This window comes from Pogona vitticeps, chromosome 2 (assembly GCF_051106095.1).
Source record: "Pogona vitticeps strain Pit_001003342236 chromosome 2, PviZW2.1, whole genome shotgun sequence".
Classification (NCBI taxonomy): domain Eukaryota; kingdom Metazoa; phylum Chordata; class Lepidosauria; order Squamata; family Agamidae; genus Pogona; species Pogona vitticeps.
Window position 1 is genome coordinate 263,537,446 of NC_135784.1, and position 268,427 is coordinate 263,805,872.

The 268,427-nt window shown below is 40.9% G+C and overlaps 1 protein-coding gene across 2 annotated transcripts; it reads left to right on the forward strand.

The window, feature by feature from the left end:
* Positions 1-89,143: 89,143 nt before the first annotated feature.
* On the forward strand, positions 89,144-219,105 carry ST8SIA4 (ST8 alpha-N-acetyl-neuraminide alpha-2,8-sialyltransferase 4). Of its 2 annotated transcripts, none has more exons than XM_020794409.3 (5): positions 89,144-89,708; positions 112,063-112,194; positions 127,648-127,905; positions 154,130-154,423; positions 211,609-219,105. In XM_020794409.3, the coding sequence occupies exons 1-5, from the start codon at positions 89,596-89,598 to the stop codon at positions 211,889-211,891; spliced, it is 1,080 nt and encodes a 359-aa protein (XP_020650068.1). In that variant the 5' UTR covers positions 89,144-89,595; the 3' UTR covers positions 211,892-219,105. The 2 variants fall into 2 exon arrangements, with proteins under 2 accessions (XP_020650068.1, XP_078242410.1); XM_078386284.1 differs by lacking the exon at positions 211,609-219,105 and adding an exon at positions 172,240-173,124.
* The last annotated feature ends 49,322 nt before the right edge of the window (positions 219,106-268,427 follow it).

A 268,427-nucleotide genomic window follows, 5' to 3' on the forward strand; every position in this document is an offset into this window, starting at 1 on the left:
TTTCGGTTGAAGAAGACCAATTGGATTTACAAATGGCTGGGTACCCCCAGGAGTTTGACCCATTGCCTATTCCAAGCCGGAGAGATTCCAGAGGGCGAGCGGAGGAGCAACATCCCCGACCTACAGAGGAAGCCGTTGGTGAGAATCCGTCTGGTGCGGGGGGGCGAAATCCACCCACACCGATGCCAGCGACTGAGGAACTGACCCAGCTGGTTGCAGATCTAGTGAGGACCCAAAAGGAGTTTGTTAACACTTTGAATCAGGCTGAGAAAGTGAAGAATAAGTGCAGGGAGCAAAAAGTGCAAGAGCTGCAGGAAAAGAGAAAGGCCAAACAGGCAATTAAAGACTCTATAGCCAGTGTGGATAGGGGAAGTCTACCTAGATACCAGGAGGGCGATTGTGTGTTGAGCTTCCTTAAGAATTTCGAGCAATCTTGCCAAGATTTGGAGATACCTAGAGAGTGGCTTCCCAAACTCCTTCGTACCCAAATTTCCGGTCAACTCGCCACAATCGTGGCCAAAGTGGCTGAGGAAGATTATGATTGGTCTGAATTAGTTTGGGTTATTAAACAGCGCTATGGTTATACAAAAGAGCTATTGAGGCAGAATTTTAGGAAAATCAAAAAACTGCCTAATGAGAGTTATGCAGCTTTAGCTGACAGGCTGGAATTTTTAGGAGACCAATGGCTGGACTCTTTGAAAATCAGATCTGTAGCAGATATGAGAAAGGCATTATTCATGGAGCAATTTATGAACTTGGTCCCTTTAGAGTTGAGGAGTTCTTTACTAGAGAGAGAATTTAAAGACCTCCAATCCCTTGCGCTGAGGACTGACGAACTGTTATCGTTTAGAAAGCCTGAACCAGCGCCTAGAGCCAGAGCAGAGGCGCCTAGAGCAGAGGCACCTAAGAGACAAAGCCAGCCTGACTTTAAAAAGCCTTACCATCAAGAATATAGGCAGACTTCAACTGATCAGCGCAGGAGTTTAGCTCCAAATCAAAGCAGACCCACTTTTGCTTGTTTTAAATGCGGTGGCCCTCATCTACAAAAGGACTGTGCACTATCTCAAGGACCCCCTAGTCAAGCTAGGAAGTCAGATGTTAGGACACCGGTACCAGCGCCACGCAAATCCAAGGGAGGCACACCCAAAGTATCTCTGGTAAGCCCTAACACCCCAGAGAGTCAACAAGTACCAACTCAAGGCCAGACTGTCATGGGCACAGTGCCTAGACAGAATCAACCCAGTGGGAGTACTACCGCTTCACTAGCCAGTGATAGACAGGCAGCGGTAAATTACTATGTGCCTCAAATATTAGACGTTCGTGGAGGAGAACAAGCAGGAGTTATAAGACAGTCTCCACAGGGGAAAAAGTATACCCTAATGGACCCGGGTTGCGTAATCCCTGAGTCTCAGAAAGAATGGGCTATGAGGACTTATTCTGAAGAGGTGATTTTGTATACTGATAAGGAACAGGTGGTTCTAAATGCTTACAGTGATTCTGGTGCTGAACTCTCTTCCATATCCCGAAAATTTTTGCCCCCAGAACTGATTTTGGACAATTTAAGGTTACCCATTAGGACCTATGGTTCAGGAGAGGCGGGAGAACAACATATTCCTCTCGCGTTTGTGGAATTATCGTTCAAAAATTGGCGTGGTACTAAACTTTGCCTCACTCATGAGGGGAAACCTGACTTCTTGCTGGGAAATGACCTCACCTATTTGAATTTTAAGCAGAGTCAGGAAGGTCCTGCTGTTAACGTGGTTACCCGTTCCCAAACCCAGAAAGCAGAGACTGGGAGTGTTTCTGATGAAGCTGTCCCTACTACAAACTTAGACCAGCAGCAACATCTAGTGGCAGAACAAGATAATGCAGCTAATACAGAAGTGGAAATAGAGGAATCAGTGCCTATGGGGTCAGCTGAGTTTAAAGTGAAGCAAATGACTGATCCCTCACTAGCTTCCTTGAGAGCACAAGCAGATGACTATGCTCAAAACCCAATAACACAGCAAGTTAACTTTGTGTGGGGCCAGAATGGACTTTTGTATAGAGAATATCATCCCAAATCACACTTGAACATGCAACCCACACAACAGCTAGTAGTACCACAGGAATACAGACTGAGGATTCTTGAATTAGCTCATGACAATCCATCTAGTGGTCACCAAGGTGTGCAAAAAACTTTAAAAAGAATTTCTCAGCATTTTTATTGGCCTGGTATTAACAAAAATGTGAAGGACTATGTCAGTTCATGTGACTATTGCCAAAAAACAGGTTATCAGACCGATAAGACGAAGTCGGAAATGCTCTTAATGGAAATACCTGATCAAGTTTTCCAATGTTTGCAAATGGATGTCATGGGACCTTTTGTTCCAACTAAGTCTAAGAAGAAATACATCATCTCTTTCATCTGCCAAGCTAGTCGTTGGATCGAGGCCTATGCGTTGAGTAATCTAAGAGCTTCCACCATCGCCCGCATCATCATAGACTTGTGCTCACGTATTGGAGTACCATCTCAGATAATTTGTGATCAGGCGGGGGCGTTTCGTAGCTCCTTAATGGACAAAATTTGTGAACTTAGTGGAATAGAAATAAAATTTAGCTCCGCCTATCATCCTGAAAGTCATGGGTTAATTGAGAGAGGTCAACAAACCTTACTGAGGATGATCAAGACCATGGTACAGGTGTATGGTAACATTTGGGACGATCTGTTACCATTTGTTTTATTTGCTTATCGAAGTTCTGCTCACACTTCTCTTGGTGGTTTCTCTCCAAGTGAAGTGGTATTTGGGAGGAATCTACAAGGACCTTTGGATTTCCTGAAATCTGATTGGGAAGGTGTGGTGAAAAGCAGCACAGTTCCAGTTGCTGATTTTGTCAGAAATCTGCAAGAAAAACTGTTAGCTGTGCAAGAATTGGCCAAAGACAATTTGCTAAATGCTCAATCAACCCAGAAACTCTACCATGACAGACATTCCAGACACAGGGAATTTGATGTGGGAGATTTGGTTCTTGTTTTAAACCCCCTCAGACCTTCTAAATTAGAGGTTGGCTGGGAAGGTCCAGGGGAAGTGGTACAGAAACTGGGGAATAACAATTATTTAGTAAAAATGTTGAATTCTGATAAAAAGCCTGTAAGTTACCATGTCAATAGGTTGAAATTGTATAAAGACAGAACTGCAATGGTTTTGCAATATAAGGTTGCTTGTCATCAGTCTGAATATGAGCCTGTTGATATACTAGCTGAATTAGAAGATGCTGGTGATTGGGCTGACAACCTTGTTTTGACAGGTACCTCACTTCAGAAGGGAAAGCTGTACCAAATCCTAGAAAAATATCAAGATGTTTTTTCAGATAAGCCAGGTTACACAAATTTGGTCAGTCATGAAATTATCACTACCGATAGTCAGCCAATTCGATCTAGTCCATACAGAGCAGTTGGTGATCATGCTCTACGGATTGAACAAGAGATACAAAAGATGTTATCTCTGGATGTGATTGAGGAGTCATCATCCCCATACTCATCTCCAGTGGTTCTGGTTTCGAAAAAAGATTCTACTGGCAAGATTCTTGATGAGATAAGGTTCTGTGTGGATTACAGAAAGTTAAACAGTGTGACTGTTTCAGATCCTTATCCATTGCCTAGAATGGATCATTTAATTGAAAAATTGGCCAAAGCAAATTTTATCAGCATAATTGACTTAAAGAATGCTTACTGGCAGCTGGATTTAGCCGAAAATTCACGAGATAAGACCGCTTTTATCACTCATGTGGGCACTTTTAGATTCAAAAGGCTACCATTTGGATTGAAAAACGCAGGAGCATCATTTCAGAGAATGATAGATAAAGTTTTAAAAGGTCTACCTTTTGCTAGTGCTTATCTGGATGATGTTGCTATTTTCAGTTCTGATTTTGACTCTCATATGTCTCATGTTGAAACTGTATTGTCTAGAATTCATCAAGCTGGTCTTACTGTCAAAGCTAGTAAATGTCAATGGATGAAAGGGAAGGTCACATATTTGGGTCATTTGGTTGGTCAAGGTGAAATTCATACTCTGCAAGCCAAAGTTCAAGCTATCAATGATTGGCCTATTCCAAAAACCAAGAAACAAGTGCGTTCATTTTTAGGTGTAGTTGGCTATTACAGGAAATTCATCCCTGATTTCAGTGAATTGGCTACACCTCTGACAGAGCTAACTAAGAAGAGACAGCCTGTCAAAGTTAATTGGACCCCCGAGTGCCAAGGGGCTTTTGAGGCCTTAAAGGCGAAGATTATTCATGCCCCTATACTGAAATCACCTGATTTTGATAAGCCTTTCATTTTGCAAACCGATGCTTCAGAATTTGGATTAGGAGCTATTTTGTTACAGCAAGGGGAGGATGGGAATCTATATCCTATCTCATACTTCTCTAGAAAGCTCTTGGAGAGAGAGAGACATTATGCAATCCTTGAAAAAGAGGCTCTTTCTATATATTGGTCTCTTAATCTTTTACGACCTTATCTATGGGGGCGTAAATTTACACTCCAAACTGATCATAGAGCCTTAGTCTGGTTACAAAAGATGAAGTCTCAGAACCAAAAATTGTTAAGATGGAGTTTAGCATTACAGGATTTTGATTTTGAAGTTCAACATATACCTGGAAAGCTAAATGTGGTGGCAGATGGACTTTCCAGGATGTACTGTGAAGACCCAGATGTTCCTGACCGCTAAAGAAGATGGAAGACGGTTGGAGTAGTTACTGTGGCTAATGAACTAACATGCTTGTTTCCTTTTTGTATATCTGAATGGTGTGCCAGATTGTATTGCTGTTATTATTTGTTATAATCCATATATAATCATTTACTTCTAGTTGTTTTATCAATTTACTTCAAATTAGCTCAGAATAACTGTTCTGAATTTAGAAGAAATTTAGCGGGGGTGTGTGATGAAGTGTATTTTTCTAATTAGAGATGGGTTATGTAGTCATGTCTTAACCATAGAGGAATCCATTTTGAGTCTGACACAGGCTAAGTTCTGGAAAATTACTAGTAGTTATTTTCAGCTTTTCTTATCGCGCAGCTGGAGAGGAAAACACGGCAGAGTCAAAATATCTCTAACCTGAATGATAAACAATTCTTTGGTGTTGGTGGGAAAGTAGGGCGTACCCTATGCTAATTCTCGCCTTCGTGATTGGTTGAGTATGTCAGGAGGGGGCAGGTTGGAGAAATTTACAAGAGGTTGGAAAAAGTAACTTGAGAGAGAGAAGAGAGTTTTGGGGATTCTGAAACATGGCGTCGCATTTCTTTGATCCAAGCGAAGGAACCTAATTCAACAATATGGACTGCGTAAGAATATCGTTTGCTTACCTTAGTTATAGTTTAGGTTTTGTTTTGTTTTACTAGTTAACTTTTATAGAAGGTGCTGAACCATTATGCTGTTGCTTAGAAATGAAACTGTAGAGAAATGTTTTCTTTGTTCACTTAAATAAACTTATGTTGTTTAATAATTGGCCTTTCTAGTCCTTTGAACAGAACAGTTTCCCTATAGATAATTAATTTGGCTTACGTTACCAAAATTGAGTCATTAAACAGTAAAGATACGGTATTAAGTGGTTTCTTTTTAATAAAATCGAAACAGACTTAAATGCAGGCTGCCAAGAGTTCATGTCCCGGGAACTGTGTTGACTCAAGCAGTTTAATTTCGAATGGGAGTGAATGGGGCCTGGATTTTCCTGTTTCGTGGTTTTTGATCTCATTTATGGGACCAATAACTCACAACAGCAAGCACTTTGAAATTTAATTTTTGGGACTACAGCTTTCACAGTACCCCAGCCACCATGGCTAGCTTGCACACAACAAGTCATAGTCAGGACTATGGCTTAAGAACTAAGTGCCCTTTCCTACCATGCAAATAGGCACAATTTAAGGCAGTGTTTTTCATACTGATATGTGAAATACTGTCATGCCCTGTAAAAGAACAGCTAGTGTGAATGAGCACTTAATATCTCTTTGTGTGGGCAGTTCTTCTCGGACTCTCTGAAGTCCAATGACTAATAGTAAACCAAAGCATGCCAAATGGCAGATACTGTACAATAAAACTTGCTAGTCTTAAAGGTGTCACAAGCCTTATTTGGGTTTTTTGTTTGTTTGTTTTTATAATATCTGCTGCAACAGACTAAATGTTTCTTTGAAAATGTCCAGAAATACCCATGCTCTCCAGTGGGCATTTCTTGTTACAGGTGCAAAACATGTAGTCTTTGACAAATATGGCTGCTATTTTTACACTGTTAAATAATTACAGTGGTGCCCCGTTAGACGCTTACCCGGTTAAATGACAAAATCGCTTGACGATGCCTTTTTTGTGATCACTATAGCGATCGCAAAATGATGTTTCCTATGGGTTTTTTTTCCCATTTAACGCCTATTAGGTCCCTGCTTCGCGAACCGATTGTTTGCAAGATGACGATTTAAGACAGCTGATTGGCAGTTTGCAAAATGGCTTCCCAACCCTAAATGAAGCCACAGCCACCATCTTTGCAAAGGGCAGGCAGTCTCCACTTCTACATGCGTGGCTCCAAGGCCAAAAGACATTAGCAGCGGTGATTAAGGTAGGAGGGTGTCGGTGAGGGTGGGGTGGGGTGGGGCTGACAGTGCAGGTTTACTCATGAGTAAGGGCTGTGGAAGGGATGGGTTTACTCATGAGTAAGGGCTGACAAAGACATGTGTCTACTCATGAGTAAGTGTCACAGGAGGCATAGGTCTACTCATGAGTACATGTCACCAAACACCCTGGGTTGGGCGTGCAGGTCAGAGGAGCTCTGTGGACCAGGCATGCAGGAGGAGGAAGAAGGAGAAGCGGCCAGGTGCCTGGTGCTTTGTAAGCCAGGGAAACCTCCGAGGGTGTCGATGAGGGTGGGGTGGGGCCTGAGGCCTCCAGAGGCCTGAGAAGGCAGCGATGGGGCGGGGGGCAGTATTCACTCCATAAGACACACACACTTTTCCCGCCACTTTTTTGGGGGGGAAACTGTGTCTTATGGAGCAAGAAATATGGTACATATTAAATATCCCAGAATTCACTCAAGAGAATGAGATTATGGAGGATTTTAGATTGAGTTTAACCAAACTGTACCTTAGCACAGTATGCATATAATTATGCAGTATAATTGTTCTGTTAGAGAATAATTTTATAACTTCACTCATTCACTTCCTGTGATTTCTCATATGATGAGGAAGTTGGATGAGATTTCTTTATCTCTTGGTAGTGACAGTCCAAAAATCTTGTTCACTCACAGGACTTGCATAAAACTATAAGGTTTAAAACTATTACAAAACTGTTTGGTTTAAAATACAAATACAGCCAATGTACATATTTCAGCGGAAATACAGAACAGAGGTATGTATCTAGAGTGCTTTACCACTTCATTTCTTACTCACATTAAGTAGGTACATCACAAAGAAATGTTCTTGGTTGACAGAGAGGTTTGTTTAACATATTTTTCCCAGCAACATGTGTACATAGTTCTTGTATTGAAGAATAATAATCTTAAATTGATTCAAGCTTTATAACTATCATTCGCTTCTTAGCAAGGCCAGTCTCTGGAAATATGCTGTAGTCTTCAGAGCCCGCATTTGCTAACAAATGCATGGCTCAGCATCAAACTGTAGGATGGGAACATTACTATACGAGCCTGAACGTAGAACATCTAACCATCCAGATGTTATTAGACCATCATTTCCATCATGCTTGAACATCTTTTCTGGCTGAGGCTAACTGGAATTTGGGTCCAACAGCATTTTAAGAACTGATGTTTTGCCTCTCCCTGTTGTACCATTCCTTGTGATGTCCAGTAGTTTCCTATAGTGAGATGCTAATTAGGAGTGTGTGAATACCATCTAATCTGATTTGTAGCAACATATTTGCTGTTAAAATTGGAATTGATTTGCTCCAAGCTGGTCTGGACTTGTCCTGAACTGACTTGTACTCAGATGGTGTTGTGTGGCACCCCCATCCAAGATCATAGTCCTGTATCTTCCACACTGATAGGGTCTCTGCCCCTCCCAAGGAAACATAAATACATACAGATATTTGTACACATCTGAGTACAAATCAGTTCAGGACAGACCAGCTTGTGGAACAAGTCGGTCCCAATTTGAATAACAAATATATTGCTACAAATCGGATTAGATAGTGTTCACACACTCCTAATTAGCCTCTTACAATGACTGCCCCTCCAAAGAGAATCTGTCATCTATTATACAGTCACACACAGACTCAATTCTAAGTGTAATGATGGCTCAGTGTAGTTGCCTGAAAGAAAGCAAGAAAAGTTTAAAACATGGTGTATCTAATAAGGAGTGCACCACTCTTCACTCACACCGCCTGAACATAAAACAGATCTGTGAGTTGATTGGGAAATAAACAGAGTTATCAGAGCCCTTCCAAGGATCTCATTCCAGAGAGATGCTACAGAAGGATACCATAGTTGAGGGGAGTGAAGCTACAACATAACCCAGTACCTTGGAATATCACATTCTGGCTGATAATTATCCAATACAGTGGGATTTTTTTTTAAAAAAAGGGCTTTTTTTAAAACAGCAGTCTTACTACTAACTTCTTAAACCATGCTGATACCCTGCCTTGCTACAAGAAGACATATATTCACCCCTTATATATTCTGCCAATAGTTTGTTTGTTTTTGCTACTTTTATAAGTGCAAAGGCACAGAATGTAGGTGGTGCCCCTTGCCTTTCCATGAAGCCTGTCCACATTCTTAGAATGAACAAACTGAAATATACCTATTTCTCATATGACAAACAGGGTCAAAGTTGCATCCAAATGTGCATCAACTACAACATCTAAGTTAGAATGGATGTGAGCAAATTCATTTGCAATGTGCTGTGAAAAAATCTTTGCAGCAGACTTTTCAACCTCTAAAATGATGAAGCAAACTTCAACATTTTAGAGGGGACATCCTAACCAACCCACGTGCAAAAGGAAACTTTTTGATTTACCCTGCATCTGCTCCATGAAGGTCCTGTACAGATATCCCTGCCAGACTCTGTTTGCATACTTTTTTTCTGAAGCTTTTCCACCACCACCCATGCAAATTTTAATCTGCAAAAGAACTCTAGAGCTAGGTTTTCTCTTCTTATAATCATGGCGTCCTTTTTGATAACACATCTCCTATATCATTACATTCTTTAAGATCCCTTGAAAGCATGTTTTTCTTTATACTATCCCAAACAGAGATGGGCACAAACCTCCAGGTCAACACCTTTGCGCCCCCTCAGAGGCAGCACCCAGAGGAGGTGGGGCAGGGAATCTGGGGAGCTTCTTCTGAGTGGATGCCTTCCAGAGAGGCGGGGTTGCAAAGCACCGAACATCTGATTGGCCACTAAATGAATTAGCATGAACTGCCAAACCAGGTTTTTGTGCCCATCTCTAATGCAACTACAACCGGGCACCACCAATATCAGACAAGGGTACATTTTATCCCCTTGTCTATTCACTCTGTCTGCAGAATATATCATACAGAAAGCTCAACTAGATTCAGAAGGAGGAGGATTAAAAATTGGTGGAATTTCTTTTTCAAGGTACATAAATTAAATAATTTAAGGTACGTAGATGACACCATCTTGTTGGCAGAAAGCAGCAAGAACTCGAAATGACATTTAGTGAAAGAAGAAAGTGCCAAAGCAGGGCTGCAGATTAAGAAGACTGCAGGAGAGCTACACATCTTTAACTGTGCTGGCCAGGATTTCTGGGAGTTATAATCCAAGAACATCTCGGGACTCAAGGTTGGGAACCTTTTAAAAAATTTTTAGGGCTTTCTTACTTTAGCCGTGTCAGCTGGACAATCCGCTTGGATTTATGACCTTTTATGACCCTTGCAAATGCATGCTTGCATCTTCACTGTGCCCCTTCTCCACCGCAGGTGATTTAATTTGCCTAACGACCTAGTGGTAGGAATGAAACTCAGTTGTTAAGTGAGGAGTTCCTGTAGAAACAGTTTATGAATGTTATTGCGACTCTGACAGGTTTCTCCTACCACCCCCCTGGAACTTGTTTAAACTTGACAAAAAAAGTGCAGAGGCATGAGTTAAAAATGAATTAGTTGATCAGGGCATAAACATTCATAGGCAACAACAAGCGTTCCTTCAAATACATGAAGTTATCTGAAGACATAGACAACCAAGCTCTTCTTTTTTATAAAAAGAAAAGAAAAGAAGACCTTTTCACATACATGCACCTGCCACATACTTAGGGAACTTGATGAATTTCATAGAACTGGCTTTTGCATATGAATGTCCATATCCCAATAAATCTTAGATATGTTTTATACATGAGTATAATGTATAATGTACTCACTGATGAGTGAGTGAGTGAGTGAGTGAGTGAGTGAGTGAGTGAATGAATGAATGAATGAATGAATGAATGAATGAATGAATGAATGAATGAATGAATGAATGAGTAGGCCAACATGCCATAGTACGTTTTGCTGGTAGATGCTTTTCTACTAGTGCTTGCTTCCTTTTGATAACTGGATAACCTCTTCCAGGATTTATAGGCTCATCAAGCCAACAAATTTCAAAACTAATACGTATTTTAAGAAACATGCTGTATCTTCTTTTACATTATCCTAATCTTAGAAAATATTGGGTTTAAGCTATTTTTGAGACCCTGATATTTTAGGGATAGACCCTTGCAATATACACCCTAATGCATATCCACTACAAGATCACTCCTCTATGTCCTACTGTTGAGATCTGTAAAACTATGTAGAGATATGGGAGATGGGTTTCTTAGCTGAGATGCTCTGGTTGTAAAATACCTTTCGCTCCTCTAAAGGCTTGACTAGCAATGCTGTTTGTTTCTTTCTGTTTCAGGTTAAAACCTATTTATCCAGCTTTTGTGGTTTTATTGACTACATCTCAGTTTGATTGCTCAGGTTATTGATGTTGATTTTATGCATCAATATGCATTGAAGATTATTTTTTGGCTTTTTGTTTTATTGATTGAATCCTACGCTAAGATCTGTGGATACAGAGTGGGTTAAAAATATTTTAGTATGTAGAATTTTTTTAAAAAATATATATAAATCATCTCCCTGAAGGAAGCATCATAACTTCAGATGATGCTCTCTGAAGATAGTATTTCAGAGAGCATAATCATATGAAAATTTCATTAAAGCACAAATGAAGCAGTGCTGTTTCACCTAAAGAAGTGAGATTCCTCCATGAAAGCTTGAAAATTTGTTTAATTTTTTTTTGTCCAATAAAAGTATCATCCAGTCTTACATCTGTGTAATCTTGGAGACAACATGGCCTTTTCCTTGTTAAAGCTACTCTTATTATACATTATAGATGGGGGTATTCATATATGAATATCCCCTCACAGGTGGCATTAGCAAGGGTCCAGCCCCATGGGGCTGGAGAGTCCACTCACCAATCCACCACGGACGCAGATGTCACAATTCTACCAATGACTCCACAGTGCAAGCTCTGCTTGCCACTCCTGGCAGAAGTGGGAGGACAAGCCTCGCTGCAACGTTGAAGAGTGTTTCCCTTCTCTTCTCTGCTATTTGTAAGGCCTCGTTGGACAGCCACTTTGCTTTCTTGCACTTCCTTTTCTTTGGGATGGTTTTTGTTGCTGCCTCCTGTACAATGTTACGAGCCTCCATCCATAGTTCTTCAGGCACTCTGTCCACCAAATCTAGTTCCTTAAATCTGTTCTTCCTCTGTGTATTCATAAGGGGTTTGGTCTAGATTATACCTGACTAGCCCAGTGTTTGTTCCCTACTTTCTTCAGTTTAAACTTGAATTTTGCTATAAGAAGCTGATGATCAGAGCCACAATCGGCTCCAGGTCTTGTTTTTACTGACTGTATCAAGCTTCTCCATCTTTGGCTGCAGATGACATAATCAATCTGATTTCGGTATTGCCCATCTGGTGATTTCCCTGTGTAGACTCGCCTCTTATGTTGTTGGAAAAGAAGAGTGTTTGTGATGACGAGCTTGTTCTCTTGACAAAACTCTATTAGCCTTTGCCCTCCTTTGTTTTGAACTCCAAGACCAAATTTCCCTGTTGTTGCTTTTTTCTCTTGACTCCCTACTTTAGCATTCCAGTTCCCTAGAATGAGAAGAATATCTTTCTTTGGTGTCAGTTCTAGAAGGTGTTGTATGTCTTCATAGAATGGGTCCACTTCAGCCTCTTCAGTATTGGTGGTTGGTGCATAAACTTGGATTACTGTAATGTTGAAAGGTCTGCCTTGGATTCGTATTGATATCATTCTATCATTTTTGAGATTGTATCCCAGTACAGCTTTTCCCACTCTTTTGTTGACTATGAGGGCTACTCCATTATGTCTGTGGGATTCTTGTCCACAATAGTAGATATGATAACGGTCTGAATTGAATTCACTCATTCCCATCCATTTTAGTTCACTGATGCCCAGGATGTCAATGTTTATTCTTGCCATCTCCTGTTTGACCACATCCAGCTTATCAAGGTTCATAGATCTTACATTCCAAGTTCCTGTGCAGTATTTTTCTTTGCAGCATCAGACTTTCCTTTCACTTCCAGGCGCATCCGCAGCTGGGCGTCCTTTCAGCTTTGGCCCAACCACTTCATTAGCTCTGGAGCTACTTGTACTTGTCATCCACGCTTCCTCAATAGCATGTTGGACGCCTTCCGACCTGAGGGGATCATCTTTCAGCATCATATCTTTTAGCCTTTTGTTTCTGTTCATGGACTTTTCTTGGCAAAGATACTGGTGTGGCTTGCCAATTCCTACTCCGGGTGGATTGAGTTTAGTCAGAACTCTCCACTATGACCTGTCTGTCTTGGGTGTCCCTGCACGGCATAGCCCATAGCTTCTCTGAATTACTCAAGCCCCTTCGGTACGACAAGGCAGCAATCCATGAAGGGGCTTAATATTCTACCTGTGTCTAAAGGGAACAACCATTCTGACTATGGGAGGCCTCCTATGATTAATTAATTATGCTTGCTACAGGCCATTTTCTTAAAAGGTTTACAAATATTTTATTTTCAGTTCATTCATGGTAGCATACTACTATTCTATGCAAAATTCTGTATGAAATATAAAAGTCCTTCAAATCCTTTCCAGGACTTCCTACAAATTCTTAGAACACAACAAACCATCCTGAAAACACACCCACTGAAGATGTGCAAAATGTGTTGTAAATACTAAACCACATCACTAGAAACAGTATCATGAAAGCAAAGAAACCCAATAATGCTAAGACTGACCAAATTGAATTGAAAGGCCAGAGAATTTGAAGAAGGTTTCCACTGAAATAACATCAGGCTTGAAGTGGTCCCAGCTCTCCAAGAAGTTCATTTGAGAGAGGGCTTTTTGATGACTCAGTGTGAAAAGAGCCTGCACATCTACAGATCTGCTGTTTCCCTCACCCCAAAAGTGTGTCATCGCACATTGCCACAGAGCAGAAAGAGAGGGGCAGGACAGCAGTGGGAAGAAGGCAAAAGGAAGTGGTGCTTCCCAGGCCTAGCAACACCAGGTGGACTACCATGACAGGACAGACCCACCCTCCTAATTAGAGAAAGGGGAGGTCAAGATGGCAGCCTCAACCCTCGTGAACCTTGCCAGGACTCTTCCTTTCTTCTTTTGGTGCTGGGCAGCTCTAAAAGTGCCACACAATGGGGAAGCTGCAGGAATAGAGCCCCTGCAAGAAGAGGAAGAGGCAGCCACACATTTCTCAAACCTCTAGCTGGAGATCATGTCTCCCAAAGCCAGCAGTTTCTTCTTCTTCTGGGGATGGCTACTGCCCCATCACCACTGCCCACATCCTGCTGCTACTGCCTTGTTGCATGTCTTGGTCCTTTCCAGAACTGCCCGGCACCGAGTGAAGAAGGCCGCAGTTATGGAGAATTCTGCCTTTGGCAAGGCATGTGAAGTGTTGCTGCCTCTTTTTCTACTCATTTGTTTTATAGGAGAAGGTGAGCCTCATCACTGCCTCTAATCAAAGGGGGGGAAGCAGAAGGAAAGGCTGCTCGGATACAGGATAGCAAGGAGTTCTCTGACTTATACAATTGACAAGACGTGAACCATCTTGATTCACTCTTTTTAGAGAAATACAATATGGCAAATTGTAGACAAGTGCAGTAAATTGTGCAACCAGAGCTCATCATCCTATATGTATTCTAGATTAAGTATAAGAGTGGACTATAGCTGGTTGCAAAATTTTACACCCTAGAGTTGGGAGTGGAGGAACAGGTCAAGATCCTCCATAATTACACTGCTTCTCTCTGTTAATGAGGCAGAAAGGAGAGCCAGCAATCAGAATCAAAAGCACCCATTTCATTTTATGATATTGCTGGATTTACTGAGGAAAAACAAATGGGGGAACTAAGTTTCACAGTACAAAGGGCAGTTGTTTGATGTTTAAAGCCTGCTCCCCCTTTTTAATCAATTTGGCAGTGAAAGGGTTTAATTTCCCTCATACTGAGCATTACTGAAATTTCAGGGTGAAACCTCTGCATCATAGAAGAGATGGGGGGCATGGGTTGTGATAAACATGGACCTATTTTTTTATTCAGATTGACCCAACATTTTTATAGATTCTATCTTCTTTAAGTAAAGGAAGAAGCAGGGTTGCTGACTAATTTAAACCAAGGGGATAACAACAGCTCAGTCCAGCAGATACACCTTGAAACACACACACACACACACACACAAAGAGAGAGAGAGAGAGAGAGAGAACTACTATTACCTGTCCAGAATAAGGACACTGTGTCCTTCGTTGTTTTCCTGCCAAATTGCAATGTTCTGCCTTCTTCTGTACTGAGCTTCAATGCAACCAGAAAAAGAGGCAGAAAAAGGGGGAGGTAGCAGAGCAGCCAATAAGAAATTCACTCTCTTTGTATTATTTCCCTCTTCTTTGCAGATGTTGGTATCCACTTGCCCTTCCCTTTTCTTCTTTTGTGTCCCTGCAGCCCCTAAAAGCTGCCTGAAAGAAGGAAGAAAAAAGGCAAACATAGGCTACAATGCATGCTAGATAGCTTATCAAACACTGATCTCAAACTCCCTACAAAAAACACTCCAGCAGCCACAGTCAGATGACAGACAGGAGAGGACAAGAAATGGTGGCTCCTGCCCCTAATCTGCTGACACAGGGTAGCTGCCCCATCCTGTGAGTTTAGCACGCTGGTTCTTCTGTCCCAGTTTTTGTCTTTAAAGTTGTGATGTATCACTGAAAAAGTTGTTTCCTGCTTATAAGAGATGGTGGCTAGAGGGTTCCAGGAAGTATAGCTGGAAAAAAACTATTCTGGTCCTTGCTTTAGATCGCATAAAATTTGGAGTAGGACTTCTGATTATAATAATAATATAGCAAGCCTCTGTTGAGACAGACGATCTTGCAAATAATTGTTTGTGCTTATCAAAAGCCCCTTCTGAGAGTCTAAAATTGTGCAAAGGGGAGCAGGTAGTCTTGTCTTCTTCCATCTGTGTTTTTATCACCATCATATGTGTAGGAGGGAGAGCAGGGACAACTTCCTGAAAGAGCCACCTCTGTCCATGGACATTTGGAAACTGAGTCATGACAACTGAACTTCTTTCTTCTTTGGTTGAAATGTTTAGCTATTCATTCAAGTAGCTTCTTCAGTCTGAGGAGAGTTGGTAGGAGATCCCTGGTAGATCCTCCACCTTGGTTTCACTTTCCCCTAGTCTGCATAGGCTCCTTAGAAATGGTCCCCAACCTTGGGCCTCCATATGTTTTTTGGACTACAACTCCCAGAAGCCTTCACCACCATCTCTGCTGGCCAGGATTTCTGGGAATTGAAGTCCAAGAACATTTGGAGGCCCAAGGTTGGGGACCACTGCCTTAGAGGGACAAAGGACAGAGGGGTGAGTGAAAATCCCACTTCTACAGTATTTCTCCACCATTGTTAACAGTGGTCTTTCTGGTGGGTGTGGTCCTGAACTTTCTGGGGAGGGATGAAAGGGCAACATGATAAATAGGAGACAGACAGTATGTAAGGCCTCCACCCCTGTTGAGTGAGGGATTTTCTATATGCACATGTATGGCCTCCCTGACACCTCTCACAAACCACCTATATTCTGGGTACAAAATAAGTGCATCTTGGTCATCCAGTGAGTGTCCTTTGTCCTTCATTTTGGATGGAGAAGATAGGTGGTTTGAGAGAGGGGTCAGGGAGGCCATACATGTGCATATAGAAAATCCCTCACTAAACAGAAGTGAGATTTTATTCACACAACCCCCTCCTTTGTCCATGTAATGAGCGTATTCAGACCAGGGAGAAGTGAAACCAAGGTGGCTATCAGGGGTTTCCTACCAACTCTCCTCAGACTGAAGAAGCTACTTGGATGAGTAGCAAAATGTTTTAACCTAATAAGAAAGAAGTCCAGTTGCCATGGCTCATTTTCCAGGTAACCTCACCTGGACAACTGAGAAACTTCACAGATATATCCATGGATATTTTTCACTGTGATTATAAACCCTGGGTAGAAGAATGCCCTCTCCTTCTAGATGGTGCCAAAAACAATGACAGAGAAGTATGGTTAGCACACTTTCACAGGAACTGAAAAGGGCTAAAGTTTCATTGCAATGTGGGATTACTGAAAAGTATGGGCATTAGATTTATAGCCCTGAAATTTTTTTTGAAAGATCAACTCAAAGTATAGTATACTTACTATACCTTGTATAAATACAATAAATAAAATAATAAATAAATAAATATTGCATATTGTATGATTAACATTTTAAGTATGTTAATCATACAAGACGCATATGCATACTAGTGAGTTCTGGAACCTTTTTTCCCACTTAGATGTCAACAAATTCAGTGCCTTAGAACCTATGTGTATGTACTATTTTGATTACACCACCAGTCAGTATAAAAATGCTGGAGAACAATGGTATGAACACATGCAAGATTTAACTTGAGCCGAGAGGTTCTGTGATAGCTGCATTGATGTTTTATGTTGTGGCCATAAAAAAATTTGCTGCATTTTTTTATAGTGTACTGGGCAGAAATATGCACCGAACACTATGATCCTGCTTGGCTGAAAGACATATAGAAGCAGGTTTCTGCACACAATCCCACATTAAACTGGGAATCCTATGTCCATGGTCTACACCCAGCCTCTGAAGCTATATATCTAGTACCCGTCAATGGCTTGAGAATCTAAAACACAGACAATAAGACATCTGGTTGTCATTTTTGGCAGCGATAGTGCTTATCACTGTTTTCAGAAGCATTGGTTTATGATAAAATTGAGAACATTTAGTAGCTATGGATGAATACATTTATCATTTTTTATTTCTCCTGCATATGATTCATCTCAAGTTATTTCCATTCCAGATATGAAGTTTGTGATTTCCTGTGAATTCAAACCAGAAATGACCTACAATCAAATTCCTATGAAGCTTTCGTTAAAAAATACAAAATAAATTTCCTACTAAATTTAATTGGAAGCATCTGTAATAAAAGAGGCTAAGGGCATACGTGATCTCCTGTTCCTAGATGTAGATTCGGATGATCGTATTAAAGAATTAGAGTTCCCAGGGCAGCAGTGTCACATTTTCTTAGAGTTCACACCAGAACTTGAGATTGGGGGATCTGTCCTTGTGATGTCACAAAGAGAAGGCAGGCAAAGGGTGAGAATGAAGCAAAACTGCATACGTTCAGAGACTTTTGTGCTGAACCAATGAGTCTTTATGACAATTGGAAGTAGCCGGAGAAGGGTGCCCAGGCTTTAAAGCCATCTCACACAAAAACAATCAAATCTCTTATCCAACACTCCTCCCTCAGAGAACTGACTCCCCAACTTGGAGACCAAGAGCAACATCACCCAGTGGTCTTTAGACTCAGGAAGTCTATAGGACATTATGAGGACAACCAGGGTATTTTGTAGGATCCAGAATCTGGAGAAGCAAACATTGCAGGGATCATTATATACTTTTTGAGCTCCTAAATAGTATGCAGAAAAGGAGAGAAGAAAAGTGAAAACAACCATCATAAAGAAACTGTGTTTTGCACACCTCAGAGACAAAAAATATATGAAACGCCCTGGAGGGGGAAGCAGGTTGCATAAAGTTGTTAGTTCTCCATCCTTAGACAGAAAATCTCTTCTTTCTCCCCTGGAGTTTTATCCTTCTCCTTTTGTGTGTTTATCATCTTCTCCCTCACTCTTGGTTACATTGCTGTCAGTCTCTGCCTATCCACTTCCCCCTGCTTTGCTCCCAGTAAGGGAAGAAGATGCACTCAGGGAGTAGAGACCCCATCCTTTCCTCCATCCCTTCTCTGTTTAGGGAAGACCTCTTTCTGCCACTTACCCATTGTTCTGCATTTTGTTTTGATGGCAAGACTGTGGCTACCAGAGGGAAGAATTGTACTTTCTGTGGTGCCGTTGGTATCCGAACAGCAAACTCTGAACTACATAGTATTGTCTAGGTAAAGGTAAAGGTTCCCCTTGACAATTTTTGTCCAGTCGTGTTCAACTCTAGGGGGCGGTGGTCATCCCCACTTCCAAGCCATAGAGCCAGCATTTTGTCCAAAGACAATCTTCTGTGGTCACATGGCCAGTGCAACTGAGACACAGAACACTGTTACCTTCCCACTGAGGTGGTCCCTATTTATCTACTTGCATTTGCATGCTTTCGAACCGCTAAGTTGGCGGGAGCTGGGACAAGCGACGGGCGCTCACTCCGTCGCGTGGATTCGATCTTACGACTGCTTGGTCTTCTGACCCTGCAGCACAGGCTTCTGCAGTTTAGCCCGCAGCGCCACCACGTCCCTGTCTAGGGTGGGTAAATTCTACCACCCAAACATGGTGCAAAAATGGAGAAAAATTCTGTCTGGCTATGCTAATCTTCATCACTTTCTATAGAAAGGTCCAGCCCTACTGTTAGGCAGTGAGACAGTCCCTTCAGGAAATTGATTCAGGCTGCCATTAAAGGGGCAGCAAATATGGATATTATAAAACAGCAAACATTGACAACCACAGACTTGTAGGTAGGAGACAGCATTTGTTTCTTTGCTTGAGGAAGCCAAGTGACTTGGTCAGACATCCCTGTTGGGACAAACTCATTTGTTTATTAGAAGAGGAACATAGTGTTACAGTAGGGATACTGGCTGGGCAGAGTGAGAAAGCCACCACTGACAGAAGATTTGGGGCTTCCTGAAAAGACAGAAGTTAGTAATTAATTTACTATTTGTTCTATTTCTAATGCCAGGAATGAGGAGAGGTACTTATGCCAATACCTCTTCTGGTTGGGGGATGCTTGGAGTCACCGTCTAAAATTTAATTTTCCAGGTTCTGGGAAACTTAATTCTGCATAGATGCACATGCCTTCTAGCAGAGGAAATAGGTTCCAGACAAATGAATCCCAAGGAACCTAGTACAAATTAAGCTCTAGCTGTACATGACACATACAAAGATAGACATGAATGCCCCATAAGGTTTGCTGATAATTTAATTAAAACCTGAGTGGGTGAAATCCCAAGCTAAGGTAATTCCTCTTAAATGCCTTAGCTTAATAGCATACATGCTCATTGCTCAGGAGATGGATATTATATCTGTTTTCAAAGCAAGCAGTACTTAAAAGCTCATTAGCAAAATGCAAGCTCATGCTGTAGCCTTTGGTGACAAGATCCTACTTTGTTTACTAATATCTTGAGAAGCAACCTGTTAAGAGTTATGCTGAACCAAAAAGTGTTATTTCAACTTAAAAGTAAAGTCTGCATTTTAACACCTTTCTAGAGATCTAAAGAACTGGTCCTCCCTTAGGGTCATTTTGCCTTAAGCAGCACTCCTATATTCATTTACCTTGGAATAAATCCCTCCGTCAAAGTTTATTTACTTACCAAAAGATGCCCTTATGATGTCTGTCTAGCACTCAGATGGGCAACTAACGAACCTTAAGCCATTGTGAGATGAGAAATCTTACCATCCCAAATTGTCTGCATGCCCTTGTGGTGTCACAGAGGTAGGGACTTGGTATTTCTTTATTTCGTTTGTTTGTTTGTTTGTTTGTTTGTTTGTTTGTTTGTTTGTTTGTTCGTTCGTTCGTTCGTTCGTTCGTTCGTTCGTTCGTTCGTTCGTTCGTTAATTAGTTAGTTAGTTAGTTAGTTCCTCATTAGTGCAATGCTCTACTCTGGGCAATTCACACCAGTAAATAAAACATATGCAAAGGAACTACAACTAAACAATAAAATTAAAACATTTAACAACAAACAAACAACAACAACAACAAAACAGATGGCATCATAGGTGATTCTCTATGGAAACAGCAGGATGAGAGGTATGTCACAAGGTGTACATCGCTAGATGGACAAATATAAATACAAGGTGAACAAGCAAAATATCCGGTGTTTGGAAACAATATGTTTCAGTATAAAGTCAGTAAATATTCCAGATGCTTGTCACTTTTTCAAGGGGTGGTGCAAAATCACTGTTAAGACGTACCCTGAATTTTCTTCAAAATCTCATCCAATATTAAGTTGTTAAAGCACTAATTCCAGAGAGATAGCCATGATCGGAGCCTATTTCAGCAAAAGACAACAAAAAGTCTCAGGACATTTCAAAGACTAAGAAATGTTCTATGGCATATATTATTGTGGACTGTAGCCCACTTCTTCAGGTGTACTTTGAAGGTGTTGGATGTGGTCCTCAAAAAGCTTATGCCAAATAAAGTGATTCAGTCTTTAAAGCATAGCAATACATTGACATTTTTGCTTGCTGTATCATGCTAATTGAGTTGCCTCTGGCTAAGGTGGAAATTGCTAGAGTCAAGCACCTTCACAATAGATGTCACTAGACAACAGGTACTCCTTCGAGGGAGCTTTGTAAACATTTGTCAGTATATAATTCAGGTTCTTTTGGTCACACTCATAATGCCATCTAGCTCTTTATTCCTTTTGCAAAAACACAGGCAACTTCTGTTAAATATACCTTTCTGACATGGCTGAAATCTTGTACATGGTTCAGCTGTTGAAAAATAATAAAAGAAGGCCAAACCAAAAAGAAAATCTGTCTTCTAGCTTATGGGCCTCATGTGAAACACTTCTGGGCCAACACTCTTCTTCCCAAACTTTGTTTCATAACAAGCCACATCTCAGATTGATTTGATTAGACCAGTATTTCCAAGCCTGGGAGTCATGACCCACAACAAAGTGTTTTGTGGCAGGTTGCAGGATGCCTTATATAGCCCTTGTTAAATCATTTCTTCCTAACCTTTCAGAGCAGGATATTGAAATGTGTGCGTGTGTGTGTGTGCATGTTTGTGTGTGCGCGCACATGTGTGCATGTGTGTGTACGTGTGTGTGTGTGTGTGTGTGTGCATGCATGTGTGCGTGTGTGTATGTATGAGAACCAAGACTTTTTGTAGAGAAAGCCTCTACTTTCTGAAAAAGGATGAGTTTACCTAATCAAAAATAGCTTTTTATGCAAACATGGTTGTGGTCAGGTTCACAGGTTACTTGGCTATTATAAAAGGGGGTCATGACTCAGAAAACATTGGGTACCACTGGTTTAGACTATTTAGTTACTTAAACTAAATTATCTGATTACTCAGTTTTATAAACCAACAACCTCACCCTTTGATTTCAAAGATTTCCAGGAGAGAGGGAGGGAGAGACACAGAGGTGTATATCTTCCTTTACCAGCTTTGCAAAATCCTCCTTCTTATTCCCCTCAGCTTCATCTTTCGTAGTTGATAAAGCCTTGCAAATAGCATAGTTTTTGTTGTGTGCCATCAATTCATCTCTGACTCATGGCAATTCTATTAATGAGCGATCTCCTAAATATCCTGTCCTCAACTGCTCTGCTCAGTTCCTTTAAACTCAAGTCTATGGCTTCCTTTAGGAACTTAGTCCATCTTGTATTTGGTCTTCCTGTTTCCTATTGCCTTCTACCTTTCCTATCATTCTTGTCTTTTCCAGAGAACCCTGCCTTCTCATGAGGTGCCCAAAGTAGGACAGCCTCAGTTTCCACATCTTTGCCTTCAGAGTTAATTCAAGATAGACTTGATTTGATCTTGGATCCACAGTAGCTTTACATATTATGGGGAAAACATGAAGCAAACACTGTCACTATCAAAAACCACAGAGACATCCAACAGACTCAAAAGGACACACTCATTCTGTCCAACTGCCAGCACAGATTGTCTGCCAAGACAACTAACACTGTCCTTTTCTCATAATGAGGCCAGAGGTCAGACTGAAATGGCTCCAAATAATTCACCTCACTCACAAACCTCTAGAGTGGAGACTGTTGACCTTCTGGACACTAGGCAGGAATTCAATATGGAAAGTTTCAAGGAAAGCTACTTTTAAAAACAAAACGTCTCATCAATGCCTCTTTAGGCCAAGGTGTACCACACAGATGGTAGATCTCAGCTCTTCGAGAATATAGTACCAGTACAATGCAGTTATCTCGTTCAAATAGACATTCTCTTTCTCAGTAGCTTTAGGCTAGCCTATCTATAGTCATCCCTATAAATGAAAAAGGAATATTTTGTATCTAGACTTTCTTAAACTGAAAAAAATATATACGTACAGCAGTGCTGCTCACATTTGCCAACAGCTATAATAGATGCCAGGGGGGAATAGGTCTGATCTGGCCACTGTGATACACACCCTAGCTACTTCCTGGCTGGATTACTATAATGCACTCTATGTGGGGGTTGCCTATGGAAAGTGTCAGGAAATTTCAACAGGTCCAAAATGTAGCAGCCAGATTGCTGACTGGGGCTGGTTACAGGGATCACAGAACCCCCCTGTTACAACAGCTCCACTGGCTGCCAATCAGTTACCAGGCACCATTTAAAGTGTTGGTTTTAACCTATACATTCCTAAATGGCCTGGGTCGAAGCTCTCAAAGACTGTATCCCATTATGAGCTGGCTCAGGTGTTAAGATCATCAGGAGAGGCCTTTCTCTCAGTCCTGCTACCTTCACAGGTGTATTTGATGGGGACACAGGAGAGAGCCTTCTCTGTTGCTGCTCCCAGACTTTGGAACTCCCTCCCACAAGAGGCCAGACTGGTCCCAACTTTGCTATCCTTCCACAAGCAGGCAAAGATGTTTCCCTCATTGACCAGCTACTGTTTTAATACTACTCATGTTTTCCATGTTTGTGTTTTCCATTTCTCAAAGTGACATTTTGAGAAAAAAAAACTTTTTGATCTTTGCCTTAATATTGCCATGTTAATGATGTAAGCTGCCTCCTTATTCATTATCTGTAGTTCTAATATTGTATTTTAATGATGTTAACCACCATTGTATACTCCTTGTTTTTAACTTTAATACCGTCTTTCATTGTTCTAAGCTGCCTTGGGTCCTTTCCAAAGAGAAAGGTGGGCTAAAAATATTTTAAATAAATAAATAAACAAACAAACAAACAGGTGTGATTCCCTTCTGACCTAACATCTGATGTTCCTGTATTGTCCTTACTTTTTGCTACCTACACATTGACCAAAACCCTGTTGTTTAGCATAGTAAATCACCCTAGAGCAGGCCCATTGAATCAGTAGAGATTTCTTGAATGAACTCCTCCATAAGGATGAATTCAAGTGGGCCTACTCTAACTGCGGCTTACTTTAGCATAGTAAATCTCTGTTAAAGTAGGCCCATTTGAATTAATTGAACTAACGGAAGAGTTGATCTAAAGAATCTCTTTATTATGAAACCCATCCCAGTTGAGGAAGATGTCTTGAATTTTTATCTGCATTTGAATTCAAAGGGACACTTGAAGTTAGCAATTTGTTTTGGAAGCTGCAGAAGTGAATATGCAGAGCAGAAAGAACCTGGATAATTACAAACCGATATAATCCTTTTGACAAAGGAAAAAACTCATTTGGATTTCCTCCTTCATATGTATTTGCCAGACTTCTTTCACTTACCCTTGTTAAATAGCAATGCTAACCTTTTTGACCAGGTAACTGTCTGGGCTTTGCACTTTTTATATGGTTATTATGCCACATTATCTGGTATGAAACTCAATTAACTTGCTGCTAAAAGGATAGTCTGACCCTCACCAAGAGTGCCACAGGGCACTTGCTTTGTTCGAAGCAGCTGGAAACCTAGATTCCTAATTTTATAAGGATAAATAATAAGCACAGTCCAGGAGAAGTGTTTTCCCATGCAATATGTATTCATGAAGAAGGCTCACAATGAAGGAAGGTGGTTGCCTTTTATACATTCTCTTGATGTCTGCTGAGTCATTAATGGATTGGTGTGGCATGATAAATGAGAGCTTTCAGAGCTAACTGAATAACAGTGCAAAACAGAGTTCTCAAGACCTCAGTCCCTTCTAGGTAGGTCTCAGTTCTTTGCATGTATAAACCTAAGAACCCAAAATGTAAAAATAATTTCAAAGTACATCAGTGTTATCACACTGGTGAAAGTTTTTTTATTATTATTTATTACATTTATAAAGCGCCCATCTAGAACATGTCTACTCTGAGAGGTTTACATATAACATAAAAATAAACTGAGGTAAAAGTTCCCAAGTGTGACAGCGAAAAGTTTGAGAAAGCAGTTAAATCTAATATATAAAGGCTACACAAAAAGGAAGATATAGTATGCTCTCTTAGCATCATATTTACAATAAGGAACAGCTGGTGTGGGCATTTTGTAGTTGTTACACAAACATTCTCCTATTATTTTCTTCTAATTTCTTGTTATATGTATTATCCAAATATTACCTATAATAGCCTTTCCCAAACTCATGATCTCCAGATGTGTCGTAAGTGGTTTTTGATAGTAAATGTTCAGAGTTATCTTTTAATAGAACTAGAAATTCCTGTAATGAATGCTTGAGGGAAAATGATTCCATGAACGAAAAGGGGGAAAGAAGAGCTGTGTTAAAAATGTGATTTTCATTTTGGAACTATTATCAAAGTCCCAGTCATGTTCTTCCATTTGTGGAATAGGTACCATCGGCAGAACTGCAAATGAAGTAACTCCTCACTGCCCTTGTAGACCCACTACGTGCCCTCAGAATCTGCTCCGAAAGGCTGGGAGACCTTCTGGAGCAGATATCGAGTTTGGCAGTGGACAACATTGGCAATTATAGGCCCATCGCCAATGTTTCTTTCCTTAGCAAGGTACTAGAAAGAGTGGTGGCTGACCAGCTTCAGGCTTTCTTGGATGAAACCAATGTCCTAGATCTATTTTAGTTGGATTTCAGGCCACGTCACAGCACAGAAATGGCATTGGTCATTCTGCTGGATGACCTACTTAGGAAAACGGACTGGGGCAAAATGTCCTTGCTCATCCTTGCTCATCCTCCCTGATACAGTATCTCAGCCACCTTTGATACCGTTGACCACGGTATCCTCCTGAGGAGGCTCTCCGAGTTGGGGATTGGTGGTCTTGCTCTTGCTTGGCTCTGGTCATTCTTGGAGAGCCATCCCCAGAGAGTTCAGCTTGGGGACAATGTATTGGCCCCGTGGTCTCTCAGTTGTGGGGTTCTGCAGGGTTCAATCATCTCCCCAATGCTGTTTAACATCTATATGAAGCCATTGGGAGGAATCATCCGGGGGTGTGGAGCTTTGTGTCACCAATATGCTGAGGACACCCAGTTCTACATCTCATTTTTTCCATCTGCAGTGGATGCCATTCCATCCTTTGGGCACTGCCTGGAGGCCGTTCTGCAATGCGTGCAGTCGAATGGACTAAGGTTGAACCTGGACAAGACGTAGGTCCTGCGAGTGTGTGGGCCTGATGTCAGTGGTTTGGGGAACTCCCTCTCTTTTTAAGGTGGGTTGACTCTCACCACAAAGAATTTGGTTCACAGTCTGGGGGTCCACCTTGGCCCAGCGCTTACCATGGAGATCTAGGTAGTGTCTGTGGTTCGGTCTGCCCACTTACATCTTTGGTGGATCACGCAGCTCCATCTCTATCTAGATGTGAGGCCGCTCACCATGCTGGTCCATACGCTCGTAGTCTCAAGAATAGACTACTGTAATGCTCTCTTCATGGGGCTTCCTTTGAGAGTGATGCAAAATCTTCAGATGGTCCAGCCAGGCCATTAAAAGATTTCACCATATTTCCCCCAAGCTGGCCACTTTACACTCGCGACCTATTCACTTCCACATTGATTTCAAGGTGTTAACCATTACATATAAAGCCCTTAACGGTTTAGGCCCTCGACAGCTGGCAGAGCACCTTCTTCTGCCCAGTTCTACGTGTATCACCTGTTCCAGTCAGGCCAGGCGGCTGAGAGGCCTAACGCCAAGCAAGGTCCAGCGGGAAGAAACTAAAAACCAGCCGTTCTTGGCAGTGGCCCCTCGACTATGGAACAACTTACCTGTAGAGATCCACCTGGCTCCCTCACTGATGACCTTCAAGACTAGCTCGAAGACATGGCTATACAGGCAGGCCTTCCGTACAGCCATTTACCTAGCCTATCTTCCTTTTCCTTTTCTCTCTCTTCTTTTTCTTCTTTTTTCCTTTCCCCATCTTGGACGTTGAGATTAATTTGGATTTTACCTCAGTTTATTTTTATATTATATGTAAACCGCCAAGAGTAAACATGTTCTAGATGGGTGGCATATAAATCCAATAAATAAATAAATAAATAAATAAATAAATAAATAATTTATTTATTTATTTATTTATTTATTTATTTATTTATTTATTTAATATCCCGCCTATCTGGTCGGTTAAGACCACTCTTGGCGGCAAATAAATAAATAAATAAATAAATAAATAAATAAATAAATAAATAAATAAATAAATAAATAAATAAATAAATAAATAAATAAATAAAATAACCTGAAAACATGGCTATATAGGCAGGCCTTCCCTTCAGCTATTACCTTACCTATTTCCCTTTTCTCTCTCTTTTTCTTCTCCTCCTCTTCCTTTCCCCATCTTGGACTCTGTGATTAACTTGGATTTTGTTAGCTTCTTGCTGTTTAACGTGCAGAGTTGTCTGATTGAAGAAAAACACACATGCTCTTCTTCTACAAAAAGACACGTGTATTAACAAAATATATACAAATATATAAAGTAGCAGACCTTGGGTGTGGCAGGCAAAAATATAGGCAATGTAGCATAGAGGATAGTAGCATATAGGAAAGAAGGAGATACATTCATGTTCACAATGTTCCCTTATATACAGTTGAACTGATGCTTCTGTCCAATCACTTCAAGGGTTGCATCATCTTCCTTTACATGGGTGTTGCATCATCCCCAGATGTTGCTTCTTCTTCTTCTTCTTAGTCACTGTGACTCAGCAGTTACACAGGTGTTCATTATGGCAGTTCATCGATACTACAGGCTGGACCTGTTCAGGCCTATAAAATTTACAATACTTTGACAGATTTTACCTTAGTTTATTTTTATGTTATATATTTTATTACGTTCTAGATGGTGGTATATAAATCTAATGAATAAATAAATATTTGGGTGTAGAAGGTTACTGGGGTGAAAAGTAGGGGAGAAATCCCTACCATATTAATGGAAATATCTACGAGCATTGTATTGCATCTCAGCCCTAATTCCAGAAAAGCTGTAATGTACAAACCAGAATTCACTCATTTTGACATGCCTTTAACTTGAAACAGCTAGAGTGAGTGGCACATGATCTTTAGTGATACATTGGATTCAGCCTTGCCAGTGTCATGAGGAGAAGCAGTAGAGGTACAAATAAACAGACACATCATGTTCTATTGGAATAATGCCACTCAGGACCAGACATTTCCAGTGATTTTGGACATTTTAGCTACACAAATGAAAAATGGCTCTAGGACCGTAAGCTATAAACATATGTAACTTGCTTAATAAGTTCAGTGCAAATGTATGAAATAGCTTAACTCTCAAAATAGATGTTAAGCCTTTGGTGGAAATGTATATTATGCTGGATAGAAGCAAATCTCAGTGGCATGAATGTGTCAGTGATCCATGTCCCTTAAGTGAAATGCAGAATAGGATCCCATAAAGCTGCTCCTTGTGTACTTCAGATTGCTTTAGAAATTCCACTGCGGTTGGATGAAATAATTTACAGGACAAAAGAAGGCTGCTTTATGAAGAACCCATTGGGTTGAACTGCCTCTTCCTCCTCCAGTGACTTCTAAAACTATATTGGGGTTTTGGAAAATTCACTTTCTAATTGCATATGACAAACTTCCTAATTTGCTTTTTTGATATAGTGCAATTCAGGGAGGGGGATTTAGAAGAACCATAGCCCTTTGTCTATCAAGATTAAAAGAGACAGTCTAATCCACACCACCAGAGGTGAGATCTGAAACCTACATCTCTAACTGAGTCTGTAGTCCCCATTTTAAAATGTACTTCAAACAAAGAAGCCTGGCATGCACGTCAGGCCATGATTTCTAGAAATTGTATGTCTTTTCCACACTAGGTCTGCACTGCCAAGCCTGATGAAGAGAGGTATGGGGCTGAATTACAGCTTATCTCTATCAACTCTTGCCTTTGGATCATGTACAAAGACCTCCCCCTTGTTTATAATTTACGTTATCAGAAGAAGAGACAGACGTCCGTGTCTAGTCGCGCTGGCCATGTGACCAAAGAAACTGTCTATGCTATGGACAAATGCTGGCTCTATGGCCTGGAAATGGGGATGAGCACCGACCCCTAGAGTCAGACATGACTGGACAATTTGTCAAGGGGAACCATTACCTTTACCTATCTCCTCCAGAAGGCTGAAAGACAGGGGGACAGCGCTGCTGTTATCACCATTGTCCTCTCCTCCTTCAGTTGAGGGGGGTTGTACCTTCACCTTCATCTTCCTCCTTAATGAGGGAGACAATATGTGCCTGACTGTCACAGAGCAATGGAGGCTATAATGGTTTGCTTTCTGTCTAAGATAGAAAGCTGAACTTGCACCAATCCTGGCTTTAGTGCATGCAAATTTTACCTTTGTTGAAAAACAAAAACCAGATGAAATGAGAGGTAAAACCTCAGAAGAGATTAAAAGAAAAGAGAAAGGGACCAAGGACAGGGAAACAAAAAGGAGGGAAGGAGTTTGAAAAGAAGCAAAAAGAATTATTTCCTGGTGTATTAAGTGCCATTCCCAAATTCTAATGAAGCCCAACCCTGCTTGGCTTCCAAAATCAGAAACCATGTTCTTGGCGACATGGTAATTACAGAACAAGCAGGTTTTTTTCCTTACAATTTCTTCCTTTTTCCTTTAAAAAAATAATAATTTGGCAGCAGTGCCACTTTAAAAATGATTATGCTGCCACATCCTGGTGCCAGGTCATGACATTGCTTTCTAATGTAAGCCGAATTACAGCATAATATGTGGTAATGGAATAACCCTTGTAATATTTGATTTATAGTGTCTCATTTTCTTATTCAGGGATACATTTTGTTTCATTGCCCATGGGGCAATGGCTGATGCTGACAGTCTTATGAGCAGCCCTACGCTTTGGCAGTGAGTACATCATTAAAAGGAAGGAGGAACCTGCTGGGCTATTTTTTCCTCTTCCTTTCTGGGAGACCTTCATTTAAAATGAGGAATTATGAAAGTTAAAGTTAAAGGATCGAAATAAAATTGAAGCATCTCGTTGTCTCCTTCTCCTTTGATCAGCAAGGTATGTTCAAAAACAAGTGTTGCACCATCTATAAAATAAATATATCTTGATGCACAGTCAAGGTGTTATTGAAAGCACTTACAATAACTCTATTCTATAGCTCACTCATGCAGCATATTCAGTGGCATCTGAACATAACATATCCATTATTTCCGTGGCAATAATGTTGCTTTCTTCCACTTACTAGCAGACATGCTTTTTTACCACTGTGTCCATCCTCTCTATTTAGTTTTAATGTATTACATTACATTGAAAGTCCAAAATGCTAAAATGACAAACTGGTACAAGGGATCACTGACAATCCCAGCTGCTTATGTTGCACCTCTGAACTGAAAGGAGATGTAGGAATCAATCTTGAGTTGACAATGGCCATAACATGCCAACTATCCACTGGCAATCAACTGTTCAGCCATATTTAAATTTGTTGATATCCCATTATGAATGTTCGTCAACGTTGCAACAGGCAACATGTTTTGATTGTAGGCATGTTACTCAGAGGTAAGCACCACTGATCTAGGATAGAGGGAGATATTAGAAGGGAGGCCAAAATACAAACTTTCTTGTTTAGCTTGGCCCCATTTTGAAGTGAGTTCAACTTTCTTTAAGTGATCCCTGGCTCTGAAATGTTAGATGGCAACTGGTCTGAACTCACATGCAGGACGATTCATGTATTTGCATAGGGGATAGAGAGAGAGAGGACCTTCTTTGGTGACATGGACTATCCTTCACCTGTGTTGACCTTCCTTTGACCTTACAGTAGACTGCTCTCCTTAGGGTTGCTAATGTTACTTCTTTCCCATTCACATTTCTCCTTTGCCACTCTTAGGAGGAAACATCTTGCCCTTGTTTTCTAGAGCAGTGGTTCTCAACTTTGGGTAACCCAGGTTTTCTTAGATTGCAGTTCTCAGAAGCTTTCACCACCAGCTGTGATGGCCAGGGTTTCTGGGAGTTGCAGTCCAAGAACATCTGGATTGCCCAAAGTTGGGGACAACTGCTCTAAAGGAAAGGGGCAGCCATGGCTCCTGATATCTCCAGCTTAATTAGCTAAAACTAGGACTTCTACCACATTGCCTAATAAACAGAAGCGTTCTTATTTTTTTAGGAGGAAAGGTGGGCATGCCATCTTCACAAAAGGGGAAAAATGCTTTGATCATAATTCCAGGTTTGAAAGAGCTGAATGCACAAGTTAATATTGTTCTCATACCGCTTTGTGCTATCTCTCCATCAACAAAAAAAGTCTGCATCTGGAATGATATATATGATTTCTTCTCTTTGGGAGGGAATCCTTCAATGCCTCTCACCCCATCCTTGAAATAATTTAAGGAAGGTGGTGTGATGTCAGGGAAATAGAACAATTAAGTTTTTTGTACTAACATATTGAACACTAATGCCCATAGGAAAGTTCTTAGAGAGTTCAGCCTTCCCTAAGTCCCCAAAAGTAAAAATAAAAAAGCCAGGAAGATATAAGAACACATCTCCCTGTCCTTTTCAGGTGTAAGCCCTACATGCAAGGCAGGATTTGGAGCCACCCTGTTCCCTCTGCCTTGCCATTCTTATCACATTCTACATGTGGTAGGTCACTGTATAGAGAAGACAATGTCCTGAACCTAGGTCATAACCAGCACTTTGAACTGTGGTTAGAAGCAGATGGATATGTGTCACTGTAAAGCTGTTGTGAATCCAGTCTTTTCCTGTCATCTTTCTTCATTGTCCAGTTTGCACATCTGTACATCATAGCATGGAATACCATCATACGTATTAATTTGGCCTTGATTTCGAGGAACCCATCATTACACTTCAGAATAATTTCTAGTTCCTTTATAGCTGCCTTTCTGGGGCTCAGTCTTCTGATTTCTTGGCTGTAGACTCCATTTGGATTAATGGATGAACAAAGGTATGAAAGCCTTTCAACTATTTTGGTTTCTTTAAAGTCAGCATTGAAGTTATTTTATTTGTCTATACAAATTTTTGTCTTATTAATGTTCAATTGAAATCCTGCTTTTGCACTTCCCTGTGGGCTAAACCGCAGAGGCCTGTGCTGCAGGGTCAGAAGACCAACAGTCGTAAGATCAAATCCATGCATCGGAGTGAGCTCCCGTCGCTTGTCCCAGCTCCCGCCAACCTAGCGGTTTGAAAGCATGCAAATGCAAGTAGATTAATAGGAACCACCTCGGTGGGAAGGTAATAGCGTTCTGTGTCTAAGTTGCACTGGCCATGTGACCACGGAAGATTGTCTTAAGACAAAACACTAGCTCTATGGCTTGTAAACGGGGATGAGCACCGCCCCCCTACAGTCAAACACGACTGGACAAAAAAAATTGTCAAGGGGAACCTTTACCTTTACCACCTTCCTCAGTAGTAATTTAAAGCCATTCCTGATTTTCTACAAGTAATGTGATTTCATTTGCTAATTTAAATTATTGGTGTTTCTTTTACCAGTTTTCTCTCTCCCTTCTTCTAAATCTAATCTGTTGTTCCATACAATAGGTTGCATGTATAGACTGAATAGACGGATATATGAAAAAAAAACCCTTACCTGGTGCTTTTGCAACTGAAAACCTTTATGTTTCTCTATATTCCACCTAAAAAGTAGTCTCAAACCCCAGGGACCAGAGGACAATGAAAATGAATGAATCCAGTACCCCCTGGAATGAAGGAAGTCACACTTCCCGAGGCAAAATGTCCTTTCTCAGCCTGTGACAGAAATAATGATGCTGAGCCCTCTTCTAGTCCACAAGAGTGAGGAAGGCTAAAGGCTAGGACACATCATTAGAAGGAATGCTGAGATCTCCTCATTGGTAGTTTTCTTAAAGCAAATGATCTCTTTGATCATAGGCCTCTGTTAACAGGGAGACCTAAGACAAAATGACTGACACTGGAGCCTTGGGTGGTGCCTGTTGGCAGAAACAGTATTTAAGCTCCAGTTTGATCACAGCTCAATGCTGAGAACAACAGTCTGACACTGTGGACTTCAGTCACTGCTTGCATCCCTGGAAATGCTGGATAATTCAGTGGTTTAGGTATCTGCCTGCGGAGCCAGAGGTTGGGAGTTTGATTCCCCATTGTGCCTCCTTGATAGAGGATGGGCTTAATAATCCAAAGGCTCCTTTCCAAGTCTGCAATTCTAAGATGATAATGATGATTCCTGTTGACCATTTTGCCATGTGCTACCATGGGTTGCCTCAAGTTTTGTCAGGTGATTGCCCTTGTCTAGAGTTTGTTCTTATTTTCTGTTGTATTGACTTTGGAACTTTTGAGCCTTTCCTTTTGGACCGTCTCTTTTCTTGGGAAGGACTTACCAGGGCACTTTGCTTGTACCGTTTCCTCCAGTCTGCCTTGGCTTGCTCTTTCTAGACTGGAACTGAATAGTCTAGGGAGACTGTAGCTCCACAGAGCTTCAACTGCTTGGGAGCAGGGCATATGAGTTCAATTTCTGTGTACAAACTATCAGCCAACGGAGGGAGGAAGTCAGATGTTGTGTTGCCAGGGTGAGGTAATCTCAAAGGGAGTGTGGCTTCTTGTTTGGGCATCCTTGCCATGATGAGTAAACCCCAAATCAATAGCCTGTGGAGTTTTGCAAATATCCTTTACATCCCTAACAGACAGACTTCAATTAAAACCACGGAGAGAGATCTTATATAATTATATCCCAGTACTACATTCAACAAATATTTTTCCCTTATGTTTTCAGTACAGTACATAGAATTATTTGTAAAACAGATTATTATATCTATTGTATTGTACTTCTCACAAGCCTTCTGTTATTTTTTTTGCATTGTTTTTCAAATCCTCCAGGTTGCAGGCATTGTTATTTCTAATTCCTAGCTTTCTTCCTGATTTACACTTTTCCAGCATTTTTTGACTGATAGAGGCTCTTCAGTTCATTATTTTGAGCATCTTATCTTTTAAATCAGAAACATCTAAATAAATTAGTCTTAATTGGGCAATTATTCCCTATTCCACCTTTCTGCCTAGATTCCTAATGTTTCCCCACTGTCCTTTAGGTTTAGGAGAACAGAATAGATTTTGGAACAGTCACATTCCAGCAATTAAATTTGTTTGAGCTCTTTGATTTCAATGAGCTTAACTTGATTACATCTGTGCTGAATTATAGTTATACGCTCCTTCACTCTTTCCTCTTCTAGTCATTTCCAGTAAAGTAAACAGCAATGGATTTGCAATCTCATGGATGGAAAATGATTGATTAAACACACAGTTTTCAGTACCAAAGACTTACATAATGATTTTTACTTGCACAGTACTGTTGTGATTAGTTGTGGGTAACTAAAATCCATGCAGGAAGGAGATTGTTATCTGTTTCCATATATTTATCCATTATTCTAGAAAGAAGGTAGAAAGTTGCACTTTAGACAGACAGACAAACAGACAGACATATACATTTGTTTTGAAAGTTACCTCTTAATCTTAATAAACCCTGATATGTCCAGGCTTTGTATACTTGGAAGGATGATCTATCTTTCCATGCAAATTTGGGATAGTCAGCCAATAAAACAGTTGCAGAACATGTGACCCATAAAATTTCATTGGATCACCATACTTGTTGCGTCTCTCCACTGGCCATGCTTGGAGGAGATTATGAGAGTTGAAGGCCAACAATATTTGGAGAACCATATGGAGGCTCCTTACCCATTTTAGTGATAGCTTGACATGCAACAAGAGAGGATGGGACCTCTTTGGACTAAAGTCTTCTCATAGAAAGCTGCCTGAGAGAGCCGAGTTAGACCATTCATCCATCTCCTCCTTATGTTGTAAGCCACCTAGAGTGGTTATAACTGACCAGATAGGCAGGATATAAATAAAATAAAATAAAATAATAAATGTAGTTGACAATGCCTGGCATTGTCTTACCAGAACTTCAGGAAGGAATTGTCCTGTAGCTGTACTTGAGAATGCTAGGGACCGAGCCTAAATTTTTCTGCATGGAAAGATTTACCCCTAAAGTAGGAGACCTTCACTTCTTTCCCCCCTGTGATGCTCTCTTTCGTGTCATTTTCAAGATATTGCAGCCATGAAGAGCCCACTCATTCTAGCATCTCAAGCAAAACAAACAAACAAACAAACAAAAAACCACAACCTACAAGCCTGCTGGGAATAACCCTGGAAGCTCTTTTTCCCCATCAGCACTAAACCAATTTCCAAGAGGAGTGAGGTTTGCATGGAGAAGAATTTTACTTTTGTGGCTCTTACACCAAAGAAGTACTATTAAATGTGGTTCTGGTTGGCCTGGGAAATGAGCCTCACTGTGTGTAATTCCCACCCAACCACAAACACATATTCACTTGGCACGCACAATCTAACATGGTTGTGTTTTAATCCCAGGAATTTAATAACTCATGAATACCATTGGCAAGCACATCTAAGGACTATAGGTTCTTTGCCCATTATCACAGTGCACTTCCCTGCTTCTAACAATTTGACACTTAAAAGGCATAGATAATTTCTTGTTTCCTTGACACAATGGTGCATTTTCTATTAAAAATAACCGAGTCGGTGTATAATATTTCACTGTAAATAAAGAAGCCCTTTTTTGGGGGGGGGGAAGTAAAACGATGACAGAAGAAGCACCTCAAGGAACCATTTTCTTAAAAAAAAAATCTGTTACAGAGAGACAATCTAATGGGCTTCTCTGGAAATTAAATTGAAAAAGATTCGCTTCAAGCTTTAGGCAGATACGCTTAGTTGAGAATGAATTGTTTATTGCCAGTTTAAAATACTTGCTAGAAATGAGGGTTTGAAATGGAGTTACTGACAAGTGTTACTTTCTGGTGTCACTATAGTGTATGGAATTGCTGGTGTCATCCCATTCTCTTCAATGGCTGATTTTTGCCATTGTTCATGGATGAAGAGTTCTGACATAATTTCCTGGCAGGAAGTAAAGCAGAAACTCTCCTTACATACCAAGAGATGATTTTTGCCGCATAGAAAATGGATTTTAAAGTTCAAGGAAATGACCTCTAGGGGCTATTAATGGCTTGAGAAGGACACAGTTCACCTCTGGTTAATTCAATATGCATCAAAGTGTGTCCACAGAACACTTGACTAAGCATGTGTGTACATCTAGGTGGTATGTGTAATTTTTAAGAACAAATTTTAAAGCGTGTGTATTCTTCACTAAAATAGTTAATAGATTATTCATTTTTGACTGACATAAAAATCATCAAATCTGAGAACAGAATGCATGGCAGCAATCATTAAATTCAGTGTGGCTTTATGTAGATTTGTATATATGTAGAGGTTGCCCCCTGCTCAAACCAACCAACCAACCAACACCAAGCAACAACAAAAAAGGAAATTTGATCATGGTCTTCTGTCAGGTATAAAATGTGTTTACCAATGGCATTTTAATTAGCTGACTGGCTATATCCTACCTGTTAGCCATTATAGGCTCCCAAAGAAGTTTTCAAGTGAAATCCATAGAAAGATCCATAATTACAGGTATGCATATATGTAGGCATTTGTGTATACAGAGATAAAATCCTGGCTGTTGGTGATACAGTTCAGATTTCCAGTTCTTTGTTCCAAATAGATGAGGCTGAATGATTCACAGATGGGACCCGAAGCTGGCTAATGAGAATGATGTCAGCTACGAATGTGCAAAAATACCATCTGCTTTGATTTGTTCTGAAATATTTGCCTTAAAAATAGCAGCCAATTCTCTTCAAGCTGGTTTGTAGCCCATTGGCTTTGGTTTGTCTCTGAATATTCAAAAATATGTATTCAAATACTGAAAAAACATGAAAATGGGGGAAAATAAAGGACTCTGACCTGAAATGGAAGGTGGAACTCAGTGCCATCAACTACTGCTTCATCTCTAGAGTGCAGGCAAAATTCACAAAAGTTTCCTTCCTTCTTTCCTTTCTTCCTCCATCTCATTCCCGGAATTGTGCAATTTATTCAGAGACAGTCAACAAAAATGTTTACTGAAGTGAGAATGAATGAGATGAGTAGATTTTCCCCAGTTTTAATTGTTTGAGATATTTCTTTTCAGTTTATTTTATGTGGGTAGCTTGGAAGAAGTATACTGCATGTCTGCATTTTCCTGAAGCATTTGCCTAGCAAACCTCTTTTTTTTCTATGGTGAATGGAGATTTGTTGACAGGGAAAGGAATATCCTTGGTTAGTGAGTTTGCTGCTCCAGTGAACAGAGTACCTGATAACTTTCTTTTATGTCATGTTTGAGACCCACTCTGCCTGAAACACTGGCAAGCACAGTGAAAAAAGGGGGGAAAAGGCAAACTTGTGCAAAAATGAAAGTCAGCAGCAGGCATTAAAAAAGTTAATTTCAAAATCGAGGGGAGCTGGGGGGGGGCAGAAGAATGAGCTCAGGTCTGATTCCTATATGAACTGTCTCCATGTATGAGCCTGCTCAGGTATTAAGTTAATCAGGAGAGGCCTTTGAAGGTGGTCCTACCACCTTCACAGCTGCATTTGGTGGGACATGGGAGAGGGCCTTCTCTGTCAACTTTGAAATTCCTTCACATAGGAGGCCAGACTGGCCGCATCTTTGCTGTTCTTCCACAAGCAGGTGAAGACCTTTCTCTTCAGACAAACTTTCCCTTAAAGACTGGCTACCCAAGCTGAGTTTTAAATAAATGGTTGTACCTTATTGCTTTGAATGTATTTTTGGTGTTGCTTTCTTTAATGTCTTTTAGTGTGGTTTTTTGTTTTATCCGTTTTGAGTATTTGTAGACTTACTATTTTTAGCTTTTAATATTTTCTTTAAATAATCTGCTTTGGGTGATTTTTAAGAAGAAAGGCAGGGGAAAAATATTTTAAATAAATAATGATAATGTGACCTGTCCAACTCAAATACCACAGAAGAGACTCAAGGGACACAGCACCTTCACACACACATACAATCAACTAGACGTTAAAGTGTAATGCAAAATGAGATCTGCAGCTGCTTCAAAGAGAAAAAGAAAGAATTCTCTAGTGTTCATTCACCCTGTTGAAAGCTTAAAACAATGAAAATATGTTTCTGATAGATTAACATCCTTCCCTCTTTCTGTTGAGAGACAAAATGGCTGTTAATCACAGAACAAGGAATTCATCTGGTTTCTCTGAGCCTTCCCAGAGGCTCTATAAGCAGGGCTTTTCATTGGGTGTTGCACTGTTACTCTCTTTCTGCTTCATAGGTCTGTTAAAGTAGTACCTCCATCTTCCAGGTGCTACACTGATGTCAAGTTGTTTCTTTGCTTAACTTTTCAGCTTTTTAAACTGAAATGCCAAAGCAATATTTGGCTTCAGAGAACCCTGATTTAATCTGAGCACCATTTTAGGTTTCCTCATTTCACTTCTGATTGGTTTGGAAACTGACAAATATCCCTACCTCAGATTCTGACTGATTTCTAAACTCTAGGTGCATCTCTACTGTCAATCCACAAAAGAATTCCAGAATTCAGACTTTTAATACTGACCTGTCCTTCACCTTCTAATTATCCAGCTTCTACATAGTTCATGAATGTTATCTTGTCTCAGGGCTGCACTGATGTAAGTGAGCTGTGGTTCCACTGATCATTATTTGCCAAACAAGCAATTTATTCTACACTGTTTCCCCAAAAATAATACCTAACCTAAAAATAAGCCCTAGTATGATTTTTCACGATGCTCGTTATACAAGACCTACCTCAAAAATAAGCCCCCGTTAAGTGAAACCATCTATCTCCTGAGAAATCTATATGTGGGACATGAAGCAACAGTTAGAATTGGATATGGAACAACTGATTGGTTCAAAATTGGGAAAGGAGTATGACAAGCCTATATATTGTCTCCCTGCTTATTTAACTTATATGCAGAATAGTCCAGCCTTTCGTCATGCGAAAGGCTGGACTGGATGAATCCCAAGCCGGAATTAAAATTGCCAGAAGAAATATCAACAACCTCCGATATGCAGATGATACCACTCTGATGGCAGAAAGTGAGGAGGAATTAAAGAACCTCTTAATGAGGGTGAAAGAGGAGAGCGCAAAAAATGGTCTGAAGCTCAACATCAAAAAAACTAAGATCGTGGCCACTGGTCCCATCACCTCCTGGGAAATAGAAGGGGAAGATAAATACGCAGTGACAAATTTTACTTTTTTGGGCTCCAGGATCACTGCAGATAGTGACAGCAGCCACGAAATTAAAAGATGCCTGCTTCTTGGAAGGAAAGTGATGACAAACCTAGACAGCATCTTAAAAAGCAGAGAGAACACCTTGCCAACAAAAGTACGCATAGTCAAAGCTATGGTTTTTCCAGTACGATGTATGGAAGTGATAGCTGACCACCAAAGAATTGATGCTTTTTAATTGTGGTGCTGGAGGAGATTCTTGAGAGTCCCCTGGACTACAAAGAGAACAAACCTATCAATTCTGAAGGAAATCAACCCTGAGTGCTCACTGGAAGGACAGATCCTGAAGCTGAGGCTCCAATACTTTGACCATATCATGAGAAGAGAAGACTCCCTGGAAAAAAAAACCCTGATGTTGGGAAACTGTGAAGGCAAGAGAAGAATGGGACATCAGATGACGAGATGGTTGGACAGTATCATCGAAGCTACCAACATGAATTTAACCCAACTTCGGGAGGCAGTGGAAGACAGGAGGGCCTGGCGTGCTCCTCGGGTGATGAAGAGTTGGACACAACTTAACGACTAAACAACAACAAAGTGAAACCATGCCCTCCACCATTGTGCAGCAACCCGAAGAAGATGACATGACTGTATTTGAGAAAATGTAGATGGTTGCACATGAAAAATTTAAAACATCTCCTGAAAATAAACCCCAATGCGTTTTTGGAGCATAAATTAATATATCAGACCCTGTCTTATTTTTGGGGAAACACGGTATAAGCAAACAAGGAAGTAAATGTTTGCTCAACTTTTCCTCACGTGTAAGGATGAGGAACAACAATACAGTATTATTTTTTGCACTCCATGAGAAGGTAAGGTGTTCCATGACATTCTGAACAATATAAGGAAATGAGAATTATTGTTGTGCAGATATGCTTAATCTGCAAATAATTTGCAGATATGCAAGTATCACTTTAATGGAAAAAAGTGCAAATAATAAAATAGCTGCATAGATCTTTAAAAAGCAGCAGAGGGGTGTACACATCTTTTTTTATTATCACCCAACTGTTCTCTGCTTGCTATCTTTGTATGTGTCTCTGCAAACCATGCTTTGCTTGTCAAAAGGAACAAACACTAGCTGTGAGCAAAGTCAATCTGCACAATTATACAGAGCCTTTGGCAAGATAAAGTAGCATCCTCTGCCTCTCCCATCCAGAAGTAGGGATTCTCATGGTGTTTGAAAATTCTTCATCATGATGTTTTGCTGAGTTAAAAGATGACCTGATTTAATGGGAGCATCCTTAGTGTAGATAATATTGAACTAGTGGGCCAGTAGTTTAAATTGGCAGCTGCCTCTGTCCCTGAGACAGCAATTAAAGCATCCTTCAGAATCCCTAGAAGCACACAGAAGTTTCTCAGGGGGGAAAAACAATATACAAAGGGGTTCCCCAGAGGTAAGTAGTTTAATCAGCACTGTCAGCCATAACCACTGCTGTCAGAGGACATGGAAACCCAAAATGTCAGCCTGTTGAATTATACCTCTTATACAGAGAGAAATGTGTATTGAAGGTGGGAAGTAATTTTGAACTTTTATTACAGCCTGACTCAAGCAACATTCAAACATACACTAATTGAACAATGATGATCTAGGTGAAAGCAGCTTTGTGCTTTACCCCATTTGCAAGGAGTTTGAAAGCTTCCCTTCCTGTGGTTATGGCATGTAATTCATGGGAGGAAAAATTGCCACAGAACCCATCAACATTATGCCTTGAATCACTTCTTACTTAAGATTATGAACTACAAAATTAACGTTATCTGTTATAGGAGCATTCTCTCTGCATGAAGCGCTAGAGAAAGAGGGAAAACAAATTTCTTCCAAGCCGTCTAAATTATTGTGTAGCTGAAATGATTGTGTTAGACCCCCTGCCTGATCTCATCAGAGAAAGAGCTTGATTGCCAGAGTGCATCAAACCTTTCCTATTCGGTGCCATCATATGAATCCTTCCAAAGTAATCCTCTAGTACAAAAATAAGCAAACAGCCTCTAAGATGGACAATGATAGCGTAACTTGATGCAATAAATCCCCATGCAAAGAGAATCTGAATCTCATGTATTAATTTGTTTCCCTGAACCATTAGAGAGGATTCTGAAGACCTCTCAGTTTACTTTCCACTGTCAATGGCCCCTGTCATGTGAAGATGCAACATTGGTTCCTAGCAGTTATGTGTGCTGCCTTTGAACAAATGTGTAGAACAGACCAAATCAGAGGCATTTGTGTAATTCCAGAGCAACTACAGAGCAGAGCAAGGAGACACTGTTTACCCACAAGGTGCAGCAACATAACAACAAATCCTTCACATCCCCTTGGCCTTACGGTTAAATACAAGTGATTGGAATTGAGGAAAGGGAAAATTTAAAGTATTAAGTGTTATAGTAGACTGAATGGCTGGCAGTAATGGAGAAGCAAGTGACAGCTGAATAGCCCAACAAAGCCCAGATCTCCCTTGAACACTCCAACCACTGAAATATTGAAGGGGGGGGGGGGAGAGGCTATATATGTCCCCTTGCAGCCACTCCACCAGTCATTTCACAGAGCTGTAGGGCAAAGACAAAGACTTTGCCCTACAGGCAAAGTGTTTATACAGCTTTTTTGCTTTCTGGAATATTCTTTTTCCTTGCCCTCTAATCTAGTTTAGGCCCTGGTCATGTGAGGGAAAAGTTCTCTAGTTATCCACTAGTTATATTGGTTGTTGTTGTTTTTTCTGGTCACACTACACACAGTCAAGATCGAAACATTTCCACTGCCAGGGTTTATTTTCCACTCCCTGAGAGGCTTGTGTTCTGTTGTACTGCTGCATTCCTTACCGGGCTTGCCTGTGTGCATGACCTGCCCTGTTTCTTTTCTGAGACGAAAACTGTAAAGTTACCATCATTACTGCGATTCACATATTGTTGTTGTTATTTTCTGTTCTGTCCAGTAGGTCCATACATTGCTAAAAGTACATTACAGCCAGGATTTTTTTTTTTTTTTAGAAAAAATGCATGTTAATGATACACTGAGCCATGGGTGTTCATCATTATTGGCTGTGTGGAAAGAAAAACATTTTACAGTTGCCCCTTCCTCACTGCCTGCATGCTTGTATGTGTCAGTGGAGCCAACTGCCTTTACTGCCAAAGGGTGTGCCTTTTTTTGTATTTGTGGCCCCGTAAACTGTGGGATATGGTGGTGCTGCGGGCTAAACCGCAGAAGCCTGTGCTGCAGGGTCAGAAGACCAAGCAGTCGTAAGATCGAATCCACGTGACAGAGTGAGCGCCTGTCGCCTGTCCCAGCTCCCGCCAACCTAGCGGTTCGAAAGCATGCAAATGCAAGTAGATAAATAGGGACCACCTCGGTGGGAAGGTAACAGCATTCCGTGTCTAAGTCGCACTGGCCATGTGACCATGGAAGATTGTCTTCAGACAAACGCTGGCTCTATGGCTTGAAAATGGGGATGAGCACCGCCCCCTAGAGTCGAACATGACTGGACAAAAATTGTCAAGGGGAACCTTTACCTTTACCGAAGACAATCTGGCCAGTGCAACTTAGACACGGAACACTGTTACCTTCCCACCGAGGTGGTCCCTATTTATCTACTTGTATTTGCATGCTTTCAAACCGCTAGGTTGGCGGGAGCTGGGACAAGCGACGGGCACTCACTCCATCGCGTGGATTCGATTTTACGACTGCTTGGTCTTCTGACCCTGCAGCACAGGCTTCTGCGGTTTAGCTCGCAGCGCCACCACGTCCCTTTTTCAGATATTAAATTACCGTTTAAAAAACTCATGGGGGGAATCATATCATGGTCTGTGCAAATATTGTGTCGATTTTGAGGGGCCCCCCATTTTGAGGGGGTTGTTTTGTTTTATTTGTTTTTTGGTGTTACATCTCTCAGAATATCCTGGACAGCAGGGCTTGTGTGTATTTTGAGAGCGCTAGTCTGCAAAATTAACTGTGGCCAGTCTATTCATTGTTTAGGATGTGAAGAGATCCTAGGTATATATAAGTCTGTGTAGGGCTGGTCCTGTCATGCAGGAAAGTGACATGACTTACCTGATGTAGCATCACAAGAAGAGAATAGATGACAGTTAAGCCTACTGTGAGGCAGGGTGAGGCAAATGCCTCACAGAGATGATGCTATGAAACAGCAGCAAAAGTACTGGATAGTAGAACTGTGCAGTTTGTAACCTGTGTCCTCTAAGCTGTCCTCAGTACAATGGAAGATATTGTCCCAAAATCATTGGGGATGTAACAACCAACATCCCATCCTTTTGACTCTTGCACATGGAATCTCTGCAACATCTCTGTCTGGTCCTGACAGAGGAAGGGAAGAATTGTTGATGTAAGATCCAACGTGAAGGATCAAATGGTTCAGCAAGAGGTTTTCAAAATATTGGCTCTTACAGCAACCTTAAGAAAGCAAATGGTCTTGGGCCAGCTCATGTGCAGTTGTTCACACATAAGATGTTTGTTTATAAGGACCTCTCAATGCAATGAAAAACCTTGAAAACAGGGCATCTTATACCTGAAAGAATGAATACAAATAAAACATACGTAGGTTAGGGACAGATTCTGCCACTGTGATCCCTCCCACTTTCTATGCATGAAGGTGGACAACCTTCATGAGCTGAAGGAAGAAATAAATTCCATCGCATAATGATCGCCCCTTTTTAAAAATGAAAGTACCTCAGAGCTCCTCCCACCTCTATTTCAAAACACCTGAGGAAAATAGAGTTCAAACAGAAATATGGTATAGGTAAAGGTAAAGGTTCCCCTCAACATTTAGTCCAGTTGTGTCCGACTCTAGGGGGCGGTGCTTATCCTTGTTTCCAAGCCATAGAGACGTTTGTCCGTAGACAGTTTCTGTGGTCATGTGGCCAGTGCGACTAGACACGGAACGGCGTTACCTTCCCCCCATGGTGGTATCTATTTATCTACTCACATTTTTACATGCTTTTGAACTTCTAGGTTGGCAGGAGCTGGGACAAGCGACGGGAGCTCACTCCGTCATGTGGAATTGATCTTACGACTACCGGTCTTCCGACCTTGCAGCACAGAGGCTTCTGCGGTTTAACTCACAGCACCACCACGTCATACAATACACAAAAAACTCCTGGCCATGCCATCTTTATGATGTTACTTGTCTCTCTGGAACAGAGCTGCACACACAATCAGATTCCTAAAGGGGCAGTTTAATTTCTCACATTTTCTACTCAATTCTAGATGGATTCCTTGGAACAAAAGGGAGTGGACAAACCAAGCAGTATGAGGGCCTGCTAGGGAAACCAATGTAGCCTCAAAAGTTAGTGGTGGCTATAAATAAAAATGATCATGATCAGATCTCCCCCATCCACCCGCTTCTCTTTTACCTATTTTCCACAAGTCTTTCTTTACTCTTCTGCCTGGCAAATATTGGAAAGAAATATTTCACAGTCCAACAGAGAGAGGAATATTGATAAACTGTCTGGCCCAGCAGTCTGAAGGACTGCATAGATCCATTTGAACCCTTCCCAGTCCTTAAAAGTGGCCTTTGAGGCCTTGGTGATAGGTCTGAGGACTTGCTCATAGGTTGAGGATGCTTGCGGACACAAGGGTCAGCATCTTCTGAACAGTGACTCTCTTACAGGAAATTTGCTCAGCTTCTCCCTCTGCATTTTAACCAAGTTTTAAAGATTGCTTTTATCTGGTTAATTTGAAATTTGCTAAGGCCTTGAAATTATTATTATTTTAATAGCTACTTTAAAGGATTTCATTATTAGTTTAATTGGCACTGTTAAATTGTGACGAATGCAATGCTCTGTTTGTTTCTTAAGTTTCGTGGTTACATTTGTGTGCAAAGTACCATGAAAGGCTTACTGATGTTATATAAAACAATGATAAAATAAACTACTACCATTTCAAAACCCAAGCAATTCTCTGCTACAAAGAAGCAAACGAATAATGAAATTGCTGCATTGACTTCTCAGTCTAAACCTACCTAACATTCAGACACAGAGTCTTTAGTCCATCTTACAAAGTGAGAGTCTAATTAAATGGGATCCAAAAATCAAATATGGGTTATACTGCACCATAAGCACTAATGGTCCACTTTTATGGTGCAGGTTGTCTGTGTAACAGAGCAGTGAATGGAACCATTCTTAAAGTATCTGCCAAAAACCTAACACATGTCATCTGTGGATTATGATTTGACCATATCTCATTCTTCGTTTCAGATACTAGCATCATGGTACAATTGATTGATATTTAAATAATAGTTTTGCCCAATTCCGGTTTTGGATCTTGCACATGGACTACATGGGACCATTTCTTTGTTTTCCAACTGACAATATCCTGAATATCTTGTGCAGGTACTACCGACAGAAAATGGAGATTTATCTTCTCTCAAGAGGGGTGATGTACTATTTTTCTCTGCCAACTGCCTTCATGCCCATTTTCTAAAATGGGGATTGCCATATTTCAGGAGGTGTCTATGTCCAGCTTCTTTCTTTCTTTCTTTCTTTCTTTCTTTCTTTCTTTCTTTCTTTCTTTCTTTCTTTCTTTCTTTCTTTCTTTCTTTCTTTCTTTCTTTCTTTCTTTCTTTCTTTCACTGCCTTGCCTTGCCTTGAGAAAATAGTCGGTGTTCTAAATGATTAGAATTATTGATAACTGAGCCATCTAATGGCTAAGACCTCTTGAGCAACTTCTTATCAGAATAAATCACTTCTTTCAGTCATCTTCTGAATTAGCATTTGATAGGTGAATAAATCAAGCCAAAATTGCTTTATGATGCTAGGTCAATGCACTTAAATAGAAAGAGAGGCTGAATGAGTTTTGTATAAGACTATTTTATTTTATTTTCTCCAAATAATTCTTCCTCCTTCACAGCTTACTTTCTTGTGCAAGAAGTGACAGATGATACAAATGAAACATTGCAAGATATTGTATGATTAAATAATAATAATAATAATAATAATAATAATAATAATAATAATAATAATAATAATAATAATAATAATAATAATAATAATAATAATAATAATAATAATAATAATAATAATAATAGTGGTAGGACATCTAAATATGTATCCTTCTTTGCTTTTCTTTTTTTGTGCTTTTGGTGTGTGACAGTGCAGTCTCAATAATACTTTCAATAATATGGTCTTTTATGTACTTCTCACTCAGCTGATAATTGATTTTGCAAAGAAGTGACCTCAAGCTTGGCTGAATATCAAAATGTGGAATGATTCTTTTGAGAGTTGCAGAAACCTTTTTTCTTCATTTCTGCATTCACATTCCTATTTGTGCCCCTCCCCTTCGTGGCTGTATACACTTGTAGAGGGCAGCCAGATAAAAAGAGGAGAGGACTCCTGCACCTTTAATACTGTAGTTTTTTTTAAAGAGGGCTTTTCAGCTTTTAAGGCAAACTACACTTGGAGAAATCTCCTCCTCCACAGAACTGTTAAAGGTACAGGAACCTCATGCTCATTCTTATCCGGTCACCTTGCAGTCATGCCCGTTCCTGTAAAATTCTCCCAAGTTCCATTGGTGTCTACAAGCAACTCTCACTTCTGACTCTGGGAACATCTTAAAAGGGGTTCTTAAAAAGGCTCATCAAAACAATTAGGTTGCGCTATCTAGCCTATTTCTTTCCTCCTGTTATCTGTGTTCTATTTCCTATCATCATGCTAATAGTTCATTCTATTTTCTGGCCACTGCATTCTATTATCCCTGCCACTGAGGGCCAAAACAGACGACATGACTGCTTAATAATTAGAACTGAAACTTTCTTAAGGTGCATTTTGCCTTTCGTGAAGTTTTGTGAAGAGTTCTAGAATTTTCTAATTAGCCTGGTCCTCCCCAGTGACTGGTGATTGGGAGAAGCTCAGCACTTTTTTTTTCATAAACATATGTGAAACTTTTAAAGCAACTTTCATTTGGAGAGAGAATGTTTTATCATTTGTGAATTGTGAAGCCAGCATCTTATTTCTGCAGTGAGTTATCACTGGACTGGTCTGTGGCCTTTGCAACTTTTTTCTTATGACTTCTTAACTTTGCATTGTTCTGTAAACCTTGTGGTTATAAATAGATCAGGCATTGTATATAGGTTATTTTTTATTATTTATTATTAGATTTTTATCCCACCCTTCTATACAAAAGTCTACTCAGGGCGGTTCACAATATATTACAAATGGATAAAACAACAATTAAAATCTACAGTAATACTATAATCAACATGGGAGGAACTTCAAAAACCAAGAAAGGTAAAATCAAGTATTGGCAGGAGGGAAGGCTTGCCTAAAGAGCCCATATTTCAGATGATGCAGAGGGCAGAAAAATCTTTTAATCAAAGGCTGTTTTAAGACAAACATGTTTACGCTTCTTTTGTTAATTTCCCTCATCGTCATTTAGTCGTTTAGTCATGTCGACTCCTCGTGACCCCATGGACCAGAGTACGCCAGACCCTCCTGTCTTCCACTGCCTCCCGGAGTTGTGTCAAATTCATGTTGGTTGCTTCGCAGACACTGTCCAGCCATCTCATCCTCGGTCGTCCCCTTCTCCTCTTGCCTTCACACTTTCCCAACATCAAAGTCTTTTCCAAGGAGTCTTCATTTCTCATGAGATGGCCAAAGTACTGGAGCCTCAGCTTCAGGATCTGTCCTTCCAGTGAGCACTCAGGGTTGATTTCCTTTAGAGTTGATAGGTTTGTTCTCCTTGCAGTCCAGGGGACTCTCAAGAGCCTCCTCCAGCACCACAATTCAAAGGCATCAATTCTTCGGTGGTCAGCTTTCTTTATGGTCCAGCTCTCACTTCCATAAATCACAACAGGAAAAACCATAGCTTTGACTATTCGGACTTTTGTTGGCAAGGTGATCTCTCTGCTTTTTAAAATGCTGTCTAGGTTTGTCATCGCTTTCCTCCCAAGAAGCAGGTGTCTTTTAATTTCGTGGCTGCTGTCTCCATCTGCAGTGATCATGGAGCCCAAGAAAGTAAAATCTGTCACTGCCTCCATATCTTCTCCTTCTATTTGCCAGGAGGTGATGGGACCAGTGGCTGTGATCTTAGTTTATTTTTATGTTCAGTTTCAGACCGTTCTTTGCACTCTTCTCTTTCACCCTCATTAAAGGTTCTCACTTTCTGCCATCAGAGTGGTATCATCTGCATATCGGAGGTTGTTGATATTTCTTCCAGCAATCTTAATTCCGGCTTGGGATTCCTCGTCCAGCCTTCCGCATGATGTATTCTGCATATAAGTTAAATAAACCGGGGGACAATATAGAGCCTTGTTGTACTCCTTTCCCAATTTTGAACCAATCAGTTGTTACATATCCAGTTCTAACTGTTGCTTCCTGTCCCACATATAGGTTTGTCAGGAGATAGATAAGGTGGTCAGGCACTCCCATTTCTTTAAGGACTTCCATAGTTTGCTGTGGTCCCCACAGTCAGAGGCTTTTGCATAGTCAATGAAGCAGAAGTAGATGTTTTTATGGAACTCTCCGGCTTTCTCCATAATCCAGCTCATGTTAGCAATTTGGTCTCTAGTTCCTCTGCCCCTTTGGAATCCAGCTTGTACTTCTGGGAGTTCTCAGGCCACATACCGCTGAAGCCTACCTTGGAGGATTTTGAGCATAACCTTGCTAGCGTGGGAAATGAGTGCAATTGTACGGTAGTTGGAGCATTCTTTGGCACTGCTCTTCTTTGGGATTGGGATATAGATTGATTGTTTCCAGTCCTCTGGCCACTGTTGAGTTTTCCAAACTTGTTGGCATATTGAATGTAGCACCTTAACAGCATCATCCTTTAAGATTTTAAATAGTTCAACTGGAATGCCATCACCTCCACTGGCCTTGTTGTTAGCCAGGCTTTCTAGGGCCCACTTAACTTCACTCTCCAGCATGTCTGGCTCAAGGTCAGCAACTACATTGTCTGGGTTGTCCGGGATATCCAAATTCTTTCTGATATAATTCCTCTGCGTATTCTTGCCACCTCTTCTTGACGTCTTCTGCTTCTGTGAGGTCTCTCCCATTTTTGTCCTTTATCATGTCTATCTTTGCACAAAATGTTCCTCTAATATCTCCAATTTTCCTTAACAGATCTCTGGTTTTTCCTTTTCTGTTATTTTCCTCTATTTCTTTGCTTTGTTCATTTAAGAAGGCCCTCTTGTCTCTCCTTGCTATTCTTTGGAAGTCTGCATTCAATTTTCTGTAACTTTCCGTATCTCCCTTGCATTTTGTTTCCCTTCTCCTCTCTGCTATTTCTAAGGCCTTGCTGGACAGCCACTTTGCTTTCTTGCATTTCCTTTTCCTTGGGATGGTTTTTGTTGCTGCCTCCTGGACAATGTTACGAGCCTCTATCCAAAGTTTTTCAGGCACTCTGTCCACCAAATCTACTTCCTTAAATCTGTTTTTCACTTCCACTGTGTATTCATAAGGGGTTTGGTTTAGATTATACCTGACTAGCCCAGTGATTTTTCCTACTTTCTTCAGTTTAAGCTTGAGTTTTGCTATGAGAAGCTGATGATCAGAGCCACAATCAGCTCCAGGTCTTGTTTTTGCTGACTGTATACAGTTTCACCATCTTTGACTGCAGATAACATAATGAATCTGATTTTGGTATTTCCCATCTGGTTATGTCCATGTGTAGAGTCGCCTCTTTTGTTGTTGGAAAAGAAGAGTGTTTGTGATGACCATCTTGTTCTCTTAACACAACTCTATTAGCCTTTGCCCTGCTTCGCTTTGAACTCCAAGGTCAAACTTCCCTGTTGTTCCTTTTATCTCTTGGCTCCCTACTTTAGCATTCCAGTCCCCTAGAATGAGAAGAACATCTTTCTTTGGTGTCAGTTCTAGAAGGTGTTGCAAATCTTCATAAAATTGTTCAATTTCAGTCTCCTCAGCAATGGTAGTCGGTGCATAAACCTGGATTATTGTGATGTTGTAAGGTCTGCCTTGGATTCGTATTGACATCATTCTATCATTTTTGAGATTATATCCCATTACAGCTTTTCCCACTCTTTTGTTGACTATGAGGGTTACTCCATTCCTTCTACAGGATTCTGGCCCACAATAGTAGATACAATAATCATCTGAGTTGAATTCGCCCATTCCTGTCCATTTTAGTTCGCTGATGCCCAAGATGTCGATGTTTATTTTTGCCATCTCCTGTTTGACCACCTCCAGTTCATAGATCTTACATTCCAGGTTCCTATGCAGTATTTTTCTTTGCAGCATTGGACTTTCATTTCATTTCCAGGCACGTCCACAGCTGAGCGTCCTTTCGGCTTTGGCCCAACCACTTCATTAGCTCTGGAGCTACTTGTATTTGTCCTCTGCTCTTCCTCAGTAGCATGTTGGATGCCTTTCAACCTGAGGGGCCCATCATCCAGCACCATATCTTTTAGCTTTTTGTTTCTGATCATGAGGCGTTCTTGGCCAAGATACTGGATTGGCATTGCCAATTCCTACTCCAGGTGGATTGCGTTTAGTCAGAACTCTCCACTATGACCTGTCCGTCTTGGGTGTCCCTGCACGGCATAGCCCATAGGTTTTCTGAGTTACTCAAGCCCCTTCGCCACGACAAGGCAGCAATCCATGAAGAGGATTTCCCTACTTTCCAGAAAAAGACATTGCAGGGCCATATTTTGGATTAAAAATAGAACTATGTGGAAAATGCCTTAAAATTACTTCCACCTCCCACTCAGTCAAACAGAAAGCAATTTGTAAGGCTGGTCAGAAAAAAATCAAGTGTGTACCATAATACAATCTTACCGAAATCCTTTACTGGGTACTTTTGAATGCAATGCAACCCACCAATTGTGATTAGCTTTTGATGCCTTTTTAATTCTGGTTTTATGAGTCAAGTCTCTCTGTGTCTCTCTTTCTCTCTCTCTCTCTCTCACACACACACACACACATACACAAACACTTTGGAAGGTTCCTTTTTTCATGTTTATATGAAAGAGTCAGTTTCTCAGACACACAACCTCCCCCCCTCCCTAAATTTTCAGCAATCATTTGCATCAGTTCAATGTGTCCCTGTTTCCTCTCATTACATTTAAACAAGCTGATGAACCCACCTGTCCCTCTCTTGCACCTTCCTTCCCACCTTAGTGCCATGTTGTCTACATGCATATGAGCCCTGGAAAACCTGAATGAGTGTAAGAAAGGATATAAGAGTGGAGCAGTGTTTGACAATGCGTTCCTGTAACAATATTTCTGTAATAAAAAGCACATGGCCAGATTTAATCTAAAACAGGCTCACGCCTGTACAAAAACAACAACAACAGACCACTTTATTGGATCATGCTTCAATTTTCATATATATCTAGAATGAATTAGATTTTTTTGAAATATCTGCCTGATTTGATCATTTTATCTACCCAGTTATTCAATTAAATATTTCAAACTTTACACTATGGTAATGAATGTATACTATATTTTTATTTTTGTCAAATAACAGATATTCTTTATATTTTACCATGAGCTATGAAAATTGGAATCTAGTATACGGGGCTTATGATTTGATTTGTGTGTGCGTGTGCACACAGTGGTAAGAAAGTGAAGCTAGGCATCACAGTCTGGGTAATGCCCACATGGGGGAGAAATCCCACTGCATTTTTACTCTCTAAGAACAAGACAGCATTTACTCTCTAAGAACAAGAAGCATTCAGTCACACAGTCAAAAGTCATATAATTCAACCTGCCACATTAAAAAAACTAATACTTTATTGGAAAACACTTCTGCCTTGACCGTATGCTTTTGAAGGTCAGCTATCCAGAGACCTGTGACTTTCTCCAGAGCATATGGATGAAGAGTTAACCACCAGAGTCAACCCTGATTGATAGTGGTCATAAAGATCATATTCACTGTTCAAAACAAATCCCAAATACTTATTTTGGTGCCTTTTTAAAATTCTGTTTTGTTTTTGTTTTTACACATCAATTTCAAGGGTAAATGGTCACTGAAGTTTTAAGCTTTCATCCTGGAGTTATATAGCTGAACTGAAATATCAAACCTTGAGCTTATTTCAGTGAATTTGTAGGAAGATTAAAAGTTACGATGTACTGAACATGAACAATATTGTACACAGAACTTGAAGCCAGTATGTGATAAATCAATCCATTTCTGTTCTGGATTTAATGATATATGAGAGCAATCCAATTAACTTGCTTATGCAGACTGGATTTAGTTGCAGCAACACAAACAGCAGCTTTACAGATAAACGTGAAACAGTGCTTCCTAGTGATCTTGTGAGCCAGAGTTCACAAGGAAAGGCAGGGATCTCTTCCATACCCTGTTAAGGCTTAACAACAGACACAGCTCACTTGCTATCCAGCCAAGGAACAATACTAAAGATATTCTTTTCTACACAAAACCAGGTGCCAATACTAGATGTATTCTCCAACAGCCACTGCTAGAGTGGTCCTTACACATTAACCTGTCCAACTGCAGCACAAGGGAATGTCAAAATGGCTATTAAAATGGCATGGGGAATTTGCCAAGGCTAGCCTAGTTTCTTTGAGGAGAGTGCTATGCTCACCTGCTGTCTATTAGCACCTATTAGCAGATTGATACACACACCCCGGAGTTCACCTACACCAAGAAAATCTGGGTAGTATGGCTAAGTGGTTTGTGAGACCCTCTCTGTCCTGACTATAATCTTGACAGGGGCCAAGCCAGTACTGTGTTACCAATGGTTGTTGTGCTGCCACAGTTGTCAGTAGTAGATTTGATCTTAGACTTGTCACAAAGGCAGATTTTATTTCAGAGTAGTACATCTGGCCAAAAAACAAAAGCAAACTATAATTAGCAATAACACATACTTGATTTCTATATGAAAACCTACTTTTGCCATTGAATGACTCCAGAACATGACTGAAGTCAAAGCATTTTTTCTAGATATTCATATACCATAGAACCACTTAAGGAAAGTAACCTTTTCATTAAATTAACAATATAAATGAAAGCAAGAGCTTATAATTATTCCACATTGTTATTGTCTTTCAGAGTAATTACAGCGTAATTGTAATTACTGCAATTACAATAAATTTATTATTTGTAATTTGGGTGAAGTTGATTCCATATTTTAGATTAAATATGTAGACACAATTGTGATGTGTTTGTAGTTTATATTTTTTGTGTAGTTGTCATTGACTTTCCTTGTTTTGTTTGTTTTTCTTGCTTTTCTGATGTATATTTCTAAGTTTAAGTATAAGGGAGAAATTCATTTGGAGTTTTGCTTTCCTTTTCCAGTTCCCTCCTTCAGGATTACTTTTGCAGGTCAAACTAGACATTACAGGAAATGTATATTCCTATCATGAACAGAAGGACGTTATGATGTGAATTGCAGACTGAATATACAGTACTACTTATTTTGCTTGTTGCCAGGGTTGTAGGGGTTTGTCCTCTTTTTCTTTCCCCTCCAATGACACCAGATTTAATACTCTGGGGCTGTCTGACACTTTTCAGAAAAACCTGGGTCAATTTTTTTAACAAAATTAAAGGAAGAAAAATACTGAGATTTTGTATTCAGATACTTTGTCATTTTCACCTAGATGAAAAATGACACTTCAATTTCCATTTGTACCCAGGGGATATATGAGTGGGGGAAAAACCTAGCTCCATTTGAGATAGTTTAAAAGAGCTCTTTGAAACTCGAAGTACATTAGCATTGTCAGGCACAGCCTTTGCTAAATGTTATAGTCATTCACACATGGATTTTTAAAGTAATCACAGTAAGTTCTGAGAACCAACATTAAAAAAAAATACAACCTACACACATTTTAATATTTTTAAATGCTTGAAAAATATTGGGCCAAAACCATTCCTGGCACAGTTAATAGAGTATTATTCAGGCCTAACTTGTACTTTTACAATATGTCATGGCAACTTTCAAAAACTATTCAGCCATACATTGCATTAGTATCCTCTTTTCAACTAATAACTGTACATCACCAGAGTTCTCAGATCTTGCCATTGGAGCTTCCCAGAAAGCAACAATGACCAAAGTATCCTCAAAAAGAAAACAGAAATTACTTGGGTAGGAATAATAATTTCAACAGCAGCAGAGGCAATTTAAGGGGAAGGGGAGAGGACAGGAGTTACAGGGGTCAACCCTACCCTTTAAGAGCACTAAGGGAATACCATAGATACAGGGCAACATAGGGGAAAATAGGATGTCATAACACAATTAACCAAAAACATTGAAGAAGCACAAGTACATGGGTTGTGAAATTAATATTTATTTGGAGAGTGATTAGGCTCTGTCAACCATACTAGGAAACTAAGCAGCCATAAATAATAATTGCATTTAAGGACCAGTAAGTGATGGGGTGAAAAAAGCTACTAGATTTTAATGGGAGGGGAAAGGTTGGCTACATTTACTACCCCATAAACAGTATATATGAAAAAGATCAACAATGGACTCCAGATTCCAGAACAGTCAACCAGCAGAAGGATTGGGAGAATCTCAGTTAGTGCAGCAACAATGTCAGTCTATACAGATCAATGATGTGGCATGCTATGTAAGGTAAATTCTTGTGTTCATACATTCAGAGGATCCAACTTGTATAGTGCTTGCTGTACAGGGACGTGCTGAGTTGAGAATGAAACCAAGGAAATTAATATTCCTGAAATCAGCAATTCCTGCCTCCCACAATGTAACTTTCTCAGACTTGCAAATTTACACTGTGTTTACTAGGGATGTGCACTGTTTTTGGCTAAATGTGTAAATACAAACTGCAGTAAATGTATTAGTTTCCAAGGAAACTGCAGGACAATGCAACGTTACTGGTTGCTGATGGGGAGGAGCACAGCCGCCATGGATCTATCATGTGAAATTCAGCAATCACACATTGCAACTGGAAGTGAAAACAGAGAAAGAGAAAGTCAGGAAGACAAAGAAAAAGGGGCTTCCAGAGAGCTCAAAACAGACAAATGTCATCCAGGGTCTAGACAAGAAGGCACAGGGCAGGTTGACCCCAAACTGTATAACGTTTATTTGGGCACATAGCAGGTGGGGAGGCTCCACACATCCTTACTGTTTACCTTCCAATGACCAATCACACAACAGCATTCTGGAATGCAAGATACAGAAGTGGAAGAAGCTTATGGTAGACAAACAGATCCACCACTAAAGGGCAAACAGCTTCTAAAACAGATGAGCTGCTCTTCTGTCTTTGCAGTTGCAGTCTGCTGTGTGGTTGTCCTCACAAGGCTTTTTACTGTGTTTCCCCCAAAATAAGACAGGGTCTTATATTAATTTTTGCTCCAAAAATACATGAGGACTTATTTTCAGGGGATGTTTTATTTTTTTCATGTACTGTACAACAATCTACACTTATTCAAATACAGTTATTTCATTTTCTTCTGGTTTCTGCACAATGGTGGAGGGCAGGGTTTCACTTAATTGGGGCTTATTTTGGGAGTAGGGCTTACCATATTTTTCTGTGTATAAGACGCACCCATGTATAAGACACCCCCACTTTTCTAATCCAAAATTAAGAAATCTAAGTGGAGTTTAGCAAGTGTAGAGGGAAAGGGATAAAAGCGCTGCAGAATCGCTTTGATCCCTGATTTCCCTTCCACTTGTTTTTGTTCTCTCCGCAGCTTACTTCTGTGTATAAGAAGACTCTCAATTTTTATTCTAAAGATTTTAGACAAAAGTATAGTCTTATAGACGGAAAAATACGAGCATCCTGAAAAATCATACTAGGGCTTATTTTCAGGTTAGGCCTTATTTTGGGGGTAACAGGGTAGTAATAAAGTTGTTGCTTGTGCAGCCTTTTTGTGATATATTTCATCTAGGGCCCAAACCGCGCTGGATTAATGATCTTGGTGAGCAGAAGAATCTGTCACGAGACTGGGATGATCCAGGGTCAGAAGTTCATTCACTGTTAGAGATTACCACAAAACAAAACATGAAGCAAAACATCCTACATATCAGGCTTTTTCATGGTTTGTTTTGGGGTGCTTTTGGGAAATGTGCCTGCCCAGAAAGAAACAAAATGCTGAACCATTATTGATGTACATGATTCATATGTGGCTATAAATCAGATAACCCAAATCCAGTTTTCATCAAATGTAGACTGACTCTTCGGCTGACTCACCTCCCCACCCCACCCCTTGGTAAAGATTGGATTTAGGATGTCCAAGTTATAGCTCCCAAAATTAGATTCCCCAAGGAAAAGGTTATTTAACCTGCTTTTTTGGGGGCGGGGGCTATAACTCAGACCTCCTAAATCCAGTTTTCACCAAACGTGGAGGGAGTAGGGCAGAGAGTCATATGAGGACTCACTGCAGGTTTGGCATCTCTAAAGTGTACAGTGGTCGGTTTACAGATGTCCCTATTTACGAAAATTTTGAGTTACGGAAAGCTCCAGCTGCAAAATTTTGGTTCAACTTGCAGCCGGAGCTTCCACTTAGGAAAGGAAAAGGCAGGGGGAAAGGGTGGGAAATTTAAATTTACTAACTGTTGGTGGTGAAGAGGCTGCTTCTTTGTAGCTCTTTCGCCCCAGCAGTTAGAGAAAGCGATGTGGTGGGGGTGGCCCAGAGCCGGGAGGCTTGAGCCTTCTCTGTGCTCTGGCTTGAGCTGGCCAGGGTGCTTTGGCCACTTGCCTGACGGCTCGCCTCCCGCTCACTCCTTGCCACCCTCCGCCATTTGAATTTCTCACCATGGGCCCACAGAGGGTGGCGCGGAACAAGCGGGAGGCAAGCCGGGAGGTAGGCGGCCGAAGCACCCCGGCCAGCTCAAGCCTCCCAGCACTGGGCGACCGTGGCTGGGAGCGAGCGGCCAGTTCAAGCCTCCCGGCACCGTCCAGGCTCAAGCCTCCAGGTGGTTACGACAGCGGCAGGGCCAAGGCCGGGAAGAAGCAGTGGAGGTAAGGTGCTGCTTTTAACTTTTTACTGTTTTGGGTGGCCTTTGCAGGGTGGGATTCGGCTGGTGGGGTTATGCTTAGGTTTTTCTTCAATCGGAACAGATTAGTCCGTTTTCAGTGCATTACTATGGGAAATGGTGCTTCAACTTACGGAAACTTAAGCCTATGGCCGCTGTTCCAATACTTAATTCCATAAGTCGAGGCACCACTGTACAGAGGGAATTCTATGCTTTTGGAACTCTTGAATTGCATTAACCACAAAGTGGTTCATTTCATCAGAAAGTTTGTGAAATGTTGTGGTTCATGGTTCATAGTTCATGGTTTCTTAATAGCGACAAACTATAAACCATTACAAACCACAATTTTCCAGGTTCATGCCTATCTCAATTCACAATGATCTTCCTTCCTTCCTTCCTTCCTTCCTTCCTTCCTTCCTTCCTTCCTTCCTTCCTTCCTTCCTTCCTTCCTTCCTTCCTTCCTTCCTTCCTTCCTTCCTTCCTTCCTTCCTTCCTTCAAAGCCAGCCATTAATGTGCTGGTGCAGCCTGAAGGTCTAGTGCAAACAAAGTACCCCCTGAGCTGACTGAGGTAACCCACCCCAATGTACATTACTTCAACAAAGGCTAATTTACATTACATTAGACTTCGTGACCTTATAGACCCCTTCCAGCTGCAATATTCTATGATTTGAGAGTGTGACAATTCTGGTAAAGGGAAATGGGAAATGCTGCAAGTGTTGGGGGTAATAAAAACAGAATCGTATAACCTGTGCTTGATGGGTCTCAAGCCACCTTATTTGCTTTGAAGCATTTGTTTCTGATATGCTGCCTTTCATAAAAACTTCATCGACAACCACTTCAGACTTACAACCAGTCATTTTCATTCATCTTTGTTTTTGTAAAGGAAAACCGCTCAAAAATTTTGTCGTGCTTAGTTCTCCTCAGCACAACATGCAAGCTTTCAAAACTAGAGCAATGGAATTATGAATTATGAATAAATAAATTGTGATATGGCAAAACATTTATTTTACACAAGACTTTCTTTTCTCAAATTACACAAAAGAGGAGAATAGAAGGCCAGATTCAAGAGGGTCTTAACACAAAAGACCTTAAGCAAGTATTTCCAGCACCCAAACCATTAAATGCAAATACCTTTTTTTTTGCTTGATATACAGAACTAATGGTCTGAGAATTTAATCTGTAGATTACAGTAATCTGTAGATACTGTATATGGTAATGGCGAAACCATATATTCCCACTAACATATACAGTATTCATGTTAAGAATTCATATTAAATTTATTTCCTGTTTTCCATAAGGATGGACTGCAAATTTTCAATGGTACCAGTTAAACTGGTATTTTCAGTTCAAACTGGGAAGGACTGTCTGCAAATTGGACATGTCCTGTCAGTTATTGTATGTAATAACTGTAACTGGATGGTCCCGTGTTCTGACTTGATAGAAGGCATTTTCTTTTGCCACAACTAGAACTTCAGGAATATGAGCTACCTCAACATGTTATAGCCTTCTTCCTCCTTTATTGCATTCTCTGGTTCCATTTTTTCTCTTTTCTCGAAGCATGTACGCATTTTTAGATAGATTTTTCTCCTCAGATTCAGCCTATTTTAAAAAGCCATACATTTTGACCAGGGGTCTCCAAACTCTTCACATGGAGGGCCACATAATATATTTGCGATATTTTCAAGAGCCAAAGGAATGCACACACTCCCGCCTCTCTGCACGCACTCCCGCCTGCCCACCCTGCCGACCCACATGGATGCCCCCCACATGCACAGGCTGAAGGTAATGGGCCAAATAAAACAGCAACACGGGCCAGATGTGGCCCGTGGGCTGTAGTTTGGAGACTCTTGATTTAGACCATGAGATGCCACTTTTTGTTCTTGATACTACAAGGGATATAATACTGCAATGATAGATTCAGCTATGCAATTCCATACAGTCAGACTGCTCAGTGGCAGGTTATGATTGCTCTTTCCTTTCTGTCTCCCCTTCAGACAAGAAGTCTATCACTTCCCTGTTATGATGCCTGACTTGACAAGGGTACTGTAACTGTTCTGTCCCAGAGCGAAGAGATAACAGGTCTGATTCATGACATGTCTCTTTTCGATAGCCCTCCCAACTCTTTGAGAACTAACCCTAAGAAAGCAATTTAAAGACTGTAACCTAAGCCTGTTGTGCAGCAAATAACTATCAGTTTTAACTCTTAAGAGATGACACCAAAACAGTCTTTGCAACAGCTGGAGAAAAATAAAGAGTAAGGAAGACAGAGCAATTTTGTATCACCTTGGGTACAGATTTTGTGCATTTTTGAGACTTATGTGTGTGTGGTGTGTGTGGCAAATTTCTGTAAAACATGCAAAATGGAGGAATGTGGTAACTGTTGCCTTTGTTGCATGATCCAGAGAAAGTTATAACACTGAATGAGTTGCTTGAGTCTTTGTGATTGATCAACTTGGCCTTTTGTGATTGCTGTTTATGAGTGTGTGAATAGCATCATAAAGAGAAAACACTAATACTGCACAGAAAAACACTTTTATACAAAATTTCAAGAACGTGATAAAAACGGTCCTCTCAAACTTGTGTTGGAAGCAAGATCTCCCAAATTTGCTGAAGAATCTTCGAACGCTGTCTTATACCGAGAAAGCTAGTCTTGCCTTAAATCTTGACAGTGGCAAGACTTCTGCATATTACTTTGAGTTCTCAGGTGAGACATGATAAAGTTCAACTCATTCTCATCCTAGTGCACTCTAAAACAAAGCTCTTCTTCTAAAGCAGATATTTGGCCTCATATTATTTCTGTGTTAGGTTTCATTTTTAAATCTCTTTTGTTTTAACTGTCAGGTGAGGTCAGTTTATGTGTATTGCTTTATACAACTTATATGGTTTGACTCAAACTTTTTAATTATGCATTTAGACATATATTTACCCATTGATGCTAATGGTGATTTTTAATTGCTACTATTATGTTCTTTTTAATTCATTTGATGTATTGTGAACAGCTTTAAGCACAAACTTATGAAGCAGAGGCATGATGGCAATGAAAACAGCATGCTCTGTGAACATTTCATGTTGGACTGGTGTAGAGCCACAAATGAGCTGTTTCCGTTTTCTCATCAGCCCTCACAGCTCTTATCTGTGCAAGATTTCAGCTATGTAGGCCAGGCTGGTGGATTTGAGCACTTCAGTTTGGCTTTCTTCTTTGTCACATTCTATCTCAAGAGGGTAGGAGATAGAGCTCTAACCCTGAGAATTTAAAATAACATTTAAAGTGGGAGCATTGCTTTGCCATGCCCTACTGTTTTCTAGCACAGTACTTGATCATGACATCATGAAATGTTAACTGCCATTCTAAGGTTTGAGGGCTCTTAGTTCGCTCCCTACCACCACAACCACCAAAGATCATAAATACTGCTGTATTTGCTTAGTTAGGCAGAGATAATAAAACATTTTATTTTTCCTTTCGCTCTGCAGATGACACTCTTGTGGAGCCCTGCATGCTTTCTTTAAAGCTTGACACAAGTCCAGTAACTGTTATAAGATAAGGTGGCCCAGGATTCTTGTGCTTGCATTTGATAAAAATAAAGGCAGGGGTTTGATATAAATTGTTGACTACGATGTGTATGTCACCTCAATTGTATGCTGCTGACAAGCTGGAACTGTTGTTATCCTAGGGTGGTAAATTTTCATCATCTAGGTCACCGATGGTGAACCTATGGCACGCGTGTCACAGCTGGCACGCAGAGCCCTCTCTGCAGGCATGTAAGCCATAAGTTGCCGGATCTCTACTCCCATCAGCCAAACCTGAGGAGGTGGCTGCAGCTGCGGTGCTAGTGCCCTGACAGGTGATGGGCCAGAATCCAGAGCAGCTGGCACTTAGCAAGGTTGGGCATGACTGGAGGCGGATCCGGAGTGGGGTCTGGAGGCACCTCCATGCCCAGGATTCCCTCTTCCGCTGCCACTTCTGCTTCCTGCCACCACCACTTCCGCTTCTGACTCTGCCTGCTGCCCAGTGGGTCTCTCCCCAGTTTGGGCACTCGGGCTCAAAAAGGTTTGCCGTCACTGATCTAGGTGCTTTGGAGTACTATTCTGATATTCCGCTACCATCAAGCTGGTTGCTGCTTCTCGGAGTTGACGTGCTAAATGTCTGGAATATCAAAAATTCCTCTGGATCAAAAATAAAAAGCCATGCCAAATTGTTAGAGCATGTGCAGCACTCTTAATTTTTATGGGGCCATTGGCTTATTTAGATATGTATTGATGAATCTTTCAAACACAATTTCTCAAAATCAGACTCTTCGTATTCACAGTTATTTAAGAGACAATATGGACAATTAAAACAAAAACAAAACACTACAATTTGTGCACAATCCCTAGGCAACAGAACCAATACAATGTAGAATTGCAAAGTACAAGTGTCCCTTTGAATTCAAATTCAGTTAAAAATTCAAGACATCTTCCTCAGTTGGGTTGGGTGTTGAATATATAGATGAATCAACCCCACATGTGGAATTTTTAAAACCCTAAGCCAAAATGGCAAGTATCTCAGCAGTCCAAGTAGTAGAAAAGCTCCAAACTCTCCAGCTTGCCTGCTCTTTTTGATTCAAATCTCTTACTCACAGCCTTCCTCTTGAGATTTAACCTGTTACAGAAGTGGTTGCACTTCCTATTGACAGATCAGGTTTCTATGCTGGGTGTGTTCCTTGATTCTGCACTGTTGCTGGACTCTCAGGTAGCAATGGCAATGAGGAGTGCCTTTATACAAGACTGCTTAGTTGTGCTAGCTACAAACTTTCCTGATTTCACCTGACTTAGTATCAGTCATCCATGCCTTAGTTACATCATGTCTTGACTATTGCAATCATCTCTACATGGGACAATCCTTGAAGAGCGTCCAGGAACTTCAGTTGGTGCAAATATGTGCATAGTATTGCCATTACATGTTCCCAATACTGAAAGACATTCAATGGTTGCCAATTGGTTACCAATTCAAGGTGTTGGTCTTCTTAGCCTTTAAAGCACTGAACAGCTTGGAGCCTGAGTTAGGGACCACCATATCATTATGAGCCTTTCCAGAGTTTAACGTCTTTAGGAGAGGCCCTCTTATCAACAGTTTCAGAGGCCATCCTAACAAGCATATGGGAAAGGACCTTCTGCCATGTGACCCCCAAACTATGGAATGCACTCCCCTCCAAATTGCAACCTCTGACTGATCTTAAGAGGGAAGTCAAAATGCATATTTTTATATTGCCTTGTGATTTCCAACCTGCCCCATGGTATTGATTGTTGATTGTAATGGTCTATAATACATTTACTTGATTTTAATGGGTTTGCAGTGGGCTTGATTAGATGACTTTATGATTTCTAGCTATTGCGCTTTTATCTGCTTTTATTCTTTTAAAAAGTTTGTAAGCCAAATTTTTCATTGGAAAAGCAGGGTATAAATGTAATAATTAAAGACAGACAGACAAACAGACACAACAATGAAGAAAAGACAACACCACAAAATCCTCTAAATAGAAAGCCTCGCTGATGGTAGTATTGAACTGGTCTTTCTTATTAGCAGAACAGTTTGCACCAGCAGAAGTGGAATGTGGTGATTTCTTCTTTGTCCACAGCCTCCCATGTGTCCATGAGGGCTGGGGAACCCCTGAACATTTGGAGGATTTTCATTCAAGGAAAAGGGAAGACAGGCCCTACATTGTGAGCAGAAGACATGTAGTTCTTCTATAATTTAAGAGCAATGCTTAGAATTATAATCATATCTTTTTCTGGACAGAAGTTCAGCTGTAACATCCAAAGAAAGGAATGCTATGAAACATAGGGCTCCAACATTTTGTTTACTTTGATTTTATCTTATGAAGTATTTCAATTTACCAAGCAAGCTTTTACTGACTTCTTCAAACCATTTTTCAAAATAAGCCTTATAAAAGGCATTCAATTCTTTTACCTCTAAAGTGATTTTCCCTTACAGACCTAATGGATTTTAATTTAGATAAAATCAGTTCCACTCATTTCTGCTTCTACAACTATGCACAGTGGTGCCTCAACTTATGAACACCCTGACTTACGACCATTTCGAGTTACGACCAACTCCGGCCGCAAAATATTGTTTGATTTACTGTTTGTTTTTTTTTGTTGTTTTTTTTGCAGCCCAGTGCCTTCCGATGGGGCTTGCTCTGTTGTTTATTTTTGGTTTTTTTAAAAGACCCAGCATCTTCAGGGCTTGCTCTGTTGTTAATTTTTTTGGGGTTTTTTTGTTTTGTTTTTTGTTTTTGTAGCCCCAGCGCCTTCCAATCGGGCTTGCTCCATTGTTTTTTTTTTAAGCACCTTTGGGGTTTCCTCTGTTGTTTATTTTTGGTTTTTTTTTTTAAAGACCCAGCACCTTCGGGGCTTGTTCCATTGGTTTTGTTTGTTTGTTTGTTTTGCAGCCCCAGCATGTTCCTATGGGGCTTGCAGTGTTTTTATTTTATTTTTTTTCTTGTGGGTATTTATTTTTCTTCTGGAACGGATTAATCACATTCCAATGCATTTCAATGGGAAATGGTGCTTTGATTTACAACCATTTCGAGTTACGTCCATCTTCTGGAATGGATTATGGTCATAAGTTGAGGCACCACTGTACTGTATAAGATTTTCCCCTCCCGATTTCTTTTTTTCATTCATGCATTTAAAAAAAAATCTAAGCAAGTTTATCCATTGAAGGTTTTCTTTACAACAGCAAATGGGTTCACTGAAAAATGAAAGCAAGATATTCTGGTATGATTGGACCTTAGTTCTCACAAACAGCAAATGAGGGGGTGCAGTTGAATTTCTGATCTCAGAACCAACCAGGGAGCAGGGAGCATTCATGGACTAAGGCAGAAAACAGCAAGGAGATTTTGTTAAATAGTTTTTACTAGAATGTGCAGAATCCCTCAGCTAGTTTCCTCACTGTAAACTTCTCCAACCTTTGGCCCTAAGTGGCAGTCAGGCCAATATACAAAGATTGATGGTACAAGATCCCAGTGTTGCTGAATGTTTGTGTTCCCAGTGTTATCATCCATAATTTCTCTAGTGCATTCATGCTTTAAATATTGTGCATAATTCTGGTCATTGCCTAATAAAAAGGACATTGTAGGGTTGGAAAAGGTACAGAAAGTGGCAACCAGATTCTGAAGAACCTAGAGCAGAGTCCATCTGAGCAAGTGTTACAGTTTTTGGGATGTTTTAGGTTTAATTTAGGAAACCTTTTAAAAGAGGATTAAACGAATTCATGGCAAATCAAGCTACCTCTAGCAAGCTGCTAGTCATGTTCACTATATATTACTTCTGGGTATCTGAGATTTTTATTTTTGGTTAAATACCATTTTTTGTAAGAGGACCAATCATGTGAGCCTCATCTTGAGTTTGCATTGGTGCAGCCAAAACAAGGGTTACCATCTCCTGTCAGAAGCTTCAAAGGAAAAAAGCTTTAGTGACTGACAGTAATTTCCCAAAAAAATGTTGTGAAGGCTACTGCATAACTGAAAATCTTGCATTTACATATATGGAACTATGTAGTGCATGAAATGGCACTTTTGTTAAAAGTCATATTAAATGTCATTAAATGTCCTAAATTATTATTGTCCTGGGCTTCTCAAAAAGAAACTAAAATTGCTGATAGAGATTTTGTTCTCTTGCATATACAACATAGATGTCTTCGATTTTTTTGCATCAAAAACAATCATATTGGTTACTTCCCATTCATTGAAAATGAGGGAAATGAGGAGGAGGACAACATTTCTGTGTGCTCCATCTTTCAAGATAAAAATCCTTCCAAGGCATCTTACAAAGAGGGCCACATAAATAAAAACACTACAAACAATACTGGAAGAAATTATTTGCCAGGCTGTGTCCAACAGGCAAGTTAATTGTAGACAGGGAAGCAAGAGACATTGATGAGAGCATAAGAGGTCAAAATACTTCATAGAACAGTTCAAAGAGCATTTGTGGGGGAGACCTGCATGGAAGGTGGGGAAACATACAGCTGGATCAGTGACTTCTGGTCTACTGCTTTCCAAAAGTGAATATTAGATTCTATATGTATTCGTCACAAGATCCTTAAATATATTTTTAATTTGCAAGGTTTCAGTCCAACTATTCATTTTGATTTAAGTATACCTACACCAAAGGCGAGGTGCAACTTACTGTACATTTTTAACATACTTTTCCTGTCTTTACCAATTCAAAAACAAACTCGAATAGTTACACTAAAATTAGCACTTTACCTCCTGTTGTACCATAGAACTTCAGCTTCCATTTTTTTTTGTCAACTAATTTAAAAAATAGCAGCAATTGATATGTGATGTATCAATTCATTACAGTGTCTCTGTATTACGCAAAGGAAACCTTTATGGTCTGGATCTGGTCTCCTATTGAGCTTCCACAGAGTGAAACATCCTTCCAGTAACACATGCTGCCTGCTTGCACAAGCGTTGCTGTTGTGGAAGCAGTGATCTCCATTAAGAAGACCCATTCCCTGTATAATGGCTACACCTGTGCAAGCAGAAAAATCCCACAGGACAACCCTGGAAGTATTTCTAGCTTAGTGAGATTCTGCTACAAGCATCAATTGGTAGACCAAATTGGTCAGAGCATCCTTCAAATGCAAACACAGCACAGAAAAGGAATATTTATCCCACTCATTCTCTGCAGTGAAGTAAATTATTCGAATAGTTTTCATTTTTAAAAATTTAATCTGTTGAGCTGTTTTGGCGATAAGAATGTGGGGGAAAATACCCTACTTTACACATCAAGACTAACAAATGATTCTTCAAAAAACAGAAATAAGCAATTTGATTATAAAGGCACCTTTGCAGGTGCTTTTCTGCACTGATAACTCAAATATGATACAAGTTTACACTTCAAACTCCACATGGCTATAAGGCTGGATTGTGCGCCTTGCTGATAAACTGACTGCTTCATATAAAGTGCTTAAGCCATTGGCACTTTTATTGAAGTAAAATAAGAAACACATTTGCCTCACTGCATAGAGATATTTAGCTGTTTCAAAGGTTTCAGAATAAGTCTTGGAGTTCATGAACTCAGAGAACTGGGATTTGTTTGAAGAAGTTTGTCCTTTCTAGTCTAATTTTACACCTGTTTTTCACAATGTTACTTAACTCAATAGAGCCCTTAAAATAACAACCTTTCAACTGGTGTTTGGTACTTAACTGCTTACATGTATATCCATCTGTGTATCCCTAAAGGGTCCCACAAATTCAAATGAGAGTACATGTACGGTAAGAAGATGTCAGGATTGTGTGTGATGGGCTCATTCCAAACCAACACCATGTTCATTTGACCTAATGCTGTGGCCTGAAGCAATGAGGTCTGCAAGCAGTCAGTGGGGAAGACCTGAAGTCAACAGGAGGTTTAGTTCAGGTTGCAGTCATGACTGAAAGAACAAGAGTCAAATGGGAAGAGTCAGAGAGGTAGATACATAATCAAGACTATCAGATTCCCAAAAGTGGTGGGACAAGACCAGGCCGACCACTCAATGAGGTGCTAACACTAAGAAACCAAGTTTGGAATAGCAGTTTTAAGATCAGCCAAGCTGCTATTAGTTTCCAGGACCACCAATTGTGTCGGATTTGATGTGTGGCAGGATCCCACCCTAGTGATCTAAAAGTCAAGTCAGTTGCTATAATTATCAAGTTGTTAGAAGAAGAAAACACATTACTATTTCAGCCGTAGCAGTAATGAGAAGGTTATTTTCATCACCTGAAGACTAACCCCAAACCAAGGACATCTAATTGGCAACATGCAGGAGATCAGAAAAGCATATCCAGCTGCAATCAGATGGCATAATGCCATGAACTGCTGGTATAAGGAGCTCTTCACCTGGGAACTGCCCATAGTCTGGTGCGGATTGCCAGCAATTGGTATTAATGTATAAACAATAAAGACAGGCGGATATGGATTTCTAAAGCTGTTTTTAGTTTTGTCTTGAATTTTCCAAAGTGAAATTGGTAGTGCAATCTTATGCACATCTGCTCGAAAGCAATGTTAGTTAAATTCAACTGGATTTACCCCCGGGCTTGCATGTTTAGGATTGTAGCTTAGTTCAGTGCATTTCCATACCTGCTTCTACTTGAAACAGTTTCCAATGCTCCTGAGCAAATACAATCTTTAAAATAATTTCCTATGGTTTTGTTGGAACCTTGAGGCCAGTGGGAATGTGGAGCCGGCTTAAGTGGCAAAAGAAGTGTCATTTTCCTCTAACATCTTTCACAGCTTCACAACTCAGTACAGTTTTCATCATTCCTGTTTGGTGCTTGGTCCCTGGGAGAAAACAACAGGTGCTCTTTGTGTGTTGATTGTACAAACAAAACAGCTACTGTATGAAGAACGTGTCTCTGTAGTAATAATGTCTTATCACACCCTAATTCCTCATAATTGTGAGGTCTGATTGTCTGTTTTGGCTCTGGGATACCAAAAAGCAGATTAAGTTGCTTTTTGGTACTTATTCAACTCTGCCTCTGAATTATTCAGACACTTCGTTTCCATTACTTTTTCAGAAAGGGGTGCTTTTTCCAGGAGCATTCTACTTTACAAACCTAACAATTAAAATTCTATCAGCATAACCCTAACCCAAATGTACTGATGTCTAGTTTATACAGCTGTTGTGGCTACAGGCTTCTTCAAACTTTGTTCTCTGAAACACTGTTATGCTTGTGCAAAACTTCCCAAGGGACAAATCATGTGCTGTTGTATCATGTCTCGTTGAAGATCTGTTCTCTGCATTACTTTCAATGGCAACAAAATTCTCAGTTTTTAATTAGATAAGAATCAATCTTTATTTTGCCTATTCACACTTTTACTTGAAAAGTACAGTTTTCATTAGGCTCAAAATATCCACTGTCCTTTGAAAATTCAAGTTCATTTTTCACAATAATCTTGCTTTCAACTCCTAAGCTGCACATCATCGGGTCTATAATTAGCTTGATGGCCTGTTCATATGAGTTAGCGTCACCATGTCTGTCACAGATCACAGTATTTTTGAAATTTAGAGTGCCTTGATCCATAATATTTTCCGCACTCTCAAATTAATGTATTATAAATCAGTGAATTTTTAATCCTTGCACAAATGACATTGCAGAAAATTTACCCTTCAAATAGCTTCCCAATGTCAATAACTTCAAGAAAAATCAACATGTCTCATTTGGACGGGGAAAAAGGTATAGAATTTGCATTAAGTTATATGATGTATGTATTAGGTTACAGCTATGTCAGAGATCTATGAAGTTTGGTCAGGATTTCAGTCTTCCTGCAGGCCACAGTAACAGAAAGTGAGTAACCAGATATCTGTCATGATGTGCAACATACATAAGATGGAATACACACATTTAAGGCAACCTTTTCCCAATAAGTTCTGCTTTGTTCTTTCCGTCAACTGTGTTGTGATGCCTAGTTTGATTCTGAATGTTCCAAGTTTGCAGGATGTCATGCGGGTTATTAGTAATGACCCTGTTGTTTCCAGCTGAAATTCCTTAGATAGTTAAACTGGGAAAGATATTTAGCTGAGAGCCGCTGTCTGCGTAGACAGTAACACATGACTTGTATCAATGGTTTGATCTGATTTACAGTAACTTTGCACATCCAAATGCGAGAGGTCACAGTTGCAAGTATATAAGTATTTGCACATTGGAAGAAACACATCGATAGCATGCATGGGCCATGGATGTGTAAACACTTTTATCTTATAAACAAACATGTGAGTACATTGACATTTCTCAGTACTGCATCTCTGCAGCTCCAAACAATACAGCCAGAAGTTCAGTTGAAGAGAATGGTTCCTGGTGCAGCTGGCAGCACCTAAAAGGGTTAGATGAATGATAAACACTCTTCAGTATAATTCATAATGGCTATACTGATCTTCAGGTTCAAATGCACCATGCCTTTGGTTATTGTTTGTTGGGGAATAATAGCAGAAGTAGATGATGGCTGTCCTGTCCTGCTTGTGAGGTCTAAAGAGGCATCTGGTTGAGCACTACAGGAGACTGGATGATACAATAGTGGAGCCTTTGATCTAATCCACCAAGCCTTCCTGGGGAAAAGCAAAAGCAGGAACGGGAACAAAAACTAAAGTATTATGGATGTGAGGAGGATCTGACTGCAATCTCTGTCAGCTCATTGATCGCCAGGGTTGATTTTGCTGATCTAGCTAGCTAGATGGGTTTATCATTCTTTTCTCACTGTATCCCTCCTGAAGTTGCACACCCAGTGGAAGAGGACAACATTTCAAATAGAAGGAGTGTATCATTTTTCTGTCAATGGTAAAGTACTGTGGCATCTTTATGATTAACAATTTTATTTACGTGAGAGTTATTGTGGATTACAATTCACTTTTGCAGGCACATCGTAACACTATAACTCTTCTTGTGGAGGCATGCTAGGCAAAAGGAGCGTTTAAAATTTTTGAATGGAGCCAAGAATTAGGAGATGAGGGCAATCTGCATCTGTTCTTCTGGTCCTTCATCTGTGGCACTTTCTGGTCCCAGCTGAGGGGAGCTGTGATCTTTCAGGGGGAGGTGCTGTGGATCCTCCTATATTCCTTTGCTCCACACAGTGATAAATATAAAGAGCTCCTCATTCTTTGCCCAAGGTACTGTTCCCACCAAGACCTTTATTAGATTTATTTGCACTGTTGTCTACAAGCAAGGACTATTCTTCCAGGCTTTTATGCTTTACATCACTATAGATTTAGTCCTCCTCCTCAGGCATAGATACAGTGACTTATAAATATAACTTCTTTGAATGCAATATATGAGGTCATATTTTATTTATTCCTTATCACCCTCTGTTATGCTCCCGCATATTCTTACAGTTATCCTGACCTTTATAGTTAATATAATTCTAGTAGTGCAAGTCTTAGCAACATCAGCAAAATCCTGTCCCGCTTTCTCTCTCTCTCTTCCTCACCAAGTCCCCTTTCACAATGTCCATCTTTTCTCCTCAGTCTCTAGCATTCCATCTTCATAACATCATCCCAGCTTTCTCCAGATCACTCTCCTCAGATTGTCCAACAGCAGTCCTTAGCCAGTTACTGTCTCCTGGAATGCCATGTTTGCCACTTAATTTCCACATTAGTTTTGTACCATGAAGTTCTCCCACGAAAATTCCAACTATTCTCAAATAATTTGACAAAAAAAATCCCTTCAGAAACACTTTCATAGGAGGAGAAATTGTAGAGAAAGACTCACATGTAAGGTCTAGGATTCCTGTGTTTGCCTTAATAATGAAGTAGTTGACAAGTGTGAGTTTCTGCATTGGCCTTCATGGTACAATAATTTCCAAGGCATTCAATAGCCTCTACAGTTTCCCATACTTCTGTTAAAAGTCAGAATTTCACAGACTAGTTCTTCCCACAGGGCTTTCTCAGACCATGGTGTGGACAGCTGAGGAATGATGAAAAGAGGTGTGACAGAAACAAAACAAAAATATGTGCATCTGCTATCTTACAATGCTACAATAAGCCCAACAATATTACCAAAGGAATCCTAAAGGCCCTGAGGATGAAGCAGAAAAATCGACACCTCTTTCATGGGGACATAAAGCTTTAGCGAAATTGGCAAACATATAATGGCATAGCACTAGCTTTGCCTTTTCCCCAGAGCGGGCAACTTGCTACTTGGGTCATGGAAAAGAAGCTATATAACCATCTGCAACAAAGACAAAATATATCTTAAATTGCATTTCCAAAATGAACCATTTGGAGACCCTGGGGAAAGTGACGAACTCTAAAGAATGGAAACTAGCTCAGCCAGGATTTCCCAGAAAGCACTCTTCTAAGAAACACTCTCAGTTAAATACAGTTTTCATCCCAGCCAGAGTCTTCTTACTGAATGAATGGCACTTATGTAAGTCAATATTTATGTAAGAACCATTAATTCAATGGGTCTAACTCTAGCTGAAAGTAACATTTGAAGTTATCCTGTGAGATTTTTTTTTCTTTTTCTTACTGGAAGTAGAAGATTTCTCTACTTTTTTTTGGTAGATGTCTTTCTGTTACCACCAGCAAAATGACTTAGAAGGATGCTACACAGGTGGCATTGTGAAACAAGCAAAATGGCAGTGCTGACAACACAGTTGGCCCATGGGGGCCATAGGGCCCAATTAAGAATGGCTGGTGAAGAGTATGGGTAAGCTGGTAAGCTTATATGTCCAGTGATAAGACCCAAGAAGGATGCTGATATTTAAGAGTTTCTTTCAGCCTCCTGTAGTAAGTATCCTTTTCCACATATGATTAGCTGCTGCATTTGCTAGGGCAGATTCCAAGGAAACTCACTGGTGTGGCATTTGATGTCATAGTTTGTTGCAACAAAAAAAGCAAAGAATCTTGTGTCACCTAACATGTTTTAGTTGGGTTGGTATAAGCTTTTGTAGGCTGCAGAAGATGTATTTCAGAACATATGTCTGTATAGTATAAATTCAAAGGTATCCATGCATCACTACCTATGTGTAAGAACATGTATATTGAATCCATTATAACAATACACTGGACATGAAAAGCAACAATTCTCCCCCCCCCCAAATTAAAATAATAATAATAAATAGTCAGTTTAGAGAATTATATTACATTACAAAAATGAATTAGCATAGACCTTACCATTATTTTTGGCAACAGTGCTTGCAACCGGAAAGGTCAAACATGGATTTTGAAGACTAAAATTCTTAATTTGTACTGTCAAAGTTCACATTATACTGCCAGTTTGTTAACTCATATTTGCTTTACAAAGGACTTCTTCATTCAACTATAACTGCCTCTAATACTCTACTCTCTCCCATCAAAGGAAGTATTTATAAGTGACAGACATAATTCTCCTTTAAGAAACAAGTAAAAAAAATCTTTATAAAGGAAGAAAGAGTTTCCCTGGTTTTATTTAGTGAAAGCATATTTGAAAAGTATTTCTAAAGGACCTCTGAAAATGATATTTTTTTTTCTTCTTAATGGAAAAATATATTTTAGCATTCAATAGCTTCTAAAGGACTTTCATAACTCTTTTATCATTGTGGCCAGTTTAAAAAATGTTCATGCTTTAAGTTAACAGGATATTTTAAAATATAGTCTTCACTCCACTGGGTGGATTGAAAATAATAGGATTAAGATTTTGATTGAAACTTTTCCAGTTACATGATACCATTTATGTTTAATTCATTTTTGTTGGAAGCTTCTGGCAGCCAAAAGATAATATTCAGTATAAGTTACCCTAGTTGAGTATATTAGACCTTCTATTGCAGCCTTGTGGGCTTGAGATTTAGTACTGGGATTTCAAGGCCTAGTAGTGGAATGAATAGAATGATATTCTGTAGGTCTGTTGAGTCCTGTTCAGACACTACTGAATCTGCGTAAAATCAGATTCCTTACTGATTCTGAATAGAACATGAGGAGGAACATACTAGCCCTTCCTCCTGCTTGTACATATGTTACTTTCCTCACTTAGAGAGGGGCTCTCCGAAGAGGTGAGCCTCCTTTATGTATGAAGAATTTCCACACAATCCAGAATGCTGGAAAATCAGCTTTCTGCATCATTTGGAGACCAGAGACTCCTAAAGGAAGTTGTCCTCTGCATTAAGCCTCCACACAAGGAGAGCAAGAGAAACATACACAACACAGTAGGGCTAGCATGCTACCTGTCCTTCTGTGTTTATTCTACTCAGATTCAATAGCTGGATTGGAACGTGTTTTGTGTGGTTCTTTGGCTTTGAGATTGTTGGCCATCATTTCTCCCTATGTCAATCTTTTAGAGCTAGATGTTTGGATCTTGAGCTGCTTGAAATTTATACACTCTTCTAATTTCTAAATGTCCTTAATTTCACTTCACGTCAGTTTTCATTTCAGAGCTGTAACTCAAATTTTGGTAACAGGGGCCTGAGCCACGTGATTGGCACATAGAGAGAAGACAGGGAGAACCACTAGCATTTATTTATTTGATTTGATTGTTTTATTTATAGATCGTCTTTCTCCCAATGACACCTGATGTTATCATTTATTATTGGAACTGAACTTTTTCTATGATAATTAAATATTTCATCTCTTATATTTGGCTGGAATATTCTTTTTCATCTGTTCTGTCCCATAAATCGTTTACACTTATTTCTTCTGATCTTTTTTGGATAGCATGTTTTTATCTCAAATAAGCCAAAGAACATTCACTTGTTGGCAAAATTAAAATGGGGAAAAAGGGAGCTAAAATCCAACATGTCGTGGCACTTTAAAGACTAATAGATGTATTGCAATGAGAGCTTTCATGGATCAAAATCCACTTTTTCAGACAGGATTGCAAGAAAGAGATTGTGAACCATGAAAGATCACTCTGAAATAATTCTGCCAGCTTTTAAAAGGCCACAATGGTTTGCCTGGTTCCCCCCCCCTCCCTGGGGGGTTTAAGTTCGCCAAAATGCTGAGACAGACTAACATGGCTTCTTCTTTGGAGAACACTCACTTATTTTTCTGAAAAAGAACAAAAAGGAAAACTATCAAATTCACTGCTTCTTAAAAAGTTTCTTGAGTCAACTGGGCTTACACCCTCTCACTTGCTGGGACATAACAAAAAAACCCACCACATTTCTAATTCTCTTGTATAAAACAGGATACTTCCTTACACTCTTGTTTGTGTTGCTCACTGTAGCACATCATGGGCAGCTATGTGTCAAGTGTCAATTAATTGCTTTGCACCTACAGGGAAGCTGATGCTTCTTAGCTTTGTGGCTCCCAACCAGGGACACCTGGCTGGTTAAATGAAGCAGCCTAACATATATCCTGACTAGACATGGGGACGAATATAAAAACTAATCAGGATATTCAGTGAATATCCCTGATTCATCAGATATTCTGTATTCTTCGAGTCCAGAGACCCCAATGAATACAAAGCAATGAATATAACCCTTTTATATTCAACCCTTCATTCCCTATCTGCTTATGCCCCCACGGATCAGCTGTTCCTCAGAGGCATAAGCAAAGAGGGATTTTCCCTTAGGCAGCTTGCTGAAGCCTGCCAGAAGGGAAACCCACTCCCAGGGCTGGGGGATGGCTTGGGTCGGGCTTCCCCCCTCTTTCTATCCCCAGCGGCATAAGAGGGGGAAAGGGATCACCCAGCTCCGCTCCCTTTCCAGCATTGGAGCTGGGGGATCACTTTGATCCCTTTCTCCCTCCTCCTATGCTGCCGGGCATAGGGAGAGGGAGAAAACCTGACCAGTGCCATACCCCAGCCCCATTGCCTTTGCAAAGGCAGCAGAGCCAGGGATTGTTTTGATCCCTTTGCCCCCTCTTATACCGATGGGGCCAAACTGTACTTCGCTGCCAAATGCCTCAGTGCCCGATGGAGGCTAACTCTATTTCGCTGCCAAATGCCTCAGTGCCCGATGACGGCTAAGTCTACATCGCTGCCAAATGCCTCAGTGGCCTATGGAGCCAAACTCTACTTCACTGCCAAATGCCTCAGTGCCCAATGGAGGCTAACTCTATTTCGCTGCCAAATGCCTCAGTGCCCGATGACGGCTAAGTCTACATCGCTGCCAAACGCCTCAGTGGCCTATGGAGCCAAACTCTACTTCACTGTCAAATGCCTCAGTGCCTGCTGGGGGCAATCTCTACCTAAATGCCAAATACCTCATTGCCTGCTGGGGCAAACTCTACTTCACTGCCAAATGTGATGCTGCTGAAGACAAACTCTGCCTCAATGCCTCATGCCTCTGTCTGCCTGCTGGAGATAAACCAAACTACCTCAGCGAGAAAGATCTCTCATTCTGCTGGGGCTAAATCAAACTTCCTCAATGCCATCTGCTTCTGTGCCATGTGGTAATATTTGACAGCTAGCTCTGTCACTTTCCTGGGGGGACCCAACCTGTGGGTGAATAACTCAGATGTCTGATATCCAGTCTTCACCAAACTTGGCAGGCTTGCTAGGGAAAGACACAGGAAGCTTCTGCGTGATTTAGGATTCTCTAAGTACCTGGAGGGAACTTTCCTGGGGGTGTCCTCCCTGTGACTATATAACTCAGGGGACCAGAACCCAATGTTTACCAACAGTGCTGGGCTTGTAGAAAATCCTCTGAGAAAGCTTCCCTGCACAGTTGGTGTGTCTAGGTGCTTGAGGGCCAGTTTTATATCATTTTAAAGCAAAAATGAATTGACAAATCAATTCATCAATTCCTCAGAGAATATTCATAAATTCATATTCATTGTTTCTTTAACCTTGACGAATCACAATTCACAACAAATCACCATTTTTTGGTTCATCCCCATCTCTAATCATGACCTAACCAAGAGCAGTCCCTATAGCCTTTCTTCTCAGTTTAGAAGGCAGACTAATTCTTTTCTCTGGCAAAGCTGCCACAGAAACAGAAGAGAAAGGGCTATGGGCTGTTGTTAATCCCATGAGAGCAGTGGAAAGGGACAATGTATTCATGTAAGTTAATTAAGATGTGTGTGTGAGAGAAGATATGCTCTAAGATTGCTGCTCCTTGCAGTGAAAAGTGGATATCTGCTGAGGGGATTTCCCTGAGGTAGAAGAGCTTATCTTGGTGCTTTTGGGTAACAGGATGTTGACAGGTGAAGAAAGTTTCAGAGTTTGGAATCGAGATATTCTGAAGACATCAAGGCCATTCCAATAACTAGTACACTGGCATAGAAGAAAGCATTCCCACAGATGCCTCAACTAAATACAGACGTCTATACAAAGACAGAATGAAGCTGGGAAACTTGAGGCCCTCTAGATGCTGGTGAATGACTACACTCAGCATTCTTTAGTACTGATGAACCTATCAGTGGCTAATAAAAAAGGTAATTCAATAACCGCTGGAAGGCCACAGTTTCCTGATCTCTGCCATCTGTATTCTTTCCTTGCACACATTTTTAAGTAGCAATGTAACTGATGAACAATTTCTTCATATCCAGTCATCTTCACTTCCAGGCCTTGAAAATTCCCGTTCCTCCCTTCCTGGATGTTCTGACTGACTGCTCTTGCAGAAAGCCCTTGTCATGCTATTGGATGAACTATTTCTCAGACATTTTAACAGACAAAGGGAGAAAGGGCACAGAAAGATTACATGAGATGGAAAACAAAAGAATAACGAAACTTTCTTCTATCTCCCTTTCATAATGATGAAATCATTCCTGTTCGGAGGATCTCTTTCAACATCACTGGAAGACACAAAGTACATGAAAGAGAACCTGTTTCATGTTTTGGACCTTTCATTTGCACACATCCCTAGCTCTCTCATAAACACATATTTGGATGAAAGTTCCAGGGAAACCTGTGCTTCCATATAGAAGGCACAGTCAGTGCTCTACAATGCTTCTACACAGAAAGAATAATGACTGTTCAGACCTAAAAATAATTACTTACCTTCCATCAATATAAAAACTACTGTGGTTTTCATAAAGGCAAACGCAAAGCTTCCTTTCCTGATTGATCTCAGTCCTAATCCAAAGTATCAGCTGGGGCTTCCCAGAGACTTGTTAGTAAAAGGACAAGAGAGAATTCACTGCTTACTAAAATAAGCCGAAGAACTTTGCTAAGCTATATTCTTGATTCACTAGACAAAGACTCTGTTTCTTAGAAAATACTATACAGCTAAAACCTCGGGTTTTCCATAGTACCATCTTTATTGCAGTATTTTATTTTATTTTTGACAGAAAGCATTTAATTTAGAAAAAGTCTAAAATTGGGACTAGCTTTGTCAATTTTCAGGTACCACTTAAGTTTTAAAGGTAGGATGGAAAGTGAAGTTTGAATGTCTTTTAAGTCTGAATGTCTATTTCAACTGAGATGGGAATGGTTACTTGATTTATTTAACAGCAGACCCTGTGGCACCCTAAAGGGTAATACATTTATTATATATAGCATGAGCTTTGAGGGCTATGGTCCATTTGACTGGATGTGTGAGGTGATATCCAGAATGTCAGGTGTACATACATTACACATAGTGGAGGGTGATGCTTTAGTTTGTGAGATCAGTGAATAAAACCTGAAGGAGAGACATTGTCCCCCGTCTGCTTACGTTTTCGGAAGCATTTGGGAGTGCAGTGGTGGTGTTGGAAATTGGTTGTAGTCCTTAAGATGCCACAGAGTTCTTTGTTGGCTTTGCTGCAGCAGGCAAACAAGGGTACCTGTTTGGATAGTGATTTATTTATGATTCTGCCTCTAAGCAGTTTGACATAGATCTTTGTCACTTTCATTTCGCGTTCACAGCCGGGCAGTGACATACACGAGACTGAAGGAGAGCGACTGGTCTGAAGTCACACAGGCTGCAAACCCATGCTCATTTGCTGTAAGAAAACCTTTCTTCCCAATTAATATCCTGGAGAATCATAATTAAACTTGGGGGACCTGTAGCAATTCACAGGGATGGGCAAAAACCACCCCCCTGGGATCCTAAATGTTCACCACATAACCCCCCAAAAAACCGTTTTTTTTTTTTAAAGTAATGTTTCAGGGGACTCAAAAAAAGCTGTTTCTGCCCTCTAACATTATGCCTTGTTCTAGGGGCATCCTCGATCCCTGTCTGAAACTCATTATTTAAAAATTGTCATTAATGTGTGCAAGGGGGCTTTTTTCAGTTAATGTCCTCCCCCACAACTTCTGTGTGAAAAAAAATACCGGTGTCTGTTGTGGGGAGCAGATATGGCCCTCCACAGTCCAAGGATGGAAGAGTGCCACCCCTAGGACATTGAAGATTGCCCAGCCCTGCTGTAGCCCTTCAGATGTTGGAATTCATTTCCTACCTGTTCCTCAGATAGGACTTTGTGTTAACCAGTGAGCCTTGTGGCTGAGGGAGAATCCAAAAAGCTTGGTCCTGCTGGCCTCAGTCCTGTTCTCTAGTTCACATTCAGTTATCACTCTACTCATGCTCAGAAAAAGGCTTCACACCGTACTTCAAGAATTAAGGTTTCTTCATGGTTATCATACTTTCCTTAAAATGGAATACTGGATGTGTTTTGAATAGCTTGAATGTACAATTACGTATTTCTATTATCCGCATGCTGCCTTTTTATGATCACAAGTGGTGCCATCTTTAACAGCCATGACACTGGATTTTTCTTCAGCTAGTCTTCATTCCTTTAAATGAACTATTTAACATTCATTCATGGAAATGATTTGTTTGATTCAAGCCACAACATTTATACTTCAATATCCAGCTTTGTTTTCAGATATCTGGTACTGTTTGAAGAGAGAATTTCAGTTGCTTGGCAGTTCTGTGCTGTCATCTCCCAGGACAAACTATAACTTAGAATCAGTACAACACAACACAACACATAGGCAACCTCCTCCTCACTAATACCACTTCAGCTGATGGCTTTTGAGCAAATGACTCATTTTGCCATGGAGCAAATGTGGGTGGGAAGATGTCTTGTGCTGAAGGTGGAATTTCATTTTGTTTTATTTTATTTTATTTTTTGAATAGATGGGCTTGGTACTTCAATAAGACACTTTTGCTATACATTGGCAGCACGACCTCATCTATAACTAATTGAAGCCTACAAGTGTTACAGAACAAGGTTATCTTACCTTTGGGATTATGCAGTTTAACTCCTTTGGTAATTGGCCTTTCTGTCTTAAGCATGGCATTCTTTTGAAATCTGATTCTGCAAACATGGAAAGGCTGCTTCAGTCATTTGTTTGGAACATCAACATGCTTTCAGCTCTAATTACAGGTTGTGTCTAACAATTTGTCTCTAACTTCAGACTTATAGCCAGGTAAATATAGCTTTGTGCAGTGGCCAATGAGGTTAATATGAGGCACGCTTACTGCTAATTAAAAACCTTTCCCAATAGTCTGCCCTGACGACTAGCAATATAATAATGATGACTTGATGTGTGTTCACACTAATGGGTTAGTACAGAAGTTAAAACAACAACAATGGTGTATACAGAATTGCTGCTAAAATGTATCACAGTCTTAAGTATATACTGCTGGCTGACATAAATTTTTTTACTTTGAAATCAAGCTGGAAATACAGGCAACAATAACAAAATCAGTACTTTTAGCTACACACTTTTTGTTAAGCAACTAACACTAGGGTGACAGCAGATAATGATAAACAACCATTAAGCAGTATATGTAAGAGCCTAGAGCTTGGGCATATGTGCTCTTGGCTGTTCTTTCCATGTGGCCACCAAGAATCAAGACTTGTTGTCTCCTTTTCCAACTAACTGAAGTGTCTCATGCACAGCATGGAAAAGTTACTTTTTCTGACCAGGACTCCAGAATTCTCCATCCAGCCACTGCCCATGCTGGCTAGAGGATTTTAGAAGCTAAAGTCTAAAAAATAAGATTTCTGTATATTCCAACTAGAAACTACAGTATAAGCCTATTTATAATAATTTACTGAAACAACCAGGGCCATTTAACCATAGTTTCAACTGGATATATTTAAATGAACCATAGTTAACACTAACTTCTGTTTGCCTAAGTTTCTAATCAGGAGGAAACACTCTTAGATGCAAATCAAAGCAAAATGGTCCAGTCTCCTCTATGTGGTTGCTTCAATGAAGAAGGGAGAAGCATATGAGTCTAAGCCAGTGGCGGTGAACCTTTTCGGGCCCAAGTGCCCAAACTGAAAACAAAAAACCTAGCAGGCAGCAGGCTGCGGCAGAACCAGAAGTGGCAGCAGCAGAACCGGAAGTGGAGTCAGAAGGGGGAATCCTGGGCACGGAGGTGCCTCGAGACCCCACTCCAGATCCGCTGCCAGCGCCAGCTGCTCCAGATACTAGCTTGCCGCCTGTCAAAGCACCAGTACTGTGGCTGCAGCCGCCTCCTGAGGTTTGGCTGCTGGGGGGGAGTAGCGATCTGGCGATCTATGGCTCGTATGTCTGCAGAAAGAGCTCTGTGTGCCAGTAATGGCACGCATGCCATAGGTTTGCCATTGCTGGTCTAAGCACATACCACTGACTGTAAGCTATAGTTTCAGGCATCTAGGAAATGTACAAGACAGCAACTGTTTATATTTATTTTTCAAAGTTCTCAGTTGTATAATGAAGAAGGTTATTTGCTGTATGCAGATTGAGGCAAGTTTATGTGGGAACGAGCAGACAATTTTTCTTCTTTTTAAGAGAGCACTGCTTCTAATAATGTGTTGTATGTGTCATGCAATTTGATTCTTAAAGTCCTGAAGGTGCATAACTGAAGCTGATATCAAACAATAGTAAGAAAGACATATTAGTACCAGAATAAGAATAGTTTAATATTTAATCCTATAGCGCATGGATAGGATTACTGTTTGGTTAAATATGTCTGATACTGGAATGTGTTTCTAGGGGAAAACGTTGACTAGCCTACCAAGTCACATCTTGCAGCATGCAGGGACTGTCTCTTTAAAAGAGACTTAAATGGTAACCCCCAGTCCTTCATGAGTTGATGTGATTTTGTTAGAGATCCAGCTTTTGATAGATCCAACTGTTGAGGTGTTTAAGATTTGTTGTTGTTTTGTTTATTTATATGGTGAGTTTTTTAAAAAATAATTATCTAGCCTTATTGTTTAGTAAAAAAAATGGTCTGCATGATTCTGCATTTAAAAAAAGGGACGCTGCCACACAAGGTAGAGGAAAACCCTTTGGTTTAAAGCAAAAAGCTGTGGCTGAAATGGTAACTCCAAAAGTAAAGAGATTTAGACAACAGGTCATCCTCCCCACTTAAAACATGGACATACTTATGTGACCTTCTTGTGACAATGTCCATTCCAAGTAAATATTACAAGATAAACCCGCTATCCACCTAACTCCTTCTACATCATAGCAATGACACTAATTAATTACTTACGGCAGAAATAAAATAGTAACAGCAGCACACCCACTGAGAAGTAACAAGGAACACAATACATCCTTTTCAAAGTTTAACTCTCTAAGTTGTCCATTGTTGTATTGTTGTCTATGTTTTGTCTCATATTGGTAGGCAAGTGGGGAATCAAAGAAGTTTGGAAGAAGCCAATTTGAAAGGTCTTAGAGTCAACCACAATGATTTATCTTGCTATAAAGCTAGCTGGATAGTTCAGTGGTTTAGGTATCTAGGTGCAGAGCCAGAGGTTGGGAGTTTGATTCCCCACTGGGCCTTCTGCAAGTACAGCTAGCCTGTGCAGCCTTGGACAAGCTACACAGTCCCAGGAAGAAGGGAATGGTAAACCACTTCTGAGTATTTAAAACCTGGAAAACCCCGAAAAAGAGCTGCCATAAGTCAGAATTGACTTGATGGCATTATTATTATCATTATTATCATTATCATTATCATTATCATTATCGTTGTTGTTGTTGTTGTTAAAAACACCAGGAGCAGTCAAAATTATAAAAATATTTTCACTTAAGTAATTATATATTATTCTTGCAAGTACTCCTGTGAGGAGCCTGAACATCGTTGGTAGGCATGTAATTGGTCAATAATTACTGGGTTCATTGCCCTTTTGATGATCTTTTATTATTGGAAATGTGCGCCCTGTTGTCATCCAGTTTTCAATTGTAGAATTTTGAAGTAAGTGGTTAAATTGCACTGCTATAAGTTGATGGAGACTTGTTAGATGCTTTAACCAAAATCCATGCTGCTGATCTGGACCAGGTGCACTCCAGTTTTTCACAGCCTTTGCTTGCCTCTCAATCATTTCAGTTGTTATTACAACATCATCCACTTGTTTTCCTTGAGTTTCTTTACAAATGTCTTTAATCCATTTTTGTTATGTCTGGTTAGGCTTTCCCACATTTATTTCCAGGATTTTAGAGCATCATCTTTACAAGGGCCTAATTTATTTTGCTCTGCATTTTCTCCTAGTGATTTATAGAATAACCATGGGTTATTTCAAAATTGTGTGTTTTCTCTATAAGTTTCGAATATTTCAAGTGTTTTAAGTTGCTAATGTCTGCACGTAATTTGTTTATTTTTCTTTCCAGATGATTTTTCCATTTTGAGGTGCCACAAGTTTGCTGGTTTTTTTGCAGCTTGTAACCAAGTTCCATGGTTATTATGGTAGCTGTGCTATACATGAGTTGGTTTGTTTCCTTTAGCGCAGTGGTCCTCAACCTTGGACCTCCAGATGTTCTTGGACTACAGCTCCCAGAAGCTTTCACCGCCACCTCTGCTGGCCAGGATTTCTGGGAGTTGAAGTCCAAGAACATCTGGAGGGCCAAGGTTGGGGACCACTGTTTTAGCGTGTTGGTTGGGATTGTTCTGATAACAACATTTGTATCATTCAGTAGATCTTTTATTGGTTTACTTTGTAATTGGTGCAATTTGGGGAGCCTTTGTCTTTCTGTGTTCTGGCTAATATGGGTTACTATTTTTCCCCTCAGTGATGTTTGCAGTTCTGTCAACTCATAATTTCTGGGTTGTTCCATAAGTTGTTCTTCTATTGATACATTTTCTTCAATTACTGTATCTACATCTACCGTCCATTTGTCTTCCATATTATGGTCATTGTTTTATGTTGATTTTGCCACCTTTTCTAGTTCTTGCAGTTGGTGGACACAGTTGGTCTGGCTTCTCAGCTGAGACCTGTCTGGCTTGGGAGATCCTTCAGCATAGCTCTCAACCTTTCTGAAGCACACAGGCCCCTCTGCCTCAACAAGGCCTGTGCCCATGGAGGGGATGATGATGATAGCTTTTAGGTAACTCTAGCTTTCCTGTCCTCTGTTGCTTTCTTGCAAACTTTCCTATCGCTCTCTGTGTTCAGTGTTTTCTACAGAATACCATTTAAGGCTCTTCATCTCAAATTCTATGTTTGCTACCAATGTCACTACAGCTGGGAAATCCCTAATAACAGTGAGCCCACCCTTCATTGCTAAAGGTTACTAGTTGTGTTCTCCATGTCCCTGGTCAGGCTGGCATTCAAGACTGCCTGAGTCATTTGAGGAATTCCACCTGTTTTTATTTGTAATGAATTGCTGAGAGACCAGTGATATTTGGGTCTTCTAAACATTTGTATTACAATATTTTGTATTACAATATTTGGGTCTTCTAAAAATTTAGGATTTCAAATCTTTGATGGTACAGAATTATGTAAAATTCTGAAAAAATTATAGTCAAAACAAAAATCACTATCAAATATGACAGCTCACTACATTTTAAATTACAGGCCATTAAAGTTATAATGCATGCAACAATACAATTTCCTATCGAATCCCCCCCCCCAATTTTTTTTTACATATCTAAGCTTCCAAGGCCTGCAGATAAAGTTTGTTTATAGTTAAGAGGAAAGAAAACCAACCAGTAAGAATGATAAATATAGAGTGATAAGACACACTCACTCATTCATTCAACTCAACATAACAAGACAGTTCCATGCTACTCCACACTCCAGGTACCAACCACAAACATGTAGCAAAGCCAAGCCAAGGAGATGGGATGGGGAAGATAAAGATAAGGAAACAGATATTCATAGATTTTATATGGCAGATGGTTGGGTGAGCACATAGAAAATGTATTATTTTTCATGTGTGTCTAATATTTTTATGTGTATCTAATAATCAGAGGCTAAGAAAATCATTTTCTTTAATATTGTAGCAAACAGCCCTGCCCTCACCTGTCTGTCATAGCTGAACAGTGGAGTAGGAGCCAATGAGAGGATGGATGGCAGTGCCAAGGGGGGAGGGGGCTGGATATAAAGGCTGGTGTATGGAGAATGAGAGGAGATTCTGTGAGTGAGAGACAATGTGAAACTTAAAAGTGAACTTAGAGTGAGTTAGAGATCTGTAAGAACTCTGAATGGAACAGAGTGTTAGTAGGAGTTTAAAGTCATAGTAGGACTGATACAAATACAGTACAAGTGATTGGCAACCTGTGATTTACTTATCAAATATTAATCATATGTTAACTTCCCTGATCTAATAAAAGAGTTAAGTTTCAAAAGCACACTTGTCTCCTTGATTAAATGGTATTGAAGCAGCAATACCTGGTGGCAGCGAAGAAAGAAGAAGAGCGAGAACCTCGTGAAGACCTGAGGGAATAGGGGCTTCAGAGGGGATCACCACAAATATAATTTTACTTTTAACGACTTTGATATTTTACAAGATGCATTCTCTGTCTTTTGCTGTTTAAATGTGCTTTTAGGTTATAAACTCTTGCCTTTTTAGAATGTAACTTAAAACATTCTTTTTTTATATTTTATTGTATTTTTGTTTCTGTATTTTGTTCCTATACTTAACTTATGCCTACAAATTACATTTTGCATTTGAATGTATTTTTGTCTGCAACTTTTCAAAGTTGGAAGACTCTTCAATAGTAATTACACCTGTAACATTTCAGAAGTTGAAAGGACATTTTTTTAAAATTTGCAACTATTTATAATGGTAGGATTTAGCGGTTACTGTTTAAGTATTTGTACCTGTAGTTTTCTTCATAACTGTACGACATTTATATTTTACAACTCCGAAGTATTTTTTGCATATGGAAAATACAAGCAGTGTAGATGAATAAAGCTTGTAGGACTAAATAAGTCGATGCTAGCTGAAATTATTGCAACGATGAACACCTGAGTTTCCATGGTGGACCCAGCGCTCACCATGGAAACTCAAGTGGTGTCAGTGGTCCGCACCGCCTATTTCCATCTTTGGCGGATTGCCTGGCTGCGTCCCTTTCCGGACGTTGGTGCACTCACCACCTTGGTCCATGCACTCGTAATCTCAAGATTAGACCACTACAATGTGCTCTATGTGAGGCTGCCTTTGAGATTAATGCGGAACCTACAAATGGTGCAGAATGCAGCAGCCAGACTTCTTAGTGGGGTGAAGAAACATAAACATATTACTCCCACTCTGGCAACATTGCATTGGCTGCCCATTCAATTCCACGTTGATTTCAAAGTTCTAACGATCACATACAAAGCCCTAAAATGTTTAGGATCTCAATACAGTGGTCCCCCGCATAACGAGCGATTTGTTTAACGGCGAATCCACATAGTGATGTGATTTTTGCAATCGCAAAAGCGATCGCATTGCGATGTTTCTAATGGTAAAACATTGCTTTGCGATGATTGATAAGCGTTTTGCTTACCAATTTTCACATAGCGATGTTTTTTTAACAGCTGATCGGCTGTTCCTAAATGGCCGCCGGGTAAAGAAAATGGCCGCCTGCTGTGTTTTCGCGTCCTTTCCTCGCTTACCAGGCAGCGAAAATGGCGGCCGCATGGAGGATTTCCGCATAACGGTGAGTTTTTTGCCCATAGGAACGCATTAAACGTGTTTTAATGTGTTCCTATGGGCTTTTTTGCCCCACATCGTGATGATTTTTTCGGAACGGATTATCGTCGCTATGCGGGGCACCACTGTACTTGGCGGAATGCCTCCTCCCACCTAGATCTACTCGTATCACCCAATCTAGCCAGGAGGGGCGACTGAGGAGCCTAATGCCGAGGAGGCGCGGAAACAAAAAACAAGACACCAGGCCTTCTCGGCAGTGGCTCCCAGGCTCTGGAACATGCTCCCCCTCGAGATTCATCTGGCCCCCTTGCTGGGCATTTTGAAAACCCAACTCAAGACATGGTTATATAGACAGGCCTTCCCCGCTGACACTACGTAATTCTCTTTCTTTATCTTTATCTTTTCTGTTTTTGTATTATTGTTGGAATTTGTTATTTTATATTAACTGTTTTTATTACGTATTTTGTGAGCCGCCCAGAGTAGACTACAGCTGTCCCTATCTGCCTGAACCTTGCAAAGTGGCTGTATAGCATCTAGCCACCCCAACCTTGGGTAGAATGTGACTCCACTTGCAGGTACTGCTGACCCCTTTTCTGCATAGAGATTGGTTGCCTGGACGATGGAGGTAGCCTTCAGCAATGGCCTTGGTGTGGCAATGGTGGCTGATGTTTTAGCCTGCACTGTGGACCCCTGCTACCCCTCTAGGAACCCAAAGTCCCACTAGGACCCCGGTCTAGAGATGTCTCTAGATGACATATTAAACTGGTGTTTGGAAGGCCAGTATGGGCTCTTCTACTGCATCATTCCAGGACTCCTCCTGCCCCAAATCCCTGGCATATGCCTCCTCTGCCCCCATCTTGGTCTCTCCCTCCATCTCTGTCTACCCTAGTTTTATGCCCACCCAGCTATCTACAAAGCCCAGCCCTTGGCTCCTTCCCTAGGTCTTTATCCTCATCCCTTCCCAGCTCTATCCTTCCCCAGGTCCCAGTGCCCGCCTGATGTCCAATGGTCTCCCATGCTTGACAGACCTTCTAGAGTACTCAGTGATAACAGACAGCTGCTCAGGGTGCTAGAGGTGACCCCTCATGACAAGGCAACCTGAAATTCTTCTCTTGTTGGGTAGTTTTAATCCTCCATTAAGTTCTTTCTATATAAGAGAGAAAATAAGTTTATTAAAGACTAGGGGGTTTCATGACTCAGCCGTAATTTCATTCTAGGGTCTCTCAAAGTCAAACATTACACCTTACTGTGGCACCATAACTTGGGTGCATGGATAATGAATTGCTCTCGGTGCTGAATAATATATAAACAGGTCACCGACAATTTCAGTGTTTGCTCTAAGATTTCAACAGGAATACAAAAAATGGTTAAATATTCATCTTAAAATAACTTTCCCCATACCTATGGAAGAATTCTTATTTTATTTTGCCTTCATTAGCATAAGGTTAAAGCAATGGTGACATTAGGAAAGGGGGTTGCATGAAAACTTGAGGAGAGCTGTTTGATTGCTTCTGATAAACATAGGATTACAGAAACTCTGTATAGCAGGATGGGGAATATGTGGCCCTCCAGATGTTGCTGAGTTTCAACTCCAATAACTCCCAGCCAGCATAGCTGACAGTGAGGGATGCTGGGAGCTCCTGTGCAACAGTATCACATGCCCTATTGCTACTGTACATGACAAGGGGTTCAACTCTTAAAGTTCTGCCTGCTTGCTGTCGCTGTTCCAAATGTCTGCACATACAGCTGACAAGAGTGTTGAATCAGAACTGGAAAAAACTAAGTTCAAAGTCCCTTTCTGCCATGAAACTTAATGGGGATCATTTGCTGTCAGGATGGCAGTTGATTGTGGAGATAAGAGAGAAAGACAGGCAGGGTGAGAATGAAAGAAACAACCCATGTAATGAAAAAACAAGCCCACAAATGTTCATGTGTGCGTACTCTGTCCACACAATCAAAATACCAGAATTTTAGTAGAAGATGAGAAGATCTGGTCTGGACCAGTGGCATGGCTGCACCTCCTCATAACTGTACAGATAATTTTTTAAAGTATTAAAAGTATTGGCCAGTATCTTGCTTAATATTTTTGCACACAGAACTTCAACTATGGAATTTGACACAGTGATCTGATATAGTGTCAGTAAATACTCGACAGAGTATCTGGCCAATATAATAATCATCATGCATATTAAGTAAGTATACTCAGTACGTGTGCTCTGACACGTACACACAAACACGACCATTCCACGTCCCTCATTGCCATATTTCAATCAGTATCATTTACTTCTGAAGCAATGTGATGAACAATTCCTATAACAGAGGGTGAAATCATACTGATCCATCTAGCATCCCCATGCCATTAACTGTCACAATAATCAGAGCACAGTTGGAACATTGCAAGACAGAAGTGTGAGCACTTTCACCATTACTTCTGGTGTACTTTGCAGCACATAAACATCTTTACATCCCCTTGAAAGAGCCAAAGCTCTCCAATTAACGCTCTCGACTCCCCCCAGTTAAAATAAAGTAGGTTGCTATTTCTTGAATCTGGATTGTCTGCCTGTCTTTCTGTGGGCCCCTTTACCCCTGGACACAAATTAAAGCGAGACTTAGATTCAATTCAGAGCTTCAGAAAATTACTTTTAAAGACTATAATGGCCAGAAATCGTCCATCCAGCCTGGCCACTGGCATGCTTTCTCGTTCTGCAGTTGTAAGTCCAAAGAAGTGATTGTTCCAAGTTGTACTTCACGTGGTAGCTTTCCAGTATTTCACAAATTCTATAGAAACACTACTGCAAACACCCATTCAGAGCCTTATCCCTGTGTTGTATTGCTTGATACCGAGTTCTTGTGGATCGGCTAGGCAGGTGTTGTAAAATACGAACAAACAAAACAGAGCTCTCCTCTGCAGCTCAAGAACCTGCTACCTGGGAACAAGATGTAATAGGACAGCACAGGACAGCACTGCACTCACTCCTGAATAGACATACGGCCCTACCTACCTACCTACCTACCTACCTACCTACCTACCTACCTACCTACCTACCTACCTACCTACCTACCTACCTACCTACCTACCTACCTACCTTTGGTCTTGCTCTCGATAATTGCATACTGTCAATAATGACTCTCCCAGGCTTTCTAGGTAGAAAAGTGATTTGCCAATCTTTCCTTTTGGTGGTGCTTTGGTACTATGCAATCTACCCGAGACCACACAGGTGGCAGGGCATGTAACTCCAGTAGCCACGTATGATCCAGGTAATTTCATCTAGCTCCTTTCTTGAGAGGCATAGAGGGAGTTCAAGCACTCAGTGCCCTGCTTCGTAGCTGCATGCTCCAGCACACTAAGCTACAGGAGAACTGGCAGAAATGTGCCCCTGAGGCCATTCCAAAATTGGAATTCAATCAGAGAGACAAAAGAAAAAAAGTTTCAGGATTGGCCCAGACAAAAAGGAGAGGGAAGGGAGATTGTGCAGGCCTAAGAGGGGAAGACACCATTGATTCAAAATGCGTGAATACTAACTGCACATTTATTCACCATCAGTATGGTGTGTGTTAGGTTCTCATGCCTACTTGTTACAGGAGGTGAGCTTTCCAAATTACACCAGCATTTTCCCCCCCCCCCTTCATACACTGGGTATTCATGTCAACCAGGCTGGCTGCTGGATTTAAGTACAGTATAATCTTAAGAGTATCTTTACACTGAATGCAGAGGGACAGACTAAGACAACAAACACCCTAACAGCACCTCAGAAACACTTATTGTGTGTGTATCTATATATGAAAATATGAGCCACAGCAGTGTAACTGCCCAAATCACTGGGCGATGGAAACTCACACGGGGAAGGTAGCAATAGTCGAACTACTCCTTGAACTTCTCACATACAGTACTTTAGAGCTCAATGAGGACCAACGTAAATTGAAGGCAACACATATGTATACATACATACATATATCTAATTGTATATGCATATACAATTAAATATAAGCTGTGTATTATGGACACGCAGCCGTTCATTGTGAGATAGATACACACGATGGATATACACAAATAGATCATGAATATACACAAATGCAGCATAGTTGCATTCCAAATATATCCTGTATAAAATAAATGCAAGCTTTTCTCGCCGTCTCCAGCCCGCGATCCTCTTCGTCTTACGGGAGGCAGCGCCTCAGGATACTTAATAGGTCTCGAAGACCAACCCCAGAGACCTCTTCGTGGGTCAGCAGCAGTTCCTTCTGAGGGAGGAATCATGCCTTCTAGGCGCCGGCTCGCCCTCCGGACGACCGAGCAAAACGGCCTCCCGGCCGCCCGCCCCCCTCCCTTCGCCGCTCCCACAGGGCGCCCTTCTTCTTAAAGTTCGGGGCGCCACCGCCGCCCGCTCTCAACCTCCCCCCCCCCCGGTCTCCGTCTCCGCCTCCCTTGGCCACCTATTGGCCGGGTTGCGCTCATCATTTCCCCGCCAGGGGTTGGGCGGGGCTAAGTGACGCCCCAGAGATTGGCGGCTGCCGCCTCGGCTGTTACCTAAACTGGACGGCAACGTGAGAGGATAGCGGAGAAGCCGGAGCGGAGGAACGTCTGGGGGGAGCGCGTGGACTTTGGGCGAAAGGACTTTGCCCGCGGGAAATGATATTATTTTTATTTTTATTATTATAAGAACAACAACAAGAAGAATAGCAGCATCGGCGGCAGCAATCGCGGTAGCCTTCTCCCATCCCTGAGCATCAAGCCAGCTTTTATTTTGGGTTGATTCGTCGTTTTATTTGCATCTCCCCTTTCTTCCTTTTCTTCCTTCCTTCCCTCCCTCCCTCGCTCCTTCCCACCCTCCCTTCGTTTTCTGGGGGAAAAAGCATTCTTCCTGCAAACAAAGGAGACAGAAGGAATTAATTTTTAAAACATCCCCCCACACACCCACCCCGTTTTGCGGGAGACATGCGTTCAATCAGGAAGAGGTGGACCATCTGCACGATAAGTATTCTCCTGATTTTTTACAAGACAAAAGAGATCACAAGAACTGAGGAGCACCAGGAGACGCAACCCATCGGGTAAAAGCGGAGCGTGGGCTTCCCCCCCTTCTTTCCTTTTGCATGCCTTTGACAAAGGGGGAAAAGAGCTCGGGGAGGGGGGGAGTGTGCGCGGCAATACCGCGCAGGAGGTGGTGTTTTGCTTTCCATCCGACCACCTTGCTGGCTTTTAATTTCTCAGATTGAAGGATCCTGTTGACGGGAGCCTTCCGATTTCCAGCGCTCGCGTAATTAAGCATCCAGATCGGTTTCAATGAGATTGATCTCCCTGTGTGTCTATACACCTCTCTTGCCCAAACGGAAGTCATCCGTGGATATCTGGAGAGAAGTTGGGAGTGAAAACGGGGTTGCATATAGGGGATAATGTAGCCCTTTCATCATCCCGTTCCGCAGCCCCGGGTGGCTGATGATGGCTCAGATGAATAAAGGTTTTCTGTGTCTGTGCATGTGAGTTTGAAAGTAGCGAGAGGCTTCCAGTGCGGAAGGCGGTGTCACGCCAGATCTGTTGTGTTTTTGTGCTGCCGAGGGGGAGTGGCATTTCTGAGAAGTTTAAGCAGGCAGGCATCATGTTGCCCGGATCAGCCTGATTTTAAGATTGCAGTTTAGGGGGGCTTGATTCTGAATATGCATGGGCTTGTTAGCTGTTGTTCTGGAGCAGCAAGGAAGTAGTGCAATTCCGCTTGCTACTAAGCGTCCCCTTTGGTTCGCGCTAAGGGGATCGTTTAGCTTAGCCGGTAGCTGGCGAGCTGTCCTGGTCCTCCTGCACAGGGGAAAACTTGGGAGCGAGTCCCAGGGATCTCAGATCTTCCCAGGGACGGGGCTTGCGCCTCAGGAACGCCTAACTGCTCCCGAGTTTAGCTTTCCAAGTTCGAAGTGGGCATGTTCCACGAAAGCTTGCATTAAAATATAGTCTTTAAGGTGCCACGACGTCTGTTGTTGTTTTTGCCTTGTTTTGTTTTGTGTTTTTTGCTGACAAGTTTCACTTGGTTGTTTTAAAGTTTCTTTGGGAGGTTTGTCTAACTTACCTGGTTGGTGGCACGTCGTGCAGGGCCAGCTCCCCGGGAACTAACGTTTCCTCTTTGATGCTGTAACAAGACTCTTCTCCGGTTGTGCTAGGAAGCCCTTCTTGCTTACAAAGACCACCGCCTATATTTGTCTCGACTCTCTGCTTTTATGGCAGCCCCAGCTCCAGCGTCCCTCAGCTTCCCACTTGGGGGCTTTGTTATTTATTGCTTCTTTTCTGTCGAGGGGCGGCAAGGCTTTGCTTTTGGTGCGCGGGCTCCGTCCGGCCCTGTCCCGCGAGCCGGTGCTCTCTCGACAATGTATTTGCATCGCTCCATCAACGAAGTAAGATGCCAGTTGAGGCTTTAGAAAGAAACTGTATAAAATTGCTTTGAAACTCGTCCTCAGTGAGAAAGATCAGAGCAAGAGCGCTCCTGATCGGTTTTAGGGACTGATGGTGGAGGGTTCGGTTTATTTATGCCTGCAGAAGTCATAACCTGGATTTAGGGAAGAGTGTGCATGTGTGCGCGCACTCCTACGCGGCTGCCTTCTTTCATGCACTTAATACATACATTGCTTTTGTATTGAAGCTTGCAGGATTTTTTTCATGCAATGACTTGTTTGGTCTGAATTGTCAGCTGGGGCTTTTATGGATGCATCGGCATGGGTGTGAGGTTTATGATATGCTGAAGCAATCAATCCAGCATGATCCATGCCAAGGGACTGGGGAGAGAGAGAGAAAGGGGGTAGGGGGGATGGATCCTCCAGGAGTAGATGCCACTCTCTGCCCCTTAAGAAATCAGGTACGTATTGGGTGTGCGTGGACGCGTCGCTGCGGGATCTGTTTGCCTTTGGGGCGGGCTTTCCTTTTCTCTGCGTTGCCTTGTATTCTTGCGGGCAATAACCGCTCAACTGTGCTTTGTGTGCCGGTGGCCGGGGAGAGTCCGAACCCCTGTCTTTCCGCCTTGCCCTTCTGCGCACGCCTGTTCGCGCCTGGGGGGGTGGGGTGGGGGGGTGAAATCTAGGTGGGTCGCTCACACAGAGCCGGGAGGGAGGTGGTTTAGGCGTCCCGTTTCGCGGGCGTGGGGTGTGTGTGAGAGAGTGGCGAGCGGCTTCCTGAGGGAAGCGTGTGTGTATGAGAGAGGGCGAAGCGCCCCTCGTCCGTTGGGTCGCCGGGAGTTCCGCAGTACTTCCTTCTGAGGGAGGGTGTGCGAACGGCGGCTGCCTGAGCCGTCCCTTTCCACAATTCACCCCCCCCCCGCCTGCCAGGCTGCCTTCCTGCCCCGCTGCCAGAGTCGAGCAGCCCCCTCAGGAAAGGCGAGAGCGTCGCTCTCCCGGCCCTCCAGCTGGCGCGCAGCCCCTCCAGCTACGGGAAGCTCTGCTCCCCCAGACAGCCCCCTCCCCTTGCGTGCCAAAACCGGCCGGGGAGGCGCACCTCATCCCAATGAAGCGCGGGTACAGCGTCGCCTTGCCTTGCCGTCCCCCCCCCAGCCCCAGGGAAGGGGCTACCGCGGGCCAGATGCGCGCCACTGCGCACCGCCAGAGCCCAGGGCCACGAGCGAGGCCGGCTCCTTTCCCGCCCGCCCCATCCCACCCCCGTGCACTCGGGAGAGCAAGAGCATCGCCTTGCGTTTCCTTTTTGGGGCGCGTTGTTCTTCGAGGAGCCGCGTGGCGCTTTTGCAGGGCTTGCACAAACCGGAAAAAGCAGGAGGCTTTTTGCTGCAGCTTTCCACCTCCGAGGTTGCAAGAGAAAGAGAGACAAAAGGCCGGTTTCTTTGTTAGGCTGTCAGATAGGTTCCTTTTTTCTCCTTCCTCTCTTTTTCCTTCCCGAGCCTTGCGCAACCTGGATCACAGCACGCCCCCTTTGTTCACTCGAGTAGGCAGAACTACGGGGAGGCTGGATCGTGTTCAATTGTATCGAAAATTAAGACATACCTCCGGTGGGAACCAAGGACTTACCGAAGCCTTCTTTTGACAAACTGACACGTCCCATTGATTTCAGTGGAGCTGCTCAAAATATAGAATTGATCCAGGCCATTTCCCGAAAATTACTTGTGCAGCTCCGCGTATGTTTCTGATTTGTGAAATTAAAGATGTCCTCATAGCCTTCAAATAAATAAATAGACTTCAGAAATGTTAAGTGGTCTAACCTTTCCTGTATAGATTTAATCCATTAAATGCATAGGTTGAGTGGATAATTGTGCACCCAGAAGTTTGAGATCAGTAGCTGTGCCCTGTAAAAGCATCTTAGATGAGATTAGACTTTAGACTCAGGATCTCTATAAGTCCCCTGTAGGATAGAGTTCAAGTTGTGTGGGGTGCTCTTAATCACTTGAATTAATGTTTGCAGGCGAATAGGGGAATGCTCATTCATCTTAGTGACTTGCTATACAGAAGCAAGAGTTGGTTGCTAGTCTGTTAATTAATGATTACATGTTGTGCTATTTAACTGAAAGATGAGGACTTGCAAAAATCTCATTGAAGCTGGAAGATGAGCTGTTCTCATTTTTTGGGGGGTGGGGAAGGAAGAAGCCATGTGATCCTTAAAATCATACAAAAGCAGAGCTGGTACCTTTATTAGACTATTTAAAAAATTATAAAGAACAGCTAGCTCTCCATGACGATTCATGTTTCTCAGTCTGAGGTCCCGATTTTGTGGATAGTTCAGAAAAAAAAATATGTGAGAGTCCCAAAAATTCATGGCAGATATCAGATATCTGTGCCAGGTATACTTCGTAAGGTGAATTCAAATGCTGGCTATAAACAGCTTTTGGGGTGTGTGGTTTGAAGTGTCACCCCAATAGCATTTGGCTGCCTCCTAGCTCTTCAGACAAAGAACTACCAAATAATTTTTGCAACTCATATTTTTTTTCTGAACTATCTACAAAATCTGGTGCTCAGCCAGAGTCTTTGAAAAAAAATTGTTTCTTTAATTTTTTAAAGTGGTCTAATAAAGGTATCACCTGCTCTTGCATCTGTTCTCATTGGTGACAAACAACTTAATGAAGTGCATCTGCACTCAGGCGTGACAAATCAGTTCATATTGTCTGTCTCTTCTTGTCAGTAGCCTGTGGACTAGTACCATAAATTTTTTTGAGGGAGAGGAAATACTTCCACACTGTTTGTCTCCTTGTTATGTGCTATCAGATCAGAGCTGACTTATAGCAACCCTAATATGGCTTTCAAGGGAAGTGGGATATTTAAGGAGTAGTTTTAGAAATTTCATCCCACTCCCCTCCCTCTGAGTTTCCATTGCAGAGGTGATGAATTGAATCCAGGTCACCTGAGTCCTATTCCATTACTCTAGCCACTATAAGGACCTGAATTAAGTAAGGTGGGGATGAACAGCTGTGGCCCTTCAGATGTTATTGGTCCTCATCATGACTCCTAGCAGACATAATCAGTTATGAGGGCTGATGAGAACTGTAGTCCAAGAACACTGAGAGGAGCACATCTGTTTGTCCCTTATGTATGGTCCTATCACTGTCTTCTCAGTTTGAGCTTTTTTATTGTTTAGTCATTAAGTTGTATCCAACTTTTTGTGACCCCGTGGACCAGAGCACGCCAGGCCCTCCTGTCTTCCATCAGAGTCTTTTCCAGGGACTCTTCTCATGAGATGGCCAAAGTATTGGAGCCTCAGCTTCAGGATCTGTCCTTCCAGTGAGCACTCAGGGTTGATTTCCTTTAGAATGGATAGATTTATTCTCCTTGCAGTCCAGGGGACTCTCAAGAGCCTCCCCCAGCACCACAATTCAAAAGCATAAATTTTTTCAGCTGTCAGCTTTCTTTATGGTCCAGCTCTCACTTCCGTACATCACTACAGGGAAAACCATAGCTTTGACTATTCGGACTTTTGTTGGCAATGTGATGTCTCTGCTTTTTAAGATGCAGTCTAGGTTTGTCATCGCTTTCCTCCCAAGAAGCAGGCATTTTTTTAATTTCGGGGCTGCTGTCACCATCTGCAGTGATCATGGAGCCCAAGAAAGTAAACTCTGTCACTGCCTCCATATCTTCCCCTTCAATTTGCCAGGAGTTGATGGGACCAGTGGCCATGATCTTATTTTTTTGATGTTGAGCTTTAGACCATTTTTGCGCTCTCTTTAACCCTCATTAAGAGGTTCTTTAAGTCCTCCTCACTTTCTGCCATCAGAGTGGTATCATCTGCATATTGGAGGTTGTTGATATTTCTTCCTGCAATCTTAATTCTGGTTTGGGATTCCTCCAGTCCAGCCTTTCACATGATGTATTCTGCATATAAGTTAAATAAGCAGGAGACAGTATACAGCCTTGTCGTACTCCTTTCCTAATTTTGAACCAATCAGTTTGGTATCCATATCCATTTCTAATTGTTGCTTCCTGTCCCACGTATAGGTTTCTCAGGAGATAGATAAGGTGGCCAGGCACTCCCATTTCTTTAAAAACTTGCCATAGTTCGCTGTCCACATAATTCGCTGTCCACACAGTCAAAAGCTTTTGCTTAATCAATAAAGCAGAAGTTTTTCTGGAACTCTCCGGCTTTCTCCATAATCCAGCGCATGTTAGCAATTTGGTCTCGAGTTCCTCTGCCCCTTCGAAATCCAGCTTGTACTTCTGGGAGTTCTCAGTCCACATACTGCTGAAGCCTATCTTGGAGGATTTTGAGCATAACCTTGCTACCGTGGGAAATGAGTGCAATTGTACGGTAGTTGGAGCATTCTTTGGCACTACCCTTGTGTGGGATTGGGATGTAGACTGATCTTTTCCATTCCGCTGGCCACTGTTGAGTTTTCCAAACTTGCTGGCATATTGAATGTAGCACCTTAACAGCATCATCTTTCAAGATTTTAAATAGTTCAGCTGGAATGTCATCACCTCCACTGGCCTTGTTAGCCAGGCTTTCTAAGGCCCACTTGGCTTCACTCTCCAGGATGTCTGGCTCAAGGTCATCAACTACATTGTCTGGGTTGTCCGGGATATCCAACTCTTTCTGATAATAATTCCTCTGTGTATTCTTGCCAACTCTTCTTGATGTCTTCTGCTTCTGTTAGGTCCCTCCCATTTTTGTCCTTTATCATGTTCATCTTTGCACGAAATGTTCCTCTAATATCTCCAATTTTCCTGAACAGATCTCTGGTTTTTCCTTTTCTGTTATTTTCCAGGAGGCTTCCGAAAGCGGCGCGAGGGGGGCGGGGGTGGCGGGCCTGCCCCTACCACACCCCCACCCACCACGGCAAAGCGCTGCTTTTGGAAGCCTCCTGGGGCTTTTTACAGCAGTGAAAATGCACCTCTGAAAGCGGCGCTTTGCTGTGGGGGGTGCGCGAGGGGGGTGGCGGGTGGGTGGCGGGCCTGTCCCTGCCAACCCACCCACCCCCACCCCGGCAAAGCGCGGCTTTCAGAGGCTTCCCCAGTGCATTTTCACTGCCTATTTAGCTGCTGGGGAAGCTTCAAAGAGCACCGCGGTTCAGCTGTAAGGAAGGGAGGGGGAGGGGCTGGAGCAGGGAAGCTGGCAAAATCGCCGCCCACTGTGTTTTGGCCAGGATTCCTAGCTTACGGGCGGTGAAAATGGCGGCCGGATGGAGGATTCCCCGCATAGCGGTGAGTTTTTCCCCAATAGGAACACATTAAACGGAGTTTCATGCGTTCCTATGGGGTTTTCCTCCCCACATAGCGATGTTTCCGGATAGCGACGTTAATCCTGGAATGGATTAATGTCGCTATGCGGGCACCACTGTATTTGTAAGGCCTCGTTGGATAGCCACTTTGCTTTCTTGCACTTCCTTTTCTTTGGGATGGTTTTTGTTGCTGCCTCCTGTACAATGTTACAAGCCTCCATCCATAGTTCTTCAGACACTCTGTCCACCAAATCGAGTTCCTTAAATCTGTTCTTCACTTCCACTGTGTATTCATAAGGGGTTTGGTTTAGATTATACCTGACTAGCCCAGTGATTTTTCCTACTTTCTTCAGTTTAAGCTTGAGTTTTGCTATAAGAAACTGATAATCAGAGCCACAATCACTTCCAAGTCTTGTTTTTGCTGACTGTATAGAGATTCTCCATCTTTGGCTGCAGAGAATATAATGAATCTGATTTTGGTATTGCCCATCTGGTGATGTCCATGTGTAGAGTCGCCTCTTGTGTTTTTGGAAAAGAGTGTTTGTGATGACCATCTTGTTCTCTTGACAAAACTCTATTAGCCTTTGCCTTGCTTCATTTTGAACTCTAAGGCCAAACTTACCTGTTGTTCCTTTTATCTCTTGACTCCCTACTTTAGCATTCCAGTCCCCTGTAATGAGAAGATCATCTTTCTTTGGTGTCAGTTCTAGAAGGTGTTGTAAGTCTTCCTAGAATTGGTCAGTTTCAGCCTCTTCAGCATCGGTGGTTGGTGCATAAATGTGGATTACTGTGATGTTGAAATGTCTGCCTTGGATTCGTATTGAAATCATTCTATCATTTTTGCGATTGTATCCCATTACAGCAGTGGTCCCCAACCTTTTTAATACTAGGGACCGGTTTTCTTGAAGACCATTCTTCCAAGGACCGGTAGGGGTGGGTGGGCTGCCGCCACCAGTGTCTGTGAATGGGGGCGTCCGTGCGTGGGGGTACTTGTTATGCAGTACTGTAGTATGTTATGCATTAAGCACCATTTCCCATTGAAATACATGGGAACAGGATTATCAGTCAGTCAGTCAGAAACCTTTATTGGCATACTGAGTACAGTAAAACAGACAAATACAATAACATACAACTAAAATGTTCACTGGGTAACGGGTAGGAAGGGCCAGCCAAGAGCATATTTAGGGCTCTTCATTCTGCGAGACCGTGCTACGACGTCTCTGCATGATGGCATATACGTATCTGGCAGTTGACAGGGTAAGTTCCTTAATATTGCCACTTAGAAGATGCTGCATTTTCCTCATATCATCCCATCCGGAATGGGAGGAGAGAAAAGCGCACAGATGGGACAGGCGAATATCCTTGTACAGAGTACAATAAAATAGCATGTGCTGCAGGGAACAGGATTAATCCGTTCCAGCATTTCAAAAAAATACACAAAATAAATAAAATAAAAATAAACAGAGCAAGTCCCATGCTGGGACTGAGGGAAAAAAACCACAAATCCAAAAACAAAACAAAAAAGCACAGAAAAATAACCCCCAGTCCAAACCCCACCCAGAAGAGTTTTTAAAAAGGAAAAAGCAGCATTTTACCAGTCCAAAGCCTCCTCAACCTCGTGGACTTCCATAGCTGCTGCTGGGAGGCCTCCGGCAGGTCTCCCGCACTTCCACCACTGCCTGGAAAGTGAGCAGCGTTGACGGGCCCGGGAAATTCAAATGGCCTCCCCACTGGGCTCTGTCTCCAACTGCTGGATCCGTCCGCGGGGGTGGTGGAAATAGTAGCCTTCCCCTGGTACGACTGCACTGCAAACATGCAGTTCCTGATGGACGCACAGTTAGACTGGCTTTTCGGGGGTGTTGGTGGAGGTGGGGGCGGGGGGCGGAGGCTGTAATATCCTTCCTTCCCGCCTCTCCCTGGAGAAAATGAGCTTTCCGGGCGGGGATGGTGAACAGAAAAAGGGTTCGAGAGGGAAGAGCTCAGCCAGCACCCACCCTATCCACCTTCCTCGCCTCAAAAATACGCAGCCACCCCCTGAAGGCTTCCTATGTATGCATTTAGGCTTCACCGGCTTTTGCCAATGCCCAAGGAAAGTCCGCGCAGCTGCGCCTCCGATCCTGGACAAGGCGCGTTTCCAAGGCAGTAACTTTTGTGAAGACCAAACTACCCCAGCTAGCCACCCCAATCCTCACACGGCAAGCTTCCCCGTCTGGCAAAAAAAACAGATCCGTTTCCGAGTCAGGGGCTCTCCTTCCTTGCCACGAGAAAGGGACCCGGACCCTCTCTTTCCACTGCCCCCCCAACCAGGACTTCGGTTTTGGAAATGTGGAAAGAAAGCCCAGGCATTCCAGGCTTGCACCCCACGCAAGTTTGAGGTGCTTTCTCCAAACTCCCGCTAATCGTAGGAAAGACCCTTTCCTTCTCTTCCCCCCACCCACAAACACGGCCAAAGAGAGAGAGAGATTGAGCCCTGACAGGGCAGACGAGGACAAAGCGGCCGCCCCAAGGGGAAGAGGTGGTGCGAGCTCTCTCCCTCGGGGTGGCGGTTTTGGCGGAACAATGTGCAGCCGGCGGGGACTGAGAGAACTGAGACCAGGAGACAGGGAGAAGGTTGGGGGGGGGTGCACCGGCAAGACGCAGGAAAGGCTGAGAAACGGGACAAGGAGGCTGTCCGGGCGTTCCTGCTGCACTGGAAGAAATGGCTTCCCAGCCACCTCCATGCCCTCTCATGCAGCGCGATGAGTCCTTGCTGAATGGCGAGTGCAGCCAGGCAGGTGGGCAGCCCTGGGCGAGGATTGACCGCCATCCCCCCATCTCCAGGCAAAGGCAACCCTCAGCTGGGGCCAGCCTTGCCCAGGGCTGCCCACCCTCCCTTGCTCTCTGTCCCTCTTCTTCACTTAGCCGGGAAAGAGAAGAGCAGCAAGGATGGCGGCAGCGGCAGCCCACTGTCCTCTCCAGCCGGCTCCTCTGCTCTTCTCTTTCCCGGCTAAGTGAAGAAAAGGGACAGAGAGCAAGGGAGGGTGGGCAGCCGATGGAAGGTGCTCAGCAGGGAGGGAGGGGGACCTGCCGGCCTTAGCTCCAAGACGCAGCCTGGGCAGCTGCACACCGTCCATCGGTGAGGCAAGTGGGGCTCTGGCAGTGGGAGATGCTTCTGCTTCCAGAGAAAGAGGAGGCGAGGGCTGCCAGGCAGGGCCGCCATGAGCGACGGAGTCAGCGCTGCAAGGGTGGAAATGAGGCCCCACTTCCCTCGCCGACAGACCTGTTCTTTCCAACCGGACCTCACTCCCACCCTTGCAGCGCTGGCTCCGTCGCTTATGGCAGCCCTGCCCGGGAGCCCTTGCCTCCTTCTTCTCCGGCAGGGGAAATAACCCCTGCCACGGGAGCCCCACTTGCCTCGCCGATTGAAAGTGCTTAGCAGGGAGGGAAGGGGCCGCCCAGGCTGCGTCTTGGAGCTAAGGCCAGCGCGTCCCCCTCCCTCCCTGCTGAGCACTTTCAATCGGCGAGGCAAGCCGGGCTCCGGTGGCAGGGGATGTTTCCCCTGCCGGAGAAGGAGGAGGCGAGGGCTCCCGGGCAGGGCAGCCAGGAGCAATGGAGCCACTGCTGCAAGGGCAGGAGCGAGGCTCCAATGGAGGCTCCAGAAGGCGAGACCCACTCGGGGGCAGCAGCGGAGGGGAAGCCGCCCTCCTGGATCCTCTTCCACAGAGGAGGAGCAGCACCCCTTGCAGCCCGGCCCAGCCCACCTTTCCCGCCCGGGAAGAGGCGGCTGCAGCCGGGCAGGAAGCAGCAGGATCGGCCGCTCGCCCTGGGTGGGGTGGCGCTGAGCGCGGTGACCGGCCGTTGGCGCTTCCCGGGCGGGCTGCCCACAACAGCTTCCCTGCAGCGAAGGAGCACTGGGGGACCCATTAGGATGGAAACACACCCCTCAGCCAGTTCGACACACCCCACGGGGGAGGCGGGGGGCAGAGACTTTTCTCTGCGGCCCAGTTCCGGTAAGCCCGGGGACCGGCACTGGGCCGCGGACCGGGGGTTGATGACCCCTGCATTACAGCTTTTCCCACTCTTTTGTTGACTATGAGGGCTACTCCATTATTTCTGCTGGATTCTTGCCCACAATAGTAGATATGATAACCGTCTGAATTGAATTCACCCATTCCCATCCATTTTAGTTCACTGACGCCCATGATGTCAATGTTTATTCTTGCCATCTCCTGTTTGACCACATCCAGCTTACAAAGGTTCATAGATCTTACATTCCAGGTTCCTATGCAGTATTTTTCTTTGCAGCATCGGAGTATCGTTTCACTTCCAGGCGCGTCTGCAGCTGGGTGTCCTTTCGGCTTTGGCCCAACCACTTCATTAGCTCTGGAGCTACTTGTACTTGTCCTCCGCTCTTCCTCAGTAGCATGTTGGGCACCTTCCGACTTGAGGGGCTCATCTTCCAGTGTCATATCTTTTAGCCTTTTGTTTCTGTCCATGGAGTTTTCTTGGGAAAGATAATGGAGTGGCTTGCCAGTTCCTGCTCCAGGTGGATCGCGTTTAGTCAGAACTCTCCACTATGTCCGTCTTGGGTGTCCCTGCACGGCATAACCAGTAACTTCTCTGAATTACTCAAGCTCCTTCGCCACGACAAGGCAGCAATCCACGAAGGGGTTTGAGCTTGGCCTGTGTTAAATGGAAGAAGAAAAAAATAAACACCACCTCTCTTTTTATACCTTTTACTGAACCCTAATATCACATCACTTGCATATTCCTAGCCTTTTCTAATTTGGGCTTTTTAGATGGCTGCGACAGTGTTAACATACAGCATTGAAAGTATAGGAACCTCCATTGACTTGTGTTTGTCTTTCTCCTGGATGGGAACTCTGGAGCTGTCCAAATGTTGTTAGACCCCCTTTCATACTTGCCCTTTCTGTCACAATTTACCACTCAACCTATGCATTGAATGGAAGCATCTGCTACCTGGCCAACTTCCACACAAAAGCTGTACTTTCTTCTTGCTTTGTTTCTGTTCTGCTTATTTACACATGGAAGACTGTTGTGCTGTTTGGGTCAAGAGCTTCATGCTTTGTAGACTCCTGTGATGTGTGAATGACTAGTTCCCTAAATTCTGCCACAGGCTACCTGAGATCAGCCATTCTCACCTGTTTTTTTTTTTTTTTTTTTTGCCGTGGCCATAAACACAATATGAAAGACATACAGAGCAAATCAGGATTGTATAAGTCACATAAGAAACCTTATAAGGTGGGATGCGTGAAAATTTGTTTCCATTCTGTGGTCCCTTTCAGATGTGCCAGCGCCCCCCCCCCCCAAAGGGCCATATCGCCCCTGTTGAGAATGGCTGGCACAGAACAATGTTTTGTTCTCCATTTTACATCTGTAAAAAAATCTAATTTTGTAATATATGTTGATTTCCAAGTTTGTGAGATAATGTGCAGAAAATACAGTAAAAGGTTTCGGTAGCAAGGAATAAAAGTAAAAAGAGAAGGGGAGAAAATCTCATCTGCTGGCAGCCTCAGCAACATCTGATGGAAATCTTTACCACCTGGTTTTGTAGAGTTGTAGAAATATCATAAACTAAATCCAGGTGCTGTTCCAAACTAGAATCAAAGACCAACTGAATCAAAGAGATTGATTGTAAGTGCTGAGTTACCATTCAGCAGTTGATTCACTGGGTATACACTCATTAGGGATAGCAGTTCGATTTATGTCTTTGTCCCGGACTTCTTTTGAGTGTTGAGATATTTCTTAGTGTTACTACTAAGAAATTAACTCTTGGTTTCTTACCATGATTCATATGATTAAAAAGCAGGGGCTGCCTCTTATAAATCCTAAATTTTAATTCATATTTATTGTACAAAAAGGTAGTATAGAACATATTACTTCATAAGGACAACTAAAGTTAACATTATGACTTATTGGGGAGTACTGGTTGGTTAGTGTGCAAAAATAGTGCTTTTGAGCGATGGTAAGCAAACAGATTTTTGTAGGTCTGAACTGTAGCAGGCCAGTAACAATGCTTGTACTGTGTTTTGTCTTCTGCAGGAGTGGATAACTTCTTCTGTCCTCTCCCCACCAGACATGATGAGTTGCAGCTCACATAAGCCCTTACTAACATAGCCACTAGTGATAGAGGAGGAGTATTGAAGTCCAAGATCATGGAGGAATGCAAGTTTGCATTCTTGGACTACCAGCTCACCGTGCTCTTCTAAAGTTCTTGTGTCTGTATTTCATAGGATGTACAAATTGTTTTTAAAAGGAATGACAGGAACTACTGTCCTATTGATTCCAATTTTGTGGCTGTTTGTCTCTGAATGCATTTCTGTGCTGGTTGTGCACATTCAGTGGGGAGCAAGGTCCTCCAGAGGGAGTTTCTTCTGAGAAACGTGAATAGATTCAAACTCTCAGTGGTTTTGTGGATTAGTGGAGGCACCCAGCTCCTAGCCCACTTCCACACTAAATCTGAACTTCTTGTTTTGTATCTGTTCTGCTTATTTACACAATAAAGATCACTGTGCTGTTGGGATCAAAGAGATTCATGCTTTGTGGACTCAATGAGAGGGATGATGAGTTTCCAGATGAATTGTCTTACAGAATTTCTGTTTGGGCTACAAGCTAAGCTTGGCTGGCTTTTTTGTAGCATATATTTTCACAGTTTCTATCAGAACAAGTACTGTAGTTTTAAATTGGGAAGTTTATGGCAATGCAAAGTAAAATAAGCAGTTCATAAAGCAGGAGAGGTTCTCCTTTGTAGTCTCTGTGGGCCACACTACGGGTTATCTGTGCCTACCCAGAGCCTGTTCAGAATCCTTCCAAACTGACTACCGTGTTTCCTCGAAAATAAGACAGGGTCTTACATTAATTTTTGCCCCAAAAACGCATTAGGGCTTATTTTCAGGGGATGTTTTTTTTTTTCATGTACAATAATCTACATTTATTCGAAGACAGTCATGTCATCTTCTTCTGGATGCTGCACAATGGTGGAGGGCAGGGTTTCACTTAATTGGGGCTTATTTTTGGGGTAGGGCTCATACTATGAGCATCCTGAAATATCATACTAGGGCTTATTTTCAGGGAAACAGGGTAATAGCCTTTTTGGTAGTAACCCTACCCACTCTCCTGGCCGCATATATAACTGCATCCAACCCTAGTCCCTCAGTTCCTTTTCATCTCTCAGTTCCTTTTCACCTCAGAGCACCAGGGATTTGGAAACCTCTAAATTAGCATTCAATTTTCTCTTGTTGTTTAGCTTTTCCATTCCCGTTTGATTTGCCCCTTGAACTCCATTCACTACCTTAATTTTCATTTATCATACTCTGTTGCTCTTCACACTCATTGATTTGTATTTGTTTCTTTCCATTTTGGGGGCTCTGCCTGCTTGTATGTCCCCTAAGGCCTTATTTACAAAATGCAGCACATGCAGGGACAGTATAGGTCCCACTGATCATCTTTCAAAGTGCTTATTCTGCCTCGTAGAGGCTCAACTCTTCTAGCTTGTCTGATTAGTAAAGTTTTCACCAAGCAGGACTGCAGACTAAGAGTGTCAAAACTCTTTTCATTCCTTTGGAAGCAGTCTCCTCAGGCTTCTGACTAGGCTTTGGGCCCAAATTCATCAGCCTTGGCTCTGTCCTCCACCACAGTCTCACTATCAACAGCACTCTCTGGTCACTTTCATAGACAGATGTCTTGCCTGATACCAACTCCTTTGGCAGATCCTGACCAAGTTTTATTATCGTCCTTGATGTTGACACAACAGCCAGCGCCATCTTCCGAGACCTTCTCCCCCTCTTTACCTCAGGTAGGGAACAGCCTGTGATCAAACCAAGAAAACCTGCCATTCGGCTTCCACTCATTCTTGCTAACTTTGAAGCCCTTAAGCCAAAATGGACAAAGGACAAAGAAGAGAAATAGACGAAGAGAGACCTACCATCAGTGTCAGTAACATTGCCTGCTCCATCGTCCTTTATGGATCCTGCATCAACATAGCATTTGCCTCCTCCATCTGATGCAGTTCCCCCTGCGATTCTGCCAACAACCTGCTGAACTGAGAATTTTTAATACATACAAGGGGAAAGAGCTTAATTCTTCCTACAGGACCCCCCCTCCAAACACTATAATTGTGGTGGCCACACTGACAAAGAATACACAAAAACCCCATTCCTCCCCTGTGGACAGTGACTGTATGAAACTAGATTTTCTGGGTCACAGACTCTTCTCCTGCCTTAGTGGTGCACATTAGCAACGATCAAGCAGCTATGGCCGCATATCAACATCTGCTTAGGGAGACGTTGGAACCATTTCTCGCATCACCCTTAGGAGGACCAGTGGCCACTACCTCTATCTCTTTTTCACATTGTCTTGTTAGGCATAAGATAACTGCACCAGGCATGTTACCGATTCTCTCTCTAAGGTCATTGCTGGAGCTGCTTCTGTGCATTCGTGTCATCAGTACGCTGATGATACTCAGCTCTACATCTCCTTTTTACAACAACAGTGGATGCTGTTTCGTCCCTTGAGCGCTGCCTGGGGGCTGTTCAGCAATGGATGCAGGTGAATGGACTGAGGCTGAACTTCAGCAAGACAGAGGTCCTTCAGGTGGTTGTTCCAGACGCCAGTGGTCTGGGAAACTCCCTTTTCTTCGTAGTGGTCTCTGTGAATGCACACAAATGGGTTAATCCTGCACCTGCACAGGACGTCTGGAAGATTCTAGACCTATAGAAAAAAGAGTCAGTTAGTTTCCCCCCCCGGAGGGTATATAGTCTCCGCCTCGTCCCTCTCCTTTCAGTTCCTCTTTTTCCGCCGTACCGTTAGGACGTTAGGAAGAGCAGAGCATCTACACTTAAGTATTCTACCTTAGCTAGCCTTTTATTCTTATACTTTTCCCCCTGTTTTTTTATTGTTGTTTTATTTTTAATCCTCGACAGAACCTGCCAAAATTTTTTAGTTTGCCGTCGTTCTGTCATGTGTTCCCCCCCCCCCCGTTTTCGACAGATCCCCTTTTTTGTTTTTTGTTTATGGCCCCTCGGGGCTTCAAGCAGTGCGCCGTCTGTTGTCGTAAAATTCCGCTCTCTAGATGGGTGGTATAAAAATCCACAAACAAACAAACAGGCAGGCAGGCACTTGTGGCCCAGAGCTGTTAGTACTCCAGAAGAGCCTTACTACCACATTTAGAAACTGGCTTTCAAGGATGTTGGTCTCTTCAGTGCCAAAATGGATGAACTCATAGATCACCTTATTAAAACGTGTAATACTGTAAAGAAAATGGTTGTTACCTCACAATCTGCCACTTACCATTCTCAGAAGCAGTCCTGGAAAATTATCTTTCCTGCTTGCCCTCAACATGCCTGTTCTTCCTCTCAAACCAGTCTCCCCGACCCCAAGTGTTCTTTCAAACACAGCAAGCAATTCCCCTTCACATCCTCTGCATGGAAACCTTCTTTGGTATCCTATTCTGGAATGCTCTTCCTCTCTGCAGACACAACAAATCACTGTACCTATTGGACATGATGGCTTGTAGGCCCCTTCCAGCTTCACTTTTCTATGAATTGTGATAAGCAGAGAAAGGAGGAAATGGAACAGCACTGTCAGAAAGAGATGTAAAAAGATTAATTTCACTTCCCGTGACCCTCTGCAGATGAACATGGGAAATGCTTAATTGTCAGCTGATCATGCTGCAAGGGGTTGTTCGTTATTCAGATGGGAGGAGCACGCCAAATAGCAGATAAATCCTTCCCGCCCCCAACTGCAACAAGCCCTTTGTAGCCCAATCCACCCTATATCTAAAATGACCAGTCTGGCCAGCCCGCTACTGTCTGGAGACGTGCTAACTTCATAGTGAACAATATTAAAATAGAATCTAGATGAACAGTGGTTTCATCTGGTATCCAGTATGTTCCTGTGTTCCTGTATATAGACTGACTTGGCCAGCCAAGAAACATCTGCTTGTGAAGTTGAGGAAAGTCGGGGTTTTTTGTTTTTTATTTGTTTGTTTGTTTGTTTTTGGTTGAAAGACTTTCCACAAACAGTGAGACCTAGTTTAACATGTTGGCTCAAATATAACTACTCATTTTGAATTTGTGGAATGCTTTAGTTAAAAGAGCAGAGAGATCTATGTTATGTTACAGATGACTTTTTTTTTTTTTTTTTTTTTTTTTTGCTGGAGGTTAAAAAAGAAAACAAGTAATAAAAAGCTTGTATGGTGGAAGAGAGGAAGCCAAGCAGGGCAGAATTGCCCATTCAAGACATTTTGCTGAAGGGGAAAATGGTGTGATGCTCCTCCCCTAGACCCATATGCAGAAATCAACTGGAGCAGCAATTGTTCGTTCTGTTAACCACTGATGATAGAACAATGTCTGCCACCACATCTGAGGGCAACAAACAAGCACATGGAATATGTTGCATAGTATAAACAGCTCTCAGCACCTGATTATTGCACCCTGCCTTCTAGCACCTACTGTCTCAGGCACATGCGACAGTTTGGTAGGTTAGGGATAACCCTGGACTTAAACTTATATTCACATGATACAGTCTGATGATTTCATATTAGTGACATGTTCCTTATGTACAGTCATGTTACTCTGGGGAAGCAAAAAAAAAAGTTCCAAATGATGTTGTGAGCCATATGGACTGAGCTTCATGTAGTTGTTGATTTGCTGAGGATACTGGCCACTCATTTTTACATTAGTATGACAGTCATGAGTGAATGGGATGAATGTGTTATATCTCTTTGCTGCAGAAGAGTGTAGGGCATATAACCATGCCTGAGCTGGCTTTCTCAGATAAGGAATGTGAAGAACTGAGGCAAACGGTGGTGGTATGAGATGATACTGCAAGACTTATTGATAAATTGAAGCATCATAGGTCCACCTATTTATACAGCTTTAAAAGCAAATTACTTTAGTTGGCTGTATATTACCTAGGGATCAGAGGATACTTGAATAACAGTTGCAGGGAAACAACAGTTTCCCTCATATATAGATTAGTATTTTTCATAGGCCACTGTGGGAAACAGAAGACTAGACTATATAAGCCTTCATTCTGATTCATTAAAGTGTCTCTTACAGTTGTAAGACATAGCAATAATTGAGAATGGGTGCTTGGAGAGGAGGAGCACAAACAAAATCAACGTACAGAAAATCAAAGCTCTCTAGTTTGTGCAGAGGTCCTGCCAATACTTCACACTGCTGTTAATATATGGCTCAGTGTGTAAGTTTCCGTGTTGACACCAGATAGAGACTAGTCTTGACAGATACACTGCCATTTAAGTGGAGAAAAATATGTGTGAAGTAGACTAGATTCAGTATATAGATGTAGAAAATAAAAAAGTATTCTCTAGCTGCCTAGAGTGGTCTTTTAGACCAGATGGGTGGGGTATAAATCAAATAAATAAATAAATAAATAAATTCTATGTTGCACACGCGTGTGTGCACACGTGTGTGTGTATTTGGTGTATGCTTGGCATAATTTCATGGGACTAGTTTGTTTCATTTTTCCTTCCATTGCATTGTACAGTGGTGCCTCGCTTAACGGCGATAATCCGTTCCAGGAAAATTGCCGTTAAGCGAAAACATCGTAAAGCGGGGGGGGGAACCCATTGAAACCCCTTCAGTGCGTTCCAGTGGGGTCAAAACTCACCGTCCAGCGAAGATCCTCCATAGGGCAGCTGTTTTCGCTGCCTGTTTTGCGAGGAATCTGTCCCAGAAAACAGCGGGGAGCCATTTTGTTTACCCGGTGGCCATTTTGAAACTGCCGATCAGCTGTTTTAAAATCGTTGTTTTGTGAAGAATCGGTTCCCGAAGCAGGGAACCGATCATCGCAAAGCGAAAAAACCCCATTTAGACCATCGTTTTGCGATCGCAATTGCGATTGCAAAAAGATCGTCGTAATGTGGTTTCGTCGTAATGCAGGGAAATCGTAAAGCAAGGCACCACTGTAGTTTTATGTTAATTTTCAGACATGTTGCCTAATAAAGCAGCTAGCATCCATATAAAATGAGACATCGCCTTGATCTCAGACTTAATTGGTTTCTCATTCCCATAGGGCAATGGATAAAGCCAAACTGTCCTGTCCCCTTGTTTCAGAAGTCCCAAGGCAAATGACTGTTGCTGTTAACTGGTGGGGGGGGGCACAGCAAGGTCAGCACAGCTGATCCTTTGCTAGTCAGTGGATGAAGCTATATTATGATGTTCTTATTAGAAATTTGAGGTGGGACCTTCCAGTAGCCCTTGCCTGAAATATTCCATCTAGTTCTGAACATCACAGTGTAAGAAAAAGACTGACAAACTGGATGTGTCCAGAAAATGATGATCAAGCTGATAAAGATCTGGAAACAAGGTGTTATGAAAAACAATTGAAGGAGTTGTATACGTTTTGTCTGGAGAAGAATGAGAGGTGAAGTAATAACCAGCTCCAATATGTGGAGGGAGGCCTATCACATGGAAGATGGAGCACGTTTGTTCTCTGTGACTTCAGATGGTAGGAGTTTCCAGTAGTCCTGTAATTGATTCAGAATACAAGTCAGGCAGTTTGGATTTTAAAAAAACTCCTTTACATTAGAAAGAGGATCCTGATAGTAAGACCTGTTTCATATTGGTATAGATTATCCTGCAAGGTGGTGGACTCTCCTTCATTGGAGGTTGTTAAACAGAGATTGGAAGGCAGGGATGTGTTAGATGTGAATTTCCCATTTCACCAGGGGGTTGGCTTAGATGAGGGGTCCCCAACCCCCAGTCCGCAACCTGGCAGCAGTCCTTGGCCTAGGCAGGACTGGGCCGTGGACACAGATCTCCTGCCCCCCGCGATCGCTACCACATGCATATGTGTGAGCATGCTCTGTGCATCCGTGCAAGCGGGGGGCCCTGTGACCACACCATACGCATGTGCACGAGCAGCCCCCCCATGAGCGCCGCTGCACACATGTTTGCAAGCGTGCTCCACCCCCTTGCGGATGTGCCACACCCTGAGAGCGTGCTACACCCCCGGCATGAGCATGCCACACCTCCCCAACCAGTCTGTGGTGGGAAAAGGTTGGTGACCACTGGCTTGGATGACCATTTTGGACACCTTCTGGCTCTATAATTTTATGGTACTATTACAGCCAGCCACTGGTACGGTATTTTGTTCTGTTTTTTTCCAGACAAGGAAAGAACAAGCAAACTCCTTGCAGGTGCCCTGTATTTATTTGTTTATTTATTGCAATTTTATGTCTCTTCTCAGCAAAAATGGCTCTTGGGGATGTTTATATGTTTGTTTGTTTTTAAAACTTCTGCCATAGGCTTACAGTCTAAAAAAAAGAGGAAGACGTAAAAGGAAAGAAGTTGAAAAAGAAAAAAATAGAACAAGAAGCAAAAATGATGTAACTTTTAAAATATTCATAATGCAGTCTATCATTATGTTTAAATATTTTCTTTAACTTTAGTTGTAAAATCTCAACATTCTGTTAGCAAATACAACTTTTTTAAAAACTGTAATCTGTATGCATATTTTCTTTTTCATCTGATGGAAGGAATGGCATTGACACAATGAGCCGTGAGAAGGTGGTATCCAGGACAGGCCTCACCAGAACATTAAGCCTTGGACCTCTCAGTATCTTAGAGGCCCTGCTGCTGATGGTAACAGAAAAGGAACAAAATCTCTGTGGGTTGGTACATTTAGGAAGGCTGGTAGAATATCCCATTTACCATTGGCTAGTGGCTAGATGCATATTGGTCTCCTTGCCATTATGAATAGAAGAAGGAGAGCAATATCGGCTGTCAGTAGCCTTTGATCTTTGCCCAGGTCCATAAGAGGCCGGTGTGCACCTTTTTGGATTGTAGTGATGGCAACTAAATTGTAGTTTTTATTAATTTGAATTAGCCTTAAGGGATCAAACCTTTTATCATTTTTTGCGTGAGTGCTCCCCCAGGGGGTGTAAGATATATATATTATCATAAATATGGTTTTCTGTGTCTTCTACTTAGCGTGCTTATTTTGTAAATCATTGGAGGATATATATGTTAGGCTTAAGGTTTAAGAGATATCCTTGAGGAGATCTTGTTGGGAGGCACCATGAGTGAGACATGGGGAGTGCCCATTTCCCTTAACGTCTGCCTTGACCCTGAGTTCCTTTTCTTCTTTGACTTGAGGGGATGCCCAACTTCCTCTCTATGTATGTTAAGACTATGTTTTTATAAAGGTCTGTGTATCTAAGTTTGTTTTAAAACACTTGTTTTAAAAGTAAACCAGTCCTCTTGCCTTTAGAGGCATGTTTGATGAGGACACAAGGGACATCCTTTCTGTTGGCTGCTCCCTGACTTTGGAACTCTCTCCTGAGGGAGGTTAGATTGACCTTCTACCTGACAGCCTTTATCTACCTGACAGCCTTCTGAAGGCACACCAAAAAAAACCTTCCTGCTCAGCCAGGCCTTCAGGATCTGGCTGATGGCCACGTTGTATTTTTCTATAGATAAATTGCAATCCTTGTTTTAAACGGTTTTAAATTCTATTTTGGTTTCATAGAAAATGAATTTTACTTTACTTTAGTATTTCCAATGTATTGTTTTTAATGGTGTTGTTTATGAATTATACTGTAAAGTGGCTTGGGCGCCAAGGTGAGAGGGCGGAAGAGTATGAATCAAATAAATATATAAACAAATGTTAGCACCAGATTCATGTCCGCCCTTACCCTTATGAATAAAATGTAATTTTGAAATTCTATTTGTGTAATGTTTTCATAACTTGCCATGGCTAATTGATGGGGTGCAGAGATGCATCTTTGTCACCAGCTTAATCACATGCTGAAATGAACAACTAGGGTGTGTCCCAGTACTTCAGTAATTAGCTGTGGCAAATTACAGAAGCTGTATGCGAATGTCACTAGGATTCCAACCATTGTCATGCTTTTAGTGGCATAATAAAGAGATTTGCAAGGAAATATATATATTTCAGGCTTAAATGTCTACTCAGAAGTAAGTCCCCCTTCGAGGAAACAGAATATACGATTATTTCCTTAGTGTGGAAGGGACAATGTATGTATCAGGCACCATTGCTGGATTACTTCACCCATAATCACAAGCAGAGGTTTATTATAGGAATAAATAAAGTTTATTTGAGACTATTTTATTTTATTATATTCTAAAGGCTTTGCATGGGAGAAGACTGATAATGTTGCTTTCTTATATTGTATCAGCGGAACAGGGTCTGGCACAGAAGTCCTATATTACCCATCTCTCCCTGCCAAAACTGAAAGAACAAAGAGAAAATTTATGTTGGTAGAAGCATTGGCCATATTTTTAAACACACGGGCCCAAATCCTGTTACTTAGCAAAGTAAATCACACTAGAGTAAACCCATTGAATCAATGGTGATTTAGTGAGTCAGTGTCTCCATAAATTCAAATGAATCTGCTCTTGTGCATTTTAATATACAGTATCAAGCAGCAGGATTTTGGCTATTAATATAAATAGGCCTTCTGGGGTAATTCCTGAGAATTCATGTCTTTGCAAGGCCAACAGATGTTGGTCCTTATGTTAGGGTACCATCTTAGCCAACTGAAATCTGTGATTTGCCATTTATTTCTTAGTTGTTCTCTGAAGAAACACAATGTCACATCATTGTGGGAAATTAAAATTGAGGCTTGGAATAAGAGGGAGCCCATTGGAGGTAATTTTATCCCTTAAGCCTGGTTATACATAAATAAAACCATGGATATAAGTAAATAAAACACTGGATGTGTTTGTCATTGCAGACACAGGCTTCTGGAAAGCACCAAGCTAATTTTAACTCTCTCTTTTTGTATTGTGTTACAGAGACGGTGAGATAAGTTTAAGTAGATCAATGGTCAATAGTTCTGATAAAATAAACCAAAAGACTGGCTCTTCAGTGTTCCAGCATTCTGTGGAAAGATGGAAAATCAATTCATCCTTGGTCCTGGAAATAAGGTGAGTGCATTAAATAATATGCAGCATATATAGTGAGGTAACTTGGGGAACAGAGGCTACTGGTAAGCCTGTCTTGAATGACTACTGTTGAGTTACAGTGTGGGAAACACACATTCATACAGGAATAAATGATCTTTGGCAGACTGCCTGACATCACAGGCTGGTGTGTTTGTTGAAAAGAAACAATAAGCTCCTTGGAAGACAAGTGGCGTAGAAATTTAATAATTAGAATATTAAGGAAGGCATTTCAGTTAAAGAAAATTGATTTCATATCTATATATTTTAGAGCTGATGACACAAATTTATAACAATTTCTTTTGAAGATGAGCAATGTTTTCAGTTTATAAGGATTATTTTCTTTTGACTCTGAAATATTTGTGGAATTTGATTATTAAAGTTTAGGAATAAATGGGATGATTGTCACTTTGCTTGTTAATTTTGATGGCTGTTGTTGAAAACACAATCTTGGTCAAGGTTGACCTTTGCTTTGACAGAGTTATTTCAGAGTTTTCATGAAACTGACAGCACACGTCATTTCCCCTCATTTACAAAAATGACTCTTGCTCTGGTAGCTGCGTATCGTCTTCCTGTTACAAAGTACCAGCTGGAGCTACAGTAGTAGGCATCCTTCAGTCTCGAGAGACTGTGGTAATGTGCTCTGTATGGAGGTCTTGGAACAGCGTCTAGTGTAGCTGAGAAGGCCAGTTCGAGAGTGACAATCCCTTCCACACTGAAGACAAATACAATCTGTCACCTGTCCAGCTCCCCGATTTTGCTGGTTTTGGGACTGCCTCTTTACCTCGGCCTGCTGAACAAGGGTCTTTTCAAATTGGGAGAGGCCATACTGCACCTCCTGCCTCCAGGCTGAACACTCACATGTCAAGGTTTCCCATCTGTTGAGGTCCATTCCTAAGGCCTTCAGATCCCGCTTGCAGATGTCCTTGTATCGCAGCTGTGGTCTCCCTCTGGGGCGGTTTCCCTGCACTAATTCTCCATACAGGAGATCTTTTGGAATCCGACCATCAGCCATTCTCACGACATGCCCAAGCCAACGTAGACGGCACTGTTTTACATGCTAAAAATTCCAGCTTGTTCTAGGACTACTCTATTTGGAACTTTGTCCTGCCAGGTGATACCAAAAATGCATCGGAGACAACTCATATGGAACGTGTTCAGCTTCCTCTTCTGCTGTGCACAGAGGGTCCAGGACTCGCTGCAGTACAGGAGTGTGCTCAGGACACAGGCTCTATAGACCTGAGTTTTGGTTTATGCCGTCAGCTTCTTATTAAGCCATACTCTCTTTGTGAGTCTAGAGAACATGGTAGCTGCTTTCCCAGTGTGTTTATCCAGCTCGACATCTAGGGAGAGAGTGTCAGAGATTGCTGAGCCAAGGTATACAAATTCAAGAACAACCTCCAATTCTTGCGTGGAGATAGTAATAGAGGGAGGTGAGTCCACGCCTTGGCCCGTGACTTGTGTTTTCTTCAGGCTGATTGTTAGTCCAAGCTACAAGTGCTTTCCAAAATCACTGGGAATATACACTCTCATGCTGTGTAGTTTTGAGTGGTTTAGATTTTTGCAACCATGCCAAGCAAGCCGGAAAGTGAACAGTGAATCTTCAAGATCTGATAAAGGCTGAAGACAGAGGAATAGAACCTAGGGTCTGGGTCTGATATGATTTCACTGTTTCCTAGGTTTCCATCAGGCCACTGGACTTCTGCCTAATTTCTGATCCAGCATAAAAGAGACGGTTTAAAGTCTGTGGAAGTCTTGCATTGAAATGGAACAGGAGCTCAGCTTTTCAGAATTAGGGAAACTTTTACAGAACAAAACTGCTTGTTTGCAGGCTGCAGGAGTTTTTCATGCTGGGAAGCAGTTATAGTGGGGCTAGTTGTTAAGGTTTATTAACACCTGGCCTTGGCCAGTTCGATTTGGTTCCCCTGGTGCCCTTAACTGCTGAAATGGGAACTACTGAGACTACAGTGGTGCCCTGCTTAACGATTACCCCATTTAATGACAAAATCGGTAAGCGAGGGCAGGGCGCGAAAACGGAGCGGGCGGCCATTTTTTCTTCCGGTGGCCATTTTGGAACCACCGATCAGCTGTTTTTAGAACATCGCAATGCAAAGATCGGTAAGCGAAACGCTTACTGATCATCGCAATGCAATGTTTTGCCATTCAAAACGTCACAATGCGATTGCATTAGCGATCGCAAAAATGCGTCGCTATGCAGATTCTTCGTTAAACGGTGCGCTCGTTAAGCGAGGCACCACTGTATTTTGCCCATTGGAATGCGTTGAGCAGTTTTCAATGTGCTTCAATGGGCTTTTTGCTTTCACTTGCCAACGATTTCGTTCTGCAGTGATTTCGCTGGAACGGATTAATGTCGTCAAGTGAGGCACCACTGTATTCCCAGACTGGAATGAACTCCTGGGTCAGCAATTCTTTCCCACTGTGGAATGGGAAGGAACATGGCCTCTAACGCTGTAGATAGGTACTGGGAACCTGTGTACCTGCACACGAAACTAAGATTCAGGAACACTGCATTTTTCTTATTGTCAGCTTGAAAGTGAATGGGCTTACTCCTAGATACACTGCTCCTGAAATGCAGAAGCCTGGCTGCTGTCTTCCTGTTACTAAAGACAAATTCTCATCCCTGGCTGTATCTTCCAAGGATATGTGTAGTCATGATGGGTTTTCTGGAAATGGTAGACAATAAGTTAGTGGTGTGGAAGACTAACTGCACCATTTAGTGAGTGAAACAAGTGCGTCAGAGGCAAGATGTTGGGGATTCAGAATGTCAGTCCTGCAGTGATTCCTTGATGCCCTCGTACTTGTTGGAGGATACTCTCCTGTTGCCAGAGAAAGACTGACCTCCCAGCTCAGTTGGTTTTACATGGCATCTTGTTCTTTGTCTCAGGCAAAGGGTCAGCTCTGATGGTGTGTATAGTGGGATGATGGGACTCATGCAGTAAACATGAGCATCATTACAACTAAACTACTAGCAGTACTTGAGGAACAATGTTTGCCATACTTCTTGAGAAGCTTTCGTAAATATCTTCTCTTAAACAACTTACAGAGAAGAAGGAGACAATATATTTTATGATTTTGGATCAATATTCTACCTTCTTCAAAAACCTGTACCGTCCATTATTAAGGATTTCTGTTATATAAGGACGTCAGTCTTTTCCCCCCAAAAATCATTGCTTATAAAGAATCAGATCCTTACTCTTTATGAAACTGAATTCTCAGTGTAGAATGTGGTCTGCCTATTTATTTGTTTTGTTTTATTTTTATTGCTTATATGCCACCTTTCTCCCCATAGGGGAATCAAGCGGCTCACAACAGATAAAACTATAAAAAACACACACAATCTTAAAATACTATATAAATATCATATTAAAAGACAGTTAAACCTATATTAAGATTGAAAACCAAGATAACTTTAAAACACTTAAAAATCTGTGCATTAAAAACCAGCACTTTAATGTCTAGTGGAATAGAGTAAGTTTAACTATATTGTTTTCAGCATTCTTACTTCCTGTATTTAAGGCAACAACAAAAAGGAGGAAGATTTTAACACCATTAGGCTAATTAACATGTGCAAAATGGCATTAAAAGAAATCAGCAGGAAGCTTTTGGCAGGGGGGCTATTGGAAGTCTTAGCCTGTGAGTGATCCCAGTAATTTTTCAAGCAGCCAGTAGTGAGTTTGATAATTTTAATATTCCTGATGGATTTTAAAAAACAAACAAACAGAGAATCATATCATGGTAAATACTTTGCTAAGAAATGATTCTAAGTATTCCTCTTTTCAGATAACAAGTAAATTTTCCTACTGTTTTGACTTTCTGAGTCATCTTCTGCTTTCGTTTGTGCATGACTAAAACCACAGGGGTCATGGCACCTAACTGCTATAGCAGAGGGGTTTTCCATTTTCTTCTCTGACAAAAAAGCAAGAGGACTTCATAAATGAAAGGAGTTTGACTCACATTTCACTTAAAAGTCCCACTCTGTATGCTCTGGACATTGGTCCTATGTTATCAAATTGTTTATGAGCTGCTTCTTGTTACTTGTTGATAAAATTGATTCAGTTTTAGGTACATTTATAATTTGCTGGTAGAGGATTTTTCTGTTTTGTGTTTCATAATTTGAACTGCCTCGGGAAGTCTTGGATTCCCAGTGTGGTGTAGTGGATTGAGTGATGGACTAGGACGCTGGAGAACAGGGTTTGAATCCCCACTTGGTCGTTGAAACTTTCTGTGGGAGTGGAACTGGTAAACCACTTCTTAAACATCTCACACCTTGAAAGTGCAAGTCTGTTCCAACTTGATAGCACTGAACACACACACACACACACACACACACACACACACACACACACACAGAGAGAGAGAGAGAGAGAGAGAGAGAGAGAGAGAGAGAGAGAGAGAGAGAGAGTCTTACCTGAAAGGCAGCTAAGAAATGTATTAAAGAAAAATGTGTACAGTATTTAAAAAAAGTATCTGTGTCAGTGGGGCAGAATAAAGCAACAGTATGAAGAGGATCTTTACAATCTGTTCACACAGCCTAGAATCATGAGCATCCAAAGTAATTTCAAAAATATCAAGTGTTGTTAAGCAACACCTGGGCTTTGATACCTCTAGTTATATTGATTTGTAAAGCTCCATGTACATGGAGGCACTATGTGTGACCTGCCTCATACAATTTTTAATCTAGTGCATTATTACAGTTACTGACTGGCAGTAACGTTGTAACTTGGTCTTATCACAATTAATATAAGCATAATACACGTTTCTTCATGCAGATTTTTTTATAAAAATCTGCCCATGGTCTATTGTGACATCTGATCTAAGTACAGTACGTACTTTGTTTCTTTCTCAGTTGTAATAAAAGACAACATTCAAAAGCAAGAATAAAAAGTAGTATTCACTAATATTCCTGTTTGTTCAGCTTCATGTCATTTATATTATTCACAGTCCCCTTTGTACTTCATAATACGAGCTATTTTAAGTAATGAAGATGCTTCATACTCTATGTTTAAAATTGCCATAAATGTGAAAAGTTTAGTATTACATTTAGATTTGCCTTTGCTATTATAAAGAAAAGTCCATTTTTGGCTTGCATATTGTCTTGCTGAACCTGGTGCTGGTTCTGTATGGCAACATTAAAAAAAGAAGCAAAGAACAGGCATTGCCTTATGACTCTGGCTTGTTGGATGAGAGACAAGCCAGAGTGCTGTGCTGATCAATCCAGTGGACAAGCTAAGGTCCTTGATTTAGCTGCTCTCATTTGCAATGCCCTAGCATGCTGCCTTATTCCTCTAAGTTAGAGTTGTTAAAAAATGTTGTGTATTGTTGCATGAATATATGCTCAACATCACTAATAATAACAGTATGATAGATAATAGCATTACAGTATCTGAAGACCCACTGCTAACGGTGCAATATATGTGCAGTTTTTCTTGTCTTCAATGGGAAATGGCTTCTCCATTAGAAAACTGTCAGCTTCTGTGAGATTCTTCCTGCATGAGAGTGGAAAGGCTAGGATCATTTTTCTTGCCAGCAGAAGCAATTGCAAATAAACTTAGTGCAAACAAAACAAACAAAAAATAAGGTTTTTGCCCAAAACTCGCTCCCCTATTTTTTTCCCCCCAAAAAAAGTCCTGAAATGTGAAAACTGCACAGAAACTCTCATAATCCCAGTGGGAAGGGGGAAATATAAATTTGTCATTCTCATCAGGTACATGAAAAAAGCAAAAATCTACATTCCTACCTAACATATATTCTTAACATTTCTGACATTGCAATCCCTGAGGGAAGGCAGTATCCGTTTAAAAACTGTACTCTTATGAACAGGACTTGCTCTCTTTACAGTGGTTCAAAGTGCACAGTGAAACATGAGTTTTGCAAATTTCTTCATTTAAGACAGTTTTTCTTCAATCCATATATACTAATAACAAACTTAGTTCTCTGAATGTGGCCAAAACATGGCCAGAACAGTATTGTCATACCCAAGCAGCCTTGGAAAAAGCAAGGCATACAGGTTACAAAACAGAGCAAAAGAAAGCCATTTAGAAAAGAAATTCCAAGCCACACATTGAATGTAGAGAATGGTCAGTGGCTTTGAACCATTCACAGATTTTTTTGGGGGGGGGGAACAAAAACATGTGAAGGAGAGGAATGGAACAGAACATTCTCGAAATGAGCATAGCCTGCTACCTGGAACTCTGAATGGGGCACTTCATACTGCAGTATCTTGTACTTTCAGAAATTTGAAAGCCATTGGATAGTGTTGTCTACTGCCCCAAAATTTACTTATTTATTGGAAACAAAATATCTGGCAGTTTAAGGGATGCACAATATTATTGGCAGCACTAGGCATTGTCATACTCCCTGCTGCAGTGGATGTTTCTTCAAGTAGTTTCTTTTATAGGGTGCTTTCAGATGTGGTGCTCCATTATAGGGTGCTTCTTACCATATACAGTGGTGGCCCGCTTGAGAACAATAATGTGTTCCAGCAAAATCGCTGTACAGCGAAATTGTCGTCAAGCAGAAAAAACCCATTGGAATGCATTGAAAACAGGTCAATGCGTTACAATGGGGGAAATACCTGCTCATCCAATGAAGATCCTCCATAGGGCGGCCATTTTGCTATGCCTGTGTAGCGAAAATAGGTCCAGAAAACAGCGGGGAGCCATTTTGCGAACCACCGATCAGCTGTGTTTAATCGTCATCTAGCGAACAATTGGTTCGCGAAGCAGGGCCCCAAATCATCATGAAGCGGGAAAAAAACATTGAAACCATTGTTTTGCGATCACTATTGTTAAGCGATTTCATCCTCAAGCGGGGTCATCGTCAAGCGGGGCACCACTGTATTTGCTCTGTCCCATTAAAACAATGTTAAAGGGGCAGTTTCTCTCTCTCTCTCTCTCTCTCTCTCTCTCTCTTTGGAGAAAAAGGTAGAATACTGCACATTGGTTTTTTGACTGGTAGAACTGTGAGCCCCCTATCTGGCATTCTCTTGACATAAGCAACAAACTGCAACATCCCACATTAGTTTTTTTTTTAATGCAAAGGTACAAAACCTTTATATTGATCTATTCATTTTACATAATTTATATGTAGTGCAGAATTTGGACACTGTCATTGGGGAACATTAATAAATAAAGACAAACTATTTTAAAGATAATGATGTCAGGTGTTCTCTCTTTCAGACATCATAAACAAGGTGTTTGCCAAAATGCAGGCAGTCCCAGTTTCCGTTATTCAGCAGTAGGAATGGCTGAAGAAATATTCTCTCACTGTTGCAGCTGTTACAGCATCATGAACTTGGGAAGTAACAACTCATCAGTGGTCATTTGAATGAACGACCCATAGCTTTTCATTTTAGCATTTTTCTGCCTTCTACCTTGCACTGCTCATGACATCTGGTGATACCATTCAAATGCCTTGGTGCGGCTGGTCGCATGACAGCTTTGGGGAGAAGTAGCTAGCAGCAGTTACTAGGCTGTAATTGTATGCTGGTACACTTTCCCATATGAAATGCTGTACCTTGTGCTTATTCTGTGGCTTTTGTTGAACATAATTATGGGATAGACATGGCTACTGTTTTTTGGCTTGGGGATCAAATCCTAACCTGAGAGGAGTATTGTGGGGTGTATTCCAGCAGTATGGGGGGGGGGATAAAAGGGCAAAGCAAAGTAGGAGGACCAATGTATACATTTTACTAGTTTGCCCCAGCATAACAGCTCTTGGGAATCCAAAACTCTTCTATTCTGATCTGCAAACTGGAGGTCATTTCAGTCCAATGAAAGGATTCCCAGGGCTGCAAGCGGAGCTGGTTTCAGTGCCAATCATTCTCCAGCTTTAAGTAGGCTGTCGTCTACAAGAATCCTTGCAGCCAGTGTGGCAATTTTCCTGGGCTGGGTTAGACCCATGATTGGAAGAATTTTCTCCCCTGCTGTAAGATCATGGTCATGTGTGGGAAATCGTTACCCCTTGTTTATAAGCAATACTCTTGGATAGTGGAAGTAGACTACATCTAAATGATAAGACTTGTTGTACATATTGTATAATTAATAATACGTATTAAGACCCAATTAAGATGATTTACAGAAGCTGAAAAGTGTTGAGTTCAAATAGTACGGGAGTTGCATGTTTGTAATTTGTTTGGTTGAAGTGATTTTCCTTGTTCGAAAAATTATCATTGTGGCAGTTTCAAAAGGGAAGGCATTGTTTACTAAGATGCCTCATAATATAACTAAAATAACGTTGTAATACTGGCCATTTGTTTCTTTAGGTAATCAATAATTCTTAGGAGAATCAAAACATAAATCTTCTATTTTCATTCCTCACAATACAGTAAATTAATTACGACAATGGAATATGGGAGTTTTGCAAAGAGCATGGTTCATAAAGCAGTCGTCGGGGCCCATTTGTTTTCTTGACAACCTTAGCAATCTGTACTTAACTAGGTCACATGCCAGTTTCTTCTGGTTATTGAAAATAAGGGAAACGTCCATCTATTTCTCCCCCTAAGTATCAAAGCAGATGTTTTTAGATTTGCAGTCAGTTTAAATTGGAAGATAAAGTGCAACAGTACAAAACCAATGTCAGCACAACTGCTTTAATATAGCCACCAAGTGCCATATTTGTGTGAGTTTCAGGGCAGAACATTCTCACCCTGCTTGTGTAGCTCTACACACATAGAAAGAAAGGTTATACAAAGTCTCCCCAGCTCCCAGGAAAGCTTGGGGATGGAAATTTAACTTGAAACACAGGTGACTGTTTGATATAGGTGAGGATGAATGTCTGTGATGGCTACCTCAGCCTACCTCTTGGAACTCTGGTATTTTTCTCTGTGTTGATATTTCCTGTCAGTTCCATTTGTGTAGACACTTCCAAAATGAAGGAAATCATTTCTCTTTATGTCTGTGGATCTCGTTGCCACTACAGTGGTGCCTCGCTTAGCGATTGCCTCGTTTAACGATGTATTTGCTTAGCGATGAGGTTTCTGGAGCGATTTTGCGCTCTGTTTAGCGATGTTCCCTATGGGGAAAATTCGCATAGCGATGTTTGGGACCTTGCCTCGCTTAGCGATGACAGTTTTATGTCTCCTGTTTCGCTTAGCGATGTTCCGTTTTCGCTATTTTTAAAGTGTCTTAAAAGGTTCAAAATGGTTTTAAATGCTTGGAATCATTAGAGCACCTTTTAAAACGTGTGCATACTTAATTTGGCTTTGTTCTGACTCTTCGTTAATTTTTGGTGAATTTCTTTTCCCCCATTGAAATGCATTGAACCCGATTTTGACAGCTGTCAAAGCTGCAGTTCAATGTTTTCCAATGGGGGGAAAATTCACCAAAAATGAACGAAGACTCAGAACAAAGCCAAATTAAGTTTGCACACGTTTTAGAAGGTGCTCTAATGAATCCAAGCATTTAAAACAGTTTCTGAGTCTTCGTTAATTTTTGGTGAATTCCCCCCCATTGGAAACCATTGAACTGCAGGTTTGACAGCTGTCAAAATCGGGTTCAGTGCATTTCAATGGGGAAAAAATTCACCAAAAATTAACGAAGGGTCAGAACAAAGCCAAATTAAGTTTGCACACATTTTAGGAGGTGCTCTAACGAATCCATACATTTAAAACAGGTTTCAAACATTTTAAGACACTTTAAAAATAGCGAAAACGGACCTGTTAAAAGCTATTTTTAAAGTGTCTTAAAATGCAGGAATACAAATCAAAGGATATCTGCCAGGTGATATCCTATTGATGATAAGTAAGTAAGTGAACCAATAAATTACTGTCCTAGTAACTCTGAAATCACCCTTTTAAGGCAGGCCAACAGAATCGCTATTATTGTAATATGTTAGGTGATAAACTAAAAACAAAACATAATCCTGCACATTTCTCAAAAGTACTTGTATATTTTTAGCTGGAGTGACATTTGCACTGTGAGGGCTTTCCAGCTCTCATTTCTATCCCATATGGTACAGCACTTCCCAGGGTTAAAATATCTGAAAGCCATCGACTTCTGTATGTCTCTCCATGACTGAATAATTTGCCTCTGCTTGCAGAGCAGAAAGGGCTGTGGTCTGTTTGCACTTTGAAGTACAGAAGGCAGAGATGGGTTTTTCTTTGAAACTTATCTTTGATTCTGCATAAAACCTCTGAGATATACCGATAAGCTACATTTCTTCCTCCAGAAAGCTGCAAAAAACCCAAGACTTCTGTACCCTTTATAGCAATGAATCAGAGACATGTTGCAATGACAGGAGAAGCCTGTAAGCTTGTTAGAGTTGATGGGAGGTGCTGTGTCTCATAGGGGAAAGGTCTGCTTCATTATGCAGAAGATTCCAGGTTTATCTCCCAGTGTCACCAGATTGAACTGTAAAATACATGTTTGGGGAAGATTTGAGAGAGATGTTTGGGTGTTTATTAAATGTCAGTTGTGCTTCCCCATACCAACTGAAGCAAGTGGTATTAAAAAAACCCAGCAATCAGTCCGTATAACAGGATAAGCAATAACATAATCAAATGGCATGGGAATCAGTGAAAGAGCAAGTAAGAAGTCAAGTGGTGGCAGTGAATAATTCAAATACAGATTGAAACAGAGAACAGCAGAGCTGCTGAGAGTCAGTATGCTCATTACTGAGAAAAGAAGGAACCATGTTTTGACTTGGTATATAAGGCAGCTTTCTCATGAGAAGAGAAGAATCCTTGGAAAAGACCTTGATGTTAGGAAAGTGTGAAGGCAAGAGGAGAAGGGTACGACAGAGGACGAGATGGTTGGACAGTGTCATTGAAGCAACCAATATGAATTTGACCCAACTCCGGGAGGCAGTGGAAGACAGGAGGGCTTGGCGTGCTCTGGTCCATGGGGTCACGAAGAGTCGGACACGACTGAACAACTAAACAAAGATAAGGTAGCTTACTGTGGTCCTGAAGGCATCACTGGTTTAATGGTTGCAGGAAATAGGAACAGAGACAGGGATTTATATCATCATTTTCCCAGAAAACACTTGGGTGACATTGAGGTAGTGATGCTCTCAGCTTCATTTTGCTTCACAGGGCCATTTTGAGGATAAAATGACAATGGTAAACATTCCCTCAAGTCAAGATGCGAAAGAGATGCCTCAATGTGGGAAACTTTTGCATGTACATACAGTATTTCATACACAAAGTCCCATGTCCCAACCTTGCTATTTGCAGATATGCATCATGAGAAAGGCCTGTTCATGTCTGGTGAACAGGCATCAGTTAGTGAACAAACCATAAACTTAGGCCAGTATATATCCCTTTGTTTCATTTTCATGTATTTTGCCAACACTTAGTGGATGCCTTCATGTACTAACCTGCTAAATGTAGAGGAAGATGGAGGGAGTTTGGGGAGGAAGGGGAATAAAAGATGGAAAGGTGGGGAAGAGAAGGAAAGAATGGAGAGTCATGTACAGATGCAACACCATACTCGTTTGCCAAGCTACAAAGGGGCGAGGTCTTTTATGAAGTTCTCAGAGAAGCAGAGGGAGAGATCTGGTTTTGCAAAATTAAGCCCAGTTGTACAAGTAATGCTTTAATGGAAATTGTGCACAGTGACAATTACTGCGGCTTTGTTGCATGGAATTTTAAGGAGTAGAAGCACTGGAAAGGCTAACAGCCAGCTCCTCTCTGTGCTTGCTCTGTGTAAGGATATATGCTTTGCTTCTCACAGGGGAAGTAGATGAGGTTTATGCAGAGACAGTTTGTGCAGATAACAGACCTTAGTGAGAAAAAAAACACCTGCTTTTTGTCTCACTTGCCATTGGAGTGATGGGTATTTTAAATTACCCCATTAAGATGTCATGCTGAGACAATGTTGAAATCAGCTACACTATGAATAATTTAGGAAGTACCGTTTGCATCTGTAGAAGGAGGTGCTAGAGAATAAAACTTATTTGGGCCTCTGGTATTGTCTGTGACTGGTTTAGCCCCATTGTTTGCCCTGCCTAGTCCCTGAGATGATATAGCCTTCAGTGGAAAAAAAGGTAGTGCTGGGATAGACCATATTCAGCCAGAATGACCAAATGGCTGACCTGCAGTTTCTTATGTTTCTACACCTCTGTTGTCATTTGGTACATTGTCCTCTCTTCAGCTCTTTCCTGCCATTAAATCAGTTGTATTTTTCCTCTTGAATTACTTTTTGTCCAATATTCTTATATTTTGCCCCTGTGGGCATTTTGGACCTGAAAGGTTTTTAAATCTATCTCTGTAAGATTACATTATGGATTTTTTTTTTTAAAAAAAGGTATTTTTCAGGAGTGAAAAGACATGGGAAGAGAATCATTGCCTTTCTTTGTTATCATTTGCCAGAGATTCTAGGCATTGGGTTTTAATATTTCCTGTTGTGGTTTGTTCCTGTGTCTTTCATAAACACTCAGGTCTTCTTTGCTCTGACACTCCTTGAAATATACATCCAAATCCAATACCAGACAGAAAATATTTTTCTTTCCATACTAGTGACATTTAAATTTCAATACATAATGTTTTAAAAATCATTTGGCAAAATACTGTTACATAAGATCAGGTGTCAGATATATTTAATTTAAACTAAAGGAAAACTTATCACCCCGTTTTAGGTTCCAAGGCTCCCTTTCGTTCTGGGGAAGCCTTTGGGAGCCTCAGAACTGGGGACAGGGGAGCCTTTAATAGTTAAAAAAATGCCAGTGGATTGCCGTTGCCTAAAAATTTCCAGTATGGAGACGACCATGTTGTGCTAGCTAACCATGTAGTTGCTAAAGATGTGGAGCCTCTTTTAAGAAAAAGAAAAGAGATGACACCTCTAATTCAGCACACACATGGCTGAACACAATTGGAACTGAACCCTGTAAGAGCTAAGTTCTTAGCCTTGATAGGTAGTTCTTAATTCTTTTATTTCTTCCCCATTTGATTTGTTTTGTCTGCATCTATTTCAATCCCGAATATGAGAAAGTTTGCAATTGTTGGTAAATTCCTGTTTCAAAGAATCCCCATAATAGATGAAATAAAGTGCTCATCTCTCTTTGATGTGTGCAGGGCCTTCCTGGGAGAAGTCAGTACTTTTCTCTTTATGAGCATGCTACTACATGCTCTATGGTTAGGTGCATGGGAAGATAGATAGATGTCTGTCTGTCTGTCTGTCTGTCTGTCTGTCTGTCTGTCTGTCTGTCTGTCTGTCTGTCTGTCTGTCTGAAATCTCCAAAGCAAACTGTGAATGGAATAGCACTCTCCCACGTGCTATTCATCACTCGGCTCCTCATTTCTCCTTCAATTGCACTGTCTTGACTACTGCAACTAGTACCCATGAACAGTTGTGTCTTCCATGAATTTTGTCTAATCTCTTTCTAAAACCATCTAGAGGTAGTTTATGCACTCTGCGAGCTTCTTAAACTGCAATTTATGAACTCAAATACAGTGGTGCCTCACACAACGATGTTAATTGGTTCCAAAAAAATCAACGTTGTGTGAAACATCGTTCTGTGAAACACCATTTCTCATAGGAATGCATTGAAAACCGGTTAATCCATTCCAATTGGAACGGATTGCCATCGCTGAGTGAAAATCCCCATAGGAAAGATCGCTGTGTGAAACAATGTTTCCTTCATTGGAATGTATTGAAGCCGACTCAATACATTCCAATGGCTTTGCGAAGTCCTTTTTCGCTGCTGTAAAAGTGTCTTACAATGTTTGGAAGCTGTTTTAAATGATTGCAATAGTTAGTCCACCTCCTGAAACCTATGCAAACTGATTTTGGTGTTGTTCTGACACTTCGTTAATTTATGATGATTTTTTGTTTTTTCCATTGGAAACCATTAGGGAGACCATCCAATGGTTTCCAATGGAGAAAATTCAAAAAATCATCATAAATTAACGAAGTGTCAGAACAACACCAAAATCAGTTTGCATAGGTTTCAGGAGGTGGACTAACCATTGCAATCATTGTAAGACACTTTTACAGGAGCGAAAAGGGAGATCGTTGTGTGAAAATCCCCCATAGGAAACATCGCTGTGTGAGGTAGCAAATTTGACAGAAAAAGGCATCGTTGTGTGAATTCATTGTTGTGTGAGGCACTCGTTGTGCGAGGCACCACTGTAGAAGGTTGACATACTTTTAGAAATCCTATTGTGGATTTTATTGCCGCTCTGTTGGCAGAGTTGGGCATTTCTCAGGACAGCTAGCATTTTCCCTAGATTCACTTGTGATCTCCTTCATGGGGTAAGTGTCTTTTTTTCTTACCCCAAAGCAATATTTTAAATTGGGTTGGACAGATCAATGCAAAATATAAACAGAAATGTGGATAAAAGCAGGTAGGTGATGTGGACATAGATTTACCCGTTCCTAGTGTTGCAATTTTACTGAATAAGAAGAGAACAGAATATAAAACTATAATTTAGTACGTTCTATAAACATGGCCTGTTAAACTCAGTGGGAAGGTGCTACTGATTTGTACAGGTTCTTTATTGTACTGTATTTTCTGCAACTATGAGCAGAACAAACATTTTGATGCACGGCTACATGAGTGACACTTATTACTCCTAAGATACGATTGGATCTGATTCTTGCTCTGTAACTGTTGATCACCATATTGAACTTCTAGAAAAAGAAAGAAAAGAAATCCATAAAAATGGATCAATGGGAGCCAAACCTCTGGAGACCAAACTTCAAAATATTAAAATCAAGCTGTAGTCTTTAAATCTCAGGTTTGCAACTTGCAGTCTTGTCATTGTTTTGTGAAACCCACAAACGAACCATTTTTATAATTGGAATTCTGCTGCTGCTGCTACTGATGGTGATTTTAAAGGTGTGTTGTTATCTTATGAGGAAAAAAGTGTAGTTGCAGTGTGAGGGCTAATATTATTGCAGTGTGAGCCAAACATTATTTGATGATCGAACAGATGTGTGAAAGTCCACATGGAAAATGAATTTAGATTCAGAGTTGGGGAGCTGTAGCCCAAACTTTTCAGAGATTTGTTTAGAAAAATCATTTGAATGAGCAATCAAGAACCATTTGGAAGAACCATTTGGAAGAACTTGATTGAATGAGCAATCAGGGGGTTCCTAGGCTTACATGCTTCACTCTTGTCTCACGTATATGATGATTTCTTCCCAGTTTGAGTATACCATTTCACTTTATCCAAATGATTAAATAATGGTTTGTACTTGCCTTGGAAATCAGAATCAGGCTGCGTTTTAGTGTTGCATCTCAGACACCTTGCAATTTCAGTCTTTGTACCTGCCTAGTTTTGCTACGAGCAGCAGGCTACTCTGCTTTGCCAAGACTGTGCATCTTTGAGCACCAGTGGTAGGAGAATGGGATGTTATTGTACACCTGTGATTGTTGGTATGGGAACAGAATGATGGGCTGGAGGCCTTTTGATCTGACCTGACATGGTAGCTCTTATGTAGGTACTATAAGTTGACATCCTTGTTTGAAACACAGGAAGAACATTCTTCGCTTCTTGGATGCAGAAAGAGACATCTCGGTGGTCAAAAGCAGCTTCAAGCCAGGTGATGTCATCCACTATGTGCTAGACAGACGCCGCACGCTAAACATTTCTCAGGATTTACACCGCCTCCTTCCTGAAGTGTCACCAATGAAGAACCGTCGGTTTAAGACATGTGCTGTTGTAGGAAATTCTGGCATCCTTTTGGACAGTGGGTGTGGAAAAGAGATTGACAACCACGAGTTTGTTATAAGGTGAGCATTCCTTTTTTGCTAGACAGATTGTCCATTATTTCAAGAATGATGAACACAAATACTTTAATGTGGAACGGATGATGGCTTGGAACTGCTGAGTAATATCTTTCCCTACGTGGTGCCCAAAATTAAATATATTTCAATATTGAAAAAAGGGGGCTATTTATATATTGTGAATGAGAAATTGCACTGCTGGAGACTGAATAGAAATTTGTAACATTATTTTGTAGAATCTGGGTTTGCTCTTTATTGCAGGACAAAAGCACTTTTCCAATAGAAAGCTGGTTCTGCAAAGTGAAAATGTTTTAATTTCCCCCTTTTCACCAGTAGTCATAGCAGAAAATCACCACCTTTACTTATTATATATGCACTGTATGGGGTAAAGTTTATGTGAAATGCATTAGGGATTAGCTAGACAGTTGCTATTAAGGGAATTGGAATCACGCATCTAAATGCTTGGTGCTGCACAGAAAATGTGATTGGACTGCATGCACAGATGTATTCACATATATTAGTTTCAGTAATTAGTTTACTTGTCCAGAATAAAATGTTATGTGTTGTCAAAGGCCAGCAAGAAATTAAAAGGAGTTGCAGGCACTGTTTAATAGGTTGCCATTGTCTGAATGTAAAACAAGTTTTAGTTGAAAATACAGGGCATTGGGTGCCATCCAGAACCATTAAAATCAATCAGAGTCTTGCCATTGACTTTAGTGGGGCATGTCCACTGTGTTTTCGTTAAATAGCAGTCCTCCAGGTTTGTGCATATTAATGAAAAGAGTGGATGTGATCCTTCTAAAGTTTATCACCTTTAAGTCACACCTTTCCCCCCATAGGATCTATTCAATTCAACTACAGAAAACTGCCCTGAAAGTCAAACAAAGTGATATATTTGCCACATTTTTGCAGAGGTACTCCCTGAAGTGGTAAAGGTACTCCCTGAAGCACTTGTCATGGCATGTAATTTTCCTTACTTGTGTATCTTTGCATTTTGTGTGTATGTTGTCATTGATCCATGGAAGACAAACACAACCTTAGTTTGCTAGTTTAGCTGCTCAGGCAGGTCATTGAGGAAATCTCATTGTGGGAAAGAAAATAGGTCAATTCTAGAGATTATACATTCCGTTTAAAGTCCACTTTAACGCTCTGCAGTCCACATTTAAGTCTAGAACTTTGGTACATAATGAGTGAAAGAATCTGATAATAATTTCTAATGCTTACTGTTTCTATATTGTTTTGCACCTGATTACAGCCATTGTTAGGGATGTGGAGGTGCTGCGGGTTAAACCGCAAAAGCCTCTGGGCTGCAAGGTTGAAAAATCAGCAGTTCGAATCAACGCGAGGGAGTTAGCTTCTGTCGCTTGTCCCAGCTCCTGCCAACCTAACAGTTTGAAAGCATTTAAGAAAGCGAGTAGAGAAATAGGTACCACCTCGGTGGGAAGGTAACGGCGTTCTGTGTCTAGTCGTGCTGGCCACGTGACCACACAAACTGATTCCATGGCTTGGAAACAGGGATGAGCACCGCCCCCCTAGAGTCGGACATGACTGGACAAATTGTCACGGGGAACCTTTACCTTACATCCATTGTTTGTCTAATTTGTAGCTGTTTCAGTACCATTAAAAACATTTTGAAAGGGGTTCTCCATTGAGTGAATTTAGCCACAATGGGTGATGTAATGCATACTTCTAACAACATCACAATGTCACACAGAGTCAGATTTAGTTGTTTGTGGATATCACAGTGATGCTCGTAGTGTAGTCTTTGTCCTTTCTTACTGCTCTACAATGAAGGTTTTATCATGCAGAAGAACTGTATGGAAAGATTTTTGCAGTACTCATGATCCTGCCTTTGTGGGAGGTACACATGATTAGTTGGTAGAACATGTTAATAGGAGTGTGCATTTGAACGTCCATCTGAATTTGCACTCCACAGAACATGATATAATATGTTTGGAAGACTTCCATGTTTTGATATATATATCCACCAACCTGTCCTTCATCCGCACTACGTTGCTTTTGTTGGAATGTTCATTTAGATAATCATTTGAGTGTCCATCATTATATTCATTTTGTTAGTTATGTTTGGATGATTGTGGAAGCATTAGTTGAATTGCCTCAGCGCACCACTTCCAGGTTCTATGGGGCTACTCGTTTACTTAGATATCTATTGATGGGCCTTGAAAACACAAATTTCCCCCCAAAATTTATGAAATTCTTATTCACAGTTATATGACAACACGAGCAATTATAATAACAAGAAGTTACCATTTTGTGCACCAAGATCTTGACAACAGCACTAATACAAAAGTTGCTTGTAGCAATTGCAAAGTTCAAGTGTCCTTTTGAATTCAAATTCAGACAAAAATCCAAGATATCTTCCTTAGCTGGGTTGGGTATCCATAACATGGAAGTATCAGCTCCACATGCAGCGTATTCAAAACCCGAGAATAAAATATCAATTCAGTTGCATAAGCATGAATTCACTATGGATTCAACACAAACATACCTATAACTGGCAACAGCAGTTCTAGCCTCTTTCTGATTCTGATCTCTTCCTCACAGCATTCCTCTTGCTCTTTCTTCGTCCCATGCCTTTGCTTTCAGACTCATAACTGTCCATATCCTCTAACCAGGATGGTTAGATGGGCCAGAAAAGATTCCTGGGAGCTTTATTCCATAAAGGAAATTTTGCTGAGCTGTTTGATAAGTGCATTCCGAGTTAAGTGTACAGAGATATAAGATCATACTTCAAAATATGTGCTATATTTCTTTCCTTATCTAAAAAAGCTATTGGTTAAGGAATCTTCAAATGATAACATTGCAGTCTGCAGAGCATGGATTATTATTTATGCAATGTAGTAAGATGGTATTTTCTTGCTTGCTCTGAAGAAATAGTCACCATCTTTGGTTTCAAGCAACACATTTAATTTATATAGACATTTTTGATATTTGGGCTAAAAAATCAGGAATAAAAAGTTAGAATATAGTTATTTTTCCATATATATATGGAGTGGTAACTGAAAAATGCATTTGTTCGTCTATCTACTCCTCGTATGTTCTTTCACAAGGATATAGATTCCTAGCATATAGATTTTATTGCTGTAGGGCTTTTGAAGACTAGATCTTTTATTAGCAACATCACCTGTTCTCTTAACACCTGCTCTCCTAACTTAATGTTAGCTCTCAAATTGCTCTGTTTGTTCATGGAATGTCTGGTGGAGGGGAGGTATTCCCATTTTATCACAGACCAGTACAGACACATCAATACCAGACAGACTCCAGGATCCATTTATTGTGTATTATTCACCCAGTTGCATGTTTTTGGAGTGGAGAGATACATGTTGTATCTTAGAAACTGGATCCAGGAAGCTGTGTTTGGAAGTCATATTTGAACATTTTAAAACACTGTCACTTTTGAGACTCTGGATACACAAGAGCTGTGCTCAGTGAATTGGGTTGATATATTGGGGAGCTAGTGGAGTAATCCTAGTTTTTACAGCAATGAACGTATCAGAGCAAAAGCAATATATAGTATAGGATATTCAGGCATACATTTTCTCAAGTCTTTGAAATAATGAATGTTGGTTTATTAAAAAATAAACCAAATTTTAAGCTCTTCAATGCTAAGGCATGGTAAACATAGCACAAAAATCATTTCCCCCCCAGAAATTGTAAGGAATGAGCATTTCTTTGTGGGAGAGGAGCTGCGTTCTTATTATTTGAAAAGCCCCTCAACCAGTCACATTTTTAGATAATAAAAAAAAAGAAATCTAGCACAATATTTTGAGGTATGATTCCGGATCTCAGTGCACTTCACTCTGAATACTCAGTGTAAAGTAACATAAAAATACCCTTAAGCTGCCTGTTCCTAGTTCCTTCTCTGGAAGCACGTTGAATTGTAAAAAGATGAGAAAATGCCCTGGTACATTTTGTGTTCTGAAAGTGGTGTGGTACCACTTAGTCATTCCTCTGCTTTTCTGTACAGATTTAGGGCAGAAATAGACATTCTAGATGGCCTGTCAGAACTGAAAGCACATTAGAGGTGGAGAAATATGACTGAAGCAATCTTTTGTGTTTGAGAATCAGATTTCAAGTGAATTCTGTCCTGAGGTTTTTAAACCCAAGCATGAAACAAGCAAAATTGTTTAATGTGCACATTCCATGTGGTGAGAAAAGCACCTTCTGTGACAATCACACAAAATCAGCTCCTAAGAATTTTCCTCTTTTAATTACAGGCTATCCATAATTTTTCTTCCTGCTATCAGTAAAGAACTGACTTGATAGTTAAACTCCAGTATTTGCTGTTCATTGATCTATATAAGTCAGAAACTTAACTGGTCTTCTTGATGAATATGGCAAGGTACCTTTGGTCCTCTTTGGGAGAAAGATGGTATTTAAATAAATTTAAAAAACACACGAGTTGATGGGCTAGATTGGAAACAGTACATTTTATGTATGCGTTTTGGCTACTAAACCTGGGATGGCCGTTATGGATGAATCTGGGATACCTGCAAGCATATGAACCAAACTTTAGGACTGTGAATGAGCCTCATTTAGTAGTATGGAATTGACTAAGTAATGCATGTTGGCTTAGGACGAAATGACATGTAATACCTAAATCATGTGTTGGTTCCCAGACCAGAAGGTGGATCTGTAGTTTTTGTTTTAATGATCAGGAGCAGGGATTGAGGACTCAAGTTGTGGGATGCGTGTCAAGTTGAACTTAAGTCGCTCCAACAACTTGATTGTTTCTCCCCCCCCCACTGACTCGGACTCAAGTTGCTTTTAATAAGAACTTGCACCTAGGGCTTGGGACTCAGGACTTCCGATTCAGACTCAAAGACTTGGGCTTAGACTTGAGACTCAGACCCAAAGACTTTGCCAATATCCCTGATGAGGAGCTTTCGGTCTTTAGAAGATCCTGATATGCAAGAGATCAGAGATCTAGGAAGAGGCACTCCTGTGATTCCTGGTTGCAGTGGTGCCTCGCTAGACAATGATAATCCGTTCCACTGAAATCGCTGTTTAGCTAAATCATTGACTAGCGAAAAGCATTTCCCCATTGGAATGCATTGAAACCTGTTTAATGTGTTCCAATGGGGAAGAATCCTCGTTGTCTAGTGAAGATTGGCCATAGGAAAGCTGCTTTGCGAACCGCTGATCAGCTGTTTAAATCGCTGTCTTGTGAAGCTTAGGTCCCGAAAACACCTCTTTTGCGAGCGCGGAGGGAGCTGTCAAAATTATCGTCTAGCGAAAATCGGTTTGCGAAGCAGGGACCAAACATTGTCCAGCGAAATTCCCCCATAGGAATCACTGTTTTGCGAATTGCTATAGCGAAAAAACGGTCATGCGGGGTAACTGTCTAGCGAGGCACCACTGTATACTTAAATTCATTGTTTATATAGTACTGTAATGGTAAGTGTATTGTTTGAAATGGGTGGATGGTCCATATGTGATGGGAAGGAGTTTGTGAGAAAGTTAGTAAGAATGGTTGGCTGGGAAGGAAACTGAGGGAGTTGTGTATTCGTTAAGGGAGCAGTCTGGGGAGAGATCTGTCTAGGTTCTGTTTCAGTAGTCTGAGAGCAGTCTGGGAGAGGATTGAGCAGGAGAGAGGTAATAGAGAGAATGAAGAATTGTACTGAATAAATTTAACATCTAGGAATAAACAACATTATTTTGACTGTTATTTTAATAGAACTATAGTCTGTTCAAGCTGAGTGGTGCTGTGTTCAGTCCCTGTAGGCTGGCTATACGAAGGGGGTTATTAGGGATAAGAGGGAAGGGCAAATACACACATATAGGAGGAGCTAAAGGTTGGCAGCAACGAAAGAGGAACTAAGTGAGAATTATTAAAGAAAACACATTTGTTCTTGTGCTTATTTAAAGAGACCTAAATACTCAAGGGACAGTGCAAATGGAGTTTTGACCTGAGTATATGATAAAAGAATATACACATATAAACTTTATTGTTTCTGGCCATAGACCTTTACAATATTGTTTCTACTGTAGCATATAAAATCCAAATAAAGCAAGTAATCACCTTAAAACCATTAAAACCATTAATTACCTTAAAACCAATAAAACCCAGTCTAAAAATATTGTCATAATGTAAAACGTCAATCCACTAGATACAGCATTTATGTGGCATTATGATCCCTGACAAATCGAAGCCTCAGCTTCTTAGCTACTAGTGCAAATTGTGCTACAGCATATGTAATGTACAACTGTGCATCAGCAAGCAAACCTACTACTGTTTCAGTGGTATTACAGTTAAAATACATCTGAATGATGGGTGACAGAAATCTTTCTCTAGGATTTTTATAGAGAGGACAGAACAGTAGGTAATGAGTTAGATCCTCAATTTGGTTGCAGCCGAAGACACATTTTCGTTCCTCGACTGGGATTCCTTTATATCTCCCTTCGAGGTATGCTGAGGCCATCTGTCCAAATCTAAGTTCTGTGAAAGCTCTGCGAATCTGGGGAAAAGTCAATGATTCAAAATATTTTGGTTTTGCATGATTCACCTGAAGTTGAGGATACCAGGTAGAAAAACGGGACCCAACAATAGCTGCCCTATCCTGGCTAGCATCAAGATCAAAGATCCAGTTCCTAAGGTCGCGAGAGCTTAAACTAAGGAACTTTTCCATCAAAAGGTTATAGACCTTTAATTTTTGGTGACATTGTTGTGCCCATCCACCAGAATTTAGTTGTTCTAACCAGCAGCACTTTGTCAGGGAGGAGTCCTCCAAACTGTTCAGTCTGTGCCAATATCTAAGATAAGCCAGATCAATTCTAGCGGCAATTGAAGGTAGGCCTAACTCAGCTCTGAGGTGAGCTGAGGGAGTTCCTGGGGGGAGACCCAGTATCAGCCTCATAAATTTGTTCTGCAGGATTTCTAGTTTGGGCTTGGCTGCCTCTCCCCATAGTTCTGTCCCATAGAGCATCTGTGCTGTAACTTTAATAACGAACACCTTGAGAACGGGATTTACCAACTGGCCTCCTCTGCTGTAGAAAAATCTTTTTAATTGCCCTATTGATCTGGTACTCAGTAAGATTGTAGCATTTAAATGCTGTCTCCAGGAGAGTTTCTCAGAAAATTGAATGCCCAAGTATTTAGATAAAAGAATATGACACTCCCAAACTGCAGCAGTGTTTTATAGCAAGAAGAGAAGTTGTTCTTGAGGAATCTCTATGTGATTTATAATCACAACACTGGATTCTTCTGCTCCAACATGATACCGCTTTGAGGAGAAGAAAGGTATTGATTGTGTTTGTCTAAGTATCTGGCTGCAGAGCCAGAGGTTAGGAGTTCGATTCCACACTGTGCATCCTTGACTCAATGATCCATAGGGTACCTTCCAGCTCTGCTGTTCCAAGATTGTTGCTGTTGTTAATTTATTCATTGTGATTCAGAATTACACCGAGCTGCAAGAAATTCAGAGAGCCAGAGTACGACATGGCTTGTGGGCTGTATCACAACTATTACCTACTTTGTCAAAACGAAAGTAGCAGCTGCTGGTCAGAAAGGGTTACTTAATTGTATAGTGTTCTGACTCCCACGTAGGGATGGAACAAATGTGTTAGCTACCATTTCTCTCACATATTCAACATTTTTCAGCCTCAAGTTTTTTCCATCTCAAGTATAAAGACATTTCTGAAATGAGATTCTATCCCATCTCCACCCAGTAAATGCAATTAGACATAGCTATTCTGAGTATGGATAGAACTGTGCTGTACCTGCTGGACATAAATAAGAAAGAATAAAAAAGAGGCATCCCTAATTCAGCAAACCCGGCTGCTCTTCAGAGTTGTGCCATAGATGGCACTCAAGGCCATAGATGGAGACATTTGTTCCTCCTGGATTTCAGTTAATGTAATCTCAAATTCATTGCATCCTGAAAATGAAGAAATGTGTGGTTTTTACTATATTTCTTGTAGAAACCTGAAACAAAATTCTCACTGATGCCCAATCTCAATCCCAGAAATACCTGGAATTTCTTCTGCAGCCAGTCATACCCAAAAGCTCTAAACAACTTTCCATTTCTAATTTTTCTATATCGTAATATTAACATTGATTTCTCAGATTCAGGCTAGTGATCTTATGTCCACATTGATATTATTTGTATATGCCAAGGTTATTGCTGCGTCAGTCAGGCCCCCACACGGACCACTTAGCAGCACCACCCAGACTTCCTTAGTGTGGGCAGATTTCGGGGGTGGTGGTGGAAATACGCTAACTGCAGACATCTTTCTGCCTGGTACTCCTCACAAAACGTTGAGCCACTCAGACTGCTCATTGTTTTATGCAGTTACCGAAAAAAATTCACAAGATCGAGTGTAGACTGCCAATGACATAATACCCATAAAATACAGCGGTGCCGCACTAGACGATTACCTCGCAAAATGGTTTATTCGCTAGACGATGAGTTTTTGCGATTGCTATAGAGCTTCGCAAAACGGTGTTTCCTATTGGCGATTCTTGCTGGATGATTTTTCAGTCTGCTTCGCAAGATGGTTTTTTGGGGGACCATTTTCCGCAAGACAGCGATTTTGACAGCTGATCCGCGCTTCGCAAAACAGTTTTCCTATGAGTGATTTTTGCAAAACGACAACAGTTTTTCCCCGTTGGAATGCATTAAATAGATTTCAAAGCATTCCAATGGGGAACTGCATTTCGCAAGGTGATGTTTTCGCAAAACAGCGATTTTCGTGGAATGAATTAACATCGTCTTGCGGGGCACCACTGCATGAGGAATCCAATAGGCTATCAAGGCAAGGCCTTTAGTACTAATCAGTTGTCTTTTCCCAAAATAATATTATTTTATTAAAGAGATTGCAAAAAGTTTTTAAAAATCCAACAATTTCAAATGAGAACTTTTAAAAAATCCAAAAGCAATTTTAAAAATCGTGAAGCAAATACACATTCAAAAGATCTTGAGGCAAAAGCAATTTCAGTTCCCATAGGAACTAACCATTTTGAGCCCAAGTGCCTAAACTGGGGGGAAAACACCAGCAGATGGCAGGTGGCAGTGGGAGGGGGAATCCTAGGCATGGAGGTGCCTCCAGACCTCAATCCCGATTCGTCTCCCATTGTGCCCAGCCCCTCGCCAGAGACAGCTGTTCCCGATCCTGGGCCACCAGCTGTTGGGGCACTAACACTGCAGCTGCAGCCGCCTTCTCAGATTTGGCTACTGGAGGTAGCGATCCGGCGACTTATGGCTCGCGTGCCCACAGAGAAGGCTGTGCATGCCAGCTGTGGCACGGATGCCATAAGTTCACCATTGCTGCCATAGGAAATAAGAAAGTTAACTATGTTAAACTAATACCTGCATTCAAGCAGAAATTCAACATGTTTTCAAAGCATGTACAAACATATAAATTATGTAGCAGGTGAGCAGAACATTCTCCTAAGAAGAGACTAGGCTAAACTAAGCAAACACTTTTTTTTTCATGTTTATACCCAACATTCCACTTTCTAGATCTTTTGAGGGAATTCATTAATCAGGCCTCAAGTTTTCCTGAATCTTCTCGAAGATTAGTGCAACTTCTCTAATGTAACTTCACTCTCTCCTTTCCCCTTCATTTCAGCTTAAATTGGTTCTGCTAAGTAGCTCCTACCAGGCCTGTGTTTTTGTCCTTGAAAATTCCTTCTCAAGCAGACAAGACACAAATGGCAAAACCTTCTACTTAAAAGGCACATAACCCCCTATCCCCAGCCTAGTTCCTAAATCTTATATGCATGTTCATTTTCCTCTGGATTAGCTGTCCGATCAAGAGACTAGAAAATAGGAGGATGGTTTCAGTTGCCCTTTGAAAATACAGCCTTTTTTACTTATACCTGGAAGCAGCAGACCAGCTGGGGGTAGGGGGTTATGTGCCTGTTAAGTAGAACAGGAAAAACACCTAGGAGATATCTACTGTAAACCGTAACTCATACTTCAGTTTCTCTTATAGACTTCAGAGCAGTTGTAGTTATACAGATCTGGAAGGATGAATAAAATTGTATTGTGCAGTATTATTTTGGCCACCTGCTATTCGAATGGAAAACTAGATTTTTGAAGCTGCGATGCAAAGGTCATGCAAGTCTCGAAAGGCTCTTTATATGTGAAAATGGAAAAAGTCACTCCTAATAAAAGAAAACAAATAGATGTTGTTGTGTCTCCAGATGAAATGGGATCTTGCAGGTGGCCTTTTTTTTGCATTGAAGCGTCCTTCTCAAAACTTGATGCCATATAGAAATATTGGACTACAGCTGTATTCATCCTTAGCCTACATTAGGTTGTGCAAAAACACATTTGCTTCATCCTCACATTGTGAGGACATGAAGCCACATCCTGTTCCTTTCCTCACCGTGTGAGACAACAAGATGTGTTGTGATAAGATCAGAGAATAGGAACTTTTTTTACAGATTAAGCACACATATGCAAATAATGTTTAATGCAAATAACAATTCAGTGTACACTGTGCAAGATCATTCCTGCTGCTGCTTTATTACATGGAGGAGTGTTTTTTTTTTTTTTTTTTTTTTTTTGAAACAGAAATCTGGGGTTGAGTGTTTTAACAATTAGCTGCTGTACTTGCTCCATGGCATATGCATGTGTACTTCTTGAAGATAAGAGACACTCATTTTGCACAAATTATGGACACCTTGAGGAAAAAAAACCAATTCCTGCTCATGATTAAATGAAGTCTAAGACATCTGTTTCCCTGATAGTACAACTGCTTTCAAGGGATTTAAACTGAATGACCAAAAAAAGTTTGTTCCAAACTGGTTTAGTTATCCTCAAGCCCATATTTCTTTAAAAATTGAGGGGGGGGGGAATAAAGTTTTCTCTCTGCTGGGTGAGTTTGGAAGGGTTGAGGTAATTTTTTTTAACATTTTAGTATTTTGGTTTTTTTGCAGAAATTTTGCAGGAACAGGTTTGCTTTTTGTTCTTTTAGATTTTTGCAAAAAAAAAAAAGCCTTAGCATTTCACATGAAAACTTAGTGGGCTTTTTGGGTGCAAGCTTTAATGCAAAATGTGAAAAATGCAGATTTCTGCTATTACTCCTGCTGATGGAAAAAAGGTTCTGGTCTTTTCACTTTTGTGCAAAAGTGAAAAATCCTATAGAGGATTGCTTTTTAAACAAAGTGTTTTGATGTCTTGTGACATCCTTTTTCACCAAGGATGATGAAGTTTGTGAATGTTAAAGACATATTACTTATTTCCCCTAGAGTATGAGAATTTTTTACAGCTTTAAACGGGCTTTCAGTCTTGACAAGAGACCTGATGGCAGATCAGGTGAAACAGTCACTTCCAGGAGATGTAAATTTTTATGGCAAACTTTTAATGCATGGGTCAGACGAAGTTCTGTTTTCGTCTGAAATTTGCATAAAAAGCCTTCTGCTTAATTTTTTATGACATTATCAAGTTTGATGTGCCTTTTCTACAAAAGAAATAATCTGAGATCCGTGCAACTAGGAACTCACAAAGTTAGTTCTTGTTTAATTATTCCCTTTTGGGCCTTTTTCTATTTCTTTTCCTCCAAATAATCTATTGACACATGCTGAAACCACTGCTGGCATTTTAGCAAAACACATGTTTCTCAGATGTCTCTAAGAACTTAAAAGGATGAAATTCCTTTCCTGATGGAAAGTCCAAATTTCTTTCCACACAGAATGAGAAACATCATATTTATGGTTAAATATTTCCTGCTTGATAGAGTGCAGTCTTTTACATGTTAGATAAATGTCCTGAAAATATGTGTGCATCATTCTGCTATTTTGGGGAGGGGACTTAACAGCTGATTGTTTTTCATTAACACAAGAACCAACCTAGATTTAATTCATCATGCAGGAACCTGACAATTGTGTGGTTGACAGCGAAATGGGAAGAAAACATTTTGTTTCAAAATCCAACTTAGCAGCAGGATCACTATTTGTACATCATTACAAATAAGATATTCACAGAACACTGGTAAGATTGACAGCACTCAGCTCTTCCTTTGTCCTCCTCCCTTTTCTTCTTTATAGCAATTTTTTGGTATCTCAAACTGATTGCTTTTTTAAACTGTCTGTTTCAGAAAATAGAACAGAACAGTGTTTTCCTGGGTTTTATTTTTCCCTCCATTGGTAAATACATGAAAACATTACATTTCCATTTGCAGCTAGCCTTTTTCATTCTTAACTTTGTCAGAAAAAGCAGGATAAAATAAAAAGATCTATTTGTGTGGCATCAAAACTTGAAAAACCACAGAACAAAACAGACCTCTTGATTAGAATCATCGTAATTTCCTTGTTCAGTCAAAATTGAAATGTCTGCAAAATAACAGTTGCGAACTCTTGAGTTACCACTTCTGCAATTACAAAAATAACTTTGCTGTGTTCCCTGCACTTCCTCATCCAAGTCATTAATAAAAATATTGAAGAGCACCGGGGCCAGGACTGAGCCTTGGGGTACCCAACTTGTTACCTCCTCCCAGTTAAAGAAGGACCCATTACTCATCACCCTCTAAGTATGATTCTGTAGCCAATTGTGTATCCACCTGACACATGATCTATCCAGCCCACACCTAGTTAGCATGTTAATTTGGATATCATGGGGCACTTTGTCAAAAGCTTTGCTGAAGTCAAGATATACTACGTCTACAGCATTCCCTCTGTCTATCAGGGAGATGACCTGATCAAAAAACAAGATCAAGTTAGTTTGGCAGGAACTTGACAAATCCATGTTGGCTTCTTGTTATTACTGCATTGTTTTCTAGGTGCTTGCACAATGACCCCTTTACGATCTGTTCCAGAATTGTGCCTGGGGATTGATGTCAGGCTGACTGGCCTGTAGTTCCAAGGTTCCTCTTTTTTTTTGCCCTTTTTGAAGATAAGGACAACATTAGCCCTCCCCCAATCCTCTGGCACCTACCCCGTTTCCCATGATTTCAAGAAAATAATGGATAATGGTTCTGAGAGTTCTTCAGCCAGTTCCTTCAGTACTCTCAGATGCAGTTCATCCAGCCTTGGAGAGTTGAACTTGTTCAAGGTGGTAAGGTATTCCTTGACGGTTGTTTATCTATCTCCAGCTGCAAACCTGTTCCCCCACTTGCACATCCAATTTGTTTGGAAGTTCATTGTCTGTCTTATGGGGAAAAGACTGAACTAAAATAGGAATTCAGCAGCTCTGCCTTTTCTTTGTCCTCTGTTATCATTTTCCATCTCCATTGTGGAACTTTCCATTTTCTGTGCATGGCTTTTTTAGTTTTTAGGTCCTCCTTGAGCTTTTTGTGAAGCCACACTTCCCTTTTTTTGCCACCAGCCCCCTTTTTTCTTGTTGGAATTGTTTGTAGCTGTGCCTTTAGAATTTTCTTTCTTTAGAAGCTCCCACACTTTGTGGGCTCCCTTTCTTGTTAGGAACTCCTGCCATGGGACCTTAGTTACCTTTGTTCTGAGATTATTAAAATCGGCTTTTTTTTAAAATCCAGCAGATGTGTGTGGCTACACTCTGCTTTGAAATAAAAAATTCTAGAAGGACATGGTCACTCTCACCTAGAGTTCCTCTTGCTGCCACTTCCCCCACCAAGTCTTCTTTGTTGATCAGAATCAAGTCAAGGATAGCAAATCCTCTAGTTTCTTTCTCCACATTTTGTAGGAGAAAACAATTGGTAAATTGTGACGTGTATTGTTTGTCTTACAGCCTTTGTCAGAACTTTGTTGGTGGTTTGGGGCATTGAAGTTGGATCCAGCTGGCATGAGGGTGGCAATCTGTAGCCTGGCCTAGCTCGGAGGGCCCATTGACCTGGCCCTGCCCTCAGGGAGTCATGGAGTGGCATATCCCTGTGTGGTCTCCAGAGGATTGCCACTTTTGGTGGAACCTTCAGCAGCTACTGAAGGGATTGTTGGTGAGCATGAGGAGGCATTTGGGTCTCTTGAAGCACTGAATCCAGTGCTGGGCCAGGGACTGTTCTATAAACAGTAAAGTTGTGGCTCCCCTTCTCCCAAAGAATCCTTTTGTTGTATTCTTTGTAATGTAACAGGTTTAGGTTGCCTCTGGCCTGCTCAACACTAGGCCAACAAATAAGTATTTTTTTCCCCAGCAATAGTGACTTATGTGTAGGGTTGCCAGATACATGGTTACCAAAAGGAGGACATAGAAAGACAAAAAGGAGGGCATATTGAATGTTTCATTTGAATCGTTCCAGATTAAACCCGCAATTTTATTATAATAGCTGCCAATAAATGTCTCTTGGTGAACCAACCAAGAAACAGTCATGTTAAAAAATAAAAATAAATTCAATGGAGGCTTTTTTTTCAAAATACTAAAAAACATTATTTAAACAACCAATTGTACCCAAACCCACCCTGGACCAACTGCGAGATCCCCAGGCTGCTCACACTCTGCACAGTCTCAGAGGCAACCTTGCTAATCCGGACGCCCAAACAAGGCTCTGACGCAGCCAGGGGGAAAGCAGCGGCAGGCAAAACCGAATGAGGCAGCCTCCCCTCCCTTGAGGGTCGTAAGTTCAAGTTTGAGTAGTGTGGGAATTGGAGTCCCCAAAAAGGGACTTTGAACACACACAGTCCGGGCGCTCGCCTTCCTATCGATGCGCTCGGGTGCTGCTTGCTCCTACCTGGCTTGGTGGGCGGCGCTCTGCTCACACTGCCTTTCTGGGCTCCACATGGGCTGGGCGAGCATGACGGATCACTGAGCAGCTGCTGCCATGGTGAGAGGGGGTGAGGGCTGCACTCCAGCACCGGCGGCAGGTAATGAGGGGTGGGGAAAGGCAGGGGGAGGGGAGATCTTCCAGCTCTCCCCCTCCCATCCAAAATTATAACATAAAATATACAAAAGCCCGACATTTTAAAGGTTTTTATCTTTGCCTGCCCTACGGAGGACATTAGGCTAAAAAGGAGGACATGTCCTCCTTTTGCCGGACATCTGGCAACCCTACTTATGTGTGAAAGTCTTCTTTTTTAAAAATGTAAATTGTAGCTTCTACTCAAATTATAGTATAACCACTAGGACACTCGATAATAGTCCAAGGTCTGCAAAAGAACAATAGAAAAGGCACCCACTGTTGTTCATGTATTGTTCCTATTATAGTGTTAACGCAACATGTTCCTTGTATGGAATCTACACCAGACTGCAGTTTATCTGGGACTTCCCCACAGACTTCTTGTGCGGCAGTAAGCAAATGCTGAGTAGGGTTTGGCATATCAGAAACAACAGGGATGGTCAAGATCTGAGACTTTGGGGATCCTTCAGGAACCATCCAAAATGAAAATAGCAACAACAGACTCACAATAAAACTAGAAGTGGCTAAAGTCTCACTTTTCATTTTGCATAAAAAGGATATGGGAATAAATTAGTGAAATGGGTCCCTGAGATCAACAAGACGTGACTCTTGCTTAAGCAACAGTTCAACTTTTATTTGTTTTATTTTTTATTTTTATTTTTGATAGTGGGGGGGGTCATAGAAATTATCTCAGGGGAGCGAACTCAAGTTTCCCATGGGCTGCACTTTATTTGCCCATTGTTAACCTACCAGTAGATGCCTGGAGATGTTAAAGATGGTGGTGTTCTTTGTTTTTTCTTTATATCTCCACACCCATTCCCATCTCTCTCAAAGGCTTTGCCTGGCCTTTATTAATCTTGCTGTGCAAGTGTGACCTCTATATATGTAAGCACTGTGATTTCACAAATTTGAATTACCAGAATCTCTATTGTCTTTGTTGGTTTACTGTCTACTTGCCTCCATTGGAGGAGTTGGGTAACACTAAACAGTGCTAGTAAAAAACATACAAAATGTTGGTCAATTTAAAAGCTGTACTTCTGTTGAGTATTTGTCTTTATATTTTGATGTGTCTGACTTTTACTGCATTAAGCAAGGATATATGCAAGCTCAAATCTTGTATGTCTAGGTACCTGTGCACTTCAAATTTTGAGTCTGAAATATGTCTTCATTCTAATATTGAGGTAGCCAATTCCATTCATTGTCAGTGCCATGGAATATAAAATATTGCAGGAGTTCACTGTTTGTTTTTAGTTGAACCCATCAATTTTTTATGCTGCAAAAGGTGTGCATACGGCACAAGCTTGGTAGGGAAGAACAAAATGGGAGGAAGGAGCAGAAGTTAATGGCTTGTGAAGTAAGTAGTCATGTAGAAAATCGTAAGATGAAAACCATGGAAAGAACCCTCTGGTTTTGATTAAGCACAAGCAGGAAGATTTGTAAGCAGATATAACACTAAATGATGAGGTAAGATAAGTTACAATGAGATCAGATAAGATATATAAAAACTTGGAAAAGTGGAGGAAGAAATGATTATTGTCATTCAGTTGTACACATAGCACCTGTGGGACACAGAAGTTGTCTTGATGGGACACCGAGTTTTCATAAAATAAAGTTATGGAATTTTTGTTGTTTTAATCAAAGCAATAAAGTTGGTTCACAATAATAGATCTACAGTTTTTAGTTATATCTTTGTTTACTGTTACCATAGCAATAAAATTTATACTCTGTAGTGTATTTAAAATATTAAAATATTCAATTATTCAAACTGCACCAAAGCACAGACAGAGTTCTGACTCCCATCCTCTGAAGATGTCAGCCAAAGAGACTGGCGAAATGTTAGGAAGAAAAACCTTAAGAACATAGCCAAACAGCCCGGAAAACCCACAACAACCATCAGATCCAGGCCATGAAAGCCTTTAATAATACATATTCAATTATTATTTTTGTTTGCTTATGTTTAATCACTTACTACAGAGTTTACAGTGGTGCCCCGCAAGACAATGTTAATTCATTCTGTGAAAATTTCTGTTTTGCGAAAACATCGTCTTGCGAAATGCGGTCCCCCATTGGAATGCATTGAAATCTATTTAATGCGTTCCAATGGGGAAAAATTGTCGTCGTTTTGCGAAAATTGTCCATAGGAAAACCGTTTTGCGAAGCGCGGATCAGCTATCAAAATCACTATCTTGCGGGAAACGGTACCAAAAACACCCATTTTGCGAGTTGCGGGCCTAGCTGTCAAAATCGTCGTCTTGTGAAAAAGGTCGGGGGGGAAAAACATCATCCAGTGAAAATCGCCCATAGGAAACACCATTTTGCGAAGCGCTATAGTGATTGCAAAAACTCATTATCTAACAAATACACCGTTTTGCAAGGTAATAGTCTAGCAGGGCACCACTGTATGTCCTTAAAACTTGCCATAAATAATAAATATAATAAGAGATAACCAATTAGATTACAAATGTATTTCTTTGAAAAAGTGGACATTTTATATCTGTCATTGTGTAGGACCCAGATTCTTGGACAGAGTGATAAATGGGATGTAACATATGAAAGGTTCAGAATCACCAGGTCAGAAGATCCTGCAAGGCCCAGCAAAGCAGAGTGGTCCTGCATTCTGCTGGTGCTATGCTGAGTTAAAGCAGTATTTGGATGTTCATCTCTCAAGCGAGTAGAAACAAGTCAGGGAGGTCAGGGGTACGGGACCAGCCATACCCCTCTACCATAATCTGGTCATCTGGCTCAGATACCCTCCACTCTGAAGGCCAGTGGGGAGACTTTTATGCTGAGTTGAACTCCTCATTGTATCTTCATGGGTCTAAATTCCTTAGAGAATATATGTAAGTGTAGCAGTGTCCTGTTTGCAGACTTTGGCCATTTGGGAAGCAACAGGACCAGATACAGAGATGCAATAGAGAGGTGGGTACAGGAGGCCACTCATAATTTCAGTCACTTCAAGAAACCAAACACCTAAATGGGGTTTATGTTTGAGTTCCATTCTTCATGGGAATAGAGTGGAAGTAATGCTGAAAGGACTTTTTCTGCCCATTGAATTTATGAGGAGATTTTTAATTTACACCATCTGAGGGAGCACTGGATTTGGTTTACCTACGCTTCTCCTAGACATATACCTGCCATGAGCCCACCACTCACTTGACTCTTTGCACAGTCACACTGGTGGCAGACGTATAGCAGCATGATGCATCTCTAGGATTCCATCAGACTGGTGTGTTGATGGAGGTCAACCTCAATGGAATACCACCAGAGACTTCCATCAAATCCTGCAGTTCCCTGCCATGGTACCCTAAGGAGAGTAGTTCTAATGTTCATGAGGGAACCTCAATTTTTTAAAAAAATTTGTTCAAGGAGGAATATTTCATCATATTCAGGGTGCAACTACTCTGGGGAAAAAATGAGAAATTTTATCAGTTTGGGGCAGGCTGATTCACATTACTTTCCACTGACCACAAGGGAAATATGTATCAGCCTGAAGTCCCCTCACTTCCATCTATAGTTTTCCCCCTCCGTCACGGAAAGTTCTATCTTAAAAAAAGAGATCCATTTTCATTGGTTCAGAATGCGATTGCTCGAACCAATACAGTGGACCCTCTACTTACAGAATTAATCCGTATTGGAACGGTGGCTGCAAGTCGAAAAGTCTTTAGGTCGAATCTCCATTGACCTACAATGCATTGAAAACCGATTTATTCCATAACTGGAAGTTTTTATTCTATTTTTGTTCCATTTTGGTTTTTTTCTGGTCTGTAAGTCGATTCTCCGTCTGCAAGTCGAATCTAAATTTTGCGGCCAGAGAAGTCTGTAACTCGAAAAGTCTGTAAGTCGAGCCATCTGTAAGTCGAGGGTCCACTGTACAGAAAAGCCACTGTGCCATCACACACTCAGAGAATGATAGGCAAGGCCCATCAGCAAGATCTTTCTTTTTAAATAGCTAAGGGCAAGCAATAATATAACTGTGTGCCATCAAGTCAGTTCTGACTTATGGTGACCCTTTCCAAGGTTTTCTTGGTGGAGTGTAGTCAGAAGTGGTGTACCATTCCTTTCTTCTGGCGGCATCATGGGACTGACTAGTTTGTCCAAGGCCACACAGATGCACAGAGGGGAAGTCAAATTCCCAACCACTGGTTTCACAGTCACATATCTAACTCTCTGAGCTATCCAGCCAACCAGTTAGCAAACCTCTTTTTTAGCATCTTAGAGCAAAGCTAGTGGGGAAGAGGAAGTCTTGTTTACAGTTTTAGACAGTTCCCTTTTAACCATACCATCTCTTCAGCTATAAACAAAGCTGCAAACAAGGCTTATTTTCCCTCCCTGGTGGCCACTTAATGAGGGGAGGCCCAGGGAAACTTAAAGCTGCCCAGAGTGGTAGAATATACCAGATGGGCGGGATATAAATCAAATAAATAAATAAAATAAATAAAATTTCCCTGTGTGATTTTATGGTGAATGAATGCGAGTGAGCTCACATTTCTCTCATGGTGTTGTGGTACCCTCAGTTTGCAATCTAAGAAACCAGTAGGTTTCTCTTTTTATACCTTAGGCCTAAAGAGATGAATATGCCTCCCCTCTCAAAGGTATCTTCATGCATCCATTGAAGATCTGCAAAGTGAGGTCAGTGCTCTGCTCTGAAGAGCAGCAGTGGAAATCGATTTCTTTGCCAATTGTTATAGTAACCCAGCTTTTTCTTCATTCAATATTAACACAAAAGCTTCTAATATTAAAATCTACATTCATTTCCCCTTGTGAAGTGTCGTAGCTAAAATAGAAAAGTCATTTTGCTGCCACTGTTTCCTAGTCACCCCCTCATTGCATTGCATTTATTTTCATAAACGTATTAATGCAAGTTCACATTCCACAAATGGTCATGCAAGAAGGAATCAGTAGTATCAAAGTCTATCATGATGAATCAGTAATATTTTTGTTTTTCCTTCATATTTGTAGTCATGCCCCAGCTTCCTTGAATCAATGTGCCGCCTGAAGCGTGATGTTGTTTTGATATGTGATCATCCATATCAGTTCTTGTGCAGCAAATAGCTAAGAATTTTTTTTTTGAGATGAAAAGCCTTTTGAAATCCAAGAAACAGTTGCTAGAAAATCACATACGTTGTCATGGGTTTAAATGGCAAATGGATGAAATTCTGTTGTTGTAACTTTTGCAACATAAGGCAGATGAAATCTTCATCACTGGTGGTTTCTCAGAAATTAAACATTTCCAACTTCTTTCCCAGGGCTCCCATGTAAGCAAGTTATAGAAGTACAGTGGACTCTCGACTTATGGAATTAATCCGTATTGGAACGGTGGTCACAGGTCGAAAATTCCGTAGGTCGAGGGTCCATTTCCTATAGGAATGCATTGAAAACCATTTAATCCGTTCCAGGCAAAGAAAAAAAATTCCCAGGCTTCCAAAGCTGCACCTTCTGCCTTCTGTCCCCACTGCCCTCTGCCCCCTGTCCCCGCGGGGACAGGAGGCAGAGGGCACCAGGGACAGGAGACAGAGGGCAGCGGGTGCAGCTTTGGAAGCCTAGAAAGCCGCTCTGCGCCTACTGCTGGCTTTCGGCTTTTGGGGCTTTGAGTCCTCCTGTCCACAGGAGGCAGAGGGCACGGGTGACAGGAGACATTTCCCACCCTTTCCCCCTGCCTTTCGTAGGTCGAAGCTCCGGCTGCAAGTCGAACGAAAATTTTGCGGCTGGAGCTTTCTGTACCTCGAAATTTCCGTAAGTAGTGACCTTCGTAAGTCGAGGGTCCATTGTGTGTATATATATAAAAACCCAAACGAAACACAAGTCTTTTCTGTTTCAGCCTTGAAGACCTCCAGTATCCTTTACAGTTCAAATGAGATAGTTGGTACTTATGTTAAGAGGGCGCCATAGGCTAGTAAGGCAACCCTATAGGTGTGAATTGGAACTAATCACTGAAGATTCTTATGGTGAGGTAAAAGGAAAAAAACTTGTATTTATTGTTTAAAAGATTCCCTCAAGATCAAACATAGATTTGAGTACATAGGCTTCTAGATCTGGCTTTTGTGTGTACAGAGATGCTAATGGCCATCATACAGACAACTTCATGGTCAGCCATTTATTGCACACAAAATGAGAACTGAACGCTACTTTATTGTGGAAATGCTCTAAGGGCACCAAAAATGAGTAGGTCCCAGAAAAGGCTAATAGTGGACGAGATACTCAAGCCCATCCGGCTACCTATGGGTAGTGATGGTGCCCTCATCACTATTCTTCAGTATGTCTTATTTCATTACAGACATGCAAGAATAGGTTAATACCTTCATTGAACCACTAAAAATACCAAACAAATTGCGAGTTTTTGTGGTGGGGGGATTCCATTTCCTCAGTCTGGGCACTACCGATTAATGGATAGTGCTGAAAAAAAAAAAAGATTAGAGTACCCCAAAATTCATGGCAGATGTTCATGGTAAGTCTGCCTGTGTGAGGTGAGTTCAGACTTAGGTTGTAAAGTCAGCTGGGTGGTGCAGTCTCAAGCACCATCCCTTGCAGCATAGTTGGAATTTTCCATCCCAAAATCCCAACAAAGGGTTTGCTAATTTTTCTGTGACTGTTTCCCCTCCCCCACCATCACATTGCCTGTTCCTGAAACATGATTTCTTTTGGGTTTGGATGGGGGGGCTGTGGGCCAAACAACGCAGAGACACGGCGACTTGTATTAGAGAGCTGGAGTCATAATTTAGTTTATTCACCAGGTTGAAGGAACCACTTGCACTGACCTGGACAGAGTGAGCTTAACATGTAGTTTAGCCTTGTGTTTCCATGTGCAGTGGGCCGCCTGACTGATTGAGGGTGGTAGGTTTCTTCAGTCATTCCGCAGCTTGGTGCTGTAAGAAAGCTTGGAGAAGCATGCTTAGCCCTGCCTGCGTCCATCATAATGTTTTTCATTGTTTCCTGCTCATAAGTAGGCCTTACACATGAGGAAGAACCCTGCTTCTCTGGATGATTTTCAGAGAAGTGACAGGCTCCTAGCGCATTTCACAGAAACTGCTGAATCTTCTTGGGTAACTATGCACTAAATGGTTCCTTCTAGCACAAAACTGGGGGTGTGCCACTCATCTGTAAGGTTTCTGGAAGAAAAAACTCTGATGAATGCTTTACTACATTGTTTTACAAAATAAATAATATTAGTCATTATTAGACACAGGGAATGTGATTTTTTTTGTGGACTTCAGCTATCCAGGGTATTTAGTCCAGGTTATAGTATGCAGAAGAAGAAGTCATGACAGTGAGCTTTTCACACTGTGTGCAAAAGCATTATATATTTATAGGTGTATGAAGACTTTTGGGCTGTGTTCTATAAAAAGTGGTAAACACATTCATATCTGTCCTGCAGTATGTCCGTGCTATAGCTTACAGCAAGTATCAGGACATCACCTGGCTCTTGCATATAGTTGGTATAAATCCAGTTCGCTTATCTTACGCATGCAGGCCTACTCCTAGTGTACTCAGAACTGGATCATGGGCTTGTAGCAGCCACATTGAAGCAAGTTAGGTTGAGAGCGACAAGGACCAAGCAGGTCCTTGTATATTTTTAAATTCCGAATATTTGGAATTGGTGTGTGAACTGAATTCTGATCATGATACAAGAGGAGGCAGGTTTTAAAGCTTTGCTCTTTCTAATGATCAAGTGTGTGCCCCTGCTTCTGCTGTTTAGACTTGAAATTTTGTGTGTTGGGGACGGGGAGGTTTCTGATCAGCACCATTGAAAGGGCAAAAAGACTGAAGCCCCAACACATCATGGTTTCAGGTAGGCTCCGTCTGCACCTGCCATTTTATCCCTCAAGGAAAGTAATGAGTATCATAGCTGATATTATAGTCTTACGCATGTCTATGTTGAAGTGAGTCCTACTAAGATAAGTGGTGTGTACTAAATTGTATGCTATAAACTGGGTTTCCCATATTCAGGGAATATTCACACAGTCAAATACATCATACATGGTCTTGGGACAGTAAAAAAAATTAAGATGGAGTCGGATCGATCTGCACATTTGCACATATTTTTTGCTAGTGATTTAGGGCTTGGTGTTTTTAAATTCTCAGCATTTTTCAGAGGGTTAGGGAGTTGTTACTGAGGAGCTGTATGAGGTGGCAAAGAGTTTTCCTTCTTTATTTCATTCTGGCAACAGCACTTCTTTGAAAGCCCCTGGAAGGGCATTGTAACATGAATTTGTCCAAGAAACATGCTGGCCAAGGAAGCTGCATTCTGGTCATGATGTAGTATCGTTTCGTGGAAACTCAAGGAAATGTTGCTGCCAACCTAGGAGGCTATACAGTAAGAGCAAATTCTTCTTTTCTTAATGATTTAGGTTGTCTCAACATGATGAGATGCCACAAGGAGGAATTTTCAAGCTGTGCAAAACTCTGCATCTCCAGCAAAGGCGAGACAAGGAGCTCTATTTTTTCCTCATTTTTGAACTTCATAATTTGCATAAATTTGCCTTTGCACAAAACTGTGTCCTTTCCCTTTGAAAGGCAAAGTGCACACGCATGCACACAAGCATAGAATAGCTGTCTGGTTGTTCAGAAATATGCAAATCACTCCTCTAGTACCTGTAATCTTCAAAAATCTGGGGTACAGAAGAGTAGCTATCATCATTTTGTGCAATCTGTATCATTTTTTGTTATTTGTGAAAGTTTGCTTTGTGCAGCAATTTCCCTCCCTCCCCACTTTTCATGAAAAAGCCACAAAATACCTTATCCTTTTGTGAGCAATGCTGCATTTTGTAAAAAGACAAGACAAAGTAGTTCCTGACTTTTTAAAGCGTCCAAGAAAGTATAAAGTTGAGAATAAATGCCCTCTGCTACACTGTAAATCATTAAGCAAACCAAATGCCAGCCTGCCGTGGCACCTTCAGACATTCCTCAGAAATTTATTAGTTCCCCAAAGAAGTGTTAGAAGGTAGCTCCCATTTTTGCAGGCTGGATACGGACCCTTGAAACTAACCCATTTTTCAGCAAATATTTATTTTTAACAGCCACTCTGGTATCTCTTATTTTGCAACTGACTTCTCAGCTTTCTCTGGAGATTGGAGTACAGTCTATATCAGGTAGCAGTTGCCTGGTGTGGAAAATTTCGAGGGGAACACAATTATTTTCACAAGACATATTATCTTCTCTTGTGGAGATTCTTTGAAGGTTTACTAAACAGATCTCGCAGTGGTAGAAGAATTGTTTATTTATGTGATCAGTAGAATCCCTACCTTTTAAAGAGGCTTGGTAGCACCTGTAATGTTATTAAGCGATCAAGAAAATATAGCTTTCATTGGTCCAGTTGTAAATGATTACATTTAGCTTTTGTCAATTTTTGAAATTATACATAGTATAATGTTAGCTGTAACTTTAAGTACAGCCAACAGCTATTATTAAACTCAGTATAGTTTCAGGTTTTCTGTGTCCCCAAGAAGTTCTTCGTCATATTGTTCTATAACATGTGCTTTCATTGTCTTTACAAAAAAAAAATGTATTTCCAATTCATGCATTTGTTCTGAGGAAGTCATAATATCTACATTGTTTTTCTTGTCCAGAGCACAAGCGGGCAACAAGGCAAACATGACTGACTGAAGCTGGCACAATTTCATTTTAATTGCTGAAGGAACATGGGGAAATAACTCCCTCCCCACTCCTTGCGATCTGGTTTCTCGGGTCAGTATCCTGTTTTGAGCTTTTGCTAAGCAGAAAGTTGCACTAAGGTAAAAATATGGATTGCATTGCCTGTGATTTTCATGTGCAGGGTTGTCCATGCAGATCACTGGTTGTGTAATTTAAAAAAACTGGTGTAAGCAATCCCCAATTATTAAGCTGGTGGGACTTTCTACGTAACAGAAGCTCAACAGGAAACTGATTTCAGTAGAACTCGTAAGGAATTGGACAAAGGGCTCTTCCATATAGAGCATTTGTACCTCTATTTTTTGCTGTTTGTTGATGGAAATCTATGGGATTTGCTAGAACTCACACATTTCCTGATAGTGAGTGCACTGGCACTGACCTTTTTTTCTGTTTGCATGCCCTGCTTAACCTGAATTTGTGGACACTTAGCAGTGTCCATCGAACATTTACAGCTGCTCATAAAGTTCCCTGGGCTGAAATTTTAACTGAAAATGCAGAAATTTTGAAAAACCCCGAACATCTTGGCAAGCAACCTAGTGCGTAACTCCGTCCCAATATAAAGTGGAACTAAACACAAAATAAGAGTTTAAAATGAAAATGGTTCAGGATGTTCTGGGGAAAATGATATTAAGCAAGGTAACTGGAACATTGTTAGAACACTGAGGAATATTTGAATACAATCAGCACGGAGCTCAAGACAAATGGTGGTGTACTTGCCCCATTTGGAAGAGTCATCGGATTTTTTTAAAAAGTGCAAAAAAGGACACTGACCAAGAAGAGAAATAAAACAAGGGCATGTCCATATGGGGGAAGTTGGAGCAGTCTGATTTGTGCTTTAAAGGTTCTCATCTTTAGTGTGCTCTCTTGACCAGCAAGTGTGTATGGAAAATGTAATTAAGATTGGAAGAGAAATCAAAGTGTAAAATGTTTTGGTACGATGAACCAACTTCTATCACAAAGATGGGTTAATGACTAGGGATGACCCACATACGACTGGATGAGCACTGCTAAGGTGTGTTTGTATCTTTTGTGTGAATAAGTTTTATGTTAATTTCAGGAGCATTGCTTTGTACCTTGCTACCCTACTGAAGGGAAATGATCTTTTGGAAATCAGATTTAAGTGGCCAAGTTATGTGTTTTAGGTCAATAGTTCATTCTCTGAGTAAATAAGCTTATTGGAAAATGACTTCAGTGTCCACTACTTGGTTGTGACCTTGGTGATTTCAGTAAGATTTACAGTGCCCCTGGATTCCACCCAATATATTTTAGGTGGCTCGGAGTGTCTATATCACAATATCTACAAGAGAAAGGCCAATGAGTCAAATGGTATCATAAAGACTAGAAAGCTTTCTTTGGCACAGTTTTTAACTGGTCGCACACATCTTCAGATACAGAAGTATAATAGTGATTTATACAAACACAGGGAGATGGGAATGTGAACTGTAATAGAAATGCAAAATGCAGAAGACATATAATAAAGCTAGAAAAGGCCATCACCATGTTTGCTCTTCTGCATTTCTATTACATTTCTCATACTGCACTCACCTAAATGGAGTAACAGTCTATGAAAACTTGGGCCAATAAAACTAGTTATTTTTAAAGACGGTCTAGGATTCTTTGCCATTTCTGCCAAAAGAGACTAACACATCTACGATTTTAGAAGTACAGTGCTATGCTAAACCATACAGGATGTTTCTGGTACCTTTGCTCACCTGCTTGCACACTCATTTCCAGCCTTAATTTCATGCACATCTTTTCATCTGAGTTAATGTTTCATATTTATTTTTATTTTTTCCATTAATCTCTTCCTCTTCAGGTGCAATCTAGCTCCTGTGGTGGAGTTTGCTGCCGATGTGGGAACTAAATCAGATTTTATTACCATGAACCCATCAGTTGTACAAAGAGCATTTGGAGGCTTTCGGAATGAGAGTGACAGAGAAAAATTTGTGCATAGACTATCCATGCTGAATGACAGTGTCCTTTGGATCCCTGCTTTCATGGTCAAAGGAGGAGAGAAGCATGTGGAGTGGGTTAATGCATTAATCCTTAAGAATAAATTGAAAGTGCGAACTGCCTATCCATCACTGAGACTTATTCATGCTGTCAGAGGGTAAGTGTCTGGAAAAGACTGGTCTGTCCTTGGCACAATAGAACTAATAACTAAAATTTCCACTTGACAGAAAGAATAGCTCTAAAAGGTTTATGATAATTCTGTTCTAGTCATAATGGATTATACTTCTGATAAACTCACACTTGTTTGGTAAAAAAAAAAAAAAGTTTCCCGCTCACTAAGACCATTCACTGGGAATGATTTCGTTTAGTGACCCTTTCTTCCCCCTGTTTATGCACAAAAGGATGTGAAACCTCGATGCAGAATTGTTTGAAACTCTTTCAACTGGAACAGAATTGACTCTCTCTAGTATTAAATGTACTAACTTACATCCAGTGTGAAAGTTTTGGACCTTTCCTTTAAGTTATATGTCTTGTTTGTTAAAGTGTTCTTTGTAGTGATCATTTTCCCATTTTGCAATCAGGAAACCTGATAACTGAGATTCAACAGGCTTAGCAGACTGAAAACAAAATACCTTTGATGATTTCTTTTCTCCCAGTTATTCGGGTACCTCTTCTTTGAGCCTCCTCAAAGGTTCCATGCTAATTCAGGTGATACAGACACAAAAATGAAAAATGCTATTCTAACTCGTTTGTCTAGCTGCTGTTTGAGGTGGAAAATCATGTCTATCTCTTCTTGCCCTGTTTCCTTTGTTTCGGCATAGAAAATCACATTAGTAACTCTGTCACGCAAGTTGAATCATTTGTCTGTTTTGATGTGTTAAGTCCGCCTGGAGATACTCCTTTACAGGATTCTCTCCTGCACTGCATTGCTATGCTGTTGTTTTTCTTTTCCTTTGTGTTTTTCTGTAATGATTTGATGTTGTAGCATTTTTGTTGCTAGAATTAGCCGAGTTTATCGAAGGGTATATGCTCTTGAACTTCGCTGTTTATTTAATATGACACTCCTCAGTTGACTGAAGATAGTTTATAGAATTACTGTATTCCTATGCTTTATATATTGGCAATGACAAATCCAACGTCAAGACTACCTGGTGTAGACTGACTGAACTTAAATATTTTCTTCATTCCTGAAATATTTGGATTATATGGATGGTAGTCAGTTGTGTAAATACTGGAAATACCACATTATTTATACTTGATGAGTTCATCATGTGAAAGAAGACTATCAGCCTGGAACTCTAAGGAAGGGACTTCAAAGCGATTATGCCGTTATTGATAAACCACTTTTCCCCTGTTGGTTACTGTGCTTCCCCCCCCCAAACCAGTAGTATTATATAGGAAGACAGCTTTTTAGCGCTCTAAGCATAAGTACCATCATACTGAATTAACTCCAGAAATAGGGATGTATTTGGATTTTTTTTGGTTTCTTATTTTAACTCAAACTTTTCTAGACTTTTTTTTGAAGTTTTCCAATTGAAAAAATCCATATAAGCATGCATACATTAATATGTCATATGGATATATTAATGAGAACAATGTGTAGTAGTATTTAAAGTTGCTTTCACAAATGTCTGTATCAGAAAGTATGTGCATAAAATGCATATGGATGTTCTTTGTTAAAATAAAAAAATTAGACTGATGCAGAAGCCAGACAAATTCCATTTAAGGTTGAAAAAGGTGAGATGAGAAATGGACAGATTCCTAGATTGAAATGGGGAACCCGTGGATAATGTACTATTCATGAACTTGGCTTTATGAGGTGACTCTTGAGTAGCAATATTCTGCATCAGCTGAAACTTCCAAGTTGACTTTCAAGGGTACCCTTTATGTTAAGTATTGTAATAATCCAATGAAGCTCTAAACATTTATACATTATCACCAGATTATCTGTGTTTAGAAGCAGCTTGGTGAAACTGGTAGAGCTGGTCAAAGGCACTTCATGCCAGCAAGGCCACACACTGGTCTCCAGTAAAAAAAAAAAAAAATGAATCTAGGAAAAACCCCAAACAGCACTTCTTCTTAACTGTTAGAGTAGTACAACAATGGAACCAATTACCTTGGGAGGTGGTGAGCGCTCTTAGACTGGAGGCATTCAAGAAAAAAAATTGGACAAATACTTGCCAGGTCTGCTTTGATTTGGATTCCTGCATCGATCAGTGGGTCGGACTTGATGGCCTTATAGGCCCCTTCCAGCTCAATTATTCTATGATTGTATGATTATTCTATAAAAGTAGAATGTAGCCACATCCCAAGTAGGCTGACCAGAGTGGAAGTCGTCATTTGAATAGTTCTGTTTCTTATCTTCTGTGTTCATTAACATCCACATGAAATGATGCTATAAGGAATTTGGAGTGAGATCCCATGAGTTCAGTGGGTTGATGACACGCTTCTGTTTATTATCCCTTATGCTGTCTTGTTTCGACATCGAGGCACCGCTTCAGTCTTACCAGCCTCAGATAACAAACAGAACCCCAACTGAGTATCATCAACTCACTCCCAGTTCTTGGTGGCACTTCTTCAAGGGCTCTATCAAGACTTTAAAGAGCATGGAAAGTCAAGATGGAACTCAGAAGGAACCGTTTAGCAAGAATGGGTGCTTTTGAAAATCCACATATCGTGTATTCACCAGCCTTTTTTTTTTCCCAAAGATTGTACAAGATCTTTTTTAAAGAGTCTAAATATATTACACAAACACAGTTGGGAATCAGATGAGGAAGTCTCATTAAAAATTGACCCACTCCACTAAAATGCTTTCAATAAAAACTTCTAGACGGAAACCAAACATATCTTTGTTCTATACAGATCCCTCCTCTAATCTTTTTCATTATCTTTTCTTGCTTATTATTACAAAAGAAAAAAAATCATTTTCTCTTTGAAAGTAGCCTGCTTCTTTCCACTGTCAGGATGTGCATTGGCGATGTTTGCATTAGGTTTATGTCTGAGTAGCTGCTTTGCTACAAAGCAGAGAGCAGAGCTAAAATTTCAAATCCTTTTCTTTCAATTGTTTTCTTGCTGAATTAAACGCTCCTGCTCTTTTATGGTTGTCTCTTGCAGCAGCTTAAAAGAACTGGAAGTATAATCCAGCTATCCAATTTAAAAAGACTGTGACGTTTTCTCAGATATATCTGTTGAACTTTGTCCTAGTCATTAAATTGTACTTTCACTATCTATTTCTGAGTAGAAAAATAGTTATAGCCCACACAGCACTATTCTTATTCTTTCCCCTCTAGTGCCTGCACATTTCTGGACAGCACATGGCTTTTCTGAGTAGATCCATTTGCTTCTCCCAGTGTCGTTGATTGGTCTGTTAAATGATGTGACACCACAGCTAGATACAGAGGCAAATACTTAGCACTTTTTTCTGTTAGAGTTCCTGTTTCCACCAATTACAGGAAAGAGAGAAATGAAAGAGTTACACTTTCTCCTTGTAGTAAGAAGTTGCACTGGATGGAAGTCATTGTTCTATTTTCCCATATTGTTTTATTTGTGTTTTGTGGAGAACTTAATACTTTCGGAACAACGTCGTTGTTGTTTAGTCGTTTAGTCGGGTCCGACTCTTCATGACCCCATGGACCAGAGCAAGCCAGGCCCTCCTATCTTCCACTGCCTCCCGGAGTTGTGTCAAATTCATGTTGGTTGCTTCGCAGACACTGTCCAGCCATCTCATCCTCGGTCATCCCCTTCTCCTCTTGCTGTTGCACTTTCCTAACATCAAGGTTTTTTCCAAGGAATCTTCTCTTCTCATGAGATGGCCAAAGTACTGGAGCCTCAGCTTCAGGATCTGTCCTTCCAGGGAGCACTCAGGGTTGATTTCCTTTAGAATTGATAGGTTTGTTCTCCTTGCAATCCAGGGGATTCTCAAGAGCCTCCTCCAGCACCACAATTCAAAGGCATAAATTCTTCGGCGGTCTGCTTTCTTTATGGTCCAGCTCTCACTTCCATACATCACAACAGGCAAAACCATAGCTTTGACTATTCGGACTTTTGTTGGCAAGGTGATGTCTCTGCTTTTTAAGATGCTGTCAAGGTTTGTCATCGCTTTCCTCCCAAGAAGCAGGCGTCTTTTAATTTCGTGGCTGCTGTCTCCATCTGCGGTGATCATGGAGCCCAAGGAAGATAAAATCTGCCACGCCCTCCATATCTTTCCCTTCAATTTGCCAGGAGGTGATGGGACCAGTGGCCATGATCTTAGTTTTTTTTTATGTTGAGTATCAGACCGTTTTTTGCACTCTCCTCTTTCACCCTCATTACAAGGTTCTTTAATTACTCCTCACTTTCCGCCATCAGAGTGGTATCATCTGCATATCGGAGGTTGTTGATATTTCTTTCGGCAATCTTAATTCCGGTTTGGGATTCCTCCAGTCCAGTCTTCCGCATGATGTATTCTGCATATAAGTTAAATAAGCAGGGAGACAATATACAACCTTGTCGTACTCCTTTCCCAATTTTGAACTAATCAGTTGTTCCATATCCAGTTCTAACTGTTGCTTCCTGTCCCACATATAGATTCCTCAGGAGATAGATAAGGTGGTCAGGCACTCCCATTTCTTTAAGAACTTGCCATAATTTGCTGTGGTCGACACAGTCAAAGGCTTTTGCATAGTCAATGAAGCAGAAGTAGATATTTTTCTGGAACTCTCTGGCTTTCTCCATAATCCAGCGCAGGTTAGCAATTTGGTCTCTAGTTCCTCTGCCTCTTCGGGATCCAGCTTGTACTTCTGGGAGTTCTCGGTCCACATACTGCTGAAGCCTGCCTTGGAGGATTTTGAGCATAACCTTGCTAGCACGTGAAATGAGTGCAATTGTACGGTAGTTGGAGCATTCTTTGGCACTGCCTTTCTTTGGGATTTGGATGTAGACTGATCTTTTCCAATCCTCTGGCCACTGTTGGGTTTTCCAAACTTGCTGGCATATTGAATGTAGCACCTTAACAGCATCATCTTTTAAGATTTTAAATAGTTGAACTGGAATGCCATCTCCTCCACTGGCCTTGTTGTTAGCCAGGCTTTCTAGGGCCCGCTTGATTTCACTCTCCAGGATGTCTGGCTCAAGGTCAGCAACTACATTGTCTGGGTTGTCCGGGATATCCAAATCTTTCTGATATAATTTCTCTGTGTATTCTTGCCACCTCTTTTTGATGTCTTCTGCTTCTGTTAGGTCCCTCCCATTTTTGTCCTTTATCATGTCCATCTTTGCGCAAAATGTTCCTCTAATATCTCCAATTTTCCTGAACAGATCTCTGGTTTTTCCTTTTCTGTTATTTTCCTCTATTTCTTTGCATTGTTCATTTAAGTAGGCCCTCTTGTCTCTCCTTGCTATTCTTTGGAAGTCTGCATTCAATTTTCTGTAACTTTCCCTATCTCCCTTGCATTTTGTTTCCCTTCTCTTCTCTGCTATTTCTAAGGCCTCATTGGACAGCCACTTTGCTTTCTTGCATTTCCTTTTCTTTGGGATGGTTTTTGTTACTGCCCCCTGGACAATGTTACGAGCCTCTGTCCAAAGTTCTTCAGGCACTCTGTCCACCAAATCTAGTTCCTTAAATCTGTTCTTTACTTCCACTGTGTATTCATAAGGAATTTGGTTTAGATTATACCTGAGTGGCCCAGTGGTTTTTCCTACTCTCTTCAGTCTAAGCTTGAATTTTGCTATGAGAAGCTGATGATCAGAGCCGCAGTCAGCTCCAGGTCTTGTTTTCGCTGACTGTATAGAGCTTCTCCATCTTTGGCTGCAGAGAATATAATCAATTTGATTTCGATATTGCCCATCTGGTGATTTCCATGTATAGAGTCGCCTCTTGTGTTGTTGGAAAAGAGTGTTTGTGATGACCAGCTTATTCTCTTGACAAAACTCTATTAGCCTTTGTCCTGCTTCGTTCTGAACTCCAAGGCCAAACTTCCCTGTTGTTCCTTTTATCTCTTGGCTCCCTGCTTTAGCATTCCAGTCCCCTAGAATGAGAAGAACATCTTTCTTTGGTGTCAGTTCTAGAAGGTGTTGTAAATCTTCATAAAATTGTTCAATTTCAGTCTCCTCAGCCTCAGTGGTTGGTGCATATACTTGGATTGTTGTGATGTTGAAAGGTCTGCCTTGGATTCGTATTGACATCTTTCTATCATTTTTGAGATTGTATCCCATTACAGCTTTTCCCACTCTTTTGTTGACTATGACGGCCACTCCATTCCTTCTATGGGATTCTTGCCCACAATAGTAGATATGATAATCATCTGAGCTGAATTCACCCATTCCTGTCCATTTTAGTTCACTGATGCCCAAGATGTCGATGTTTATTCTTGCCATCTCCTGTTTGACCACCTCCAGCTTCCCAAGGTTCATAGATCTTACATTCCAGGTTCCTATGCATTATTTTTCTTTGCAGCATTGGACTTTCCTTTCACTTCCAGGCACGTCCACAGCTGAGCGTCCTTTCGGCTTTGGCCCAAGCACTTCATTAGCTCTGGAGCTACTTGTACTTATCCTCCGCTCTTCCTCAGTAGCATGTTGGACGCCTTCCGACCTGAGGGGCCCATCTTCCAGCGTCATATCTTTTAGCCTTTTGTTTCTGATCATGGGGCGCTCTTGGCAAAGATACTGGAGTGGCATTGCCATTTCCTACTCCAGGTGGATTGCATTTAGTCGGAACTCTCCACTATGTCCTGTCCACCTTGGGTGTCCCTGCACGCCATAGCCCATAGCTTCTCTGAGTTACTCAAGCCCCTTCGCCACGACAAGGCTGCAATCCATGAAGGGGTACAACATATTAAAATATTTTAATATTCGGAACAACATATTAAAATATTTTAAAGATACAGTAAAATATTCCAGTATGAAATTAAGATTAAAAATTTTGAGTCTCAGGCAAAGACCTGAAGTTGCAAAGAAATCCAGTGTAATAGAAGGAAGGGGGCAGCTATCAGTCATTCCAGAGCTAAGATGCCAGAGCTGAAGAAATCCTGTATCTGAGCACCATTGGTTTGCCTGTAATGATGATGAAACCCTTGGGGCACTGTGAGAAAATTGAGTGTGGCCTTAATAAAAATAGGATAAAACTTCCTCTAAGTACACAGCAAATAAAATGGTTCAGTGATGAACCTACAGAGAAGTTTGAACCAGAAGTCATCCTCAGTAGACCACTCCTTATTTGTTAGTTTACCTCAACTGGCACTTATTGTCTCAATCATTCACTCAGAGACTCTGGTACTGTAATGAGAAAAAATAAAATGTTTCCATTTACTTACAGCTCCAAATTAAAACGGTCATATTGTGTAAAAATATTAGCTTGTTACATCACTGAGCTTAACTCATTAACTAGCTTCATTACTGACTAACTGGTTACATAGCTGACAGAACACGTCACTCTGTCTACTTCTGACAGACTCTATTGCTGAAATTGACTCTAACTGAACCCTTATGGAGAAAAAAAAGGCAAGAAAAAGAATATGAGGTAGAGACAGAACAATTGGCCGCTACTGAATTGATTGACACTCAGTGCTACTCCCTCTCAGCCAAAAACTCCCAAGGGCGTTATATGTAGGTTTCAATATATCCAACAGAAACTTAACCCATGATGGTGAGTGACTCTTTGAGAAGGATTACTATAGATAACTGGTAGCGAACCTTTCTGGTCTTGTGTACCCAAACTGGGGGGGGTGGGACTAAAAAACCCGGGGCAGTGTGCTGCCACCATGGAGGCGGAACAGGAAGTGGCAGCGGAAGGGGGAATCTCAGGCACGGAGGTGCCTCGAGACCCCACTCCGGATCCGTCGCTAGTACCAGCTGCTCCAGATCCTGACCCGCTGCCTGTCTGGGCATCAGCACCATGGTTGCAGCTGCCTGCTCAGGCTTGGCTGCTGGGGGGTGGAGTAGCGATCTGGCGACTTATGGCTTGCATCCCAGCAGAAAGGGCTCCGCGTGCCAGCTGTGGCACACGTGCCATAGGTTCGCCATCGCTAGGTCCTGGCAAGTTATGTTTCAGAGAAAAAAATACAATAGGTGTTATGTGGTACTGAAAACTGCCTTGTTGATAACACTCTTCTCTTTCCTTGTTTTGTGGAAGAAGACTTAAAATGTTATCTCCATAGTTCATCATCCTAACCACTGGTTGCAATTGTTATTAATCTCTTGGAAGGGTAAAACATTTATTAACTGAGATTTTAAAGATCATTTTTTTTTAACATTTGACCATGTGGTAGGCATGCTTGTTGAAGTAGCCTCAACCTGGTCTGTACCATGGGCCCTCATGTACTTTTCCTCCTTTGTGTGGGCAAAAAGAAATGGACCGAACTGAACTATGTTTGTCTGGATATCCTACCACCCATCCTTTGGGATCTTCCCAGAATCGAAATTTTAAATGACGTGGCGAGGGTAACTACTCATGCATTGCTCATCAGCAGAATAGAGAACACTGATCCAGTTGTGTTCAAAATTATTCAACCCCCAGTGCTGTAAAGGGGTTTAGGGACTATAGTGTACATTTGGAATTGTATTCAGAATGAAATCCTACAAGGACGTTTTAAAGAACCAAATGCAACTAAAATAACATCAATTGTTTATGTAATACAGTAGTAAATGCTTCTTTTGTGGTTTCTTCATTGCCACAATTATTCAACCCCTTAAAGACTACCACTCTGAAGAAGAGAGGTTCATTCAGGTGTTTTCGATCAGGTATTGAAAACACCTGTGGATGTCACCGAGCACCAATCAAGCATAATAAGCACCAATTAGGCAGCTTTAAAATGACTGTGATACTCAGCTCCTTCTAGACATTTACTGGTGTGGTTACAAATATGGTGAAGTCAAGAGAATGGTCCAGGAAGACAAGAGAAGAGGTGATTTGTCTTCACAGGAAGGGCAATGGCTATAAGAAGATTGCAAAGAAGTTAAACATACCAAGAGACACCATAGGAAGCATCATTCCCAAATTCAAGGCAAAGGGCACTGTTGAAATGCTACCAGGTCGTGGAAGAAAGAAGATGCTGAGTTCGACTGCTGTGCGCTACCTAAAGCGTAGAGTGGTGAAAAGTCCCCGTGTGACTGCTGAGGAACTGAAAAAAGATTTGTCAGATGTGGGTATAGAAGTTTCAGCTCAGACAATAAGGCGCACACTGCGTAATGAAGGTCTCCATGCCAGAACCCCCAGGCGCACCCCCTTGCTGTCTCCCAAGAATAAGAAGAGTCGACTGCAGTATGCCAAAAGTCATGTGGGCAAACCACAAAAGTTGTGGGATAGTGTTCTGTGGACTGATGAAACAAAATTAGAACTGTTTGGGCCCATGGATCAACGCTATGTTTGGAGGAGGAAGAACAAGGCATATGACGAAAAGAACACCTTGCCTACTGTGAAGCATGGCGGAGGGTCAATAATGCTTTGGGGCTGTTTTGCTTCTGCAGGTACAGGGAAGCTTCAGCGTGTACAAGGTACCATGAATTCTCTTCAGTACCAGGAGATATTGGATGAAAATGTGATGCAGTCCGTCACACACCTGAGGCTTGGGAGACGTTGGACCTTTCAACAGGACAATGATCCCAAGCATACCTCCAAGTCCACTAGAGCATGGTTGCAGAGGAAAGGCTGGAACATTTTGGAGTGGCCATCGCAGTCACCAGACTTAAATCCGATTGAGAACCTCTGGTGGGACTTAAAGAAAGCAGTTGCAGTGCGCAAGCCTAAGAATTTGACTGAACTGGAGGCTTTTGCCCATGAAGAATGGGCGAAGATACCCGTAGATCGCTGCAAGACACTTGTGTCAAGCTATGCTTCACGTTTAAAAGCTGTTATAACTGTAAAAGGATGTTATACTAAGTACTAAGATTGAATGTCACTTGGGGGTTGAATAAAAACTAATAATGATGTGAGCACAGAAAAGACATTTGTGGTTATTTCATTATAAACTTAAGGTTATATTTCTCTGACCTACAAGTGCCTCTTTCATGTAAATGTAAGCAAGATGACTGAATGATCAAAATCAATGTCAAAATGGCCAAAACATTCAATTTCAGTGGGAGTTGAATAATTTTGAACACAACTGTATTTATACTAACACTGAACATTCTTCAAACAGAAAGACAGTGCATTTCACCTAGTGAGGAAGATGATAGTGGGTGACCTGTAAGTCTGCTTAGCCTGTTGTTTAGAGAGAAACTGTTGATGCCAAACTTTAGGGTCCTAATGGTTCTTCATCCCCTAAGGGGGTGGCCCTTCAAACGGAAGGCTGTTCTCTGTAAAAGGGGGTATGCAGCCATTCAAAGAAATGCTGCACAACTCTATCTGAGAAGGAAGTTACACCTCCCCCTTAGCAAAAGCAGAAAATACATATGTGCATGTGAGAGAGGGAGGGAGGGAGGGAGGAATGAGGAGAATATGGAGTCCAGAGTTTCCTTTAGCATGTAGTGTCTAAGGGAGCCAGTGTTATGTTCTATTCTATTATGAATCAAGTGCAGTGTGATTTTCAGATGATCAGTACACTTTGTAACAACATACAGAAGAAATAATCGCACTAACAAAGAGAGTGATATTGTTGTTAGGTTCGGCTATTACTGAACACAGCAGTATCCTCGAAACAGAAGCCCGTAAGTTATTGTCTAATTGGCAAATGAAGGAATTCACCACATTTAACAGTGTCTAAATAAGTAGTGGACAATACAAAGCACCCACAGAGACTTAGCATTTTAAATGTACGAGACGGGAAGCCGTGAAAAAGTATCTAATGATAGTATCCTTCAGATATACCAGTTATAGTGGGTGCCTGAAAGGCAGAGTTAAAGTGTGTGTTGCTGTTGAAACAGAAACTGATTTTTATCAGATGTTTGGAAGGCTGGAAGACAGATGAGGATGATGCTTTGTTTAGAGGCAGACTAAATAGGGTCTGTCTCAGACCCTGGAAAACTGCTGCCAGTCCATGTTGATATTGCGAGCTACATAGAAAAGTGGTCTGACACAGTGTAAGGTAGTTTTCTCTGTTTCATCCTGACGGCAGCTGCAGTGGAAATGGTTTCTTCCACACCATCCTGGAGCTGGCACAAGTGTTTAGATCTCTAGCTGTAGAAACTGTCTCTGCAGTAAACAGCCAACATACTACCTTTAAGATTGATAGTCATCTATGCAAGAATAGAGTCCACATTTAGAAGTAGAGTTGCCTTGACTGGCAGAAGGTGTCCCTGTGTTATGTCTTGGCATTTTGAGCTTTTCTCACCTCTGCATTTTGCAAATTAGCTTGCTTTTTGCAATTAGTTATCAGGAGGTAAATACGCACTTTTGAAAGAGATACAGGGATATGTATTATATCTAATATATTCTTGACTATTACATACTCAAACCTGTGTAATATATTTGAAGCTGTAAGGATTTCTATTGCTGGAGGTCAAATACGTTGTCACCTAACAAAGAGAGTAAGTGAATAAATAGTCCATGAACTTTTTGGCACTGTGAAACAAAGACCACAGAGAAAACTGTTGAGCATTACTGCTGCTTCATTCCAGTTAAGAATTCCTGGATTGGATAGGCTAGCAGCAATGTCCATTTCCATCATCTAGGGCCAGAGACAGCAGTGGGGTAGCTCATGAAGGTAGGACGGCAGGACTTTTAACCTACGTATCAGCAAAACTTCGGAATCGTAAGAAGGAATATTTGCAGACTGGTGGTCATATTGTGTCTGAGACATCCAACTGGTATAGTGCATCATTATTACAAATTGACAGCATTTTTTTATAATCTGTCATATAAAAATCACAACCTATCCTTGTGCATTAATATATATGATCCAGAGCACACAGGAAATCCCTTTTATTTAAATATTTGCTAGCAGTTTCGCTTTGATCCATTTTAGCAATGGCACACTATCCTGTGTTTTATTTAAAACAGGAACATTTACATAAAGCATCCACTTAGAGAGCGTTCTTATAAAAAAAAAGACTTCAGTGATGAGAATGTTAGTCAGCAAAGTCATAGAGGTGCTTATGATACTTTTTCATGCATAGAAATGAACCCACTGTCTTTTTTTTTAAAGGATTGCAAAAGAATTTTTTTCAAAGCTCTTCCAAAAGCACATCATTAGCAGCATATCCTCAAGTAGCAACCTGTACTCATATGGGAGAACAAATGAACAGCATAGGTTTGTATTTAATCACCTAAGAAGTCCATTAAACTGTTTTGGAGGAAAGAGAATATTTATCTCCAATAGCTAAGAGTCCCTTTGTGCCTTTCCAGCACACTGTGTTTTATCTTCTGTGGGACTCAACCACTCTGTAGATATTCTGAAAAGAAACAGGAATGATCTCTCAGCCTGGAATTATTTCTTTCTCTACTATTTTGTTATACGAGTTTCCAATTTTAAAACTGCATGCACATGCACAATTAAATTGTTTATTATTTATACCATAGAAGTGGCAAAGCTTCTAACTAGGCATATCTCCCCTTCCTTTCCTTTCCTTTCCTTTTGAAGAATATATAGGGTATCAGTGGTGTGCAGTTGGAGTGTTAAAAATCATCCTTAGCAAACGGGGAAACCTTTTTCTTCAGATCGTTTTGTATTCCCTTCTGTCTCTAGAGCGCTGTGATACAGCTAGTTCAATTTCTACAGCTTTATTTTGAAAATAACTGCATGTCTTTGTAGATAATGACTCGGCTGTAGGCATGGAGCAGTCGTTCAAGAAGCTCAGAAATGTGAACGGTTTACTGCTCAGATCATTGTCACCTGTGAGGTAGGTGCCCACAATCCAGCAGGCCTGCCTAGAATTAGCTTCTTTGCTGGCTCTTTGACAATCTCCAATGCCAAAACATCTCCTTCCTTGGCAGAGGGTAACAGGCAGTGGAGTGCCCCGCTTTGTGCTGAGTTGATCGGTGAAGTGTCTTTTCCAACTGGTGATAATATTCATAGAGTGTCTTTTGGAGCTGATGGATTTCACAGTGAAAAGGACACACCTTGGTGGAAACTTGGCAGGAAGGTGGGAGCGAACCTAATTCTTGGTTTTGTTGAATTAGAAGTCAACATTGACAGCACGTGCATTTGCAACTCATGGGCTGTGAAGGTATAAAGTGGCTAGTCAATAGTAGAAATATTAAAAGTTACATTTTTGAACTACAGCTGCCAAAACACCACAGCCAGCATGACCACTGTATGATTCCGAATGCTATAATACAAAAAAAAAAAAAAGAACATTTCTAGCATCTGAGAAGTTGTCATGGGTAGAAGGCTGTCCTAGAATTTCATGAGTAATCAAGGTGCAAGGATGCTCAGAAATCGCATCGCAATTGAAACTTAAAGACTTGGAGAGCCATTAGCTGGTGCAAGCCTTCATTCCTTTCTTTCCATCTTATTAACTTGGGAAAGTATAGGGAGCAACAGGTGAAGGACACACACACACACACACACACACACACACACACACACACACACACACACACACACACACACACACACACACACACACACACACACACACACACACACACACACACACACACACACACACCTTGACGGGTTTTTCAGAGTTTTATAGCACAAAAAGCCCAGAATTTCCCCTGAGATTTCTCCCAAGTTTAAGTCACTTCCCATTTGGAATAAGCAGTTTTCATTTGTCCCTGCCTTAATTTGTTAAGCTGTTATAATTTTTTTAAGCAGTAGGATCATTTAGCGGTTATGGTAGGACAGAAACATTCAGATTTCATCTGTTGTGCATTTAGTTCAGAAATCTGTTTTTTTTTTTTAAGCCATCATATTTAGGTATTTCCTCAGGATTTTTTTTATAAACAACCTTGTATTTTGAGAAAAGAAATTTCTTTTGAAGTTTTCATGCACCCTGAAACTTATGTGAGGCAAAGCTATATTCAGAACTCCACTGGGAACTCAAATCTTTGTGCAGATGCATTATTTAAATAATAGGTATACTGCATTAGCCACATTTTATAGCAACAATATATCTTAAGTGACCGCTTTGTTTGGCTGTAAGTTATGTACCTCTTTTTGTCAGAAAGATCAATAGTTTATATTCAGTAAGCCATTCTGTGGACAAGTATAAGTAGCATGCCAGATCGGTTCAGAATAAATCTCATCAGATTCATGATCTTATCATGGATGAGAGAAGTGATCTGGCTTGTATAACTGAGAGGGCAAGGAGGGAGGGGTAGCTCTCTCACACAGGTATGCCAGCCTGGGTATTCTATCCAGCATCTGGGCAGGTTGGAGGGGCGGGACAGGGGAGTTGCTGTCGTTTATAGGCATTCCATTGATGTCAGCAACCTCCATGTTGAGGAGCCTAGGCATAGTGTGTCTTCACCTAATGGTGGGGCAGAGGTATAGATCTGGGGTACCACTGGTGTACCACTCTCCCCACTACCCAGTGCTTTCTGTCCCTGGGGCTGAGCAAGTTCATCTCAATAGTCACATAGACTATCGATAGTCGGGGACTTCAATATTCATGCCAAGTCTGAACTCTCTGGTGTGGCCCTAGAGTTCATGGAGTCCATGACTTCCATGAGCCTATCCCAACATGTCATTAGCCTCACACATAGAGTGGGACACACCCTGGACCTGGTATTCTTGTCTGTGTGGGTGGGATGTGATCTGAGGGTGACAAACATCAGTTAGTCCCCATTGTCATGGTTGGATCAGTTCCTGCTGAAACTTAACCTACTGTATCTGTGGCAACCTTCCTCAGCAGGGAGAATGGACCAGTGACAATGATCCGCCCTCTGAGATTTCTTGATCCTTGTAGGTTTCAGGAGGCTCTGGGATGGTATCTGGCTGATCTGATTGGTGATCCTGTCAAAGCCCAGGTCATTGGGTTGTAAACTGATGTGACCCAGGTGACTGCCATGATTGCTCCCAAACACCCTCTCCTCTTCAAAGCTTGACCCTCCCCCTGGTTTACAGAGAAGTTTCAAGCCATGAAGTTAGCAAGGAGATGGCTAGAGAGTAGGTGGGAGAGACCTGTCAGAACATAACTTGGTTGTGGTAAAGATCTTGACCAGGAGATACGCCAATGCCTAAAATCAGCAAGAAAGGCTTTCACTATTAAGATCATTAGTGAGGCTGTGAACCAACAAGTGGAGCTTCTCCGGGTGGTTCATGACCTCACTAACCCCGGTCAGCAACGGCCTCATCCTGGTGATTTCACCAGCAATCAATTTGCAGACTTTTAAAAATCTAAAATTGAGGCCATCCGATGTAATCTGAACTCCATGGACAGTTTGTTTGATTAGTTTGAAACCTCTGGTGCATTATCTGTCTGTTTGGTTCAGTTTCAGCCTATAATATCGAAGGAGAGGCCTCCAGGGCACTGGTATGCTGCAGACCTAACACCTCTGTGGTCATCTCTTGCCCATCATGACTTTTAAAAGCAACCGATGGGATTACCACAGACTGAGCCATCAACATCAAAAATGCTTCATTGAGGAAGGGTTATTTCTCCTCCCCCCATGTAAGGGAAGCTATTACACAGCCCAATTTGAAACGGGTGAATTTGGCAATGGACAATCTAAATAATTTTAAGCCTGTTGTCAATTTTCCTTTTATGGGCAAGATAATTGAGCAGGTGGTGGAGCAGCTCAAGTTGAACCTGGAGGAGAGGAATTGCCTTAATCAATTCCAGTCTGCATTCAGACCATGGCATAGTACCAAGCCGGTACTGGTTGTGCTGCTCATTGAACTTTTAAAGGAAGGAATAAAGAATGAGGTAGAAATAACCTGTTGGTGCTGCTGGATCGCTCAGCAGTGTTCCATGCCATTGACCACAGTATCCTCCTGGATAGACTGTCGGATATGCAAATGGGTTGGGGCTGGCGCTCAGAATGGTCTAGTCCTTCCTCGATGGTTGTGTCTAAATGCAGCTTAGGAAAGAATTGTTGGCCTCTTGGAGCCTCAGTTGTGGGCTGCCCCAGAGGTTGTCAGTCTCTCCAATCCTTTTTGACATCTACACAAAGCTACTGGGAGAGCTCATCCGAAGATTTGGAGTGCATTGCCATCACAATGCAGGTGAAACACATGCAATGCAGGTAAAATGCATACTCTCCTTTACATTCTGTGCAGTGGATGCCGTCTGGGTGCTTGCCTTGGTTCTTGAATCGACCAAGGCAACTAGACTGAAACTGAAGCTGGATAAGATGGATACATTTCCTCTGAGGTGCCCTTCTGACAGGTTGGGGGACCGTCTTCCTTCTTCCACTTAGGAATTGAATTCAGAATCTGGGCACATTCCTGGATACAGCTCTCTCATAGGATTCCCAGACTGAATCACATCCAGGTCAGCCTTCAACCAACTGAGGCTGATTGCTCAGCTCCACCCCTATTTGGAGAAGGGGCCCCTGAAGACGTTGGTGCATGCACTGATGATCTCCAAGATTGACTTCCATAATGCTTTCTGTGTGGGGGGGCCTTTCCTTGAGATTGATCCAGAAACTACAGCAGATCAAGAATGCAGCTGCCAGGCTGATGTTGCATGTGAACAAACTTGACCACATCTCCCCAGTCCTGACGTGTCTGCATTGGTTACCTGTCATGTTCCAGGCTGAGTTAAAGATTTTGGTTCTTACCTACAAAGTGCTCCATAATTTGGGCCTTGTTACTTGTCACAGCACTTTTTCACAAGAACATCGACCCACACCACCAGATCCTTGCAGGCCATACCCCTACTGGTTCTCACACCAAAGGGTTGTGGCACCATCCCTTTGGTGTGGGCTTCTGGTTGAGCTGCACCTGACTCGCTCCCTTTCAACCTTTAAGAGGTTGTATAAACCAATGCTTTTAAAAGAGGCTTCCAGTTGCATCCTCTGATGAATTTGCCAGAATTATGCTACCCTCCAAAATATTGCTTGATGCTCTTGGTGTGTTTGTTTCAGGGTGTTTATTGATTTGGTTTGGTTTTATTATTTTGTTTCTTTATTCTTTTTTTACTGTTTATTTCTTTTATTGTATAGTAATATTATATATTATACATATAATAAATATTGTATTTTCTTTGTATGTTAATTGCAAATTATGCTTCTCACTAATCGGGTGGTATCATAGTTGAATAAAGAAATAAATAAATTCTTGGTTTATAATATGTTGCCGTATTGTATACATTTTGAGATGGGGCCTCCTGTCTATTATATTAAGAGCTGTTCTCTGGACAGTTGAACATCATATTTTTGCATTTTGTTTCTGTTAGCTTTTGCTGATTTTCTTTTATGGTTTGTAATCCATTATTGACAAAATAATTGAGGTGGGCTGTGTGCTGTGGATTCAAGATTAACAGTGAGAAGTTGAAATAGTAATTGAAAGACGAGATTAAAATAATTGCTTTTTCTAGCTAAATGTTAGTGCCAGGCAGGTTAATTGTAAAGTAATTCCAATTTCCTAGATGCAAATATAGCCTTGAAATGTGATGGGAGTTAAGTTTTCAGAAATGTGAAATGGCAACTTATATAGAGGCCTAAAATTAATTGCAATCATGCTTCTTCGAAATTAGGTTTTGTGTTGAATTCTGTAGTGATGTACTTTATGGTTTGTGGTTCATCGTGAAGAGACCTGTTGCTGTTATCCAGGGTTTTTATGTCTCACGTCCAAATGTGAGCACAGAGTTTCACAAGTGCTAGACAAACTGTATTCACTTCTCTATGCTACAGGTTCAAAGGCCAGTGCCTTGTTGAAGTAAACTATGAATGCTTATTTATGTGCTCATATCAAGTAGACCCCATATGGTATTTGATCTGTATTGGAGGTATTATAGGTATAATGGATAGGTAGATAGATTTTTGTATATCAGTCATGCATTCTCCATATTTTCTGTTGCTTTCTTTCTATCTATCTTTGGGTCAAACTGGATAATGCAGTTAGCATACCATCAAAAATTCAGATGGCAAACAATGATTTGTTTCTTATGTGTTATTTTTGTTTTGTGATTGGTTGTTGGGAGGTTACAGCTTTCATTTGCATTTTTTAGGCATGGAGCTTTGAAGGAATTGCATACCCAGAAGGAAAGTGTGATGGAAGATGTAGTACAACTCTTCTTTTACATTTCTCTCCAATATTAGAAACGAAGGAGGAAAAATCTATGAGGCATTGGACAGCTTGGAAAATTAGTTTTGAAAATAAATGCACTGGCATACTGATGCCACCAGTGATTAGAATCAGAACACCATCCTAACACTGGTCAACAATGAATGACTTCAATATGCTATTATTTTCATTTTTCTCAAAAGTAACTTCCTCAGCTCTGCCCTAGACAACCATTAGGATGTGAAGATTCCTAAGTGGAGGAGGGCCTGGAGGGACTTTCAGAGGAGATAGTGGCAAATGGAATAATTCTTTGGAAGAGAGGGCTTGTGCCACATTGATGCTCCATAATCCAAACTACAGTCTTGAAATTATTGCTTCAATAGCTAGGAGACTTCAGTCCTATACACACATGCTGCAATGATATCCTTGCTTGCCCAAAAGTAGGTCCTGCTGGGTTTATTTGATTTACTCCTCCATAGACATATGCATAAAAGATTGTTCAGTTCACGAAGAGATAAATTGATGTTTCTGTTTTCATGGTATCTTGACCTGCCCTTTATGTGAATAGGCATCTCCCCCCTTCTGTGTGACTTAAAGAGGTTTTCTGTCTGGTTTGCCCGCACCATGTATAGCCTAAAAATCGTTCAAGGCCTTTCAGCTCTTTTTATTTCATTACAAGTCTCTAAAGCAAATATCTTTAAAACCTTAAAAAAGAGAGATACTTAGAATTCAGAGATGTGAGCTATTGTGCCTTGTCTAGTGCTCTAGTTAGATGGGAATATTTGAGACAATGCCAGAATGTAATAAAATCATATTTCACTTCCCCTGTGTTAAACAACAATATTTAATTTCTTCTTCCCAGCTCTGTTGGGAAAGAATGGAAAAAGATCCTTATACCCTCCTTTTAAATTACTGTACTGTACATGTTTGTTTCTAGTATACATCCTTGGATGAAATGAAGTGTGTTCAGACCTTCTTATTTATTCCTGTTAATGAGGAACACAACATGTGGGATATCCTGGTTTTTTTAAATTCCTTCTGTAAGGCCATGTGTTTCCCATTCTTTTTTGTGAAAGACAATAAGATACTCTTTCCTGACTTCCTACCAAATGGTGTGAATACGTCAATTGGATAATATGAGAACCATGACTATTTATAAATAGTTTTCCAGGGAGAATTCTATTTTTGTTTTGTAAAATAATGGCGTACAGCTGTGTCACAAAAGACTCACCTGAGTGTGAACAAGTGGACATGTGTACAGAATAAAGCATCATCACTGTGGCTGTGTGATACAAAGTTTGGGAACTGAATGAAAATCATCACTTTTCATGAGAAATACAGAAAAGCGATCGTGTGTTTCTCTTCCACTTTTTGAAAATTTCCCATCATGTAAGGTGTGGTTACTAAAGAATATCTTCAATATTTCCTCTCTGTCTCCTCATGTTGTTGAGTGTTTTGCCATTGATTTTGCTGAAGATCAGACTGTGAGGCTGATTAAATAAAATGATAACATTTGGCATCCTGTAGTAAGTTGGTAATTTACCGTTAGGGTGATTTTTTTTCCTGTAAAAATGACCTTAAAGTTTGCTTTCTAAATACTAAAAGAAAGATCTATGTGAAAGGTCTCCCATTTTCTAAGGAGAAAAAAACCTGAAGAGTTTTTTTTAAAAAATGTGGCAGAATGGGGTGTGTATAACAATGTCACTTTCATTATCCCTTATTGTACACTGTTGGAGGAAACATTGTTGGCTGTATGTAGTTCTCTGGGAGCCCAAAATCATTATCGCACACACAAACACCTTTGGAACTGCTGGCTAGTACAACCATATCCAAAAGATTTTAGAAATGAGACTTGGCTACAATGTAAAGCAGTGAGTGTCATTTCTTCAGTGTTGTCACATGAAAAGTATATACTGTACTGTATGTACAGAGAGAGAGAGATGTGATATGTGATATATAGATATAGATAACTTAGAAAGGCTTCTTGTACCCTCTGGGAATATAGTGCCAATTTTTCTGTCTATGAGGAGGCCTTAAAGTGAAGGACGGTTTTTTAAATAAAAATCTTTAATTTTGTAAAGCTGTAAGAAAAAATTGAAGTGGTGTCATGGGAGTGCTACATCAAGGACTAATGAGCAGAGTGTGTGTCTCCTATACATCTAGAAATCACCCACTCCTGTTGTACAACACCTGAGAACAGGTGGGTTTTCCTACAGGGATCCCACCATCAGTTTTATTTCAGACAAAATGAATTTTCAAAACGTTCAAAAATAGCCTCATATACTGAACATCAAAATAGTCTAGACACTGGATTAGTAGCTCTTTTAGGCAAGACATTAACTGACTCAACGCATGTTTTCTGGTGAAAAGAGTTCATTTTTTCCAAAAACAATCTGCCCTGTACCAGTCAGCAACCCAGCTCACACGGTAGTTTGAGGAACAATTCTTTGGGATATTAATGAACATCTTCATCAGATTACATGGGGTTTTATCAATATATTGAATCAAGAGAAATATATAATGATTTCTGGTTTGCTATTCCAGAGAAGTATTAGAGTTGTTTAAAAATAATTTACCAATTGTCTTGGAAAATAATTTCAAAATTACCTTTAAATCATACTAGAAGTTTGACTTGTAAAATGCCAGAACCATTTATTATGTGTTAAAGTGGTCTAAGAGAAGCAGTGTAAAAACTTAAATCTTTCTCACCCTCTGTGCTAACTGTGCTGCTTTCACTTGGAAACCTCCAGATCAAGGAGGACAACTTGACTTGGAATGGTGGGAGAGACATCATCTTCTTCAGTCCATGCCTCCTTCCATGATCCACTTAATAGAGCACAGTATTCTATCCCACTTACATTGGAAGATGACATAGGGTGGTTCCATCTTGGTTTATGATACAAGTATGGTTGAATGCAGAAGGTAACAATTGCTTTAAGTGAGTTCCAGGCTTACTGGGTGACTTTGGTCAAACTACTGCATTATTGTTGGAGAGGGGGTTGAGAATCATAAAGAACAGAAGTAGTTATGCACAGGGCTTGAAATTTTTTTGAATGTCTCACTGGTCAGTCAAAAATTTCACCAGTCAGCAGGACTGGACTATGCAATTTATTGGGATTGGGAATCACTGATTTATACCCTCAGACTTGGGTTGCTTTATTACCTGCGTGCCTGTAGGGTCATGAAGCTTGTACAGTGGTGCCTCAACTTACAAACTTAATTGGTTCCAGAACTCCGGTCGTAACTCAAAATGGTTGTAAGTCGAAGCACCATTTCCCATATGAATGCATTGAAATGCAATTAAGCCGTTCCGGCCGAAGAAAAAAAATCACCAAAACCCCCCACAAAAAACCACTGAAAGACCCATCGGAAATGTGATTAATCCGTTCCGGCCGAAGGGAGAAAAAGAAAAAGAAAAGCAAACAAACCGTGCAAGACCCTTCGGAAATGCAATAAAAGCAAAAAGCAAACAAACCATGCAAGATCCTTCAGAAATGCAAAATAAGCAAAGCAGAAAGCAAATTGTGCAAGACCCTTCGGAAATACAAAATAAGCAAAGCAGAAAGCAAACAAACCCCACAAGACCCATCGGAAATGGGGGGGACAAACAAACCCTAGACCCATCGGAAATGGGGGGAAAAACGAACCCTGCAAGACCCATTGGAAAATGGGGGGAAAAACCCACAAAAACAAACAAACCGTGCAAGACCCATCACAGCATAGAAATATAATCCCACCACCCAGCCCAAAACCATGCTGCAAAACCCACCCAGAACAGTTTTTAAAAAGTAGAAAGCAGCACCTTACCAGGCAGTCCGGAGCCTCCTCCGATCACACACTCTCTAACTGCTGGGGCAAAAGAGCTACAAAGAAGCAGCATGTTCGCCACCAACGGTTAGCAATTTGAATTCCCCACCTTTTTTCCCTGCCTTTTTCTGGTGTGACTTGAAGCTTCGGTCACAAGTAGAAGCAAAATTTTGCGGCCGGAGCAGGTGATATGTCGGAATGTTCATAAGTCGAGGCAGCACTGTATTTTGAATGCCTTTTTTTTAATGTCTCCAGCAAAAAGAAAATTGAAAGCAAAAGCTCCTGGCCTCTTAAGGAGCCACGGTTAAAATTGGGAGCAGGGAATCTCCATATTTTCCAGCATGGGACTACTCTGCATTCTCCTGCAGAGCTATATCTCTATGTACTGCTCGAACTCTCTTCTCATGAGAAGAGGACAGTTTTCCTTTTGCAATGGGAGGGGGAGGGGAGGACTGCAGGATAGGAGAGAGAGAAACAGACGGAGGGTAAGGAGGCAGGGAGGGAGGGAGCTGTGACTCGTTGAGCAGCATTTTTCACTCGTCACAGACAAGTGGATGAGTGAATTTTTCAATCCCTGGTTATATATGTAATGTAAAAAGTGGGAATGTAAATTAAAATATCAGTATTGCATATAATCACATCCAGATCCAACTATGGGGCTATACATCTGTGTAAATCTTTCTGTGACTATATGTGTAACTAGATAGGGGATCGTGTTCATGTGTACACCATAGCCTGATCCATCAGCTGATGTTAACATTTTGCACAAGCAGTTATCTAATAAGCTACAGTGGGTCCTTGACTTACAAACTTAATCTGTTCCGGAAGTCCGTTCGTAACCCGAAAAGTTTGTAACTCAAATCAGCATTTCCCATAGGAATGCAATGAAAACCATTTAATCCGTTCCGGCTGTTTTTTAGTTCTTAAGTCGAGGGGCAGTTCGCAAGTTGATTCATTAGTTCCCATAGGAACTAATGCAAAGCTGCTTAATCCGTTCCTACCACTAGGGGCAGAATTTTGTTCTTTTTTTCTCCCCCCCTTCCCCTTTTTTTTATTCGTAAATTGATTCCGCATTCGCAAGTAGGATCTATAGTTTCCTATGAGATCGTAACCCGAAACGTTCACAACTAGGGCCGTTCATAAGTCGAGGGCCCACTGTATTCAAAAGAAAAAGCAAAGTCCCCTCCCCCTCTATCACACACATTTGGCCAGTATCCAGTCAAGTATCCACTAATAGTTTGCCCTCCAAGGGTAGTAATGTGAAATTTCACTGCTTTTGAAAGCATTTCTGTTGTGCAAGCAGTGGTCTCCATGAAGAAAACCACCCATGTGCGTGCCAGTGACAATGCTTGTGCAGATAGGACAGTTCGAAGTTATAGTACTACAATGGTGAGAGTTTTTGCTAGCTGAATCACAGTAATATACTGGCTATTGTCTTTACCTTTCAAACAGCTGATGTGTGATTGCAGCTTTATACATGTCACCCTCGTGGCTCTGTGTCTATTGATTGCCATACTTGAGTGCTTTGCTTTTTATTGCAATTGATACTTCCTTTGTTTGTTTAAAGGGTTGCCTTTTCTTTTAATGCATTGTGGTTCTTTTGGTTGGCAAATGAGGCACCAGTGGGATATGCAGCAGTTAAATCAATAGCTTTTATATTTGATTAATTGGGCCTGTTTAAAGTCTAAGCATCTATAATGGATATTTGATATGATAGTCTTGAAAAGGGATGCTTTGCATTACATAGATTAAAGGGGATGATGTCAGGATTTATTTATTTAACAAATTAAATTTTGGACTGCCCAGTAACCAAAACAGATAAAGAAACACAGCATATAAAATTTCAGTAAAATTGCACAGAATAATATCAGGAATGGCGATGAAAATATTCTACCTCACAAAGTCACCATCAAAAAGGAAAAAAGTCCAAATTATTTATTATGTTTATACCTTTCCTTTATTCTGTGATCAAGCTCAAGGTGATATAAACAAGTGGTTGTTGGGGGGGGGGGCTCTATCCCATGAAATGCAAAAAGTATTTATTATTTGAAGGGATACAAACGTACTGTGACCAAGTGTAGTAAATCACACTAGAGTAGGCCCATTAAATCAATGTGGATTTAGCGAGTCAGCTACTCTGTAAGTCCCATTGGGTCTATTCTAGTTACATCTTACTGTACTGAAGTAATCTGCATTTAGAGTAGGTCCACTTGAATACATATATGGAACTTATGGAGGAGTTGACTCATTGTGCTAAAGTAATTTGCACAACCCCCCCCCCATTGATTCAGTGAGTCTAGTCTAGTGCTATTTACTACACTAAGCAACAGGATTTTGGCCGGTGCAGTGCAGTGGCATGCGCTATGTGGATGAATTATTCTGCAGCTCGCCTCCACCTTCACCCCAAGATCCTGAAGACATGTACATGGGACTACCAGCTGTCCTCCTATTCAGTCACTGAGTAGCACCAGATATTCTTAGTATGCTTTTAGATGTCTTGGTAAATTCAAGTTCAAACATTATAGTATAATGTTTGAACTTTGAACTATAAAAAGGTTAATTGGCCTCTCTACTAACTTAATGGAGCCTTGTGGCACAGTGGTTAAACCGCTGTACTGCAGCTAAAACTCTGCTCAAGACCTGAGGTTCAAATCCCAGGTAGCCGGCTCAAGGTTGACTCAGCCTTCTAGCCTTCTGAGGTCGGTAAAATGAGTACCCAGCTCGCTTGGGGGGGGGGGCAATGTGTAGCCTGCATAATTAAATTGTAAACCGCCCAGAGAGTGCTTGAAGCACTATGGGGCGGTATATAAGCAGCACGCTTTGCTTTTTCGCTTTGCTTAATGTTTACTAAGTTTAAATTCAACATTTATTTAAAGTAGTAGTACTTCATAATTTATTATGTGTCTTATGTGATGCCATACTATACACAGGTTATAGAATACTAGGGGTGGTGTAGGAAATATAGTGTGTGTACTATCAACCTTCATTTGTGCTAGGAGTTGCTCTGTTCTGTTCTGTTCTGTTCTGTGAGATTGCATCATTGTGTCATGACAACTGTTTGATGACATCAAGAGGGTCACAGGTCACTTGATTCCCAGATATTTAACAAGGAATACGTTATACAGGATGCCAGCTTTGCAACTAGAAACCAAGGTTCTTTAAGAGCTATGCTAGTGCTTCCTAATCTTGGCTGCCCAGATTTTCTTGGCCTACAACTCCCAGAAATCTTGTCTAGCACAGCTAGGGGTGAAGGCTTGTATTCCAAGAACATCTGGGGATCCAAGGTTGGTGATTGAGATGGGGATATACATACTTGTTTATGAATACAAAAGATTCCCATCCCACCTGCAACTAATGTGGGTCCGGCCCCTGGAACCGTCCTGGCCACTCATGCACCACCACACCAGGCAGTATCCTGCGCTTCCACCATTTGCAGAAGTAGCTCCTCTGTCTCCCTGCTTGGCTGGCCACTCCAGTCAGGAGGCGGGTTGACAGGTCCTCCCACATACTGAGTGGCCAGCTGAGCAGGGAAGTGGAGGAATTACTTCCTCAATTGGTGGGGAGAGTGGGACACTGGTGGCAGCGTGACACATGGGTGGAAAGACTGGCTCTTGGGGCCAAACCCCCATTAGTTGCAGCTGGGATGGGGATATTCATATTAGTAACTGAATATGAATATCTCCATCTTTAGTTGGGAACCATTGAGCTATACTATGCCTCTTTATGCTACGACAGGACTTCTGCAGCTTGCAAGTTGGAAATTAGCTTACATTTGTTCAGTAACATGTCCTTGGGAAACAGAAGGCTACATTTAAAGTTTGACTGTGAAAGCATAATAGCTTTAAAGAACGTGTCTCTGGAGGGGTAACATGTTATAGCTTCTGATTATGAAGATGGTGTCTTGTATAGATTTGCCCTCAGAGAGGCTGTAAATTTGTAACTTCCATGTGCACATTGGACACCAGCAATGTACTGGGCAGTACCTCCCCCCCCCAAAAAAAAAATAACTACAGGTACTAGGCTGAAATCAGTTTGGGCAGTATTTGTGTAATCATACCCATTGTACTTGTGATTCAGACAGTTTATGCTTCCAGAGAGACTGTCATCATGTGTGTACTGTTAGTTGCACAACTCTGACTCCATTCTAACTCAACTAGATTACAGCACTGACATCCTGAACCATGGTAAAACTTTAGCCTTTTAATACCTGGCAGTGTGATTTAGAGGGAAGCTCAGAAAAGTCTAGAGGCCCCTTGGGTGTCTTTATTTACTCCAGGGTCATAATTCTCTGCCATTTATAGGCTCTAACCTGAGATCTGCAATAGTTACAATGTATGTGGGTTGAGGCAACACAAAGGTATATTGTTTCTGTACCTTATTTTACTTTGCAATAATGTGTTCTATCCATATGCACTATTTATATTCACAGTCCTTAAACTGGATCACTCATATGCCAGAGTTCCACTCAGCAGCTTTTCACTGATGCAGAAAACCAAGATTTTTCCATATTTCTCTAACTCGAGTCATCCTGACAATCAAACTACAATCCAAAAGACAGTTTGACATGAGCTGATCCCTTGCAAATTTGTTTGTGCTGGTTCCTTGGTCCCGGCCAGCTAGAAGTATGCATATATGACTGTTATTGTATGACAAAACATTGTCATACACTGAAAACACTTGCACTGGATGGTACACCAAACCTGGATTCTTAAATCACACAATCACTTTGGCACAGGCGAGGAGAGGTTTTCAATGTTCTACAAACTCGGGATGGGCCCCTTTTACTAGACAGACTGAGGAACAAAGTATATGAAATTCCAGCTTCACAATTAGAACCTGATTAAAATTACTCCTCCAGAGATAAATTCCTTCATGTCTGCACAGTCAGAAAGCATATGAAACCTGTACAGTAATTACATCTCTGTGACCAGTCACAAACTCATCTGCAAATTGTGGAGCTCCAGAAACCTTGTTTTGCTCTTAAAGTAGCTCCATTTCTTTTTGCTTCGTTTATTCTGATCCTGAAAATGATCTTCTATAGTAGTGGTCCCCAACCTTGGGCCTCCAGATGTTCTTGGACTTCAGCTCCCAGAAATCCTGGCCAGGAGAGGTGATGGTGAAGGCTTCTGGGAGTTGTAGTCAAAAAACATCTGGAGGCCCAAGGTTGGGGACCACTGTTCTATAGAACACAGTAAAGTTTTCAAGTTTTATGCCTAACAGGAAATTCCCAACAGAGGTAGGGAGCCAAAAGCTGGATACATGATCCCAGACCCCATCAGCTCCTCCCGTCATCTTTTTGCATTCAGTACAAATGTCTGAAAGGGGACTTATACAATTCTTCAGGAAAATATACGTAGAAATGCCCCTGTGACTAGAAGCTCTATGTGCTCATCTATGTGTCAAGTGTCAATCGGGGGTTGGGGGCCTCTGCTTTAGATGACAGAATAAGAATGCAAAAGAATCTTGGCAAACTAGGACAAAATGTGAAATTCACCAGGGATAAATATAAAGTACTGTGTTTTTTCGTGTATACGACCCCCCCAATGTATAAGACTACCTCCTAATTTTGATACTTGCCAGAGGCGGAGGAGCAGTTAATGGGCAACTGCTCCTCCACCTCCGTCTCCTGCTGCTGCTGCCTCTGCCGCCCGATCACCTCCTCCATTGCAACTGCTGGGGTTCACCTCCAGCCCATGTCGTCGCCGGCTTGTCCCCCCTTGTCCCAAAGGGAATGCTGGAGGAAGCAATGCGGCGGCAGCAGTCAATACGCAGCAGCAAGAGGCGCACAAGTGCGCATGAGTGCTCCTTTGCCTCCGCCTCCTGCTGCTGCCTCTGCCACCGGAGGGGACAAGGCAGCCAAATGAGCTAGAGGTGAGCCCTGGCAGTCTCACTGAAGGAGGCAATGGGTGGCGGCAGCAAGAGGCACGTGAATGCTCTTTTGCCTCCATCTCCATCTGGAAGTTAAAAATCCTGCTGCTGCCTCCACCGCCGGAGGAGACAAGGTGATGACGTGAGCTCTGGAGGAGGCAATTGGGCGGTGGCGGCAGCAGTCAATGAGCAGCAGCAAGAGGTGCCCGAGCGCGCATGAGTGCTCCTTTGCCTCTGCCTCCTTCCATGTATAAAATGACCCTCAATTTTTCCCTTAATTATTTTAGGAAACTGTGTCATTTTATACACAGAAAAATATGGTACTCTTCAGCTTTTGTACTACATCCAGTTCTGGACAGTTTGAGAAGAATATTTACAGGATGGATCATGTCCATAGCAGGATGTCAAAGACAGTGCAGGGTTTGGAAACCAAATCCTGCCAGGGAAGGCCAATAGTCAAGAGCTTTTGAGAGCTGTATTTCAACACACCTCAACAACCAAAAGTTGAGAGCAAATGCTGTAGAGCAGCCATTCTCAACAGAGGCTGTATAGCCCCTGGGGGAGCCCTGGCACATTGGAATCAGTTCTTCGCACACCACCTTATTCATTATATGACTTACACAATCCTTATTTGGCCTATATTTCTTTCATATTTTGTTTATGGGCAAAAAAAAATGTTGAGAATGGCTGCTCAGAGTCTAGGGAATATTACCATAAGCTTAGGAATCACTGAGTTTGATCCAGTGTCTTAGTTTTTCTTGACTACCTTCTGAAGTCCTAATGAGAACAGCCCTTGAAATGCAAATGGGAGTTTTAGATTTATGCCATAACTGTGATAGGAATGGAGACAATTAGCTTCTCCTTCTCACGTCAGGTATTGTCTTAGGTGCTATAGTATTAATATAGCAAAAGCTGTGTATCTTAGAAGTCTAATTGGTACTTAATTTTAATTGCATAACAGAAAAGAAATAGAAAATAATAAGTGGTAAAACAGTGAGCGAATGTAGGTTTGGCTTCTGTTGTGGGTAAGATTATCAGGTAACAATCCTGTATCTACTTGTCAATTCAAGCCCTAGGCATTTCAGAGGATTTTTAGCTAACACAGTAACCCTGAGGATCAAGCTGGATTACTGCTTCTAGAGTTAAACGAAAAATTGATATGCAGGACAACACAATTAAAATGATAGGGAAGGTTACTTTTCCTCAGTGGTTGCTAGTTTGTGCTCAAACTAGGCTAACCTCTAACTAGTAAATATTTTCTATAGCACACTGATACAATAATTGCTAGGAAAAATGTTCAAAATACTGCTTTTAAAAGATTAACTAGTGTCTCTTCTGTATGAAGAACATCAGCCTATGTTTGCTATGTGTAACTTCTGCATAACTTCTCAATATATTTATTATTTGAAGAAACATGTCTTTGAATATTTGTCTGATTCATCAGTTCCTTCCCTGTTTATTGTCAGTGGAATTGCACCAGCTATATTTTCCCCCACTGGCTTTACTGTAAACATTTACAAAGTACATTTACTATTTGGCACAGATGACAAATCATGTAGCAGAAGAATGATTAAAATATCTGCATTCTGCAGATGTTTTTAGAGAAGCTGATGCTTTTTTAAAAATAAACTTTTATCCCTAATATATTTAAAAGGCAACTTATTCTGAAATATTTCAAAGGGCCTCCTTAAAACCCAAGGGACTGTGCTTTTGTTTTTACATGCTAATGAAAATTCTTTATAAAACTTAAGTTTTACCTTCATTTTTTTTTAAGTGAAAGCATAAATTCCTGGCAGACACTTAGTCCATTTTGGTACAGAGTGTTAATTCCATTGTTATAAAGAAATATATATGGTGCACTGGTAAAAACCATTGCCTCATTATTTTTATGAAAAGGGCTGCAAAACAAAGATAAGTGGGTTTGGCTCTCATATTACCCAGAAGGCACAACACATTCAGCCTAAGAAAAATAGTACTGCATTAGAATGCATGAAGTTGAAATAAATTGAAGTGTAGAAGTGAACTGCAAATCCTTTATTGGCAATGCAACCTCAAAGTGGAACCACATCAGACTGCCCTTTGGGGTGTTTGCAGTATCCTTTTATACCCTTTAAGTTAAGTCCAGCAAACAGTTAAATAATGACTTACCATACTTTTCTGTTTATCGGATGACCCAATGTATAAGACGACCCCCTTTTCTAACCCCCAAATTTGAAAATTTGCACGATTGCACCCCTTTGGTCCTGAAGCCCTTTCATGGCTGTTTAAGGATCAAAGGGGTGCGAGTGTGCCGCCCTTTCATGGCTGCTTTACCCCGTGGCTTTGCAAAAGGCAGGGAAAGCGGCTGCCTTCCGTGTATAAAACGACCCTCAATTTTTTGTCTAATTATTAAAGTAAAAGTGTTGCTTTATACACGGAACAATACAGTAAGCACAAATGCTTTCAGAATCAGGTACAGTGGTGCCTCGCAAGATGAATTTAATTCCTTCCGCAGTTAATGTTGCCTTACGAAAAATTCATCTTGCGAAACGCGTTTTCCCATAGGAATGCATTGAACTCTAATTAATGTGTTTTATGGGCAAAAAATGTCAGAACAAAGTCAAATTTGGTTTACAAAGGGTTTATTAAGTGCTCTTTAAAGCCATACATATTGTGCAGATGATTTCAAAAATTTCAATCAAAAAACTTTAAATTTTTAAACATCATAGAAAAACATTTAAAAATCAGCAAACATGAGGAAAAAAACGGAAAACATTTGTCTTGCGAGTCATCAACCCCATTGCCAAAGCCATTTGTCTTGTGAGGTTTTTTTTCCTGCGAGGCATTTGTCTTGCGAGGCACCACTGTATTTGTACATCAGTGTTTCTTTGTTACCTATTTCTTTCCTTCTGTTGCTTATAAGACTTACTCTCTGTTATGTGTTACCTCCTCTCTCATATCTATGTGACTTGCTCATTTGAATGAAATGGCTCCTGTCTGTTTCCACAGATTGATAACTTTATTTTCTTTTTCTCTCACTCTCTGTGTCTGTCTGTCTCTCCTCTCCCCTCTCTCTCACTAGGGATACACTGTAAAGCATATTTTCTAAGTTTTTCATTCTTACCAATCCTGGTTTTCTTAAATGTGCTGGATACCTTGAGGATGAATTTTCAAGCTCTGTGAGATCCTTCGCCTCTAAGTGAGAGCAAAACACAGAGTGCTGCTGGGTTTTTTCTTCCTTCATGCTGGTTTCTGTAATTTGCACAAACTGCCTGTGCAAAATGAATTTCCTTTCCCTTTCAGAAATTGAGTACATGTAGTGGGAATGAGAGAGAGAGAGAGAGAGAGAGAGAGAGAGAGCAGAAGATGACTGGTTTATTGTTTGGAATCGGCCCTGTTCAATGCTTCCAGTCCTTACAAACCTCTGCATCAAATTATCAGCCATCATTGTTTTGTGCAATTTGCATTATTTATCTCATTTTCACAGACTTGTCTAACATGCACCAAAAAAATTGTTCTTCTTTTATTGTAAGGGCCACAGAATACTTTGCCCTCAGGAGGAAGAATAATTTTGTAGTTCCTCATTCTCACATGCAAAGATTTGTATCCCTCACATGCGAACACACAATGTGCACACACACACTCTGTCTCCTTACATTGCCCATATAATTCTAATGCAAATCGTTTTCTGACCTACTCTCTTTATTGCAGTGGTGACTGGTATGAAAGTCTCTTTAATAACTTATAAAGAATTCCTAGTATTCTCAACAGGGCCATCAGAATACATTTATTGAAGCAGGAGGATTTAAGGCAGAGAATATTGAGGGCTTGGGTGTAAGGAATTAAGGAGATTATGGGAAGCAATAGACTTCTGGGTGTGGAGCGCACTCTGATATACCTTTTAGCACTGATTCAGGCTCAAAGCTACAAAGTCGCATCTGAATGCCATATGGTTCTGACCAAGCAAAAAAGACTCAGATTGATCTGTGATGTTACTGATGTTTGACTCCAGAGAAATGCACGGTTCTGTTATGGAATATTATTTATATCAGCAGCGGTAGAAGACAAAACTAAAAAGCATTACCATATTTGCTGGTGTATAAGGTGACTGGGCGTATAAGACCACCCCCCAACATTCCCACTCAGAATGTAGACTTTGTTATATACTTGCTGTATAAGACTACCCCCTCTTCCGCATGCGTGATTCTGCTTTGGCTGCACCATGGGGAGAGTTCCTTTTGCCCCTTTTGGTTCCTTTTCGGAGAGAGCCAGGGTTTGCTGGAAGAAGGAACAGCAGAGAGGTGGCAGCCATTTTGGAGAGGCGGCAGCCATTTTGAGAGGCAGCAGCCATGTGGTCACATCTCAAAATGTCTGTCGCCTCTCTGCTGTTCCGACAGTCAGCTGTTCGGCGCTAGAGTCAGGCTGTTCCCAGGCTAGGAGCGGGGCTCTCCTCGGTCTTACTACCAGGTAAGTGACTTCGCTGGGAGAGAGGGAGGGTTTGCTGGACATGCATCCGGCGTACAAGACGACCCCCCCCCACTTGGAGGCATGTTTTTCAGGGCCAAAAAGTCATCTTGTACGCCGGCAAATATGGTATATAGTGTGGTGCTTCAACACTAGAGGCATTCAAGAGGAAATTGGACAACTATCTGCCAGATCTGCTTTGATTTGGATTCCTACACTGAGCAAGGATTTGGACTTGATGGCCTTATAAGTTTCTTTCAAATGAATTGTCCTAGGTTTCTGTGATATGTTGTTGTTATTTTTATCATCTGCTGTCAAGTTGCCTCAAATATATAGTGGCCTCCAGAATGTTCTGTCCTTAACAGCCTTGTGCAGCATATGCAGTTTAAAGCTGTGGCTTCCTTTACTGATCCAGTCCATCTCATGTAAGATCTTCCTCTTTCCTTGCTGCCTTCAGTTTTTCGTAGCATTGTCTTTTCCACTGAGTCTTGTCCTCTTGTGCGCAAAGTACAATATATTTGAACAGATTTCACACTTACACATATCCATTCACATTCATTCCTTCTATATGTAATAAATATGCCATGTGAAAAAAGACGTGTACTCAAAGACAGAAAACCCAGAATGGTGTAGTGAATAGAGTGGCAAGCTAGGGCTTGGCAGACCTGGGTTTGAGTCCCCACTTGGCTATAAAACTAGTAGAACCACTCCTTAAATATATCACTTATCTTGAAAGCCCAATTAGGGTCACTGTAAGTTGGTTTCAACTTGATGACACATAACCCACAGTCAAAGGTAGGAATCAAAACTAGTTTTTTATTCGTGCTTTGTGTCAGTAGTGTAGGTAGGGGGAAGGATAGAAAAATGAAGTCTGAAAGCATGAAGGTGATTCTGAAATATTTAAATTCAAAGCAGTATCGTTATCTCTACTCACACTGCATCAGTCACTCTTTCACTCTTTCTCTGCAAGTTGGCAATCAATATTTATAGCTGTAATAGCATTTTCTGCCACTAGTTCAATATTTGGGGTATTTTCCCATCTAAAACCAGTATTATAGAGCTTGGAACATTGCAAGAAGAGGCAGCCAAAATGATAAAGTGACACAGAGGCATAGAAGGTTGCTTTGGTCCATCCAGCCAAGCGTTGTTGACAGCTGAATGACAGCAGCTCTCTAGGGTTTCAGGCAGGAGATTTTTCTATCCCTACCTGGACAGGCTGGAGATTTCTAGGGACTGATACACTTTTCTGCTAGGAAGGACTGAATACACTTGAGGCATTACAGGGAGGCGGAGAGAATTAAACTGGGAAGAGGTTTCTGGAAGCCTCTGGCTTAAAGCTCTTTGAAACAGGGAACTGAACAAGGCCAATTCTCTTTCCAATTCTGCTTAATTTTTATTTAGAATTTATAAATATGTCAGTTTTGGTTTCTGCAACTTTCAGACCTGAAACCCAAGCTTGTTCTTTGGTAACTGTTTACAAAAAGACACACATTAAAGGAAATGCATGCAAAAAGCATTTGTGTGCATTTTCCTTTTAACATAAACAATTTTATATGCATTCTCTCTAATGTGCACATTTTTCACTGATGGATATATGTGTATCTCTCTCTCCCTCCCTCCCTCCCCCCCCCCAAATGGATGCAGTTTTGTAGTTTGTTTGTTTGTTTGTTTTTGGACTGCATTGCCAGATTTGGTGAAGTGAAAGAACTAAAGAAGGATTATTAATAACTTTCTGTTTTTCATATGAGTTTGGAAAGTGCAATTAAGTTGGTCTCCCGTCTCTAGTCCTAAGATTCCCAGTAAGTGTGGCAGGCTTGCATTTGATAGATGAATAATTGTCTAGCCTATACTGTAGTTAGGTTTATGTAACTGCTTGAGAATGTGCTTCTTTGTGAAATATATGATGAGCAATAATTATGTTGTAGCCTTGTATTTTGTGCCTCCTGTATATAAAGGAAAACAAAAACAGGTTCTGTTACTAAGGCACCACATTTGCAGAGGAACAGCTAGTGTAAAGACTTCTAGATCTGGCATGAGTTGGGTGAGAATACCTTTCCATGTAGGCTTATTATTTGTAAAACTATTCATGAGTCTTTAATCCTAACTACCATATTAACCAACATTTCTTCTAATATTTGTATTTGTGGAGAAGTAATTTGGTAACTGGTTCTTGCTATTTTTCTAAGCTTGCACATTTTAATTTCTTAAGTATTTTGCAATGCTCCAAGGATACATTTTTAATTAAACAGATTAGAGGAGAATGCAGCAGATGAAGCAAAGTGGAGGGATTAGTAGCAGAAAAGTCAGCCTGTGTGGCCTTGGGCAAGCTGAACAGTCCTAGGATGCCCTCAGAAGAAGGGAATGGTAAACCACTTTTGAGTACTCTCTATTTGGAAAACCCTAAAAAGGGTCACAATAAGACAGAATTGACTTTGACAGCACATAGATGATGATGTTTCTTAAGGGTACCTAGTGTGGTGTAGTGGGTAGAGTAATAGACTCCGGACCCCTGGGTTTGACCCCCCAGCAATGTCATAGAAACTCACTGTGGGGTGAAGCTGATAAAACCACTCCTTGAACACCTCACTTGCCTTGAAACAATCCTATTGGGGTTCCTATAAATCAGTTCTGACGTGATGACACATAACGACAAATATTTCTTAATGAAATAAGGGCCATTGATTTTTGTAAAAGTCTGGGTGGTCAAGTCTGACACCCCATGGTTTGGCTACCATCCTGGGAAGATGGCTGCCATGCTTTGGAAACTCATAAAGAAAGTGAACATACAGTGGTGCCTCAGCATACAAACTTAATCCATCCCAGAACATGATCGTAACTCCAGATGCTTGTAAGTTCAAGCACCATTTCCCATAGGAATGCATTGAAACGTGATTAATCCATTCCAGATGGGGGGGAAATCACCCCCCAAAAAACACTGCAAGACCCATCAGAAACACGATTAATCCAATCCAGCCAAAGGGGGGGAAAACGAAAAGCAAAGGAACCCTGCAAGCCCCATCGGAAATGCAAAAAGAAAAAAGAAACCAAAAAGCAAACAAATCTTGCAAGACCCATCAGAAATGGGGAGGGGGAAAAAAATCTAAAAAGCAAACAAACCCTGCAAGTCTCATCGGAAATGCAAAAAAAAAAAAAAGCAAACAAACCCTGCAAGACTCATCGGAAATGGTGGGGAGGACAAAAAGTAAACAAACCCTGCAACACCCATCGGAAATGAAAAATCCCCCCAAAAAACAAAGACTGCAACACCCATAACAGCATAGAAACATAACCCCCCTCCAGCCCAAAACCACACTGGAAAACCCACCCAGAACAGGCAGTTTTTAAAATGCAGAAAGCAGCACCTTACCAGGAAGTCCTAAGCCTCCTCCGAACACACAGGCTCTAACCACTGGGGCGAAAGAACTACAAAGAAGCAGCCTCTTCACCACCAACGGTTTTAGCAGTTTGAATTCCCCACCTTTTTCCCTGCCTTTTTTCCAATCGTAACTTGAAGCTTTGGTCGCAAGTCAAAGCAAAATTTTGTGGCCAGAGCTGGTCATAACTCGAATTGGTCATAAGTCAGGACATTCGTAAGTCGAGGCACCACTGTATGGTTATGGGAGAATTGGTGAACAGTGGTTGTGAATGAAGAAAAGACAGAGTTTGGAGATCTTGTTCCTCATGGTTTGGCTGCTATTTTAACAAACACTTACCATTTTGTATAAAGGCCAATATCTCCAGAGGACTACAGCAGAAGGAGGTGGCCTACTTCAGCTTTGGCCCAAGTATCCATTTTACTTTCTGCCCTTCTTTTGCTAATTACTTTCAGACATGCTGATCATGTCTCAGTTAGTGCAACGTGTATGTGAATGTTAATACGGCACGTGCTCTGGTTGCATTGTCTTGAAAATTAATCAAACTACCCATGTTATGAGGTAAATCATTCTGTGAAATTTCTGAGCCAATCAAACATGTGCAGGGGGATCATATCCATTTCTGTTTATTCATAACAGTGTTGGCAAAAGTTGATAAGAAAGCCTGCTTGAGCGTGATTTGTGAGAAAACTAAACATCACATTGGGGTGATCTGAAGGTAGTGACAACTGTGACAGTGGTCATGTGCCATTTGGCTAAAAAAATGATTTTGAGGTGTTTAACCTCCAACTTCTTTCTTCTTTTTATTTATATCAGTAAATACTGGCTAGGGTGGAGGGCAACACTCTTGAGCATGGCTTGCACCAGATTGTATCAGACACAATGGTAGGGCAGTTTACACCCTATGAGATTACCCTAAATTGTATTTGAGGTTGCATCCCATTTCCATATTCATTTATGTCTACATTGGCAAACTTTTGATAGTGCTTTGTATCAGAATGAAGCATTGAGCTGAGCAGCATCATTTTTCTCAGTTAGGAATATGTGGTGTTGATTATTTTTTCAGTTCTGCCCCCAGTATGATGACCTGTCATAAGGCCTGTTGAAAAATAATAAAACTCTTTCTAGCAGATTTGTTCTACATTTATGGCCAGCCTGCATTTCATGTCTTATACTGTATATACTGTGTTCCCCCGAAAATGAGACAAGGTCTTATATTAATTTTTGCTCCAAAAATGCATTAGGGCTTATTTTCAGGGGATTTTTTTTTCATGTACAGCAACCTACATTTATTCAAAGACAGTCACGTCATCATCTTCTGGTTGCTGCACAATGCTGCACAATGGTAGAGGGTGGGGTTTCACTTAACTGGGGCTTATTTTTGGGTAGGGCTTATATTGTGAGCATCCTGAAAAATCATGCTAGGGCTTATTTTCAGTTTAGGTCTTATTTTCGGGGAAACAGAGTAATAGGGTGAACTCATCACTCAGATGTGCATCGTGAAGCCAGAGCAGCAACATGCATACCCAGGAGGAGGTGGAGATGGGCACGAACTACTGGTTTGGCAATTCAGTGGGGTTCATTTCACAGCGAGCCTTCAAGTGGACACTTGCTGCTGGAGAGTGTGAGGTCCTGAACCGCATATCAGCTCTTCAGCTGGGAAAGAAATAAATTGAACTGCCTAACGAGCCATTTGTGCCCATCTCTAGTGGAAATGCTTTTCCTGAACTGCCTTACTTTCAATGGGCAAGGAAGGTGTTATAATCTTATGGAATACGGGATTTGTGACATAATCCCTATTGAGGCATTCTGTAGAAGAATTGAACACAGGAGAGGAAGGATCATGTTAACAGCAACACCTCTCTCCTAGCTTTATATGATTTATATGATTTAGGGCTAGATTTGAAGAGCACCTCCATGTAGATTATATCTAAGCATGCAGATAACTAGAACAGGGCATTGGGAATAGCATGGGGAATAGCATGTCACTTCCCTTATGTTTTTTTTCCTTAACTTTTTTGTATAACACCGAAATAAGATATTGACTGTGATTGTATAGTATAGTACAAGTCTAAGGTTTAACTACAGTACTTTCAACATTTAGAGATTTTAGATTTTTCCCTTCTTTTTTGACAAATGAAATAGCCACTGTATAAGAGTTATGCTTATAAAAACATCCACTGGACTAACTCCTGGGTACATAGCTAGACAAATGGGAAATGTACAAAGATATCATAAGGCTTTTCTGCATAGGCTATTCCTTTCAGTCTCTCTCATTCTCTCTCTTGAAAGAAATTCACTTTATTTTTGTCTCAGGGATAGAAGTCAGAGTGATTCATTGTGCCCTTAAGATCTGTCTGATGTTGGCCTTTTCATCAGAAGCTCATGCAAACGTCAGTAGTCCTGCCAAGACAACTAGGAATACATTTCTGCCTACAACAGCAAGAGAGCCATTTATCTTGGGTGGATGGCTTTTCCTCTAATAAAGTTCAAGAAAATAGTCATAAAAATAATTTTGTAACTACTAATTTATTCATTTATTTCCAGATGTCATCAGATATGTACGTCAATTCAGTTGTTAACAATGCAGGTAGTAGTAGTAGTAGTAGTAGTAGTAGTAGTAGTAGTAGTAGTAGTAGTAGTAGTAGTAGTAGTAACAACAATAACAATGGCAGTGAAAATGGAGAACATTTTGAAAACAACAGAAACAAAGGCTTGATATAAGAAACAACCATTTGAAAATAAATTAAACTGCTGGAAAAATAAACCACTACATGGAGAACACCTGAGAAATAATTCAATATGGGCATGGCTAAAATTGGAGCCACTAAGACAGAAACCAAAGGCTTGATTTTTACTGTACAAGAACAAGCACTCCAAACGAATGTGATGAAAGCTAGGATTCAAGGAATTAATATTAACAGCAATTGTCGACTCTACCAAGAAAAAGATGAAACTGGTCTGCACCTCATCTGTGAATGTCCAAAGATTTCACAAACAGATTACAAAATTAGACACAATAGAATGGCAAAATAGCGCACTTGTCATTATACAAAAATATAACTTGCCATCCTCCAAACCCCTACGGGAATCAGGTAGAGAAAGTATCTGAAAATGACAAAGCCAAGATCTTGTGGGATTTTCAGATCCAAACCAATAGACAATATGAATATAACACACTAGACATAATAGTAATAGAATGAAAAAATATGTCTGGATCATTGACATTGCAATTCCAGGGGATTCCAGAGTTGAAAATAAAAAATTGGAAAAACTAACAAACTGCAGAGATCCTTCAGTCTGAACACTGCTGCCATTGTCCAAAGGCATGTATGTACCATCTTTATTGTTGCAGAGTTTAGAATCTTGGCTAAATTCCTTTAGCTGTGCAGTGGAAGTACAGGGATTCATAAAGCAGAATGGCCTCAAGTTGCCTGATTTAGTCTATCCTTTTTCTCATCAACTGACATCTACAGTCACAGTAACTCACACAGACGTTAGTTGGAGAAAGATTAAAAACCATTTTCTTTAGTTACAGTTCTGAACAGATCAAACAGCAAACTAAAGGAAAAATGGCTACTTACAGCAACAGGCCTCAACAGACTAACATAATGGTTGTTGTGGGTTTTTCGGGCTCTTTGCCCATGTTCTGAAGGTTGTTTTTCCTAACGTTTTGCCAGTCTCTGTGGCCGGCATCTTCAGAGGACAGCAGAAGATGCCGGCCACAGAGACTGGCGAAACGTTAAGGAAAACAACCTTCAGAACACGGCCAAAGAGCCCGAAAAACCCACAACAACCATTAGATCCCGGCCGTGAAAGCCTTCGTGAATATAGACTAACATAAACTAATTCCAATGCACTACTAACTGCCAGCAAACAGCAGAAAGGGGGGAAAACACTCAGCATAGAGGTGTGGCTCTCTTTTAATTTAGGAGCAGGGAGGGACCTATTGGTTACTGGTAGATATATTAACCTGGCGTGCTCTGGTCCATGGGATCATGAAGAGTCAGACACGACTTAATGACTGAACAACAAAAATAGATCAACAGTCACCCAACTCAGAAAAGCCCCTCCCAGTGAAACCTATTAGAAGCAGCATGGAAGGATGTAAAACCTCCAACATTTATTTGCCACAAACTGTGGATGGGTATGAGCTTTTCAACCTTAAGAATTTATGTGTGGGTCATATATTAAAACTTTGAAACTATTTCTATGACAGCACATGCATAAATCTGTCTCTGCGGCCTGGTCCTGCCATGGCCACGGACCGGCACCGGGATGTGTATTGGGGGTTGGGAACCCCTGACTTAGACAACACAGCATGAAGTGCTTTATGCCCATCTCTACTTGAAAAACCATTACATGGATAGCAGTCTAGTTGCTTCCTGGATGATCATATCAATAAGCAACAATCAAATTGGTGGCTTAAATTAGGCCATCTTCAGGCCAAATTTGAGGGATTCATAAACACAATTCAAGACCAAGTTATTAGTAATAGATGTTATCAGCAGATAATAATGAAGTATAGTGGTGCCTCGCTTAACGGGTGCCTCGTTTAACGACGAATCCGCATAGCGACAATTTTTTGCGATCGTTTTGTGATCACATTGCGATGGCTTAGATAGGAAAATATCGCTTTACGATGATCGGTACTCTGTTTCGCATACCAATCATCGCATAGCAATGATTTTCCAACAGCTGATCAGCAGTTCCAAAATGGCCACCGGGTAAATAAAATGGCCACCCGCTGTGTTTTTGCCCGGATTCCTCGCTTACCGGGCAGCGAAAATGGCCGCCGTATGGAGGATTTTCGCTTAAAGTTGAGTTTTTTTGCCCATAGGAACGCATTAAACGGGTTTTAATGCATTCCTATGGGCTTTTTATTTCTGCATAGCGACAAAATCGCTTTGCAGCGATTTTTGCTGAACAGATTATAGTCGCTATGCGGGGCACCTTAATGTGTACCTGATGTAGGGCCTGACACAAATCTTTAAAAAAAACCCTATCATGTCATAGCTGGCTGTTCTAAGCTAACATCAACAGATTACATATGAAAGCATAACCAAGTTGCAAAAATCATTTTTCATCAGGTGGTTAGATCTTATGGAGTACTCACATCTTCACATCTGGATGGCTGAAGTGCCAATATACCACAATGCTTACAACTAGACTGAACATTGCTCCATGAGAATGCACACGCTTCCACAAAACACGCACAATATTAAATCAGTTTTGAAGAACCTGTACCAGCTCCCAGTTTAATTCAGCAATGTATTCACTCCCACAATTTGGCTCTTGAGTTGATGGTCTAAGAGAAATAAATGAATATCTTAGGGGATGGCTTTTTAGTTGTTCCTGCACAGTACCTCACTAGCAGATTGCTAGGCTTAGAATTTGTGGAAGCTGAAGTCTAACCATATCTGAAGGGACACATTTGCCCATTTCTGATCTTGTAAAAGTATATATTCTTGCATAAACATTAAGAAAAAGACCATGATTACGACATGCATTCTCAAAAAGAAATCTTCAAAGCAGCCTGAAGAACAGATATACTGTCCTGTCAGCAAATCCTGTCCTGGAATGTCCTGTCAGTGAATTTGGTACCAGGCCATGTTCCTGGAAGAAAATGAAGTATTCATAAGACTGTGGGGACCTTCAGCCATATATTTAAAAATAAATAAATAAAAGATTAGCAGCCAAAGGCAATTTAGTATTTTCAGCAAATATGATTGTCTCACAATACAGCTGCACTGCACCATAGTTGTCAGCATTCACACTCAGAAATACATGTACTTATCACATTAATTACCCCCCCCCCCGCAAAAAATATTACTGATTGGGGAGTAAACCCTGGTAGACTTTATGTCCAAATACACATGCATAGGATTGCTGTGAAGATCATATTCCAGGTACTTTTTATACCACAGGAACGGAGCCCTTTTTTCGTTTGTAGGAGAACAAAAACATCACGCTTGGAGGCCATGCTAATGGTGTTTTGATTCGGTATCTGCTTTTCAAACAGGAATCTTGCTGTGCCTAAAATATTTAACAGAAATACTTAGCACTCACTGAGGTCCAAGAGGGAAGGGGAGAAGGTAGTATTGATTCACTGAGTGGGACCTGCCATTAAAAGGAAATGGAATGTTTGACTCAATCTCCCTTTGTCATTGTGTATTTTCACATTGGATAAAATGGGAGTTATTGTACATGAGCTGCTTAAGAATACTGCTCATTGAAATCTTCTACATTAACATTTGTGCACCCATGTTGTGCCATCCAAGACTGAAATAATTGATCATGCTTTGTCTGGTCACAGAATCTCAAACTAGTGGCCTAGACTGGATGAGCTGCCTGTATGCAGTATGTCTCCAGATCCCCTTGCCTGGAAGAGAGTCCGTATGCTCTCAGACAAGCAGTGGACTGACAGACAAGGGGCAGCCGCTGAGAGAGTGAGAAAAGCTGCCAGAGGAAAATGTGTTGTAAAATAAATCATGACATGCTGTAATATGTCATGTGTTATTGTTCACCTAAGGTTGTAATTACCTAATTTTCAGACCTGCTAAGGACCAGATGATTTTTATTATGTCCTGATACAAAAAAAAAACAAAACCCTAGAATTCAAAGAGGGTGTGCTTACTTTTTCACATGATTGTATGTTCCAGGGGGCTCAACTTGAAAAGGTCTAGACATGTTCTTGCTGTGAGTTAGGGATGTAAAGAATCCTTGCTCCTCGCCAGGGATGCACAACTGATTGTGTAACAACTTGTTGCTAGGTGTAATGACCGGCACAGGTACACAAAGCGAACTTTACATTATGCCTGCATCAATAGGATTTTGCCCACTGTTCTGTGCTAGTTTGCGCTGAGAAAAATCATTCTTTTCTGTAGTTAAAAATCCACAATATCCCTCACACACTTACAGGACAAAGGGAATAATTCTGTGCTTCCTTTTCCTCACATGTGAGGAGACAGAATCAAGAATTTACATCCATAATGTGAGCAGTAATCTGGACAGTGGTACTTACACAAGAAATCACATTTGGTTTACTTTAAAAACAGCATGGATGTTTGTAATAGATACTGTTTAACATTAGATTTATGATTTTCATTAATTGATATAGAACCCTCATTATCCATGACGTCTACTGTATTAGGCAAAACATAAAGAGTAAAGGAATTCTGTACTCTGTAGCACTTGTCTGCTGCTATACCTTTAGGAGTCGTAGGGTGAAATGTTACAGTTCAGCAATTTGTTTCTCCTTAAATCAGGAGATATATAGCTCAAGACAGATGAGCATTGATTTAGGATGCTCTCTGGGATTTTGTGGCTGGGTTGTACATTTCCATCTATCTAATAATGAACCACAGTATAGTGTAATGCATTGTTTGGTTAGCTGGTTACGGACAGTTTTGAAACCACTACCATACATCTGAATAACTAGTACTTCTTGCATTAGCTAATCACTGAAGACAGAAAAGTACCTTTCCTTTACATGGCTTTTACATTTTGAAAGATGTGTCAGCAACAAAACGATGGCACAGATTCCTTGATGGAATCCTTGGGACTATACTCCAACCAAAGAGATCATCAGCTTTTTACCAAATAAATCTATAATTCTACCCTCTCTTTTTTGTCTATATGTATTAATTTCTGTGGGAAAAATGGGACTTATGCATATTAATTAACACATATTATTTAACACATATTTTTCTGTTAAGAAAAAGAAGGCTGTTGCCTTATTCAGACATTTGGCCTGAAAGTGTGGAGGGCTAAAAAAGCAGTGGAAATGTGAGGATCCAGAAGTTGCATAAACCATCACACTGCCAAGAACTTTAAAGACACCGTAAGTGCATTTTGCTGAACGTGCTTAAAGTCTTTCCATCTGTGTGATTAAAGTAATGTCATTGGCTACTGCAGATGGCCAATAATCAAATAATTCCTTCTTTAGTGTTGGAGTGTACATGACTCATGCACAATGGTTTATGAACTTGCATAAATCCACTTTTTAATTAGTGGCAGTCTGGTGCACTTAGTAATGTCACTCCCATTGCACAGGTGAAGCTGCAGAAAATACTTACCTATGGGTGGTCATGCCATGTTGTCATTTGATTGATTGATTACATTGGTATCCTGCCTTTCCTGCAATGAGTTGCTCTCATTGCCATGCTTGCTCTTCTTCTCGCTTTATTGAGAGAGTATGGCAGGTCCAAAGTTACCCAGTGAGCTCCGTGGCCAAGTAGGAGTTTGACCCCTCTTCCTCACTGAAATCTGGAACTGATGTGGTACACCAGCTTTCTGGCAGGAACTGTACAGAAAGCTGTTGTACCACATCAGCTTTCTGTAACATGGATGTTGCTAAAAGCAGTTGGGCTCATGTTGAATTATTTGCTTCCTCCCTTTGACATCTCAGCACATAGGGATGAAAGGATTAGTCAGCTCTGAGCCCCTGTCACTTGCTCAAGTGTTTCTTCATGAGTTCATTCCATCTTAAAATGTTTTCAAAAACAGATTTTCGTATGCTTGCAAACGCATATCGAAATGTGTTTTTTTCCTAATAAGAAGTATTTTCTCCCAGATAATTTGTATTTTCGAAAGTAGTTCCAAACATTATGATCAGGGACCTCTTGGGCAGAGACAAGAGTGCTGGCACAGAAATGTGACATATTCTCCTTAGGAAGACGTTTGTTGGTTATGTATGTAGGTGAAGCTTTCCGTTATGCATAGCTGCCTTCCACTTGCAGAAGCTGTTCCTGGATAACCTTTACTCAAGCAGCAGAAAAGTTGAACAGCCCACACTATGTCTGTAGCTTAAGTGGTGTGACTCAAACAAAATCCTCACCTTCATAATTTTAAAACTACAGTATTTCATTGTAGCATACATATTTTATATATGTTTTGCTACATTTAAAGGAAATGCAAAGTCCAAGGGATAATAGCCATTTGATCTATCGGCACACCAGTCCAGGAGATTTGCGTCCGTCTAGGAGCACACAAAGGGAACTATCTTAAACTCAGTCATGCCATTGGTGCCTCTAACCAAGGAATAGCACACTTTATTTGTCAGCGGTGACTAGCAACTGTTGTTCAGAGATCAGCAGCATTGTTTCCTAACCCTGATTGGAGAGCCCTGATACTTCTCTGGTTGCCTTCTATCCTACAACTTAGCCACATCTGATCTTGCTTAGCTTTGAAAATCAAATGAGAACGAATGTGTTCGGGATGGTAAGACATGGTGATTTGTTAGCTTTGAAATGCAGAGGCAATGAAAATCTTTAACCATCCCTAGTGTGCTATTTCTAGTTATATTTCCATGCTCCCATCACCAGCAGCCCTTTATACAGCTAGCAGTGATGTCACAACATACACAGACATATCTAAATGTTACAAGGGGGGCACAACTCAACATAGGGCTGACATTCTCAACAAAAGCCGCCTGTCTATGATAACACAGTTTGCCACTTTGGTTGCCCTCCAAATGTTCTGTTTTACCATTTTTGTCATCTCGAGACAACATGGCAATGGCCCTAATAGTGGAAGAGGATGACAGCTGATGTCCAACACACATAGAGGGCACAATATTGAAGACGGCTGAGTGGAGTCATAAATTATAAGCTGGATAATGTATTTGAAAATTCAGTGGAATAAGTTTAACATAAATTTCTATTTAATTATCATTAAAGTTGAGATAGAGTACCTAATTTTTAGACCAAAGCAGAAGATTGCATATAAAATTGGATATCTCTGTGCATTAGTTATAGATCATACACAGCTCTCTTACTCATGCATAAACTACGTTTTTCGGTTGACTACATACATTTGTACGTATTTGATGGTGAGAACGAGCTCCATCTATATAAGCTTGGTATTATTTTGAAATACTGCAAGTCCTTCTTTTTGAAAGATCATACGTCAGTTACTTGACATGCTGAGCCTTTTCTTCTTCCCAGGCTTAACATCAAAATTTGTACACATACAACGTACCTGTGGTGTTAGAATGTTAGATAGTTGCAATCTTTATGCTCGGGATAAATCAACTCCCCAGAATAAAACTCTGGATGACAAATAGTCCCAGCTATATGTTTAACCTTCCCTTCTTTACAGCCCAATCCTGTGCATGTTTACCAGGAAATAAATCCCATGAAGATCAAAGGGGCTTACTTTCAGGTATTCTTAGGATTAGATAAACTAGGATTTCTGTTAATTTTGTATCCAGTGCAAGGCACATCCATAATAAATCCCAGCTTTTTCATTCACCTCTTCTATTACTGAATATTTCACATGAATTATAGAGGAGGATGCTCTCTGTTTCTCTCTCTCTCTCATTGTCTATATTATCTTTCTATGCACAAATATGTCTGGGTTATTTTGAGTGAAGGCACATTCAACAGTAACCAAGGATATGTTTGCCAGTTGGAAGTTCATTAAATGAAGCCTCTGTTCTGGGTCAGTTGGGAGGATGTCATAGGCATCCCTGGTGGAGATGATGCCAGCAAGGACACCCCATTTGGCAGTGGTAACTGGGCAAAGATAATGATGAATGAATCACCCCACTGTATAAAGACAAGGAGAGGAACTGGCTGCTAACCTCAGTCATCATAGGACTGTGGTGGACGTTCTGTTTGGAAAACAGTTCCACTGGCCACTGCTGGTAAATGTGAGGAGTCGTGGCTTGTCAGCTGTGAATGCTATAGTTTGATATCCCCTCAAAATCTGCACTGAAGTTCTTTTTGTACATTGAAGCTGGAGTTTTCCAGCACCACCTGCAGCTGTGGGAATTTCCCAAAAAATAACATTTTTGTCTATCTTAGCATGTTGGCAAAAGTAAAGGAGGAAGGGATGTGTGAAGAAATGGATTTTGATCTACAAATGCTCACACCAAAATCTGCTCCTGTTTAAAGAGGTACATGTTTTTGCCTTTCCTCCTTTTTTCTCTTTCCCCTTTTGCCAACCACCGCTTCTTTCTTAGTCCAATCCCTTCTTAAGTACTATTCAGATATTGCCTTTCCACTTATGTTTTCAGAGGTTTCTTTTAGAGTGAATTGGATTAAGAGGAACCCACCTACTTTGTTTCTCATGAGTCCTGAATCTCGTTAGTGGAAGCAGATAGCCTTAATAGGACAACAGAAGCAGAGCTACAGCAGACATTCTCTTCTGAGGGGAGGTAATTCTGTCGTGTCTCTGAACCTGAAATGACAGAATAAGCCAGTCATTCCCAATGCACAGAAACACAGAACATTTATCCCCTGCTCCTGCCCCAGCAAAGACTTAACAGGAAGTCCAATTCACACTCCACAAATCAATAAGAGAACTAAAAGGCACTCATCCTTCTCTATTTTGCTCTTCTTTGGTATTTGTATAATGTACAGTCTTTTTACGTACTACCTTCCTCCTAGAAGCCTAAGGCAGCTTACAATATAGTTAACAAAAACAAATATAAATTTACAGATATGAACGTAGAATTAAATTCATTCTATTATTAAAATACAGTTAGAATTAAAACACTTTAAAATCTCTGAATTAAAGTACTAATTTTCCTGAAAAGAGGAAGAGCTAGCAAATCAGCCAAAAGCCAGTGTTTGAGGCTGTTAGTTGCAGAAGGTCTGCCTAAATAATCTTACAATCTTAGAATTGCAAAGCTGGAGGGGGCCCTATGGATCATCAAGTCTAGCGCTGTCAAGGAGGCAGAGCGCAGAATCAAACTCCCAATCTCCAGCTCTGAAGCCAGATACCATAATCTGCTCAGATGTTCAGAAGATGGAAGGACACCAGAGAGGCAACAAATCTAGCCCCACTCAACAAAAGATTCAAGGGCCTGGGAGCAGCCACAGAGAAGACCTTGTCTTTAGTTTTGATCAAACTTGCCTCTGAAGGTGGTGGGACCATAAGAAAGGTCTCTCTAGTAGATACCAAAGCCTGAAAGGTCTTGTAGGTGAGAATATGACCTTTGAGATGACTTGGAACCAACTTGTGTAGGACTTTATAGGCCATATCCAGCACTTTGAATTCTGCCTAGGAACAGACTAATAGCCCACAAAGCTGTTGTAGGTGGGAAATTACGGGTGCATAATTAAGTAAGTGTATTCTTTGTTCCCCAACATACCCAGGCAGATTAATGCTGCTACTTTCTTGGAGATTTCTTCCAAATGACAGCGTTTTCAAAAAGTTTTCCCCAAAAATGTAAAAAGAACAGAAGGATGGAGTGAATTAGGGATTCATTCTTTTTTTAAAAAATCATAAATTAAGTGAAATCAAATTAACCAATTTGTTCTTCTTTAATTGGAAGCAAATTGTGCAGAGGCACATACATCTATCTCTAATTGGAAGCAAATTGTGCATCTTCTTTTGTGGATAGATACTTCGGACTCACCAAAGTCCTCTTTCACACCTCAGTGGACTAATTTCTTGCATTTTATTTATACTATTTCATTGAATATTGATGATCTTCATCAAGAGATGGCAGGGCGGTGAAAGCAATAGGCACTTTAAAAAAATACCATAATGAAAGCCATTTTAAGAAAACATACAACACTTTGACCAGTTTAATAGCACATACTCGGAAAATTAACTGGCTTATTTTGATTATTTGAGGGAACAGGGATAGAATTTGTATCGTTATTAATGTCTAGGAAACATGTCTTTTCTTTTTCTTTAGGAATTATGTAGGTCTTTCATTGTCCTATACCCGGCATAAATCAAGTGTGTTCCCAAATTGCTGCATAATTATGTATTTTAGTATATGCCAAGGTAATTATAGTTTTGCAGCTGGTTACATTTGGCAGAATGAAATGTTGCACTGTCTAGAAACCATAGGTCTTTTTGACTTCATTGGGACAGCCATGTCTCACCTTGTACCACACCACACTCCCACACAGTGAGCAATTGCTTCCTCATAAAGACCACTCAGAGTGGCCAAAAAAATCATTGGCTGAAACCCTGTTCCTTTTTAACAGATGCAGAAGGCGAACAGCTTGTTTCTAGCCAGCAAAATAACAAATTGCTGCTGTGACTTTCAGGAGCGCCTGCACCCGCTTGCTTGGCACAGGCTCAAGAATCTCAGCACGGACTTGTTAATTGCCAACTAGCAACAAATGAATATTATGCCATTTGCCTTCCGTGTGCATAAAAAAGCAACAGGATTTCAACCACTGTTTGTAATTAATTTTGATTTCCCCCTTTTGTTCTGGACTAGGAAATTGTGGTTAACTGAAGAGTTGCTGGCTTGTTCAGGCATGCCAAGATAAGACTTAAACGGTCTGTCAAGCACAATGACAGCAATAAAAGGGACTCTAGATCAGGTGTGGGGAAGGTGCTACCTCCTAGTTGTCAGATCCCGGTGTCCATCCATCCCTGGCAGCAGTGGGAAATGCTGGGAGTTGTCATCAGACATCACCTGAAAGATTTTGCTTACCCTTACTCTAGATGAATAAAAGAAACCACAGAACAATGTATAGTACAAATGTGAAGTTCTTATAGTGGTATTACCATGTTTTGCATGTGTTTTCTTTTCAATGTAGCTGTGAAAAAAATGTACCAATGGGTACATGATTTGTGTGCCTACTTTTTTCTTCTTCCATTCTTGATCAGTGATCTTGAGAATCTTGTGTTTTGAAAAAGTCTTTCGATTTTGTTTTGCTGCTGCTGTAGGAATAGCTGTGCTTTCACAGTTTCTAGGCAGCCATGCTGTCGAGATCTGTATGTGTGCTTAGCACCTTTAGAGGCTTCTCAGACTTGAGGTAAAATATGATGCTCTTCTGGTTTACACAATTTTGGGATACAATGTAGGGTGTCTTGAGTGGCTCCCTGCTCCATTCATTTAATCATCATCATCATCATCTTAGAATTGCAGAGCTGGAAGGAACTCTGTGGATCATCAAGGCCAGCCCCTGTCAGTTCCGCCACCAGATACTTAAACCATTGAGCTATCCAGCAGTTCAAGAGGAAACCTAACTTTGCACAGTTGGAATAAGCTGCTGTTCAAGAGAGAGGGCTTTTATCTGCCATAGGTGGGAGATGAAAGTAAATAATGCTGTGTTCCATAAGCAACACTTGCCTCAGCCATGAAGCTGTTTTGTCAAAGATATGTAAGGTTTCCCTTTCAAGCACAGCTTCCCTGACAAGAACCCTTGCAATCCTCAGCCAACAGGACTTCCTTTTGAGTAAGTATGAACTGCAAGAAAGAAAATCTTTTAAAAGCAGAGGGCTTTAAAGCTGTCAAATATACAAAAACAAAAAAACAAAACCCAAAAACAAGAAATACACTAAGCAGCTGAACAAAATGCTGCATTAAGTACATTTTCTCCCTGAGGAAAATGAGTTTTGGAACAAATTGAGTCTTATACAGTGACAGATGTCAATTTCATTATTTAATGCACTACTTGGGGACCATAAAATAGATTAACAAATTGTGACAAAATGACAAGGGTATCCTCTGATGATTGATGAATACTTGTTGTTTCAGGGACTTCAAACTCCTAGGTCTCAAAAAAGGATCAACCATATTTGATCTGCTCTGAAAAATTCAGCACCTTATTTTTCTGCGGATAGTTAGGGATCTCCCTTTTTCTGCAGTTTTTCATGTTTTATATTTATTCCTTCCTTTCTTACATGATGGAACTCATGGTACTGTGCAGGGAAGGTAGTGCTCAGTATTGTGATTTTTACCACAGAAACTCACATAAATAGGAAATGGGAGGTGGGGAATAGCAGAAATAGGTTCATTGTTGTTTAATTTCTCTCCCACCTTTCTCCCAAAAAAAGGCCCCAAGGTGGCTTGCAAATGACTAAAAGATGCAAGCAAGGAAATGCAAAGACATATACACCTCAAAGAGACTTTTATTTGCATTTGCTTTACCTGTAGAAAACTGTGGGCTGTGCCATTGGATCATGACTTGGCCCCTCCCCCCCCATTTAAAAGGTAACCAGGGTAAGCCCTACCATTAGGTAGAGTGAGATGGCCACCTTAGGCATCTGTTTCAGGATGTCATGGATAGGCTGCGAACTGAAATTATTACCGTTATTCATGGTTTTTCTACCTGAGAGTGAAAGAATCATTTGTGGCACTTCCCCCCCTTCCTGAAGTAACAAATGCAGTGGTGCCTCGCTTAACAAGCAATTCATTTAATGACGAATTCGCATAGCGAATTAGTTTTTGCGATCACATAACGATGTTTTAAATGGGAAAACATCGCTTTGCGATGATTGGTAAGCTGTTTCGCTTACCGATTATCGCATAACGATGTTTTTCCAGCAGCTGATCGGTGGTTCCAAAATGGCCACCGGGAGAAGAAAATGGCCGCCCGCTGTGTTTTCGTGCCCTTTCCCCGCTTACAGGGCAGCAAAAATGGCGGCCGCATGGAGGATTTCCACATAACTGTGAGTTTTTTGCCCATAGGAATGCATTAAACATGTTTTAATGCGTTCCTATGGGCTTTTTTGCCCTGCATAGCGATGAATCCACATAGCGACGATTTTTTCGGACTGGATTATCATCGCTATGCGGGGCACCACTGTACTTCAGTAGCCCTTTAAGCTACAGTGTCATTTAACGTTCTGCTCTGTCTCAGGTAACAAAGTGCCCTAGGGGCTACCTCTCCTTCTATAGGTACCATGTAGCAAGCCTCCTGCTGGTCCCACTGCCATTGAAAGCATGTCTGTTGGAGATGCATAGGAAAAAATGGGTCTCCGGAAGTCCTTGCCAAAGGTGCTGAGTTGGCTCTCTTTTTTTGTGGTTCTCCACCAGCAGGCAGAGCCACTCTTATGTAAGCAGGCTTTTGACCTGCAATCCAGGCTGGCCTTAAACTCAGTTTAACTGGTTTAATGTTAGCTGTATCTTTCATTTTGTTTTTAATTGGCATGCATTTTAATGTATTTTGTTCTGATTTTTTTTCCTAACCTGTGTTTGTTTATCGTTATGCAACTTGAGTGCCTTTTGTGCTGAAAAGGAAATTGTTAAACAAACAAACAAACAAAAAGATATTTTACTGTGCTAGGGTGGCTTCTGACATGTCTCCAGAAAAGGGTGGGGGCTAAAGGGAGTACTGATTTGCGCAAACTGTCTGTGCTAATTTGTATGTATAGATGCAGAACTAGAAATGATGTTAAGAATTTATGAAATATTGCAGTATATCTCACTTATCTGTGGAAGTGAGAGATCTGCTGAGTCTGCTGTCCAGGTGCTGCTCACTGGGGATCAGCAGTTTCAAGGCCCTTGATTTCCCACCTATTGTTTCTTTAGATTTGGACAGGACAACCATTGAGATGGAGGACACATTTAAGATGAGGACTTCTTACTGGCAGCCCTTCAGTTGGAGGATTTTCTGTTCTAATTACCTGCTGTCAAGTCACTTTACGCTTACTATAACCCTCACCCTCCACCCACTCACCCCAAACTCCTCAGTGAATTTTCATGGACCAAATAGGAATTTGAGCCCAGGTCTCCTGAATTTCTGCTCTGCCCACCAAACTACACTGGCCTCAGCAGAACTCTGTCCATTTGGGATTATGTCTGACCATGCTATGTGACACCTCAATAGAGAAATACTTATTTAGAGAAACAAAGCAGGAGGAGGGTGGTGATGAATGCATCCTGATCAGCACAGTCTCTCAACTGTAAATAGAGCTATAGATGATTGCATTGGGCCTGCAAGTTGGGTACAGGGACGTCTTACCTCTCAACAATATAGCAGCTTATGTGCATTATGCAGTGTGCAGGAGAAAAGGTACTGTGTTTCAATATTTGGTCAAGTTTTATTAATTGTTCTTTGTTGTATAAATAAATATTATACTATTGCCATCATTTAAAAAAAATAATCCATTCCAAACATTTATTTAAATCTACGGTTCCATTATGAAATAGACAACATGTGTGCTTACTAGTCAGAAGAAAGGGAATCATTTAGAAGTGTTCAGGATTTGTGTGTGTGTGTGTATCTACTCCTTTCTGTCCTAAAGCGTAGTTCTGATTCAGAAGGAGGACTTCTTACATTGACACATGGATCTTTTAAAACAGAAATCTAGTAATCCTAATTTTGCTTCAGCCTACAGACTTGCATGTTGAATGCTTCCTTCTGTGTGCGTAGCTCCTGATTTAGCACTTGTAGTGTATGAACATTACTGCTGGTCACATGCAAAGTGAGTTTTTAGCTAAGAAACATTATCAAATAATAGTTTACTGTTCTGTGATTATTAAAATGTATGTTCGTCAAGGCCCAAAGACCTTAATTCCCGTGGGGCGATGTTATTGGTTTGGGCTGTTGTGAGGAAGAAGAATTCCCTCGGTAGAATCTGTATACTGTACTTCAACAAACTCTACCCTGGCCAAAGGATTTCATGGTGATCAAGAATTACCTGAATTTGCTCATTTGTACAATAGACCTAACGCATACAGTCCATTAACCAAACAATTACTTCTCTGGTTAAGCAGTTTTCCAGTAATCAGCTTTGACAGATCTCTTAGCATGACAGCAGTGCTGTCACTAACCAGTTCAGTAGTATAATCTAGGAATAAATTATAGAAGCCACATAAACATGTGGGTCAATTTTAAAATTGCTTTCAGTAAAAACTGGAAGCCAGGGATTTGCTGCCGTGAGATGTGCTGTTGGCTGATTAATTACAAATCCAGGCTCTGTAAAAGGATTTCAGTTCTAAAATGCAGGTTAAATGCCTTGAGTCATTTTGTTACTTGGATGCACTTGGATTCACTTTGAGAAGCTTGGAAGCTGTGGATGTTAGTCTGGAATTTTAAATGTGCTGTTGAATTGTAGAAACTAAGATTCAGTTTAGGCTCCTTTTTATTTATACAGAAGCCAAGAATTACTTTTTTGTCTCTTTGTCATTTCACAAGATCAAAACTTGGGGTTTTGATGTGTAGGCATACAGGTATGTCAAAATACGGGAAATGCTTCATTCATGTGTTTGTTTCATTTTCTGAGAGAAAACTCAAATAACTAAATTTATTCCTATGGTTGAGTATGAAAGTACACAGTCAAGTGAAGAAAGGGTGGCATGAACCAGTCAGGGCACATAAGGAATCAGAAATCCACTATTATTTACAGTCAGCCACAACTGCAGTAAAGATGCCTGGCTTTTAGAAATGGGGATGTTTGTATTCATATACAAATATTCCCTCACAGTTTGGCTTAATGAGGGTGTGCCCCCTGGGGCTGGACCATCCACTCATGCATCCTGCTGCAGTGGTGGCCCTGCTCATTCTTCCAATCGCGCCCAGAGCTCTTCCCACTCGACTGGCTACTTGGCAGCTGTGCGTGGAGACTCGTCCTCCCTCCCCCTGCCTGGAGTGGCCAGTCGAGCGCGAAGAGAGCAGTGCTCTGGGAGCAATTGGAAAGATGAGCGGGGCCGCCACCGCCGCAGGACATGTGAGTGGACAGTCTGGCCCCGGGGACGAACCCTCATTAAATCCAGCTGCGTGGGGATATTTGTATACGAATACCCCCATCTCTGCTTGGATATGTAGAGTAGCCATTTCCTCTAAGCTTTCTTTTTATATTTGTATCTGCCTGTCTGCCCATACATCATGGACCAGTTATTATTGCTAGGTGATGAGATTCACTTCAGTTCATGTTGAATCGTCCTGTACATGCAAGGGACAGAATAAATCTTTTGTTCTGTTTTCAGTTTGTTTGGCTGGTCATTTGCAGAATGCTATCTTTGCTATATCAGTCCAAGCCATTCTGTTTGCACTCCTGACTGTAAGCTACAATAGGTTGGGCATCTTGTGGCTGTTCAGATATTGCCATTCTTTGCCAAAATTACTAATGGTGCAAGATGGAGAGAACTGTAGCCTATCAATATCCAGAGAACCATACTTCCTCTGTCCCCTACATTATGAGATAATGATGATGGGTACCTAAGATTGGGTCCCTGTATGTCCAATTACATACAGAATACAACTTCTGCTTGCAAACTATTTTTGTATACAGTATTTGATCTAGAGCATTGTACAAGAAATATGAAGTGAAATCCTAAAATGCAATAAAGTACATAAAGTTACAGTATGTACATGCAGGACCAAAATAACAATTGTAAAACCTCGTAGAGAAGCTCCTGTGCGTCCTCTTTTGTGGAATAATGTTAGTAGATAATTTTCTTCCATTTGCAGTTCTTTGGATTGAATGTATTTATTTCTGGCCAGGTAGGCTTTAGAAGCACTTTATGGCCACCCTCAGCAAAAAGTGGGGTCAGGTATTTGCAAGGGACAAGAGACTCTTGAGAGTCCCCTAAACAATTCCTTCTGAGCTTTGAAAATTACTCTTTTTGAACTTCAGCACTGCGGAACTCCACCTCCAGTTTGGTTGACCTCTGGCTATGTCGGTTGGGATTGTAATCCAAAACAGAAACTTTTCCCTAGTGATGGTGTGCGTGCAGAGTGAATTCCCATGTATAGCAGCAGTAGGGAGTTTTCTCCAACTCACAGATGTTGGTTTCTAAAATGTATGAAAGAAAAGAGGATATGTGGAAATCCTGGTCTTTGATCTGGAAGCGTCCTTCCCTTGCTTTAAATGGTTGAGATTGACAATAGTTATGCAGTGGTGGTGGTGGAGACATTTTATATATTCTTACGGGCATTGACATTTCTTTTTTGGCACCTTGGTGGCAAAGGGCACTCACTAGGAGGGTCTGTTGATTGGCTTTTCTTCCCCGGCTAGGTACCAAAATGTGCCTCTGAGCATATATGCCAGGATAGCAGATTGGAATGAGCAGTAGACACAGAAAAGGCAGTAAAAGTCCTGTTGATGTTCATCCCAGGTATGACACCAAGCAAAGAAAACTGAAGTATCCAATTCTCATGGTCTGCTCTAGGCACTGGCATCGATCAAGCTGGCTAACCCACAGCCAGTCTGTGTGGTTGGCAAATCCACTCACTGTAAGGATTAGCGTTAATTTAGAAGATCACTGATAGGAACAGTGGCTGAACCTCAATGATATTCCCCCACTCCAACATTTTCTTTGTGTAGGTAAAGCCATTTTCACCTGCTGTTTTAAAGTTGCTTTGATTTCGGTTCAGAATCCCTTAATTCCTCAGCCAGCACGGACAGTTACTTTTCAAAACTCCACTTTTGTGTTTGGCTCCAATACAAAATAAGATTGTAGCCCTCGCTCTTCTTTTCCCTGTGAAATCTGTGCCAGAGTTTTTGAGCCACGAAAGCAGCTTTCTGCTTCAGCTTCAGCCCTGGCAAGCTGAGACATTTCCTGCTGCAAATCCTACAGCTAGATCTCCGCAACAGGTCCAGATTCTACAGGGTAATTGTGACTGTTTCCAAAGCCACTTCCAATTGGGAATTTGAGGTACAGCCTGAAATCCAGATTGATACCCACATGCCTGACCTCTATTTCCTAGTGATAAGTAGGAGCTTCTATTATCTTCTGCTATCGCTTGGGGTCAGATAACACTTTCAGCTTTGTGTGCAAGTAATAGTGGCTTGAGACTCCCATGCGCCATATAATTCTTGTTTGAACAAGGACCATTGTTCCGTCCACTTCAGCCAAAAATTATTTTAACCCATGTAACACAGGTAGATAATTACTATCAGGCCCTGCACTCGATTTTTCTTGAAATACATGCAGTGTTTCAGCACACACCAGAAGTACATTAAAATATATGCAACAGCACCTAATAAATTAATGCTGGTTTTGCACCTTCATTAAGTTGCCATAAGTGGAACTGATGAATAATTACTAACATAATTACCATCCAGTGTTTTGGCGCAGTTAAGAGTGGAATGCATCGCTTTATCTGTTTTATCTTCAGCTAGCAATAATAACAAGAGTGCTCCTGATTGAAGCTTATGGAAAAGCAACAAGTCTGAATGAAAATGAAGGAATTAAAGTTCTGTGAGGAAAGTATCTAGTATACTGTCTGCTTGCAAAATGCATTTGTTTTATGTTTATTCAACATGCGCTAGAACAAGTGGCCCTTAATTATCTCCTGGAGAATTTGCTGCTACTTCTTCCTAGAATTAAGAGAAAATAATTCTAAAATTAGCAAGTGTTCTCTTTAATGCCCCCACCCATGTTGGTCAGTGTTGCCTCAACATTTTGTTTTATAGAAGTTCAAGTCACGAGCAATAAATGCTTTGAAGGAGAAAAAAAAACCCTGCTCAACATGTGATTAATAGCATCCAACGCTGAACCCAGCAGTGCAGATTTTCAGCATTGCTGTACAGTATTCAGGAGATTCTACTCAACATCAGAAAAGGACTGTGATCTAGGATTAGTGAAACAAACAGTCCTGTATGATACAGTCTAAATTTCTCACAGATATGTTTTGGTACATTTAAGCCTTCCTGGATTAGGATCTATGTAGGCATAAGGGTGGTTCAGAGCACTGAATCTCTCAATCATCATACTTGTGAGTGGGGTCCCACTGGGCAGGCTAGATAAAGGATCTCTGATGGGAGCAAACACATAGGAGAGTGGATAACACAGAGATGGGAGGATGAATCAGGAGTATCCTGCTGGCATGGGAGATGAGAGGTGAATCCTTTTTCCTTTATACCATTTCCTGATGTAAGTCCCAGCTTTTGTTTGCTTCATGAAAGAATGTGGTCTAGTGCTCAGAGTGATAGATTGGAACCAGGGAGATTCAGGCAGGTTATAAACGTAACTATTAATAAATTATGGGTATTTTGAGAGAGGATGCATGCAACAATTTGTATTTAAAGCCAGTTTATGGCATCAGGAACTTTTAAACAAAGAAGAAGGTAAGGAATTCTTTAAGAGTGTTGGTTCTCGAGCTGAAACAAAACATCTTAACAATCAAATGTGTGTCTGTTAATTTTCCTTTTTATTTTAACTCTTGCAGTTACTGGCTGACCAACAAGGTTTTCATCAAGCGACCCAGCACAGGACTTCTCATGTACACGCTTGCCACGAGGTTCTGCGATGAAATTCACCTATATGGATTCTGGCCCTTCCCAAAGGATATGAATGGAAAACCAGTCAAGTATCATTATTACGATGACCTAAAGTATCGATACTTTTCCAATGCCAGTCCCCATAGGATGCCATTAGAGTTTAAAACTTTAAATGTGTTACATAACAGAGGCGCACTTAAATTGACCACGGGGAAATGTGTACAGCAATAAAGCACAAGTCAAGTACAAAAAGGAAAGGAAAGAAAATGGGCTTCATTATTCAGATTTGGAGGAGCATCTGTGGGATCAAAGCAGTGGATATAATCCCAGTGCACTGTAACAAGCCATTGGAGAACAAGGAAGCGCATCAGAAGGACTCCATAACCAGCTAATATTTTACCTTTTGAAGTGCTAAATCTTGAGTGCAATGGTCCGAGCAAGTGCCATTTTCACTAAGAACAAAGCTTGAATGTATAAAAGCGGTAGTGTTTACAAGATCCAGTGATGCATTCATCACCTATTAAGGAACCAGTTTATTGAGTATTCATCTGCCACCACCTTGTCAGGTGACATAGAAAGAAATACCAAAAGGTGAGATCTAGGCATAAACAAAATGCAAACATACGGCGGCCAAAATGATAAACCTTAAAAAAAAACAAATGGTGGAATTGGCAAAGTAGCAAGTGACAAAAAGATCAAGCAAAATGTCTTCAATCAAGAGAATGACTGACTTTGTATTATAATACTTCTCTCTCTTTATTTCCCTGCTCCCCGTTTTTAAAATCGTCATTCATTTTCTATGGTGTTTGGGTATTGACACCCCCAAGGGATTTCAAAAAGATAACAATATGAACCTTTTGACTAATCTTCAAGAAGTGGTCTTAGAAGGATTTACTTTTAAAGAAAATCCCCTATACAGTACATTTAAAAATCTGTGTCCTGTTTTATTGTTCAGCTTATGCTTGACATATGTATGCGGTACAGCTGAAACAGCCTCCATGTAATGACTTACTGCTGCTGTAACATACAGAGAGCTGACCACCAGGTTTTGCTGGAGAGGCTCTGTACCAGCACTGCCTGCAGTATGCGGTGGTGACAAAGGTGGCGTAAAAATATTCATTCTACCCCTACAGAGTTGCAGGGCTGGGGTGGGAGGGACAAGCATAACTTCACAAAAGCTGTGTTTGAGCAGTATAACTTGTAGCTCAGGGCTTAGTGTCTCCCATTTGCTTTATGTCCATCTTTCCCCACCCGTTTCCTTCTAGATATACTGTATTGGACTACAACTTTTATTCTCATCCAGTTGCACCCACTGAATCTGTGGCTGATAGTAATTCAGTCAAAGACACCTGAAGGTCAAGGGAGACTGTTCTAGGTGCTTCTGTTCAAGCAAGGCAACACATTAAACATGTAGTTATTTTTTAAATAGTGTCTTCATAATACTGGGCTCTTTTTTGTGAAGAAAGAAAGTGTAACTGTTGGAACTAAGTACAGATTGCAAGCATATTTGACGTTTGGCCATTTTCTAATTTCCTCCTGAACCTACCCAATCTACCAGCTGCTCTAGAACAGGTGCTGTTTATTGCAGTAAGTCACACCTGTTCTAGAGCAGCTAGTAGAGAGATTCTTCCATCAGATGGGTGTGTGGTTGCCCGGTCCAGATTAGGAAGAGGTGCTGGAACCGTGCCTGATGCTCTTCAAAAGAAAAAATTGAGAGGAAAAACCCCTCAAGCATATTTGTTGTAACTTGTAGTTTAGCTAAAGGTTCAAGCCTTAACAAGAGCAAAAAAAAAAGTAAGTTGGCCCTACACTTACTGTTTATTTATAGATTGTTCATTTCTACGGCAAATAAGGATGATGTTGTTGACAAGCAGGTGCCCTTACATTTGGTACCAAAGATTATGCTGATTTTGTAATTGACATAGGATTATTTACTTTCTGATGTTGAAAAGGTGTACATTTTGTACTGTGTACTGTTGTGCTGCTGAAGAAACTGCTTTCAGTCACTTTTATTTCCTGTTAAAATGGTGTCTCTGTGTTTGATGAACAAATTATTTATTTAGACTTCACTCCTTTTATGTTCACCTTGAATATTTTTACCATCCAAATGGATGCTCCCTTTTTTCTTATGTCTTTGCTTAAGATAAGATAATTGATTGAAAATAACAGAAATAAGATGTAACTCTGAAACTTGGTTTTGCGTCTCGAATGGTCCCCTTCCCCATTTCCTTTAACTTACCTATGTGTAATAGTGCTGGACAATATGCCCATTTCCCCAACTTTATAATGTTCTGATAATCAGTAGATAATTCCACCGTTCCCTTGATTTTTCTCTTCTTCTGAGCTCTACTTTCTATTATTATTTGGAAGACAAGACATTCTGTTGCTGTGGTTTTGTTCCATGAGAGAGAGAATTATTAATGGCACCAATATAGTATAGCTGGTTTGTAAGTAGAATGGCTGCATACCTTGAAATATCCAAAGTTCTGAAGCAAAATTAATGAGTGATTTCAGCTTCCAAGAATGGAGGTGAGGGAATTAAATTCTGATTTCTTTGCCCGTTTATCTCAGATTTCTACCATCTCCATAGGAAAAAAACACTGATGAAGAGGAAATAGATTAGATTTTCATTGGATTGTAGGAAGACTAGGCTGACAGTAGCATTTCATCTCACATGAATAATCTTGAGCTCATGTGACTACCTTACAGATCACAAGTTCTAAGGTTGGTATATTTCTAAGCCTCTGTTTTACACCTCACTCCACTGGGTTACAATCATTTTTGGTAGTACTGTAGCAGACATTTCTTCCACGAGAAACTTTGACCATCCTTTTGAAAGAAATTCTTGAAACGGAATTTCAAAGAAGCAGTATTTTCAGTTATACTTGTCTGGATAAGCTTCGGGATTCTTGAGCTTCCCTTACGTCTTTGGTGGATAAAAGGTATATGTATGTGTGCATCCCTCCAACTTCTCACCCTTGAGTTAAAGCCCAGAAAAATATACCATACGGTTACTTATTCTGCAAAGATTTTCATATCCAGAATCACTGACCAGCTAGAGAACCTGCAGTATTGAAGAAATGTGAAATACAAAAAGAGAGGGACCAGCACTGTCAGGCACCGTCCAAGGTTACAGTGAGCTCAAAAGCCTGTAACTGAAATAAATTCTAAAGGGCCCTGGAAATGAGGTAGAAAAACTGAAGTCCCTTTCATGAAGAAATAAAACTTACGAGAAATAAGATGATGCATTACTCCACAAAAGTAGTAGCTTCAGCTTTTTCCTGGAGATGGACATAACACTTTCCTTGCTCCTACATGCTACTGGACCCACAGGGAAGGTGCCGTATTACAGAAACAAAATGTATCTACCATGGCCCCTCAAAATGTAATATTGGGAAGTCTGGGGAAGGCGCAAAATGCTGCAGTTTTTCAGAAGACTTTTTTTCCTGAAGTATGTCCTGAAGTTCCATTTTTCCTTACTTTCCTAAAAATAAAGAGCTTTTCTGCATAATTATTTCCAAACTTTCTCACCATTTGCGGGGGTTGCTTTCCTGCTAGCAACTCCACAGTGCTCTAGAATGACACTAGGGGAGAGGGGACTGTAGAGAACACAGAAAAGAACAATCGTGTGCTACAGTTTTTGCTGATGGGGAGTCCCACCTCTGAGAAATTGCCAGAAAAATGTTTATTTCCTTTGTTTGTTCAGAACATAGTGATTTTAAACCAGTCCAGCCTGACAGGCCGTTAAACTGTAAATTTATATACAGTCACCATGAAGAAGTTAGAACTAGTGCCATTATTGCCACAACCTTGTGTTTCATATTGGTGTATTCTTTTTCCCTCTTCCTCAGGCTATTCCCACATGTCCGTAATTAAACAGTGCTAAAAAATGTTTAAAACCACTTTCAGTGTTTTCTGTCTCTGGGTTTTTCCATCACCAGAAGAGTTGAGAGCTCAAATCTGATGTCAGTATTTAAGTAAAGTTAGACTATAGAAGGAAGAACAAGAAGCCAAATTGTGCTATACAGATGAACAAATTAGTTTATGTTTTACATTTTTGTGGACTCAATCAATCAGTTGCACGGATCATTGTTCTCAGTTTGCACAAGTATACACATAGTTGTATAGTAAATCAGAAGGACTGAAATGCAGAAAGTACACAGTGTTGCTTAGCAAAACAATAGTTGGTTAGTTAGACAGATGTCTTTGCAGCGATGAGCCAGTAAACACCCTGTAATATAATAAAGCATATTTATCCATTTTCAAGTCAGAAGAGAAAAAGATGATGAATTCTTGTTCAGCTTGTTTAGTGTTGAAAAACTGTAACATTCAAGGATGACTACCTTAAGGTCACTATCCTCAGGGACAGAAGTATTTTCCAAGCAATAATTTCCTATAATTTAGGGCTGAGGAAAGTTTCTACTCTAGTTTTTCTTCAACCTAGTTAGCACAGCCATTAGTAAAGTGAGAATATTTTCACAACATCGAGGACCACATATTCCCAATCTCTCATTAAGACAGACTTGAACCCCTAAGCAGTTTTAGCTAGGCATAAACTCTTTGTCCACAATGGGACCAGAGAGGAAAACAAATTGAGAGAGATTTGTACTACAATTCCCAAAAATACCCCAGTTAACATAGCCAGTAGCCATACACTGGCTGGAATATTCTGGAAGCTGTAACGTTAAAAAAAATATTCTCTTTCTTAGTGGGACATTACTTTTGAGCAAAAAGTATAGGCAAGTATTGTGAAAGTGACAAATAAATGAAGTCTGGTTTAAAAAAGGGAAAAGATTTAGAAGATACCAGTGCAAGTTAAAATATACAGTGTTGAAAATATACAGTGTTGAGCCTGTTTTTAATTTTTATCATAACTAATTGAAGATTTATAATGACCTAGGGATCAAGATATCACAACTGATTTTTTTTAATTGGCACTGCCAACTTGGTCAGGTTTTGGTTTGTGTAAAACATATAAAAGGCAAGATAGCACAACCCATGTCTCTTGTTATTTGTCAGAATTAGTAGCTCTTGCTGATTTTCAGGGACGTGAGTACTGTACACATTCAGTTTTCCCTGAACAGCAGGATTATTGCATTTAATCAGGAGGAAGCTGATCAAAGTTTCTTGCCTTGTGAAGGGTTTACTTGTCAATTTTGAATTGCAAATGGTCATCATGACACCTTCCAAAACTTTAATTATGACCCCATGAAGAATTCTTTCAATTATGTTGACCCATCTCAAAAAATCTATTCTAGCCATTTTCATCTCCAGTAAGGTCAGGTCTTATTTAAAGCTAATCAGTCTTAACTGCCTTTTCAAATCAACTTACTGAATATACTTGATACTCAAAATAATGTGGGTGCCTCCACACAACATACTATTGCCAGGAAAATTAATTCCCCTTCAGCTAATCTCAGTGAGATCAAAGAAACCTGAGTAGGAAGTAAGATGCTATCATTGTCCCTGCTAATCACAATGTCTTGGCCTTCATCTCTTTAAGCCTTGGCTGCATTTGCTAAATAGTCAATTATAGTCCATGCTTTCCCACAACATAGTAATTTGCTGAATTGATGCCATGAATACTTGCTGCAATAGTTTTCCCCTTCCATATTGTACAGCACTATTCCAATATTCCTAATATGCAAAACTTAATACACACCAATGGGAAAATCTCTAAAAATGCAAAATAGAAAAACTAATTGTTTTGGATAATTTTGCTCATAAATGTTTTACATTGTGTGTTTATCATTCTTGCTTTTGTTTCATTTTGTTAGAAACTCTGGAGTTCCTAAGATTGTTCAGACAAATATCTGATATTTTTACTTCTTCCCCCCCCCCCCCCCGCTTTCTTGTTCCCCTGTTAAAATGTGAAGTCTAGTCAACTGAATTTGGATCCCGAACAGATAGCTTTCTGTTTTGCAATACTCCACAATGTCTTTCAAAAAGAAAGAAAGCAATTGAATCCAAACTTAGTTGTACTGAGAGTATAGCCACTGATATCTATGTTAGTCATGAACGAATTTCTTATCTTGTTTATCTTGTTTTCATTGGCCAGAATCTTCTTGCCCTATTTGCCATGGGCAGTGCTGTCTTGTGTAATGCAACTTTTCTGGAGCTTACTCTAGAAGAAAGGGGGGGGGGCAATCTTGACTTACAACAGATCTTTATATTCTGATTGTCTTGAACAGAATAATGACCTGAGGATCGACTCCGGTGCTGGGCTGTCTTGGTGGATCTGGAGGCCATATTTCTGCGCTCAGACCTTCCTGGGGCCACACAGATTATCAAAATTCAGAAAGAGAGACAAACTAGAGTTTAGAAGCCCATTGTTATTTTTTTAAATGGGAATTGTTTTAAATCATTTTCAAAAGTGTTAAATGGTGAATAAGGGCCCTGCAGTCTACTTAAAATTGGTTCCCAGTAATTTATGGGAATGGAAATTCATGTTTTCTTGAGTAAGGGGGAAAGGGATAGCAGGTGGCCTCAGAAACAACCTGGGGGGGGGGGCGATTTTGCCTACCCTGGTCTACTCCAAGCATGGCAAGACCTAGATCCAAGCTTGAGTTTGAAGACATTTTCCTTCTGAATTATAAGGCCACACACCCTTTTACCATCTCATTAAAAGTTCACAGGGGTTTCAACAATTAGTCTACTTTGAGGCAACGTTCAGCAGTGGTTACAATGTCCTTTGAATTCCCACTGTATTGTAGATGTGTGGCGTCATAAGATTTTCAACCCTCATGATGCAGTCCAATAAAGTGAAATTTATCCCCAGACAGATAATGACATTTACATGTCATTCTTTAGTTCAGCATATCATTCAGGATCTCATCTGCTGAACTCCCTATCCATAGCTTGGTCTGTGTTCCTGATAAATGAGACCAGCTAGGGGGAGGGATGGGGGGGGTACGTGGATAACAAATGACCCCACTTTTTTTTTTACTGTAACTGAAGAGTTGTGTTCTGATTCAGTGGGAAGGGGGAGAGTTACAAACTGTTGCTGGGCACAAGGTACACACATATCTCTTATGCTGAGCAATTTCTTTTCCTTCCTTTCTTCCTTCCTTCCTTCCTTCCTTCCATCCTTCCTACCTACCTACCTACCTACCTACCTACCTACCTACCTACCTACCTACCTACCTACCTACCTACCTACCTACCTACCTACCTACCTACCTAAAAGAATACTGATGTCCTGGATAGGCTAAAAGCACAATTGTTTTGATTGTATATATTAGAGGAAGCAAGTTGGCAGAAGGCAACTTTCCTCAAGAGTACTACTGGTATTGAGTATACCCAGGTCCCATTTGTGTGCACTGTTGGGATATAGTCTGTCTGGATCATCTTGTCTAATGCTGTTAAGTATGATTTTATGTACAGTTGATGTTTAATACTTTGTTATTTGTACAATCTGTAAAATAAATTAAACTTTTTTTCAGTAACATTCCTCTTTCGTTCAAATGTTGTACCCTGTTCTTTTCAACCATGAGCAGTAAGTTAATTTCAATGAAGGGATACTGCTCAAATTTTTATGGTAAGCATTTGAAAGGAGTAGCTGTGTTAGTCTGTGCAAGTATACTAACACAGGCCAGGTACAAACCAAAATTTAATTTTTTGAAAAAAGTAGTGCTACCTTAACTAAGTTTGATAGATAGACAGGTAGGTAGGTAGGTAGATTAGATAGATAGACAGACAGACGGACGGACGGATAGACGGACGGATAGACGGACGGATAGACAGATAGATAGATAGATAGATAGATAGATAGATAGATAGATAGATAGATAGATAGATAGATAGATAGATAGATAGATAGATAGATAGATAGATAGATAGATAGATAGATAGATAGATAGATAGATAGATATGTGAGTTTTCTTGTTGGACAAGTTCATTTCATCAGTCTTATTAAAAAAGTATAAAACTTGGTCTTTAATGTGCCACCACATTCCTGTCTCTCTTTTTTTACATTTTATTTTTATTTTGTGTTTACTTATAATATTTGAAAGGAGAAATGTTATAAAAATTTCATCCTGTATGGAGTAGCACTTAAATTTCAGTGTAAAATTCAGTTTTCATAAATCATACTACATATTTCAGATGTTGTACAGAGTAAAAAGTAGCTAATTGGGTAGCACAGTGAGTTTGGCATCTGGCTGCAGAGCCAGAGGCTGGGATTTAATTCTCCATTGTGCCTCTGGTGAGAAAAGCCACTATGTGTAGCCTTGGGCAAACTGTAGAGTCCCAGAGGTGCCCCCAGAAGACAGGAAGGGCAAATAACTTCTAAGTACTAGAAAACCCCTGAAAAAGTTGACTTGACAACATACAGTTAGTGCTTGCACAGTAAACAATGTCTAGCAGCCACAAAAGACCTTGCAAATACAAACTAAATCCTTAAATGTAGTGAATGCATATAGGGTTATTTTTCAAGTGTTTATAGAGGATGCTAGATTTTAATGAATCCTCTCATATCTTTCCAAAACAGAAGGAAAAGTAGGATGAATAGAAAATAAAGCAGAGAAGTACATTCATATTTTATTTTATTTTTGAACACTACCCTAATATAAGGCTGCATCCAGACTTAAAAAAAATACTGAGTACAACATTTAAAATGAATTGAATTTTAATTAGTTGGAACTAATTTCCATTGGTTATACTAGGTCTGTTCTGAATATGGCTGGGTCTGGATCCAACCCATTGTTGTTGGGTTTGTTTGTTTGTTCGTTTTTTTGTATTTCTTACACTAATCTACAAATATGAGTTATAGGCTTGCTTTCTTTGTGTGGGAGAAAACATCATCTCATTTCCCAAAGAGTGTGTATATCATGATGCATCGTCATTTCTGAAAATCTCAGTTCTTCTCACTACGCATGGTTTCAGAATCAAACTAAGAGAAAGAAAGAAAAATGCACCCAGCAGTGGGAAAGACTTGTTATCTCAAGGGGGTGAACAACATGAAATATTTGCCAGGGGGGAATAATTAAAAAAGGAGAAGAAAAAAATATTTAGTTTGGTAGTATACTTCAGAGGAATTAATGAGAGCTCCAAAGATATAAGGCAGTTAACATTCTGGACAAGTACCGACAGAACAGCTATTGTACTTTTGAAATGCCTTCTTTCAGTTGTTTCCTGCAAACATAAAAAAATATGAGATGGAAGCATAGGCACACCCAGTGGATTCACCCATATTGTCACTAAGACTGGCCTGTTCTTCCACACAGTTGCCACAAAATCTGAAGGTTATATAAGATATTAAAAGGAAATATGCATGTCTTCCTACTGTAATCTTTTCTCTTCAAAGACACAATTCCTTTAAACTCCATGCCTGACAAGTCTTGCAAAAGAGTTTACATCCTGAAAACTAAACTAACTTGCACTACAGAGAGAGAGCTACATTTTTGCTAGGATAAACAAAATATATTGTACCCCCTTAAAGAAGCTCTGCTTCTAATGACATGCTAAGTATTGAATTATTTGATCCTGAAGTTATACAGCTGTTTATGCATAGGTGCTCCATGCAGTTTGGAATCCTGGCCTTGTGAGCTGTTGAATGGGTAAGCCTACAGACAAATTGTCCTATAAGCCTTGTTGTAAATGCACAAAGGCCAGGTATAAAGCAAATAGGGGACAGTGGTGCTAAGGGCAAAGGTCCCAGATGTTCTTCCCCTGTGCCTATCTATGGTATCAAATCAACTAACAAGAGTTTCAGTCCGAGCAAAGGGCTCAGAACATTTGCTTAATAGCCAGCTCTAAACAGTGAGGGGACACGCACCCATGTTGCATTATCTCAGGCCAGAGACAAACTTCTTGGATTAGTGATGCACAGAATATCATGGTTTGTCAAATTCATCTGATCCAGATCAACTCTGTTACCTCTGTAAGGCGTAACTATGGATTCTGTTTTGAAGATGTGGAAGTTCTTCGTTTCTTCTCAAATGGCTACAGATGCTGCAGTTGTTTCTCACTTCTCTGCCCCAGCTCCAGAGTTGCCAATTTCTTATTCAAACGAACAGAAACATTCAAGGCTGGAGCCCTGCTTTTTCTAATTGTATACACAAATGTTTAATTATCAGGTGTCATCTGCACAAGTGGGTATTTTACACATTGAAATTCCCATTTCATTGGATTGGGCATAATTTGGCCAGACACTCACTGCATGGAGCACATCACTTGAGGAAATGCCAAAGATCTCTTGAATTAGCAGAAAAATTGAAAGTGATGCCATTTTTTGTTTATCAGGTAAAAAACACAAGAAGTTTATAAGATCTGACATTCACTGTTCCAATTCTCAGGCTAAGAATTACTGTTACAGAAATATTACTTGGGAAAGAAAATGGCAAAACAGTTTGCTTGGTTATACTCAACACCACGTGTTGATCTGTCTCTCCACAATGATCCTTATGATTTTCCCTGTATCCTTTCCAAATAGACTATCTCTGTTGCCTGCCAGAAAGAGGGCACCAGAAAAGCTGTTCAAATATTTAGGGGAATTTTGCTGTTTGAAGATTACTCTTACTTTTCACCAGGGTATCTCCCTCTCTCTCCATTTTCCTCTCCCCCACCCCCACAACCGAGGCCAATGCTGTAGTTCTAATTTAGAATTTAAAGGCAAGAGTAAGGGGTACCTTTCTTAGACCACTAAAATGACAAAGAAATGCTAGCCTTTGGCAAGTCTACATTTTCCTCAGGTGGGGCAGAAAAAGCACAAGAGTTCCAAAAACCGTGGCTAGGTATCTATGCCAGTTTCAAAATGAGGGCCGCAAAGTCAAGCCAAAAGTGTCAGTTTTAAATTTCCCCCTCTAGCAATGATGCAATCCCGTTGTGTACATTTGTGTACATCTATGGCAATTGATCTCTAGTTCAGAAACAACGGTCGAAATCCTGTTGCTTAGTAAATCTCTAGATTAGACCCACTGAATCAAAGGAAATGACAGAGGGGTTGACTCACCAAATTCCCAATGATTCAATGACCCTATTCTAGTTGCAGTTGACTATGCTAAGACACAGGTTTTCAGCCACTGTTTAGAGGAAGAGGCACATCCCACCTATATCAAGAATCAGAGAAAGCACCTTGAAAAGTATTGTTCCCAGAGGAATATTTTTTCCTCACTATTCCTAATCATTGTCAAAAATTAGTCCACTGTTCCGTCTAACCAATGTCTCTTTCATATCACTGAACTCCCTTTGTTTACACCCAAGATTTATACAGCAACATAGAGAAATGCTTACCATAACTATCCATTAGGCGAACCAATGGATAAACATCACAAAACAACAGCCTGCCTCAGCTAGCTCTTAATTTTACTAAATTAGACAATTAATGAAGCCTTTTTGTCTAAAATACATTATTCTATCAGGGCATGCCTTTTTTTAAAAAAAGAGAGAAAGAGTCTAATGCATTTCAAATAAATTATTTCTTTTTTAGATAGCTAGTTTGGGGAGAATAATTACAAAGCCATCCACCACTTTCAAAGAATGAGATAACAGTGTCTAATGTGGACCCTGTTTATCTCTATTCAGATATAAAATTACAATTATTTTAGCATTAATTCATATAGTTTTCTATTTTCTTCTCTCTAAAAGAGAGAATTATCAGTTCACAAATGTGATGCTAATGCACAGCTAATGGAGAAATATCTTTTCCTTCATTAAAATGTGTCTATGGTAATCTCTCTTCTGAACTACTGTATATGTCCAAGATCATTTGTCTACTGGAAGGGTTATTAAACAAAAAGTGGAATGCAACAAACGCCCATATTTAGTTCATTTAATTTTTTCCAGCAATAAGCTGTGGCAAAGCACAGCAAAAGGGTAACAACCAGAAATAATACAGTAAACCCAGTGAGACAGCAGCCAAGCAGGTAAAACAAAGCAATCCCATAAAGGAACCATGGATCACCGTCAAGCAAAGCTCAGGGTAAATCTAGATGAAACTTGTAGTTTACATTAGAAATGGTGCTTCCATGAGTGATAAATGACACATTGCAGCCTAGGATGTTTTTCCTCACTTCCGTATCTTGTCTTCCAGCATGCTTTGTTTTGCGATTGGTCATTGGGAGCCACACATGGGTTTAATTTGCAGGTTGCTGAGGCACAGGCTACTAATGAAGTCTCTTGTGGTGATAATCACAGAACACTTCTATTTATATGCTAAGCAGATTGTCTGGCTTGATCATCAGTGATAAGCATCAGGATCTCAGTCCTCATGCATGTCAAGATTTCCCCCCCCCCTCCTGTTTTGCAGTTGCAAGGGGATCAGATCAGCTCCACCATTAAGCAGAGCAAGGCAAGTAGGGAACTGTAAAAGATATTCTTGGTTGATGGATTTCTTACACATTTCACCTGACACCTGTGGGCAGATGTGTATGCCATTTGTTTTCACCTGGAAAACTGTACATTTCCAGGTTTCTGAAGTGTTGTTCTTCGAAATGGAAAAAAAAGTGTTCAAAGACATGCTCACATTTCAAAAAGGTGCTGGAAACATCATATATTTCTAAAATTTTCACAAACATTTCAGGCAGTGGGATCATATGTCCATTAGTGCATCCTTGCAAAAAAAAAGTGCCAAGAAATGCGTATTGCTGCACAGGAAATACTGCACTGTACTAGCATGGAATGGCAGTTGCCTAAAGCAACTGATTCAGAGTGGGAGCATCCACAGATTCAAAGCATTGTGGAAAGCATGGCAAAAAATCAATTGTACTGTGGACTACCCTCCCACAAGGCCAAACCCTCCTAAATCCACGTGTTGTTCAAACAGCTGGCCAAGAAGCATCTGCCCAATTAAACAGGTAGATGATATTGATTAATTTTAACACATTTTTCCATCCTCTTTCTTTCTTTCTTTCTTTCTTTCTTTCTTTCTTTCTTTCTTTCTTTCTTTCTTTCTTTACGTTTTGCCACGTGGCAGCTGAAGACACGAATGTTCCAAAGCTTCTGCTGAGACGACTACCTTGCCTTGGTACACTGTCAGTAAATTTTAATAAGTATATAATTTTGGAATTACCCACAAGAACTTGGTGCACAGCCTGAAGAAGTGGAACTATCATTGACAGCTAGCTGTTTGGTTTGGTTTAGTGGTGCAATAAAAGTATCACATATTCCTGTATTTGCATTGTTTTGGAGACCACACAGCCTTTTTCTGATTTTTTTTCTGAACTGTGTATGATATTGTAGAATGGCCAGTCAGAGCGCAAAGGAAAGAACAATGTGTGTTCTTGAACATCATGGACACTTGCATCAGACAAACAGTACTGCATGTTGAGGAAAGCATCCACCAGGTAAAACTATTGATTTGGCTTTAATTTGGCTGAAATTTGCTTTTCCTAGTCGTCTAAATAATGTTTTTTTTTAAAAAAAAAATCCCAACTCTGATGGGGATGTGCCATGCTTCCAGGTTATCTGGTTTTCCCTAGCCAAATAGAAATCCTTTGAGTTTCAAAAGGAAGGGGGAAGGGGGAAATGAGGGGGTTCAGAGTACTTGGCAAGCCTTTGTTTAAGGAGTTGGGTGATAAACTATTTCATCTCAGAAGCTAAACCTGGCCCCAACAACACCCATGAGACTTTGGGACTTTAGTAAAAGCATATAACTTTGGAACTATGCACAAGATCTTGGTACACAGACTGAAGAAGATCAATTATCATTGAAAGCTAGCTGTTTTGGGGTTTGGGGAAGGGTTTTTGGTGGTCCAATAAAGGTACCACCTCTTCCTGCATTTGTATTGTTTGGGGGACCATGCAGCCTTTTCTTGATTTTTTTTCTGTCACTAAGAGTTGCACCTTAAATTAACCATTATACACCAAGATTTAAAACAAGCATATAGGCTTGCATTATGTGAGTTGTGGAATATTTTCTGACCCCAAGGACAATTTCCATGGAACAAAAAGAATGAAATTCTTTTTCTTTCTGTTTGGATGACAGAGTGAAAATTCAGACTGTAAATGGTTGTAGAAGATCTGATATGGGGGGATCTGAGTAATAACACTATTTAGGATGGAAGGATAAGTTAATTGAAAGCTAAATTATTTTGTGGGGCAGGAAACTTTGGTACTTGTTGCTAATGCTCCACTTTCACCTTGTAAAAATCAGTTGTGAAACCTCAAGCAAACAATCTGGTTGGATAGTGCAGCAGCAGACATGGAGTTCAAGGGGATCTGAAAAATTGATCTTTTAGACCATGTGGCTGGAAAAAAATCTATGCTGCATGTAAACAGGTTTCTGCTGCCACCTTCTCAGCTGGCATGCTAGCAAAACAGCAAGCAGAAGCAGGAAACATGCAGTGCAAGAAGAGGAAGAGGATGGGACAATAGTGCAGGGCTTGTTCAAAATCCTAGTGGCAGGAAAAAGGGCCTTTGTTAATTGGTTAGTGCTGAAAGATAGATGGTAGCCTTAACCCCCCAAAAGTACCTCCCAACCACACCTACTGCTAAACAACATGCAAGATTGTTAATTCTCCAACAAAGAGTTATTGTTTCCTTTAACCAAGAAGCACCCAGACTGATCACATTTTTCTTTTTCCAAAGAAGAGAGTGAGATCAAGCAGATCTCTCCATGTTTTTTCTGCACACAAAAAGGGAATGACCAAATTCCAAATCCCTAAAAAAAGTCCTTCTCTGGCATTGAGAAGCAGAAAAACTCTGAAAAAGAATTTTTTTTGTTTAGCTACCACGGCCAAAAAAAGGTTCAATTCGGCAGAATTAACTTCCCTGCTGAAGCTGTTCCTTTTGGTGATGGTAGCTGGACTGAAGCAATGCTGGTGTGGCAGGAGAGTGACCCAAGACTTTTGAGGTTGGGGATATTACCAGATAAGAAACAGAAGTATTGTGATGAGAATCCCTATGCAGAGTTCAAGTGTTCTTTCCCCAGTTATGTAACATTTTGTAACATACTACCAACAGACAATCTGGGAAAATGATGTCAGTGAGACAGTAATACGGAAATGGTTAGATATTGTCAGAGAAGAACAAATAGACTTTCAACCCACAAAAACAAATGTTGTAGAACAGTGGTTCCCAACCTTAGATAACCCAGGTGTTCTTGGACTGCAATTCTCAGAAGCCTTCATCATCAGCTGTGCTGGCCAGGGTTTCTGGGAAATGCAGTCCGAGAACACCTGGGTTACTCAAGGCTGGAAACTACTGTCATGGAAGAACAAACAAGCACAAAGAGCCAGTCTAAATGCAGGGAAAATGAGTATCTGGCTGGACTTGCTGGGATTCCATGGCCAGATGGTGACAAGAAACATCTGTAGAATGAAAAGGAAGGAAGGAAGGAAGCAGAAATGCTTAGTTCCTCAGAAACTCAGAGAGAAGAAGGAATGAGAAAATATAATGCTACCAGTAGCCCTCAAATACATTTGCAGATGTATCGTATTTTTATTTGATAGCAAGCAAATGATGTCACACTATGGAATAATTATGAGGGGGAAAAAGAATATTGATTCTTGAATGTTACAGATGCTAAGATATATAGTTATCTAGAATCCTCCAAAACCTTTGAAATCTTGTAATGTGGAATATCTTTCAGTCAGAAAGAAATGGATGGAGTCAAAGCATCTCTCTTCCCACAGCAATTGTCAGCTCTCCACAGGAGGTTGCCAGCCTTGTGCATTTTAACTTCTTCATGACAAGAACCACGATATGTGTTCCCCAGCAGGGAATTTCAATCAGTTCTGTTTGAACACATACCTCAAATAGTTTTCTTGGAAGAGTGAAAATAGTACTGCATTCTGCCATATTGTCCTAGAAAAGCTGAATTTTTTAAAAAAAAAAAAACCCTCTGGAATGGCTTCTGCTAAACCACTTTTGGCTTGAACATGAAATAGATTATAGCAAATTAAACTTCTTTTCAGATGACAACTTTCCTCTCTTCAAATTACTTACTTTTTTCAAAACATTGAAGTACAAATTGAAAGCAAAGGCATGATTGTATACCACTATTGTTATTTATTTCAAATGTAATTTCTATTCAAACATTTATTTTAATACCAACCAAGTGCTACATATTGTATGGAACTTATAAATGAATGAGGCAGGAATATTTTACATAGTTACATGGACGTATTATTTTTCTGAACTCAGTAGGACTTGATGGCTGAAATCCTGTCAGTTTGCTTACTGTAAGTAAAAACGTTTTTAGAGAGTTTTAGAGTTTTTAGAGAGGATTCAATTCTTCAAAAAACTCCACTTTAGGAATGTGGGATTTTGTGCTTCAGTACCTATAATTAAAAATGTCAGGAAATGGAACAATGTTGTTGCACAGTATCATGCCTGCAAAAGGATGCCAAGCTTTGCATAGCAAACGGCATCCTGAATATTGAGAACACACATGGCAGCAGTCAAAATGGTCTACAGGATACATTCTTCTGCTCACTACCATTCACACTTGTTGAAAAACAGCCGTGACAAACCAATATGAGCAGATGGGTCAATTAGTTCATCCATCTCCAATTCTAACAAAAATGTCTTCTCACCAAGACATTTTCACCAACTGACAGAGTTCTGCTAGCTGATGTTCTGCAGAGGTGATGGTGGGAAACACATAAGCTCTTCTCACCATCATTACTGCCACAGAGTAAACCCTGCATTATTTCATATCTCTTTCAGTGGGCAAGGGTATTGAGGATTTGTTATATTATTAATAGATGGAAACATCCCCTATCTTAGGCACTAACTACATTTTGATATTGCTACACTTTTCATTACTATTTTATTTTATTACTGTTTCTTAAGATGGTAGAAAGTACAATTGAACTCTCTGAATCTAAAATAGTGAATTAATTTTAAACAACCAACATCCAACTGGACATAACATTATTTTTAAGAATATTAAGATGATGCTTTATCTTAATTTGAATTTCATTGAAAGCCTTTGTAAATGTACAAAATATTATGATTTTATCACAACCTGTTAAGCTGTTGTAGTAGCATTGTGTAATGTTGTATCAGCTATTTTAGCTCAAGTGATTTGTGACTCAAATTTTATTTTTAATTACTTTCTACTGATGACACAAATAGACCTATCCAGTTAGAGATAGAGAAAAGTGGGACTGGGGGGGGGGACTGGGGAGATTCACCCAGTTCAGGGTGGAGAGTATGCCAAATCAGGAAACACAATTCTGTATCTGGATGTTAGAGCCAATGCTTGGAAAAGTTGCTTTGGGGACTACAACTCCCAGAATCCTTCAGATATCATCATCAGTAGCCATACTGGCAGGGACATGTTTGTTTGTTCATTTGTTTAAAATATTTTAACCCAGCCTATCTCTTTAAAAAGACCCAAGGCAGCTTTTGGATAGATCAGTGAGTTGGAGTACCTGGCTAGAGTGCAAGGGACTGAGAGTTCAATTCTCCACTGTGCCCCCCCGGAATAAAGCCAGGCTGCATTGCACTGGGTAAGCTGCACAGTTCTAGGCAGCCACCAAGAGAAAAGCAGTGATAAATCACTTTTAAGTACATGCGTAGAAAATCAGAAGTGTTGCTGTGCGTCAGATTTGACTTGACGGCACACAATTAATTAATCAAACACAAAACAAAACCCAAATCTGATTAAAGTAGCATTTACAGTTTTGCAAACTGAACTTGAGAGATCTTGAGTATGGCTGTCTTACTTCGTGAGGAATACAGAAATTCATAAATGCAGTAAAACAATCCCTCCCCTACAACGTTAAGCAAGTTTACTTAGATGCCCTTCCAAGTTCAGTGGGATATCCTCTGTACAGTAAGTAGGTCAAGGATTGCTGCCTCAGGTTCCACTGTCCCCATGAACATAGTGACTGTCCACATAATGGTTTTACATTTGCTTGTACTAACAGGGTTAGCCCAGCAGTGCATTAGGGGAAGCTGTTTCAGGCATGCGTTAATTAGGAATCAACAAAAGCGAGGAGTGGCGCCTGAACAATGCAGGAATATCTTGGAAAAGTGCTGGAAAAATGTCTCTTGGTCTCTTGTGTACTGCTTCACAGAGAACAGTTTTTAATTAGTGGGATTGCCAGAGGACAGGTCTCTTTTTGCAGGCATCTTTCTTTGAAGGACTGTCCAACCCACGTCTGACTTAGACAATCCCAGGGCATCCCCTCCCAGAAGCAGGCAAGGATAAACCACTTCTAAGTACCTAGAAAACCCTGCAAAGGGTTGGTGTAACTCAGAATTGACTTGAGATCACACAATTATTTATTACTGTTATTAGGAACTATCTTAAGTCCTGACATATCAAAGTACGGTTACTGTTAGTCCCTCTCCTCACTGTAAAGAGCACAAAGTAGGCCAAAAATAGAGTACAGTACAACTAAAATGTACAGACTCAAGGAACTGGCCTTAGTCACTGCAACTCGATGACCCAAGTTGACTTATGGAGAGAAAAGGAGGTAGGGTCATATCATTTGGCAGAATGGAGCAGCCTACTGATCTGTTGTCTGCTTTTCTTCTGGGAAAAGGCAGAGGGCAAGAACTCCTTTCCCCTTCAGCACACGTCAACACAAAGGGGAAAGGAGAATCATTAGTATTTGAAATAGTTAAACTATGCTCAGGGTGTGTTGTCCGCAAACAAAAACACATGCCAATAAAGATGTTCTCTACAGTGTGGCCTAAAGATCAATGTCCTTTCTTCCATTTTCATTCAGTCTCACTGTTCCTCATACACTGTACATGCACAGGCTGCTGGCTGTAGCCTACATTGGCACTACATCTGTTCTGCCTCAATTCCTTCGTTAGTATTCCAGGAAGATTCCCCCGTTTATTTGAATCAGACCCTTTCAAAAGCAAGCAGCCATATCCAGTCTGAAGCTCTGCAGCTGATGCTTTTCTAGCAAAACAATATCCACTTTTTAATCAGCAGCTCAAACATATGATTGCATTTCTTGCTCTCTGTCAATAATTGCTCTGTCTACTGCAAGTTGTGTCACAGGGGACAATGAGAAAGATGCAGCGTCTCGGGGAGACATATGTGTGCTCCAGCTGAAGTGACAATAAGCCGGCTGATTACAATCTTAGCATCACGTGGAGTGTGATCCAAGAATGTTGTTTGATATTTTAAAAATGGCTTTTCAGCTGTCATTATAAGAGCACACCACCCCTGCAGAGCTGGGACGAATGGATGGATTGGGAGCTCATGGACTGGCATCCTGCAAAAAGTAATGCGCCATGTGCAGGTGCAGAGAGACAACGGAATTCTGAAGTTGTCAAATTTTTATTCAGTGAGCTGCTTACTGTCAAAAATGCTCTTTGGGAAAATATGTCACCACTTGCCAATATGAAACTCAGTTCTAAAGCAAGTTGCTTTATCTACATTGACCTCATTTTTTGACAGGCGTGTGTGTGTGTGTGTGTGTGTGTGTGTGTGTGTGTGTGTGTGTGTGTGTGTGTGTGTGTGTGTGTGTGTGTGTGTGTTTAGTGGCATTTGGAAGTGAGCTGTGCTGAAACTGCGGGTGAAACACCATCGATACAAGCATGAAAAAAGAAACGAGAACCAGAAGCTGTCAACTGTAATTTACAACTGGAAGTATATACTGTATGCAGAAAAACTTTCCTGCTGTCTCCTTGGAAGAGGGAGGGTTTCCCATGGGCACTAAAAAATCCCAATAAAGAGTTTCTATTGTGTAGGAGAAAAAGGAAAGTCCCTGCATATAACCTTTAGATTATGCCAATAGTGAACTCGGTTCAGTTGTTAATCCCAACTAGAATTTGAATGAGTGGCACTTGTCAAATCAAAGCATATTATATGTAAGGCTCTACTGTAGTTAATAATACTGTAATTGTGTGCCCTCAAGGCAATTCTGACTTAATGGCAAACCTTTTAAGGGTTTTCTAGGTATAGAGTACTCAGAAGTGGTTTACCATTCCCTTTCTCTGGAGGTGTCCTGAGACTGTGCAGCTTGCCCAAGGCCACACGGGCTGCCTCTTCTGGGAGGCACAGTGGGGAACTGAACTCTCAGCCTCTTGCTCCGCAGTCAGATGCCTAACTCATTGAGCTAGCTAATCAGCTCTACTGCAGTAAGGGTTTATCCATTAATCCAGTATTTCAGATAGGTTGTGCAGAGTGCACAAATGTTGAGTACCCATTGGTCATACTTCCTGTGCCAGCATAATCCCTAGTTTTACAATGCTGGTTTAGCAAACAATAATCTTTTCCTACATATTTTCCTAGGTGATTCTGCTGTAATGGTTTTGCTATGGTTTTACTATGCCCTTAGCCTCCATCTGGTAACTGGATGTGGAGATTATCTCGATCAGTGTTTCCCAACCTTGGGGTCGTGACCTCTAAGGGAGAGTTGCAAAGTGTTTTCTGGAGTGTGTGTGTCAAATGTTGCCTTATATGCGTTGTATCCCTTATTGAATAATTTATCTTGTGTATGGTTATGTATGAGAAGCAGGTTCCTTGTGGGAGAAAGAAGCTTCTACTTTCTCAGAAGGAATGACTTTATCCCATTTAAAACGCCTTTTTATGCAAACGTGGGAGCGGGGGGCCCTGCAGGTTCCTTGGTTATTATAAAAGGGAATCACAACTTGAAAAAGGTTGGGACCTCCTGATTGATATCAAAGCCTTGGAATATTTTCAGGATTTCAGATCCACAGAATATGCACTGTATTTTGCTTTGAAAAATGGATTGTATTTTGCTTTGAAAGACATGGATTGTATTTTGCTTTGAAAGACTTAGGCTTCTTTACACCATTACCACAAGACATAAAGTTGTGTTTGAAATTGGGCTCCTTACTGTATGATCTATTCTGAAAGCTCTTTGATGGCTCAGAGAACCAAAGTGATACTTTCCTGGCATTCTAGAACAAAACATTTGGGGCTCATTGGCATTCTCAAAATATATTTCTATATCTAGTACATTTATATCCCACTTTTTAAAGAAACTGTCCAAGGCTACACACATTAAAAAATATAAATCCATAAAACAAGCTATTGAATGATTTTTCAAAAAAAGATGACTGCAAAAGCCATAAAACAGCATCAGTTAAAATAGTTTTGAGTAGGGAAAACATGGGAGAAAAAATGTTTTTGTATTTTTTGTATATTTTATTCGGGTCTTGAAGGAAAGCAATGTGGATATCATTTTGGAAAGGGTAAAAGTTTGCACCTATTTATGTGGATATTGGGACTCAGAACATCTATTAATAATCCACAACAAAGGGAGGCAACATCTCAAGATGCTGAAATAGTGTGCATGTTTTATTCCAAGATAAATCTAGTATGTTTCAGTTCAGTTTTATTTTGGGGGCTTCTCTGGAGCCATAAAAAGAGACAATGCATTAAATTAACTTTATATAGTAGGTTACAATACAAAGACAGCAATGCAAGTCCCAATAGAGAATATAGATTCTGTGTGTGTGTGTGTGTGTGTGTGTGTGTGTGTGTGAGTGAGTGAGTGTGTGTGAGTGTGTGTGTGTGTGTGTGTGTGCGTGCATGCGTGCACGCGCGTGCGTGCGTGTGCGTGCAGAGCCTAGAAGTGCTTCCAGACAATGAGGGACAACTGACGAGATGATGAGCTGGCTGGGGAGGTAAGGGAGCTGGCAGCTCCCTACCCCTGATGCCTTTTTTCCCTTCCTCCGGTAGGTGTGCCTTATGGCCAGGTGCGTCTTATGACCATGTTTAAGATCTTACTTAGAAAGGAAATGGTGGGCATTTTAAAGCTGAAAATTCTGGTTGTATAAAAGCTTAGTGAAGAATTGACTTCTTTTCCCCTTTCATTTATAATTCTAAAAAAGGTCTTTACAACGGCTTTACAAGAACTAAAATATTTTTTTAAAATGCTGGCAGAATAAGTTTTTATACAAAGATGAGGGTTTTTTTTCCATGAAGACAATCAATACATGAAGAGCTGTGATTAAAAATATTATTGCTGAATATGAGATTGACAACATCTGTAAATAAGATATTTAATCCACTGCCTTCAATAATCATTTAGTCACCTGTTATTGGTCTTAAGCGCTCAATCTTTCAGAGATCCCTACAGGTTATTTTAATATGAGCAAGTATTCATAGGCTTAAAAGCCATCTGTATTCCTTAATTAGTTCTTTTTATTAAAAAAGATGCTATGGTGGCCCAGTTGAGAATGTTGGACTTGGATACAAAGAATTTATATTCAAATTCCAACTCAAGAATGAAGTCACTTGAATTATATTTCAGGTGTCTATTGCTCTTCTACAAAATGGAAATGTTAAATGAACTGCACCCCAAATGATTGTAAGGATACAAATAATACAGAGTGTTTTTATATTGAAAGTATGTTGCACAAACTATTCATATTGCAGCATAAAAACATGAGGAGAGTTTTGTGTGCTTGTTTTGAAAGCATAAGATTTTCATTTCAGACTGATCTATGGTGACAACCCTCCTATCAATTTTAAAAATACTCGAGTATTGAAATGTCCAGAAATGTATTTCCCAAAAGTCAAATACTGGAAAAGCATTGCCATGACCAGTGGTTCTTAACCTTGGGTTACTCAAGTGTTTGTGGACTGCAATTCCCAGAAGCCTTCACCACCAGCTGTGCTGGCTGGGGTTTCTGGGAGTTGCAGTTCAAAAACACCTGAGTAACCCAAGGTTAAGAACCACTGGCCATGACAAATTCAACTTGTTGTGTATGACAATAGACTTAACCATGATCTGGAAATGATCCTTGCATATTTTGTTGTTGTTTAGTCGATAAGTCGTGTCCGACTCTTCGTGACCCCATACACCAGAGCACACCAGGCCCTCCTGTCTTCCACTGACTCCCGGAGTTGGGTCAAATTCATGTTGGTAGCTGTTCAGCCATCTCGTCCTCGGTCGTCCCCTTCTCCTCTTGCCATCACACTTTCCTAACATCAAGATCTTTTCCAGGGAGTCTTCTCTTCTCATGAGATGGCCAAAGTATTGGAGCCTCAGCTTCAGGATCTGTCCTTCCAGTGAGCACTCAGGGTTGATTTTCTTTAGAATGGATAGGTTTGTTCTCCTTGCAGTCCAGGGAACTCTCAAGAGTCTCCTCTAGCACCAAAATTCAAAAGCATCAATTCTTCGGTGGTCAGCCTTCTTTATGGTCTGGCGTGCTCTGGTCCATGGGGTCACGAAGAGTCGGACACAACTAAACGACGACGACGATTCTGCATTTAAGTTAAATAAGCAGAGAGACAATATACAGCCTTGTTGTACTCCTTTCCCAGTTTTGAACCAATTAGTTCTTCGATATCCAGTTCTAACTGTTGCTTCCTGTCCCACATATAGCATTCTCAGGAGATAGATAAGGTGGTCAGGCACTACCATTTTCTGAACTTGCCATAGTTTGTTGTGGTCCACACAGTCAAAGGATTTTGCATAGTCTATGAAGCAGAAGTAGAAGTTTTCCGGAACTCTCTAGCTTTCTCCATAATCCAACACATGTTAGCAATTTGATCTCTAGATCCTCTGCCCCTTCAAAATCCAGCTTGTAATTCTCGAGTTCTCAGTCCACATACTGCTGAAGCACACCTTGGAGGATTTTGAGCATAACCTTGCTAGCATGTGAAATGAGTGCAATTCTACAGTAGTTGGAGCACTTTTTGACATTGCCCTTCTTTGGGATTAGGATGTAGACTGATCTTTTCCAGTCCTCTGGCCACTGCTGAGTCTTCCAAACTCGCTGGCATATTGAGTGTAGCACCTTAACAGCATCATCTTTTAAGATTTTAAATAGTTCAACTGGAATGCCATCACCTGCACTGGCCTTGTTGTTAGCCATGCTTTGTAAGGCCCACTTGACTTCCCTCTCCAGGGTGTCTGGCTCAAGGTCAGCAACCACACCATCTGGGTTGTCCGGGACATCCAGATCTTTCTGGTATAATTCCTCTGTGTATTCTTGCCACCTCTTCTTGATGTCTTCTGCTTCTGCTAGGTCCCTACCATTTTTGTCCTTTATCATGTCCATCTTTGCACAAAATGTTCCTTTAATATCTCCAGTTTTCTTGAACAGATCTCTGGTTTTTCTCTTTCTATTATTTTCCTCTATATCTTTGCACTGTTCATTTAAGAAGGCCCTCTTGTCTCTCCTTGCTATTATTTGGAAGTCTGCATTCAGTTTTCTGTAGCTTTCCCTATCTCCCCTGCATTTTGTTTTCCTTCTCTTCTCTCCTATTTGTAAGGCCTTGTTGGACAGCCAATTTGCTTTCTGGCATTTCCTTTTCTTTGGGATGGTTTTTGTTGCTGCCTCTGGTACAGGCACTCTGTCCACCAAATCTATTGTAGTTCCTTAAATCTGTTCTTCACTTCCATTGTGTGGTTTCATAAGGGATTTGATTTAGATTATACCTGACTAGCCCAGTGGTTTTTACAATGTGTAAGTACTGTATGCACATCAGGGAGAATGCAGTAAGAAATCCTCACATTACAGAAAATGTAAAATGTGTACACATTTCAATGTGGCAATAAAAACATATTGGAAACCAACAGATAACAAGGATTGGGACACGGGCAGGTATCCAAGTGGGTTCAAAGAAATGAAATGAAACTGAGACAGACATTTTCACATCCCTATGAACTGCTGTCTTCTGCTGTAGCATCTTTTCAGTGACATTTCTTATTTGAGCCTACCCTTATAGCAGTTTAGACTAGCTCAAGGTTTTATATTCTTACTCACAAACAAACAATACAGGCCAATAGGCATCAAAACTTAAGTAGCTGAAAGGAGAGGCAAGACTTCTTCCTCTGCACGGCAGGTAGAGCAATGCTGCTGACACTGGCCAGAAAACACTCACAGGCCTCTCCATAGCCTATGGGGATAACAGCAAGGTAGGAAGTCCTACCCACCAGTAGAGAGGAAGTGAACAAATCCCAGTGTTGTCCTCCTTCTCCAGCAGTGCTGCAGTCCAGGCAGGAGCTTGGGCTGCCCTTCCCTGCCTCCTCTGGCTGCCATCCACTTGTTGGCTGTGTTGGGAGAATCCCCATCTCGCCTCCTTGTTGGAATGGTTGTCTGTAGGAGGAGCTCGGGAAAGGCAACCCAAGTTCCTGCCTGGACTGCAGCACCACTGGAGAAGGAGGATCCCAGAGGTGTGTGATAGATGGCGAGTGGGCCAGTCAGCCTGGGGGGTGAGGGCAGGGTCTGCCCAACACCTGTGATGCTGCATTGACAACTTTGTAGTGGCCATCTCTAATCAGAAACCATCAATATGGAGAGAAGGAGCCATATAATTGAGCCACGGTCGCTTGTTGAACTGTTGTTTCTAGACTTAACTGTGCATTTCTCTGAGGTTAGATTATAGGGGAACATCTTAAAGTTCGTTTTTCTCTGTGCTTAGCCAATTCTTGAGCTGATAAGATTTAATCCTATTTCATCACTGAAATCTTCATTTCTTCATATGTTTATGATTGACTGTAAAACATAGGCTTTTGATAGATGGTTTCATAATTATGGCAAGCAGTTCACTGAAAAGAGGTTCATTCACTCATCAGAATGAAGTTATTTGAAATGAGGATGCAAAACAGAGTGAGAAATCTAATTTACGTCAAATTGCTTTTCTTCTTTTCGAATTTCAGGTAAAATGTACATATCAAGTACTCAAGTGCAAAACATTTCATTATTAAGAACAATGGACTTTTCTTTTGTATAAGTATTTGGAGTCCAAATTAGAGATAGCCATGAACTGGGAAAGCGGGGGTTCATGAAGGTTTGTAGTTGGCTGCAATTCACAAATCACAAACCTTAATGAACTTTCCAATAAAATGAATCATTTTGTGCTTTGTGTGATTTGGGATATCCAGGAGCAGCCTCTATGTGAGTTAGAGAAACTGAATTCGTGGCAAGACTTCAACTGATTCTCCTCCCCACCCCTTCCAAATTTGCCAGTGAGTGTATTTGGGATGTCATAGTTATAGCCCCCCCCCCCAATATAGTCTCCCAAGGAATGTATTCTTTAGCAGCCAGCTAAAGAACACTTTCCTTGGGGACCTGACTTGGGGGGGGGCATAACTCGGACATCCCAAATCCAAACTTCATCAAACTTGGACTGGCTCCTGGGCTGACTTGCCACCCCACCCATTCCAAGATGATGGAGATTGGATTTGGGATATCTGAGTTAGAACCCCCAAAGAGTCTTCCCTGCCCAGCAGCTGCCTAAAGAGCACTTTTGTGGGGATCTGCTTTAGGGGCTCTAACTTGAATGTCCCAAATTCAAACTTCACAAAACTTAGAGGGGGTTGGGAGAAGAGTCATCCAAAGAGTCAGTCTTACATCTGGTGAAAATTGGATTTGGGACATCTGAGTTACAGTATAGCCCACATACCTATCACCAATGCCAACAATAGTTCAATGTTTCATTTCATTCTGGGCAAGCATGTTTCTCTGAAGTGCCACAAAACAGGCCATGCAACGGCCCCATTTGTGGTGGGAGTTGCTTCATAGTTTGTTTCTTGTCCATCTCTAGTCCATACTATTTTTTTAAGACAGGTGATGTGTTGGGAGAGGCAAAAATAGCAACCTTTAAATACTTGTTTTGTATAATGAAAGCTGGAATTGTTTCCCTTGTATTATTCAGTCTGTATGATAAATTAAAGACATACATCATGCCAGAATAACTATCTTTTGTTTAAACGACGCATCATTAAGGGAATCCATTTTTGCTAGCCACAAAGACAATGGGATTCAAGAACAAAGGCTATGAATTTGATATCAGTTGTTTGAATTTCATTTCCATTTTGTTTGTTAAAAAAAACTTTTCCTGCATTGTTTTTTAAAAAATGAACGCTTCTAAAGGTAGATTTGTGTTTTCAGCCTTCTTGATACAGAATTGTGGAGCTAAGATAGGAATTATTCATTAGGAACCTTGTTTGTTTTATAAAGGATGCAAGGTCATAAAGAAAACCCTTCCAATGTGAAAGTATTTCAAATGTGCCAGCTGACATTTAAATGCATGTTAAAAATGTTACATTTTGTTTCAGTGTTTAAACTGTCACATGAATGGTACAGAATTATGCTCAGTGCATATGAAAATGAACAGGTGCACTTGAAAACATGGCCAACCCTATTTCTTCTGCATAAACTAGTTTAAATTAGGAATGTGAATCTTGTAGCCTCTTGCTCCCAGAGAGAAGCCAGGGGAATCACTATTTTCTTCTGAGATTTTTCTGTACAAGGCCTACTTTAGAGGAATCTGACTAGAAATCTCAAAGGATTTCTCAGAAGTGCTTTGGTCATTTTCTCCCCCTGGAAGAAGCAGTGAAGACTTGTTACAATCATTAAGCAAAATGGCATCGCTCTTGTGTACGACTTGCAATAAAAATAAAAATAAAAATAAAAATAAAAATAAAAATAAATAAATAAATAAATAAATAAATAAATAAATAAATAAATAATAATAATAATAATAATAATAATAATAATAATAATAATAATAATAATAATAATAATAATAATAATAATAATAATAATAATAATAATAATACAGCATCAAGCTAGTACAAATTTTGGCAGTTCCCTGCACCAAACAAACCAAACCCAACAAAGAAACAAAGGAAAAACAAAACAAAATTGTGGACTCATTTTCACAGGAAGCTAGAAAACATCACTGATGGAAGGGGAAAATCTCAGTGGGAAACCTGAGCATGTAAAACTCAATAAATCACTGAGAATAACCAATTTTGTGAGTACTGGTCACATCCTTCATATTGTCCTGCTCCTTTTCTCTTTACAAAGCTGCTCATGTGCCATGTGCGTTAGAACCAGACTAGTACCTTGGTTATAGGACTTGCATATGACAAATGATATTCCAGTCATATAACCTTTGGCTCATTCTGTCTCTCCTGTGGCTTTGCTAACCTTATAGAGCTGTTGTGGGAATGAAAAAATGGTTACCATGTGCTCAGCTCCTGAATTCCTTGGAGGAAGTTTGAGATGAAAATGTGATTAAGAACAGTAAATAAACTCTTGTGGAATATGCTGTCAAAATTATCCAAATCACTGAAATGTCGGGGGAATAAAACATGCTGCTTATATACTACTTCCTAGAGCTTTAAGTACTCTGAGCGGTTTACAGTTCAATTATGCAGGCTACACATTGCACCCCACCACCACGCAAGCCGGGTACTCAATTTATTGACCTCAAAATGGTGGGCAGCTAGTGAATCTCAAGCCAGCCACCTGGGATTGAACCCGGGTCGTGAACAGAGTTCTGGCTGCAGTATTGCAGTTTAATCACTGCACCACAAAGCTCCTCTTGAATAACACAGTCACCTTCAATAGCTAGTAAAATCGACCCAACATTATGCATGAGCTCCTCCAGACAGAGCATTTGTTTTCCATTTTGATTGTGTGCTAATAATAGCAGTATTTTTCCTGCCGTCCAATTGATGCAAGGTTTATACTGTTAAAGACAGTGAGAAAGTGTGTGTGTGTGTGTGTGTGTGTGTGTGTGTGTCTGTGGAACCCTCTGTTTTCCCATGCTTTTTTAAAAAAATGTCCTCTTTATTTGTTCCGGTTTCACTTTGTCCCACAGTAGCTAGGTGGTTAGAGTTTCTGCAAGTGGAAACATTCAGCTTAGTGCTAATCTATTGTAAAACAAGCAAGCAAGCAAAGAAAACCCACAGACTAATCCAGCATGTATATACAGTGGGGTCTTGACTTGAGAACTTAATCCGTATTGGAAGGCGGTTCTCAAGTCAAAAAGTCTGTAAGTCAAGTCTCCATTGACCTACAGTGCATTGAAAACCGATTAATCTCGTAACAGGCCGTTTTTGTTCCATTTTGGTTTTTTTCTGGTCTGTAAGTCAATTCTCAGGCTGCAAGTCAAACCTAAATTTTGCGGCCAGAGAAGTCTGTAACTCAAAAAGTTTATAAGTCAAGCCGTCTGTAAGTCAAGGGTCCACTGTAGGTGCTGTGAGTCCTTATACACTAACACAGGAAGACAGAAAGGACAGATACATTACTGACTGTGGAGGAGATGAGGAGAAGCAGCAGCAGGAGTGGTAAAGTGGCTTCATAGGCGAAAAGAGTCAAACCCCCATGTATGGTAATGCAGAGAAGCTGAGTGCCCATCTGCTCAGCCTTTCCCATAGTGTCTCCCTCAAGCATCTCTTCTCCCACCCATCTCCTATTCTTCCTCTTGTCTACAGATGTGTGTGTGTGTGTGTGTGTGTGTGTGTTGCTATTGGAAGCTTTCAGTTTAGGGCTAAACCAGTGGTTCTTAACCTTGGGTTACTCAGGTGTTTTTGAACTGCAAGTCCCAGAAACCCCAGCCAGCACAGCTGGTGGTGAAGGCTTCTGGGAGTTGCAGTCCAAAAACACCTGAGTAACCCAAGGTTAAGAACCACTGGGCTAAACTACTGAAAAGATTCAGAAGAGAAGTTTTAAAACGATTGACTCAAGGATTTTTTGAAGGGAGGAGGATCAATTTCTTGAGAAGACAGTGATTTCTTGAAAGAGAAGAGAAGTAGGATTTTAAGAGCAAGTATGGTCAGAAATCTTGGTAAGATCCATGCAGAACCACACCTGGCACAATGCAGGAGGAACAAAATGCTCCCTTTGGAAAAGTCCCGTCGAAAAATAGCTCATTTCTAACATGCTCCTGCAGAACAGATTCCTTGAGTATAGTTTGCTTGAATGAGGACTCAGCTGTTCCATTTACACCAGCATGTTTCCATGTTGTGATAATCTCTTTGGAGACCATCCACAAAACTAATCTCTCTTACCAAAAAAAGACACAACTGTCTGTAAACCCTTTTGCATCCGGCAATAAATACCACAAGGGAATTTCAAGTGTATCCAGTGTAATATATGCTTTAAATATAGATGCAGATATAGATACATCTGCCAAATAAAATTAATGGCTGTTTAAACACTGCTATATTTCCCTAACAGTATTAGCTCACAAATGTGATGAGTATGTTACTGCAACTCAAAAAGACAGGGATCTTTGCCTCTAGCCTTGCTTGTTCTGAGGGTAATGAGTTTGTATTTAAAGCTTTCAAAGAGAATGAAGAGGATCAGCTGCCAGTAGAAAGCTAATTCCGGGCCAAATTCCATCTAAACCACTGCATTTGAATGTGCAGTTACTGCCCTGTGGCCCTTGAGGCTGAATAAGTTCCATTTGTATAAAGGGCTTTACATTTCTACTCCTCTCAACCACTTCTTTGTCCTTGTGGATTTATTAGCCTAACATCAAGCAGGCTTCAGTTCTTTCTAGCATTGAAAGTGGACAAAAAAACGATGCAGTACCTCTAGGGCTACTCCTGTCATGGGAGACCTCAGCATCATCCTGCCGGACAGGAGCTCAGTTTCATTAAGATGGCAGTTCTCAACCTTTCATGCCTTGTGTCCCATCAATCATGCTATCAAAAAACATGAGTCCCTCCATGACAGAAAGAAAAAGACTCTTCCTTTTAGCGGGGAAGCACATGTATACATTTACTAAAATTCTGATATTATATTTATCTTTTAGAATAAGTTGGTGGTCAGGGCAGGACAGAGGGTTCGGGGAAAACTTCAGTTTCCATAGTTACGGTTACTTCCAGAAGGCCACAGATGGATAACCTGTAGTAGATATGATTGGTGGGACACAGTTGCTGGAATCCTATTTGATTTGCACATTGTAAACCCAACATTGCACACCTGGAGTGCATGATTGTTCTAATTGTTTGTCAAATGCTCAGGCATGCCCAGGTCATGCACTTGGTGTTACACTCTTTTTTGTGCCTAGACATCAGACAGACAGCCACAGAACAATTTTCCTCACACGTGCTATTTTGATGTAGGGTTCTGACCAATATGTCAGGAGGATACAGAGATCGAAGGAGTGTGAATTCTTAGTCATTATTATGAAAACCCTAGACCAGCACATGAAGAGACTCACTCTGACCCATTCTTCCTGCTGTACTTGGTAACCACTTTATCTGACACTAACAAATGTGGGCACTCGGGTACACGTTTGTATATGCATACGTAGATTAACTGTACTCATTGTTTTCACCCTGGGCAATCTTTTCCATTCTATTGTTGTGCAACTATAACCAAGATTTTCCCATTGTCCATTTATATGTACAAACATTGTGTAGCACAAAGGAAACAAGATGGAGAATGAGGAAATGCATACATTCGATTTTAGTCAGCACCACTTTTGCTTGATGTTTTTTAAAATCTATTTCCTGTTGCTATAGGAACTCAAGAAATTTAACCTAGAAGTCATAGGGCCACCTTGGATGTGTACACTTCTCAAGCTAAAGGCTGCAATCCTGCGTGTACAAGATTGCTTCTCAGTAGTGCTTTGGTTTCAGCATACTACTGAAAATGCGCACTCTCTTCACTCACACACATAAGGACTGGACATTTTTCAGCATGACAAGCGAATGTCTACCACATTTAAAGAGGAACTGGATGCTCAGGGGAAACTATTTACAGGGACTCCAAGAGTGAGAGTTATCCACTCTCACTATTAGTTTAGAGAAGAGTGGTCATGTGGCCTCTTATTTCTTCAGCTGTGGCAGCTCAAGAGGAAGAGAGTTGGAGGGCATGGCAGCAACTCTGTTAAATAGAGTAATAAATGTCTGGTTTGTGAATTATGGTATAAAAGGCAGTAAACTATTTGCTGTGGAGGTATTTGAAGATATTTTGACATGTGGCAGGAGTGATTTACCATTAAGAACAACATGGAAGAGCTCCCCTTCTTCTAAAAGGAGGAAATAGATAGGGATGGAGGGATTGACCAATTTCAGTTTCTCCTTTCCCCCATCCTAAACCTGTTCCTTCTCATTTTCTCACCAAAAAGAAAATGTTGTACACATGCTTACATGCATTTGTCATGCAAGTTTTTGCAATGTACTAGAGATGGGCACAAATAGCCAGTTTGGAGGTTTGTGCTGGTTCATTTAATGATTGAACAGATGTTTGGCGCTTCAAATCCCGCCTCCTCTGGTGAGCACTCACTTGGAGGCAGTGTCCTCGCTTACCTGCCCTGCCTCCTCCAGGCACTGCCTCTGAGTGGGCAGGGCTTTGAAGTGGCAAACACCCGTTTGGCCAATAAACAAACCAGCACGAATCACTGATCGCGGTGGTTTGTGCCCATCTCTACAATATACACATTTTACAGTCGATTTTGTCTTAATGTACATATATCTGCAAGCAGTTTCCCTTCATACAATGCTATTTTGTCTGCTTTCCCAACTAGTAAATGCATGCCTTAGCAATATTATCCCTAATGTACACAGCACAGCAGTGCACCCTTGGATTGCCAGAAAGATGAACAAGTGGGGTTAGATGAAATCCAGCCCAAGACTATATCTGGAGGCAAAAATGTTGAAGCTGAGGCTGTCCTACTTTGGGCACATCATGAGAAGGCATGATTTTCTGGAAAAGACAATAGTGCTTGGAAAAGTGGGAGACAGCAGGAAAAGAGGAAGACCAAACATGAGATGGATTGACAAAGGAATCCACAGGCTTGAGTTTACAGGACTTGAAAAGGCTGTTGAATACAGAACATTTTGCAGATTGCTCATTCATAGAGCCAGCATAGGTTGGAAGTGGCTTGATGGCATATAAAAACAACAACACATGTTTGTGTGCACTGTTGATAATGATGGTCAGAGAACTGTATAACCACAGTTGAAAATTAGGAATATTGAGGGATAAAGCTGCTTCCCCTTCACGTAGTAGTGCAGGTAACATGAATTTGGCAAGTTCTTATCAAAAGTGCTAATTGGATGAAACCTTTCCTCAACGGTAGCACTGAAGACGAGTGCTGTATAATATCATCTTCCTTCTTTTCTTGTCAAAGAAAAAAAGAGATAGGGGAAACAATCAGAACTCAAAGAGGTTTTCCTTCAGTGAAGGAGCTGTCCTTGGTGCATATTGTCACAGTATGCTTAGCAATTACGGGTTTTCCTGTGAGTTTAATGAGCCGGCCAAACAGATGTTCTCTTCAATCAAGTAATATTTGCAATTGATATTTATTATTTTACTTGGAGATAATTTTTTGTTTGGTGAGAGGAAAACTCTTCTTTGGTCCCCCGACAACTCGCTCTCAAATGATCTTAGGAGACACTGTGACACTATGGAATTCCTTGCACACTTTTGCCCCGCAGTTGTTCTTGTGGATTGTCTGCTGCAAAACAAGTATGAACCATTTAATTTACTTTTCCTATTAGTAATTTGATCTTACTTTTCCTGCTAGGAACATAGGAAGCTGTCTTACAGTGAGTCAGAGTATTGATCCATCTAGTCTAATACTGCCAACTCTAACTGGCACCAGCTCTCCAGGTGTCAGGAAGGATGTTTTCCTAAGCCCCACCTGGTATTCCCTGGTGGCTTCCCATCCATGTATGAAACACACACACACACACACACACACACACACACACACACACACACACACACACACCCTTAATAGCTTCTAAAATCATCCATGTTTGGGTGTGTTAAAGGGATGTGGTGGCGCTGCAGGCTAAACCGCAGAAGCCTGTGCTGCAGGGTCAAAAGACCAAGCAGTCATAGGATCAAATCCATGCGACGGAGTGAGCTCCCATCGCTTCTCCCAGCTCCCGCCAACCTAGCGGTTCGAAAGCATGTAAATGCAAGTAGATCAATAGGAACCACTTTGGTGGGAAGGTAACAGCATTCCGTGTCTAAGTCACACTGGCCATGTGACCACGGAAGATTGTCTTCGGACAAACGCTGGCTCTATGGGTTGGAAACGGGGATGAGCACCGCCCCCTAGAGTTGAACACGACTGGACAAAAAATTGTCAAGGGGAACCTTTACCTTTACCTTTTTGGGTGTGTTTAATATGACTTGTTGGTAGTTTGGTGATGAATCATTCTTGAATGATGGATACAAGGATTGCACTCTTATTTAATGGACAGGTTTCACTAAGGCCCCTGTTGTGTCTGTAATATGCATCCTCCGCTCATCAGTCACATTTTGTCTCCTAAACTTCACTTTGACTCTTCAGTTCTACCACCGGGGTCAATAGTCCTTCATTTCACTTCCTCCTGCTTTCCTTTTTCGTTCTAACTTTTTAAAAATGCTCAAGATAGTGAACAAATAACATTCAGCAACTAAAAACAACCCAAGCCATTTAAATCACAACTCTCTAAAAGGTCAGATTGTTCAGATGCCTCTTTCCTCCCTTCCCAAAGGCAGCAGGAATGGTAAAAGGTAAATGGTAAACTGATTGCAGCTCCACAGGGTATGCCTTCCACAACCTAGAACCAACACAGGAGGAAGCTTTCTTTCACTTCCCCATCAAGAGGGGGCTCCTTACATGCCAGTTGCATCAAAAGGAGCTTTGCTGAAGATCGTAGCAACCAGACAGGGTTATACCATGCCAGGTAGGCCTTTGCATATAGTGTTTTGAAGGCAAATGAAATAAAATAAAATAACAGTAAGGAAGAATCAGTGTGTTAGTCAACATTATCTTCCTAGGTATTTGGGGAGCTCGAAAGAGAGAAAGAGAGTGAAGTATATAATTGTTATAATTATGTAATTATTACACAGTTCCAATTATAAAATGGGCTATACTTGTCAGTTATATCTTTAAAAAAAGCTTGTCAGTAGAAAAATGGGCAAGATATAAATAAACTAAAATACTTTTCTGCGGAACTGAGATTTTGAATTGACTTGATAGCTGCCCCCTTCTTAAAGGTAAAGGTTCCCCTTAACATTTAGTCCAGTCATGACCGACTCTAGGGCCATAGAGCCAGTGTTTGTCCATAGACAGTTTCTGTACTCATGTGGCCTGCGTGACTAGACACGGAACGCCGTTACCTTCCCACCGAGGTGGTACCTATTTATCTACTCACATTTACATGCTTTCGAACTGCTAGGTTGGCAGGAGCTGGGACAAGCGGCGGGAGCTCAGTCAGTCGCGTGGATTCGATCTCACGACAACCAGTCTTCTGACCTTGCAGCACAGAGGCTTCAGCAGTTTAACCTGCAGTGCCACCACATCCCACGCCCCCTTCTTGGCTTGGCTCAAAATGCTGAATGTTAGAAAAACATTACTGAGGGGCAGTGGTGAAGTGCTTCATAGGCTTTCATCAGATTTGATTTAGGGGATTAATTTGGTTTTGAGAACGTGTAATTCCCTTGGCTACACCTTTTTTGTGTCCCTAGTCAGCTCAGCGTCACTGAATTGTTTTGCTTTGGATTTTGCAGGCTTCTCTATGACATATTCATGCTAGAAGTGATGAGCAGATGGCTTAGAATAACATATTAACTAGTTTACAGCGTGGCTTGATTGCTTCAAACCAAGAAAAAGGGTTGATTAGTTAGTAGAAGCGTCTTTGTTTTGTAAAGGTTCCAAATGAGAAATATTTAGCATCCATGAGATTATTTTAGCTAGAGGGTTGGCCATGGGAGTTGCAACAGCAGCTTTTGTTTTGTACTTCAGCACAAAATGAGTGTTCAGTTGCCTCCCACTATCTGACTCTATTTTGTTCTTACCGCACTAAGCGTAACACTAATGTTTATTCATAAAAGAAAATAAAGGACAATCTGTCTGTCACTTGAGCATAAAAATATATATTTCAACAAGAAAAAAAATAATCGAAGCAATGGAATTGCAAGACTATTTTAAATCTAAACACTCTCCTTTTGTATTTTTCTTTCTCAAAGGAAAAGAAAAAATATTTCATTCTGTATTTCAGGGTGTATCAGAAAGGAATTATATAGTTTAATGCTAAATGCCTAGCAGCAGTCCCTCAGAGTAAGTATCACCAGTCTTCTTCAAAGATATGTTATGTAGGCAAAGCAATAATGGTCATAGGCCACTTAGATAATCCTAACTTATGAATTCATTTATTTATTTAAAATATTTTTATCCTGCCTTTCTTCTTAAAAGGAACCCCATGCCACCTACAAGAAGAAAAAACCCTGAAAAAAACCATAGAGAAAAAACCATAGAGAAATAACCATAGAGAAAAAACCATAGAGTCGTGTCCGACTCTATAGCGTGGTGCTCATCCCTGTTTCCAAGCCATAGAGCCAGTGTTTGTCCGTAGACAGTTTCTGTGGTCATGTGGCCGGCATGACTAGACACGGAATACTGTTACCTTCCCACAGTGGTGGTACCTATTTATCTACTTGCATTTTTACATGTTTTCGAACTGCTAGGTTGGCAGGAGCTGGGACAAACGACGGGAGCTCACTCCGTCACGTGGATTCGATCTTACGACTGCTGGTCTTCTGACCATAAGCACGGAGGCTAACCCGCAGCGCCACCACTGCGCATTTATAAAAATATAAATGTTCATATTTTATTTTATTGGAAATTTGCTTTTACACCAAAGAGAAGTTGCTCCCTCTCATCTTATTTTGGTCACACATGGAGATTTTAGAAACCTATAAGGTCCCAGAGGCAGATTCCCTTGGATTCTGAAAATTTACTCACCCTACCTAATAATGTGTAATATATCACATAATTATCATACTAGCATGTTGAGTTGTTAATGTTTAATGATTTTATATTTGGGTGGGCATGGGGTTTTTTTGCATTTTCACTCCTACAGTTTAGCAGATATATACTGAGAAGAAAGAAGCAAGACACAGACATAGGGTGAGTTAGGACTATAGCTTTGTTTCAGTTGTTACAAGAGGATCTTCAACAGCTCTACCCCATTGTGCAAGGATTAAAATGTGGCTTGCACTGTCCTGATGCTCAGCATACTGTGGGCAAGTCACACCCAGGCGTAACTAGTTGAAGGGAGGCTCTCCTGATTCACAAATCTATGAAGTGCCATAACTTTTATATGTAACATATTTTTCCATGTATAAGACACTCCCACGTATAAGAATCCCTTACTTTTCTAACCCCAAATTAAGAAATCAATATTTTAAACATAAAAAAGAATACATTTTTATTTAGTAGTTAGGTAATAGTTACATACCAGTACTGTCCCTGTTGCACCTGAACATTGTCTACATGTTCCACTTCCAACGAGGTGTGTTTCAATTGGTTTGTTCAGCATCAGCTAATGTCAGTGACCATGTGTAAGGTGACCCTCAATTTTAAGTCTAAAGATTTTAGACAGAAGTATTGTCTTATACATGGAAAATGTGGTATGTGCTGTTCAAGCCTTCTGTCCTGTCTGGATCCAGGAGCCCTTCAAGACAAGCGTATGGCATCTCCTTTTACCAAGAAAGTCTCTGGGGTCGTTCACCAGGAAATGATATGTTGATCTTTTCTGCCACACTACACTGCTGTACACTGCCTCGCATTCCAATACTCTTTTGTGGGATGGAGGACTCCCCAGTATCAGTAATTTTCATCTCTATAGGGCCTCTATGTGTAAGAGCTCAGTTGAAATCTTCTCCCATTCTTGTGCTGAAGCCTTAAGACAACCATCTCTCTCTCTCTCTCTCTCTCTCTCTCTCTCTCTCTCTCTCACTCATTCACTCACACACACACACACACACACACACACACACACACACACACACACACACACACACACACACACACACACACACACACACACACACACACACACACACACACACACACAAACCCCACTGTTAGAGTGGTGAAGGGAAGAATACTCTATTTTCAAAAGGGCATGTTAATAACCCCAGATTAACAGCATATAAAATCTGGGAGCATATAAAATCTGAAATGTATTCTCAATATAATGTATGAAAATACTCTTAGAATCTGAATTTGCCCACTTACTTAGAGACAGTTCCATTTTACCTGTAATGGCACACCCAGTCAGCAGTCACATCGGTTTTATTACCTCCCATATTTGTAAACACTATTTGAGATTTAAAAGAAATGAAGAGGCACAATATTTATTTACGTTCAGATTTGGACACAAATGGAGTCCACAGGATCTGCTGTAGAAATATTAATTGCAAAAGGACATCTGAAGACTGCCCAGGTAACTGTCAAAACAAAAGGGAAATGGTAGTACTCTATGAAATATTGATCAGGGCTATAAAGCAATATTTCTCTTTGTTGAAACAGCTACACAGAGGGCATTTAGAAGTTAACATTTAACCTAAAAAACAATGATAACATTTCATTTTTGGCTGAGATTTCTGAAACTAAAATTCCCCACAGAAGAGCCTATTTTTCGATATATTAAAGTTGCTCTAATCTGTAGCATACCTCATACCCACAAATCTTATACTTGATAGCCAGACACCTGTTTTCTTCTGTGGCATGTGCAATGCTCCATCGTGCATGTGGTCGCTTATTCCCCAGAGATCATTACTACCCCTTTGTGTAAGCAGAAGCTCAATTGATGATATTTTGCTTGAAAGCAAGGTTCTTGTTACCCCACTGGGTAGGAGGAGCATAACCAGAAATGCCACTAGGCTGCTTGCAAATATAATTAATGGGAAGATTTATTTAAATCACAGCAGATAAACAGGAAGTCAGATTTGTGAAATGAAGGTCTAACACAACACAATGCAATGGTGAAATGAAGAGTGTTAAGCAGAACAACCTGTATTAAAGTATCAGATGACATTACAGTTATGCAAAATCAGACACAGTTAGCCCTTTATGAAGCACTGTATTTGTCCCTAACCTTCCACTAGTCCTCTAGTTGAAGCTAACTATGTTCCAGCTGTTTGGCCTAAAGATTGAGAAAGAAAGACATATAGCCACCTATCCCAAGGAATAGGTTCCTGAAGATTTAGGGAAATGTGCAGAAACATCCAGGAGAATCCAGATGGGAATGTCAGAAGGAAAATGTAAAATAGAGTAGTGAAATAAGTGTGTGTGTGTTTGTGTGAGAGAAAGGAAACAAGGGAGGTGTAGTATCTCCCACAAAGATTAATCTACCTCATTGTGAAAACTGAAGCCTCTCTCAAAATCAAGGCAAGCTAAGGCCTGAATGCGCCAGAGCAGTCAAAATCTGCAAAAGTAAAATTATGTGAGGAAAAGTGAATTGAGAAGCATCTACATGTGAGTACGAAAGGAAATGATGCTGAGTCTGAGTCCCACACAGCAGTTGTTTCTTGCTCTACTGATGCCCCTAATTCTCTTGCATTCTGGCTGGCTTCTTTACCTCTAACATTCAGTTCTGTGTTGGTAGATGGCAAATGGAGAAAAGTGCATTGCATCACTTTACTTTATTCCTAGAAGGTAAATCACCCTGTCCTGTGGTACATGATGTGACCATAGCATCTTATCAGGGTACATTCTGGGCCTGGAGCCACTGAAATTATTCAACCTTGTAGCCTGTCCATACTGTTCCATTGTCTTCCAGCTTGGCCAGAGCCTTGTTGTTACAGCGGTCATGTATCTGTCTTTTTGTTTGTTTGTTTGTTTGTTTGTTTGTTTGTTTGTTTTTGCTCATTCTATCGTGCAAAAGTCCAGACTGGAGTGAATCCTCAGCCCTTTTTGCCAACAGGAAACAGTCAGTTGTGCTGTGTATAAAGCAAACCAAAGATTTCTTCGATGCCATTCCATAGTCAAGCCATTCCACAAGTCAAGTAACCCAGTACATAGACCATATATCGGCAGACCAGTTCAGTCCGCAAGCCATTTGTCCAGTGTACCCTTGTACAATAAACGTAGGATCTGATTAACATCGCTCATACAACTTCAAGCTGGAGATCAAGTGGAATACATGGAGCAGTGTCGTGCTGTGTTTGCCAAAAAGATTCTGCCCTATATACTTCCTCACTTCCTCCTTGGCTTATCCCATAGATATTTGGGATATGGCCCAATGCAAAAATAGTAGTAGTTAAATCTGTTGTTTTCGGTCACTAGAGTTACAGTAACATATGTAACATTAGTTAACCAAATCAGGTTAACCATAGTTAGAAGATAGTTTGGAAGATATTATCAGTTATATGGAACAAAGATGACATGGGGAAGATTGCTATTTATTTAATTATTTATTTATTGAATTTGTACCCCACCCATTTAGTCCACTGACTACTTTGGGCGGCTAAAAACATATAAAAAGAAACCATTTAAAATATAAAACAAGCAATACAACAATAGACATGACTCAAGATGAAAAACAAAATAAATCAAGAGGTGGCTGGAGGGAAGGCTTGCCTAAATAGCCAGGTTTTCAGTTGGCCTTTGAAAATCCCCAGCGAATGCTAGCCTGTGTTCTTTGCAGGTTAGGCAAAAAGAAGAAGAAGAAGAAGAAGAAGAAGAAGAAGAAGAAGAAGAAGAAGAAGAAGAAGAAGAAGAAGGAGAAGAAGAAGAAGAAGTCCATTTCTCCAGACATTTTCTATGAAAGCTCACATTAAAATATAGCAATTAGTCTTTAATGCGCCACAACATTTTTGTCTTCTCTAGTTTAACTAACATTGCTACCTCTTCTAAAATGACAAGGGGAAGGTTGTAGGGCAATGGTAGAGAACATGTTTTTTAATGCACAAGTACCCACATTCACTCCCAGGCATGCTATGGAAATCTTCCTGCCTATTGCCAAACAGAATACCCACTGCTGGTCTAGACTGACTACTCTTCTGACTGGATTCAACTTTCCTGTGCTCTCAAACCAGAGTATGATGATCTCCTGGATCTTGATTGCAGCACTATTAGCAAGAAAGAGAAGAATAAATCTGTTTTTATTATTATTTCTGTCCATCTCAACTGAATGCTGGTCTATGAAATGTCAGGAACAGCTGTTAAGTTTCCAGATATTGCCTGGTGAGCAACTGAATTTTCAATTACTAAAAGTATCTCACAGTGTGTCCTAAGCAGCTTTGCTATCTTTGTCTTCATGTCCTTTCATGTCCTCAGTTCTCTGTTGCTCTTGAAGATTCTAAGACTATATACCAGCACCTTCATAATAACTGCTGGCCTTTAAATTCTGGCATCTTTCCTGGATAGAGATTTTTTTTACTTACAGCACTTTTGAACCATGCTGTTAGGTATTTATATCCAATGACTGACCTGTCATTTGTCTGGAAATGCCCTCTGTGCTGATTACAGCATGGTTCCCAAAGTTACATTTTGACAATATGTGCAATGAGATCCACAGGTCTCTCATGGTAAACAAAAACATAACCTATAAGTCTTTCTCTTTGGGTGCAGCTTGGATTTCAACCAAATAAATATTTGTGTATATTTCCTGAGAGAAAGACATCTTGCCCCACTTAAAATAGAATCCTCAGAAATTTACTAACACCAGTAATACTTCTGTCAGTTTCAGGATCCCATGGGTACAACTAATATCACGATTCTGTCCATCAGGCCTATAAAAGAGGAAGTGCCCACCTTCCACTGATGATAAACTGATCATCTACCATGAATTTCACTAGGTGTGGCTTTTCATGAAAGCTGAAGGGCTCCAGTGGGCAAACCCTGCTTGATATCCATATTTTCCCTTAGATACCAGTCTGGATTTTGAAATTGTCAAGGGAGGCCTTTATTTCTGTTCTATGAACCTGAAAGGCTCATTTGATAGGGATGCATGGGGGACGTGGGGTTGTTTGAAACTCTCTTGAGCTATGGAACACTCTTTGTAAGAAAAGAAAGATCCAAGATCCTTCTGTCATTCTTCTGCTAAAGGTTTAAGAGGTCTATCTTCCTTCATAACTTGACACCAACGTACCCTCTCATATTCAGCCCATCCGGGTGGGGTTTTCCCTTTTTCTCTCTTGGCTCCTTCCCTATATGCACATGTGACTCCGTTCCCTCCTCCCTCCCCCCAGTGCAGGTTTCTATTGCGACTGGAACCAAAGGGACTGTGTGGAGGAGGAGGAAAGCTGCGCAGAGGAGGAGGAGTCGCCCGCATGCAGCTGCATGCCTTAGAGGGATCCTTTCTTTGTACCCAAACTTAGAATTACTTTAGAACATGAAACCATCAGGAGAACCACCCTTTCCACATGATCTGCATAGGTAGCAAATGATATGTAGCAAATTGGCCCACCACATTTAGGAATATAGGAAGTGACAACCCTAAAAAGGTTTTTAAAAGTTTAATATGGTAGGCAACTGCTTGTAACTACTAATAGCATCCCTGTTTCTTGTACGGTGCAATTTTTGGCTTTAAAAAATAGCTGAAAGTGTGGAGAAGGTACATTCTGTGAAAAATCTGAATTCTTTTTTTTAATGTATTTTTTTTCCATTTTATGGTTTTCCCAATCTGCTACTTTAGCACAATTTTTAAAAAAAGCACCTTTAAAAGTCTCCTTTGTTGTGAAATCCCAGCAAATTACAGAACACATAGTGAACACAATGATGCCATGGTGCTGTGCAGTTCATCTGATCTACTTGCAAAATAAGATCACTGAGAGCAAGTGAAGCTCTGTTTGTACAGTAAATTGATTTCCAACAGTGCTGTACAGTGAGAAATGTTCATTGATGAAACTTTTAGAACTCTTTTTATTGGTGCTTCTATAGATTCTTGCCTTACTGCTACCATCTGCTGATGACTTTAGTTAGTTTTTCTTTGGTGGCTGTTTGCATCAGTTTTATATTTTACATTATTTTATTACATATATGTATTTTATTGCTTCAGACTTTATCAGCTGCCCAGAGAGCAGAGCAGACTTGCCATTACTAAATAAACAATGCACAATTAAATATATATATCACTTGTTGGTTATGAATGGCAGAATATCCTTATTCAAGTATTATAACCCCCATCTCCTTACTTAGAGGACAGCACCTGGCCTGGTTTCCTCTGTCATCATTTCCTTCCTATAGTCACCACCGAATCCGCTGTTGCTCATGTGTACAGCCTAAACCCGAGCAGGAGCCTCTTCTTATTTCAGACTTGGCAGTGATCATGTGAAGAAAGCAATTACAAAGAGGGTGAAGCTAGGCACTCACCTCCTACGTGTGTTAGACTCCCCAGATTTGATAATGCCTGAATAGGCCCGGTGTGATGCACTTCCCATTAAAGAAAGGTGGTACAAATGGATAACATTTGCATTCAAAGCTACATGCCTGGCAATAGCTCGTCTGGGCCTTGATCACCTCTTTTTGTGGATACTTGACTATCTTCACCCTTTTACAAGAGAAAGGTTTTGCAGCACAAATATTTTTAGAATGCATCCCTTACCCTTTCTAGCTCAGCACTACACCAAAAGTGTGGATACTGGGGCCCATCTGGGGCCCACTATGCTGAAAAGCACGATTGATGGCCTGGATGATGGTACCTTTCTTTGATCAGGTTCAACATAAATCACACAATATAAACAGTCTTATGAACAGAGAACAAGCCTCTAAGTGTCTGAATCAAATAGCTAGAACTGATCAGGAGCACGGGGGCATTTAAACCCCTGTGCCATATTTCCCACATCCATTCTCATCCATTTTCAGAAACTAAGTAGAATCAGTCCTGCTTAGAACATGGATGGGAGACCATGTAATCTCCAGATTCGACTAGGAAAGAATTGTTGATGGTGCTGATCTAAATGGACCAGTGGTTTGTCTCAGTGTAAAGCAGCTTCCTACAGTCTGTTTCTTATCAGAAGATGAGAAAAATTGCGCTCATCTGCTGTAGCTCTTAATCCAGTCCTCTGTAGCTAATGCTGTCATTGTGGTGTCCGCAAACAGAAAATTGCTAGGAAGCAGAACACAGATCAGATGAAGGCAATATTTTGTCTTTCTGATAACTCCAGCAACCTAAAGGTAGCAAATGAAATTAAACAGATAGAAGGTAATCCCTAATAGTAAATATTTGAACCATTTAATGTGGGTTCTTTTCCTTAAAAAAAAAAGGCTTTTAAATAAAAGTATTATAAAAGTGTATTAAACACAAACAAAAGAACAAGTGGAGCTTCCTAAGCAGTAATTAGAAATAGCTGGTGTGTGTCTAATGCTTTTCTTCAGAATCTTTTGAGCAGCAAATCATGATAATGTGTGTTTAACTTTATGTCAGAAGTTCAGAAATGCATATTTCTGATAGCAATGTTAGCATCACAGATATCACATGCTAATTTTTTTTTTAAAAAAAAAAGCAGTGGAAAGAACAACTACAAAGCTGTGATAATATCTACTTCAATCTCTCACCCAATGGAAGAGAAAATACCTAAGGCTAGTCAATAGCAGCCACAACAGGACCCTACACTTTCAGAGTGGACTACAGAAAAACAAGAAATTACATCAGTGGGAAAGATTGCTCTTTTTTTCCTAGGATACATTTTACTCTGTGTTATATACTTATGGATGGTACATCAAAGTAAAGCCTTGAGGGTGAGGCTTTAATGGATCAATAGTGTGATGGATAAAATGTAAATCAGAGATTAGATTTATCCTTTCAGTAAGTCCTCATTCACATCTCGAGAACTTCCCACAGACAGCAATGAACATTATTAAAATTAATTTTACTCAAGATAGAACCAAAGATTCAGAATGTAATTGATGAATAATAAGTTGCATGGAATCCATTCATGTACAAGATATAATTAAAGTGATAGATATACTCAGTAATGTATAACAATGATATAGCCCCAAAGATCTAATAACACAATAAGCCAAGGATAATTCAAGTGAATCACAGAACGAGAAATAGGATAAGGAGGGAAGTGTCTCTTTGAGCAGTTGAGCAAGCTGTGGAATGAGAGACCAATACAATTTTGCAAAAGTCATAGGGTAGAAATTTTAAACACACATATGTGAGCGGCCCCAGCCGTTGTCTCCATGATGAAGCAGCAAGTTCTGGTGATCACTTAAGCTTTATTGGACTCATACAAAGGAAAGGAAAGGAAAGAAAAACAGTGTCTCTGTAGTCCTTTGCAGGATGGCGCCTCTAGCCTCAAGCAGCAAGGATGGAATTGGTAGCTTTCTATAATTCCAGTCTTCCGAAGGCTGAAATAGTATTCCATCCCTCCCGCTCCGAGGGAGTTACTCCACTCCTGTCGCAGCTTCTCCTGGCTAAAAAATCCAGGCTGTTAAACAGTCTTTGCCAGCCGAGCCCCCCAGCAGAGGAGGCTGTGCAGTACAGGCTGTTCCTGGGAGCTTCTTTCTTTCAGCTTTCAACTTGCCTCCAGTTGAAGCGATTGTCCTCTGGAGATGCAGGCTTCTTAGAAGCTCCTTTCAGCATCTCCCCCAGCAGAGTCTTTTTTCTCTTCTCCAAAAGTGACAAAAACTCCCAGGCATCCTCCCAAATGTCCAGTTCCCCCTCTCCTTGCTCACTCGCCTCTATATCTACTTCAGCTACAGCTACAGCTGTTTCTCTGGGGGTGGGTTTAGGGCCTCCACCCTCATCTGCCTCAGGTGTTTCCTTCAAGGCCAACAACCGTTCTGCCGTTGCTGAGGGGGCCTGCCCACGCTGGCACTTAGCTCCTTCCACCAGCCAGCTGTAGCTGGCTCACAACATATTATTTCTATGTAAATGAATTGTCTACAAGATTGGCAGTCCATGAACTGATAGGCGAAGAACATCACTCTAAAATTTCCCACAAATTACTCCTAAGGGCCCAACCAGACATTATGTTTAATGTGTCTTTCCATTTTACGTGTCTTTTAAAAAAAATACAATTAGCAATCTTCAGGATGTGGGCTATGATTAGTCGAATTGCAGCAGGAAAGGAGACACAGTTTAAATCTTTCTTCCCAAGATGTGCTCCTGGTGCTCCTTTAGAAAACCCTTGTTTCTACTGAAGAGAAATCCACCCCTGGAACCAAGAGTGACTTCAGAGGAGTGAATTTCTCTAGGACTACAGTAGAGCAAGAAACAATGAAACGCCCACTTACAGTTGGTAATCTGGTAATTAGAAGTCATTTAGTTTGAATTCTAGTAACAGCACCTGTTAAGTATAAAATATATTTTTTAAAAAAGAGTCTTCTATTGCCAGGCATACAGATAAAGAGAAAGGAGAATTAAAGCTAGAAAGGGAATGCCAAGCCATAACTATCTGTAAAAACAGTCCTGACGCATACACAGACTGAAGGAGTCATGGCCACATGCTCAGCAGCAGCTGACACCTCAACTTTCCACCTCCAGAAGCCACCCAATAGACCTGGGGCATTTGACTTGTTAAATATATGTTCTGCCACTGGTATGCAGCTCTTTCCTCTCCTGAGGATTGTATGTCTTCTTTGTTTTAGGGGTAGGATGCTGTCCAGGGATAACAATGCCCTATCCATGGCCTTTTCCACTGCCGAAAGTGTTTATTCATCTGGTTGTTTACCCACCAAAGCGACTCTAGGTCTCAAGTATCTACTTCAAATGAAATACTCCAATTTTGTTGTTTGGGAAAGTGTTAAGTCCCATTCTGCAGCAGCTAAACTATCTAGAAGTCCTTTTTTTTAGGGGGGGGGGCATAATTCAAACTGACCAGTGACCTAAAAAGCCCTATATAACTTGTGTCCAGTCTATCTGAAAGACCAAATGCTCCCATAAAAGCCTACGTATCCTTTCAGATCTATTCGAAAGGCCTTTCCATGGGCCCTCCACCTTCAGATTCTATTTGATGGTGTCTTGAGAGGCAGCCTTCTTTGTGGCTCCTGGCCAAGAGAGACCGGGTTTGCTGCCTCCCTGCTATCCTCCCTGCCAGCAGTCAGAGACTTTTTATTCAAGCAGCCCTTTGGAAATTAAGGGCCTCAAAGTATAAGGCTGAACCCAATGTGCTGGTTCTTTTTTAAAAAGCAAGCTTTTAAATAAAATAAATAAAAATAAATAAGCTAGTGTTGTACTTTTAATCAAATCTTTTAAACTGTTTTAATTTTAATTTTATAATGACTTTAATCCCGTTTCAATGTTTGTAATTCCATAATTTTATAATGAATTTAATCCTGTTCCAATGTTTGTAATTCTACTGCATTCTAATTTTCTGTTCTTTCAAACTGTTTTGTAAGCCGTCTTGAGTCCCAGTTCTGACAGAGAGGTGGCATATCAAGCAGCTAACTAACTTAATAAATAGTCAGGTTCCTGCTTTAAGCAGTAACTTTTCGTTCTTGGTCTAGCCCCTCATTCTGCTGCCAAGATGCTGTTGACAGGCAACTTCAAGGCCCCTTCTTTATTGTTTATTATCATTAAACCAGATTGGGCAGTCCTTCAAACAGAATTTGTCAGTCTTTTCATTGTCTTTCCGCAAGATGCTGACCTTTCTAAAGCTGCACGAGCTGTTAAGAGGACAAAACGTTGATCAGCCATGATATGCTGCCATGTCTCTTACCATTTCCTTATACTGTCATTGTCATAAATTCTCCATATTATAGGCTGTGAAATAATCACTACTACTAATCCTGTGCTGTCAAGTCGATTCTGACTTACAATGACCCTTTTCTAGGTAGAGGGTATTCAGATGTTGTCTACCATTCCCTTCCTCTTGGGGTGCATTCGAAATGTGCAGCTTGCCCAGGGTTACACAGGCTGCCTCTTCTGGGATGTACAGTAGGTAAATGAACTCCCATCCTCCACGGCCAGATATCTGAACCACTGTGCTATCCACCCAGCGACACAATAATAAATAACTAGCCTTGGGTAATCCTAGAGGTAAGAATTGCAAAGAAAACAGAGAAAGGCAATGAACTAGGGTCAGATAACACTCCATTAGAGGTGAACTCATATTAGTGTTCAAGATATAGAATTCCGTAGTCTTCCATGTCTAAGAAATCAGAATTGGAAACAAAGAATGGACTTATGTCCTGAAGACCAATTGGGAACATTGGAGAAATCCGCATGTCATAGGAGGTAAGAAAATCTTCTGCTGTAAAAAAATCCTCTTCTAATGATGGGTTATCTGTAACACATAGCACAAGGAGCATAAAGAAAATATGGACAGATACCGAGAACCAGGAAGAAGAAAGTAGGAGTGCTGTAAGCAACTTCTAGGAAAAGGAGAAAAAAAATCTTCTCAGCAAGACTGTTGAGTACAGAACCTGGGGGTAGTAGGAGTCATGTATGTGTATGCATAATATAAGATCAGAGGGGGGTGGACAGGTATCTGTGCCTCTGACAAAGAGTCTAACTACCATCTCCCTGGCAGACTTCTACTAATAAGTACTGTTCATTTTATTAAGATTTATTTCCAAAACAGGCTTTTGTTCCGGATATAAATCCCACAGAACAACCATTTTGAAATGCACCCTGAACTGTTTTCACTGGAATGCCTTTTATATATGCCCTGTGTTGTATTAAACAGGATGTGGAAGCACCATGTTTATCAGAAATGTGTACAAGACCTTGATTCTGACTGTGTCTCTCTTATCTTTGTTGTCGTCATTAAGGAGCTTTATTATCATTGCTCCAAGCAAGTCAACAGCAACTTCTGCAGCAGTGAATATAAGCAAAGGCAGAAAATGTAGGCCTGTTGTTTCACCTTGGTGGTGTACATGGACACAAATGGAAAGTACCTTATCTCACAGAAAACACTATCATCCAGTTCAATCAAAACCTTTTGTCATTCAGTTCAGGGCACATGTTAAAACGTTATGGCCATTTTGTCAGGAAGAATGTCATCCATTTCATTTGTTTCTTCTCACAGTTTCTTAAAGGAAATAGACGCCATCTCCTCCTTAGTTAAATAGCATATTTCCAGGTATTGTATTATTGCTTTCAAACATTTCCTGCTTGCAAAAGCTAATTTATTCAATGTATCTTACCCACTGTTTCAGTTCCACTAACCCATGAGATCACCTTTCTAATCTTGTTTGCTCTATCGACTATTTTTACAGAATTCATCAGCTGGCCTAGTAATTTCTTACATTCCCAACCAAAATTGCTTTTTAAATGCTGTGCAATGCCAAATTGTAATGTCTTTCTTTCTCAACAAGTTATTATTTACTGCAACGCTCCCATGATTGGTTTATGCAGGAGAGAAGAAAACATCATCAGCTACCCAGATTCTTGACAATGTCTTTTTCCAGCTGCCTTTGTACCTCTTGAACTTTACATGTTTATCTTATTCAGAAGAATGTGATTAATAATGTTCCTTTCCCTAAATAAAATTCAAATTCCATCAGCATTATAAACATAATATTGAACAAAAGTGCATCCACGCAATAGAGAACATCAGTTTTTGTGACATTATAAACAATTGACTGCCCCACTCTCTTCTCCCTGCCTCCCTCCCTCTCCCCTTCCCTCTCCCCTTCCCTCTCTAGATATATTGCTGCAATTTTTAACTCCTCCTCCACCTCCTGGCATAAAAGGTGGCTTTAGCATGTAATAGATGTGTGCAGATTTGTGTTTTTGGACTACATATCCCAGAATTCCCCAGCTAGCACAGCTGTCTGAGGGATTCTGGGAGGTGTTGTCCCAAAGCACAAATCTGTATACCTCTCAGACATAGTAAGCTAAATCATAACATACATTGGTGATAATATGACTATTAACCCCACAAGTAATGACTTTGAATTTGTTAGTTCTGCTATCAAATCCCTGACTGATGTTTTGCATTATGATCTGAGGTTACTGGACACCAGTCTCTCAAGAGTGGTCCCCACTAGGGAGGAGGGCAGGACAAAAAACCAAGGACGTTTTTAAAAAATAAAAGTGAACTATGTGCTATAGACTGAAGAAAACTGTGCTGGACATGGACAGTTTCTAATCTATGCAGGTGGAAGGGAAAGAGAGGCATGCCAAAGAGTCTTCAAAGGCGGGAAGGAATCTAGGAATGTACCTTGGGAATATTCCTCACAGTATATTCCCAAGATCTGCTTCTGACATCTTCAAAGTGATTGCTAGAGCATGAAATATTGAAAAAAAATAAAAATAAAAAATGAATCTGTTAATACAAATAAGATACTTCCCCCAGAACCACATGCTTTGTGATTTCACACAGTCATAGGGGAAATCTCTTCTATGCATGTGCCTTTAGTTCACCAATATATAGGAAGGATCTGAAATTGGCTGTGTATATTTCTGAGAGGTTGCATCAGATCTTGGGATTTGTAAATAATGCAGTCCTATATACATATAATTACCCAGAAGTAAACATTTTTGAGGACAGTATAGGATTCAGAGCTTGGAAATTTTACTTTTGGACTACAGCTTCCAGAATCCCCTGGGTAGGATGGAGGTTCTGAGAGCTGTAGTCCAGACCTACTGGGATATGTCACACAGTTACACTAAGCTGCCACCAACCATTCCCTTTAAGAAGTCACACAGACCAGGGATGGATTTTTAAACAAGTAAAAAGAATAAGGTTTATTTAAATACACACAGGCAAAATAAAACAATCAGGTGAATAACATAAAGTAACGTGGCTTATTCTCACTCATACAAGCATACAGTTTGGTTCACCCAGAACCTTAACTTAAAGCACAGACCCTGAACCTATCAGTTCTGGCTAACCAACAGACACCTGAACCTATCAGGTTGGTACTCTGACACACAGTAGTACCCTGTCTGACACACAGACTCCCACACCAACTCCTTCTTCCCAGCTGCTGCTTCGTCTGCTTAGCTTCTCCACACACGCATCACATATTTATACAGTACAGCCCCTCCTCCTGATGTCCCGCCTTCCACTCCCCATAGGATGGAACTTTCCCTCCAAACCCATGACAGACAGGTAGCATCAGTGCGGTATGTAACACCTCCCCTCTTTATAAGTTGTTTTGTAGGGGGAAAGCTAAAAGTGCTTTTCACCAAAAAAACAACCTGAATAAAACATACAACAACAGTTATACATACCATACTTACTTATACTTACATTCTAAGTTAAATATAGCAAATAGGCATTTAAACATTTACCATATATATTACATCAATTTACCTTTATTCATACAAACCAAATTCAGAAAAACCAGGTACATTTACTTTTTGTCAACATATATACACATAGTCCATGTTCTTTCGCCGTCTTCAATCTTCAGGTCTTCTTGATAAGGCGTCAGCAACACAGTTCACTGACCCTCTGACCACCTTCACTTCAAAGTCATAGTCCTGTAGGTTTAAAGCCCACCTCATAAGTTTGCTATTGTGGGTTTTCATTGTCTTTAACCATTGCAATGGTGAATGGTCAGTACACAGAATAAAATGTCTTCCCCAGATGTAAGGCTTGGCCTTCTGGATCGCGTAGACTATGGCCAAACACTCCTTCTCCACGGTTGCCAAATGTCTCTCACCTTTTTGAAGTTTCCTACTCAGGTAGGACACTGGATGCTGGTCACCATTCGCATCCTCCTGGCACAGAACTGCTCCTACCCCGCTGTTAGACGCATCGGTGTAGATGATGAACTCCCGGTCGAAGTCTGGAGCACGCAGGACAGGATAGTTGATTAACGCCTCCTTCAACCTCTGGAACGCCGCCTCACAGTCGCTGGTCCACGGGATGCGGTCATCAGCCTTCTTCCTCGTCAGATCGGTCAGCGGAGCCGCAATCTCGCTAAATCTCGGGATGAACTTTCTGTAGTAGCCCACCAACCCAAGAAATGATTTGACTTTTTTCTTGGTGTTGGGTCTAGGCCAATCACGAACAGCTTCTATTTTGGCCTCCAGGGGTTTTATCATTCCTCCCCCTACCATGTGACCCAAGTATTTTATTTCTGGGCTACCCAGCTGACACTTGCTGGCCTTTACTGTGAGCCCTGCTGCACTTAACCTCTGCAGCACTAACTCCAGGTGTATCAGGTGATCTTCCCAGGTATTACTGAAGATCCCTATGTCGTCAATGTAGGCCACTGTAAAGTCACTGAGCCCTGCCAAGGTCTGGTCCATCAGCCTTTGGAATGTGGCTGGTGCATTTCTGAGACCAAAGCTCAGGACTCGAAACTCATAGAGACCAAAAGGGCTGCAAAAGGCAGTCTTTTCTTGATCCCTGGGATCAATTCTTAATTGCCAATATCCCTTTACCAGGTCCAATGATGAGATGAACCGACAACCCCCTATGGTTTCAATCAGGTTGTCTAGCCTGGGCATTGGGTAGGCATCAGGAGTGGTAACACGGTTTAATTTCCTGTAATCGACACAAAACCTAATGCTCCCATCAGGCTTGTCCACAAGGACTATCGGAGAGGACCAAGGACTAGAAGAGGGGACGATTATGTTCTCCCTCAGCATCTCGTCCAGCTCCTTCCGCACCTTGTCCCTATAGGGTCCCGTTACTCGGTATGGGGATACTGCCTGCGGGGGTGCATCCCCTGTGTGGATCCGATGCATCACTCCCTTCACTATCCCCGGCTTGTTGGAAAACACCTGTTGATATCTACTAAGCAGCATCCTTAGTTCTTGCTGCTGGTCTTGGGTGAGTGCAGGACTGATCTTTACCTCCTCTGGGTTGTATTTTACTTCCCCTCTACCCTCCCAGAAGGGTAATTCAGCTTCCTCACTCTCAGCTGCTTTTATCGCGAATAAAACCCTCTGTTCCCCTCTGTAGTAGGGTTTTAGGGCATTCACATGAACCACCCTCCTTGCTTGGTTCTCCTCCTGCTCTATTAGGTAGTTCAGGTCTGACATCTTGGAAATGACCCTATATGGTCCTGCCCATTTGAGCTGCAGCTTGTTCTCTCTGCAGGGCCTAAGCCAAAGCACTTCCTCCCCTGGGTCAAAGTGCCTCTCTCTAGCTTTGTGGTCATACCATGTTTTCTGTCTGACCTTCTGAGCTTGCAGGTTTTCTGCTGCCAGCTCTAGATTTCTCCTTAGGTCATTCATCAAGGTGTCTATGTATGTCACAACGTCTTGTGGGTCATCCTGGGTGATCTGCTCCCAATTTTGTTTGATCAAATCAAGGGGCCCTTTCACCCTTCTCCCAAATAGAAGTTCAAATGGACTGAACCCGGTACTGGCTTGTGGCACTGATCGATAAGCAAACAAAAGGGATTGCAGCTTCTGGTCCCAATTGTTTGGATTCTCTGCCAAGTAAGCCCTAATCATGCGCATTAGAGTCCCATTGAACTTCTCAGTTAACCCATTACTTTCAGGATGATAGGCAGTGGTTTCCTTGTGCTTAATTCCACAGATTTGCCATAAGCGTTTCATGAGCTTTGACGTGAACGATGCGCCCAAATCTGTGATTATCTCTGAGGCAAATCCCATCCTGGACATGTACCCCACCAAAGCATCTGCCACTGTGTTAGTTTCAATGTTAGTCAAGGGTATGGCTTCAGGATACCTTGTGGCATGGTCCACAATTGTTAGAATGAACCTGTTCCCCCTCTTTGTGGCCTTGGGCAAAGGTCCCACAATATCCACCCCTATGCATTTGAACGGAGTGTCAATCACAGGCAAAGGGCACAACTTTGCTTTGGTCCTGTCGCGGTTATTCCCCTGCCTTTGACACACATCACAGTGTTTACAGAACTCCCTGATCTGCTTCCCTATGTCAGGCCAGTAGAAATTCTGTGTGATTCTCTGCTGTGTTTTGTTCACTCCTAAGTGTGCAGCAAACATGTCAGAGTGCCCCCTTTGTAAGATCATGGGGCGATACTTTTCAGGTACCACCAGCTGACTTCTGATCCCATCTCCCCCTTTTGAGATATTCCTCAGGGTTTCTCTATATAAAATCCCCTTTTTCTCCAGAAATTTCACTGGGGTTTCAGGTGTTAGCTGGGCGTCAGTCACCTGTTCAAAACACTTTTGGAGAGTGGCGTCTGCCCTTTGCTCCTGTCCAAATCTGCTGTCTGTGGTTAAGGTTTCCACCACAGCTTCTGAACTCCCCTCTGCTTCCGTCTCTGGCTCATCATTACCCCCCTGAACTGTCCCTGTGGTGGCTTGTGAGCGTGTAATCACTAGCACCCGTTTCACATGTTCAGCCAGGTCATTTCCCACGAGCACGGCTGCTGGCAGAGTCGATGAAATCGCTATCCGCCAATCTCCCCTCCAGCCTTGAAAGTGGACAGGTACCTCTGCTACTGGCAGAGAGATTACCTGCCCCTCAATCCCTGCCACCTTCATGCTCTCATTTGGGATTATAAACTCCCTAGGAACAATATCTGGATGGCACAGGGTTACCTGGGAACAAGTGTCCCGCAGCCCCCTATACTGACGGTCAAGTATTCCTACGTCCACCCCGGCTGTCTCAAACAACTGAGAATCTGTTTTCACCAGCAAGCAGCGCTTTACTTCTATAAGAGGACCATTTTCCTCAGCCTGATCAGCAGAGGTAGCTGCTCCAGACTGAGTAGCCATGGCAACCGGCTCCCTCTGTGACACTGAGCCTTGCTCTTTCTGGACACAGAACACAGCTTTTGGCTTGGTCCCACTAGAATTCTGAGGCACCATTCCTTTTAGCTGCTTCAATTTCTCACACTCTGAGATTAGATGACCCTTTCCCTGACAGAAATAACATTTTCTGGTGTATTTTGATTCTCTCTCATCTTGTTTTGGTTTTCCCTCCAAATTCTGAGGTCTTAGTTTCATGTCTGAGGGCTTCCCTTCACCATGGGCCCCTCCCCCTTGCTGGCTTTTCCCTGGTCCCTGAGAGTACTTGCTGTAGGTTTCTTTGGGTTTACCTACAGATTTCCCCTCACCCAAGGGCTTTCTTATTTGGGAAATAAAATCCGCGATCTCTGCGGCTTGTGCCACAGATTTTGGTTTCCTTTCCCTCACCTGGAATTTCAATTCCCCATGCAGAACTGAATAGAACTGTTCCAGTGCTATCAAGTCTTTAAGCTGCTCATAGGTCTCTGTCCCCTCCTGCGATAGCCATTTCTCAAGCAGCCTCACCAATTGGGCCCCCACTTGGGTAAAAGTCTGCTCTGGCTTCTTGGTTAGGGACCTGAATCTTTGTCTCAGCTGCTCTGCATTTATCCCATGTCTGGCAAACACCAGTTTTTTAAACTCTGCAAAGTCTTTCATCAGTTCCTCAGGCATCTCGGCATAGACCTCAGCCAGGCTACCACTGATTAAAGATCGCATGATGGTCATCTTCTCAGTTTCCCTCACTGAGAAGTCCACAAACGCTCTTTCCACTAAGGAAAAGAACACCTCGGGACAATCTCCCTTGTGGTACACAGGGAATTTCTTCAGGTCAGCCTTAGACAATTGGCCTCCCTCAGAATCCCTATTGTTATTATTATTCTGGTTCATCAGTTCCAATCTCTTTAATTCAAACGCCATCCGTTCTTTTTCCAGAGCAATTTTCTCTCTCTCTCTCTCTAATTCCATTCTCTCTCTCTCCAATCTTTCCTCCCTTTCAAATTGCCTTTCCCTTTCCTTTTCCTCCACTTCAAATTGCCTCATCCTCAGTTCATGCTGTTGGGCTATGAGCAATTTTCTGAGTTCTGGGTTCTGCTCTCCTGTGCTGTCACCTTGCACTGAGCCAAATTCATCCTCAGAACCTTGGTCAATCTGGGGGTCTTTCACTTCACTCATGTCTGCTATTTGGCTTCGAGTCAAGGGCATAATCCCCCCTCAGAACAGGCTGCTTTAAAAAGTCAAGCCTCAAAATAAAACGACCACTTTTTTCCTTCTTGCCTCAGAACCAGCTCTCCCTAGAGATTGCTGCTGTTCTTCAGCACTAAACTTGCAACAGTATCGAGTCAGAGCCTACCCCCCTCTGCTGGGCCTCTCAGCTGGCAAGCTAGATCACTGTTGCTACGCAGTTTTGCCTCAGCTTTTTTTCCCGCCAAAATCAGGCTGCCTCAGAGCACCTTAATCTAAGTCTCCCCAGTTGGCACGTTCTTCCACTAGTGCACCTCCCCGTGAGGTACACCTAGAAGATTACCTACGCGCCTCAGACTGTCCCTGACTAGACCCCCCTTGCTCTGGGCACACTTGCCAAGGCTTTTCTGGACCACTGGACAACTGGACCAGTCGTATCCCACACGCTGGACACCAATCAATGTGACAAACCCAGACCTACTGGGATATGTCACACAGTTACACTAAGCTGCCACCAACCATTCCCTTTAAGAAGTCACACAGACCAGGGATGGATTTTTAAACAAGTAAAAAGAATAAGGTTTATTTAAATACACACAGGCAAAATAAAACAATCAGGTGAATAACATAAAGTAACGTGGCTTATTCTCACTCATACAAGCATACAGTTTGGTTCACCCAGAACCTTAACTTAAAGCACAGACCCTGAACCTATCAGTTCTGGCTAACCAACAGACACCTGAACCTATCAGGTTGGTACTCTGACACACAGTAGTACCCTGTCTGACACACAGACTCCCACACCAACTCCTTCTTCCCAGCTGCTGCTTCGTCTGCTTAGCTTCTCCACACACGCATCACATATTTATACAGTACAGCCCCTCCTCCTGATGTCCCGCCTTCCACTCCCCATAGGATGGAACTTTCCCTCCAAACCCATGACAGACAGGTAGCATCAGTGCTGTATGTAACAAGTATAGGATTCAGAGCTTGGAAATTTTACTTTTGGACTACAGCTTCCAGAATCCCCTGGGTAGGATGGAGGTTCTGAGAGCTGTAGTCCAAGGAAGTAAATTTGCAAAACTCTGGAAGAAGGCAGGCTTAGATGTGACTACAGAATAGTTATGCTCACTAGGCATACAGTAGGTAGACACTGTAGGAGCTCAGTGAAGCCCCCAGGTATCCTCATAAACAGATGCTGGACCTCCATGACAAAGGGAGGCTGTAATTTTCATGTCCTACTTGTGTATTTGTTGGAAGCATCTGGCTGGCTACAACTGTAAAATAAATTGCTGGGTTAGACTGTCTGACTAAGCAGGGTGCTTCTTATGTGCTTACAATTTTATGTGCATTTAATAGAGTTCCTACCGCAGCATGAGATTTATACTGCTTAAGATGATTTGGTGCTCTGAAAACAGGATTAAAAAAAACAGAAGGATGCAGATATTGCAAAAATATTGTGTGAGAACAGTATATTGAGGGGGAAAGACACAAATACAGTGGTAACAGCCCTTGGCAGATTTTACAAAATGGTAGATTTCAGCAGGAACCTATCCAACCATTCTAAATGTGGATGAAGTAAATTTTTGTGGAGATGGAGTGGTGCTGAGCATGCTGGTCCTTTTCCCTTCTGTTGTACTTTCCATCATCCTTTCCTTCCAGAAAGACTCTGGAAGCCTTTCCCCATG

Coding starts and splice junctions, on each gene's coding strand:
- ST8SIA4 (XM_020794409.3), top strand. CDS start 89,596: ATGCGTTCAATCAGGAAGAGGTGGACCATCTGCACGATAAGTATTCTC. Junction 89,709..112,062: donor CAGGAGACGCAACCCATCGG/GTAAAAGCGGAG, acceptor ATTGTGTTACAG/AGACGGTGAGATAAGTTTAA. Junction 127,906..154,129: donor AACCACGAGTTTGTTATAAG/GTGAGCATTCCT, acceptor CTTCCTCTTCAG/GTGCAATCTAGCTCCTGTGG.